The 259,512-nt window shown below is 50.4% G+C and overlaps 2 protein-coding genes across 11 annotated transcripts; one reads left to right on the top strand and one right to left on the bottom strand.

The window, feature by feature from the left end:
• Positions 1-22,501: 22,501 nt before the first annotated feature.
• On the top strand, positions 22,502-162,688 carry FMNL2 (formin like 2). 5 transcript variants are annotated; one of them, XM_062004691.1, is made up of 27 exons: positions 22,504-22,793; positions 100,306-100,389; positions 107,174-107,254; positions 110,648-110,724; positions 112,500-112,583; positions 114,815-114,967; positions 123,998-124,106; positions 125,167-125,243; positions 127,243-127,336; positions 137,482-137,556; positions 141,166-141,276; positions 142,234-142,383; positions 143,976-144,077; positions 144,934-145,249; positions 146,321-146,512; positions 149,565-149,689; positions 150,589-150,791; positions 152,008-152,242; positions 153,278-153,346; positions 153,494-153,574; positions 153,875-154,004; positions 154,604-154,767; positions 154,933-155,034; positions 155,498-155,596; positions 156,379-156,502; positions 159,795-159,841; positions 161,090-162,688. In XM_062004691.1, exons 1-27 carry the CDS (start codon positions 22,677-22,679, stop codon positions 161,126-161,128), a joined length of 3,240 nt encoding a protein of 1,079 aa, XP_061860675.1. In that variant the 5' UTR covers positions 22,504-22,676; the 3' UTR covers positions 161,129-162,688. The 5 variants fall into 5 exon arrangements, with proteins under 5 accessions (XP_061860676.1, XP_061860672.1, XP_061860675.1 ...); XM_062004690.1 differs by having other exon boundaries at positions 159,795-159,888; positions 161,090-161,176; XM_062004692.1 differs by lacking the exons at positions 159,795-159,841; positions 161,090-162,688 and adding an exon at positions 158,520-159,133 and having other exon boundaries at positions 22,502-22,793.
• A 2,287-nt stretch (positions 162,689-164,975) lies between these two features.
• On the bottom strand, positions 164,976-191,913 carry PRPF40A (pre-mRNA processing factor 40 homolog A). Of its 6 annotated transcripts, none has more exons than XM_062004584.1 (26): positions 191,297-191,913; positions 189,213-189,350; positions 185,996-186,076; positions 183,701-183,731; positions 183,442-183,464; positions 182,234-182,311; positions 182,019-182,129; positions 181,483-181,603; positions 180,233-180,257; positions 179,605-179,913; positions 178,631-178,739; positions 177,745-177,809; positions 177,004-177,168; positions 176,031-176,139; positions 174,461-174,611; positions 173,301-173,434; positions 172,872-172,986; positions 172,623-172,714; positions 172,363-172,479; positions 169,649-169,786; positions 169,037-169,132; positions 167,358-167,444; positions 167,140-167,236; positions 166,973-167,034; positions 165,756-165,890; positions 164,976-165,132 (listed from the first exon to the last, which is right to left on the bottom strand). In XM_062004584.1, the coding sequence occupies exons 1-26, from the start codon at positions 191,657-191,659 to the stop codon at positions 165,040-165,042; spliced, it is 3,045 nt and encodes a 1,014-aa protein (XP_061860568.1). In that variant the 5' UTR covers positions 191,660-191,913; the 3' UTR covers positions 164,976-165,039. The 6 variants fall into 6 exon arrangements, with proteins under 6 accessions (XP_061860568.1, XP_061860566.1, XP_061860567.1 ...); XM_062004582.1 differs by having other exon boundaries at positions 172,623-172,726; positions 182,234-182,335; positions 191,297-191,745; XM_062004583.1 differs by having other exon boundaries at positions 182,234-182,335; positions 191,297-191,745.
• Between the last annotated feature and the right edge of the window lie 67,599 nt (positions 191,914-259,512).

Raw genomic sequence — 259,512 nt, 5'->3', positions numbered from 1 at the left:
GACTTTTAGGTTTTATACAAGAAATCTAATTTAATTTGATGAACACACTGATATTTCTTCAAAAAATGATAGCAGAGAGCATATTTTTTGAATGTGTTGTGCATGTGTTTTAAATTACCCGGGTTCTGTGATGTGATAGTATTATCAAGTGGACAGTAGTTTTGTTTGATTCGGAAGCTGCACGAGCAGATCACTTGCCTGGCCGTATGGCCCGGCCTTGTCCTCTCGGACGGAGTTTACGTTTTGATCCCATTTCCCAAAGTTTGAGGCAGTCTGCAGGTGGCACCCTTGTCTTGCCTTCACGGCCGTCTCTGCCCGTCCCGAGCCGACTGCTGGAAATGAACTCTTTCTGTCAAAATGGTGCACCCTTCCCTCAGTCTCAAGTTTAGTAATTACACCGAAGCTTACAAGTTCACATAGTGAATCAGACACACTAATAACGGCACTAATTTGATTGCTTTAAGAAGGATGAATCAATTTGTGCAGGAATGCAACAAACACTGGTGGTGTCGGGCTGAGATAGAGGGTTGTAATGAGTTCTGTATAATTCAAGACAGTGAGTTTTACCTTTTGTTAACTCCACAGTGTCATATGTGGTGCAACAATCACAGCAACTGCACCTGCAAATCAATGGATAGCTTCACCAGATCCTGCAGTGCTGTTTCTGGCACTTTAGCATTGAGTCAGATGTCACACAGCTTCAGGTATGTTTGCTCTGGTTTTGATGTGGTTGTGGTGGGACAGTGCATCTGAGATCTGCCGTACCTCCTAGAGACAGAGGACTGGAAAGGTCTAAGCCCACCTGTTACAACAATCATGTAGAACATAGAATCAAGAAGCATCTGCAGGACTTCTGCTCTAGGTAAGACCACAACCAAAGCCACAGGATATTTGTTAATGGAGAAAAAAACCCAAAATCTTTAGGTAAATTATAAAATTCACAGTAATAATAAGACCTGGAAAGAGGAAATAAAATATTAGGGCACTGCGAGTTATCCTGAGTCCTGCAGCAATGAACTACTCATTCATGAGAACTCACAGGAAGTGCTGGAGAGGAGGACAGCAAAACAGCTATTGAGAAAAAAAATGCTTTCTAAAGCTGCTTTTCCTAACTCCAGATGTGGTAATCCATTTCCCCCCGGGTGCAGAGCTGCCTCTGCCCCCCTGTCTCAGATATTTTGCCGTTGTTGGGACCACCACCAGACTCTGATGTCCCAATCGGTAAGGCTTTGGAGGAAATGGGTGCTTCCCCCTCCTCACCACCCTGTCACAAGTCAGAGGGACCCACTCTGACCTTTCCTCGTTGCTTTTGTTAACAATGTGGTGTTATAACATCGAATCTCAAGCCTTAACTTCTGTAACAGATGTGTTAAAGGAGGATTGATATTGTCCAGAGTGTTTGCTTTTAGAAAACTTGGGTAATTCTAAGGAAGCTTTTTCCTAGTGCACAGAAGCAGCTTGCTAAGACTTCTCTAGCTTTGTTTTGTTTCTGCCTGGATTCCCTGTATTTCTCCAGCTGCCCTCTAGTTTACTTTGTGGTTTACTGAAGTATTTTTTTCCTCTTTATAATGGTCTCTCCCCCCTGGTGCTCTGTGTAGGAGTCATGCAGACCGAGAAATGGATTAAACAGAGAAATGCTGAAAATAATTCTGTATAAAGCATCTCAAGATGTACTCAGGGACTGTCTCCCTCTCAGTTCTTCTGATTTTACTGTTAGGTAATGTTGGTGATGAAGGAAGTTGGTGAGAAGCACACCCTTTACAGTGTTAAGGTTCTGCACTTTTACAGCTCTCTGCTCAGCAGCTGACAGACTTTGTATCTGTCATGCCCTTGCATGAGAAATGATACCGTATTAAACAAGAATGGAAAAGCTGGAGCATTTTTAATAACAAATTTTACTGTACACACAGTCTGATGCCACTTAAATGGAACATACCCTTACTGTTTAAAGGCTTTGATTCATTATTGTTAAGTTTTCATTGGCTTTTGTTATTCAGCTCAGGCACTCAAGTTTCCTCATAAAAGCGTCTCAGGCACTTTTTCATGCATGGCTCTTGCAGCACACTTGGAAACAAGCTGCTGTTAACTGGAATACATTTACTTTTCTAATCATGGATCTTGTTTTCCTGTACCTGTTGTAACACAGTGGGATTCCTCTTTCTCACATTAGCTGCCGTGGAAGAGAAAGAGGGAGAGAGATTTGGCAACCAAAACTGGTGTGGCCCGCTTTTCCCCACTTCTTTCATGCACAGCACCCACCTGGCATCTAAATCCAGGAGTCACCAAACACAGAGAGACAATTTTGGTGGCTGAGGACCTGGTTAATTGACCTTGCCCTGGGGTCTTAGCATTTTCTGCCAAAGGACAGCCTCAGTCAGGGCAGGGTTGTGCCAGCAGGATGGGTAGCTCCTTCTGGAGCAGAAGCCAGAAAACTTAACCCTCAGACATTTCCACATATGCTGCTTAGCTTTGGTGTAGCTTTTTCCATGGTAGTGCTGTGGTTCCTTGGGCCACTGCTTTTGACTCCCTATTTCCAGCAGAAAACTCAACAAAGACATGTCTCGTGCTGTCTAAAGCCTTGGTCCACTAGTCTGTGGGAGATGCTTTTCCAGTGCTTCTGGGGATGCTTACAGCACCTGTAGTGTCTGTGAGAGGTGAGAGCTCAGAAAAGAACATGTGAAGCTGAGGCATCACCTCCTCCTCTCCTAAGTAACAAGTGACAGACCAAGAGGAAATGGCCTCAAGTTGCACCAGGGAGGTTTAGATTGGAGATTGGGAAAAACTTTTTCCCTGGGAGGGTTGTTAGCCTCTGTCCCAGGCTGCCCAGGGAGGTGAGGGAGTGGTAGTGGAGTCCCTGTCCTGTGCAATTGAGGTGCTGAGGGCCATGGGTTAGTGGTAGGTTTAGCAGTGTGAAGTGAGGGGTTGAACTTGATGCTCTTTAAGGTCTTTTCCAGCCAAAATAATTCTATGGTTCTTCTCTGCTGGGGCTTGCCATGGTGGAGCAGCTCCTCTGTGCTGGAGCTCACTGTGGGGGAGCAGCTCCTCTGTGCTGGAGCAACTCCTCCATGGTGGGGCTCACAGTGATGGAGCAGTTCCCATCTGTTTGTTGCACTTTCATGTCAGCACATCAGAGGCAGGTGGACCAGGCTCACTCTGGGACCATCTTTCCTGCCCACCGATCCCTCCAGCTAGCACTTGAGAGCAAATGAGTGTTTTGGGTGCATAGGATAAGTGCAGTAAATTCGCCTCCAAGAAGTGTGGGATTTGTTCAGTGGTGGGTCATGTGTGGTTTGCTTGCCCACCCCGTTTGGCAGTAGGTGCCAGAGCCCCAGGCTTTGTTGACAACTGTGCCTCGTTCTGGCACCGCGTGGCCTCCCGACCACATCCCCTTGTCCACATCAACGTCTGCCAGGAGGAATGCGCCTGTCAGGCAATCCCAATTGTGTTTCACAGCACAAGCCAGCTTTCGGATCAGATGCTTCCTGCCATGAGCTCCCCAGTTCAATGTCCTTTCACCGCGAGCATTTCTGCGCTGAATGGAAAATGCCGCTACGCCGCTTTGCATCTCGTTGTCCGTAGCAGCGTGTGCCCAGACAGTGTGTAAGCGATTCTTTCTGCGGGACCAGGGGCCAGATTTGCATCTGTCTGCAGCCCTGGCAGTGGGATCACGTTCAGGGTCCTGGGGCAGCCCGGGCTTTATGCTCCATCACGACTGACATGTCCTGAAATACATTGCTTTTAAGACTGCCTTATGGGAGCTGCTCCTGCTTTTCAGAGCCAAGGCTGTAAATAGTCAGAACTCACTGCTGGGTAAAGAGACTGCACATTATTTTGGGATACTAACACAAGCCTGAGCATCCAGACATACTGTGCCATGAAGCATATAATTAACAAAACAGTCTAGAATATGCAAATGTACGTTTTTAATTAGTCCTGAATACCTCCAGCCACCTGTATGGGTGTTCAAGTAGGGGAGAGGACAGAGCAGCCCAGCTCCGCCCCAGCCAGCCCCGGGCTGTGTCAGCCACCCTGTCAGTCAGTGTGTGCTCAGGAGTCCTATAGTGAGAACAACAAAACATCTGGTTTGTGCTGCCAGCCCTGTCCTGGTTCTTCAGCAGAAAACCGGAACAAATCAAACCAGAACCACCTCAAAAAGAGACACAGGAGACACATTAGCAAGTGTGATAAAGTTGACTCCTGCAAGTAATGAGCAACGCAGGTTAAAATTAAATGTGGCAATGGATGGAATGGGAAGTAAAATAACTCAGTAAATGAAGCACCTGGGTTATGCCCTTCAGAAGTGATTTAGAAATCCAAACTCTCATCAGCAGGACCCCGAGCGTGGCCTCGACACTGTGAGGCAGAGCAGGGCTGTGCAGGGAGTGGGACACGGTTGAGTCATGTTGAGGGTGAAGGCTTTCCCTGGCAGAGTGATGCCTAATCATGTTGACAATTCAGAGTTTTACCTGAAACGTGGGACTTCCTCTACCATTTTAAAGTGTTGTTCCATCAGCTCTTTACCTCTCCTAAATGGTGACAAGTCCCTTTTTTTCTCCTAAGGACAAGGCACTTAAAGTGGGAGATACTTAAAGAATTGCAGAGCCCTGCACCCCATTGCCACACCAATGGTATATAAAAGCAGAGGCACCTGAAGGGGTGCAGGGCTTGAGAATGGATCAGGAGGCACCTCTGGAGAGGAGGACTCAAAGAGAAAAGATGCTCCCAGGACTGACCAGAGAAGTGTGACAGAGAAGAGGCAAGCCTCTGCCTCTTCCCTTCCAGGGGCTTTGGCTAGGGCCAGGCTAGCAGACGGCCTCTCTGATGTCCCTGTTCCTGCTCCCTGGCCTCTCTGGCAACAAACAGCTTGCCTTTTGGGGTGTTTTCAAGAGAATTCTGCTTCCTCTGGGGTCAACCTCCAAAAGGGTTAGCCGTGCCTTTGGGAGTGATGAGGAGCAGAAGGGTACTTTGCCCGCAGGCATGTGTCTGCTTGCAGCACGACTGTGCTGTAGCGGTAGGAGTAAAAGTGGAGGTTTGCCCTGATGCCCACATGTGATGCCAGAACACTCCTGCCTCAGGATCAGTGAGGGTGTTGGTATGGTGTGTGATTAACATTGCTTTGGGGAAGATGGCTAGAACGTCCCGGTTCAACAGTGTCGGTTTTCCTGTCTTTTGTGTGTGTTTGAAATCTGCCACAATATGGCTTCAAGGAAATTCCCCACATGGTGAGGAGACATCCTCCCCTTTGCAGACCTGGGCAGGCTCTGTTTCTGCTTCCACACTTGTTGGACAAGTATGAGAGGGTAGGCTCTGCATGGGTGTTTTGTGGCTTCCTTCATGTTTATAAACTACTCTGAGATCCTCAGATGAAAAGGAATTTATGAGGGCAAAATACTAAGTTGCCAAACTGTTTCTAACCTCATAAACAGATCATTTTAAATTCAAGGAGACACCAAGGAGGGCGAGATCACACAAAGCGGTCTGGGAACAGCTTCCATCACCCCTCTGGGGAGCTCAGACTGCAGAATGCCCTCCGTTGCTGTAAACCCTGCTAGCATTTTATCATAAATTGAGAAAAGCCTCTCTAAATTTGTTTTCTGTGTTTTAAAACTAGAAAACTCATTTGTTTTAAGCTGGCCTCCTCCTCCTTTTGTTTCTCTGTTTGTGCTGTATTCACGTGGTGTTAGAACAAAGCTGCCTGTAAATATTAGCAGAAACATGGGAATTGGTTCAGCTCGGTTTGACTTTATGCCTTTATGTCACATAAACTATGGCAAACGTGCTTGTTGTGTGGCTGTTCGCCGAAAGAGCTGGTTGGAGCAATTGTGCAAGCTGAGTCGGGATCCCACCTCTCTGCTCCTCCTCCTGCCTTGAAGTCGGAAAGCCGAAACCAGGGGCAGAGTCAGCCCCTGCCCAGCCCCTGCCCAGCCCCTGCCGGCCCCGCAGGTTCTCAGCAAGCCGTGACCGTGTTGGGGAAGTTTATGACTTATTCATGGGCCGTTTTGCAAACAGAGTGGGCTGATCAATAATTAAACCCGAGGCAGCAGTGTGTGCGTGGGCTGGACCACTGCATGGCGTGGTGACCACGAGCTGCTTGTCTGGCCACCCTGGGCTTCCCTGACCTGGGGAGCCCTTCATCTCAGATCTCTGATTCCTTCCAGGATGGATCCCCATCCCTGGGCTGATGCTTTCCATGGTTTTCTACCTGCAAAGGCAGAAACTCCCCCCAGCCCCAAGTTGAGCAAATCTCCAGGCAGAGCATTTGGAGGCTCCTTGCAGCATGTACAGGAGACCTTTCACAATCCCTGTGAGTCCAGAGTGCCCATGGGTGCCCCTCACCAGGGCCAGAGGCAGGGGATGGGGAGCTCCACACCAGCCATGGTGCTCCTCGGGCACCCAGGGGGATGCCTGGCAGCTGAGCTCCTTCCAGAAACAGGCTGTTCTCTGTGCAAGGGAGGTTGCACTCTTTAATATTTTAACAGAAGGCAACATAATTACAGCTTAATCTCATTAATGAAGCCTGCTAGGAGCCATTGTGGTATTTCCTGTTCAGTACTCACACTGCAGTTGGTGTTGGGCGCTGGGCACGGAGCAGTGAGCTGGGAAGCCAAAACTGGCCACCCGTGGCAAGGGCCACTGTGCACATGTGGATGCTGCAGCCAAATGGGGGGAAATGCAAAGTAAACAGCGTGGCTGGCCATCTGTCACTGCTGCAGCAGCAGCCAAGCCTCACACCCCATTAGGACAAGGACCAAAAGCACAAATGTAGTGGTTTGGCCACCGGTGATTTTCCTTTTTCTACAGGAAAGGCTTCTGGCATTTGTTTAAAAAGGGCGGGGGGAGAGAAAAAAAGGAAGAGGGCCAAGGGGTTTGAGGACTTGTTTCAGTTATAGAAAAGCTGCTGCTGCCCATTTTGTTTATGTCTCCAGAGAAGTTTACATCTTTGAACTTACTCATGGGCAACCACAGCACTGACCAAAAAACGCAGCAGGGCTGCTCCGCTCACCGTCCTGGCGCAGCCTGTCCCAGCCGAGCAGCCTGCTCACTCACCACCCCCTGCTCCTGAGCAGGGCTGCTGACCTCACAACCAGCCAGTGGGGTTTTATGTTTAATTTAGAAAAAGGAGAGAGCAAGAACCGTAACGTTTCCCTTCCCCAAAGCTGTGATGTGCTACATCCCTGAAATGCCACTGGAAACCCAAGAAAGCCCAGAGCAGGGCAGAGCCTACCCCATTCTGGCTGCAACCAAAGCACCTGGTCTGAGACCTCCTCCACACATGGGGACTAATTCATTGACTTTTACAAGCATTTTACTATGTTTTGTAACATTCAATGCTGTTGAAATTCTATAAATCACAAATCTTTTCTTGGGATGTACTTAATTTTCTGTGTACTGAGCTGTCCTGCATTCTCCCAGTTCCATTCTCCAGCCAGTGAGCAACTCCCAGGAAATGCACTCACACAGTCCACCTTCTGTCTTACCTTTACTTCTAAATAAATCCAAACTAGATTATATGTGTAGGATAAATGTGTGTAAAATAGCCCAGTGAAATAGCCCAGCCCCGTTTCCATGAGACAGTGATTCATTCAATGCACAGAAAGAGCATCATTTCTGCTTTGCCAGGTATGCCCAGGTTAAGGCTTTGCCTGCCTCAGTCCTGTGATGATGCTGGGCCAAGGGAGAGGGATGGAAGATGTCTCTGTACTGTCAGTACAAGAGAAGTGTGTCGATGTGTAAGTGCCTGACCTAGACATGTTAATGCTGTTGCATAATTCCTGTTTAACCACTTCTAACTCACTGCATTTCCCCTCCAATACTGGATGGGTCATTTGAATGCCTTCTCTCACCTCTCCCTGTCTCTTATTTGTGTTGAAACCCAAACTATTCTCCCTTGCCATAATGTCACAAAAATGAGTGTTCTGAGTAAACAAGGGTATGAGCTGGAATACTGTGTCACATGGGTTTTCTTAGTGCTTACAAAAATGTTATGTCATTGCTGCTCCAGAACCAGCCTTGCATGACGTTTACAGTGAGACACGGAGTGGGTTTGGCTGGGGAGGACAGCAGGCACTGGCAGATCTGCTGGGCTGCACTGGTTTAGGAACTGCCCCAAAATGAACTTCATCTTGTCCCAAAGGTTATGCATAGACTACCTCTGTGGTTGAAGCACTACAGGTCCTCTTTTGGTAGCGCCCCCACTAACACCAAGTGCCACCGTAGGCTTCAGCTGAATCTGAGCTCCAGGCTTACACACTGGGCAGGATCAGGCCTTGCCCACTCACCAAACCACACTGTTGGGTCACATCAGTACAGGGAGCTGAGCTCCTGGGACAAACCCTAACGGCTTGAATGGCTCCATCCCTCCTGCTTCTGACTGGGAAAGAAAGCTTACCATGCGGGAGTACAGGAGCATGAGCAACTGTGGGTTCCTTGGGCTTGTTAATCACTTTTATCCTTATTAGTGCAATTATTGATGTAAATGTATCACAGAAGGTTGCTGGAAGGACTCTGCTGTCACAGCAGGGTTTTCTAGGAGCTTCATTAGTTCTGGTGCAAATGCACAACAGTGATTTGTATGCTTGACAGTTCGGGCCATGAAGTTTCCCTTGTTTCGGTGTAGAGCTTGATGGTTTCATGATGGGACCAGGCAGGTCCCACCAGTGCCACGTCCCCAAGCCCACAAGGAGTGCACAAGCCCAGTGGCAGTGCTGTGGGCCCATGCTGGGCACCAGTGCTGTGGGCCAGTGCCGTGCTGCGGGAAGGATGTCTGCGCTGGAGATCATCCTGCTCAGGGCAACAGACAGTAACTGCTGCTTACATATTTTAGAGGATAGAAAAATGAGTTTTAAACGCTGGAGGAATGTCACTGACTGCATGCTACATCTGTTCCATCTCACAATAATTCATTTTAACCTCTGAAGATACAAGGGAAAATATTTGAAGGAGATGGAGACTTGCCAGTATTTCCAGTTCATTATAAGCAAAGAGCTGTTGCTTGTAGCACTTTTTTGGAGCAGAGAATAGTCAGAGTTTAAATGCCTCAAGCCATGAGCAAACATGTACTCACCAATGAAAACTGAAGGAATTCACTCGCCTTAAAAGTTTCATTTTTTTAATTGAATCTAAATCTCCTCCCTTTACAAAACGTTCTGTGCTTTCTGTGGGCACTGCTGGGCCCCTGCTGGCCTCGGCTGGGCTTCCCCCAAACCTCTCAGCACACGGGACCGGCTCCTCGCAGAGAGCTGTGCGCAGGGGCAGCACTGCGGCCGCAGTGACGGTGATTCACTCCAAAGATGCTGAAACCCTCTGAGCGTTGCAGTCGGGGGGCAGCAGTGAGGCCAGGGACCAGCGACGGCCCAGCGATGGAGCTCTGCTTCGTCCAGCACCCCGGTGGCACCGGTGGGGACAGTGGCACTGGTGGGTGCCGCCCACCAAGGCGAGCTCCACGCAAGTGGCCCCTCTGCAGCCCCCTCCGTGGCCAGCCCATGCAGCTCTGTCTCCACCAGCGGCAAAAGGCAAATCAGCTACAAATGGCTGTTTTCCAGCTGCAGGCTTTGCAAGCACGGCCCCGGTGCTCCAAACAGCAGGTGCTGTTTGCATGTGAGGTGGGAGTAAAGGACCTGGGGCACAGAGGGGCTTCCTCAAGCAGGATCATCTCCAGCAGCTCTGTGTGGGGAGATGTGAGCAGGCTTGCTGATGAGTGGCCACCAAACTGAATGGAGAAGACCTAACTGGTGAAGCAGCTTTGTTTGCAGCTGACATTGTATAAGCAGATCTGTATGAGTGCTACCAAGATTAAAATTTAATTAAATTCCTGCAAGATTTTTGAGTCTTCATAAATATCCTTTGAGCTTTCTGCCAACTAGGATATGCTTGCTAGCTTTGGAATATAAAAGCAAGTGTTGTTGTGTTTTGCAAATATGTTTTATAATGCATGCAAGTGCTGACTATGCAAAAGTCTCGCTAGTTTCCACGATTAACGAAATTACAGAAGCACCAAGAGCAGCAGTTCTTCTTGTTTTTGACTATCCTTTAAAAACAAGAGATGGATCAAAGTATCCTGTGATTAAGTTCATTAATCACACCCACATAGTGAAAAACCATTGACTCTTCTGAACCCACTCTGCTCAGAGGGAGGACGTGAGGAGTTGGCCAAGGTGGTTTCTGGTGTGGGTTGGTTGTTTGTTTACTTGTTTTTCCCAAATGAGGACCTGGATGGGTTGGCAAATCCAGGGGGCAGAGACGTCTCTGGCCAGAAGCGGCTGGGTGGGTGAGCAGTGGCAGGCTCCCTGCCTGGCCCTCAGGGAGCAGGGTGCACAAAAAGCTCTGCTGCTTTTAGCCTGTTTCTGGGTAATCTCCAGAAGTGAGAGACTGAGCTGCGTGGGCAAGAAAGAGGTCAGCTGGCAGAATGGGCCCAGAGACATCCATCCTAGTGGAAACCCACTGGAAACCTACTGGAAGCCTATCCAGCGAGCAGGATTCCCCTGCCCTCTTGTGCTACTCCCTTTGAGGCTTGTATCTTCATTGCTTTCAGTGCACTGCTTGTCCTTGTCAACACAGCAGCGCCTTATCTAATGTAAAGACCTTTATCTGCTGTATCTGGTAACTGAGTGCTGCCTGAGCCTTCAGGAGAGGGACATGCAGAACATGGACCCTGGGCTCAGCCCCCCCCACATCACCCACATCAGGCTCATTTGAAAGGCTGCTGTAAATGTGCTCCCTGGGACCCCGTAGCAGTCTTGCTAGACATGTGTTAAAGCACTTGGAAAATACAACAGCAAACTGACAGTAATGTTCCCGAGCTCGCAGATGAGAAAGGGATTTCATGTGAATTCCAGTGAGGACTACAGCTCCATTCCTGCCAGTGAATATCTGACTGCAGGAGATACGCTTGTGCTTCTCCGAGGGATACGGAGGAGCTTCCAACCAGCCAGGAAATCACAGTAACCCACCTAAGGATGGAGATATCACCTGGTCTTGTTCAGTGCCTGGCAAGCTGGGCACTGGGGATGTTTGTCTTTGAGGATCCTCCCTGGCATGCAATGGTAGAGCAACTGGCCCTGGGCTCTGGCCAGAGATATCTCTGTATGAACTGTGCATCCCAGCCCAGATCAGGCTGTTGCCTCTGCTACATCCTGCCACTTCTGAAGCCAGCCCAGAGAGGTTAATTTTGATCAAATCCTGCCTTTCTGCCCTGAAGAGCAAACCTGCACCGGCTTCACTGGAGCAGGGCTCCAGCCCTGCCCCTTGCATTGGCTACAGACACCCGCAGGAGCGAGGGCTGGCTTGGGGAGAAAGGGAGTGTTTTCTCCCACATCCTCTAAAAGTGTTTTAAAGTGTTTTACAGTTCTGCAGCTGGCTGATATACACACGCTCTTGAAAGTTCTGGGTTTCATTGAATTACAAGTAATAGCAATAGAGCTTGATGATCTGGGGATTTCAGCTGGAAAAGAGATTAAGGTTTAAAAGACAAGAGAAGCAAAGGTCCAGCTAGCCTTCTGTCTCTGGGAATGGCCAGCAGAGGATATATTGGGAAATGTGTAGAAAAGAGAGACTCCTCCCCTGGTGATCTGTCACCTTGAGCATCCTGCAGTCTGGGCATGGGGCCTTCTCATTCTGCGGCTGCATCTGCACTGCTCCACTGAATAACCCTTCCCCTCCATGAATTAAGACAGTTTTGGTTCCCACGATGTATATCATTTTTGAGAATTAGTGAGCAGCCTCCTGTGATTGTACAGACTTCCATCACACACCCTCTTCATCACATCCCCAGCTGGAGACATCCCACCTTTTACCATCTCTCTGCACTCTCCTGTCCTTCTGCCTCTCTAGTGCCCATGGAGATCCGATAGTGGAGCCAGGAAAGCTGCTTGCCCAGCAAAGAGCAGCTCAGGTTGGGCAAGAGAAAACAAGGCGGGCAAGGTTTGCCTTGAACCCTTCTCCAGGGTTTCAGTGCCTGACCCCAAAGTGCTGGGCCCTGCGTGGGATTCACAGCCCTGAATGTTTTGCTGGAACTGAGCTCACCGAGGGCAGAGCTGAGAGTGTCTCACACTGCAGGGAGGGATCTGCTACCGACACACTGCAGAAAACACGCAGTATGCTTCTCCTCTGGCTGCTTTCTGGAAGGGAACAGGCCCAGCGACTGCCAAGATTGTGAGGCTGTAATACTGTAGACGTTACAAAAATTTCTTGGGCCCACACCCACAGATTAAGCCAGAACCAGAGAGGAAAACACCTGATTCTGGGCGGATTTGCACCGAACTGAATACTCTGCACACAGAGGACGAGTCGCTTTCAGTGAGCAACATTGCACCACCTTGCCATCCCACTTGCTCTGCCATTTGCCAGATGCAACATAAGGCTTCGTATGACATCACTGTTTAAAAAACCCCTAAATCAATGGTGGGGCAGAGACTGGAGAGTTAAAGCCTCACAGCAGCATTGAAGGGGTTATACTGATAAGCCAGCAGCTCCACGTGGAACAAAGCTGGCATTTCAGGGAGAAGACAATGGATTGTATTTTCTGTGTTCATTTTAGTCATCCATTTGGCATTGAGACTGAGGTCACCCACCCAATCGTGCACTGCAGCATCTCTGTTCTAGCTAGCAAGGAGAAGCAAAACAAAGAGGAGCTGAGTCGGCAGGATCGAGATAGCAATCATGTATGGAAAAGTGCTGTGTGAAATGGCTTTCAGATAACGTTGCTGCAGTCCATTTCAGGACACCGCTTAAAACCCTTCTGAATAAGCATTTTCTCTGCCACACTCTTCGCACTTTGCATGGCCACTGGTCACACTCAATTCCCGTTTCACATCCCAGACAATAATTACTGGCTTGGCCTGGTTTTGTGGCTGAAGGATATGATTTGCAATGCATGCATTCAAACACCAGCCATGGGGATGTAGCCACTGCTATCCATCTGTAAATATTTTCTCTAGCAACAGCTCCGTTTCCTTTGGAACATGAAAAAGCTGTAGCACTAACATGCACGCATATGCGGGCACGTGCCTTTAAAAAGATACAACTGGAACACACATGTACACGTCTCGGTTCAGCCTGGCTTTTGTGCCATGCAAAGAAGAGACTGGATTTGTCACTCTGACCTGTTTTCTGGGAAAAGTGCTTAAACTGTGTTACCAACAAGTCGGGAACCCGCGTTCCCTGCCACATGGTTCTGTCCCCAGGGAGGTGGCGCCGGGGCTCCTCTGCCGTCAGCCACAGCACAGGCAGTCACGGCCGAGGGGCACAGTCCTTCTGACTGTGCAGCTGCTGCTTGGAAGCAGAGGGGAGGGTGTGATGGGCTCTGGAGCAGCACTTCAGTGCTTGCTCCTTGCTTTGTTCTGAAACAAATCAGGTGTGAGCAGTACGGGGCTGCTCCATCAGCACACGTCGTGCAGCTCACTGAAGCAGATGTCTGGGTGCAGCAGCACGCACAGGCAAGTGCCCGAAGGTGGGGGATGCCTTGAGGCTGGCTGTGAGCCCCACCAACACACCACAGCCCTCCCTCCAGATGGAGACACGTTAGTCTCCAGTGACAGGACTAGCGGTAATGGACATAAGCTGGAACAAAAAGTTCCACTTAAACACAGGGAGAAACTCCTTTGGTGCTGAGGTGAGGGAGCCCTGGCCCAGGCTGCCCAGGGAGGGTGTGGAGGCTCCTTCTTGGGTGGTTTCCAACTCCACCTGGACACGTTCCTGTGCCCCTGAGTGAGAGGAACCTACTTTAGCAGGGGCTGGGGCTGAAGCAGCTCTACAGGTGCCTTCCAACCATTCTGTGACTGTGCAGGAGGGTCTGGGATGTACCTTTCCACAGCAGTGTTGCCACACACACACAACCATAACCATCACACATAGCTGTACAGTGGGCCAGAAGGCAATGGGACCTTCAGAGGTTGCATCAGCTGATGTCTCCAAGCCCTCACAGCTGGTTTCTGAAAAAAGCTATTAAAGATGCAGCAAGTCTTCTTCACGCTTCCTGCATCTAACATCATTTCAGTCTTGTCTGGGTTCAGTCAAAGCGAGCCAGTCTGCCTTCAGTCCCCTGTTTCACCGAGGCAGTAAATAATTCAGCGTGAACTTTTGTTATCCTTGTCTTGTAATTGAAGCGAAGATGTTTGGAGTTGGTTGGAAAGGGGAGATTTTAGTTTAATGGGAGAACCTGCATTGTTGACCTTTTGTTTAATTTAGCATCAGAATAAAATGTTGCACTGTGGGATCTGGAGGGAAATGGACCCGTCTACATCTCCGTCCTGGCCTGCTTTGCCCATGCCTGCCGCCTGTGGGTCATGAGCAAAGAAGTAGCTTATCCAAGTGTTCAGGTCCCAGCAAGCCCCCCAGGAACCTGAGAAACTCAAGATCCCACACCCTGTCTTTAGCATAGAATCATAGAATTGTTTTGGTTGGAAAAGAGCTTTAAGATCAGGTCCCAGCCCTGCCCTCACCCTGCCCAGCCCATCACTACCCCATGGTCCTCAGCACCTCAGCTCCACGGCTTTGGGATCCCTCCAGGGCTGGGCACTCCCCCAGCTCCCTGGGCAGCCTGGCACAGGGGCTGACAACCCTCTCAGGGAAGCAGTTCTGCCTCAGCTCCAGTTTCAGCCTCCCCTGGGGCAACTTGAGGCTGTTTCCTCTTGTCCTGTTGCTTGTTACATGGGAGAAGAGACCGATCACCTTCTCACTCCAGCCTTCTGTTAGGGAGTTGCACAGAGTGATTGTGGTGATGTTCAGTAAGCAATGGGAAGCACACTCCAAGCTTCTCCAGCTGCCAATGGATGCAAGTCACTCTCACTTGGGAAATGCAGAAGACTGCCTAAATTTCAAACAAAAAACTAGAAGAGAGCCCTGCATTGCTCATGCATCCACACCATGCTCCATGGCACTGGAGGAGGGGGCCTGAGGTGGGGCGAGGGCAGCTCAGCACTGCTGGGAGCTGGTGAGGGCAGAAAATGAGCTCTAAAACACACAAGCTGGAAAGGGTTTCTGCAGTGACTGCACAGCTCCCGCTCTGGCAAATCCTGCCCCCAGCCCAGCCTTGCTGGGAGACAAATGTTATTAATCAGTCCTGTAAATTGAAATACATCTTTTTCTCATGAGTTCTGAAACCCATTTAAGGCCTCTAAACAGCTTCTATCAGCTGAGCAAAACAAAAGAAAGGAAGAAATTGTGTTCCTCTTGCCTAAGCATCTTTGGGAGTTCTTTGTCAGGAGCCTTTGGTGGAAGAACAACAGCACGTTGTGCAGCGTGCCTGTGGCCAGCCCCCTGACGTGGCAGCACAGCCAGCTCTCCTCCTGCCACGGCCACAACACTCAGCATTGTGCCACGGCTGGCCTGTGCAGCCACCAGGTTCAACCACGGCCACTTCTCTCCACACACTCATAACTCTGCTGGGGAGGGAAAGAAAGAAATGAAGATCTGGTTTGCAATGAATAACAACAGCCCACAGAGGTTAGAAAAGTTTCCTGGCTTAAAAAACAGTTCTGGTGCTGCTGCCATGGCCATGGCCAGGGTTTTTACAGCCGGTTCGAAGCTAACAGACGGGCACAGGGACACACATCTGCTGTAGCTCCTCTCTTCAAGTTCAGGAAGTGCTGCTTTACACTCAGATATAAGCTTTATTAAATATTGACTCGTTCTCTACCATTATTTTCTACTCCATTATCTCTGTTTCATTAGCAGTTACAATTCCTCACCTTTCTGGGAATTCAGAAGTTGTGTTTTGTCTGCCTGCCTTCGTGCCAATAAATCATGAACGAGCTCCTGGCCAGGCTGCATCACACCAAGAAATAACACCCAGGGGCCATTTGCTTATGAGTGAGATGTCATGAGAATGAACACAGAGACCCCACATTGTGCTTCAGACCATCACCACTGTGGGCGCTTCTCACCACTCCACTCTGGACAGGGATGTGCCCAGGGCTTTCCTTGTGAGCACTATCTGCAGGCTGGAGGCTCCTAGAATCACAGAACCCCAGAATGGTGGAGGCTAGAGAGCTGCTCCAGCCCAACCCCCTGCTCAAGCAGGTGCCCTCACTCAGGGGGCACAGGAACGTGTCCAGGCGGGTTTGGAAACCTCCTGAGAAGGAGCCTCCACACCCTCCCTGGGCAGCCTGCGCCAGGGCTCCTTCACCTCAGCACCAAAGCAGTTTCTCCTGGTTTTTAAGTGGATCTTTTTGTGTCCCAGTTTATGTCCATTACCCCTTGTCACTGGATGCTGCAGAAAAAAAGTATCAGCCCATCCTCCTGACACCCACCCTTTAGGTACTTGTAAGTGTTGATGAGATCCCCTCTCAGCCTTCTCCAGGCTGAACAGCCCCAGGGCCCACAGCCTTTCCTCCTCACACAGATGTTCCATCCCCTCAACATCTTGGTAGCCCTGCACTGGCCTCTCTCCAGCACTTCCCCGTCTCTCTTGAGCTGAGGAGCCCAGGACACTGGACACAGGACCAGGGTAGAGTAGGGGGAGATAAGAGCCTCCCTTGAGCTGCTAAACTTGACCCTCCTGGTGCTGGCAAGGGCTCTGTGCACAGGCTGGTGCTCTTCTGGGGAGTTCTCCAGTCCAGCCTTTGCACCTTGTTTTAAAGCATGATGCTCAGATTATGTACAAAGTGCTGGGACAGGGGTTATGGAGAAGGCAAAGGTGTGGGTCGTGTTGGGGAGACTCCCATGTCTCATTGGCTCAGCTTTTTTGGCTTCCTACTCGCTTTCATTCAAGCAGGTTATCAGGCTGTGAGCCACCCGGCAGTGCCCAGCTCCTGAGCCACAGCTCACCTCTTCCCTCAGGCAGCCCAACTCAGCTGCAACCCTCCTGTGCACTGTCCCAGCATCTCCTCAGCAAGTCCTCTGGGTGAGGATCACAAACCTGTATCCTCTTGTTTTCAGTGCATGGAAAATGTTACCCTTACATGGCATTAATCCCTTGAAGCGTGACAGCTGAGCGAGCACCCTGTGTTTGTAAGGGCCTCTCGCAGGGACAGCTTTTAAAAGCAGACACTCTGTACTCCATCCCACAGAACAAATGCTCGGGTTGTTCTCTGTAGCTGTTTTTTTCCTCCAAGCCATAGCAGACCATTCAGACTATCTGTCCAGAGAAGAAGAAGAAGAATCTGGGCTTTGCTAAAAATAAATTGGACTAGGTCCTCAGCAGCCCGTGGTGCTGGGCAGGTTTGCACTTGACCAAGGAGAACAATCCCAGTTTTGCTGCAGCAGCATGGCCTCACCTTTAAAGCTGAGCAGGATCCCTGCCTGCCCCTGCCTGCCAGGATCCTGGGGTCAGACTGCAGCGGGGTGGTCTGCAGCACCTCTCCTCTGCTCTGAGGCCCAGGCAGCCAGGCTCGCTGGAGGCGTTTCTGCAGGAGCCATGCCAGTGTGGATCTTAGGCTGGAGTGCTGCTGGTCTGTGCCTGACTACAGACAGGGGCAGGTGGGGGTCCCATGCACGTCCTTCCCCACGGCTCTGCAGGCAGGAGATGTGTTCCCTCAAACGCAGCTCTCAACCCCTGCAGCCATGGAGGTGTTTGAATGGGGGAAGGTGCTGTGAGACTGAGAGTCCAGGCAGGAGTGATGGAAAAGCTGCTGCAAAACAGGCCTTCATCGTGGTGATCCTGCAGCCACTCTTCCTGCCAGGCTTCCCTCCACAGGAGAGGGAAAAGCTCACAGACTCCTTGTCCCTTCCTCACGTGGGAGAAAAAACAGGAAAAGGAGGAGAAAAAACCCAGAAGACCTCTCTGCCACGGGCTGCCCACCAGCCTCCACACAGCTGACAACAGCGTGGACCACAAGCAGGACGAGGCAGAAGCATTTAGGACAGCATCAGGCCCTGGGGCCCTGCCCAGAGGCATCAGATAAGGCTCTGGGGTCCCAGCCCTGCCCTGGAGTCAGCGGCTGGGTCCGACTGGCTCTGCAGCTCTGCCCTGAGCAGGCAGAAAACCAGGTGTGGGTCCCACGGAGAGACAGCCAAGGGGGTTTGGGGGCCTTGCCGCACCTCTCAGAAACCCAGATCAGTAACCTGGCAGTGGCAGAAACGGGGATGTTTGCCATTAGTGCAGCTTTCCTGCCGAAAGCATCTGCTCAGGCTGCTTCTGCAAATCACACCCTGGACTAGAGAGAGCTGGCACTGCTGGGCCCTGCCCACTGCCCTGGTGCCACGCTGCCCTTGTGCACGTGGCACCTGTGAGCCCACAGGTTTCTAAGGATGAAATAAGTCAGAGGAAAGGTGCTAAACGTTTCCACCTTGAGCCTCTCTCAAAGCTGAGAAGCAGTGGTATGGTGTAGGTGCCACCCGGGTTGCACAGACCCCTGCTGTGTGTTGCTGCGCCTCGTCAGGCTCTGGGTGCTGGGCTCGCACCCAGCCTGGCTCTGGGCCTGTGGGTCCAGCACCACGGGCTGGGAGGTGGCCCTGTGCTTCACAAGGCCTTGGATTAAGTGGGTGTAACTCTATCTAACTCCTGTAGGAGATGGGGATGTGATATTTTGTGCTTGCTGCTGGTAGAGGAGTGGTCCTGAGCAGAAGCTGGGCCTGGTCTCGTCACTACCGGCATCACAGTTTGATGAAGCTCCATCTGAGCTACACTAAGAGGTGCTGGAAGGAAGGCTGAGGACACCAGCATAGTCAAACCAGAGCAGAGCTGCTGCAAGTAAATCAGATTCCAAGTTAATAATTTAATTTCTAGCAGACAGAGAAAAATCAGAGGGCTAATCAGGTATGAACCCAATAACTCAGTGTACCGGGCCTGGGCACTTCCAGCTGCTATCACGAGCTCAGATCTCAGCACAAGATGCAGCAACAGCAATTGCACAACAAGGATGTGGACACAGACATGGAAAGAGAGAGCAGAAGGCAGGCAGAAGGCCCACCTACGTGACAGGAGGTAGGATCAACGCTGAGGAGGCTTTATGTGCAGACCTACGGGTGGCTGGAGGAAAGACATCAATATGGCAATCGATAAAGTCCTTTGGAATGACTGCAACGTTTTCAGGTGGTTTTGGATTTGCATTTAATCAATTCTCAAGCCAGACACGTGCTGTTCTAAGGTAACCTACAGGCATGCTGAGGCCAACAGGCCTGGCCATCATTTTGCAACTTCTTTCTACAATCTCTTGAGGTTAGATAAGGCTTGTCTCCGGTACTTGTAGGAAACTGCTATAAATAAAAGACTACTAGGCACTGCAGGAGACAGCAGGTATGTTGTACTAGCTAAAACACAATGAGCTGAAGTGAAACCGCCTCTTCTTTATCAGTGGATGGCCATGAGGGTAAAGACTGCCAAGTATTTATTTCCCATCATCAGGAAATCCCTGCAGAAAGACTGTTCTCAGAAAGCAGCCCAGGTTTTGGCTTTTTTGGTTGTGGGCTGTTGTGGCATTTATTCCAGAAGACATCCTGTAGTGTCCTCCTGAAGGGCAGCTGTTGATGGGCTGCAGTCAGTAATCCCCGGCGTGTACAGTGCTGAGCTCCCGCAGTGGGGTTTATGGTTGCACTACATCTTTGTTCTGAACCGACACTGCCTTTGCCGGTGCTGAGTTAGGATCCAGCCATGAATCAAAGCCTGAAGCTGACCCTCCAGCTTGAAGAACATTGTGTGTCAGCCCAGCTGGAGCGTGGCTGAAATGCCAGCTCAGGATCTGTCTGACAACGCGGTGCACAGAGGGGAAAGGAGGGTTCATAAAACAATCTTCTTTCCCCACGGATGGGTAAGGAGCCACTGTCTCAGGGGCATTTCAGAAAGCTTTGTCCCCAGACTGACAGCTTTGTTTTAACATGGAGATTTTGGGGACAAACAGAGCTATCAGTTACCTTCAGTAAAGGCTGAGAAGTATTTGTCTGGTTCTCCAGGTGCTCTTGTGGCACAGAGCCCGTGCAGAGCCAGTACAGCCCTTAACCCGCAGCAGACAGCGACTTCCCTGGCGGCATCACCCAGTGGGAGTCGCCCAGGTGCCTGGGGTGAGCTCTGGAAATTACACATTGTGTAGCTGCTTATGGAGTTTAAACAAACATGTGAAAATGAAAGTCTTGTTCACTAATTTTTGTCCTGAAATCATTTCCTTGTCTAAAGTGTGAGCCAGCCTGAGCAGCTTTTTGATTTAGCAGTGTGGCCAAGCTAATTTGGACATTTGCAAATGTGGCCACCCCAGTCACAGGCTGCAACAAATTGCCCAAAAAATCACCTTGTTCTCTTGAAAGGGCTTGTTTCCTTGGCACTCCTGCATCCATGTGAAACAGCCGCTGTACGGACGGAGGCTGGGTGTCAGTCGAAATTCGGCAAGGCTGGTTTTGAGCTGCATGTGCCTCGTTACAGCACACTGCCGAGCTGCCCCTGGCTTCTCGCCTAAACGTAAGCCAAAGGATGCAGCTTGCCCTGCAATTAGCCTGACCTTGCCCAGGTATGCGTGGCCAGCGGCGGCACACGGGCCCTCAGCGTCTCTGTGCAGAGGGACTGGAAAATGCTGAGGTGATTTCCCCTTGACTTGGAAAACTAAAGCTCCTGAGTGCTTCCAGGGGGAAGTCACTGCCGGGGAAAATGCTGGGACTCCTCACGCTGCAGTAAGTTGGTGGCTGCAGGTTAATAACGGTGATGCTCTGGTCTATTTGCAAAGCTGGGTCACGTTCACTCTCTCCTGTGCAACACAGGGCAAGAGACCCTTCCCTAGAGCATGCAACTGCTGTGTGTGGGACACATCTTCTGCCGGGTTTGGAAGGGAGCTGAGGGTTAAGGGTGGGTGGGTGGGTGCTGACTTGCAGGGCTCAGCTTTGGGCTCCTGGCACGCCTTTGGGGTGTGGGTGAGGCCCCGCTCTGCACCCTGAGCCCACTCACCACGACGGGCAGAGGGAGAGATGCTTGGCTGGAGACTGCTGTACCCTGACCCTCTTATCAGTGATAGTCGAGTGCTCCCTTATCTCACAGCTTAATTAATTGTGACGCTTAGATAAAAGGCATCAGGTGAAGTATCTATTACCATTTCCTTCGCTGTCACCGGTAACGTTGTTATTAACTCCCAAGAACTGTCTGAGGATTTAAAACTTTGCTAATTAAGGACATGGCATGAATTTTAGGCTTCTAACAAAGCAGTCGTATGAAATTCTGACCTGTCCCTGAGGTAACACCCTCCCTGGAGCAGGAATCCACACCCTCAGCGTGGCTGGGGGTCCCATGGCTGGGGGTCTCCGCTGCCCTGGCGAGGTGTGAGCCACGACAGGGCACAGTGCTTGCCATCCCGCTCAGCAACCTATGACATCGCTTAGTAATTAGAATGGGTGCAGTTAATTAGTGGTGGGTAGCACACACGCAGAGGAAAGCTTGCTGTCCCTTGCCTGGGCTCTGCCGCAGGACCACGCGTTGCAGCAGAGGCTTCCCAATGCTTTGCCCCTGTGGCGATGAGCACAGCTCTCACCCCCGGCCAGGGAAAACAAGAAACGGTCCTTTTCTAAACAGTCATGCTGATCTTCTTGCCTTTTTCCTCCCAAATCCATCTCCAGGTGATGGTTGCCATCCACAAGCAAGGATGGACTGAAGGATGACCAGGAGGAGAAACAGCAGCACGAGCGCTGTCGTGAAGGTGAAAGCCGAGGGAAAATGGTTCTTCCCTGGAAGGATAATCAAACGTTAAACTGAGGCAGAGGGATATGGGTTGGCAGGGGTGACAGCAAGGGAACCGGATCTTGAACTGGAGAGTAAAGCAGGTATGAGTATAGTACAGCACGGTCACCAGATGGGTCAGTATCGTCTCAAGCTGAGCTGCAGAACTGTCTTAAGACCAGAGGGAGGTACCGAGGGGCTGTGCTGCTGGGGCTGGTGTTTCTAACACAGCCTCTGCACCAGGGCCTGTGTTAAACATTAACGGGCCCTGCGTTTGACCACCACAAAGCTCGAACTCGGTGTTGGACAGAACTTGCAGGGAATGGTAAAGGACAAGAACAGCCACGGACAGGCAGCTTCGCTGTGCTTGGGAGAAAGCTGATCCTCCCGGTGGTGCCTCGATTGCGGGTTAGTCTGGGTGCTGTCACCCTGAACCCACGGACACTCATCATCCCGTTGTTGGCATTCCGCTAACTCTAGGTGTGGGCTGCAGGGGCGGCGTGCGGGGCCGCGACTCCCTCAACGCCCCTCAGTGGGGCAGAAAGCAGCTTCCCTGCTGCCACCCGAGGCCACCGGCCCCCCGAGCCCCGGCTCCGTCCGCCCAAGTACCGACACCGCAGCAGCTCTGTGGGGACACACGGCCCCAGCCACGGGCAGACCCGCGGGCTCCGCGCAGCCGCCCGGACGGGGAAGGCAGCAGCAGCCGGCGCAGCCCGCTGAGGCAAAATGGACGCCGAGGGGTCGCCGGAGCCCCCGCCCAGCCCCGAGGCCGCCGCGGGTCCGCGGCCGGCCCCTTCCCCCGCCTGCCCTCCCCCGGACGGCGGCGGGACTACGAGTCCCAGCGCGCCCCGGGCCGGGGGCGGAGCGGGGCTTTGTGCGGGCCGCGGGGCGGCATGCGGAGGAGCCGCCGCCGAGCCGCAGCCCGAGCCCGAGCCGGAGCCGGAGCGAGCCCGCCCCGGGGGGAGGGCGAGGGCGGCGAGCCATGACGGGCGGCGGCGCGGCGTTCCGCCGTCGGTGCTAGAGGGCGACCGCGGGGCGCGGAGCCCGCCTGGCTCGGCGGCGCGGAGCGCGGAGGCAGCGCGGAGGGGCCGCCGCCGCCGCCGCCGCCATGGGCAACGCGGGGAGCGTGGACTCGCAGCAGACGGAGTTCAGGGCGCACAGCGTGCCCCTCAAGCTACCCATGCCCGAGCCCGGCGAGCTGGAGGAGCGCTTCGCCGTCGTCCTGGTGAGTGCCGGTCCCATTGTCTGTGGGGAGCGGGCCGGGCCGCCGGGGACGGGGCTCCGCGTTCCGCCGCCCGCCCGCGGGCCTCGGCGGAGGGGATGGCGAGGAGTTGCGGGGCCCCGCGCCCAGCCCGGGGCCGTGCGCGGGAGGGGGCGGGTGAGGGGGGTGAGGGGACGGCTGGCGCGTGTGTAGGAACCGGGGGAAAAGTTGCGCAGCGCTCCGGGAGCTGCCCCGCGCGCTCTGCCTCCAGCGGGCGGCCGCCCCGGCCCCGGCGGCACAGGTGGGCTCGGCGGGGCGGTGCCGCCCGCACCTCGCGGCCCGGCCGGAGGCGGCGGGACGGGGCCGCGGCGGCGGGGCGGTGGGGGGAGAGCGGAGCCTCGGCGTGTGCGTGCCGACTGCGGCTCTTTGTCTCGGGAGCCCCCGAAGAGCCGCCTTCACCCGAGCTCAGGCGGTTCCCCCACGCCGGGCTCTGCTCCTCCAGCGAGGAACCGCCGGGAGACAGGAGCCCGCTCGGCCGTCGGCGGAGGGGGCCGGTGCGGGGGCCGGCGGCCGCGGGGAGCCGTGGTGCGGCCTCGCCTCGTCCTGGCGGCTTCCAGGAGCCGGGGCTGGACAGGGGCCCCCGGCCGGCCGTGGAGCGGTGGGCCCCCGGGACGCGCCGGCCGCACGGCTCCGCACGCCCGTGCCGTTCGCCTCGGGCTGCCTCTGTGCTGTCCGCGGCTCTGTCGGGCTCTGGTGGTTGTTTCGCTCTCTTCCCCTCACCTGAGTAAGATGAGAGGGTCGGTGTTTGAGATCACCTCCGCAGCAGGACTCCCCAAGGAAGGACACTGCTTCCCTTGCCGCTGCACGGGCAAGTGTCCCGTTTTCTTTCAGGTGCCTAAGTAGTGTGAGCAGATTATACCGACCTGGCTACTCCTCCGTGTGTTTCTGACTTTGGAACAGTGTTTACGTGAAAGATAGAAGCTAGGGGAGGAGAAGGAGTGAAACTTACATGCGTGCCGTGCTCTGCGTTTCCCGTAGTGCCATGTGAAACCCAGCAAGGCGAGCTGTAGCGAGGGGAATTCCCGTATCAGATCCTAGAGCAACCCCCTTGGGATTGGACATTCTCCTGGTGCAGGGTGAGGATTCACAAACTGGTGTGTGTTGGGGATTATTTCTGGTTAGACCCAATTAGATTATCAAGTCTAAGAAAAGAATAAGCCTATTCAGTCAGGAACCCCCACTGACGAGCCAAATGGCGAGTGAGATGTTACGATTATTAGGCACGGTGGAAAAAGCCTGGTCTTGTGCTGCTCTTGTTGGGGAAACCCATGGTCGTTTTACAGATGAGAGATGCTCCCACGAGCTGTGCGTGGCTCAGAATCAGCCTTGATTCATCTCAGCTTACCAAAAGGGTGCCTGGCTGGTGTGGTCTGTGGGAGAAAGCGAGTGGTTTTGAGTTAGGACCTGTCGATGAGATCAGTCATAGGAAAGAGACATCACTTAGGAAAGCAGAGTGCGTTGGATGTGTGTAACGTTAAGCATGGGAGATAACAGGACCACGCCTGTCGGTTCTTGAGGTACTTGAAAGGAGTAGATGGCATCTGTGTTTAGAAGATGGACTTAAATGAAGAGTCAGAGGAGGAGTGCTGTAGCTCTGCTGGAGGGAGCGGCAGGCTGTGCAGGCGCCTGGCCCTGCGAGCGCGATGTTGGATGTTCTGCTGGCGTCTGGAGGAGCTGCAGGATGGGACCCCAATGCCCCTGCCACAACAGCCAGAGTTGCCCTCAGCCCGTTTTCAAAGCCAGCCGGGAATGGCTGGTGTCTGTTGCAGCTTCCAGGAAATATCTGACCGATTTATGACAGAATAAACTCTTAGGCTGTTATTATTTTGTTTTCTCTGTGGCTGTGAGGGGAAGATGACTGTGCAACTGGTCAAACCCCAGAACTGGGCAGGCAGTAGAGCAGCAGGGATTAACGAGAAAGGAATGGCAGTCGGGGAAGATGAGGAATGTTTTCTGTAGGGAGAGAGGATTAGTCAGGAGATGAGAGTATGAAGAAGGAGATGCTGAAGGTTATAGGACTAAATCTCGCCTTCTTTACACGCTGTCTTAAGAAATTAGCCTGGCACAAGCGGTGCTCGTGCACTGGGAGAGCCTTGGTGAAGTTCCCAAAGGGCTTTGCTGACAATAGAGGTTTCTGTACCGCTAATGACATTTCCAAGACTGTGCTTGACGTTGATGAACGTGCAGCTCGCTGGAGTTGCAGCCAGTGCAGGTCTCCTGCATGTACACAGGGACACGCAGGCATCCTGCTGAGCGCTTCCTTCCCACCTCTGTGTGGAGAGTGGGGCTGTGCAGGAAGGGTTCCTCCTGCGCAGCCTCACGGAAGTGTTTTGAAGTTTTATCCTGCTGTGCAGAGCTGGCCCAGTGAGCCATAGCCCTCTGGATCATGTGTGTGTCCACGAGGACAGTGCAGGGTGGCCAGGTTTTTACTGCAAGTGCTGTATCTTTCCCACTCTGTGCTGTTCTGATCTTTGCCAGCATCTCTGTGGTCCCTTCAGCCAGGGGACTGGGTAAACAGCGATGTGCCTGGAGATGATGCACATATGTGCTAGCTCGTATTTGCCTGGTTGTTAGCAGCCTTAGTCTTGAGGAAGGTCTCTGATGAAGTCGTTTTGTCCAAACGTACATAGTCTGGTGTGGTTCTGCCCTCTTGGTTAGTCTTACTTCTTGAGATCTGAGGTGTATAAATTACAGGAGGTGCTGGAAAGTGCTCCCAGGTTGCACTTTCTGGTTGAAGCTCTGAGGTCTAACTGTGCTCATACACTCCCCTAGTCCATAACAGTGCCATGGGCATGGCCGAGGCTGTGCTGAGGGCCTGTGTGGCAGTGCCTGACCACGGTGAAGGACAGGGTCTGGCTGCATCACGCCTCTTGGTCTGCTGGGCAAATAACAGGAGAGGATTTTTCCTGTGGGTCTGTGTCTCCTGGTACTGTTTTTGGGACTGATGTAGGAAATGTATTTCTCTGGCTTGTTTGTTGCATTGAGAGATGTACTTGTCTCTGCTCCAGAGGATGGGGGTCTGTCTGTGTTTCAGGAAGACATTGTATGTGATGGGATGTCCTTTGTGGAGAAAAATGTAGAGGATAAACCAAGAGAGATCCAGGTTTCCCTTAAGCTCGCTGTTGTTTTTTCCCATCCCGTGAAACTGACGTGCATCTGACATGAATTCTCCCCTTCTGGTAGGTGTGAAATCATTTCCTTCAGTCTCAGGTGTAGGCAAGAGCGCAGAGCACAGGGAAGCCGTGGTGTGGTATTGCCACCAAGTTCCCGATTTGCCTATGAGAAGTGGTGGATCACCTGAGAGCCAGATCCCAGCTCTGGCGCTGCCTTTGAGCTCACCAGCCCTGGCACAGCCTCTCGGGTGTGTGCCCGCAGAAGCCTCCCGCTGTTGTCCCTTCCCCGCTGTACTCGCTTCTCCTCCTCAGCTCTGGTACATTTTCTTTCCTGGCTTTATCGTATGGACACACAGGACAAATGTGTATAAATCATGTGTTCTGGTAACCAACCGTAGTTTCTCGCACAGGAACCCTCTGTTCAATGTGTGCGAGCGCCGTGGCAAACCAAGTGCGTGAATGTGTCCGGAGACGTTATGGCTCCGCTGTCCCGTGCCTGGAGATGGGGGGTAACAGCCCGGCTTCCAGCTCCTGCAACAGGGTGGTCTTTCTCTGAACCCCTAACGGGGTTGCAGGTTTGCAAATGACACATGGTTTGGAGGAAGCAGCCAGAACAGAGTTGGCAGGGTAAATTGTTGCCTAATGAGCTGTGATTGACATAATTTGACTGCTGGATTACAAATCTGCGGTGAGGTTAACAGGAAATATCCTCTTACCCCCACCAAGTGGTGGTTCATTTTACAAAGGAGCCTTCTGTGCCCAGTGCAGTAGGATGGAGGGAAGCATCTGAAGGGTGAGGGGAGCGAGGAGGGAGGAGATCTTTCTGCTCTCCTGCTCCCGGCACTGCTGTGCTCTGCACCTACCCGGAGGCAGGGCATCAGCTCTGCTTCTGTGCAGCTCCCGTGAGGCTTTGCCCAGGGGAACTTCTTTATTCTGCTAGAATTTCCTTCTTGAGTGGGTTTTCTCTGAGCATAGTGTTCCACACTAGTCAAGGGAGTTTTAGTGTCTATTGCTAAAGAATTTGAAAGCTTGGTGTCAAGATGCTGTAACGTTTTCCCAGCTGTTTTCCATTCCTCTTCCTAATCCTCTATCAACTATATTATGCATTCTTTTATAATAGATATGGTTTGGAGTCTGCAGATCATTAAAGAGCATGCCGTGGTTGCAGGAGGTATCTGTGAGGCAGTATCAGTTCCCTCACATTGGTGGGGCGCCGAATTCTTTGTTGTAATTCCAAAGTGTAACAGAACTCTCTTGGGATGAGTTTCAGTTGAGATCCTGGACTCAGGCTTAATTGGGATTGTTTTTGTGGAGTTGGAAAGCAATACTGCAGAAGCTGAGAGGACACTAAGTTACATTTATGAACCACCATCAGGAAAAGGAGACTCCTAGAATTCAGATATTGAAAAGTCCCATTGTGCTGCTTTTTAATCCCAACCTCATCTCTGACCAGCTGGGCTCCTTCCTCAAGGTCTCGTTGAAGTGGTTAGAGAAGTGATGCCTTTTGCTTGAAGAAACAACCTCATCGTTAAATACATGTGTTTCCGAGGGGTTGCATTCACAGAGTGAAGTAGTGCTTGGTGCTGACACGTCTGTCAAGCTGCCTTGTAAGTCAGCAGAAGGCATTTGTAAGTTTTTCCACACAGGAGAGTGTTTTTGTTAAACACTGTTTTTCCTGAGTGTGTGGAATACGAGGCTGCAGTGGTGGGCATTTAACTACTAGTGAGTTGGTCACGTTCTGGAAGTCACTTTCAAATCCTGGAAAGCTGAAATGCTTAAAAAATGGCAAAGCTGATGTAGGTGCCTAGATTCTTCTGTTATACTGCTTTTCCCATATAAAACAGGCTCCTTAATTTATTGGGCATTTATAATGATGGAGGTATGAACCCATTCTGTCAAACTGAGTGTGTCACTTGTTCATAAGCTCCAGAGAGCCTGAAAGAAGGTGGTAAGGCTTTTTGTGCCCTGGTGAAGGGGAGGCTGGAGTGAAGGCTGTTTGGTGCCCACGCAGCAGGGTCCACCCGTGCCTCTCCTGGGAGGGAGCTGCCTCTGGAGCTGCTCTTGCCTGGGTGCGAAAGCCCGAGTCTGCAAACCTGGGTATGGTAATGATGATGAAGAGGTTTCCTAATCCTTTTTTTGTGCTGTGTGCTGTATAAACCCATCATCATGTCATGTTTCCTTGCAGATTGCACTGTGCTTTTGTCTGAGGTGGGTAACAACAGGTCAATCAGCTTCCTACAGAGCCAGAAACTTGCACATCTGGCAACCTGACAGGATAGGAACTTTGTTTTTTTCTCTTTAAGTGTGCATAGGGTTTGTTTTTGCAGTCCAGATCCTGCTTCCCACCTGCAGCTCCTGTGCTGTGCAGGGCTCCAGGAGCACCCCACAGCCACAAGTCCTGTGTTTCTTTTGGGGAGGCCTGTCCGGCCTCTGCACAACTCACGGTGGAGTGAGCTCCTGACCCTGGCTGTGCCTGCTCTGGGATAGCTTCTGTGCAACGATCCTTGGGCTGTGGGTGCCGAGTTCATCCTGCTGAGAGCTCACAGAGCCCCTGCTTTACCCTCAGCCTGCACCATCATCCTTTCCCTAGTGCACTGAAGCTTTACCAAGCGTCTCCATTAACTTCCTATAACCTTGTGTGCAAGATAAAGGCAGTTTTGTTTATTTTGCCTTCACAAGCAAGGTTGTGCAAACCTTGGCCCCGAGGTGTTAAATGGTCTCTTGTGCAGTGCTGCACGCAGTGGGTGATGCCAGGGAAAGGATGGAATGGAATGGAGTTTACAAGATGATCTCAAAACAGTAGCTGTAGAATTGGTTTCGAATGATGGTGGAATGACTTAGAGCCTGCCTTTAGTCTCTTATTTCTCCCCCCCGAAAATAAGTCCCTTCAGCTTTTTGTGCTGTGTGAAAAGTATTAAAGTCCTGGAAACTCCCCCCCCCCCCCCCCCCCCCCCCCCTTGGAACAGCAAAACTCAGCAGAAACACAAACCCAAACACATGTTTGATTTCCCCATGTGTTTGTTCAAAAGTACACGGTGCTGCTTGTTCCTGGGAAAACCCTGTGCATCCTTAGACAAAGACTGTAAATTTGGGCAACTTTTTCCAGAGGCCACATTTGTATTTAAACTAAAAGGGGCTGTCTGATGGTTTGCAACTCACCAAGCCATGGCCTTGGCTTGGCCGGCTACTTAAGAGCAGAAGGGGAGTGTTTTTCCCCAATGGGTTTTAGATGCTGCGTGCTCAGTACAGTTGCAAAAGGGACCAGTCTGATGGCTTCATGTGTTTTTAATAGTGTCTGGGCAGGTTTTTTCTCCCACTTTGAGGCCTGTACCTGCTGAAGAAAACTGTCATTTCTCTTCCCAGTCTTTTAGAGGGAGATGGTTTAAATCTGTCATCTGGGTCTCACAGTTCTTAACTGAGGGACTCAAAGACCCTACAGGAGTAGCTGTTTTCCTTCCTCATTATTTGTAGTTTGGAGTATATATCCTGAAGTGAAACCAAGCTTTGACACACACTTTCTGATGTGTGGTTGGTCACTGGGATGTTAAAAAGGGTAAACCCAGTGCCAGTTCCTGCATTTTCCCCCCAAACGCGTCTTTAGTCTTAAGCTTTCAGTGTTTCTGATTGTTTCTCAGTGTTGCTGCTGTTGCTCCAACTCGGTAACAGAGGAGTGAGAATGAATACAGCCTACTGTTCATTTTTAGGAGTGGAAAATCCCTGTGTTTGATTTCAGTTTTGCTTTTCTTTGCTGACTCAACTACTTGTCTTTGTGCAACGCCTGTCGCTTGCCTTTGAGCAGCAGCTTCCTGAGTGGGTGTGAGGGGGAGGTGGCTGGGGAAGGGTCTCATGGGGCAGGTTTGGGCTCCAGTGGCATCGTGGCCACTTGTGTCTTGATGAAATGGTCCCATGTCAACATTGGTGCCCTAGGCTGACTTGTAGCATGAGTAAGGAAGTGAAATTGACCTGTTGGACTGTGCTGCAGATTCCGCTGCACAAGGTGCTGTCAGGGTTTGGTGCTGTCTCTGGCAGGGCCATTCACGCCATGGCTCACTGGTGTGCGAGGGGCTGGCTGTGTCTGGCACATGCTGCTGAGCTGACTCGTGCCTGACCAGATGTGGAGCTTTGTGTGAAAGGATGTCATCAGCATGACTCTGTCTGAGCTCCCTTGGACTCCAGATGCTGACGCGATACTCCTGAACAGTGTTCTCACATCACCGAAACTGCACTGCTTTATAGCTTCCAAGGATGGTCTCCCAGGAGACAGAGTGAAACAGGCCTGAAAGTGACACCAGCATGCCCACAGCTACCCCGTGCCTCATCTGCAGACCTCCTCCTCAGCTGGGTTTGGTCAGGGAGTTGAGGCAGACACCCGACTGCCCAGACGGAGCGCGTGTGTGCCGTGCCATCGTGACTTTGCATGGAGTGGGGACTGAAGAGCTCTCCACAGCACAGTGAAGTGAATTATGCAAAACATGCTAATGCAGCTCCACTCTTCAGCACCAGTTTATTTTTAAGCATCTGAGCCGCCTCTTGAGTTTGAATTAAGCACATTATGATCAGGATCTAAATACTTTCCAGTGCAGGAAGCCATAAAGAAAACACTGAGAGAAAAAGGTTGTTTCTTGTGGTCTGTTTTGGGGTGCTGTGTCCTTGGGAGGTGTGTGTGACCACGTGCAGAAGGCACAGCTGCCACCAAATACAACAAAGTGATGCCCCAACCTCCTGACATCCACCACTTAGATATTTGTAATATTAGTGAGATCCCTCCTCAGTCTTCTCCAGACTGAAACTGGCACTGAGAAATGGCTGTGTCTCTTGTTACTTCTGCCAAGGGCTCCCAGAGCTGTAGGTGGTGGAAGGTACCTGATGTCCACCCCCTGTCTTAATTGAATACTGTTTCACCTGCACTGGTTGTTTTAACCTTGATATCTGCTCTGTAGTTGGAACAACTCGAGATACACAGCATTCTATATGGATATATTGGAAAACACAAGCATTACTTTGTGCTTGGCCGTGTCTCCTCCCAGAATAGTGTCTTCCTGCCTTTCCTAAGTGCTTCCTTGCATAAAGACTTGGGTAATGTATAGCTTGCCCATACTGTGTTGTAACTAGCTGCTGTAGAAACTCGGCATGTGTTGGTTTTGAATTTGCTGTGGGGTCTCTAACAAAACAAGTGTTTGTCCTCTGTGGCTGTGCAGCGTTAAACATACATTTGGGGAGGATATTCATAAGGCAACATAATAGTCATATTGTATTGGAAATGAATGGTCTTCAGATGAGTGCCCTGCAATGCGTGGACCTCCAGGACTCTGCATTGCAACTCTAGAGAGCAACTGTGTCTACTTGATCATGAGCTGGAAATGTGCCCAGCTGCTTTTCATCCAAAGCCTTGGAGAGGCAAGTGGGGACACTTCTGCACAGGCACCCCATGGCCGTTTGCTCGGGGCTGCTGGGGTGGTGACGAGCAGTGCAGCCTGGTCTGTGCCCCAGAGAAAACTCCTGCCTCACATCCCCAGGGCAGCCCTGAGAAGATGTAACTTCTCTGATCACCTTGCCTGAGCAGCACAGAGCAGTGTTAACTGTGGCCTCCTGCCCTTTCAGAAGCTGTATCCTGGCAAGCTGGTGTGCTCGGTGGTGGCAGGAGGAGCCCACATTGCTGCTCAAGCCTTCCCTGATCATAGAATCACGGAATGCTCGGGGTTGGAAGGACCTTTAGAGATCATCCAGCCCAAGCCCCTGTTAAAGCAGGTTCCTCTTGAACCAGGGGGCACAGGAACGTGTCCATGTGGGTTTGGAAACCTGCTGAGAAGGAGCCTCCACACCCTTCCTGGGCAGCCTGGGCCAGGGCTCCCTCACCCACACAGTAAAGCTTTCCCTTGTGTTTAAGTGGAGCTTTTTGTGTTCCAGCTTATGGCTGTTACCCTAGTGCTGTCACTAACGTTTGTGGTCTGCTTTGATTGCCCTCCATGCAATGTTGGCTAAGGGCAGAAGCAGCTCCTGGACAGAAGGTCCTTGAGGCCTCCAGGAGCATATGACTAAGTCCTTAAGACTACTGTCTTAGGTTTTTTTGTGTGTGTTTGGGTACTGTGGGAGATACCTTAAAATTAGTGGGCTTTTTTGCATTTGTGCTTGGTGTTTGAAAAAGGATATATGTAATTTGGCCAGAAGTCACTTTACTATAAAAGGATTTGGGATGAATATAGACTGTACATCTGTTAGCTGTTTGTCTGTGACATGAGAGTACAGTTGAGGCCAAAAGCGAAGAATAGAGGGTTGCACAAACTGGCAAAGTTGCTGAAGTCTTGCAGAAGCCAGTAATTAAAATGAAGCAGCAAATTGTTCAATCCAGAAATTCTGGTTGTTCACCCATCCAACGCTCTGGCATGTCTCTCCTGACTTCTCTCATCCTTCTTTCCATCTCGTAAGAGACAGAATGAGCTGCCACGCGCCGGGCCCTGCCAGTTGCAGGGGTCTGGGAAGCCATGGAGAGAGTGGTGGAGTTGATACAGCACTTTTCTGACACAGATTTCCAATAATTTGGCGTGTTTGGGAGTGCTTCAGAAGGCTTTCTGCCCTGCAAATACAGAAGATCAAATAAATTAGCTATCACAAATATTTAACTTAAGTCGTGGTCAAACAGGGGCTTTGATGTTGTTTGGTCAACCTTGTGTTTGTCTCTTCTCTCAGACACTGTAAGCCTGATAATTCAAGTCTAAATGAGTGCATTCCACCTTGTAGGCAGGCAGAATGAAACACGGCGTAGAGTTTTACGAGGGAGCTGACGGTGACCCACTGCGTAGCGTAGTCATACTTTGGAGGACCGTGGGGCTGGTTGGAAAGCCTCCCCTACCAGGGGCATTGGCTTGAAGGTTATGTTTCATTGTGTTTGTGTGAGGTGTTGATGGCCAACAATACTCTTGAAGTGAACTGAGTAAGTCAATTTGACATAGTGGTAACTATCAAAGTGCACCGTGGGTTGAGCCAGGAAGCATTTGGTAATCACTTTAATCCTTTCCTGATGGCATCTAGCTCCCAGGTAAATCTGATGAATTGTTGTGAATCTCATTCTCTAAAAACTGCAGCTTCTTAAAATAGCCAGGGAGTTGTCATCTTTCCTCAGCCACGCTCTCCCAGCACACAGGGAGGAGGCATTGCGTCTGAACACACAGCTCTGCTCCCTGTCACAGCTTCAGCTACAAATGCCTGTTCTCTTGATCATCTAAATGAATATCTAAGAGTGCCAAATGCACAATATTCTTTCTGGTAAATGAAACAAGAATGTTTGTACTTCCAGGCAGTTTTTTTAGTGCATGAATCTTTCACAAGCCTCAGAGCTGCAGAGGAAGGTGAGGAGTGAGACAACGCTCTTCTTGCGAAAGGGGAGTCCGGATTGCTGTGAGCCCCCCAAAAGTAAGCAACAGAGGACAGAGATTAGAAAGAGTGTCTCCCAACTACCCAGTGCTTGCTGTAACCCCTGGGGAAAAGAAAATGGGCCTGTTGGCTCTCTGCCCCCATACACACGTGTTTGCCACACTGGGAAATGTGCTGTGTGTTCCTGCAGCCAGCCTGAGCATCTGCGACTGGCAGCTGGCACTTGGCTCTTTGAAGTCACCTTTGCAGATCCATGTCAGCTCTCCTTTAAAGCCTTTCATTTGTCTAGTTCACTTACAAAGAAGCAGTTTAGTTTGTTTATTTTCTGGGCATCTTTTGTCACTGGTGTATTTAAAAAGAATACCTGGTGTTGTGCTGGCTTTGTCTGGGAGAGAGTTAACGCTTCTCATCTTCTCCCCCAGTCTTTGACTCTCTGTTGTGTTTTGGAGGTGAGGTGTTTTTGTCCCTCTTTGTGTATGAATTGGAACATGAGGGATTGGTTTTTTGGATGATTGCAAGGCTTATTTTCAAAGGCAATTGACCCGTGAGTCCATTGAAAGTGGGAGAGATTATGTTCATCCACAGGTGCTGCAGTCTGAAAGAGCTGCTTGGCACTGCAGTTTGTTCAGCACGCCCTGCAAAGTGCTTCAGCACCAGTGCCACGCACAACAGCTCTCCTTTGCAAAAGCAGCCGTGGCATCAAAGCTGTGGTGGAGCTTGCTTGAGGAGTGAAAACCAGCATGAAAGGGAGTTGTGGGGGTCTGAAGAGTCATCTTGACTTGGAAATGAATTCAGTGTTTTCTATCAGTAGAAGAGAGATGAATTTCCTCTTTGATGTAGAGCTGTGTGAGCAGATGAGTCCTGCACACAGAGCACTGGGGGGAAATCCCAGTGAGAACCTGCAGGCCCTGGGATAGTCATCAGTAAATGCCACGTGCATGGCTACTGTGCTGAATGCAGTCAGGAGGAGCAAGAAATTCATCTGACTCAGATCAAATGGCAAAAGAATGGGAGAAGAGGAATTTGGGAAGCTGACTCTCAGACTTTGTACGGATTAAAGTGAAATGACCTTTCAGGTCAGCACACGTGAAAGTGTGTGTGCTCAGGTATGTGACTGATGACCCACTCTAGGTGATCCTGCTCTGGCAGGGGGGTTGCACTGGATGATCTTTCGAGGTCCCTTCCAACCCTTAAGAATCTGTGACTCTGTGATCTCTGTCACACACAGGGAATCTGCAAAAGCTTTGTGTGGCAAGCCGTTGGTACCGTATCGTTCCCACAGTTGCCCAGCTCTCTGTTCATAGGCCTTGCTTGGTATGTGAGCAGCAAAAACCAAGCTGTGTATACCCCTGTAAATCCAGACTGTTCTTCACACCAGAAGGCAGGTGAGCTTTCTCTGTACTGGAGAAGGGTTTTGGCAGAAGATTAAGTGCTTCAATTAGAATATAATAGGAATTGTGCAAGAGATTACGTGAGCCGAGTCCTTCCGTGCTCAGCAGCAGTCGGATCCTTCATCAGCAAGCGTGTTGCAAATGAATTTCTCCTTTCACAGAGCAGGGCAGGAAACCCAGCTTGCAGTTTTCCTATGCTGATGATGCTCTTGCATCCTCAGATACTGCAGTAATTAGGGAGGGCAGTCAGTGCATCGTGAGCATGCTGAATTTTCAGCTGAGAGAGGAACTCGGATACCTACAAATGTGAGTGAGGCAAAAATTGATGAAGCGTGAAATTCTTCCGTGGCAGTGAAATTCTTGTCCTGGTTGGCTAGGACACAAATTGCACAACTGAAAAGGAAAAAAATACTTTTACTTAGAAAGCTCAAAGCTACAGTTTGTTTGGTTTTGCTAATGTTTATTTTATGTCTGATGGCAAGCCTTTGTTAAAGGTGAATTATCCCTTCTGTTTGGCAAGTGGAGTGAAAACTACCCAGATGCACTTGTAAGGCATTCAGTAAATTGTTAAAACCAGGTCCCTTTTAGGTGCCCTGAGGAAGTGATGACCCTTGAGGTGTGACAGCCCATAGAGGCCAGAGTATTCTTTGTGTTCCTAGGGCAAAGCACAGTTCCTTGTAGTTGCATCAACCCAGGCAGTATACCTCAATAAGCCTATAGATGTGTATAGATGCATTGAAAGAGGACAAAAAGAGTACCCTCTGTAATATTTTGAAGGTTAGCCTGTAAGCTAATTTGGGTGCATTCTCCCAGTTGCTACTGGTGTGTCAAAACGTGTTCTGCAGAAAAGATGTACAAGGAGAAAACCTCCCCCTCCTAACACAGAAATAGTCCCTGTTTGGATGTATTCTGTCTTCAGCACTGGTGGGTTTAGGAGCTGCTTGGTTAGGAGGTACTCCTCGTGTGCTAGCTCTGCCTCAGCAGTGCCTGAGGTACATCTGCCCGAGTGACCCTTCCCAGCAGGGCTGGTGAGGCAGGAGAGCCGCCTGCCGAGACCTGGCTGTGCCGTGGGCACCGACCTTCGCTGCAGCCACGGCTCTGCTCAGGAAGATGCTGGTGAGAAACAGGGAGCCTTTTGCTGGGCTGTAGAGCAACGTAGCCAAAACACTGATCGAGGCCTTGAATGTGGCTGCCCTTATCCTGCTGAGCTGTCGGCGTGGCTGACCTTGTGCTGCGTGATACCATGTCCATGGACATGTCTGCCTTCTGTGGAAGCTGTGTGTGCTGACTCTCCAGTGTCAGTAATGGCCTGATTTTGATTTCCACGTGGCTGCTACTTAGTCTAGGTGCTGGGAGCCTGCCTGTGGGCTGATTTACTTCTTTTTCAATCAGTAGAGATCTTTATTTTCCTCCTTATTCCCTTGACTAGCAATTTTTGGGTTAAAACTTTCCCTTTCCTCCCAGGAATGAGAATCAGCAGCTCTTGTGGCATCTCCACATACTGTAATAAAGGTTTTAGTGATTAAAATAGAGCAGATGAGTAATTTATGGGATTTTTTTTTCCTTTGGCTAGGCTCCATCCTTGGAATGTTCATGCAGGTCCCTCTCACAGGGACCTGCACAGCTGAGAGCGGAGTCTGGTCCTCAGCAAAGGCGGTGTGTTTGCCACACTGCTAGTGCCATGTCCACTGCCAGCACAGGACAGAGACTTTTACAAATGATGACCTTAAGGTCTTTCCATCTTTTGGTCCAGGGGTTTTACCAGGTGGCATCTTTCTGGTGGGATGGCCTTCACCCCCATTGAAATGCCAGCCCTATGGAGCAGGAGAGACCCAACAGAGCTCTCGGAGGGGTTGCAACTGTTATTTATTACTCATGTGGGAACCTTAAAGGCATTTGGGTACTTTCATGAGTGCTGACCTAAATACAGACTTGAGCTTTGTTTGTGGATCCATGCAGTGATGTGGGAAGTGTTGTGGCCTCGCATAGAAAAGTTAGGAGGAGCTGGGCGGCGAGTTGGCACCGTCACAATGTTTATTAGAAAAGCAAAGGGCACCCCAGCTTCGTTGCAGGCATAGATTATATGTGAACAGGACACTTGAAACGCCTCTGAGGAGCTCACTGAGAGAGCAGACTGCTCTGTCTCCCCTTGGTTATCGTGAAGCATTTGTAACGTGGTGGGAAGGAACATGGTTGAAGAAATACCAACGGGCAAGGAGCAAGTACACATCGTTAGAGAGCACAGCTTAAAATTCTTTGCGTTAGTGGGAGGCTGAACTGGGTTGTTTCTGCCTTGTTTGTGGAGGTGGATGGAGGGAAGGATCTTGCATACTGTGTGTGAACAGCAGGGAGCTATTTGATAATATACGTTAAAAACGCATCACAAGGGTAAGGCTTAGGGGGTAAAAAAGGCTTGGGTTTGCTGTCCCACAGCCGTTCCAGCCCCTGGCTTGCTGGAGCAACTCTCCCTTGGTGTGCACCCTGAGATGTACAGGAGACTGGCAGGGCTTCAGGAAGCAATGCTGTTCTTCAGGGGATGCTGTGGTTTAAGAAAGTGTTTAACCCTGTTTTCACTGATGCTGTTGTGTCACCTGTCAGCTGAGGGTGTCTCTCCTGTGATAAGCTATGCAGTGTACTGTGCCACACTTTTATCATGGTAGCATTACTTTGACACTCTTCATTCTTCTTTCTCTGGATTGAAGCAGCCTGTAGCTGACAAAACAGCTGGGCTTTTGGGGCATTCTCCCTGTGTTTTTGTCATGAGAGCTCAGTGGTGTCTGCACGTTGTGTCCATAGTCTGCCTTAGTGTGCAACGCTCCTGTAACTGTGGTGCTGTTTTTTGTACTTTAATGTCACATTCACCAAGTGTTTCAGCTGAATAAGAAATGAAAAAAACCAAGCCCTTTCTGTTTAGGATAACTGCCTGTCATTGCTGCTTCATCCCGGGGAGCAAAAGCATTTGTACGCTCTGCCTGCTGGAGGTCAGGATCCCACAGGCTTCTACGGGCGTTAAAATAGTCCCTTGGACCCCTGCGAGTGACCAGACACACAGATACAGGCTAACACAGACGTGTATTTGACTTAAAAGCAGGATTTGTGTCTCCTGAACGCTTCCTCGGGCAGGGCTGGTGGCTTATCAGGCTGTGCTGTGTTGGACAGCGAGCGGGCAGAGGAGAGGGGGCAGCCTTGGTCCCTGGTGCGAGGACACCCTCGCCTTCCTGGGCTTGCAAGGCCATGGATGGGGTCAGTTTGCTCAGAGATGTTCACCAAAAAATTAGCTTGTAGAAGTGCTCCACACACTGAGTTGGGTTGTTTTGAATTGCTGCGAGACTCTGTTTGTGTGAGCTCTCAACAAGGAGGTTGGACAAAGCAAGTGGCATTCCTCTGATCTGATGCTATTTGCCCTCTGAAATGTTTTGTAACATCTGGTGGGTGATACTTCTGAAAGTTGCCATTCAGTATGTTCATAGGGCCTGATTTTGCACGTGTTCAAGGCTTTTCTGCTTCTAGAGGGGTACATGGGAGTGCTGGGAGGAGGCTAAGGGGACACATCATCACTCTCTGCAACTCCCTGACAGGAGGCTGGAGTGAGCTGGGGGTCAGGCTCTGCTCACCAGTAATTAGTGACAGGACAAGGGGAAATGGGCTCAAGTTGCCCCAGGGGAGGTTGAGGTTGGAGCTGAGGCAGAACTGTTTCCCTAGAGGGGTGTCAGCCCCTGTGCCAGGCTGCCCAGGGAGCTGGGGGAGTGCCCAGCCCTGGAGGGATCCCAAAGCCGTGGGGCTGAGGTGCTGAGGGCCGTGGGGTAGTGCTGGGCTGGGCAGGGTGAGGGGGTGAGTTGAACTGAAACAATTTCTATGATTATATGGTAATTCTCTGCAGTACAAGATGGGACAAATGGTTTTTGTTCTCTTATCTGGATGCATAAGATGAATACCAATAGTTCTCTCAGAGCTTTACAGATGCAGCTGAGGGCAGAATTTGTCCTGTATCTTCCTATTTTTAATCTTCAACAGCCTGCATTTTCATGAGAAATACACACTGTGAGCATTTTGAAATAGCCTGAGCCTGGAGCGTGGAGCAGGGCTTGCCATGGAGTGGCTGCTGTTGGTGGAGTCCCTCCAGCCCATGCAGCAAGTGAGGTCTGATGGACAAGCCTTGCTGCTCTCTGACTCCCCATTCCTCTCTCGAATCCTACCATTGGGTTTCATCTGAAGGGGTTTCTGCCTTTTGTTATCCCCAAAGCGCTTTTCATGTGTGTAAAACAGCTCAGTTTTCCTTACCTGACTCTTGCAAGAAACAGAAGAGTCTTGGGTTGAATATTCATCCTGAGACAGATCCAACATAGAGACTTCAGTGAACTAACTAGTCAGTGCTCGTCACAGCTGAAAGCATCTGGAGGTGGGCTGGCAAGAAGGATAGAACAATGCATTGTGGTGTTAGCCTAGCAAGGTGGACTTTGGTGTAACTCTAAGTACAAAGTGAATTGGAAATGCAGGAGTGAAAGGCCCTCCTGACTGTCTGTGAATGTAGCATGTTATGTGTGAGCTCCTGTAAAATTAAAAGGGTTTATTTTACTTCAGATGATAACTATACTTATAACCCTCTGTGAGTAGGCTCCTTGGGACAGTGTTTTACACTGGTTCTGTACTTCTTGAAGTGCTCAAACCTTCAGATTGCATGAAGATATAAAAGTTCCATTTCAACATGCAGCATCTTTTCAGAAGCCTCGCCAGGGTGCCTGGCTGGTGCTAGCACGGCAGTGTGCAGAGGCCGTGTTCCAGGAAGAGCCGTTTCACTTGTAACCTCAGCCATGTGCAGCTCAGGAGCTGCAGAGTTTTAACTGTTCTTCACTAGATAAATCATCTGGATAGCAGATTTAAATTTTTACATCATGTGTAGTTTTTCTGGTGTCAAACCAGTCTAAAAGTTGGCAGAAGTTGTCCGCAGCGTGCAGGCCTGAGCTCGGGGGGATGGTGTCCCACGGCAGCGGAGTGGCTGCGCTCAGCGTGGCACACATCAGAAACGGGCTCCTGCTTTCTAAAACCTCGTGCACGAGTTGCAGCTGATGACATGTTCTCTTTGCCCAGGAAGCTTGCAGCCTGCCCTGCCTGAGTGAAGTTGCTGTAAGCTTCCTCCCTAAACACTGTAATGTTACAATAATCTAAAGAATAAGGCCACAGCACAGGTTTTTCTCTTTCTAATATGTATTGTGTCTGGGAGCCAGGTAGGAGCAGATTTATTTCAAGGGCATGGAAGTGAAAAAAAAAAAGCCAGCTTTTGATTTCAGAGCTCCTGTGCCAAGGAACAGTGATTTTACATGAGGTTCTGGAAGCACTGTTTTGGTCTGACATGTTCCCTGGCGCTCAGCTTTGCCTCAGCAGCTGCTCCCAGGGAACGCCTGTGGGGTTTCACTCCTGCCTTGCCTTTGCTCTCCTGGCAGGCAGACAGGAGTTAGTTGGATGATGTGAAGAAGAGATGCTGAGAGGCTGCTGGGATGCAGTGGCCTTGGTACCAGAGGGTAGCTGGTTTTGGTACCAGTCTGGTAGCTGCGGGTGCAGTTTTTCAGGCTGGTTGTGTTACCTGTGCAAGCAGTGACAAAGCAGAAGCTGGATGCTGAAGTCATGCGTTGCTCCTAGTGCTGCCAGCCAGAGCTGCTGCCCTCCTGCATGCTCTAGTCCTGCTGCCTCACTGCCCAGCAAGGCTTCACCGTGACTTGCTACCTGGTACTCTTAAGCCAGGAACTTGTGTAGCTTCACCTAGGGCGCGTGGTTTTGGTAAACTGCAGCGGGACCTTTTCCCCCCTCTCTCAGTTAACGTTGTTAGTGCTGGGGTGTGAGACTGGGCAGGCTGATGCAGAGGAGAGGCTTGGGAATGCCTGACTTGACCTCACCTCTGTTGCCCGTGGGGTTTCTGAGCCAGGGTAGTGTTTTCTGTTAGAAATCAGGAGTTGAAGTGCTGGGCTCTGTGCATCCCTAGCAGCCTCCTCCTTACTCAGGCTGCTGTTTTGACAGCATATGGTATAAATGTCCTTGCTTGCCTTCTCTGAGCAAGGGCCAGCAGTGACCTGGGCTGGAGATGACAGACACACTGGTTTAGCTCCTCATTACAGCCCGTTGCTGTAAATCAGCAAGTGAGAGCAAAAAGGTCTCTGCTACAGGCATTTTGGCTTCAGAAGCAAATTGACAGGCAATGTAGCAAGTCCATTGCTGCTTCATCATAGATACTGTTGGAATGCTGGAATGGTTGTCACACTCCTGGTATCATTTGATAGCTGAGAGAGGATTCTGCAGGAGAGCAGTCTGGATGCATAGTCCAAGGGCACTTAGTACTCAGAAGCAGTTACCAGAGGAAGAGATCTCTATATAATGGTGAAGCCATTTACTTAGATGAGAGTTTCAGTTTCAAGTACCTAGCTTCTGGCCATCTTGTTGGAGAAGCTCATGTACTGACATATACATCACTGTAACTGGGGCAGTAACTTGGGTTTGGTTGCCAGTGGATTGATTATGTGTTGCAGATCTGTACTTGATGACTCTGTGTGTGAAGTTCACCTTTCCTTAGCTCTGCATTGCAATCCAAAACACGTTGTAATCGCATCTTACACTCGGAATCCTCAAAAGCTGTTCTCTTAAACATCAAGTAACTTTTCTAGTTGATGGATAGGGAAGGCAGGAAACCCTCAAATGAGAATTAATAAACTCCATTACCAGTATTTATGCATAAAGGGAATATAATGCTGTAAAAACCACAGCTTTCCTCATCCATTACTCTCTTTCTTCTTAGAATTCTGAAAGTGATTTAGGAGGGTCGAGTGCAATGGAGACAGCGCTTCCAACAGAGGAATTGACGCTAATTGACAGCTAATGGATCAGCTGCTTTCCAAGGAAAGGCTGAGAGCAGGCAGCCGTGCGTTCTGCTGGAAGTTCAGTGGTCGTTTGGAGTAGAAATGCACGGAGAAGCAGAGCACTGTCCCGTGCAAGTGCAGCACTAGAGTGCTAAAGAACACAACAAGTTTGTAGGTTTCGGTAATTTGACAGTAACATAAAGTCATGTGGGGTGGCCACAGAAGGATGTCGCCCCAAGTCAGTCATGTTCCTCACCAGGCCAGTGGAGATTTTGTTTGTTGAGTGCCTGCCAGCTCTCCAAGCAGAGTGTCATTTTCATCTTCACTTACGAATACCAGAGCTGGAAATCCAGTACAGGGGCAGCCAGTTGTGCAGATTCATGACGGGCAAATGCCTGGAAAAAAAAGAGGTTATTAAATGGAAAAAGGCTTTGTATTAAATGTCAGTATTTAGGGGAGACTTCTACAGTCTGTTTTCTAGGAGGTGATCCAGGAAAAGGGATCTGGTCCTGGGGCAGGGGCTGGGAGTGAAACCAGGCTGTCTTGATGTGGGGACCTAATGGGAGCTAGGGAAGAGCAAGTCCATCAGGTGCCGTTTGCCAGGATTTGTGCACTGGAGGGCTGCAAAATGCAGGAGAGAGTTGCTGCAGACTGGGTGTGTTACCTGGTTCTCTAGGAAGGACTAAAAAGGTTGCTGCTAAATACATGGGTAGTTCTGCATTTTCCATATGCTTTGTAACATTTAACAGGGTTGTTAATTTTCATTAGGACTTTAACATGTATCCCAGAGAACAAATTGGCTGACTTGGCCCGTGCAGGAGACTTAGTGGGCCAAAATCTACATGTGGGGTTTGATCTGGGCTTTCCAGATGGAGAGCAAGTGTGCCACCAGCTGAGCCACAGCCACAGGAACTCCCCAGTGTGCTTCTGGAGCAGGATTACACCCTATTCAGCAGATGTGAGGAGAGGAGCCAACAACCTGTGAAAGCAGGGCGCAGAAAATATCAGGACTCTACAGGGGAGCTCCCAGCCAGGTCTGGTGCCTGACCTGAGGCACTGGCTCTCCTGGTAGGCATCAAAGCGAAGGTGGAGAGGATGGGAACGAGCTCAGGACGTTTGTCCTTTGCTGCTGGGGCTCAGGGCCAGCCCTGCCGTGGCTCTTCCCTGGTGTGACCCCCACAGAGGCTCGTGCCTATCCCCAGCTGTGGGCTGATCCCCAGCTCTTGCACTGCAGAAGTGAATCTGTTCCCTGGCCTGGGGGCAAGGGAGCATTGAGGAACACTCCTGTATGTATGAGGGAGAAGCTGTTGAATTACATAGCACATTTGGCAGTGACATTACCCAGCAGCGATTGTCGTTACTGGTGTGGGTATGCAGCAGCGGGCTGGCTTTTTCTTCCTTAACCGCTTCTCAGGATGTTCTACATCTCTGAAAAGCAAAAGGCAAAAGGAATCCTATGTTCCCAAGCAGGAAATAACCTGTGAGTAAGTGGACCTGGCATGTGTTAAATTTAACAGTCATGTTGTTCGTTAGTTGAAGCAACAATTAAAGTTAATGTTAGGTTTTGAGAAGTCTAGGGGAAGATCTGCTTCTGTCCGTTCCTTTTGTTGAATTTCTCAGGTACATTGGTCTCAGATACCTTTTCAGTCACCAGACAAACAGAAAGAAATGAGAGTATCTCCTATCCTTTTCCCTGTTTGGAGCCCTATGTGGCACAGCCCATTCCTGCCTCCCCTCTCCTCTGCCAGGAGAATGTGGCTTTTCTTACCCTTCTACAATGAGTGGGACTCCTGAACTGGGAGTATTTTGATGCCATCTGCCATTCCTGGCCTTGTAAAATCCTTCCTGGTGATGAGATAACTTGGTTTTACCTCTTATGTGTGGCACCTCTCATCTCATTTTCTACATCCCAACAGTTTGCACACTTTTGTTCTTCCTCTATGCTTTGCTCAAACCTTAATCTGAAGATTGGTGAGATTCATTTGGCAAGTCTCAGTCTCATTTGCTCGAAGGTGTTTGGTAACACCTGGACACGTCCCTGTGCCCCCTGAGCCAGGGGAACCTGCTTTAGCAGGGGGTTGGGCTGGAGGAGCTCTGCAGGGCCCATCCCACCCCCACCATGCTGGGCTTGTGTAAGTCTAACATGGTTTCAGAAAATGCTCCTTTGCTTCTATATTCTCTTCTCCTGACCAGCTTGCTCCCAGCCTTGCAGTGGTCTCTCCATGCCAGACTAGTTCTGCTCTGACTCCGTGCTCATGCTTGGCTGTTGAGGCTCACAGCTTGTCTTTCTTTCTTCAGCTTTTTAAAGTTGTATCTCAGTCCTTTTGCAGAGCTACTTTCCCATCTCATCTGCCTAAACCAGTCCAGCTGTTTTTGCTTGTGGGTGATACTATCCCTTGGATTTCCCTCCTGAACCCTGCAGGTTTGCTTGCGTGTCCCTGAAGTAGCTTACATATAAAAACGAGGATCATTTTCTAGTGATTTCCTGGGTTGCCCAATTAAAATGCAGCTGTCCCAGTAATCCAGCGTGGGGGTTATTTATAGCACAGCCCGCCGCCGAGCGCAGCTCCCCGGCACCCTGCCTGGGGAAGGAGAGCCTTTGTGACTCGCTTGGCTTCTTACGAGCACATCTGGGCGAATGGGCTGAAAATGCAGCCTCTTTTCTCTGTGTCTACAAATGCCTTAGGCTGTAGCAGAGCAGGGTGGTGGGGGTTAGCAGGGAACAATGCAGCGAGGCAAACCGCTGTCAGCTGCACCCTTCCCGGGGCTGGCTGGCGTCCCCTTTTGCCAAGAGACCTGGTTGGAAACCAACTTAAACACAGCCTAATGTAAAGAAGCGTGGCTCTGGCCCACAGATGTTTAGAATGAATCACGCTGCTTGTCTTTATTTCTCAGCTGGGGTTAACTCCTGGACTATGGAAAATAAAAATGGGCTTTTTATTGCTTTGGAGGCTGCATTGTTGAGCTGATGCCATGGATGCTTGGTGATGAATACTGTAGCACTAAACAGCTGTCTGAGAGCAGTACGATTGTGAGGCAATATGCAGTTTACTTGAGATGATGTGATGGAATCACAAATAGCTACAGAGCTTTGTGCTTTCTCCCTGTGTTTTCTGAGCAGGGGCTTCTCTTCCCCACGATTTCCAACAGATTACAACTTACAGAAATGTCGTGGAAGGCAGCAGTGTTGATGACACGTGACAGCTCAAAAGCAGCAGTAACAATCTTTCTGGTCACTAGTTTAGGCCATGGATTGGAAAAGCTTCAGGAGTTCTAAGAGCCAGGATGTTTCTAGGCTCTGACCTCCCACGTGCCTGATGCTTTTGGCTCTCGCTCAGGTACTGCACAGCACCTGGCCTTTAAGGCAGCACACCTTGACAGACCTTGGTTGGTGAGGCATAGATGCATAAATACACACATACAGGATTCAAACTTGATTGATTAATGCTTGTGTTGTGGTGTTAGTTGAGAGCACCAGTAGAGATGGACAGTATTGCAGTTGAATAGATGTTCCTAAGAAATTCATTCTGGCAGACGTTCTTAATGTAGGCTAAAGCACATAAAATACATCCAGTTTCTTCAATGTCTTAAACTTTCTTGACAGCACCCTCAAGTCTAGGCTTATCAGTGCAAAGTGATCCTTACAGAGAGCTGTTAATCAGTTCTGCACTCTAATAAGTCTGTCTTTATGGTTTTTGGCCGTCATTGCCTAGACTCAGCTGTACAGCTGGGAGTAGCACCACAGGCTTGTTTCTGAAAGCAGTTGTTGGGGAAGATGAGACCCAAGTGGTTAAAGGCAACTTAAGATGGGTGAGATCCAGTGGAAGGAGGTGTTATTTCAAATCCTACCCACGCTTTCAGCAAGGTGAAGTTTACCCGTCTGTAGAAACGGCCCAGTGGAGCTGATGGAGTGGAGCACTAGGAGGGAGTCTGCTGAAAGATGTGTGTTGTTGGACGTGGAAGGTGTGAGTCAGGAAAATGGGAGATGCTCCTAAAGGAAAGGCATTTAATTGCAATTGTTTCTCTGTGCAAAGAGGGGGTAATCAAAGCGATTTCACTCCCCTGGAGTCTGATGTCTCTTTCTGGTTAGTGATAGCTGCCCTGAGAGAGTCCCAGTTCAAAGAGTTCCTGCAGTCTGGTGCATATTTTACTGTGCTTCAGGCATTAACACTTTGGGACAAAAATTTCACCCTAATTAGGTGAAACTGGCCATCTGTTATTGAACCCTCTCTAAATCCTCCTCTGCTGCAAACCCTCCCCTGGCTGCATTGAGGACCTGGCTGCCTCTCAGCCGCTTTTGTAAAGCCAAACAGACTGAGCTGAAACAAGTTGATGCTGAGTGTTCCTACCCAAACCTGTGAGCGCTTCCACTGCAGAAGTGTTCTTGGATGGACTTAATAAATGAGTCTATCTGGACAAGAAAAGACCCAAAAGACACACATGACAGCAAGTTAACAAACAGCCATTGAAGACAATGGCCTTTTTCCCAGCCTCAGACTGCATGTCTCTGGCTCCCTTTTCTTTTTGTGAAATGCCAGCGTTCTTTTCTCTCCCTCTGCACCCTTTTTAAACTCCGGTTTTCTCTCCAGACCCTTCATTTCAACTTGTGCTTTTGGGCTGTGTAACTGCAGGATTTTTTGCAGGCACTGGAGCTTAGCCCAGCTGATCAGCTTTCCCTAAGCACGCTGCGAAATCTCTTTTGCTGTTATTCCCTAACAAAGGGAAATGAGAAATCTGGGAAGGTTTCACCTTCCTAATCTATGTTTTATGTGACAGCCCCCTAAGCTGTGCTCTGTTTGGATGGATAACCTGTGGTTATATACTGGGGTATACCTTCTGTACGTTCCCTGCCTCACCAGGTCTCAGAAGCATTCCTGTCTGGCTGGTGTATTAGATCTGAATACCCCTGCAATCTTCAGGCCTCAGGAAGCTTAAGGTGTATTTAATAATCATAGATATGGGGTTTTTATCTGTACAGATCCCTTTGCCTTTGCATGTTTTACAGTGCTAGCATTAGTACACCCTCTGGAGTGAATCCTCCCTGCAAAGGCAGCCTGGGCAGCTGGGTATGATGCTGAGCCCATTCTTTCTTAGCAGCTTTTTGGTTTCTTTCATAATCACAGCAGATTTGTGCAAAAGGAAAGGAAGTAACGAAAAATAGCTGAGTACCAAAAGGTCTACAGGTTGTAAGAGAGTGATAGTACTAGCTTGTCATAAAATAAAGCAGAGAGAGGAAGTGTGGATCCGGCAAAGAAAGAAAACCCCTAAGTAAAGGGATTTTTGGACTTTTCTATGGAGTGATGTTTACTTTAGACTCATAGAATGGTAGGGGTTGGAAGGGACCTTTAGAGATCATCGAGTGCAACCCCCCCTGGAGAAGCAGGTCAACCTAGATCAGGTCACACAACCTGTCCATGTGGGTCTTGAAGCCCTCCAGGGAAGGAGCCTCCACAGCCCCTCTGTATTATTTACATAATACTTGTTCTGTTGAGACCACTATAGTGTACAGTTAGCAGCAGCATCCCTGTGCCCAGAGCACAGCACCTTCCTCTCTCTCCCCCATCTCACCCCACACCCTCTGCTCTGTAGCATTCCACGCAGAGCACGGCAGCCTATACACGGTAAGGGTTCAGGGGGTCTGTGCCACTCCTGTACTGTTAGTCCACCTCCACACACCAGTGGGGCACATCTTTTCATAGCATCCTTGGCTGACATTTGTTAGATTGTGACCCGAATGTCTCTTTTACAGCCATGTGGGCTTTACATCTCTTGAAGAAAGGCTTGAACAAGTCACTGTGCCAGCGCTGTGACTTTCCAAATTCACTTGACATGGAAAGGCTGTGGGGGTCAGTGCTTGAGCTGTCTTCCTGCTGCCTTGGTAGTGGGCACCAGCTGGAGCATCCACCTGCTCTTGCCTTGCAGCCAGTTTTGTGCCTGTCAGCCAGCTCTGCAGCCATGTTCCTGATGGTCCTCAGGCTGTGTGAAGGAGAGGGCTGTGGAAGCAAAGGTGGTGGTGCAATCCCAGAGCACAAGGAAGCTGCAAACAAGGAGTTATTTCCAGTTTTCAGGAGTAGGAGTGGGTTTTGGTGTCAGCACTTAGCATAAATGAGTTACCTCTGAAAATATGTCAGTAATATCAGTCGAGGCTGTTGGGGATTTTTCTTCTTGCTGACAGTGAGAGAGAGTGAAAGGCATTTGCCACTTCTATTAAGTAAATATGAGCCTGGGCTTAGCAACCCTTTATCTGGAAATGGTTTTACAACGGGATGAGCTGTGCTGTGGTCAGTTTAGCCACCTTGTGTGTGACCATCAAGCCTTAACACTGCCCAGGGGACACAGGTACACGTTTTCCTTAGTCTTTGGGTCTGTCTCAGCAGTGGTTTGAGATTAGCCTCTCTCTTTCCCCAGGCTGTTGCAACATGCTGCTGCTTCCCCTGGGACGTGAGAGATGATGGCATAGCGTAATACTCGTATTCATAATGTTGCTGTGTGTCTTGTAACTGTAGAAGTACACAATAAGAAATGTATGGATACATATGAAAGGTTTCTATTTTCTGGCCACTGCACAAGAGTTGAATTTGTGTATATGCAATTCATGATTGATTTTCAGGAAGGATGGAAATGTTGTCCCCGTGGTGGCTTCTCCTGAGTAATCACTTTCATCCATATTTCCTGTGTTTTCTTTTTCAGCACAACACAGTCTCTTCAGCAGAGTTCAATTTACACTGGATTCGTGTTCAGTTCTGTATTCGTTCATGGTCGAATTGTGGTTTTGGTTAACTTATAGACAAACTCATTGACGTCAGGAGGAGCTGGTTGCACGTAACAGTATGGCTCTCCATCGTTTCATGCATTTATTGCCTTCGTTTTGGCTCCCAGCTACAAATCTCTGGTGTCTGCCATTACAAAGAACAGATGCCCCTCATTTCAGACCCAAACTTAACTCGTGTCACCCACAGATCTGGGTAGTTATTGTCACATGCTGCACAAATGCATTTGAAGTAGGAGGTCAAGGAATCAAAGTACAAACAGTGCTATATGCTTAAGCTTTGCAATCTCATAATATTCAGTTCCTTACTTTGCTCTTTCCACTGTCTTGTGTTTGGGATTCTTAACGCTTGGGAGAAAGCAAGAGACCTGGTTCACATGTGTTTGTGTGTGTTGTCGTCTGTTTAGTGACGTGTTCTTTGGGTGCTGGGATACACGTTTGTCACTTCAAAACAAAGTGGCTTTGAAAGCGTGGACTAAGTTGTGTCCCCTGGCTAGGTACAGATCTGCAGACCTGTGAGTGAGTCTGGCATTGCACCTTGTAGCTTTGATGCTGTCCCTCTTCTTTGGTACCTTACTTCTGAAGCGCTGTGCCCCATGGATGTTCCGTGTGAGCTGGACAGGGCCGGGAGCAGTGGGACCCGTGTCTTTGGGCTCTTGCACGCGTGCAGTGTGTGAACCTGGTGCGGGTGCAAGCTGGAAACAGGCCATTGGTTCTCTTTGTGGGACGCTCTGAACGGTGAAGGGGAGGCCCCCAAGGAGAAGCTCTTTAACCAGCATGAGGGCAACACCCTCTGAAGCGAGCTGGCTGGGCTTGAGCGTTGTCCCTCCAAAAAATCACACCCAACCTTTTCAATAGAAAACGCAGGAACACTTTGCAGCTGAATTCCCAGAGAGCAGCCAGAAGGGATTTGCAGCAGGCCTGACCTTGTTCTTGGACCACCGAAAAGCCGTCCGAGCCGCGGCGCTGCGTCCCGACTCACCCCTCGGATGCGCCGGGCCCGCGGGTCCTTGGCAGCCGCCGCGGCTGCTGGCAGGGACGGCGCTGGTGCCGTCTGGCGTGCGGGTGGCAGAGCAGGAGCTGCCAGGCTGCGGCACCGGGGCGCGCGGCGGGCGCCTCGCGGCTGGCACCGCCCTCCGCGCCAGCTGCGCCGCTTCGTGCCCCTGAAGCACCTCTCTGCTTGTACCTGTAGATGAGTAAAATGGGGAGTTTCACAGGGAGCAGCAGGAAAAATCCTCTTGGCAGCCTTTAGGCACTGGGTGTAGCCGCTTTGGACAGTCTTGCTTCCCTTTGGCATGGAGAACACGAAGGTTTTGGCAAGGCTCCTGCAAGAGATGAGCTGGGGGACGTGTCAAAGCCACAGCACCACCAAGCCACAGTGCTGGGATGGTGGCAGGACAGCCTGGGCTGCCTGCAGCCACCTTATGCCCACCATAGAATCGCAGAATGGTTTGGGTTGGAAGAGACCTTAAAGCTCATCTCATTCCAACCCCCTGCCATGGGCAGGGACACCTTCCACCAGCCCAGGTTGCTCCAGGCCCCATCCAACCTACCCTTGGACGTTGCCAGGGATGGGGCAGCCACAGCCTTTCTGGGCAGCCTGTCCCAGGGCCTCAGCACCCTCACAGAGAAGAGCTTCTTCCCAGTATCTCATCTTAACATCCCCTTTTTCAGGTTGAAGTGGTTGCCCCATGTCCTCGTGCCTGTGCCTGCTCTGGACATGCGCGCTTGCAGAGGGATCCCGGGCATGGCGAGGGGACTGGAGCAAGGCAGAAATCCCCTGACCCCTTCCCCCCTTCTCTTTATTGCTAGGAGTAATTTATAGATGCTGATACAAAAGCTCCCTGTTGAAGCCTCGTTGAGTTTAATGAAGTGAGTTTGCCGTGCTTGGAAATGAAATAAACCCCCTAACAAGTCAGTAACCTTCAGATGAACACGAGGGCGATTAAAATGCTTTATTCTGATCTGCCTGTGCCTCTGCGCCATTTGCCAGGTCTATTTGCTGATTAAATAGAGCCTTAAATAAAAATTAACGATCAGCAGAAGGAGATTATATTTAAACAAAAGGTAATAAAAAGGCTGGTGGTAGCAGGGAGTGCCATCTTTCCTGAAGCACTTCTCCAGAGCAGCAGCGGGAGCCTGTTGGTGCGTCACGTCAGGCCGCGTGTCTGAACACAGCCGTTGTGCGTGTTCTGTGCTGGGGTAACCGTAAGTACCTGCCCCCATGCAGCTTCTTCCTTCTGGGGAACCGCAGCTTCGGCGCTGGACTTGCCTGAACGTATTCCTGCCCCCAGAGCTGCTGCTGCTGCCTTGCTGAGGTGCTGGTGCCGAGCCACGGGCAGGGGGCTGCTGCCTGCCTGGGAGCGCTGGCAGGGCACCGTGGCTCAGCCAGCTTGGAAATCAGGGCTTGGTACCTCTGGGATGTGAGCACTGTCCTGCTCCTGCCTCACTTACAGCTGTGGACCTTTAAATAGCCCAGAGCATTAACACACTAATAACTGCAGCTGTAAAGACACAGCTTAACCTTCCCTGAGTCCCCTCAAATTCAGACAGTACTGTGATGTGCATGTCCGTCTGCGTAACACTGAGAGACCAGAGGGTGAAAAGTGCAAAATCATTGCTGTCAAGTAAAACCTGAGTGCAAAAGCTCACTACTCTAAGGTAGGGGTAGTCCTTTCCTAAATCATGTGTTTTGTGCAGCTGTTAAGAGTGACCTCTAGAGTGTTAATCTCTGTGTGATTGCCATAGACAGGGGATATAATCTGTAACAGTGGTGTGGATTGCACATCCAAATGTGCTAGCAAAGGGCAGGAGGAATATCAGCCCAGATTCAGCCAGGCACACTCAGATTTAACTCGATGAGAAGGACAAAGTCAGGTTTAACTTCTGAAACCTTTGCAAACCGGGCAGCTGGGCTCAGGTTCAAGTCCCCACCTGCATTAGAGCTGCTAATTCTGGGTTTATTTAAGCAGTGTAAAAATGCATCAGAGCTGGGGCTGGTTTGGAAAAGAGGCAGTGAATTCTGACTGGGTGTTTGGCCGAGCCCCTCTTAAAGACACACTGTAAGAGAGTGTGCAGGACCCCTAAGCGACTCGAAGGAATCTAACCTGCTTTGAACTGGAGTGACTTGGAAGGATTCACAAAACTGCTTTTGTTCCTCCAAAGGATTTTGTGCTGCTGGATTTTTGGGTGGTTTTAGAAGGCAAGTGCTCTGCTGGAGGATGAGGCTCTGATGGGCTTTGATGTGGTTGCACAAACACATGCTCTCATGTTGGGTTGCATAGGTGTTTGCTTTTCCAGCAGATGAAGTGAGAAGAGGAACGTGAGCCTGGGCTTCTTCAACCCCTTAGGTTTAGTGGAGATGTGTAGTCAGTTCAATTGTATTTCCTTCTGGGCATCTGGGAAAACCCTTTTCAATGTGTTTTTGGTTGGTCAATAATGTCCCCTTTGTGGAGAGAAGCCTGTAGGTTAACCAGGCACGGGGCTGTGGAGGCTCCAGCAGACATTGCGTTGGCTCCTAGCCCAAGGCAGTTGGTGTATAAGCTCTTGACCCAAACCCAGTAGGGACATTTGCAGTGGCAGGCTGGGAAACAAAAAGTGAAAGAAAACCACAAGGCTTTCTGGTCTATAGACAAAACTCCCTTCTGCAGCAGGGGTCAGGGCAGAGAGGAGCTGGATGGTGAGGGAGCACAGGGGAGGCTCTCCTGGGCTTTGTGAGCGCTTTCAAAGACGTTGGTCACAGGGCAGCCTGTTGCTGGATGCTCACCTCGGAAAGGAGGAGTAGAGCAGCCTCCTCTCCTTGATTGTCTGAGGGAGTTGGAGTTTGAGGAAGGGTTTTTCTCTTTGCTCAGCCTCTGTCCCCAGTAAGATCTGGTGGGAGCAGGCTCTGCCTGCTGGGAGCGCTGGGAGCTGCCTCCTGTGCTGCCCTCCCTCCAGCACAGCCCCCGACTGGGTTTGTGACACATATGGATTGGCCAAAAGAGATAAGGAAGAGGGAGGAAGCTCAGGAATCTTCAGCAGCATCAACATTTCCTCTCAGCACTTGGGAGATCTCAGCCTTCCAGTCAGGGGTAATTTTCAGCCCAGCACAATGTGATGTCAGGATCAGCTGACAGGCGATGGCCAGAGTCCCTGGGTGGGAAGATGTGGTGCTGTGCTCTAGGGGAGCTCTCACTGTTAAAAAAGTTACTTTTTGGTGGAAAATGTTGATGCCTAGAGGCTGCTGCAGTGAAAAAGTCCCCTTTGCTGCCTGGAATGACATTTGGTGAGTGACTGCATCACCTTGCTTGCAGGTTCCAGTAATCTCTTTGGTGTGGTGGTCTGGCAGTAAATGGTGCTTCATTGAGTGTGGAGTGGGTTTGTCAGGGTTGTTAATTGCTCCTTAATTAGCTGTGTAGCCAAGGAACCATCATTGCTATCGACAGCAGCGACATGATGCCTTCACTGTTGTTTCCTCTCGTACCTCAGAGGCCCTGAGTGCTCTGGCTCTTGGGTTTTGACTTCCCTTGTCTGAAGGCAGGGCAGACACTCGGGGAGGTGGAAGATCTTGAGGGATGTGCCAAACAGCCTGTGTATTGCTGCACTAGCTGCATGTTCAGTTTCCAGCAACATGATGGGCCAAACCTTGAGTTCAGCTGTGATCCTCCATCCTCTCTAGAACTGCCAGGACATGCTGGGGCTATTGGAGTACCGCCAGACCCTGAACTGGCCTGTTTGCGTTGATGTGAGGAAGGGGCTAGTGTGTGGGCCTCGTTGGCTTGCTGTGTTGGTGCTGTTCAGCAGCGCTGCAGGCTTGCAGTGAGCTTTGGAGCTGCTGAGACTTACCTTCCTGCAAGTCTCTGCATAAGATGGAGGCAAAGGAAGAGATGCAACGTGAACTTTTCCCCCAGGAACGCTCCGTAGTGCTTCAGTAATGCTTTCAAGTCAACCCAGAGCTGCAGCTGGTAGCTGTGACTGCTGAAGGCAGCGGAGAGCTTCCCAGGGGGAGCAGAAAGGAGCTTTTCAGGGGGTAGCTGAGGAGCCCCAGCCTTGTGCACATGTCAGAGACAGCTTCTGCTGTGAAATGTCGGGCTGGCCAAGTATGAAGCAGCAGCAGCACGCCTGGATTTTCTTGTTGTCTTAGAGAGTATGTGAAGTGTTGCTTAAATGAAAAGGCTTTATTTTCTTACACCCACGTGTGTGTTTACTTCCTTGTCATACCTTCTGGAGTTGAAAGGACTCTTTCATTAAAAAAATTCCCCTGCAAACTGGCACTTTTGTTGTGGTTTTCTGTGATGATGGATCAGCAAGTGAATGTCTGTGTTTCTAGTAAGAGCTTGGCGGATCCTGGGGTCCGTGGGCTCCTTTCCGTCCTTGCACCATCGAGTCAGCATGTACCAGTGACTTGATCACAGTTCCCATGGGAATGGGTAATGGATCCTCCCTGCCTAGAGAAGGAGGAGTGGGCAGAGGGATGAGGGCTTCTGCTGAAACGTGGCCAGGATTTCAAGGACAGCGTTATGGCACGAGTACTTGAGCGTGTGTACGTGCTCCTCCTGGTTCTGTATGGCTTAGCACTGGTGTTGCTGGGTTTGGGGCACAGGAGGAGTACAGACAGACGGGGCAGTGATGCAGGCTGTAAAATGAGGTCAGGATCACCTCAGAGTTTGCTTTCAGAAGCAGTGTGTAACATGGGAACTGCTTTGTGTTGTCTGTCAGACCTGCCTTCCTGGGAACCTGGCCTGTGCTGGGGCTGGCTGAAACTGCCTTGTTACAGCCAGTGCTGCTGTCAGCCCCAGGAGTTTGCAAGCAGGCACCTCACCGATCGGGCTGCTCCTCTCAAGGTGTCCTCATTACGTTCTCATCCCTTCTTTCCTTCCTTCCTGAGTGCCCACAGAAACACAGGCAATGGGAGCTGGGGTGTGCTTGGCAGCTCATGCCACCTCAGCATCCCTGTGTGGGCTGTTAGTATTTTGCTGGACCACCTGGTGCTGCCCCATCGGGAGACACCTCTCGCTGATCTCATCCTGGTAAGTGCTTTGGTCCCTCTCCACACAGCCAGTGTTTGGCAAAGAGGAAAATCGAGACCTTATTATTAAAGATACAGTCCATCAGAAATACAAGACCCTTCCTGGTAGTACTTGGATGCTTGCTTCTGTATTGTTTCACAGAAGTTAGAGTAAACTCTGGTCAGTTCAGAGGGTTTGCAGTGAAAGGCCTGTGTCTACAAGATTTGTTCCTGGAATTTGTCACCACCAAGTGCCAGGAGAGAATCTAAGGCATAAAGTGTGCATCTGTGCTTGTGATGCAAATGAGATCCTGTACGAAAATGAGAGAGAAAGCAGGGTAATGTTGATGCTATCCTGGAGACTGTCTTGTCATTGTAATATGTGGGTGCATCTGTTGTTCTAATTACAAACAAGTCTATTAAAGATCATGTCGGCAAATAAAGGGAAATCTCGTCGTCTCAGATTGATAAAAGACCAAATAGCCAAACCTCAGTAACATCCTGCACAGACCAGATACTCTGTGGTGTCAGTGATCAATCAAATCAAGGTGAGAGCTGCAGAATTGGGACCCCTGCTCGACATCTCTCCCAAAACAGATAGGTCCTTCAAGCTCCAGTGATGCAATGAACCCTTTGTGTCCTTGTGAAGCCCATTCAGGTGCCACAGAGAAGGATGTGAGTCACAGCCCATGGTGTTTGCTGTGTGGTAGGAGGCTTGGGCACTCCCGGTGGCACTGGGCTGGGAGAGACCTGAGGACATCTCTGTCCCTCCTGCTCAGAGGGGCTGAAGACAAAAACCAGACCGTGAGAGGAACGCTGGCTGTCTGTGGCTGCTGTACTGAATGACAGTGAGGGAAGAATGCAAACAGGGAGGGCTTTTCTAAAACTTTATTATCCTTTTTTCCCCTTTGGCCTAGCTGCACATACACCTTTTGGGGCTTGGTATCGCTCGTCCTCCCGGAGCTGTGGCTTACGCTGTGACAGAATGCTGCTTGTATGAAATGAGGCAGCAAACATATTTGCTTTTAAACAGTGAAAATGTGTGGGATAAAAATCTTACATGGCTCCAGTGGCCTGGAAGTGTCTTTTCTCTGCATCTTCTGATTTCATTGCAGGACTGCCTCCCTTTCCCAGAGAGCAGGAGCATCAGCAAACACAACCTCTCTTGGTTCCTCTTTGGCTTTTACCTGCAGGAGCACCTCAGGCATTGCTTGGAAAGGTCTGGCCGTGGGCAGGTGCTGGGGTGGCACGTGAGGCTGCCTGTGCTGGCCGTGTCACTGGGTTAGTGGCACATCTATATCCTCGCCTGGCACGGAGCGCTGCCTTGCAGGCTTTTAAGATTGTTTTGGACGAGCTGTGTGGCATCATGCCATGTTTTTCCAGGCTCACTGTCACTCAGCGTGAGGGAACTTTTTTGGAGCACTTCAACTTCCTGCAGTGTGTGCAGAGGGACTGGGGTGGCATTGGTGGCACAGGGATGCTCCCCTGGGCTCATCCCTTGATGTGCCTGTGTACATGGCAGCTGTAAAGGCAGGAGTTCTGGAGCAGGTGAGTGTACTGGAGAGGGCAGAGCAAAAGGCTGTGTGATTGACTGTAAACATCTGAATCAGAGTCACAGGTTGGTGGGGGTGGGCAGGGCCCTGCAGAGCTGCTCCAGCCCCAGCCCCTGCTACAGCAGGTTCCCCTGGCTCAGGGGGCACAGGAACGTGTCCAGGTGGGGTTGGAAACCTCCCGAGCAGGAGCCTCCACACCCTCCCTGGGCAGCCTGGGCCAGGGCTCCCTCACCTCAGCACCAAAGGACTTTCTCCTCCTGTGCCAGGGGAGCTTTTTGTGTTCCAGCTTTTGTCCATTACCCCCAGTCCTGGCACTGAACGCTGCAGAAAAGAGTGTCACCCCATCCTCCTGACACCCACCCTGTAGGGATTTCTCAGCACTGCTGAGATCCCCCTGAGCTCAGCCTTCTCTTCTCCAGGCTGAACAGCCCCAGGTCCCACAGCCTTTCCTCCTCACACAGATGTTCCAGTCCCCTCAGCATCTTGGTAGCCCTGCACTGGCCTCTCTCCAGCACTTCCCTGTCTCTCTTGAGCTGGGGAGCCCAGAACTTCAGACAGTGCTCAGAAGTGGCAAGCTATCAGCCTTCCTGCAGAAAGCTAGAAGAATGAAGCAGACATGAATGCTTCTGCTGTTAAATGTTGCTCAGAGTACCTGGGGAGCAATGTCAGCCTCACACGTGCACCAAGCCAGGGAAGCCTTTATTCGAGTACCTCTGTGCACAAGCAGCCTTCTCGAGGTGGTTTATAGAGGGTTTCTAGGTACCTCCCTGGGAAATGCTCACCCTTCGAGGGTATAAGAGAAATAAAGGGTTTTCACTTGAGTTACACGCCTCTCCTCCTTGCTCCTAAATTGCTGGCGATGCACTTTCTTAGGGCTTTTAAGCCTTTGGGATAAAAAGGGAAACAACCAGAGGTCAAGTGAAAAAAGAAATAGCTTTGCTGAAGGAGTAAAGAATGAGGCCGGGATGTAGGTCAGATGCACAGTGCACAGGACTTTAAAGGCTATTTTCTACAGCTGAATTGTACTCAGAGACTTTTTGAAGTGCACATCTGGTGAGCAGATTTAAGGTACAAGCCTCCAGTGTTTGTGTAGTAGTTTCTTTGCCTGCTTTCTAAAAATATGACCTGGAGACCTCTCTTTTGGTGAAAACGTCGAGAATCTTGCTGGGCTTCTCCTCCTCGCACGTTGCAGAAGTGACTGTGGAGGCTCCAGAAATGCAGCTGGCAGATCCAGCCATCCAGTGTTTGCGTTACCAACCACCTGCTGCTCGGATTTTGCCGTGCACGAGGGACCAGAGAGGCTCTGGGAGCATCCCCGGAGCCCCCCAGCCTGCCTGGCACAGCGCTATCTCCCTGTGCCCCAGCCGCCTGGGAGGGCTGTGGGGCTGCCCCTGGCACGCCAGGCAGAGGGAGCTGGGGCAGGGCTGTGTGAGCAGAGCAGCCGTAGGAGATCCTACGCGTGGGCTGGGCCCGCTTCTTCCCTCGCTCCGGTGCTGCTCTCGTGTTTGATGTCGCTGGAGCTGCTCCAGGCTTGCGTCAGCCCCAGCCCTCCTTTCCTCCGACAGCAATCTGGAAGAGCTCTCTTGAAGGCAGCAGAGCAGCAGAAAAATATTTATAGACAGGAAGGGAATCTGGTCTCCCCCCACCCTTTGGCAGAATAACTATCAGTTTCCTTAAGATACATGCTTGGCAGCGGTGGAGCGTAATCCGTCCCAGTCAGTGTGCTTCTCCTCAGCCTTCATCAGATGTAAAATGTCATGGATGTGTCATGTAATTTAACTTCTTCCATTTGGATGTATGCTAGGAATGAAGTCAGCTGAGGAGATTACAAAAGGAGTATTGATGCTGTGGTCCCCACACATACTTCGATGGGAGGAATGAAATGCCAGTCATCTGGCAGCTCACACCGCGCCGCAGCCCGGGGCCTGGGACGAGTGAGCTGGACCAACAGATGCCATGTGGACAGCCCAGGTGCAGGCACTGATTCAGGCTTTGTGCAGGGCTGCATCCAGGCTCTGTGCAGGCAGCCCAGGGAGAGCTGTGTGGGAGCCCTCACCATCCCAGGCAAGCAGCCCTACCTGCAGCCCTCAAACAAAACACGTTAGAGAGTCGGTAAAAGCATCTTATTGATTTATTGGGTGTTGTTGGGAAACTGTCACGTTTCTCCTATAAACTGTAGCTGTGGGTTCATGTTTTATTCTGCCTTTGCACTTAAGACAAGGCAGGCTACGACTTGATGGTGGTTCTGTCACCGCTTGTAACGTCTGGGGAAAAGCCCTGCCTTGTTTCTTCACTTTTAACTGGAATATTATTCACCTGGAAGCAGTTGCAGTAATCACTCCTTTCGAAACAGATGGGAACTGAAGTGACTTTATGGGAAGGAGTAGAGCAGTGCAAAGACAGTTTTCTGTCGGGAGGATGTGGTTGGCAACGAGGGGCCGCTGTTGCCTTCATGCACAGAGCTCCTGGGCCAGAGCTGTGGTGCCATCGAGCCCGCGGGGAGCTGGGTGCGGTGCCATCCATCACCTGAGATCTGTACAGTGCCAGAGGCAGGTCTATTTGTTGGCTGCTGGGGAGGAGGCTCACTTCCCTCTCCTCCTCTCAGGAGTTCCCTCTCCTCCTCCACCCCATCCCAGCTTCAGGAGCACATGAAGTACCGGCTCAGTGCACGAGCCAGTGGTTGGCTTTCCCAGCTGCTGTGTCCATGCCCGGTCCCAGCCCTTGAGGAGCGTGTGGTGCTTCAGGGAATGAGATCTGAGGCATAAGCATCCTGAGGAGGAAGGCACAGCAGAGCAAAGCAGGCCACAGAAGCGTGATTTGGGTGTATGGCTTGTGGGCAGCGCTGTCCTGCACCGCTGCTGTGGGTGCCAGTACCCACGTTGGGCGCTGGGCTGGCCCTGAGCTGAGGGTTGCAAACCAGACCTTGGTGAGCACTGAGGGCTTCTCCACTGCATGGGGCTGATCCCAGGCAGATGGGAGGGCAGCAGGTGAGGGTTGTTGGTTGCACTTGACAAGGGTGGCTTTGCAGGACTCTGCCTGCATTCCTGGTGTTCCTGTGGAGAGCTGGCTGATGCCCTGGAATTGCCCATGCCAAACAAGTCATTCCCCTTGAAATGCTCCATTGACAGCTTTCCAAGCCTGTGTTGTTGCTCTGTGTGGGGAGCCTGGCAGCAGGGGCAGGATGAGCAGGCTGGGGTCTATCCTGGAGGTGTGCACCAGCCCCAGAGAGCCCTTGCTTTGGGCCACAAAGCACAGGATTAAGGGGATGGGTCTGGGTTAATGTGGATGTGTGAGGATGCTCTGAGCACTCAGTCACAGCAAGAGCCAGCAGTATCTCAGGGAGGGATCAACAAGTGTGCTGCGTTTTCTGTGGAAAAGCCCAAGGAAGTGATTTGCTTTCCTGACTCACAGAAGAGGGAACAAAAGTGGTGAAAGGTGAGGACCCAGGCATGGGGCAGCCCTGGCAGGCTGGTGGCTGCCTGCCACAAGGCAGAGGATCAGCCAAGGGTACATCTGTGTATTTACATTTGTAATGCAATTCAGTGTTTGGCTTAAAGTTGTGGTTTTGTGTAAATAGCTTTAGTGGGCTTCAGGTGAAGGCAGAGTCCACTTAATCATTGCAATCTCCTCCATGCCTGCTCTCCACTCAGCTTGCTTGCTCTCTGGAGTCGCTGCTCTGTGGAGCTGGGGCTTGGGCGCTGCCTGCTTGGGGGGCTTCAAAAGTGGGAGTGGGCTGCAAAGGTGCAACGTAGATCCTCCAGTGCACATTGTATTTGCTAAGGCAAAACATGGGTTACCCTGCTCAGACTGGCATTTGTGAGAGTCAGTGTGGCTGCGCTCATTGCAGTGCATCATTACCTCCAGAGCAGGAAGGGGTCTAGTCACACACCACAGTTGTAGCTGTAGCACTGCAACAGTTTGATGACTCGCTTATGCCCCCCTTGAGCTTTGATCCATTGTATTACTGCTCCTGGTGTGGGGGAAGCTGCTGGGGCAGCAGCAGGGCTGTGTGATTGGGCTGTGCTGCAGCAGGAGCATGGGAGCTGCTCAGTGCCCAGAGCAGGGTATGGTGCTTAGGTAGGAAAAGGCTGACGGGAAGGACGGATGCTGATGAGAACACCCAGCAGTGGGAGTCTTGCAGCAGCTCTGCTGAGGGCCACCAGCAGAGCCCATATCTCTGTGTGTGTGTGTAAAAACATTGGTGACCTTGCATGCTGCGGGGTGCAGGGCTAACCAGTCTCCCCAGTGCCTCCTCCAGCCCCCAGCCCTGCTCTTTCCTGCACAGCTCTTCTTGGGAAGAGGTTTTCATCTGTGCCAGAACATGCAGGGATTTTGTGCTTGGGATGCATAACCCTCTGGGATTAATTTAAGGCTTGTTTTATTGGTGACCTAATCCATACCTGCATCCATTTCCCTGGCCGGTGCGTGCACTAGCCAGGCCTCTTAACTCAGCCCTGGTTTCTTCTCCTTGCAGCTTTGCTGTAGGAGACTGTGGGGTAACTGTGTGACTGCCTGACTGCCACCAGCCTGTGTACATATAGACCTTCTCTTGCTGAAGAGTTGAAGGAGTGCTGTGGGAATGGGGATGAGAGGACTCCTGCCCCACTGCTTGTGGTCTTCCCATGCACTGGCCATGAAATGAGAGTCCTGCAGACGCAGGGCTATGCTGTCTCTTGTCAGGTACACCCCTTGGCTTTCTTGGGGAGCATCCCTTTAATCAATGCCATTGTATCACTGGAGACAGGTAACACTTGCACAATCCTTCCCAGGAAGGGAAGCTGAGTGCAGTTTGCCTGACAGAACCCCAGTGGAGGAGTTTTATATATTAAATACCTTTTAATTAAAGGTGAGGAAACCGAGATGTGGAGAGATTAAGGACCAGTTTTCTCAAGAAGCTCAGTGGCTAGTTAGGACTAGATTTTCAGAGGAGCTCAGCTCTTATGGAGGTGGTTAAACGAACAACCGGATTTTCAAAGCACCCCATCACGTTAGATGCTGAGCCCTCCCAGCTGGGCTGTAATTGCAGGTGGGAGCTGCCCACCCCGGGCAAAGGGAGGCTGCTCCTCTCTGCTGTAGTCAGTGATGGAGTTGTTTACCTCTGAGCTAGCCCCCTGCAGCGTGGGGAGCAACAGGCGCTAGGGGCTCTGCCAGGTTGTGCTGTCTTTGGCATGGGGGCAGTGGGTGCTGCATGTGCTCGTTCCTCTGCGTTGGCCATGAAGGACCATGACCTCAGAGGTACATGCCTATATAGAGAGGTGTGTCTAGAGGGGAGGTGAACCCCCATCCTCTCTGTTAGCTGTCACATTCAGCATCTACTTTGAAGCTCTGAAGTGCTTCATGAGCAAAGTGTCTGTGTGTGTAGTCCTAAGCAGATGCTTATACTAAGCATCTATGAAAGAAGACATTAAAATAGTCTCCTTCTCTGGAGGTCTTCAAAACCCACCTGGATTCCTGTGTGACCTGATCTAGGTGGACCTGCTTTGGCAGGGAAATTGGACTAGCTGATGCCTGAAAGTCCCTTCCAACCCCTATGATTCTGTGATTCTATGAAGATGCTGTAATCTAGTTTGGTGACTTTGTTGAATTAATACTGGAAATGTTTGCCATTTTCCCTGAAAGCCTTTGAAAACAGTCTGTAAGCAGTATACTGGGTCATTGCTCTTAAAAATACTGAATCTGAGCAACAGATAGTGACTGAGACATCAGGAAAGCTTTTCTTCTCCAGGACTTAGAGCGGAGACTCCGGTGCAGCAGAATGGCCCAAGGAAGGAAGGAGGAACGTGGTGTGTATTGTCCTTTTATGCTCTAGAAAAAGAAAAGTGTAGGAAATTAAAGAAAATGTATTTTCCTGTGGAGATGCTTAGATTCATGCTGTGTGTGCATGAAAGGCTGCTGCAGGAAGCTCCGTGTCAAAGGGGAATGACAAGTAAGGGAAATGTTGCCACTCTGCTCAGACCTTGCATCCACATCCTGTGCTCATTGCAGGGTGCTGGGCTACGTGGTGGTCCCTGGCCTGGCTGCCTTCAGATGGCTTCCATCAGCTCCACTGAGGAGCAGGGCAGCGTTTGGATTAAAAACCACATGGGAGATGCCCACGGGGGCTGCTGGTTTCCCTCCCTGCCCCTTCCAACAGGCAGTGCTGGGCTGTCATGGCACAGATGCCAGCAGTTCCAGTGCAGGCACTCACATAGCCCCCCAGAGTGCTTTTACATTTCTCCCCCTTTTCCTTCCTTCCTTCCTTCCTTCCTTCCTTCCTTCCTTCCTTCCTTCCTTCCTTCCTTCCTTCCTTCCTTCCTTCCTTCCTTCCTCCCTCCCTCCCTCCCTCCCTCCCTCCCTCCCTCCCTTCCTCCCTCCCCTCCTTCTCCTGGCTTGTTTTTGGGTTATTTCCCCTTTCTTTCCTCATGTGTAACTCCTCAATAATATGACATTGAGGAAAATGTGGCGTGGAGGAAGCGTGTTTTATTCTAGTTTCCATCCTGAGGGACGTCTGTCACTGTGCTTTACATCCACAGAGCCCTGCAGCACTGGTCTGTAGCCCAAGGCAGTTCCCTTGAGTGGAAGCAGGCAGGACCCTCACCATGGGCAGCTCACCCTTTGGCAGGGACACTGTGCACACTCTGAGCTCACGTGAGAACACTCGAGCTACTGTGTCCCGTCCATAGAATCAGAGTCGATACGGTTGGAAAAGACCTTTAAGAGCATCGAGTCCGACGCCTCACCTCACACTGCCAAGCCCATCACTGAAACAACCATATCCCTCAGCACTTCAGCTATACCTCTTCTGAATATCTCCAGGGATGGTGACCCCAGCACCTCCCTGGGCAGCCCCTTCCAACGCTTAATAACCATCTTGGTGCAGAAGTTCCTTCTTCCTCATCTCCAAGCTAAACTTCCCCTGGCACAACTTAAATCCATTTCCTTGTGTTCCATCATTCATTACTGGAGAGAAAAGGCTGACTCCAAGGTGCTGGGATTCTGTGTGATTCTGTGACTCCCATCTCAGTACAACTTTCCTTCAAGTAGTCGTGTCTCCTCTTCTCCAGGCTAAACATCCCCAGGTCCCTCAGCCCCTCCTCATCAGACCTGTTCTCTATAATGCAGGTAGCTCCTGACGCCACTTTGCACAGCTGGGATTTGTGGCTGTGAGAAACAGTGTCATCACCCCTCAGTTTGCAACCAAGAAGGGCCAGTTTTGGAGGTTTGTATGAAGCGGTGTGGGGCTGAGCCCTGTTCTGGAAGGTGTGCTGCTGAGGGAGAGCTGCTGTGCTCAGCCAGCCTGGGGCCAGGCGAGCTGAGGGAACCCACCGCAGCGTTTGCCATCTGTTTCCAATCGGTATTTTTTGGACTGCCTCTGAGAATGAGCTGTTGTGAGCTGAGTGCAGCGTGAGGGCTGTGAGGAGCCTTCCCCTCACAGCAGCGGCCTCTGCCCTGCGTGTCCCTTTGCACACAAAACCTCGCTGGAGAAGGAATCATTTTCTAATTACCAATTTCTCTTTGGCTTCTTGGAGGAGATGAGTCTCCCCAGGGCTGGACGTGTCAGCTGAGAGTGTTTCTGTGTTAAGGGGATTGCTGCTGCTGCAGGGCCCCAGGAGTGGGCTCCAAACAGGCATAACCCACTTCTCTGGGTAAGGGACAGAGATGTTCATCTCAGCAAATCCTCCACAGAGTGCAGGGGGCAAGGGAAAGAGGAAATTCTTCAGCAGATTAAAAGTTAAGAGGAAGTTACTGCAGATCTGCCAGAAGCAAGGTTAGGAAAAGCCCAGCACAAAGGGGTAGGAGGGATCCGAACCCCCTAAATGCAGCTGGGTTAAAGAAAACACCAATGTAGAGACCAGTTTTTCAGATCTTTGAACTGGTTACACGGTCACATGAGCAGGTTCAGCAGTGCAATCCCATTTTCATCTGTCTGGATTAGGAGGTGACATGGGGGACCTGGGTGAGAGAGGGATGGATGCTCTTTGGTCATTCACAGAACGATGGCTGGATGCACAGCTGTGATGTGCTTTAGGAGTAGGTCCAGCATGTAGGTTCTGGTCTTTGCTGAAGGTGAGTGGAAGCCCTGCTGCAGCCAAAAGCTGCCCAGCCCCATGGCCATGCCTGCAGCATGCAGCCAGGGCTCGTGCCACTCCAACTGTGTAACAGATAAATTTCTGCTTACCGTACCTGTACCCAGAGTGGTACATGTGGAAAACATGGAGTATCGGCTGGGAAGGACTGAAAATCCCTTCAGTCCTGAAAGTCCTGCCTGCTCTGGCCTTTGCATGAGGTGGGAGAGGGTGACTTGCTGGGTTCAGGTGTTAAGGATGTGCTTGGTCTTTGGCATAGCGAGCTGCTGATCAGAAGTGTCGGGCTCTGTGGTGTTGGTGAGGGCTCGTCGCTGCTCTGCAGGGCTGTGGCTGCTGCTGGAGGAGGGGGACGGCTGCTCTGGGCTGGTTTCATGCCAGACACCTCAGCGTGGGCCAAACCAGTCTGCCTACCTGCCGTGCCTAAGGGCAGATCCTGCTCTTGCTCTGTCCCCTTTGTGCTGATTCAGACTGGTCTCTCCTGGTCCTGGTAGCCACCACCTTTCCAGGCGCTCACTAAATGAAGCCGGTGGCCACTGTGGCCTTGTTAACCCCTGCTGTGGCCGCTGCGGGCTGTGCTGTCTGCAGCATCCCCGGGTCTCCAGCAGTGCACCAGCTTCCACGTGCCTGATCTTGCCTTGCCGTGCTGTGCCGTGGCTCAAAGGGGAGCCGTGTACAGCTCAGTGCTTTTTAGCATGAAACATTCACCTCTTTCTGTTCTCCTGGGCTGGAGGCAGCACACAGTCCTCGGCTGCGTGATCGCCGCGCTTACGGGAAGCGTTGTTGGGCTGAACTCGTGACCCAGAGCCCCGTGCCGGACAGGCCTGTGTGAACTGGAGCGTGCAGCAGCAGCCAGCTTCCTGCTCTCCAGCCCGTATTGGTCTTTGCTTTATGTACAGTCACTGCCTGATCAGTCCTTGCACGTTTTAAATGGGAGGAGGACTCCTGAAGGTAGCATGTGTTCCAAAGGCAGAGCTGATGCGTCCAAGAGTTAAATGATGCCTGGAGTGTTGAAGCCCAGAGAGTTTTCTGTAGGCAATCAAGGAGTTAATTCAGAAATAGCTGTTATTTGAAAACATCCACAAAACAGTCAGGAGGGTTTTGATCTGATAAGGAGAGCAAGATGATAAAACGTTAGACTCGGGCAGTGAAATCTTGGCTTAATTTAAGAGGGATTTGTCCCCGTTTTCCTCTCAGTGGCCAGGATTTCAGTTCTCTGCTTGGACTTTTTACAAGTGTCCAGGCTTGGTTATAGCTGAAGGGCCACTTCCCATCTTGAGTGAGGCCAGTTGTAGCTCCGTGGAGCAGTTCCTGTGTCTGTGTGAGCTGGGTGGTATCGTGCAGGCAGAGGTGCCGGTCGGTGACCAGCCTGACTCGCAGTCCCACGCAGGGAAAACTCCCAGTGGCATCAAAAGGAAGTACACTGAGAGCAGGGAAGACAGCATCAAACCCAAGAGGTGATAGCTTTTTATGTAAAGCTGTTCTGAGGAGCCACTGGAACACCTGAAAGCATTAAGCAGGCTGAGCAGCGCTTGCATATTGCATTTGTAAGTGGCTTGCCCCTTTAGAAGGAGGGCAGTCATTCAAATTGACTTGTGTAAGAGCCTGAGGGTGCCCCAGCTGCTCCCTACCCTGTGCCCACCTTTTGTCCTCTTAGATGGCACTTCAGTTATGTCAGGAGCATTTTTTCCCGTCTTACCTGGGGAAGCAATGAGCTCAAGCAGCAACAGTGGCCACAACAAAAAGCCAGGTTAACTCCCGATGAATCTGCGTCACGTTGCGTCGGTTGTGGTCGGGCACTTTGGTTCTTGCAGAGCACAGATGACGGATGGTTGAGTAAAAACTGCTCAGCTGCAAGTTGCTTGGGAGCTTTTCCAGTGTTGAGCTCCCAGGAGCATGGCCTGTCCTGTCCTGCAGGCTACTCCATTTCTGTAAACAGCACTCATATGGCAATAGGATTTGAGGGTTCTGTTTGCAAAGGATGTACCCAACGCAGCTTAGCTGGGTGTCTTCAGGTGCTACTGGGAATATCCAACACCTTGTCACTGGAGGGAGTTCACAAGCAGGAGTCTGGAGTGGGCAGAGCTCAGTATTCTTATGGAGTACTCTTAATATTGCAAGAGCAGGTTACTTAAAAAAAAGCCTTTTTAACCACCTTTTTCTTGTTGCTTTTGGTTTTAGTTTCCACAGTAATTTCTTAACCACAGATTTTCCTCTTTGCTGCATAAATAGCTAAATAAAAAGATGCCAAATGACCAACTTAAAAGTTGTTATTCTGATTTCCCTCCAAATAATAAATGTTTGCTTTACCATTGCAAATATGTACACATGGCACCAGCCGCTGGCTGAAGTGATTTCGGGCCGGATTCTGCTTTCATTGGAAGTGGTGTAATTTCAAGTCACTCCCTTCGTCTGGATTTCCACTGGGCGAAGGCTCTGAGCCCTGGAGTGTGGGTATATGTGTGGTGTGTGTGTAGGTCCCAAACTTTTGTGTCAGTGTGTGGTTGTGTCCAGTTCTGGGCCCTTCAGATGCAGAAGGACAGGGAGCTGCTGGAGAGAGTTCAGTGCAGGGCCACAGAGATGCTGGAGTGGAGCATCTGCCTTGTGATGAAAGGCTGAGGGAGCTGGGGCTCTGCAGCTTGGAGGAGACTGAGGGGTGAGCTCATTCATGGTTACAGATGTATAAAGGGTGAGTGTGAGGAGGCTGGAGCCAGGCTGTGCTCAGGGATGGCCAATGACAGGACAAGGGGCAACGGGGACAAGCTGCAACAGAAGAGGTTCCAAAGAAACACAAGGAAAAGCTTCCCTGCTGAGGTGGGGGAGCACTGGAACTGCCCAGATGGGCTGTGGAGTCTCCTTCTCGGGAGACATTCCAGCCCAGCTGGATGTGCTCCTGTGTGCCCTGCTCTAGGTGGTGCTGCTCTGGCAGGGGGTTGCACTGGGTGAGCTTTGCAGGTCCCTTTCCAGCCTTTAACATTCCATGAGTGTGTGAAAATGGTTTGTTCACACTTTAAAATGGGGCTGTCAGCATTTTTTTCTGTTATTTCACTGGAAAACGGAACAAACCAAGAACTCTGTGGTCAGACACAACCCTCCCCTTGTCTTCTTCTTGACCCAATGCCTGAATCAAACGGGTTTTTGCTGTTTGGGCTGCCAAGGGGGCAGTTTCCAGGATTTCTCTGCAGCTGGGACACAGGACTTGTGCTCCGTGTGCTTGCACCCACAGCACATAGGAAGGAACTGCCTGAAGCTGGAAATACTGCTCTTGAGCCTGTCTTTCGCAGGGTAGAAACAAAATAATCTGAGCTGGCTGCAATGGGAATGAGGCAATGGCTGTGAGTGACCACTGGGGCTGGATCCAGAGTGCTCCAGAGGAGCAGCATTGCTTCTTTCTGGCTTATTGGGAATGCTGTCCCTTGAGCAGAGCATGTGCATGCCAGGCTTTCCTTGTAGAACCCAGGTGTACTCCAGGCTTGGATGAATGCTGCTGTAGTAGTTAGTATCCGAGGCAAGCTCTGTGCGAGCCAGCAGGTGCTGTTGCCATGCCTTCAGAGGAGGCTGGTTCCTAGAAGACCACACAAGAGTACAGATCGTATCTGTTTACAGCTCTTGGTTTTTTGATTTTTCCCAAAGGTCTCTATGGTTTTCATTGATCTCTGCATTGGTGGAAGAGCAGGATGCTGTGGTCAGCTTTCCCAGTGCTGTTGTTACAGTTGGGCTGCAGGTGTGGACACTTCAGCCTCCAGCCATGGCCGGGCTGTGGTGCCTGCCCTGCAGCTCCCAGCATCCTGTGACAGCTCACAGCACAGCCATCCTGAGGCATCGCCTCCTAAAGCCCTTTTCAGAGCCATAAAGACTGTTAAACTTTGGGAACTAGCCATGCAAATAGAATTAAGGAGAGGGTCAAATGGTGGGAAAGAAGTTGAGAGCAACCTGGCTTTCCTGGATGGTGTTAGGGCACGAGGCTGGAGTGCAAGTATCTCCTGTGCTCTTGGGGCACGAGGCTGCAGTGACTGCAGGTGTCTCCTGTGCTCTTGGGGCACGAGGCTGCAGTGACTGCAGGTGTCTCCTGTGCTTTCAGAACTTCTGATGTAAGCCTCCAACGTTTTGCACCGTGCCGTAGATCTTTCAGGGATCCTGAATAACTAAATAATCTTCAAAGGAATATTAGGATGTCTCCTCTCGAACTCAGTTTGGCAGAAGGCTCTGCTTGAAGAAACATTCATAAAATGGTGTGTGATTCACACAGGCTTTGTGAGGCTTAATTGATTCAGGTTTATAAAGAGCTTTGATCCAAGAAGGAAGGGCATTCAGCAGCCGTGAAGGATTTCAGGTGACAATTATCCTTTATTTGGAGGCGCTCCTTTCTTTGGCTGTAATTAATTTGCATTCCTCATGCATGGGGCAGCCATGGGGATGATTTTTCCTGTTCCCAAACGCCTCTGAGTTTCTCGGGGTGAGTGTGGAGCCAGCGCCTGCCCTGGCTGCGCCTCTCCTTACACCCACACCGTCTGCTCGCCTGGGCTCACCCAGCATGTTAAAGCTTGACATCACCCTTCAGTCCCAGCCTGATTTCGCAATAGCAAAGAGCAGAATTCCGAGAGCGAGCTGCCAGTTTTATTAAGCCCTGCAACACACCCAGCCAAGTTTACTTTATTGTTCTTGGGATACACACACACACAAAGTCATTGTTTGTCCAGTCCCGTATTTTGGAGGGCTTGGCTGGCTCCAGCCTTTCCTGCCTCCTCCTTTGTTTTCCGGACGCATCGGCAGATGTCCATGAAAGTGCTAAAGCTGCACCCTGCCTGACCTTTACCAGCGAGGAAGGTAAATCACTTGTGGCAGGAGGCTTCCCAGAATATCTCCAGAACGATGCCATTGCTATTGTAAACAAATCTAATTAAAGAGGAATCATAAGAAGGTTTGGGCTTTATGGGTTTTGTTCCTGTCAATGTTTTACTGGGTAACCTATGTCATCACAGTGCCTACGTGGGGTTTTACACTTTGGTGCTTTCTCAACAGGTGAAAAACTTCCTAATTGTTTGAATGCCAGGGTTTTTGGTGGTAGTTTCCTTTAAAGATGTCTTTTGGGGGCAGAGAATCGCTTGGTGTTTAGGCCACCAAAAGGAGAAACGGTATCAGAAATACAAAGTCTGTGTTTGGTGTACCTGGTAGTGGTGGGTTTCCCTGGGCAACCTGACACTAGGAGGAACTTTCTGTAGGAGGAGTAGAAGATGAGAGCAGTCACCCCAGCAGGCAGCCTCAGAGCAGTGGATGGTGAGTCTCTGTCTCGGTATGTCTCGTCCCTTGGACCTTTTGCTGTTGCTGGATGTCTGTGGGTCTTCCTTCTGCCAGTCCCACCACTCTTATTAACAATTTGGCCACTACTTCATCAGCAATTAAAAAACCTTTACTGGATCTAGAGATGGGCTCCTAAATCTGTGTGTGATCATCTAAACAAGCATATTCCTTTCTCTAGGGCGTGTCTTTAGGTTCTTAAGTGCAGCTCTGGTCAGCAGCCAACTTGTGAAGGCTGGGCTCAGCCCTCCTTTGAGGATGTGCTGGTGCTGTCCCTGTCCCTGGAGCACGTTCAAATGAGTGTTGCAAAGTTCCCCTGAGCAGGAAGAGAGGGAGAGCCCCAGGTCCCGTCTTCTGCAGGTGCGACCCTGGGAGTGGCTGTGTGCATCTCCAAAAGGATTCCTCTGCAGTATCTTACGAGTCACATTGTCCAAAATACGAGTGCCTATGGGTTTATAAAGTGAGGAACTGAGCCAGTGGTAAGTGAGGGCAGGGAATGGTGCTCATCTGACGTGCTGGTTGGGAAAACAACCAGGATGGCAAAGACTCTCGTGGCAGCTTTTGGCACATGCTGTTTGCCAGATGGCTCTGGCCCACAAGAAATACAGTCAGATTGTTCTCTTGGGGTTCTTTTCTCACTAAAAACAAACCCACTATTTTAAAATTGTGACATGTACATATTAGCAACTGAACCTCAGCAATAACTGTGAGACTTTGGCTTAAAACAACTCATACAGGAAACTAATACCAACGCCCATTTCAACAGATGTCGTGTGCCAGGAAATCAATATGATGCATTTCCAAATAAAAGCCACGTTCTGCATGAGAAGTGAGTAATGAAGCCATGACTTATCACACAGATAGTGTCAAAACCCTTCAAAGTGTGACTGATCTGCCATGGGGAAGAGCAGCACATGCAGGTGTGTGGTGACGGGCTTGTGTTTGGTCCCCACCTCTGCTAAACGCTGTGTCACATTGTTCCTGGCGTGGGGAGGACGTCTCTTGGGAGCTCTGCCTGGGGGTGTGTTGGATCACAGGTGGGCAAAGAAGGCCAAGGGCATCCTGGCTGGGATCAGCACTGGGGTGGCAGCAGGAGCAGGGCAGGGATTGTCCCCTGTGCTGGGCCCTGGGGAGGCTGCAGCTCCAGGGCTGTGTCAGTGCTGGGCCCCTCACTCACTGCCACAGGGACACTGAGGGGCTGCAGCGTGGCCAGAGCCGGGCACAGAGCTGGGGAAGGGGCTGGAGCACAAGGGGCTGGGGAGGGCTGAGGGAATGGGGGTGTTGAGCCTGGAGAAGAGAAGCTTGAGGGGAGACAGCAGCACTCTCTGACATTCCCTGACAGGAGCCTGCAGTGAGCTGGGGGTCAGTCTCTGCTCCCAAGTAACAAGTGACAGGACAGGAGCAAACAGCTTCAAGTTGCCCCAGGGGAGGTTGAGGCTGGAGCTGAGGCAGAACTGTTTCCCTGAGAGGGGTGTCAGCCCCTGTGCCAGGCTGCCCAGGGAGCTGGGGGAGTGCCCAGCCCTGGAGGGATCCCAAAGCCGTGGGGCTGAGGTGCTGAGGGCCATGGGGTAGTGCTGGGCTTGGTGGTGCTGGGGAAACAGTTGGATTTAATGAACCTAAAGGGCTTTTCCAATCTCAATGATTCTATGATTTTGGGGCTGAATTGCAGCTTTTAATGTGAGGAATGTCAATTCCCCTTCTGTGTTTATTGATGCTCCAAGTCTGTAGGTACAGGACCAAGGAGGGAGGGTCTGTAGGCAGATGCTGTGCATGTCCCTTCTGCTGAGTGAGCCTGCCAGCAGCTCTGCAGAGCAGGAGGCCATTGGCAGTGGTGTAACCCCTTCTGTGAGAGGAGCTGCAGGTAGAGGCCTTTGGGGAAAAGGAGGGGAAATGCAAACTGAAGGTGATAAAGATGTGGGATTTGGTGTGGTGGTTGGCTAGCTGGGGTGTGATAGGCGCCTGGTTTTGCTCTGGGGGGCAGTGAGGGAAGAGCTTCCCAGGCGTGTCCAGGCGTCTGCATGGGTTTGGCTCCGGGTCCTCTCTGCTGGAGCAGCTCAGATGGGGGAGATTGCAATTGAGATGCTGTACTTTTTGTTAGTTGCTAAGGCTGGCCAAGTTTATTATGGTAAATATACACAGAATTTGCATAGCTGGCAGGAGAAGACTGTTTACTGAATCCTGAGAAAACTGCCCGTCTCTTGTTGAGTAAGGCATTGAAATCACTGAACACACAGCCTGAGCTCCTCTGGGCCAGTGGTGGTGGACAGGATGGGCCCTGCTCTGCACCTCTCTGAGCATCTTCCTCCTGTTGCCCTTCTTCTGGGAGACTGAGGATCACTGAGCTTACCTGCAAAACTGGGGCACTCAGAGAAAATGCAAAGAGCAACTGGATGCAGATTAGAGTCGGAGGTGCTGATGAAGCTTGGATCGAGGAGTTGGAAGAGAACCGTGCTGAAATGGATTCCTGTCTTTAAAGTCCTTCAGATTTGAGGTGAGATGGGTGACTGTCCCATCTGTATGTACCAGTAATGGGGCAAAAACATGGACATAAGCTGGAACACAATTCCACATAAACATAAGGAGAAACATCTTTACAGGGGGATGAGGGAGCCCTGGCCCAGGCTGCCCAGGGAGGGTGTGGAGGCTCCTGCTCGGGAGGTTCCCAACCCCACCTGGACACGTTCCTGTGCCCCCTGAGCCAGGGGAACCTGCTTTAGCAGGGGCTGGGGCTGGAGGAGCTCTGCAGGGCCCTTCCCATCCCCATCATATGTGGATTCTATGATGCCATTAAAATGTTCAGTAAGACTGTCAGATTTCAGTAGGAACAAAAGTGAGGTAAATACTGATAAATACATCTCCAGTAAGACTGTGTTGAAATCAGGTGACAATCAGCACAATATGAACTGGTTTTAAAACCATTCCACGAGGAATGTCTCCTGGCTTTGGAAGGAATCAGAGTCCTGTTGTGTCCTCACCTCATACATACGCTCCATCCCCAAGGACATTTGCCATTGCGGTAATTCTTCCTGAAGTCCCTAACATTGCTGAGCTGTGGAAGCAGGGAGCATCCAGTGCTCTGACACGTTTCCATACAGAGCAACCACAGTCTCTCCTGGTACAGGACAGAAAGGGCCGTGGCTGCCAGCGTGGAGGTGGCTCCTGTGAGCGTGCTGTGTTTGATGGAGCAGCACGGCATGACAAGGGGTTTTGGTCTTGATAACGAGCAGAACGGTTCCCGTTTGCTGCTAAATTAAATCCTAACAGGCCTCCATCAGTGCTGATATCTGTGTTACTCACAGTGCCCTAATATTCCTCCCCAGCCTTTGCCAAGCCCTGCGTAGGGGTGTTTGATGCAGAGGAGCCTCTTGGAGCGGAGAATGGCTGCGGCAGTTTGTGTGTGGAAAGCTGCAGTGGAAGAGGGTCCTGGGATGAAACAGTCATGAACTTTTAGACATTCCTGAAAGGAGAAATGGCATGTCTTGGGTAACGAGGGACTATAATTAGTCAAACCCACCTAGGCAGACTTCCCGAGGTTCGAGCTGGCATCCGTAACACCCCGATACGTGTGTCCAGCTTTATTAACGGCCTGGCTGTGTTGTGTTGGATGTCTTGATGGCTATCACGAGGCCCTAATTGGTAAAACATGTTTCATTAAAATAGCCCTCTGCCCTCCCGCTTGGCTGTCTGCAGAGACAGTGTTTGTGGGAGAGGACGGGAAGCGCCGAGCTCCGCGCAGGCCTACGCCCGGATTGCAGGGCTCTGAGGTTTGCCTGGGTGTATCCGAGGAGCTGGGGTCCAGCTGGCCGCCGGCTGCGCTCCCAGCCCCGGCCACGCCGCTCGCCCTGCGCCTGCAAGCCACGGGCTGCCTCAGCTAATGGGCTGTGAAAGCTCCACCGGGCTTTTCTCACAGCGGCACGGTCCGGGGAGGGCAGCGGGTACCCAGGCACCGCTGCCCAAGCCCTCGCACTAATGACCTGCTCTCTGCCCGGGCCTGCCTGCCTGGCACGGTGAGCACCTTCCCAGGCACCTGCTGCTAGCGGCACAGGCTGCAGCTTTCATTGCTCCCTGTGTTTTTGGAGAGCGTTCTGGGGGTCCTCAGCCTCCTGCCTTCAGACGTCCCCTGACCGCGATGTAAGCGTGTCAGCAGCGGCCCTGAAAGGAAGCTAACACCGAGTGTAGAGGTCCCAGTGCAATTCTGTGCCCGATGTGATGTCTCAGGTGCTTTTCCCAGCTCAGGAGTTGTGTTTGTCCCCACAGACACGGTTCCCTGTGACCCCGCTCCCGTGGTGCTTTGTGGCAGCCGGCGTTGCGGTCGCTGCCTCTCGGGCGCTTTTGAGCGTAGAGGTGTTTTCTCTGCTTTTGGCTTTCGGTGGAGACTATCCAGGGGTGGCATCACTCCCACTGTCTGCTCAGCCTCTGCTTGTTGGGATACTGTCTCGCTGGTATATACAGAAAACACCACAGAAACCCCTCTCCTGGCTTCCCCTTCGCTCCTTTCCGGGCATCTCAGCCTGCTGTGGATGGAGACCTCCATCCCTCTCTTCTGCTGCTGCTTGCTGACCCGTTCTCCTGTTCAAGTAGTTGAGTGATGTTCAGTTTTGGGTGGTTCTGTTTTTCTTCTGAGAAATGCGTTTGGACAAAGGCTTGTGTTTCTCAGGGTGGTGGAGAACTCGATTGCACAAGCTGATTCATCGCCGCCGGCAGCGGGGGCCCGAGGAGCCTGATGGGGGTGTGGGGCTGTGGCTTCTTGGGGCTGGTGGCTGCTGGGTCGGGCAGTAGCTGCTTTCCAGTTCAGCTGAGGAGTGGTCTGAAGCAGTGTTCCTTCTGATGGCTTTCCAGAAGGTCTGTTCTGGTACGGATAATAAAGATTACCTTTCCCCTGGACACCCGGAGCGCTTGCTGAGTGCATTTGTTGAAGCACTGTGTCTGTAACAGCCCTGCTGCAGACACAGGCACAAAAGCAGATGCAAGAAATATGTTAGAGAACACTATTGTATTGTTCCCCTCGTTCAGAGATGGTTATTTTTTTGTCCAGAGTGACCTTTTGTGCCTGATCCTGCGCGGCTCTGGTGCTGCTTTGTCGTTTTAGGGAATACAGGCACTTCCTTTGCATGTAGATGTGCTTCAGCTGTCAGCAGGGTTTACAGACTGCAGGGTGAAAGGCTGGAAGCTCTTCTTCCTCAGTGTACCTTTTCTGCTTTACTGTGCTGCTCCAGCAGAAGAAATTTGCAAGTGCAAATAAATGTAGCCACATCTGTCATAACATTAAGAGTTCCCCTGCCCAGGAGAGTGCAGCCTGGGAGTCCCTGCTCCTGCTCCAGAGGTGGTTTGCTGCAGACTGTTGACCATTAGCTCACTGATGCCTTGGGAGGGAATGTGTCTGTGTGGAAGAAGCGTTAATGCTGGTGTTTTGAGTGATGTGATTTGGGAATCGATCATCTTTCCTAATCCTGTAGCACTGCAATGTACCTGGTTGCTTTGTGTTTTCCTTGGCAAGTGCTGTGGTGGGCATTGCCCATCCAGATCCTGCTTCTGCAGAGAGGAATCAGGGTAGATGTGGGGTTTGCAGGGTTTCACACTGGCTTTATTATACTCTCTGCCTCATTTTGAACCAAGAGCACGTAACTTTGGCTGGCATTAATTGTGCAACTGAGCAGAAAAGCTACCTGTTTAATGATGTGAACACTTGCTGTGAAATCATAGTGTTTACCTCCAAACACTTATGTTCTCTTTTCCTAATGACCTGGCCAGTGGGCATTTTGGGCAAAGCCCTGGTCAGCAGTTCTTCATGCCTGACCCAAGGGCATTTGGGGTTAGCTGGAAGTGCCTTTTCAGGGGAGGAGGTAGGAAGGGATCGTGTGTTGGTGGAGGATGGGTTGTATTCTTGTTCAGCCGTCTGGTACTCGCCGTCTACACAGCCTGGCAGCACGGACACGGGTCTGCAAGGGAATCATGTGGAGTGGAGCGTTGCCCCATGGCTCCAGCTCCAGCTGGACATGGAGCCAAGGGACTGAGAGAAGTGTTAGTTCTCGTGGTGCTGCCAGTTTGGACGTCATGAGGGCACCAAAGCAGCGACAGTGTTTGACCTTCTGGAAGAACTACTGGGACAGGAGGGGCTCCTGTGCCCCACGAGTGGTTTTAAGGGCTGGTGGATGTCTGTGCTGGAGGATTGACTCTTCACCTCAGGGGTCTGAGCTTTGCCCCTGCTTATCCCTTTGCTGCTGATACCAGTTCATGTAAGAAGCTGTGAAGCAGGAGGAGGTGCTGGGGTGCCTATGATGCAGTCTCTGTCTGTCCATGGGCGGTAGTGGTGGGTGTTTAACGAGCGCTGGGTGTTCAGTATCACTGCACAAGCTGTCCTGGAGCTGGGCTGGTGCTGATGTCTTGCTCTTTCCATCCTCTTTTCCTGCAGAGTGGCTGGAAGGAGGGCACCTCACCCATGTGCCTATTTCAGATGGTTTCTTTACTGTTCTCTCCCAGGCACTGAGAAAGCAGGATTTCACGTTGTTCTTCTCCGTTGTCATTTTTCCTGGGGCAGTCTCAACTCTCCCAGCCCTTTTGTGCCAGCCATGCTTCTGTGCTTGTGACTGTCCCTGGTGTCTCTGTTTGAGGTGGATCTTTGAGGTTTTGAAGCTTGACTTGCTCCTGACTGAAAGCTGATGGGTGAGGTATGAGCCTGGGAGGGGATTTTTGTCCTGTAACCTTAAAGCCTTTTGAGCACCCAGCACACTTTTGTATTCCTGCAGATCACAGAAACTGTGTGTTTAGTGTTTGTGGAGTGAAACGAGGTAAGCTGCATCCTGACTGGCTGCAGGGGCTCTGACATGGGGCAGCCCCATGCACAGCGCTGTCTGTGGGGTGAGCCGAGGCCAGTTGGCATCCTGGGTGCTGGGGATGGTCCTGGCTGGTGGCACTTTGTGGCAGCATTTACCACCGTGAGGGTGAGGGAGCCCTGGCCCAGGCTGCCCAGGGAGGGTGTGGAGGCTCCTTCTGGGGAGATTTCCAAACCCTCCTGGACACGTTCCTGTGCCCCCTGAGCCAGGGGAACCTGCTGTAGCAGGGGCTTGGGCTGGATGGTTTCTAAAGGTCTCTTCCAGCCCCTGCCATTCTGTGGTCTGGGACTTCTCTCAGGCTTTGTTTTAGGAATAGGGATGGTGATGGAGGCTGCTCCCAGACAAAGTGTTCCAGGGCAAGGAGGACCATGTTGTTGTAGAGACAGTCAAGGTCCTGCACACGTGGGTGAAGGGGCAGCATGGCAGGCAGTGGGATGGATCTCTTTGGGTTCACTGGCATCCCCTGACCCCCTGGATGGGCTGCCCGGGTGCTGCTGTCATAGAATCACAGAATCCTTGCAGCTGGAAAAGCCTTTGAAGCTCCTGGAGTCCCAGCCCTGCCCTCACCCTGCCCAGCCCACCCATGGCCCTCAGCACCTCAGCTCCAGGGCTTTGGGATCCCTCCAGGGCTGGAGGCTGCCCCATCCATGCCAAGAGGGGCCAGTGGAGCCGTGTGTCCCATCTGCCTCCAGAGGCTGCTGGCTGTAGCCGCCCACACGCCTCCACACCGAGTGCTTTCACTGCTCCTTTCTCTCCATCCTAAGTCTCTCTTTAATCTGTGCTTGTTTTCCTGCCTGTGTTTGGGCAGAGAAGCTGGTTCAGCCTCTGCTTTCTGCTTCTAACTTGTTGACAGAGGGTTTGCATTGCAGTGCGCGGTGCCTGCGGTGCTCTGGTTGTTTGGGCTGCAGGGCAATCTTCAGCAGCAGGTTTCGATTGCCACTTTCTAGGAGGGGAGAAATGTTTTGAATGTTTCTGTTGTTAATTAGGCTTTGCAAATATTTGTAAAAATAACATTTTGGCCTCAGTCTTCCCTGAAGTGAAACCTCCTGGTCGGTTAGCCCCGAGCAGGGAGCGTTCCCCTGGCCTGTTCCCAGGAGGGATGCTTGTTTTCCTTCCTGGAGAGAGAGCTGGAGGGGAGGATGGGGAAGCCAAGGGCGGATGAGGAGGCAGAGCAGAGCCTTGGCATGCCTGGGCTGCGCCAGCCAAGGGCTGGCACCTGGGAGAGGAAAAAAGAAACGTTTTCCTCCAGCTACTGGATTTATTTTGTCGCATTAAAGGAAAAAAAACGGCCAGTCACTTAGGCTGCAGACACTTTGTCTTGATTGTATTGTAATCTGACAGGCAAACCTGAAATGTTAGAGAGATGTGCAAGGTGCAGGCTGCAATAGCTGATGGGAGCACAGGTACGGCGTGCTGAGCACAGTCCCTGGCGGGTGCTGCAGCACACATCAGCCCTGGTGCATGCTAAGCCCCGAGCACGTGCGCTGTCTTATCTTTTACCCATGCAAAGTTTTCTCACTTCCCATTACAAACAGGCTCCTTCATAAGTTGGCATGGCTTACAAGTGTGTGCCAGCTGCAGTTCCCATGCTGGGGGGTGCTGGGCTCGGTGCTCAGCCTCCCGCTGCTCAAGCTGGCATTTCTTTCAGGGGATGTTAAATCTTGTTTCAAGGCATGAGCCAAGACTCTTGACTAATGACTGCCAGGTATAAACACTGCCTGTGGGAGAAGGCTCCTGTCTGCAAAGTGCCCAACCTCCTCTTCTGCTGGTGCTGGGGGTGTTGGAGGCAGGAGCTGCAGCGACCAGAGCTTCTGGCAGGGTTAAGGTGTGTGTGGTGTGTGTGACTGAGTCCCAGCAGCAACACTCCTGCCAAATTAGCTTCTGCTTCTAGCAGACCCAGGTTCTGCTCATCTTTCGCCTTGCAAGCAGGAAAGGTAGCTGCTCAGCAGTTTGGCAGCTATTGCTGGTGGCTTCTGCCCTTCTGAGGAGCCTGATTAATGCAGGAGTTTTAATTGGGAACCAAGTTCTGTTTCACTGACCCACTTCCCAGCTGGAGCAATCCCAGCCACTCTTCTTGCTCCCCTCTGGATGCTTTGTAGATGGACAGCTCTTGTGTCAAGCCAGCCTGGGTTTGTGGCCGTCACCGTTTCACTCTTGGGACTGGATAAAAACCTTGCTTTTTAAGCACTTGTAGCAGTTGTGGCAGAGCCCTTTGTGTTGCTGGTTCACTGGCTGTCCCTGCACTCAGCCCAGAGCTCTAGCAGTGTTTGTCTTGCCTGGCTACGATCGCATCTTCTGGTGTGTGTGGCATTTGGGAAGAGGGGCTTGTGGTGGAAGTTTTAGGACTCAGCCACTTCTTTAGTTGATTATGTGTGAATCACAGCACTTGAGTTTGTCAGAGAGATGAAAGATGAGCACTGCATTGGAGATGCAGCTGAACTTTCCCAGCACTTAGCAGACTCTGAGGGTTTTGGTTGAATTCCCTGAGTTCTGTGTAGATTTGGAAGGCAGAGAGTTCTGACCACTGAACGTGCAGTGCTGTTGATTTGATCAACTGCCTCGTGCCCCCATGGTGCATCCTCAGCAGCAACATCCATCTATTCCACCAGGCTTACCTGTCAGTACATACATTTGCCAGATTCTGTTGTGTGAATCAGTTCCCACTGCTGTGCCTAAATGGAAGGATTTGTGCTCTCCTGGAACTGTGAGGGGTTCCTGGCAAAAATCCTCGTCTGTCAAATCAAGCCCTGTACATTGGCAGTATAAAATAAACTGCTGTTTAAGCCCAGCTTATCAACTCAGCTTCCCTAAATAGCTGCTGGCACTGCGGGAAAGGGCCATGTGCAGGTCCTGGTCCAACTCAGTGATGTGTGCAAAGGCAGTGTCAATGCCACGGGATCTTCAAAGACATTGCAAAGAAGCTGTGTGGAAAGCAGATGTTGTGCTTGCTGCCTTTCATCTGTCCATCCTGGGATCCTGCTCCCCCGATGCCTTTCATGGGTGACATAAGGTGGATCTGCCTGGCACTGTCCCGTGGTGTCCACCCGTGAGGCAACTGTGTGATCGTACCCACCAGCATGAGCATGTTTAAGAGGGATTGAAGCTGTGGCTTTCTGTTACATTATTTGGGAGGCTGAAATACAATTGGAGAAGCATGGAAATAGATGGATTATGCAGAAGCATGTTAGGGTTGAGTGACTGGCCTCTGGAAGCTAGCAGAGACCTCACCCACCAAAGGGAACGCGACGATGCGTGTTACAACACTGGATGCTGCTCTTATGGGAGGTTTGGTTTGGCTGTGTTGAATAGATTTCCTTACTGATAGCCCCAAAGGCCCTCACTGTGTGCTGGCTCAGTTGGGGCACCTTTGTCTGTAGGAACATCATCTCAATTGTGCATCCATCCACACATAATAAAGAAGAAATGTTGCCTCTAATTCAGGGCGTTTCATCCCTGCTGGGGTTAAGCAGTCTGTGCATGGGCAGCACATTGAACTGCTCTTCACTACTGTCATCCTGAAACAGGCTGAGAGGTTTGCTTCTCTCCCCTGCCTGTCCGTGGAGGTGCCAGGCCCTGTCCCCTCTTGTTATGCAGCAGACACTTATCCCAGTCCTTTGCTCAGCCGAGCAGCTCAAGCCAGGAAAACCTTCACATTGGCCGTCCTGAAATACAGACATCAGAGTGACAGTGCAGTGCTCATTTCCCACCCTCATTAGCTTAGCAGAAAAGGAAGACTAATTAGCCCGTGCTGTGCTGGGTGTGGGTGTGCTATGTGCTGTTCCTGGGAGCAGAGCCAGCCTCCCGTGCCGCCGTTGCCCTGGGCTGTGCGGCTGCTGGGGATTGTCGGGCTGCCCCTGCACCATCCTGCACCATGCGGGGCTGCAGCTCCCGTCCTCAGCTGCTGCACTCATGGGATGTGCAGTGGGTAGGCAGGAGATCACACCATGATTCCATGATTTTATAGGGCCCTGTCATTCTGTAGTAATTTCCCTCAGTGTATCAGCCTCAGTTTCATTCTCTGCTGGTGTTACTTGGAATACTTGATTGATTAAACATTAGAATGGGATTGGTCTCAGTTTGAAAGCCAGGTGTTTGGCCTGAGCTCTCCATACCTCTGTCACAAGTCAGCATAGCTGGGCAGAATTACCCATCCTGTCATGCCTCTGAAAGTTTAGGCCACTAAAACCTGAACTGAGGTGCTTAATTTTAAGTAGGTAAAGTTTTGAGGACGTTCATCCCAGTCTTTCTGTGCCTCTCCTGTACTTTGTGTGGCTGAGCTGTGAGGCTGGGGCTGTGCTGAGGATGCTGTTGTACCCCTGTGCAGCACCCGCTGTGCCCCTGAGCAAACAGGTGTGTGGAATCCTGTTTGTGGGGCTGCTGCTGCTGCTGGTCTACTTTCAAAGCCTACTTTGTGTTTAATGACAGAAGGCCGAGCATATGTTGAGAAGGGATGTTATTAGAAGCAATTGGTTGCAACTTTGGTAATACCTCAGTATTTACTGCCTTCCAGTAAAGGAAGGGATGAGAAGATGCTCCTGAAGGCAGGGGAGGAATGGAAGCATTCTGAAAGGTTGTGCCTGGCTGATGGCCAGCATCTCAGATTGGCTTTGATGCTCTTTACTTTCTCCTGTGCTTTGTGCTGCAAAAGTTAACCCCCAAGTCACAGTGGCCATCCCTTAGCTGTTCCCCAAGAGCTGGAAGGGCAGGTGAGGAGCCCGAGGGAGGCTGGGAAGGAGGGAAGCACCGGTGGGAGGTTGCCCAAAGCTCTCTGAGCGTGTGCCACTCACACTGCATGGGGCCCAACATTCAGGTCCCATAGGAATCCCTCAGACACTGTCACTTGGCTGCAGAAGTCACAAGCTGGTCCTGTGTTGAGGCACTGGAGCTGACACAACCACCCTGATGGAAGCACAGCAGCGCCCGAGCCGGAGCCGTCCCCATCGCGGGCCGGGAGCTTCAGTCGGCACTGGGACCTGTGCCGAGGCTTAGAAAGGCAGCTGCCCCAGCTGCTTTCCAATATGCTGCATAAAGCAAGTGGATCTGAGCTCAGCCAGCTGAGTTTGACTGGGTTTTTTTGGAAATGTCTTCCCCGAGGCAGTGCCAGCCACAGAAGTGTGTATCAGAGACCTGGCTGATAGCATCTGTGACTTTCTGCAGGTAAGGGTAATGAAGCACAAGTATGATAAGGATGTATGATTGCTGGGAAGAATATATTTTTCCTTGCCAACTCCAACTAAAGGTAAAGACTGTTTGTGATGTGGAACACGAAACTTCCTCGGGATGTGTCGGAGAACACGCGCTTTGCTGTGGGATTGGTGCTGCTTCTCCCATCGCCAGCAGCTCCTGGGAGCTTTGTTGGAGCTGGTGATGAGCTCCGGTGGTCCCAGCCCTGTTGCAAGGCAGGTTGCTGTTTGGCCTCAGAGAATGGGGGCTGCACAACGTCTCTGGGCCAGTTGGATCATACTTACGGTATAAAAGAGGGGTTTTGTTTGTTTGTTTTAGTGTTTAAGTGGCATTGGAGGTATTTCAGGCTGTGCCCATGGCTGCTTGTCCCGCTGCCAGGCTGGGAGCTGGCTGCTGTCGGTGAGGGATTGGTTCTGCTGGTCGTGTCAGTCATACACCGTCAGAGGTTTTGCTGGCGCCCGGGCTCGTTGTCATTCAGCACCATGCTCTGCTCCAGCCTGAGCCTGGGAGCTGCTTAACCTAATTACCATCCCAGGGATGGCCTGAGCTCGTGGCGTGGGAAGCTGAGGAGAGACAGAGCTCCAGTTCACAAAGATATCTTCATTTCAGCTCTTCTGAAGAGCTGTGACTGCGCTGCCTGCCCGAGAGACGTTAAACCCCAGACCTGCAGTCCTGCGTGGCACGGAGGTGCCCCCGGGCTGAGCTGCAGCCTGTACACCCTCCAGGTGCAGAACTTGTGCAGCATGCAACAGGGGCTGAAATACCCTTGTTCCCTGAAAAGAGTCTCTTTGGAAGTAGCTTTTTTTCAACTGTTTCTCCCTTTGGGCATTTTTAAGCTCAAATCAGTTTATTGGTTTTGCTGACGGCCAGCCCAGCTCCTTCAGCCTGGGTCTGCAAGTCAAGGCCTTTGGTTATCTAGTCAAAGACTCTGAAGCATAATTGCTTCCAGCTTCCTTCTCCTCCATAACCATCCTGACTCTAAGAGGCAGTTTATAGTCAGCAGTGAAGGACAGCAGCTCTGGTTTAAGGAAGCTGAGGAGGAGCATGTGTGTGGAGTAAGATCCCCATTTCTGTGCCATGGGCTGTGGCTGTGGTGAAGCACAGGGTCCCTGCTCAGGCATCATGCTGCCCCTGCTCCCCTTTGGTACTTCACTGAAAGTTAGGAAATGTGCTTGAGGTATTTTTAAAAGCTGGGGTTCTGCATTCAGTAGCTGATGGACACAAACCCACCCAGCCTCCTCTTGCATAGCCCTGCGGTGTCATCCCTCATGAGGTGCCTGGAGGCTTGTTTGCTGCTCGGTGCAATTGAGCTGTTACGTGGTGGGGGCTTAAGGCCTCTGGTGGCAGACCTCATCCTGGCAACAGTGTGATGGATAACTGATTTCAGGGGTGATTTAGGGAGGAAATGCTTGTTACGTGTTGGAGATAAAGACAGGAGAAGCATTAGCCTGGCTTTGCCTGACTCATTTGAAGTGTGCTGCTGCTGCGTAATGATCGCAGCCCTGTGAATGCAGCATGGAAGCAACAGGCAAGGAGATGTGCTACAGAGATGGGAGGTTGTTTTTCTAGGAGGAATGATGTTGCTGAGTCTGTGTGCTTGGACATGTGTGGCATGGGCAGCACATACCTCTGGAGACCCCCCAAAAGGGATAACGCAGACTGCTTGGCACTCAAATGGAAGCCTGTTTGCACAGCGTGCGGGTCTGTGACCCCTCTCTGGCTGAGGGCTCTGTCCTAAGGAGGAAGATGGATTCAGGCAAGTGGTGACTGGATGTAGCTCTGCTGTCAGGCAGCATCTGAAGATGCTGCTGTGTCCTGGTGCATCAGCAAACTCCTGCAGGTGTGCTGCTTCACGCTGCCCTGGCGGCTCCTCCTGCACCCTGCTGAACTTGTTACGGTGCACATATCCCTGTGCTCACTGCTTAAATAAACCCAAACCCTGGGGTGAAGGAAAGGGGCAGAGCTGCTGATTTCCAGCAATCTTCTGAGCTAGCCTAGCAGGGTGACACTTCAATGAGAGAGCAGTGAGAGGCAGCTGCCCTCCCCCTGGGCTGGGGAGCAGTGAGGGTGGGCAGGCACGAGTCAGCCCCTTGCCCTCCTCCTTCCTTTGCTGCCCTTAGATTTAGAGACACTTAAAGACATCTGAAAACTGCCTTTTCTTGTTAATCAGAAGAGCATTACCCCTTAATTTGGATCTCTCAAAGAGCTACAGAGCCTTATGGAAAGGCATTATGTAGCCTAGCCTCCTTCCCCCCCTCCCCTTCTTCTGCTGATATTTACAGTGTCAAGGTCATAAAAAGAGAAGATGAGGAGGGGTGTGGGAGGGCTGTGTGCTCTGAGCCTTCCTTCAGAGTGGGGAGGTATTTCCCATTTGTGCAAGGATGTTTCCCAGGAAGCCCAGTCTGGTTCTCCCAGGGTGTCCCAGTCTGGTTCTCCCAGGGTGTCCCATCTGGACGGTTGTGCAGCAGCCTCCTGCTCGCTGACTGCTCGTTCCACTGCAGGGACAAAGCCTGAAGGGCTTCCAGCACAGTGGGGCAGATTTTCTGCTGGTGTGAACAGATACTTTTCTCTTGCTGGAGCTCAGAGCCTGGAGGAGCAGAGCTGTAGAGCTTGAAGAGTTTCTCCAGGTGATGCTGTGAGCTGGTGGCATTGCCACGTGCTGTAGGGAGCCCAGACCAAGCTCCATCCCTGTGAAGGGAAGGTGGTTGGTTTGTACCAGGGCTATGGTGGCAGGGACTGAGCTCTGCACAGAGGGTTTGTGCTGGCCAGGCTGCCTCCCTGTGCTCCTGTGCTGGAGCAGTGGGGAGGACCACAGAATCTTTGTGCCTTTGATCAGAGTGTAGGCTTTACAGCTTCTCCCTTGGTTAAATGGAACGTAGTATGACTCACTCAGAGAGAGAGGTTTATGCTCAAGTAAGAGGCAGCTTCCAAAGCTAGATGATGCTAAAATGTGTATATATTCTTCTCATATCAATATGACCTGAGTTTTGTGAACACCTGTGGATTTTCCATATCTCTTATGGAAGAGAGGGAGGGATGTGAAGAAGATTCAGAGGTTTGGACAGCTAAGTGTCTCTTTAAGCACCATGGCTAACCTGCTGGGCTGCCAGCTCCTGCTCCACAAGTGCACCATGAGTCCTCTTTCTCCCAGCCCACCCCATGCTGGTGCCCTGGGAACTCCAGGATGTCCCTAATGGACAACATCAGAGAGACACCTGTATTTAGGCAGTTGCCTCCTGCCCTGGACAGCCAGCATCCCTGGGATGCTCCAGGCAGGAGGTGTAAGTGTGGTGTTGCAGTGTAATGCTCTGTCACTGTTTCTGGTTGCCCTGTGTTTTGTAAACATTCATCAAAGGGATTTGTCAGGAAAAGCAAATTTCCTCTGCTTACAGTCTTCATACACTGGGAAAATCACAAGGTGGATGCTTTGGAGGGTGAGCAGCTGAAGAATCTCCAAGATGAAAAGATGGAATTAGAAGCGTGTTTGTGGATAAACAAAGGCCATTGTAGTACATGTGTTATCACCAGGTGAGAAACCCTGTGGGAATGGTAACAAAGAGGACCCTGGGAGCATGACCCAGGCAAGAGAGAAACCAGCTGGCACTGTTGCAGTAAGCCCTTAGCAAGGACTTTTCTCCTTGTGTCCTGGCAGTCCTGCTGCTGAGGAATCGGGTGATAACTTTTGTCCTGCAGTAAGGAGCGAAGCCAAGAAGAAACAAAACCAGAATGACATCCATTGCAGTGGCTGTGCTGTGGCTTTTGTGTACAGAAGTAAGCCCTGACTGAACACACAAAGCACTTCCAGCTGAGTACAAGAATGAAACCTGTATTGCTGTGTGTAGTGTCTGTGTGTGTGTGACACAGGCGGGAAGCTCCCAGAAACGTGGCGTTTTGTCTTCATACAGAGGTCAAAAATAGCATCCAGAATTGCCTCATTGTTTTCCAACACGTGCATGTTAAACCAGTGTTAACCACAGAGCACAAGGCTGTGCATTAGCAGCACTGTGCTTGGTGTGTGTGTGAGTGTGCTGTCAGGTAATGTGGATCCAAGACAACCCGCTGCCTTGCTGGGAAAGTTGATGAGAAGTGAATTAGAAGCCGTGCAAGGGAAGCTGAGGTCTGTGACGTGCCCCTGGCTCCAGCCTGTGCTGGAAACTTCAGCGTGCTGATGGTAAGCAGGAGCCCAGAAAATGCAGTTAGGGCTTTATTTGGAAAAAGTAACCCAGTAGAAACTTTTTATGGGAGAATTCAAGCATTTATTGGTCTAGCATCTACCTTTAGGGCTGCTTGTGGGATGGCCGCAGTAAAAGCGCTTAAAGAGTAACCAGAGTGTGTTTCCTGAAGTGGAGCTTTTCCAAGGAGGGTTTGTCCCAGCCTGGGAGCTCCATAAGGCTGTGACCCTCTCACTGCCCCATGGCCAGCTCAGCGTGTCAGGTGATGGACCTTTGATCCTGGTTTTGGGGAGGGGAACAAATGAAGCAGCTCTGGGACGAGGGAGGTCGGCTGTGTCCACACTGTCCTTAATGCTGTGTATGTTGAGAAGAGCATCTTGAGGCTTCGGGGTTAAAGCCCAGGTGGGATGAGTGAGGAAAGCTTAGGCTTGTAAAAAATTACTTAGGCAAAGAGCTGGTGATTTTGTAGCATTTTGGGTGACTGTGTGCGCTGTGCCTGGCTGCTTCAGGAGCTACCAGCATGGCAGTCAGTGCTTGGAGGAGGTGTTGGAGCCTGATATACTCACACATCTGAGTTCCCACGGTGCCTTTGGTTGGCTTGGTACAAAATAACATGTGCTGTGACCAAAACAGCAAATCCTGGTTCTGCAAGAGGCAGGGGGGGATATTTTTGCAGCACGGGGATGATGAGGATGATGAGTGGGACTTTGCTGCTTCCTGAGTGAGGCACATGGACACCTTTGGGATTAGGACACAGCAAGGGCAACTGGTGCCCATCGAGGATGGGTTCTTGGAGGTTCAGGCTGGATGTGAGGAGGAATGTCTTTGCTGCCAGGGCTGTCAGGCATTGAAAGGGGCTGCCCAGGGAGCTGCTGGAGTCACCGTCCCTGGAGGGGTTTCAGAGCTGGGTGGGTGTTGCACTGAGGGCAATGGGCTGGTGGTTGATGGGCTGGGACAGAGCCTGCACTCCATGAGCTGAAAGGGCTCTGCCAGCTGAAACCATTCTCTGATTCTAAGGGAACAAAGGGAGCAATGACAGAGGTCTTTTCTCAGAGGCCACGTGTGATTGTTCATTCAAATCCCGATGCTTCATTCGTGGCAAATGCTTGGAGCCTCACACTTGCACACTGAAAGGCAGTGAAAAAACCCCTACTTTCAGAAGGGTACATGAAAACTGACTGATGAAACATCAAATACTACGAAGATGCATAATTTATAGCTGCTTAAAATGTCTCATGACGTGTGTGCATATATATTGTGTCATACGTTTTTACTGACCCTTTCCGTGTCAGCCCAGGCAGACTTAAAATGTATAAGGGTGTCTTGGGGTCAGGTATGATGGAGTAAAAGACAAAGCAGGCTTGCTGGATGAGGTATTTCCCATTATGGCTAGAAAGTCACACACTTGTGGTTTATTTTGGCTTCCCATAAACCTCATCTGTTGGCTTGTGGTGGTGCCTGCAGTAGTTAGACCTGTAAATATTTCCAGCATAAACCCAAGTTTACAACTTGCCTTCAGAAATCCACTCGGGAGTGAAGCTTGGCATGTGAGAGCCTTCTCCTGTGTAAGAAACTTTGGGATGAGTTCCTTTCACTGTTCACCAGGTCCTGGAGTGCAGAAGAGGGCCATGGAAATGACGTGCCTGTTTTAATAAGCCCGTATGTGTCCCTTATCTAACCACCTTCTGGGCAGCGTGAAGCAGGCGTCAGAGACCTGGGCTCGCTGGCAACGTGGGAGGACCATCAGGATGAGAAGGCATCTCAGCTGTGCACAGGGACAGTTAAAAATAGGCACTAGAGGCTGCTTTTGCTTCAGTGAACCCTGAGCACCTGGTGAGTGAGTTGAGGTCTGCTTCAGAAGCAGAGGGGTTTTGTCTCAGACGTGGTTTTGCAAGGACGGCTCGTGCTGACATCCGTCAGACATAAAGCCCGGGAACAGGACATGAGCCAGGCTTTTTATCCCTGAGTTCATTTATTTTTCTTGGTTTATTCAGCCCCTAATATTACTCAACTGAAGATTTTGTTTCTAGACCAACAGAGCTGAGGGAAGCTGCCAACTTCCACCGTTTCCTCTGTGCCCGAGGACTAAACCACGGTGGCCACGTGGCTCTCAGTTGCTTTTAGTCCTTATCCCTTGTCCGTTTCAAACGTGTCTCCCCTTAAAGCAGGAGCAGGAGGGTGGGCTGGGACAGGCCAGCAGCCTCCCTCTTGCATTTAGGGGCAGCAGTGTGAGGGGTGCAGGTCCCAGCCTGCAGGCTGTGGGCAGCTGGAGGGGACGAAGGCATCTGGGTCCATCTCCCGTCAGGCAGCGGCCACTCACCCTCTGTGGGAATCAGCCTGTTGTCAGGTTTTCAGGGGAACTTGCTGTATTTCAGTTTGTGCCCACCATATGCATCCCAGTGCTGTGTTCTGCTTTGAGGGGGCTTTTAGTGCATAGGTTTGTGTGTTGGTGGTGGTTGGACTGTGCCACGTGGGGCTTTACAATAGAACAGTTCAGATACCAGCGTGCTGTTGTGTAAGCAGCTCACTCTGAACCCGTTACATGCATCCATACAGAGAGGAAAAGGTGCATTCATACCTGTGAAACTGCTCAAGCTTTCACTGAGCTCGGGCTTTTTCAGTTGTGCTGCCATACAAACCTACGTGTGCAACGAGAATCCTGGGTGTGATGTGTGTTCTTCAAGTGGGAGCTCAAGAAAGGGGGTTCTTTCTTTTCTGTTGTTTAATGTACACTGGAACTTGTACTAAGTACAATCTTCTGTGCTGTGGAAGCATTCTCACCGATTCCTGACACAAATAGCTGGTTTTCCTTCCTGTGTAGGTGTTCAGAGGAGCGGTGCTACGAGGGGCATGAGAGGAGAATAAAGTGCACGTGATAACACAGACCCCACTTGTCATCTCATTCTGTATTTGTGCAGGGAGGGACCTTCAGTGCACTTTTGCCAAACACTTTGAGCTCAGGGTCAGCACTGAATTGAAGAGTTTCTGGGCAGGAGCTCGCCCTGAACACGTGGGGACAGCAGTGCCTGCCTGGGCAGCGTGGGCTTTGCCATTTCACCCCTCTCTGCTGAGAAAGCAGCGTGGCTGCTTCCCCTGGCCTTCTCCAGAGAAGCTTCCTGCTTGTGTGCAACCAGTGGCAACAGTGCTAAGCTCTGAGCTAGAAGTGCAGCCCAGCACTGGCACGATTGCTCCTTCTCCTGTTTCCCGTTGTGTCTGGGTAAGGGAGACGTCCCTGTCGCCACTGAAGCTGCCCTTGGAACCCTGTGGCCTCACCCTGTATCACCTGTGTGTTGATGGTGGGACAGGCAGTGCATGCAAGGCAATTTGTGATCATCACCAGCTTTTAAAGCAGCAGTTTGATGACATTTAACTGCTGGTTTTATGACTGACTGTGCAGGCTGGCTGTGACCAGGCTCTCACCTTAGGTGGTGGTGGGGGAGTGAAGAGTTCTCTGTGCAGAGACATTGCATTCCACCTGCCCTCAGCACATCTCTTCTCCTCAGGGCTGTGATATAAAGTGGAACTCCAGAACGCTCAGGCTGTGTCTGAGTGACATCTGACTCGCCTCATGGCTGGGTCATCATGGTTGACTCCTGCCCCGAGGCATCCCCTTGCCACCCAGACTTCTCCTGCAGGGTGCTCAGGGCTGCCTCTCCCTCTCTTCAAACCAAGGGGCTGTAGGCAGCAGTGCTTTATGTCAGTCACAGATTCGGTTTACACCTCAAGTGTAGCCTCTGAGCTGCCAGTTATTTGCAGGTGTTTCTCTGCTGAGGTTCTGCAGTGGTTCCACAAAAATTGTCATTTTTGTTTTCAGCAGTGATTGATGAGCAGCAGTTTGGTTGCACAGGTAGCTCTGCAGCATTTGCTCTTATTTCCACAGTGTGTAGTGAACAGTGTCCCAAGGGAGTTGGGTCCTCTGATTTACAGTGAAGCTTCTTTCCAGTGAGATCCAGGTAAGAAAACAACCAAAACCCATTGGTGTCTTTGGGATGGCTGTTGAGAGGCTCAGGCTGCACCCCTCTGTAAGAGCTGTGTGCCAGTGCAGAGTCAGAAAAGGTGTAAAAACCACTGGAAACCCTCATCTGTATGTCCACTGTTTTCCTGCCCTGCAGAGTCCAGCAGCCTGGGTGAGTGCCTGGCAAGTGGCCAGGACAGCTCTTACCCCAAGCACTTGGGATCGAGTGGACTGACCACATCCGAGCACAGCCTTTAGCATACATAGTTTGGTTCTCTGGAAGACACTTCCTCAGACATTTCACTGAAACGGCTTTAATTTGGGATTTTGTGGTTTGCCTTATCAGCAGCCAGCGCCTTTGAATGATTTAATAAAGCCTCAGGGCTCGCTTGGAGCAATCTTCCAGGCTGGGTGAGTCAGTGGTGAGTTGGGCTTTGAAGCTTTTGTAGCATGAAACTATCTTTCAGTGGTGAATTAATGAGGTCTCAGCTTTCCCCAAAAGTGAAACACATGAGGCCAAGTCTGAATTTTTGAAAGGAACAAACAGCTCTGTGATAGCAGCAGTAGGCTGTGGCCACCAACACCTTGGGGAGGGTTCAGCAGAGGCGTTGGGGCATCGTGGCTGCCTGGTGGGACTTCCCCTCTCTGCCACATAGAGGCAAAAGGATTTTGACCCGGGACGTGAGCTGTCTGTGTCTGCCCAAGGATGATCCTGCAGTTGGTCACAGGGGAGATGCTGAAGTGCTTGACACCGTGGGTGTCAGGAGCATGGGGTGACATGTTTTTCTGCAGTGTCCAGCAACAGGACAAGGGGTGATGGACATAAGCTGGGATACAGAAAGTTCCACTGGCACAGGAGGAGCAAGTCCTTTGGTGCTGAGGTGAGGGAGCCCTGGCCCAGGCTGCCCAGGGAGGGTGTGGAGGCTCCTGCTCGGGAGGTTTCCAACCCCACCTGGACACGTTCCTGTGCCCCCTGAGCCAGGGGAACCTGCTGTAGCAATGGCTGGGGGAGCTCTGCAGGGCCCTTCCAGCCCCACCATTCAGTGATTCACTGGTTCCCACCTGTAGCAGTAACGTCATGTGCAGCAGCATTGAACTTCTCCATGGCGCCGCTTTCATCTTTACAACACCTGTGCTAGTATTTGCAGTGTGGGATTAACCTCTGTGAAGAGCTTTGAAGTGAAATGCTAATTTGCTATAAATATGCAAATTGTCAATGGTGATAAAGCCCAGAGGCAAAGTGAAAAGCAGCAGGTGGATGCTCAGAGGAGAGAGAGGTTACCAGCGAGGCCAGGAGTTGTGGAGAAGTGCAGTGCTGGTGGAGCACAGGCATCAAAACAAGCCTTTGGGGATGTAAGCTTCAGCCTTGCACGTGGATGTTGCCCTCTGCTGCTACATGGGGCAGAGATCCCTTGGCTCTGTCCTGGGGAGCATCTCCAAGCTGTGTTCCATCAGGATTCAGGGCTGGTGTGCTGCCAGCAGAGCTGCTGCTAGCGGGGCTGGCTGGCTGTAAACACCCGGGAGGCAACTGACCTCGCGGGAAGCACTGACCCTTCCCTGCCACTGCAGTTCTGGATGCTTTAGTCCTTCCTTGTCTGCTGAGAACTGCACACTCCACAGCACTTTTCTGAGTCCCAGCTTTCCCCTTCGCTGGCCAACCTTGTCAGACCCACCGAGGTGTGTGAGGGGAATCACAGGTCCAGAGGTAAAGCACGTGCCTTGTTTGTTTCCAGTCACATTTCTGAGGATGAGTTCTGTGTGCATGTCCCTTCACAGCCCCTCTGTGCCCCTTCACTGGCACAGCCCCGGGCTGTGATGACCCCCCGTGTGCTCTGAGCAGGGACACTGCAGCCCTCAGCAGGTCACCCCGTGCCGGCCAGTCTGAGGCTGCTCTTGGCAGTGCTCGCCCTGCGCTGTGTGTTTGGGAGGAGAAAGGGCCCATGCAGCGAGAGCATTGGTATTTTTAGATCAAAGCCCAGTTTAATAACAATAAAAAAAACCCCACCACAAAGAAGGAGGAGGATTAGAACAATAAGCACATTTAATTTTAGCCTAGCTTGGGTTCTTCATGAAGTCAGCGAACTTTGAGATTGCTTCTCTTGCCTCTAGCTTTCCCAAATAAACACACCAGAGCAGGCCTGAGCGCTTCAGGAGCACAGAACGTTGCAAAAAGTTGAATTTTAATGTTGTGGAAGAATATTAAGGGCTGTTTTACAGGCCAGAGCCTGGGGTTAAATTTTAATGCTGTACAAAAATACCAAGGCTTGTTTTAGTAGGCAGCTACTGAAGTTAGCAACGGACTTCTTTCTTTCTTGCAGCAAGGGTCAGGGATGAGGATGGGGGTGAGGGATGGGATGAGGATGGAGGTGAGGGATGGGATGAGGATGGGGGTGAGGGATGGGATGAGGATGGGGGTGAGGGATGGGGTGAGGATGGGGGTGAGGGATGGGATGAGGATGGAGGTGAGGGATGGGATGAGGATGGGGGTGAGGGATGGGGTGAGGATGGGGGTGAGGGATGGGATGAGGATGGAGGTGAGGGATGGGATGAGGATGGGGGTGAGGGATGGGGTGAGGATGGGGGTGAGGGATGGGATGAGGATGGAGGTGAGGGATGGGATGAGGATGGGGGTGAGGGATGGGATGAGGATGGGAGTGAGGGATGGGATGAGGATGGAGGTGAGGGATGGGATGAGGATGGGGGTGAGGGATGGGGTGAGGATGGGGGTGAGGGATGGGATGAGGATGAAGGTGAGGGATGGGATGAGGATGGAGGTGAGGGATGGGATGAGAATGGGGGTGAGGGATGGGATGAGGATGGGGGTGAGGGTTGGGATGAGGGGGTCTGCTCCTGGGCAGCGTGCTGAGGTAGGACTGTGAGCTGACCTACTGCAGCGACAGCAAGCGAGGCAGGTTTGGGGCTGGGATCTGGTTCTTAGAGGGAGTTTTCCCCCAGGCTAAACAGACCTGATGGCCACCAGCCTCCTGAGCTGGAGCTGCAGCGCTGCCTGGTCTGGTCAGTGCTTGTTTCACCTGGGGAGTGTTTTGAGGTGAAGAATGCTTTACCAAGAGTTCAGATGCTGTAGACCTTTGGTAAGCCCCAGGTCAGGAGTGATTTGAGTGGGATGAGTAAGGAGGTCTCACTCATGATGGCTTTACATCCCTGAGTCAATGTCAAATAGCCACAGTTTCCTCTGGAGTTGGTTATCCCAGCAGAGGACAGGAGCTGAGTAGGTGCGAGTCATCCCTCATTGCTCAAGCCTCAGAGGATGAGTGCAAAACCCTGGCTTGCCACTGTTGCCTGGTCATGCTCTGATCAGTAACAAAGATACCTCTTTGTGACATTATAAACTGGTTTGTTTTCACACTCACTCAGTTTAGAACACGGGAAGGATCAGTTCCAAACCCAGAAATGGTGCATGTCTGACAACAAGGAGTGACAGTGCCAGAGTCCTTATGAATACACATTAACAGATCTGAACTGCCTGTTGTGTTGCTTTCCATTCTCTTTTCATTATTGCTGGCCTTTGGTTACTTCTCTGGGAAGATGTAGGCACCTCACAGTGCCGAGAAGGAAACCTGGATCCACTCAGGAGCTGGTGTTTTGTTCTCAGGCTCGCTGTAGCCAGAGAAGGGGGCTGCTCTGTGTCAGTTTCTCAAAGGTAGGAGGTGTGGATTTGACTTACAAACCAATTTTGGATATACTTTGTAGGCACTCACTGGTTGTTCATAACATTTTCGAATGGTTCAGGCTGAGCCTTAGAACAGCCCTGGCTGTGATGCAGAAAAAATTAGGATTGCAGCTATTCATGGTGGAGACAAGGGAGATAAAACTAGGAGAGCTGGAGGCAAAATGCAGTAGACATGGGTGTTACAAAGCTCTGCAAGGAATGGAGAAGTTGAACTGATGAGCTGGAGAGTAAGCTCAGATTAGGAAATTGTGGGTGAGGATAGGGGGTCCTTGAAGTCTGGAGTAACGACAAGGGCTTTGATGCCTGTGTGGAAATCTGCATCAAGCTTACAAGGGCCAAGAATATTGTTATAGATATATTAAAGCCCTGATCTTTTTTATCAATGCTGTTGTGAAGCCAAAAACTACCCAGGTTTGTTTATCTGTCTCTCTGGTCATAGTGCAAGTCAGGAATAAACCCAAGCAGAGGGAAGGCAGGGGGAGAAAGTGAGCTGGGAATGAGGTCTCAGGAGCAGAAGCTGCCCCACTATGTGTGTCAGAGGAGCAGGTATTAACCTGTACCTTTCCATGCCGTGCTGCAGGACGTGGTGGATGCACATGAGGGTTGTTTGGAGGGATCCCTTTATTTCATGTGAAGGTAACAGTGCCATCATGGAAATGGAAAGTTTCACTCTTTGCTGAAACAGCTTTTGCGTTTTGCCTCCCTCCATCTCTGAAGTTGTCAGCACTGGCTAACTCACCCTGCCTTGGCCAGCCCGAGCTTGGCTGCCGTCCCAGCGCCTGGCACGATGCAGGGATGGCTTTTCCATCGCCACCAGTGCATGGGAGTAAGGTGGTGGATGCATCTCATATTTTAGGGCTACATGTGCTCCAGTTGTCCTTTACTGAAGCATACAGGGCTGTTCATGGGAACAAATGCGTGAGGAGGAGTCTGTTGTGTTTGTTGCTAGCACATTAGTGCCATGATTCATAAATAAAAGGGAACTGGATGGGATGATGATAAGATCAATAAGAAAGAGCAGCAGCCTAATGCTATTAATTAGCAATGCTTACGCTTTTGAGTCAGTCGAGTTGCAGCTATGCTTGTTTTCCAAAACACTGAGCCTTTTAATTCCCAGTGAAACAAGGAATAAGTTAGATGAGCTCAGTCATCCCCCCCTCAGCATCTGCGTGCGGGGCTGGTGCTGGTGTGACCTCACTGCGGTTCACACCTGTGGTTACATGCTGGGCCTTTGCTTAGCGAAACCACAGATGCTGCTGCACCTTTTGGTGTTGCTGCAGTGTGAAGGAACTGGTCAGGTTGGACACCTTATCCCTATGGATAAAGCGTTTTGCCTGCCATGAAAAAGGTGGTTCTGCAGGAGTGCTGAGCCCCCGAGGCCTGTGGCCACCACGTGTAGGTACCAGCATCAGCTCGTGCCCTCTGTTCCAGGGGAGGGGGTGAGGTGCAGATCCCCAGAGAGCAGGCAAGCCAAGTGCTTGCAACTCTTGCAAATCGGCCTACAGAAAGAGATTGTGGTGCCCAAAAGTGGGAATGGAGGCTGTGCATCTTCCTCAGGGCATTCAGATGCTCTGGCAACTCAACAGCTGGTTTGAAACCTGTGGTGACCTCTGAGGGACAGGGGCAAGAGGGTTACAACTGGAAAACCATCTGGTCGTAGCAAACAGCACAAAAATTGGTCAGGTTTGAAGCACAACTCACAGCTTTTGCCTTGAGTTACAGAGGAGTTTGTCTCAGGCATGAAGCTGTGTCTCTCAGGGGTGGCACGTGTGGACCTGAGCTGAGTGCCTGCATCAGCATCCCGCTTCCCGCCAGCCACCCGCAGCCAGAGGCTAGCACAGCTGCCTGCCAGACGAGGAGCATGTCCCTGCCCTGTGCTGCACCGCTGCTCTTGCTGCCACACGGAGATCTCGCACTGGGATGGGTGAAATCATCCCTCTCGCTGTCACACGGAGATGGGTGAAATCATCTCCTCGGGAGGAGGCTGGGGCTCGACGCGCCCTGGTACGCAGCGCTGTCCCTGAGTCATCGGGCCCCGTGCTCCAGAGGCTGCCAGCTGGGATGGAGCTGGGCTTTGTTTCATAGGTTAAAAATACCTCTATTTCCTTGATGCACTGTTGGGTTTATTTTTAACTCCCGAGCAGTTTAATATTTGGTAGGTCTGCTAGTGTTTCCCCCAGTTTTCCATCTGCTACTGTGATTAAAGGTCTAGTTTTATAATGCCAACGCGGAGCAAACGGAATGGAAACCTTACCTATATGGTTTGGCAAGCGGCAGTAGACATGAATAACTTAGGAATTTGTGGGGAAGAAGAGAAGTTATGTGTTTTTGGAGCCAGAATATGATTGGAAACGGGCCCTTGCAGACAGCCCGGTGCTGTGCAGGGCATAGCTGCAGTCACTTGCGAGAGCAGCGCTCCAGGTTTGTGTTTGGAGGTGTTGCTGAGGAGTGGGAAGCATCACTCGGAGGCTGTAAAGCAGCGGTGTGCCCCGGTACTCCCTGCTGCCTCGCAGACCTCCAGGCAGAGGGACGTGCCAGAAGGTTGCTTTTTTATCCTCTTCGGTCCTGGAAGTGGTGTGATGTAATGGAAATGTGCAGTGTGCTGAGGAAGGTGGGACCGGTTTCCCAAGGCTTTAAGGCTGTGGGAGAAAGGAGTGGAGCAAAGCTGCAGAGCTCACCTGGGTGCAGATGCGTTTTAGGCAGGGCTGCGTGAGCCAGGGTAGAGACAAGGTGCAAGAGGCCCAAATGCAGGGAGGTTGCATCATGGCTGCTGTGTGGTCCCTCTCAGTTTGTGCCAGTGTGCTGTTTGTCAGATTCTTGGCACTGACTTGACCAGAAATGGGGTTTTTTAATCTAGATGGTGTTCAGTAGGAGCCATGCAGACGTGTGTGCAGGGATGGGGATGCACAGCAGTGGGATATGAGACAGTGGGGCTGCTTCAGCTGCTGTTGCCACTAGAAGAAATGATGTTTTACAGCTACAGATGGGATCTTGAGAGAAGATGGGTATCCAGTGTAAAGGTGCAGTTCTTCCTGAGCTGATCAGAGTCTGCTCTGCTGACAAAGGGCCTCCAGCAGCATAAGCGCTGGTGGTGACATGATGGGCAGTAAGGGACAACCTGTTGAGGACAGAGGCAGGAGAAGGAAGAGTGGAGCTATCCTTTCTGGCAGCAGTAGGGATGTAAATTGAATCAGGAGTGGAGTAGTTAGGCTATCAAAAGCCTTCAGAGCATGAACTGTATGTAGGGCAAAGATGGAAAGAGAAGTCACGGGTCATAGACCTGTAGTTAACTGGAAAATGCTGCTCTGTGTGAAGCCCATGGTCTTAAGAGCTGGAAGTGGCCAGGAGACGTTTGTGAGTCATTTCACTGATCCACAGAGAACAAGAAATCCAGACTACTAATGGATCTGGTTAGTTATGACTAGAGTCAGAACTATTGCGTGCAGTAAGGTCAGGCCAGCCAACTCAGTAGCCTTCTCTGCCATAGTTACTGCTGCAACAGCTAAAGGTTACGCAATTAGATAGAGCACAGTTGGATCTCAGAAAGCCATTTGGTATAGAGCCATGCATTAACATAAAGAAAATGTATTGCTTCCCATTGAAGTAAAAATACCGTGGGTTAGCAACTGGTTTTCCATCAGGGAATGGTTGTTAACGGTCAGAGCGGCTGAAGAACGGCGTTAGTCTGGGTTTTAGAGGTGTGCTCTGCACTTGTGCCATTTCGTACAAGCAGACAGCTGCTGACAGCCTTGATGAAAGGTGTGTGGTGAGCAGGGTTGGATGTGCTGGGGCACCACCCTGGGGGCTGCAGGAGAGCTGAGCCCAAGGACAGGGAGCTCGTGTCTGGGGATCGAGGGATCCGATTCAGCGATGTCTTGTGGATGGGAGAAGGGTGTGTGTGGTGCGGAGGGAAACCTGCACAGCAAGAGCACAGCCTCAGGCTGGGAGTCACAGCCTCCTGCCATAGCTTCCAGTAAATGAGTGCAATTTGATCCAGCTGCTAAGAAAGCCATTGAAGCTGATTTATGTCTGAAACATAAAAGAGAACTTCAGAGTGACTCTGCCAGGATGAAAAGCCCCGGTCCAAGTGCGTTCCCTCCCAGTCCAAGTGCATTCCCTCCTTACCGCATGAGGAAGGAGGCTGGAGGGGCAGCAGGCAGCACACGTCAGAGTTTCCTTCCCAGTTTCCTCCAGGAGAGATGAAAGAAGGGTCTAGAGGGGCTGCTGGGGTGACCTGCTGTGGTTGGCTTGACTGGAGGCTCCTGCCCATAGCAAGTAATGGACTTGCACACAAGCAGGTTTCAAAACTGCTTTCAGTCTCTTGCTGAGAAGTGAGTAGGTGTAAACCATCCACTGCTTGCACTCAGGGATCTGAAGCTGGTTGCTCACAATGTATTCATGCAGAGTTTCAGGTGTTGGGCCAGGGCAGGGGATGTCTGAAGTGCAGTAGTTGTTGGGATAGGTGAAATGGTTGTGTGCAGCGAGACGACGCGGAGCAAAGGAGTTCACGTTTGGGAATGAGATCACTGGGACCTGCTGGCTGTGTCTTGTTTTCCCTGTTGGAGCCTTTCATCTGGCAGAACTCTTGCCATGACTTAATTCTGCAAAGGTTTCCAGGCAGCTTTCTTGTCCAGGCGCCAGCCTGGTTGGATAAGCTGATTAGCTATAAGAAGATCAGTTTGGCAAGGGGTGTGTGGCAGGGAAACAGTGAAGCTTTTCCTACAGCTGGGTTCCAGTGTAGCTGTGAAATACTTTTGCATCCTCAGAGTAAGGAATGGTGCTTGAAGAAGCCCCAGGAAAAAATACCAAGGAGTGCATTGAAATGATAAGTAGAACTGATAAGGTATATGGTGAGACACAGAGAGGAGAATCAAGCCCAGATATGATCACAGCCTATAAATACTGTCAACATGACAGCAGAGATGAGCAAAAGGAAGAGTATTTGTTATCTGATGGAAAACAAGCTTTAGGAAGAGCAGTCATCACAGCAGCAGGGCAGTGGAGGGGATCCCCAGAAGTGGATGACATTTGTCAGTGGGGTTGGAGGGAGATGGGGTCTTGTGGGACAATGGCAAATGCATCTGCAGTGCACAGACAGGGAGACTGGCTGGAGACCCACCTTGTCCTCAGTTCTCCTCTGTGGGCCAGGAGGTGGAAGCACACCAGTGGGATCCCTCAGCGGTCTGCAGTGGTCCTGGGAAGGAAAGGCATTTGGTGTCACACCAGAGATGTAGAAGGAGGATGTTTAGGGCCTGAGCTGCTGTCCCTGCCTGTGCTCCCGTGCTGTCAGGGAAGGTGCAGAGCTGGGAGGGGACATGGTGGCTGTGTTGTGACAGTGTGCTCAGGGATGCCCTTGGGCAAGGGGACCCCTGTGCTGAGCCTCATGTGAGGCTGCTCCCTCTGGGTGTGTGGAAGGCAGATGGCTGCAGCAGCCTCCACTTCTGCACCCTTCCTCCTCACAGCTATCACTGCCCCTGGGCAAATCATCTGCTCCTGGATCACGCCCAAGCCCTCCTGGTTTCCAGCCCGTGCTGCACGAGTAAATGTAAGGAGAAGGCAATCTGAAACTGCAGCTGCAAGGGAGCTTGGTGAGGGGCAGCCCCAGGCCTGCAGCTGCCTCCCCCCAGGGTGGGCTGAGCTGGGCTGACAGCATAGCCTGGGAGTTAGCAAGGCACTGAGATATGAGAGCCCTGGGGAGGTGTAGGGCAAGGTAGTCCTGCATGATACCCAACTGCTTGAGTGGGGAAAGCCTCGTCTTTGTGACACACATAGCACTTAGACACCCAGAGACTGCTGGAAAGCTTTTGCCACGGATGGGCAGGCACTGCCAGTTAACCTCTCTGCTCTCCTTCAGAGCCCCTCATCCCCAGAGCTCCCCGGTTGTTGCAGTGCCCCTTGATGTGCTCAGTGCTGTGAGCAGGGTCCCGGCAGCATGGGATCACCCTCGGTGCCATTCTGAGTGAGCAGTCCGGGGTGTCAGCAGGCTGGGCTGCTCTCCGTGGTGTCTGTGGCAGCTGGGGCTCTGGTGTTACCTGAGACAGGGGTCGTGCAAGGAAATGGATGAGGTCTGAGCCTCAGGCTGTGCAAGCCTGGCTGCAGCAGAATGTGGGGCTGGGAGTGTTTCTGAGGACCCCCAGGACAGCCTGCTTTTAATCATTCTGTACAGCTGCCTGTTGCACAGGGTATGAGTAGGGACACTTCTAGAGCAGAGTGTCTTGGTACTTAAACCGGCGTGCAGGGCCGTGGAGCCCAGCCAACACTCCATCCCTGCAGCAGCCCAGGAGGGACTGATGGAGGCTTGTGGTCCTCAAGGGTTAATTGGGGATAACTGGGCTGGTCTGGGAATGTGAGCTGGAGACCAAGAGGTGCTGAGACCAGGAGATGCTTAGTGGTTTTTGGCTCAGCACAACTGGGCTGATAGGGAGGCTCTCCAGGCTCGGTGTTTGCAAAACTCTCAGGCTCTCCTGGCTTCTCCAGGAGCATAAGCATGATAGTTATGCTGCTCCCTTAGAGAGGGGCTCTCAGGAAAACTGCCCTGGGAGGGAGCAGCCAGGCTGTGCCGCCTTAGCCTAGACAACTGCCCGTGGATGGGTATCTCAGCTGACATCAAAGGAGCCAGCAAGCGATAGGCATCATCTAATTGCTGCCTCTCCCCTGCCTTCTGAGTCAGTACTGCAGGCTGTCATTCACAGTCTGGGGATGGTTATCTTTGTGTGTGTGTGAGCAGCACATGGGATGGGCAGCAATCCCACCTCTGGGATTGGCATTACCCTGATGAGTCTGCGTGAGGTGCCGTTTAGAAACCTGAGCAGCCACCCGCTGGTAGGGGTAACATGAAATGGCGTTTCAAGGTCTTGTTTGGAAAGCACTGGCCTCCTGCAGCTGGAGTGTGTGTTTCCCTTCTGGGTGTGCTCAGGCGAGGGCAAGAGGAGGTGTGGCACCCACGGGGACCCGGCTGGCGTGGAAGGTGGCTCCTGAGCTGCGGCAGCCTGGGGAAGCTCCATTCTTTCCTCCAGACTCAGGCGGCTGGGCCCGAGCTCCCGTGGCCCAGCATGGCCCAGCACTGAGCCCTGCGAGTCGCTGCTGCTTTTGGGGCCAAGGGCGGCGTTTAGAGGGAACGTTTGGGAACGAGCCTGTATCAGGAATCCACACAAACCACCCAAAGCCGCGGTGCTTTGCTCTGCGCTGCCTGGCTGTGCCGCAGCACGAGCCCTCCGTGTCCCTCACGGTTGCTTTCTCTGTCTCTCCGCAGAATGCGATGAACTTGCCTCCCGACAAAGCCCGGCTTCTGCGGCAGTACGACAACGAGAAGAAGTGGGAGCTCATCTGTGACCAGGTAAGGCAGGTCTGGAGGGCTTCTGGCAGCCATCTCACGAGCTGAGGTGAGCATCCCCGGCCTTGGAAACGGACCTTGCAGAGGACGAGTCTCTGAAGAGTTTCGAACACTCCTTTCTTTGGCCTTGTGATGGCTCCCAGAAGCCCTGCAACACTCACTCTTGCCCCTCTGATGTCACCATCCCCTCTGTGCCCGTTTGCCCTGGTCAGTGAATGCTGCTTACTTTGCCTGGCCTAAACTGAGGAGACTGACTTTCAGTCCTTTATCAGCAGCTGCTTTGAGCTTGGTCTGTCGTGGCCTGTGTGACACGAGTGAATGGTCTCGATCCAGTGAGCATTTGGCTTTCCCCATCACGAGCCCTTGTCCCAGTTGGTGGTACCTGTTGCCTTCGGGCAGAGGCAAATGGTGATGCAGCCTGAACTCTTCTTCCCGTTCAGAGGCTGAACAGCAACCTCAGATTAAGCAGCACCGTGTGCTGAGACACCTTTTGTGTGTGAGCTCTGCTGTGGCGTGCAGGCTTGGCAGCGATACAGATCAATTAACAGGCTGGCTCTGCTGTGACAAACCAACAGAAGTGGCATTATTTGGAGAAAGTGGAGCATTCCAACTCTACCCTTGTATGATTCTATGCTAAAGGTAGGATGTGCATTTGTGAGCCAACAGCCAAATCAGGTTCTGCCATAAACTTCAGAAGTAATCACTAATGAAAACAATGGATCAGGGCTGAGAAAGGAGGATGCTTCCTTCAACTGTGAGCGCAGCAGGACCAGGATGAGAGCGGGGCAGAAGGTACAGTCATGCTGTGAGGTCAGCAGCAGTTTAAGAAACTGATTTGTGGGACATTTGCTGTTTAGCTGTTACAGTGGTGGAGCCTCTGATAAAACCCAGCTACCTTAAACTAAGACTGAATAAAGAATTCCGTGCTGTTTTCCCCTAAGTTTTCTATGCAGAGAATGTAAAGCATCGAGCTATTTAAAGTTGCAGGAAAGGGATGGAGGTGATGGTGACCTGTCCTCTGTGGGCCCCAGGGGGATGCTGGGGCTGTGAGGGGTTGTGACAGCCTGCTGGGTGCTTGGCAGCTGCTGCAGTCAGAGCAGGTGTGTGCAAAAGCACCCTCATGAGCAAACTGTGCGGGAAATATTTGTATCTGCTCACTTAATATTGGTGTGTGGCTAAACTGCTTCCAGGAATAGATGTAGCATAGAATCACACATTGGTGGAGATTGTAAGGGATCTCTACAACTCCTCCAGCCCCAGCCCCTGCTCAAGCAGGTTCCCCTGGCTCAGGGGGCACAGGAACGTGTCCACGTGGGGTTGGAAACCTCTCCAGAAGGAGCCTCCACACCCTCCCTGGGCAGCCTGGGCCAGGGCTCCCTCACCTCAGCATCAAAGGTCTTTCTCCTCCTGCTCCAGTGGGCACTTTTTGTGTCCCAGCTTATGTCCATCACCCCTTGTCCTGTTGATACGGTCCTCCCTCAGTCTTCTCTTATCTAGGCTAACCACCCCCATGTCTCACAGCCTTTACTCCTAAGAAAGGTGTATGTTCTTAGTGTGGATGTGAATTTTGACTGCTGTTTTCCATTGGTATCACCCACTTGACCATTTCCCTCTGTTTTTGCTTTAGTGAAGGGCTGAGGTGGCAAGTTAATGTCACAGCTTGAGGAATCCTGTGCTGGTTTCCAACTTGTGTCTGAGAGGAAAAAGTGTTCAGAGGTTTTTCTGTGCATATAAAGCAAACCCTGGCCATTTGTGAAAGCTTTTGAGAGCGTTAAGGGAGATAGTTTGGCTTCCAAAAGGAACGCTGGCTTTTGCAGAAGTGAGATGAAGTGTGGGGAGCTACCTGACTCATGGTGATAGTGATAATAGCAACAGCAATAAGAAGTACATTAGTCTGCCACGATTAGGATGTTGCCCATGATAGTGAATCGTTTTAAGGATTGCTGGGCTGGTTGTGGAGGACTCATCCCATGTGTTATTTTCTGTTTCCTTGTCTGTGTGCCTTGCTAGTCATTTAAGTGTTGCTGCTGGTGTCCTGGAAGCTTTCTCCCTGCTGCTCTGGCTTAGCATACAAGGAGAAGAGCAGAGCCTGTAAAGCTGCTGCCCAGCCTGGAGAGAGGGCTGAGCGATGGTCGGCTGGGGGATGAGTGTTGGGAAGGGTCTAGGGAGGAAAAAGGATGCCAGTGCCTGAGCCAGCCACCCCTTCTGTGTCCTGCAGGCCTCTTTATCCATCTTCACACCATGAGGTGTTACAGGGGGAACATGAGGGAAAAGGTTGGGGCCATCTTTCAAAGTTCTTCGTCTCCCTCTAATGGCAAATAGTGGCAGGGGCATCACCATGTCCTCACCTTTGGAGCTGCTGGAGGGGTGTGTGGGGAGTAACAAACTCAGGGTGCTACTTCTGGAGACTGCTGGTAAAAGAAGCACAGGGACCACGCTGTGCTCCCTCCTCCAAGCTCTGCCCCTCAGTTACCATCATTTGTTACCCTAAAGGGAAGTGCTGGGGACCAGGTCTGGTGCTGCTGGCTCCTTGCATGTGCTTCTCTGCTCTTCTCAGTCATTCCAGCTTGCAGCACTTCTCCTCAGCAATTTCTCAAGTAAGAAAGGGCCTTTTATCCTTGGGAAATGAAGTTGCTTTGCTTTCTAGGTGGCCAACAGCAGCAGAGTCGAGCTATTGGTGCTCTCTGCCTTTCCCCTTCCAAGGCTGCAGATAGTGCTGGTGTTTATATGACCCACCTAGTGGAGATAAAAGAGGCTTCTTGGGGATTTATTAACTTTGTTGTGTCTGAATGATCCTGGGGTGACCAGGAGGGGAAGGCACCACGTCCCAGGCGTGATGTCACCCACTGGCTGAGGCTTTTTTGCTCAGCAAAGTTTGGAGACTCGAACTGGGACTTGAAACTTTACGTGTGTGTGGTAAAAAAGCTCCAGCCTCCTCGTTCAAACAGTGTTACAGCCCTTGCTGTGTAACTTCTCATTTTGAAGGGAAGTTTGGCCAGTGAGCGATTGCAAATTGCCAGAAGTGGAGAGGAGGGGCAGACAGGAAAAAGCAAGACTTTTAAACTCATTATTTATGGTATCTCAGGCAAGTGGATTATGTGTGAACAGCAGTGCCTCAGTATCAGCCAGGGAGCCTGTTTGTCTCTGCAGGGAAGTAAATGCTCTCAAGAAGGACTAGAAGGACCCTGAGAGGACCCAGCCTGGCCAGCCTGCACCGTCACTGCTTGCAGCACTGATGGCAAGTGAAATCCCAGGCTGCAGTCACGCTGGTCCTGTGAGCACTGAGCCTTCCCACACCAGGCAAGCGCTGGCAGAGCATCAGTTTTTGGAAGGATGATGGCTGCAAGCAGCTGTTCAGGGTGTCCTGGGGGTATCAGGGAGCCTCAGGCTGCTGTCGAGCCCTGGTTCTTACAGCTTGTGATGGATCAGCCTCTGACATAAAAGTCAAAGCTGGCTAAAGCCAGACTGTGATCGTGGCCAGGAAAGGGCAGTTTTAAACACTAATCTCTTATGACTTCCCAAAGCAGAAAAACACACTTTAAGGGGCTATAAAAATATTTCCAGGACTACTAGATGTTTACCACAAGTGGTGCTTGGTCACTAGTTAGAGCATTGCTGGTGTCTGCTGTTCATGGGTCATGTCTTTAAGAATCCTTCAACCCAAATAATTCCACTCTGACGAGCAGCATCTTTTTAAGTCACTGCAGAGATAAATCACATAAATACACAATTACAGCTAGACTTTAAGAAAACAGGCAAAAACACACAGTATGTGCATCGCAGACTACTAAATGTGCTCCCTGAGTCTCTTTAAGCTTCTCATTTTGAAGACTCCAGATACTAAAACTGGCAGTTAGGAAAAGCTCCCCTCGCTTCAGATGATGGCTGATGAGTTAGTAAGAGAAATAAACCCGTAGGAGTCAAATAGCTTCTCTGGAGGATTCGACTGAGCACAGCAGAGCTACATCAGCATGAGAGAACCTCCAGAAAGAGGAGGAATAAATAGGGGAGCTAATGTGGAGCTTTGTTAGTGTGGGGCTTTGCTGTGCCTGCTGCTTGCTTGCTCCTGCATCACCCACTGCTCTTGGAGAGTGGACCTTTGTCTTATTGCTCCACCACTCCTCCTCATCACTTGCAGGTGCAAGGAGTAATATCTGCACAGGGCTACCAAGGGGCACAACGGCAACACTTCTAGAGGAGGACGTGGTTTTTCAAGTGCTGTAATGTTTCTGGAGCCAATACACAGCTGCTGGGGGGGGAAATGAGAAACAGCGGTGGTCTCTGAGGCCCAGATAGCTCTGTAACTCTTTACTAGCCTGCAGTGGGCCAGATTCTCACTTAGAGCAAAGCACTTCTTTTCTTTTTGTCTATCTGCCAGTGTGAGGAAGTTTTAAAATGGCTTAATGGGTGGAAATTGCTTCTGGATAGCTTACATTTACACCCAGTGTAAAGCCACAATATCCTGAGGGGGCTGCGAGTCTGACTGAGAAACCAGCCCAAGAGTGTACCCTGAAGAGTCAGAAAGTAAGCAGATAGTTGGGGTCCATCTCCTCCCTTCAGCTCACTTATCTGCTTTGCTTTTTTGGTTTCTTTTCTTTCAATGGCAACCAAGAACTTTGCATCGTCTGGCTGAAGGGGAAATGCCAGTGCCAGGTCTGTGTTTGGCCCCTTTGTGTGAAGGTGCATGGAAAAAAAATGCCCTGTTGTAAAATAGGAATGAACTGTGTGCTGTCTGTCCCACAGAGCTCTCACCCAGGCTGATGGGACCATGGGGCACACTTTGTAGTTCATTTTTTCCTACTGACCGTGATGAATTAGGGTTTTTTTACAGCAAGATAATAAGAGGAACAACTTTTGGTGTTCAGACAGTATGTTCTGGGCAGCAGGGTCCTATTCATCATGAAATAACTTTCAGATAATGCAGTCAAAATTGCATCCTGGCCTAATAAAGGGAGGTCTCAGATAGCAGTTGCAAAATGCAGAGTTTCAGGAGGAAATTGTTCTGAGCTCTTTTCTCAAAGGAAAGGGCAGAACAGTTTAAAATTCTTCCAACATACAAATAGTGTCAGAGCTTTTGGTAATGCTCTGAACAGGTTTGGACACAGCAGCAGCCCGTGTTTTGCAGCAGCTTTGGAGGGTAACTTTCAGGCTGGCCGTGCAGCTGGTTGGGAAAGCTGGCAGAAGTCAGGCAGCTCTCAGGACACAAACCTTGCACACCTCGTGTTTGTCATCAAAATCACTGATTCAGCCCTGAATCTGGCTGGTGCCTGGATTGCCTGTAAGGGTTGGGCTTCGGGACACTTGCAGGGGAAAAAGGGTCTGAAAGGCAAGTGGGGATTTCTTGGCAGGGTCATGGCAGCAGGGGAGTGGGATGGGCAGGGGAAGTTGGGCAATGTGTGGCAGAGTTTTACACAGGTACAGCCACCATTCCAGTAGCCTGCCTTCCCCTGTGTCCTGAGGCTGCCGAGACTCCAGCCTTGGTGGGCAGGAGAGGCACGTGGTGGTTCCCAGGCATTGCCAGTGGGACAGGGATGGATGTCTGGTCCATCATTTGCCAGGTAAGTGTGAGGGTGGCTTTGGTAGCGCTTGCTGGCTTGCAGCTCTGCCCTCCTGTGACACAGGTGTGGAAGGAAACCCCCTGAATTGCTGGGAGCTGTAGGTGGCTGGGAGGAGCAAAACCCCCCGTGTGCTCCCGGTGCAAGCGGTGCTGGCAGGAAAGGTGCAGGGAGCTGATCCCGAGGCACAATGGCCAAGAGAAACAGGGAACTGCTGGAGAGAGGCCAGCACAGGGCTACCAAGATGCTGAGGGGATGGAACATGTGTGTGAGGAGTAAAGGCTGTGGGACCTGGGGCTGTTCAGCCTGGAGAAAACAGGGGGAACCTTATAAACACTTATAAGTGTCTAAAGGGTGGGTGTCAAGAGGATGGGGTGACACTGTAATGCCCAGTGACAGGACAAGAGGTCATGGACATCAGCTGGGACACAAAAAGCTCCACTGGCATGGGAGGAGAAAGTCCTTTGGTGCTGAGGTGAGGGAGCCCTGGCCCAGGCTGCCCAGGGAGGGTGTGGAGGCTCCTTCTCAGGAGGTTTCCAACCCCACCTGGACACGTTCTTGTGCCCTCTGAGCCAGGGGAACCTGCTGTAGCAGGGGCTGGGGCTGGAGCAGCAATGCAGGGCCCTTCCACCCCCACCATTGTATGACGGGTGTGTGGTTCTCAAGCATAGTGTTGATGTAAGAAGTGGATGCTGCTGTGATTGAGTCTATTTGCGTGGAAGAAACGAGCCCTGTTGTGTGGTGGCTGGGTAGGGCCGGTGAGGAAGGCTGCATCTTCCTGCCAGGAGAGCTGCCCAGCCTGGTGAGTGCTTCATAATGGCAATGAAGCCTGAGCACTGGTCACTGTGCACTCGTGGGGCTCCCCAGTTACTGCGTGGTCACTTTGTGCCTGTTGTTTCCGATGCAGGTGTTTGTATGTGTAACTCCAATCCAGAGCTGTTGTGGAGCGTGTAAGGTGTGTTTCTTGTTGCTGAATACGTAAGGTGTGTTTTCATGCACCCTGTATAAATATCAAATGTCAGAACATCAAGTTACATGCAAATATGTTTGATTTGCATGCCTGCTGTATGTGCATAGGTTATATAATGATGGATATAAGCAGTGTGCAGATCAAATAACTATATGCTGGCTAAATATATGTGTTTGTGTGCATGCATGTTGTATATATATAGAGTAGGTAAATATGGAAGGTGTTATAAAATGGCTGATGTTTATTCTTGTATCCTTTACAGGAAAGATTTCAAGTGAAGAATCCTCCACACACATACATCCAGAAGTTGAAGGGCTATCTGGACCCAGCTGTAACCAGGAAGGTGAGGAGTGTCCTGTTTCCTCTCACCCATCCCTCGTTCCTCACAGAGGACAGTCCCAGGGTCCCAGGGTCTGGGTTCCTTCCTGCCTTTGTCTAAAAGGCCCTGTAAAAGTCTCTGAGAAAGAGTCTTGGAGGTGGAACAAACTGCAGAGAGAAGCAAAGAGAAAGTGGGAAGGTGCTGTGTTTTTTGCAGCTCAGGAGAATAGATGTTGCAGAGAAAAGGACCATCTGACACGAGGAACAACTTGGTTTAATAACTTTAGCTCCAGTAAATAGTCTGACAAATGATCACTGAGCTGTGCTCTAGGTCTGACTTTTCATGTGGGCTGCGCTGGTGGCGAAGAAGCTCTGTTGCATGGCACTTTTTGTCAGGCCTGTGAAGGGGATGTTGAAGTCTGGAGTCCCTTTCTCTGGGTGTTTGCGTGACAAATTCAGTACAGCTGGCACAGCTCTCTCCCTTGCAGTCTCGGCTGAGGCTTCAGGGTTGTGAAGATGGAAGCTGGGGTGGAGTTACATGACAGAGCCTCATCCTTCCTTCTGCATATTGTCCAAAATGGTTAGTTAGTCACTGCTGAAAGACTCAGGCACTTACTTGGCTTTTCACGTGCGTGTGGCTTCTGTCCCAGCGTGTGCTCCTGGATGAGCCTGGTATTTCTGCACTGCTCTGATGGCTTTAGTAACAGCCTCCAGCATTCTGGACTAACAGTAAACCTACATCCCATTTACAGGACCGTGGCCGACCCTTTGCTACTTAACCACTCTGGGTACCAGCCATACTCTGTGCTGATAGCCTTGGACTAAACAAAGCGGGCAGCCAGAGCACAGCAGATCCTGCTGTCAGCTGCCTCTGCCTTGCCCCCAACAGTCAGCGCTTTGTGTTGCTGCAGAGGCAGGCGAGGCCGGTGCCCCGCGGTGAGATCCGGATCCTGCCGTGGCCAGCCCAGCCCTGTGCTTGCAGGCTGCAGCAGCGCCTTCCCACAGTGCTTCTCTTGTCACAGCCGCTCCCAAGGAGCCAGTAGGAAACCTTTCCCCTTGCCTGTGGCCGATGATGGCGTTTCTGGCTTGTTTTTCAAGCACGACCCCCGATGAACAGAGATCTTTGTGCTTCTCCTCCTGAAGGGCTTTTAAAATTCATTTAGTGTTTGGCTTCGCTCCGTGGGCACACACTGAAGCCTTTCTTGTCCTCATACCGCCACCAGGCTCCCGTGACCAACCACAAACCCCAGAGAGCCTAAAAACAGCCCGGCCCAGTTCCTCCCTTTTGTTGCATGGTTCCGTCTGGCCGGCAGCCCTTCCTCAGCCCGGGCAAGAGGAGGGGAGAGGAGAGGAGAGGAGAGGGAGAGGAGAGGAGAGGAGAGGAGAGGAGAGGAGAGGAGAGGAGAGGAGAGGAGAGGAGAGGAGAGGAGAGGAGAGGAGAGGGAGAGGAGAGGGAGAGGAGAGGGAGAGGAGAGGAGAGGAGAGGAGAGGAGAGGAGAGGAGAGGAGAGGAGAGGAGAGGAGAGGAGAGGAGAGGAGAGGAGAGGAGAGGAGAGGAGAGGAGAGGAGAGGAGAGGAGAGGAGAGGAGAGGAGAGGAGAGGAGAGGAGAGGGAGAGGAGAGGTCGCCTGTGGATCCCTCCCAACGCCGTGCCTTTCGGCTCACTGGGTGGCTTTGCACAGGGAAATCAACTGCTTTTTGTCTCAGCTGGACTTTGGAACGGGGAGAAGTGTGGAAACGACACATTGTTTGGTGGCTCCTGGAGCCCAGTAAAGCCCAGAGCTGGTTCCTTACTCCCTGCTGCGGTTGCAGAGCAGCTCGGCCTCACCGTGCCACGTGAGGCACATGGGGATGTGCTGGCTGTTTCTGCCGTGCCCTCCCACCCCAGTCTCCTCTCTACCTCTTGCTCCATCAGTTTCTTACCTTTGCTTCTGGAGGGGTAAGGTTTTATGTTGCTTGCAGTTAACGTTGTGTAAGCTCTTGGGAGAGGAGGCACTGTGTTTCTGTGCTCTGAGCTAATTAAGTGGGGCCCAGAGAATCTGTGTGTCTGATCTCAACTGGCTAATTCCAAGTGAAAATTAATAGTGCTTTATGTCGACTAGGACCTTGCAGTGAGACATCTATTTCTGTCTGCCAGGGGCTTTCTGAGCTGGGATTTAGTCCTACTTCAAGTAGGCCAGTGCTGCTAACTAGCCTGTGATAAAACCCCACTGAAGAAGGCAGCTGATAGTTTTCACATAGGTCAGCAAGGCAGGGTAAATCCCGTCCTTTCATCAGCCTCACCTCGATAAATGAACTCCTGAGAATCAACTGCCGAGCAGTCCCCTTCAGTTTATGGTGGTGCACTGAGAACAAACTCCTCTTCCCCTCCAATTTGGAGCATAGCCCTCCCTGCAGCAGCAGCAGCTCTCCTGTCCTCAGTGTATAAAGCCTTTCCAAGCACATCAAGTCTGTCTGATGACCGAGTGGGTTGTCAGGTGCTGCAGTTCCAAGGTGATTGTCATCGTCCATCCACTTCTGCTCTCATTTACCTGGTTCACCAATGCAAATTTACCAAAACAACTGCTCCAGAGTAGTTTATCCAGCTGGTTTAGTACATTTCCATGGGCAGGGAGCAGCAGGCAGCAGAGAAGACCAGTCTTTCTCCAGCTGGGAGAGGAAGAGGCACCACTGGCTCTCCCTGTCCACACACTGAGGGTGGCCCTGCTGCCAGCTGGTTTTGCAGAGGATGGAGAGGAGCTGCTTGCCTTCACTCAAGAAAGTCAGTGGCATTTAGAGGGCCTCTGCTGTGACCACTGCCATGGAGTGAAGTGAGGCTCCCACTGCATCCCAGGGAGGCTTTGCCAGGTCACCCTCTCTCCTCCCAAGCAGATACGACACGAAAGCCCATCTCCTTTCTGCCATGGTGGTTTACTTCTGCTGGTTTATGGCCTTTCCCCAGCAGACAGAATTTAGCATGCACACGTTATTAAAGCATGCAGGTGGCAGCACACTTGTAGTTCATCCCTGGCTCACACCCACAGATTTGGTAATGACCCAGAACCCACAGCAGGTTTCTTGGTGGGGATGTAATGTCACCAACGCGAGACTAAAGCATCAGGCTGAGAATGAAGCCCAAGTGCTGCAGTTCTCAATGGAGAGTTTGGTGCTCAAACACTGATTGTGTTGTCAGGAAATGTTTATTTGTCTTGTAAGTTTCTTAATCCTGGAAAGCCAGAGCTGTGCATGGGAACAGGAGTCACTGCTCCAGAGTGTATGTTTGCATTGACTGCTGGACTGTTGGTGGTGCGTTCCTCGGGGTTTAGAGGGGTTCTTGGTTTGCCTTAATGTTTCCTTTCTTCGTCCTGCACTGAGATGTTGGCTCTCTAATAGCATCACACGAGTCTTAATTGTTGTTTTTGCCTACTCACTCAATTGCAGAAGTTCAGGAGACGAGTCCAAGAGTCTACTCAAGTGCTCCGGGAGCTGGAGATTTCTTTAAGAACAAATCACATCGGGTAAGAGTTTGTCATGTTCTCTTCTAGGATACCTGTTTTTTACAGCTGCTGATGGATGCCTTGGAGAAAATATCTCTTTGCTTGTCAAGCAGTGATACTGCTTGATGGATTGTTAAAGCCTGAAGGGCTCAGTTAAGGCATGGCTGGGCATCTCAGGGGAATAACTCAGCTCTAATCCTTTCATGATAGGGTTCATCCTCATCTCTGTGAAGGCTGGAAAAAGATTGCAGTCAACTCCTGCTCACCCTGAGTCAGTCAGAGCAGCAGTGGGCACAAGTGTGTCTAGAATAGTATTGCAGCTATAAATATACCTCTAACCCCCTCCCATGCTGTTTTATGGCTTTAAAATGATGCAGCTCCTGAAGCCTGGCTGTGAACAATGTTACCAGGGTTTTACTTCTGTAAAACACAGAATTTCTCTCAAAGAGCAGAAGGGAAAGAATGGCAGAGACTTAGTTTTCTCTCAAAGCTGCCATGCCTGTCCGTGTTTCCACCCGTCTCACCTCTCTGCTCTGGGGACCAGAAGCCAATTCAGCACTGGCACATCAGCCAGGATGGGTTCTTCAGCATCGTGTTTCCCTGTGTCCAGCTCAGTTCCATCAGTTTCACAGGATACTGCCCTCCTGTTGAGGAGAGGAGGGTGTATGAACTGTGGGAGGAATGGCTGCTCTCTGGGGGAGCCTCTCTCCAGGGTGATGTGCAGGGACGGTGTGCCTGGCAGCAGAGGACCCTCCTGCAAGCCCCACCACCTCAGATACTCACAACAGACTTCTCCCACCCCCCTGCTCTGCCTCCTGCTGTGTTTTCCTTCATTTCCCAACACAAAGAAGCTGACCAGAGCAATGTTTCTGTAGCTGATTCACCTGGCTGAAGGATGTATCTCAAAATATGTTGTATAAAAATGCCAGATTGTTTATTTTAGCAGCTAAAGGGTGAAAGATTTAAAGCCTGAGGGCTAGAGTAACTCAGAGGTGATGAGTTCCCACTCTGCTAGGAGCAGGGCATCCAAAGCTCTGAGGCCAGTGGAGGCAGAGCGAGCCTGGAGCCCCAGTTCCCTCCCCAGCTCCACACTGGTTCCAGTGGCGCCTAACCCACTGCTGGTGGGGTTTTGGCTGCCCTGGTTGAGGTTCAGAGGAGAGCAGAGCTGGGGCTGTGCACAAGGGGCTCTCAGGGGCCAAGTTCACAGTAGCAGGTGAACACCTTTATACAGAGAAGGCAAAATTCCTGTGAAATGTGTGCCCAGGATGCCACATCAGTCCCATGCTGGTGTGCTATTAAAGACTGCCATGTCCCTGGGGCTCCTGCAGCAGGAGGTGGCTGTAAGCACAGCTGGGCAGTTTGTGAGGCAGTGTGTGTGCCAGAGAGGAGCTGTGCCTGGCTCCGCAGTGAGCCTGGGCAGCTGCACCGCTGTGGGGGGAAAGGCACTTGCCAGCTCCAGAGCTCAGCACTCAGAAGAGCGAACATCTCGTGTCTGTGCAATGCAGAGTGTACATCATGGGGGGTGGGTTATGCTTTTTGTGTGTGTGTGGGGGGGAATGTTTTTCCCATCATGTATGTACTCACTTCAGTACATTGCAAAGTCCTCTAAAGCACTGTTTCAAAGTCCTCTAAATAATAAAGGGCACTTTTAAAAGGCATCGTTTCCTGAGTGAGAAAGCCAAGTGTTGCTCACTGGTGCTGCCTTTCCTGCAGAGGATCTGTCTCTATCTGACAAGAGCTCCAGTAAGTGAATGAGGCTCATGAAACGTTCTGATGTCTAATGATTTTTCTAACAGATGGGTCAGGGAGTTCCTGAATGAGGAAAACAAAGGCCTGGATGTTCTGGTGGAGTACTTGTCGTTTGCACAGTATGCTGTCACGTAAGTAAGACGTGCCTGGTGCTCTCTGGGTGTGCAAGGCAAAGTAAGAACCTGCCACACCTCTTCAGAGCAAGAGAAGGGAAGGCCAGGGCAGATGCTCAGCTTTCCCTGGGGCAGAGCTTTCCTGCTAGCAGGGTGGTACAATGCTGTATATGTACCTTGCAGCAGAGAAAGTGGGAGTGTTAGTCCAGAACTATTGCAGCATGGCATTTAGCAGAGGAAAAGAAAAAGCTTAGCTGTAAACCTTGAGATTATTTCACAGAGAATATGAAGCAGGAGCTTAGATCTGCTTGAGGGCAGGAAGGCTCTTCAGAGGGCCCTGGCCAGGCTGGAGCCGTGGGCAGAGGGCAGTGGGATGAGGTTTAATTTGAGCCACAGCAACCCCAGGCAGCACTCCAGGCTGGGGCAGAGGGGCTGGAAAGCTGACCAGAGGGAAAGGACCTGGGGGGTTGGCAGTAGCAGCCATGGGTTAGTGGTGGGCTTGGCAGGGTGAGGGAAGGGCCTGGACCCCAGGAGCTTCAAGGGCTTTTCCAACCAAAATGATTCTCTGATTCTGTGATCTGTCTCTAAGACTGTACCGTGTATTTTCTGCCGTTGGCCTCTGACCATCTCAGGGATGCAGTGCAAAACCACCTGCCAGACGTGTGCAGGCTTCCTTGGAAATAGGTTTACAATTAGGTGTCTGACCCTGAGGGTTTGGAATGCTGCCTGCCATGTTCACAGCAACACCCACACACCAACCATCTCTCCCAGGGCTCCTGGCAGGCACGTTTGTTGGCCCCCTGTGCAGTGGATGCCACGCAGTACCACAGAAGGAGGTTCAAGGTGAATTAGTCAGTTGGGAAGACTGTGACCCAAGCTTTTTCAATTCTGATACCTGGTTAGCCAGGGGTCAGGTTTAGTTATTGAGGCAATAACTCCTTAAAAGTACTCTCTTAAAACAAACCAGGGGAAAAGCCCCTCAGCTTTCATTGGTCGTTATATCACACGATTTGAAATGGATGTTTCAGCTGAAGATCAGGGTTTGTCTAGCCAAGAAGCAGTAGGTTAAAGATGCTGTTGTAGTTAGGGACTCAAGCTGAGGAGAGCTGATAACTTGCTTTTTAGCAAGGATGCCATCAGATGTGTACATACCATTGCAGAGAGGAGGGATTTCTGGTGGGGTGGCAGTAAAACTAATGAGGGAAAATGATATGCTTTAGAATGTTACTGGCACTGGAAAAACCCGTGCACAGCAAAGAGAAGGGTTTGTGCAGAGGCTTTCTTCCTGAAATGATACAAATGGACCCAAGTTAGCTTGCTGGGTTTTTCCCCTCTCTGACATGGTAAACATGAGTAATAACCTTGAGAGCTGTAAGGGGAACAAGCAGTTTTGGCCTGAAATAGCAGTACAGTGGGCACCGAATCAGAAATGAAAGGCAATCTGTGATGCTGCTGGTGATACATTACATACACTGGGAGGCTGGGGAGGGCCAACAAGGCACCGTAAACCACAGGATCACGGAGTGGTAGGCTTGGAAGGGACCTTTAGAGATCAAATGCTCGATCACATCTGGATGGAGGAAACTGAATCAGGACTTGCACAACATATTGATCTGTTGAAATAAAATGGAGACAGCTTCAAGTGTTCCCTCTCTTTCCTTCAAGGCAGGGCCATTCAGCAGCAAAGCAGCCAGGGTTGTGTGTGTTTGCATTGCAATAGAATAAAACGTAGCTGGTTGATTCTCCTGAAGCTGTGTGGGCAGCTGCTGCCTTTGCCAGGCTCCACATGTTGGAAGCTCACACTGTGCTGCAGCTGAAGGGAAGTTAGCCTGCATTGCTGCTTCATAGACTCATGGAATGGTTTCAGCTGGCAGAGCCCTTTCAGCTCATGGAGTGCAGCCTCTGTCCCAGCCCCATCACCCACCAGCCCATTGCCCTCAGTGCAACACCCACCCAGTTCTGACACCCCTGCAGGGACAGTGACTCCAGCAGCTCCCTGAGCAGCTCCTTCCAATGCCTGACAGCCCTGGCAGCAAAGAAATTCCTCCTCACATCCAGCCTGAGCCTCCCCTGGTGCAACTTGAGGCCGTTTCCTCTTGTTCTGTTGCTTGTTACTGGGGAGAACAGAGCGACCCCTCCTCTTGCAGCCGTTTGGAGCCTAGTTAGCTCTGCCAGCGCTGAGCAGGAAGGAAAGCGCTCCGTGCATCGTGTCTGTGTAACCCAGCGGTGGAATTCCTGCTCCCTTCCAGGTTTGACTTCGAAAGTCTGGAGAACAGCGTGGAAAGCTCGATGGACAAGTCGAAGCCGTGGAGCCGATCTATCGAGGACCTGCAGCGGGGCAGCAGCGCGGCGTCGCCGGCGGGCAGCAGCGCCACGCGCTCCGGCAGGCACTCCAACCTGCGGTAAGGCACGGAGCCAGGCCCCGGGCTGCCCTCACACACCCCCTGCCCATGTCACTGAGCCTAGGGGGCTCTTCCCATGGCAATACGTGCTTCGTCTTCCCTCGCTGCACAGTGTGGGCTTGGCACATGTAGGGAGTGTGTCACTGTCCCGTTGGTTTTGAGGTGGAAAGAAGCGCTTTAAGCCGGTAACACAGCGTCACGCAGCAGCTGGGCAAGAGACGAGAATAGCTCTGCCTCCCTTTCCAATGGCAGAGGGATCTAAGGATGCATGATGCACGTTTCCATCGGGTACAGCGTGGCTTGCACAGAGGAAGCAGTTCCTCTTCTCCAAAAGGCATCTCAAGATTTCCATGGACCCAGCCAGTCTGGGGCTCCCATCTGGGGTCTTGCCCAAAGAGATCTCTTGTAGCAGCACATTCCTTCCATGCTGCTGTGAACAAGCTGGTCTTTTTTTGTCACTTGAAAGGCCTCTTCCACCTTTCAAACCTGCTGCTAATTAATTGTAGCACCACCCCAGGCTTTACTATTAAATGTCTCTTTACAAATACTGCTTTTGGGGTTCTTTGGGTTGTGGAGAAGGTGGGATCGCTTCCCAGGGATAACGGCAGTCAGCTCTGTTACACTCCTCTGATGCTCCACCTTTAGACTAGCAGTGCTGTTACCTGGGGACACAGCTCAGAGAGCTGACTGCTTGCTGACTTTGTGTTTTGGCTTTTATGGAGTTCTGTTACATCGTCCTGTGAGCCATAGCAGAGTCCAAAAAAGATGGAGCTGGCAAGGACTTGCAGCTTTTCCCAACATCTTCCAGCAGAGGTTGGGTGTTGCTTTGTCAGTCAGTGCCAATGTGGGCTCTTCTGTGGATGTGAAGTGGCTGCCTTCCACCTACAGCTTGCGTGGTGGTGGAGGTGGTACCTGGAAAGTGTAGCTCACAGCCATCAGGCAGTGGAGAGAAGACAGACACACAGTGCTGGTGAGGAGGTGCAGGTTATGGAGTCCAGCAAATCGCTCAGCCAGTGGATTCCTTGGGGTTTTTAAGATGTTGCCAAGGTGTTCTCTGTGGTTTGGTTTCCTCAGATCTGTACTCCGCCAGGGAAGTGGCCGAGTGTCGTGCTTGCAGGAGGATGTCGGATTGGGCTGTCCTTGGGAGGCATGTTTGTGATTAGTTACACTAGAAATGCATGTCAGGTAGACATTACGAGTCTCTTACATTTTTTTCTCTTCATTTCCTTCCATCCTTTTTCCTTTTCCACATCCTCCTTTGCTCCTTACCTTCTCGTTTTGCCACGTCCATGTCTCCTTCCTTGCACCCTTCATTGCCCTCCCTCTTCCAACCACTCCTCTCTCTCACATCCTTCCCTCCTCCATTCCCGTCCTCCTCTCTCACGTTCCATCAGATGGGTTTCTCTGCCTGAACAACTTCAGTTCAAACCCTGCCAGAGCTGCTTTTCAGCCAGCTGCCTCTGGAGCGGCGTCGCTTTGCGCTCTGAGGCTCCGAGCCAGAAGATGCCGTAAGTGCCAGGAGGGCGACGGGCAGCGGGGGCTGCGCGGGGCACGGGAGCCACGTGCCCACTGCTGCCCATCCCCTGTCACCTGGGAATCACACATATTGGCAAAGCCAAGTCTCCAAACGTGTGCTTACCACGTTCTACCTCCACAGTCTAGTTTGCTTCTGCAGTGGGGTTTTCTACAAGGAAGTAAAACGTGTTTTACTTTGAAACGAGACCCCGGCTTCCTTTGGTGTGTTGCAAGTGGTGGTGTTAGTCTCACACCTTAGACATTGAGCCCTTAGCCTGAGTTTGCACCTTTGATTTGTGTCTCATACAGAGAAGCTTCTGTGTTTTATTAGAGTGTGTGATTTTTCAGTAGCTGGGGGCCACATGTATTGAAGTAAAACCTAAAAGCAGGTATAGATATTAGCTCACTGAAACAGAATCTTCCTGAGAGCAAGGTAGGTGCTCGTCAAGTGAGGAGGGTGTGCAGGATGGTGTTTCTGGTCAAAACCAGGAGGTTCCTGGCTGACTGCTGAGCACATGATGTGTGCGGGATATGTGGGAACCCAGGCCATAGGTGGTTCTGTGTGGAAGGTCCTCTTCTGTGTTTGTCATGAAAACCATTAATATAGAGAGAAAAGAAGCAGCACTGCTCTCTCTTGCATGAAAAAAGGGAAGGCTGACAACCTTAGGAGGGCAGCTGAAAACTGAGGAGCTGATCTCATCCCTGCAGTGCCATGGCAGTATGAAAAACAAGAACAGATTTGACCTGGGTTCCTTATTTATTAAAACACCAAGAAGATTTGGGGAGACAGCGTTTTGTGCTGATTTGACACTGTTATTTCTCATTTTTGGTGCTTGTATGGCAGTGTCATGGCACCAGCTCTCCTGCCTGGCCTCGGGCATCAATAGCACTAAAGATGCTGTGGCCCTCAGAGCCCTGCATGGCCCCAGACAATATGTTATAGCAAATGGAGTAGGAGAGAAGCACAAAGCTGACTGAACAGGAGCCAGCAGCGTGCCCAGGTGGGAAAGAAGGCCAGTGGCATCCTGGCTGGGATCAGCACTGGGCTGGCAGCAGGAGCAGGGCAGTGATTGTCCCCTGTGCTGGGCCCTGGGGAGGCTGCAGCTCCAGGGCTGTGCTCAGGGCTGGGCCCCTCACTCACTGCCACAGGGACACTGAGGGGCTGCAGCGTGGCCAGAGCCGGGCACAGAGCTGTGGAAGGGGCTGGAGCACAAGGGGCTGGGGAGGGGCTGAGGGAATGGGGGTGTTGAGCCTGGAGAAGAGGAGGCTGAGGGGAGACAGCAGCACTCTCTGCAGTCCCCTCACAGGAGGCTGTGGCTTAGGGGTGGTCAAGCTCTTTCTCCCTTGTAATGAGACAAGAGGCAATGGGCTGCAGTTGCCCCAGGGGAGGTTGAGGTTGGAGCTGAGGCAGAACTGTTTCCCTGAGAGGGGTGTCAGCCCCTGTGCCAGGCTGCCTAGGGAGCTGGGGCAGTGCCCAGCCCTGGAGGGATCCCAAAGCCGTGGGGTGAGGTGCTGAGGGCCAGGGGTCGATGCTGGGCTGGGCAGGGTGAGGGCAGGGCTGGGACTCCAGGAGCTTCAAGGGCTTCTCCAACTGAAATGATTCTCTGAAAGCTGCAGTAGGCAGCAGTGTCAGGGTTCCAGCCCCTGGGAGTGATGCAGCCCCGTCGCAGCGAGCAGCTCCCTGGCAGCTGGGCAGGACAGGCTGGCTGTGGTGGGAGCTGGCCGGGCGCTGACGTGGGTGCAGAGGCTTCCCGTCTGTTCCTTTGGTGGCTGAGGCTACCCATTTCTAACTCTGACTTTAACTGGCTCCCTGGAGCTCTTTTGAGTACTGCTAAACCCTGCCAATTCCCTGCTCACTGGGTTTCCTTGGCAACTGAGGGGTTGGGGTTTTTTCCAGAGGAGGCACAGGGGTTTGGGAAGCAAACACCAAAATGAGGGCAGGAGGATAAAAACAGGGATGAAGCTTTGGGGAGGTTTTTGCTGCTTTTTTAGGGAGATAAAGCCTTACTTTCACGTGGAAGTCATACTCTCCTGTCAGATCAGTGTTAATGCAGAGTGTCTCAGCCTGTTAGAAATTCCCTTTCTTCCAAGTCAAGTACTTCAGTGTTTCTGTGGGGTGAGCTGGGGAACTTTACATCTTCAAAATCCATGGAGCCAGTAATGGGAGCCCAATCCAGGCAATCACATCTGAACCCATGCAGGGGCTTTGAATGCTTTCAGCATCTGACACTGCTTTGTGTGGCACAGTGACTCAGTTTCGTTCTGGCATTAACGCTTCTACTGCTCAGGGAGCAGCTGACTTTGTTGTCCCAAGTTTGGTCGGATCTTTGCTAATTTCATGGGGTATTTTTGAGCAACCAGTTGTCCTGTGATTCCTCTGGTTTCTCTGCCTGAAGACCACAATTTTTTACATACCTTGGGCAGGAAGGGAAGGCTCTGGGGAGACCTTAGAGCAGCCTCCCAGTCCCTAAAGGGGCTGACAAGAAAGCCAGAAAGGGACTTTGTACAAGGGCCTGGAGTGATGGCTCCAAGCTGAAAGAGGGTGGATTTAGATGAGATATTAGGAAGAAATTCTTCTCTGTGAGGGTGTTGAGGCCCTGGGACAGGTGCCCAAAGTCCAATGAAAACCATCAGTGGCAGCCCACGCAGAGCCGGGCGAGCTGCCAGGGGAGCGGTGAGGTCCAGCCCCAGCTCTCCTCTGCAGTCTCTGCTCCTGCTCTGTGGGAGCCAGTGCAGACAAATGAGGGCATGAGATGCTTGAGCAGATAATAAGATAAAAAATGATGAGAGAAGCCAGCTGTAATTTGTGCTCATTACTGATGCAAGTGTGCACTGCTGCTTTGGGCCCACGGCCTCCTTTTAAGCATGGAAGCCCTCCCATTGCAGCTGGTGGAGATGGCAGGACTTTGTATTGAGATCTGCACTCACTCACCGTGGTGGAAAGGGCTTTGATTTGCTCCGACTGTCTCGTTTCGTTGTGTAGGTGTTCTCATTATCCATCTGTGGGTCTTCAGCATCAGCACGAGTTGTTTTGCTCCAGAAGGTGCCCTCGTGTGTTGCGGTTTTTAGGTCTGGGGTGTACAAGGTGCTGGAGGAGCCCAGGACACACTGGGTGTTTGCAGCAGTTGTGGCTGATCACATCAACAAAGCAACGTGGTCATTTAGCAAAATAGATTTCTTCAGGCTGTCAGGGGTGAATCACAGCATCCCAGCTTGGTGGGGATGGAAGGGCCCTGCAGAGCTGCCCCAGCCCCAGCCCCTGCTACAGCAGGTTCCCCTGGCTCAGGGGCACAGGAACGTGTCCAGGTGGGGTTGGAAACCTCCTGAGCAGGAGCCTCCACACCCTCCCTGGGCAGCCTGGGCCAGGGCTCCCTCAGCTCAGCACCAAAGGACTTTCTCCTCCTGTGCCAGGGGCACTGCCTGTGCTCCAGCTTTTGTCCCAACACCTCTTGTCCTGTCACTGGGCACCACAGAACAAAGCCTGGCCCCAGCCTCCTGACACCCACCCTTTAGGTACTGTAAATGTTGATGAGGTCCCCCCTGAGCCTTCCCTTCTCCAGGCTGAACAGCCCCAGGGCTCACAACCTTTCCTCTTAAGATGTTCCAGTCCCCATTCTGCAGGGGCTGGTAGAGGTGCAGCCTGGTCTCCAGGGACACCGTGGCAGTGCAAACCTGTAAGCGAATAAAAGTGATCAATAAGTGCTTCTTGAGCAGATCCAGGTTTGTGTTAGCTCTGGATGAGAGAAAGCCCCTTCAGCCGTGCTGTGTACTTCAGCAGGGTGAGGCTGAACCCTTAATGGTGGGGAGCTTTCCCAGGCGGGTGCAGTGGCCAGGATCCCGTGTTCTTCCCCCCAGCCTCCAGCAGCCAAGGCACAGAGCTGTGAGCAGCTCCCCCAGCTCTGCCATCCCTGCCCCCTGGCTGCCAGGAGGAAGGCATTACACGCTGCAGGAGCTTGCACACGGGCAGCTTTTCTCTCGCTGCTTTTTCTTTTCAGAAGTAAGGTTTTCCAGTTGTCCTTTAAAGGAGGGGCAGAGGAAATAAAAGAGGAACCATCTGATTTTAATTAGCAGGATAAATATACTCTTGGTGACATAATCTTTGACCTGCAGCAGACAGGAAATCAAAACCACGAGTCATCCAGCTGCTCACATCAGCCTGATGTTGAGTAACAACAAGTGGGAGAGAAGCAAAAGGAGTCGTCCACCCTGGCTTGGCTCAAGTTGCACAAAGGGAGGTGTCAGAGCTACTGCCGGTCGGCCCTGCCTTTAGGAGGGAAACAGATGACATCAGGGGTGGTTGCAGTGGCCACTGGTACAGAGAGAGCACCTTGAGCTTTGGTTCCAAGGTGCAGAGCCCAGAGTTCCTGTACAGACCCCCCTCGTGAATTCCTGGCGCTCGTGCCTGTGTGAGGAAATTTGCATCCGTTGAAGGGAAGCTAAAGCTAGGGCAGGATCCCATCTGTGCTGGAGATTGCCTCTGCACTGCAGCTCTCCATTGCATATTCTGTGCCTGTTTCTCAGCCTGACTGTTCACTGCCAGGGGTGGGAGCTCTGGGAGCGCGAGGCGGTGGGCTCCGGGTGTCACTGGTGCTGGGGAGCACAGCCTGGACTTGGCATGTTTGGAAGGGTGGGAAAGGCAGGAGAGAGCAGGGAGCACGGTGTGCAGCCTGAGGCTGGAGAAGCACCCAAGGGGAGGGTTGTCTTGGGTTTGGAGGAGATGAGAATCCTCTAAATGAACATCTCCAGGCTGCTAGACAGCAGGTTTCTTGGTCACAGGCAGGTAGTGCTATAGGAGATCTCTGCAGCCCTTGGTGGCTTTCTGGGGGTCTTTTCCACCTCTTCAAAAGAGGTGAATATTCTCAAACCTTCCTTTTGGTACCTGCATTGCTTCTCCTGGGGTGTTCAGAAAGCCCTGCAGGTAGTGAGGGGTGCTGAGGGGAGCATCTCTCAGCCTGGGAAGACTCCACCCAGGTGGCTGGATCCCAAGCAGAGATCCCAGGGAGATCAGACCCGGTGTGCTCCAGGCTCCTGCTGTGGCACAGAGTGTCCCTGCTCCACCGTCCTGTTTCTCCTCGCTCCCAAACAGCTGCAAATGCCAGACTCTGGCTTTCTGGTGAGCTTTTATTAGTGTAAGGAGACTTGCTCCCGTTTGTTGCAGCTGACAAAGCTCTGTGAGAGGTTTAAAGGCATTCTGAAATCTACATAGCAGGCACTGAGGAAGACTTTCCTTCTGTCAGTGGCACGATAGAGATCTCATTGCTCTGCCTGCTTAAAATGTAAAGGGAAATAACATATGCAGCCTTCAGTAGTTTAGAACAGAGATCAGTCACTGTGGGAGTGATCTCTGTGTGACTAGAAGTGACTTAAAAAGCTTTTTATTGCAATGCTTTTCCTATTTAGTGAAGTGAGTGTGTGAAAGTGTGCTAATGTGGTGTGCTTACACATTCTCCAGCCCACACTAGGGGCTTCCACACTTCCCAGTTCAGACCCAGTTAAAGTTCCCAGTTAAAGGCTGCACTGCTTGTCTTCACCAAGTCTGTAAGGAACCTCCAGAGCTGCTCCAGCCCCTGATGTTTCTCCAGGTACATGCTCCTGCCTGCAGCAGCCTGCAGATGTAAGGATTTAGATTTAATCCTGATCTAAGGGTTGCACTTTTGTGTTTAATAGTTGTTGATGGGCTTTTTCCCCTGTGAATGGGTGTAAGTGCCTTTGGAGCCTGAGCCAGACTCTGGGCTCTGCACAGTCACGCCGAGCTCTCCAAGCACCGTGTGGGGGAGTGCCTCACAAATTGCCAGCTTTGCTTTGATCCTGTCACCTGGTAATTATGTAGAATGCCACATAGTTCCTGTGTTATGAGAAATGATGACAGGTTGTTCCCTGTTGACTCCCTCCATGCCACTCACACTTTACTGGAGCGTTGGAACAGCCAGTGTCTGCGTGTCGCCTGGAAGCTCTGCTGCTCTCTAGCTCCCCTTCTCGCCCTGCCTCAGCCTCTGTTTGCAGGTGTGCTTTGAGTCCCTGCTGGTTGAACTCCTGGCTAGGGCCTGCAGTGAGAGCTAAAGGTGCTGTAACCCAGGAGCTTTCCCCGCTGCAGTTGTTTCCCTGGCTCAGAGAGCAGGAGCGTTCCCGTGTGTGCTCTCCGCACTGCAGAGGTGCCTGTGGCAGGCGTGTGACCGGCTGCACTTGGCTGAAGAAGCCTCATTTTTACCCAAGCTTGTGTTTACTCCAGCAGCCAAGCTTCATCTCTGAGTTTCTCTTCCCAGCCCCAGTGGAGCTGCTCTTTGCGTTACGAGCGTCAGAGTCGGCACATCCCTGTGCGTGCAGCGCGGTGATTTCCTTGCTGTCCTCCTCTCTGCAGGTTGTCCTGCTTCCTTCCTTCACTTTCAGCCCTGAGTGTGATAGTTGGGAAAGCAAAGGGCTTACTGTCCCTGCCTAGAGGTTGTGTTAGCTCGTGAGCCAGTGAGCCAATGCCCCCTGGTCTCTGCTCTCAGCTGCAGAGGTGTAAATCAAGAGCAAGTCTCTGGGTGCTGTGGCCCTACCTGGATTTTCTCTCTGGGCTGTTTGGATGCTGTATATTGGAGGAGTAGGGTAACTAAAGTGTTTTTCCAACCCCAAGCACCACTCTCCACCTTTGCTGTTGGCATCAGACATCATCACTCTCCTTGCTCAGTTTCACACGTGGAAGAGCAGGCATGGAGTTTCCTATGGCACTCCATCTCCTTGGCTCCCATCTCCTTGGCTCCCATCTCATCTCCCGTGCTCAGCTCCTGAGGCATGTTTCCTCTTTCAGAAAATGAGCAGTACCTGAGGAGGAGCTGAGGTGTGGGTTTCCTTTGCTGTGCCACAGAAATGTCAGGCTGAAAGTTTTCCCTGTGTGTTCACTCCACGTACTCATTCAGTTGGATTCAAGGCTGAGTTGCCAGTTAGGGGTTACCATTAATAATAATTAATGCCTCTGTTCTGAGGAAAGTTCCTGAGGGCTTTGAGTTTTCCCCAAACAATCTGTAGGGCTTTCAGGGAGCTCAGGGGCAGAACCAAAGAGAGGCACCATTCTTCAGTGGGAGTTAATACATGTGCTGAGGCCTATGGGCAGTTCTGTTCAAGGTCTGTGCTGGGGCTCCTGCAGAGTAAAGTGCACAGGGAAATGAAACCCAGAGTGTCTCTGCTTGTGAGTGGGTGGTTCCTTCCCCTTTGGGTGCCCTGAGAGGGATGCACCTGGCTTTGGAGGGGTTGTGTCGTGGCTGGTGGTGTTGGCTGTGCCAGGTGGAAGGCTGAGGCTGGTGGCTGGTGGCCCTGGGCTGGGCAGTGGTGGCCAGCAGGCACCTGGGGCTCCCTACACTACCAGAGCCAGCAGCCCCTATGAGTCTTGCTTTATTTGAATGTGTGTTGCCTGTTGGCTGTATCCCCTGCAGAACTGATGTCTGCATTTTCCCTCAGTCAGGGGGTTTTGCCATTCCTTTCTTCTCACAGCCTGGAGTGAGCCTTGTGACTGATGGGAGCTGTTTTTGTTTGCAGGTATAACACCTTGCCCAGCCGAAGAACACTGAAGAACTCCAGATTAGTGAGTAAAAAAGACGATGTTCACGTCTGCATCATGTGTTTACGGGCCATAATGAACTACCAGGTATCTCCCTCTTTGTTCTTTTGGGACATGTAACTGTGTTGTTGTTGGGAGGAGAGGGAAAAGCTTAGTGGGGAGTTGTTGAGGTAAAACTGATGCAGAGGTTGAAATTCTCACTCATTCTTAGGCAGCCTAGCTGGGAAGCCATGTAACACAGTCCCTGTGCCCATCACTTAGCACAGGGAGCACACACGTAGAGAAGAGCACGTGCACATTGGGCACATTGAGACATGAAGCTGCTGAGCTTTCAGTTTGTCTCAATATTTAGTACTAACACTTAGGAAATACAACACAGTGGTGGAGAAGCCAAGCTGTCACTTGTGTTGGATGCTTATAGCGAGGCAGCTGCAGTAGCTGCAATCAACTAGACCAAAGTTAGTCTCTCCAGTGAGATGCTGTGATCATACAGCATGCCCAGCTTAACTTCACACCCTTGGGATTCTTTTGCTACAACAGTAATGGCCCAAAGTTCTGTGCTTCAGGGAGAGCCTGTGGTGAACACCTTTACAAATGGCCCTACGAGGTATTTCTGGCAGCACTCCATGTGTGAACCCTGGCCCTGGGGATGCCAGCTCCCTGGGTGCCTCACCTCTGATGGGAAGGATGCACACAGTGTGCTAATAACCAACACAGTATTTCCCAAAGCAGTTGTTTTTTCAGTTTTGGAGAGCAAAGGCAGCAGCACTTGTGCAGTAACTGCACGATGCAGTCTGGGAAAGAAGTGCTTTGGCAACTGAAGTGCAGATTCCTCTTTAGAGGGTCATGATGCACTTGACTGTCAGAATTAGAAAGGGACTGGAGGGAAGGAAAGGATGAGCAGGGTTGTTGGCAGTGGTGCAGGAGCAGCTCCTGGACCCCTTTTTGTTGGCAAAGCAAGTACTTTTGACACTGTTGCACGGTGGCAGATGGAGATGTTCTGTCTGTCTTGGTAAACCTGACAGTGTGGGTTTTTTTGGCTTACAGCATTACATGAGAGACTGCCACCAGATCTGGTCAGAGATATGTCATTTGTTATGTGTGAGTCTCCAAACTGAAGCAGTGTTTTCCCCCTTTCTCTTTTCAGTATGGATTCAATATGGTCATGTCACACCCACACGCCGTTAATGAAATTGCACTAAGTCTGAACAACAAGAATCCCAGGTAGGCTGCACTTGCTTTTAGAGAGTTTAACAAGTGGGTAAGTAAAAGAGTATGTGGAAAAGGATTTTCAGGGGTATGCTTATGCAGAAGCCTGTAGCTCTACTGTGAATCAGGTGAAATGTGTATTATGGTGCAGATAGATGAGCAAGTGCCTTCTAGTTCCATGGTTTCGGGAGCTCTTGGCTCTGCAGCTGAAAATTTGCTGCTCAAGCACTGCAGCTCTGTTGCAGTGCAAAGAAGACCCTGCTGATAATGAGCAGCTTAGCATGGGATTTTCCTGGAGAACAGGCAAATCTTCTTACCTAGATTTTGTCTGAGGAGCCCTTAGGTTTGAATTTCTTTGAGAGGGGGTTTCCTTCTTGTCCCATGTCGTGTTGTTGTTAAGCCACAGCAATGATGTTGGAATGGCACAGTGAAACTGATGGCTGTGAGGATGGGTCTGCCTCCCTCTCCCTACACACACACTTGTGACCCTGGCAGCCACTTCCAGCAAAACCTGGGGCTGTGGACCCTCCTGCATGTCTAACAAAAGCAAATCTGACATACTGATGGTTGCAAGGAGAGGTAAAACCAGGGGATGACACACAACTGAACAGCACAATATATATATATGACCTTTGCTTAGGTAATCTGCTTGCCTCACAGTGCACTTCTCCTTCTCCTTCTCTTCCTCCCAGGTTATTTAGACTTATGTCTATTAAAAAAGCACTTTCCACTGTGGCTGCAATAGCCTGAAGACATACTTAATGTGAGCTTTAGCCCCCCTAGTTCTAGCCCCAGCGTGGTTGTGGAAGAAGCTGGAGGTTTGAGTGTGTGGGGCGAGCTGAGATGTGCCAGAAGGAAAGCAGCAGCTCTGAGTGACGCTGCAGAGCTGATCCCATCCCTGGGCTGTGCCACAGGAGTGGGCAAACCAGGTGGAGGATGGATGTAGGGACTCCCCCTCCTGTGGCTGTGCCCAAATGGATGCCACTGACACGGTGTAACTGGGAGGGGAGAGTGCTGCAGACCCATAAGAAGAGCTCTGTGGTCCTGTCTGCAAGGGCTGGGATTTTCTTCTTGTGGCAGGAAAAAAACTGGCTAAGAACTGAAAATGACAGATGTAAAATTTCCTAGGAAAGTGAACATTTTGTCTGGTTTCCAAAGATAACCTTGACACTTTGAAAGCCAAAAGGTATTTCTTTGTCTGTAACATCTGGTTTGAGTCAGTGCTTTAGCATGAGACTAATTTCATACGTGTCTGCATGATTTGACTATCTGCTCTGAGCTCATCTGGCCATAAAGTCCAGTTTTGCCTTATGTGAACCCTGTAAGGTTATTTATCTGTGAGTTTCACTAAGTCTGCTGCATGCTTTTCTTGCAGTTACATGTTTCCCCCTCTCATGAATACGCCTGTGTTAGCACTGCTGTCAATCAGATGCCTAGATTGCTGAGAGGGGAAAGACACGCTAAGACATCCTATATTTACAGCAGTGAGCCACAGCTGGTTTTGGTTTGTTTGGTTTGGGGTTTCTTTTTGGCTATGAATAATACAGATTATCATAGAAAATAATTCAGATGTGTATCAGGAAAAGATACAGATTTGAATTGTAAGCACATGCCTTAAAAGCTGAGAGGACTTGAGCTGTGTTGTGGTGAAGAGGGAGAGTGATGGCCTGTGTGTGCTGATCTCCGGGGCTCTGCAGTGGGCTCTCCAGGAGCACAAGCTGCCCAAGGCTGACCTTGACCTGCCTTTACCAGAGCTGCCTTGGGTTTGCTTGAATTCCCACAGATGTGATCTGTGATATAAACTTGTGCATGGTTTGAGAAGCATTAAAATGTGGGGTGGGAAACTGCACGATGCTGGGAGAGCCGAAATGCCCTGGATCAGCCGGTGCTCGGCACCTCGCAGGGCTACTGCCGTCAGGGGATGCAAACCACGGCTCCTGGTGTCTCCACATCCCTTCTGCACGCAGGTGGAAAGAAGGTGGGTGTTGACTGTCACAATTTCTTCTCTTGGCAGGACCAAGGCCCTTGTCCTAGAGCTGTTGGCAGCTGTTTGCCTCGTCAGAGGAGGCCATGAGATCATTTTGTCTGCGTTCGATAACTTTAAGGAGGTATGTTACTGGGCTCAGCTGGAGTTGGATGCACATGCTGGTAGTTCTCTTATGTGACACGAGCTCTGTCATTCAGCACAATTCCCTGGATTTTCACTCCATCAGTCACTTTGAGCTGCAAAGAAATAGACAGTGGGGTCGATGCCATCGTTTGGTTCATGTTTGGATAAAGAGACATAACCCCAACAAGCTGAGTCCAGACTGTGAGTTGCTCCCTTTACTCTTTGGTCACTCGGGCTGTGTCCCTGAAGTGGAAAGCTAATGGCAGCCTTGAGAGCTTTCCCCCACTTCTTCTGTCTCTGAACACTTGTGTATGTTCTCAGATGACACAACCAGGAGCAGTGTATTGGATCTTCACAGCCGTTCACACCAGCCCTTGAGATGCAAAATCTCTTGGTGTGACCACCAGTAGGAATTTTGTTTGTGAAGTAGTTACAGAAGGAAGTCCCTGTGATGGGACACTGACTGCTGAAACTAATCCAGGTGTTCCAGGAGGCTCAGGTGGGGCAAAGCAGTGTCACTCGTGGCTGTGTCAGGCGTATCACGGCTTTGCATGCGGTGGTTGATGGGATTCGAGAACGTTGTATGAAGGTTCAGAAGCACCAGTGGGGGCAATCGAGGCTTAGACAGCTGCTGCTCTAGCTTATTTTGGATATTGCATGTGTGTGTGGATTTAGTATCAAAGGAAAAAAGAATCTAGACTTGCCAGCCCAAAAACTGTTGCAGACTTGTGGAGTCCCAGTCACACATGAAGTGTGTTTCTCCCTAATGCCACCATTGCTGGGAGTGGGTTGATGCAGAGCATCAGGCAGCCAAGTTGTTCCTTTTTTTATAGCTTTCTGTGTTTTGGGAATGGGTTTTGGTGGAGAGATACTGACCTCAGATTTCCATCCTCTGTAAGCATTTGCGTGTCGCAGGCAGATAACCCGAGGTGCTCATCGTTACACAGAGCCAGAGCAAGAGGTTTGAAGTAATCTCCAGTGTGGGCCTGTTGTAGAAACCTGAGCTTTGCAAGCTGACCTGGCCTAGATGTGAGTTGTGTGGTGTACATAGAGCTGCCTGAGGACAGGAGCCGCTGCCAGGGCCTCCCTGGCTGGGAAGTGGCAGCGGAGTTGGCAGTACTGTGTTACTGTGGAGAAGCTTTGCTCCTGGCTCACACCAGTGGAGGGGATGGTCAGGCTGTGGAAATAAGGCTTTCTGGGGAGGGATCTGCGGTCCTTTGGTGCAGGCAGAGAACTGGAAATGGTAGTTTGTCTCTCTCCTGTAACCTTGGGCAAGCTCCCGGTGCCTCTGTCTCTGTGAAACAAAGGCGTCATGGAGGAGATTGTTGTGAAGTGCAGTTGGGTAATAGCTTGAAGTAAGAAAACCACCATATACATGCAAAGTATAATGTTATTATTCTAGGCTTAAATTCCTCTGGCTTATTGCTGCTGTCTTATAGAAGAAATCTGACCCACTAGTGGGGGTGGTGCAAGGGATTACTGATAAACTGGGCAGATTGCTACAGCCACAGTGCCACTGGTTGGGACAGTGTGTGAGGCTCATCAGACAGGCTCTTTCCATCTCACAGGGAAGGGTGGGCAAAGTCCCATCCACTTTTATTACCTTCCCAACATCTTTAGTTGAGTTTCTGCTCCTTTGTTTTCTTCCAGGTGCTCTACTCTCTCTGTCTCCTTCCCTGAAACTCCCACAGAGCACTTGCCATTTCTCTGCCACAACTCATTGCATCCCTCTCTGGGTCTGAGCAGCTCATTTGCTCCAGTGGAACTGTTGGGTGTTGCAGGTGAAGTGGGTGTGCAAGGAAGGGATTTGGCCTTTCCCACTTCTGCACTGAGCTGTTCCCTTTATCCAGCTACGCTGCTGGTTTCTCGCTCCGTGCTGTCCTTTCCCAGCTTCCTCCTGGGCGAGTTGGCAGTGATCATTTCTAGTTCTGGTGTTGTAGGTAATATGAAAAACCTCTGAGCTGCTGACATGTGAAGTACCCAGGGTGAGATTTCCAGCAGTACACTTCAGTCTGCTCTAAGTTCAGCAGTATTTGTGTGGCCTCTGTGAGCATGTGTTGCAGGGCTGCCATGGCTTCTCTGTGCTGCTTTCCTCAGACACTCTGTGCATATTTAGGACAGATTAGACTCGTTCAACTAGATCTCTGCCACTCTGTCTCCTTGCCATAAAGTAACTTCAAAAGAAACCCCAACTTATGCCTAACCCTCGCCCTGTCATAAACTCAGTAGGGAAAACAGGATATTTCGGACCAAATTGTGCTCACATTTACATCAGGCTGAACATCAAGTATTTCATTAGGCTTTGAGCTTTGCTCTGATGTAAATGAGAGCAGAATTTGATCTCGGGGTCTGGCTGAGCTGGAAAGCCACAGCTGATCTGAGTCCTGTCAGGAATCCTTTTGGAAAACGACTTTTCATTTGAAAATGATTTTACAAGCCAGGCTTTTTCTGGCTGGGCTCAGGATGTTCAAGTGGAGGATGGCTTGTTTCGTTAAGCTGTCCCTTGGATTGCTCTTGTCCAGTTACTTCACCTGAAGTCATTGATTCTTGTAGACTCATAGAATGGTTTCAGCTGGCAGAGCCCTTTAAGCTCATGGAGTGCAGCCTCTGTCCCAGCCCCATCACCCACCAGCCCATTGCCCTCAGTGCAACACCCACCCGGCTCTGAAACCCTTCCAGGGACGGTGACTCCAGCAGCTCCCTGGGCAGCCCCTTCCAATGCCTGACAGCCCTGGCACCAAAGACATTCCTCCTCACATCCAGCCTGAACCTCCCCTGGTGCAACTTGAGGCAGTTTCCTCTTGTGTGCAGGTTGTGTCTCTGTACAGGACACTGAGTGTTACAGCCACAGCCCAAGGGTCTGCTCCTGAATGACCTGTGTTGTGTGCCACTGAAGGCCAGGGTACTGTTTAATGGGGCCCAGCCCCTTCCTGGAGCCCCTTCCCAGGGAGCCTGAAGTGAGTGTGAGAACCTGATCACAATGATGCCAGGTGCTGCCCTGATGGAGAGCCAGCTCCAGGCTGTGCTGTGGGCCAGGTTGGCTTCACAGTGAAGTTTCTCACACTTGTGTGTTCCTAGTAAAAATGACATCATGTCTTGCCCATTATAGATCCACATTTCTATCCATATGTATATGTACATACACACATATGTCTGGGACTCTTGGACTGGATTTAAGGAGCTTTTGCTTACGGCCAGAGCCTGTCTGTCAGCTTGTTTGTCGTGAGGTGTTGCAAACAGCACTGAGAGAGCCTGGAGGCAAAGGTTTAGTGCACCATGCATCCCCAGACATACCTGCATGATCCAAACTGCACACAGGGCTGAGGCAGCATCCTGAGAACCAGGAGGTGAGGCCTCCTGTGGCACCAGCACCCGACATAAAGCCCTTCCCCAGCTCGCAGGCTGCTTGGTCACAGGCTGTCACAGCACTACCGAGGCTAGATGAGGGTTCCTCAGAGCCAGGGCACAGAAATAGTGTGGAGAGGCAAAGTGTGAGTTACGAAATCTGGTGAGAACATCCAGAAATAGAAATAACACAAAAGTTCCAGTTCAGCAGAACTGAAAGCTTGCTGAGGCTCAGAGTGCAGAAAGCTGTTTGCCAGCTCAACTCACTGATGGCCTCGCTTCCAAGGGGAACATTTTTGTGGCATTTCTAGTTAGCTGTTTCGTTGACATGGTTTACATGGCTCTCATTTGCTGGAAGCACAGCAGCCAGTGAATGACAAGCTCCACTGAGTTTACAGATATATTGGGGAAAAAAAGAGTCACGGCTCGACAGTGGTGATGTGATGGTGTAAGGAAAGCAGTCACAGAGACCTGTTGGGGTTCTGCTGTATCAGACATTGAATTCCTCAGCTTTAGTGATGGGCTGGAAATGGCAGCATTGAACGTTCTTCACAGCACTAATGTTTGAGGGAGCACAACCTTAGATCCTCATGCAGCTTTTTGTTGATCTCAGTTTTAAACAGAAGAGGGTTTAATAACAAGGAGGTGTTTCTGGGAAAAGACCAGAGGGCTCCAGCATTCTTTTTAATCATGGTAGCAGTTTTAAAACAGATCCAAACCGAGGAGGCGAAAGATCTGTAACGAGACAGAAAGCCAGCCAGAAATAATCCTGCCTCTCAGCAGGGAGCAGTGCCTGACTTTGGCTCTAATCCAGCAAAGCAGTTAATTTGCTTATTATGCAAGCATGTAGCAGGATAATTGAATGGAGTCAGGTGAGCATATGCTCGTGTGCTTCTCCATATGGGAAATCATTTCAGTGTTTAGAAATAAGGGCGGAATGGAGGTGCTTTTCCTAAGATGAACCGTGCCTTGCAGAAAACACCTTGTTTTGCTCCAAGACAAGAAGAAGTGTCAAAAAAACCACCCAACTGAAATTCAGATAACCCAGAAAACTTTCAGGAGTCTTGTCATCAGGTGGTTACTCCAACATCTGAACTTCCCCACGTGCTGGGCAGAGAAGAGCTGGCCCAACGTGTTGGAGAGCAGGGGATGAGAGAGGAGGAGGATGCTGCACATTGGTGCTTCCTCCTGTTCTGACATCGGTTTGATTGGCTTAAATGTTTGCTGAGGTGTCTGCCAGGTGAGAATTGCAGCCCCCTGGTGCATCACCTGGTTGTGGCTACTGATGCTGAGCGTGGAGGGGCCGGGTGCATTGGCTCACGTGCCTCCTGGTTTACCTGCAGCAGTTCTCACTCGAGCAAAGGCAGACAGTACTGTTCAGCCCTTGATGTTCACAGGGCTGAGTTCAGAGTCAGATCTCCCCGAGTGGTGAATGGCAGCACTGAAAACAGCACTTCTGAGTTGTTCTGAGTTGTAACAACTTAGTACTAGAAGAAAGTGCTAGAAGAAGTTTGCAAGTGCTGGAAGAAGTAAAAGCCATTTGTTGTCCTTTGCACTGCAGCAGCATTTTCAGAGTGCCTTAACCCCACTGGTGGAGAAGTGAAAGGTATTTTAGCCTAGTAAGTGTGAAATAACTGTGTACTTAACCAGCAGCTTATGGGAAAACTGATTTGTTGTTCCTCTGCAGAAATGTCAGCATGCCGAGTGCAAACAGAGCCTCCTCTGGAGTGCTGCTGGGGTCTGCTGACCACAGTGGGCTGTTGTGGGGGAGAGAAAGGCAGCATTGTGCCACTGACAAAGGAGCACAGACAGGAGAGAAGGTTCACAAAGGGTCCCATGAATCTTTGGGTTGCATATGCATCAGGCAGTTTCTGCCCCCAGCCCTGCTATGGGCTGTTCATCTGCACAGGGCAGCTTTGCTGGGAGACCCTGCTGCCGCTTCCCCAGCTGACGGGGCTCAGAAGGTTGCTAAAGGAGGAGGGGGCAGCTTAAAACAACCCTTGGGCAGCAGAGGGTAGATGGTCAGTTTAGTGTTTGTGCTGACAGAAAACGTCCTGCATGGCAGTGCCTTTCCTAAGGTTTAGGTGTGTTAAACACTTCAGAGAAGTGTTCTCCCTGCCCTGAGGTGGCTGTTAGCTGCCTTTGCCCTGCCAGCCCGTGTTCACCTCCAGTGGAAATGCAGCCTAAGTGATTTAGATTCCTGTATGGTGTTTGAGACCACCTGGCATTGCCTCTTTCCTGGCACAGGGGCACTTTGTGAGGAGGTTAGCTTGGTTCTGGGCCCCTCACTCACTGCCACAGGGACATTGAGGGGCTGCAGCATGGCCAGAGCCGGGCACAGAGCTGGGGAAGGGGCTGGAGCACAAGGGTGCTGGGGAGGGGCTGAGGGGTGTTGAGCCTGGAGAAGAGGAGGCTGAGGGCAGACAGCAGCACTCTGACACTCCCTCACAGGAGGCTGCAGGGAGCTGGGGGTCGGTCTCTGCTCTCTAGTAATGAATGACAGGACACAAGGAAATGGGCTCAAGTTGCCCCATGGGGGGTTGAGATTGGAGCTGAGGAAGAACTTTCTCACCAAGAGGGTCATGAAGCATTGGAAGGGGCTGCCCAGGGAGGTGCTGGAGTCCCCATCCCTGGAGATATTCAGAAGACACACAGATGAAGCAGTGAGGGATGTGGTTTAGTTTAGTGACGAGCTTGGCAGTGTGAGGTGAGTGACGGACTTGCTGATCTTACAGGTCTTTTCCAACAGGAGCGGTTCTGTGAGGTGTCACTAGCTGAGAGCTGTCATTCTCACTGCCTGACTGTGCTGACAGCCCGATGCTCTCCCACAGAGGCAGTTGCAGCAGGCAGCTGCTGTGTCTGGATGGGGCGCTGCAGCTCAGGCGCAGCAACACCAGCCTCCAGATGTGGTGTGGCAGCTGTGACTCGCAGTGTGCCTTCTGTACTGTTGGCCAACAAGCAGCAGCTCCAAAGGCTGAGGTGCTGCTTGTGTTGCTGCCATCTCCATGTGGAACATGCCACGCTTGCTTGTGCTGGGCTTTGGTTGCGAGCTCCGTTCTCTGACGGAATGAAGCAGTGCATTGTGTTGGGTAACTGTCTGAGGTAGGAGCGTGATGGATGTGCTTTGATCAGCCTGGAGTTTCACTTGCCGCCTGACACTGGACATGAAAACATCTTCAGTTTGTCCAAAATACTCTTGTCTTTTGCTGTCTGCCCAGGTTGGCTCTTTGGAGCATCTTACAGTGCTGTGGCCACGTGAGCCGGAGCAGCGCGAGGGCTGTTGTAGTCAGACTTCACTCTCGGGTGGTCTGGGTGTGAGCTGTGTGGCCCGAGAGCACTGCCAGGTGGATGTACACATCATCACCACTGCATTTTCATACTGGATCCTCTTGCTGATAGGATTGCGTTGCACCTTTGCAGCTGATCTGTGACGGGTTGGCTTTGCTGGCACCCAAAGCCAGTGAGGAAGGAGCCTCTGTGGGTGGCTTTATAAAGCCACATTGTTCTTCTAGAACGGCGTGGGCTTAATGCAACCTAAAAACCGTCTTTCACAGCCTAAGTAGAGACAGAAGGGTTTTTTTTATAGCTGTGGTAACCCATTTAATCTTGCTTCTTGCACAGAATAATGCTAATAAAAGAAAGATCAGCCCTTCCTAGTCCCAGCCATGCTTCCAAATGACAGACCTTGGAAATGCATTCGAATATAAACGGCAACATATGGCTTCATGCGGTGGGATTTGATTTCAGCATTCCTCCTGGACCTTGGCCAATCTTCAGGCTGTAGGCTTCATCTACAGTTTCACTCTCTTTAATCTTCCAGGGTAAATTATATCATTTCGTGGAAGTCAGCTCTCTGTCTCTGGAAGCACACACGTTCCAGCACTGACTCATCCGATGGTAGTGTGAAATAGCTGTGAGCAGCCACCGAAAGCCGCAGGTTGCTGTTGCTTTTCCTCTTGCAGTGAGCTGCTGTATCCCAGCCAGCCAGGGCTGCTCCTGTCCTGAGCTTGGCACTTCTTTGCCGGGGCTGTGTCACGTTGGGTTGTCCCTTAACTGAATCAGTCCATCGTCAGTGGCTTGTAGCTGTTTATGTCGGCTTTTCTCGTCCATGTGGAACGGTTTTCGTTAGATTTCCCTCAAATCCATCCCTCTGGATTTTATTGTTGAGTGATCATATGCACCACTGTTACATTTGTTTGCACAATACATCGTTTTGTTCAAGTCAGCTTTGTTTTCCTGAGGTGGGTCCAAGAAGGACATGATTATTCAGAGCTCAAAGCTGAGATGAACCGCCTCTTTTTTTTCCCATTGTGTTGACTCTGAAGTGTTTTGTGGGGAGAGTCCAGAGAGCACTGGAAGAGTCTGTGATTGGTTGAACTGAGGTGAAGCCTCATCTGGAGTCCTGTGGCCAGTTCTGGGCTACCCAGTTCAGGAGAGACAGGGAAGTGCTGCAGAGAGACCAGTGCAGGGACACCAAGATGATCAGGGCACTGGAGCGTCTGTGTGAGGAGGAAAGGCTGCAGGACGTGGGGCTGCTCAGCCTGGAGAAGAGGAGACTGAGGGGGAACCTCAGCAATGCTGAGAAATCCCTACAGGGCGAGTGCTGAGAGGATGGGGCCAGGCTTTGTTGTGTGGTGGCCAATGGCAAAACAAGGGGCAAAGGGCACAAGCTGGAACACAAAAAGTTCCACTTAAACACAAGGAGCAAGTCCTTTGGTGCTGAGGTGAGGGAGCCCTGGCCCAGGCTGCCCAGGGAGTCCTTTGGGTTGAAGATCATGATAATCTGCTTGACCAACAAGCGTTATCTGTTTTTCATGAGGGTGCTTGCTTTGTTGTTCCAGTGTGTTTATTCTACCTTGTGAGTCTTTAAGGTTCAGCTGGAAACAGTTAAATGCAACTTCAGCGAGTGTTTGTGTGGACTTCAGCACCCTGCCTACCAGAGGCTGTGCGAGCTGAGGTTGCTGAGCCTGCACAGAGGCCACTGGTCACAGCTTGTGGCATTGTGGCTATGAATATTGATGGTAATATTATCCAAGAGTTCATCAGAGCCAGTGTGCCCATCCTCTCACATGGATGCGGTGGCAGGATTTCCATTGACGTCAGGTACTGACCACAGATATCTGAATAACAACCCAGTTGTGGCAGTTTTTGCTTTGGAATGGCAGAAGATGTATCACATACCACACAAGTATGTTTTATTCAGCCATAACAGAGAGCAGAAAGCGTGAGGAGAGGTCACCCAGCAGGCCACTCCTGGCAGAGCTCTGCAGGCCTCATGGGCAGCTCGGTTTGGGTCCCACTGAACTCCATGAGGTCTGCTCAGTGCCCTCATCTTTGTGTAGGTACCTGCTGTGAGACAGACACAGTTAGAACGAGGAAGCTGATGTGAGAATAGTAATAGCCCTGCTTTGTGAAGGACTCTGCCCTGCCGAGGCATCATCTGGAGTCTTGTGTCTAGTTCTGGGCTCCTCAGTTCAAGAGGAACGGGGAAGTGCTGGAGAGAGGTCGATGCAGGGACACCAAGATGCTGAGGGGCTGGCACATGTGTGTGAGGAGGACAGGCTGCAGGACCTGGGGCTGCTCAGCCTGGAGGAGGCTGAGGGGGGCCCTTATCAATGCTGAGAAATACCTAAAGGGTGGCTGTGGAGAGGATGGGGCCAGGCTTTGTTCTGTGGCGCCCAGTGCCAAGACAAGTGGTAATGGGCAGAAGCTGGCACAGGAGGAGAAAGTCCTTTGGTGCTGAGGTGAGGGAGCCCTGGCCCAGGCTGCCCAGGGAGGGTGTGGAGGCTCCTTCCTTGGAGGTCTTCAAAACCCACCTGGACATGTTCCTGTGCCCCCTGAGCCAGGGGAACCTGCTGTAGCAGGGGCTGGAGGAGCTCTGGGGGTCCTTTGCAACCCCACCATTCTGTGTGGTTCTATGTCTGTGTGGATTTGCTTTTGGGAGCATCTAGAAACCCCAGCTGAATATTTGCTTTCCTTGTGAGAGACACAAGCATTGAGATACACACAGAGAGCTGGCTACTCCCCTAGAGAGGTTAAAGAAGACGTAGCCTGTGCCCCCACCAATCCTTAATTACTCTTGAGTGGCTGGTTTCATATAACTACTGTGCCATGAGCTGGCTGCTAAGGGAAACAGCAGCTGATGTCTGGTGATTTTGGTGGAGATTGCTCTAGATCATTTGTGTGCTGGGAAAAGTAAGACTGAGCCAGAGAAGCTGCTGGGAAGTAATAAGACTTAAACAATATCCTGAGACCTGCTTTATCTTAGATCTTACTTCTCCCACCAGTTGCTCCTGTTTCCTGCCAACATCCCTATATTATGGCTCTGGTAATTCTGACCAGCTGATAGTTATGCTGCTGTCTTTCACTCCTCGTTTAGCTGGTGATATTTTTCTTCTTTCCCCCCCAGTAATCTGGTTGTCTTCCTAATTATGTTCTGTTACAGTGGAAAAACAGTTGTGAGTGGTCAGAGCCCTGCCGTGGCAGAGCCTGCTGCTCTTGTTGCTTACATGAGTACTGTCAGTGGGTGTGATTAAATTTTTAGGGTGAAAAGAGATGGAAAGAGTTATGTTATAGTTGTACCTGGCCCCTTAGACTTGCTGTGCACACTCTCACATCTGATTGTCCAGCTGCATTTGTCACAAGAAGTGCTTTTAGTGGGAGAGGAAATGTTGGACCTTAGAGGTTTTGAGCAAGCAGATAAGCTGCTTTTTTACATGGTTTACATGTCTACATGATTGTTGTGCTCTGGTCTTTCAAGCTGTAGCTGAAGAAAGACATGGTGATTGTTTTGTGTAGGTGTGTGGTGAGAAGCAGCGCTTTGAGAAGCTGATGGAGCACTTCCGAAACGAGGACAACAACATCGACTTCATGGTGAGTGCTACTTACCATCAGCAAGCCTTGCTTTCGGTGTTGCACCCTGAGATGTGTCTGCCTTGTGAATCCTTGCTCTGTAATTACCACAATGCAACTGTTTGTGTATTCCAAGCCACATAACATGCACAATTTCGTTTTTAGCCCCTGTTCAGCTCAGTAATCCTCAGGGAACTCCTCGTGCCACAGCAGAGGTAAGAGGAAGGGCACTTTGGTTGTGTCTGCTATCTCGCTGAGGCAAGGCAGCAGCTTCTGCAAGTATCAAGATGCACATTCTGTCCCTGTGCCAACATCCTCAGTCACAGACAGGGAAGTGTGGGAGAGACTGGCTGCAGCTGCTGTCTGTCCCTATCTGCTGATAAATATAGTGGGAGCGCGCACCACTTTTGGTTCCTCAGTGTGCATATGCATGATTATTCACCAAATCCACTTCCCCTGGAGCACAAGGACGGGGGAACAGCGAGAGAGGAAGCTCTGGCTGCCACCCACCGTCACCAGTGCCAGCTTGCACGTTGGCAGCATGTGGAAAGCAGAGGTCCTGAGGATGAGCGAGCTGGATACGTGTCCCATAGCAAGAATACTTGTGTGTGTGTTTCTCTAAAGTCTCTGGCAAATGAGTGATTGTGTCAGAAGTGGGAGAAAATTAATTTAATGAGAACACAGATGGTCAGTGCAGTCTCCCTTGCTCCACTTGTGCCCAGTGCCTAAGATCTGATCCTGTTTTGAGGTGAATGCAGAGCAGGAGGGCTTTCCAGTTGTTCTGCCGAGGCCTCTGATGAGCATCTGTGACACCTCACACAGTTCTAGCACTGAGCTTTGTGTTACAGACCACTTTCTACCAGGAGTTAGGTGTTAGAGCACCCAGTGTGGTGTATTCTACAGGCTCTGCTGTCAGTGGCCTGCAGCCCTGATGGCCATGGCATGCTCTCACCCTTGAGAGGACGGCAGGATCTGAAGGAGGTGGAGTGAGTGATGAGGAAGGATGGCTCTTGTCTTTGAAAAGAAAAGCTTCCAGTGATCCCTGCAGTTTTACTCAAGCTAGCAAGCTGCTGTCAGTAACTCCCTGCCGTGTTACAGCTGGTTTTGTTCCTTATTCCTGCAGTCCCAGTAAGGACATGTTGGTAATCACAGTATACATTAAATATTCTCAGATGCACATGCAATTTAGTCTGTGATTTAACAGAAAGGTTTGTCAGTCCTCAACACCCAACTGAGTCGTTTCTGCTGTGCTCACAGGGAGAGGTGATCATATCTGGGGAGCAGGAGAGCAGCACAGCTCCATGCAGCCTGGGAGCAAGGCAGGGGCAGTAGCCTGCAGCCAGCCACCTTGGTGTGAGCTGCACCATTTGTCCACTCTTTGTACAATTAAAATCATCAACCCCTCATCTTTATGTAACACGCCAAGCGGTGTATTGTAAGGTTATAATAAGGAACATGCATGTGTGTCTCTGTAGAAGCCTGGTGAGCTGTGGGCATTCAGCATCCATGTGGATGGCCTCTGAGAGAATTCCCTGGTCCTCTGAGGCCATAGGTTGGAAATAGGGGTGAAATTTGCAAGACTTGCCCAAGTACTAATAAAGTCTACATCTTTGGGCCATTTCCACCAACTAAGGGCTGTATGAAGAGCCTAAAGAGAGGAGGGAGAGCTCGTGATGGAAGCTTTGGCAGATGCACTGGTTCTTGTCACCATCTGTGCCTCAGGAGCTCCATGTGCTGCTGCCACGTGCCCAGGGCAGACACAGCTCCCTCCACAGCTCAGGATGAAAGGGGTGCTGGACATAACCTTAAAACTCCAGGACATAACCTTAAAACTTGAGTAATTCAAGGAGCTGCAATGACTGAACATAAACAAGGAGCCGTTCGTGCAGGAGCCAGCTTGCACGCTGCCCTAAGTGGAGAAGGCAAGGGAGCCTGAAAGGGCTGTGCTTCATTGCATGGACTGACAGGGAGGAAAGAGCCACAGAAAGGCAGAAGTAATTTAGAGAAGGTTCCTGTTTTTGACACTGACTTCCTTCATTTTAAATGCAGCTTTTCTTAGATGAATTCTCTTTGACTTGATAAATTCCTCAGTTGTGCACGTCAGATCTGAGAGAGGAAATGAGACTTTGGCTCTGAAGCTGCAAGAGCCAAAGCAAGTGCAACAAAGCACTTCTGAAGTAGGACAGTTAGGCTCTGGGTGATAAGACAGGACAGCAGGGTTCAGCCAGCACCAGCACTAGGAGGAAGCAGAGCTGGACACAGCAACTGGAAAGGGTCCTGCAGAGCCTCGAAACCTGAGATTAAGTTTCCAGCTGCATGTTTCAGTTGTTTGTGTAAGAGATGGGTACATAGCAAGAGGTGAGGATGAGGCATCCCAGGAGCTCCTGGATGAGCTTCTGACCATATTCCTTCCTCTCTTCCTTGGGTTTTGCATCATCTGGGGCTAAAGTGATTTTGAATAGAGTGATTAAAGCTGGTCGGGGTCTGTGTGGGAAGGTGTAGCCGAAAGGTTTTGACTGACCTTTGTTGTGTGTCTGTGGTCCCATTTCCTCCAAAACTGAGCTGTGCTGGCCAGTTGGACCAGGAAAGGTTTTATGGCAGCTCAGTGGCTACTGGGAGCTCTGTCTGGGAGGAGCAGCCAGGGACATCCTGGCCAGACCCATAGTTAAAAGCCACCAGGCAGCAGATGCCTGCCCCTGAGTGTATGCTCTGGGCCCTGTGGCAGATCACAGAGCTGCCCCATTTCCTGCAGCACACTGGTGACCCAGAGTGGTCTTTGGTTCTTGCTTCCCACAAAATGACCCAGAGATGTGGGGTCTCCCAGAGGCCTGTCCTGAAGGCAAAGTCACCTGGCTTCAATTTGATTTCCTCAGGTTTGCTCTGGAAATCAGGGATGTAGCTGAGCAGATGCTGAGGAGCTGGTACCAGCCCTCTTGCAGTGTTGCTGGCAGGACAGGATTTTGCCCTTGACAAACCCAGCAAGGACTTGAGGCAGCTCAGAGGGTGCAGACACGATCGCGTGTGAGCTGGAAGGGGGCTGGGGATGTCTTGGCAGAGCAGGATTTGGCCGTGCTTCGTGTTCAAGGCAAGGGCAAACCTTTGGAGTCTGTGGCCCAGTTCCCACCGCTCTGCAGGAGGTTTCCCCCACTGCTCATACCCTCTTCACTCGAGAGACTTTTCCTTTGCTGTGCTGGGATGTGTTTGGATGCCAACTCCTACGCTCTGGTCCCTTGTTGGGTTACCAAACCACAGCTTTGTGCTTTCTGCAAAGAAAGCCCCATCTCCTAAACTAGGGGCTCCACTTGCAAAACCCACCATCTCACTTTCACAAGCTGTTTCAGGAACGGCAGTGTTTGTGTGCCTGTAGGGTGTGTGGCACGGCCAGCCCTCACTGCCACCACTGAAGGAGCGCTCCGAGACACGATTTAATCCCCTGGAACCCCGTCTTTCCCTTTCTCACAGCAGACAGACACCCTGTAAGCCTGAATCCAGCTCTGGCCTGGAAAACAAAGGCTGCAGAACAGTGGTTTCTCGTTGTAGTAACCACAGGGAGAGGTGGGGACTCGCTGGGGGGCCCTGTGGGGCAGTCCGTGCCGTGGCTGCCGTGACGGGCAGCGCTTGTCCTTGCAGGTGGCCTGCATGCAGTTCATCAACATCGTGGTGCACTCCGTGGAGGACATGAACTTCAGGGTCCACCTGCAGTACGAGTTCACCAAGCTGGGCCTGGATGAGTACTTGGATGTGAGTATGGTGGATGTCCTCCCGTGGCAGCCCCACGGCTCAGGCCTAACCCTCCTTCACCCGGCCGCTTTGGGGAGGGCACAGCAGGGCTGTCCCAGTGCCTTGGCTGCTGGCTGGGGGCCGTGGCCTGGAGCCACCCCTGCAGAAGAAGAATCAGCTGTAACATACTGCAATTACAGGCTGGCAGCTATATTTATCCTTTCTCCTTATAACAAGGGGAGGATGAACCGCAGCGTCCCTGCCCCTGCCACGTCCCTGCCCTCCAGCCGTGGGCTGCACCCAGCTCAGGTGCCACCAAGGTCCCCTCTGTCTCTGTGGGGATAAATCCTCCTTTGAGTTTTGAGACTGCACAAGGGAAAAGAGGGCTCATGTTGACGAGGGACTGATTTGTCCCTGCTGACTTCTGCTCAGGAGAGAGGTGTTTTGCAGTCTACAAGAAGTATTTGTCCATGGTGATACTGAGCACAGGTCTGTTTGGGGTCCCAGAGTGGCACAAACCCTGCAGTCCCTTGGGAAGAGGCAGAGCAGTTGAAAGTGTGCTCTGATGTTACCTTTGGAGATAAGGCTCATTTGGAACAGCAAACCCAAGCAAAGTCGGTGAGAGCAATGGGAGGGTTTGCACCAACTGCTTTGAACCCAGACATGTGCCTCACCTCAGCCTAGTGGCCACTGAGCTGGTGGCCACTGTGGGCAGCAGCAGGGTTATCCCCACCAGCCTTACACTGTCCCAGGGCCAGGTGGTAGGTTCAGACCTTGCCATGGCCAAGGAGCAGGCAGTAATATGCTCTGGAGTACCAGAAGATAGGCTACTGCTGAGCTCAATGGGAAAGCTCTGGTTGTTTCATCATTTACGAGCCCAAGCAACATTCAAATGCAAAGTGTGGTCCTGGGTGGTGGGAGCTCAGCCCTCTGCCCCCACCCTCCCCTCCCAACACCTTTCTGTGCTTGGATTTGCAGAAGCTGAAGCACACAGAGAGCGACAAGCTGCAGGTGCAAATTCAGGCTTACCTGGATAACGTTTTTGACGTGGGAGCGTTGCTGGAGGATGCTGAAACCAAGAATGCAGCCCTGGAAAGAGTTGAAGAACTGGAAGAAAACATTTCCCATGTTAGTACCAGCCTTTGTTACCTTGATCTCTGCAGTAGTTGAGAGCCCACACTGTGCATGGGCTTTGCTGCTGCCCGTGTTGGGAGCTGGAAGCACAGGCGCAGCGAGGATACAGCCTTGGGGCTGAGGTTCACTCAGAAAAAGCCTTATTGCTACTGAGCTTTTGGACTAGGGGAATAACCAGAGATTTGCTAAACAAGGACTCTGGGAGGTGTCAGGCAGGTAAACTGCCTAGAATCACAGAATCCTTTAGAAAAGAGCTTTAAGATGAGAGTCCAGCTGTCCTGGGTGCATCCGTGCTCTGTTCTGCCTGCTCTAGTTAACCAGCGCTCCACTTGCTACAAAGATTTGTTCACAAGCTGTGGGGTCACTTGGCTCACAGAGCCTCTGCCTCTGAGTCTTAGGAGCTGGGGAAGCTAATTGAGATAGAAGTGAAAGTTCTTCAGCAATGCAAGTGGAGCAGATAACCATCCCAGCTGTGCCTTAAAACACAGTGCTGGGCTCAGGAGGGAGGCACTGAAAAGCAGTGCTGTGCAGACATCCAGTGTTTGCTCGTGGCTTTTCTGTCCTGTGCGTTCTTGGCGTCAGCTATTCAGTCCAGGAAACAGGGCTTGGCTTTCTGACAGTCAAAGTGGTGATCTGTACTTCAAATGAATCCTGAAGAGATCATCATTCCCTTACCGTTCCTGTATCACCAGCACTGAGAACAAGCATGTCCTTAAAGCAACTTGCTGTGCAGTATTTGCCCCTCTGAGGTGCCCTTTGGTGAGAGACGAGTGCTGCTGTGGACACAGCACAGTTTGCTGTGTACATCTGCTCCTTTTAGCTGTTTAGCAGCTGAATGGTTTCCTCTGGTGACAGATCCTAAGGGCTTGCTTCTGATCTCTTGTTACATGAACTAGACTCATCTCAGGAGTGCACACACGATTCCAGCATGTTTTGGCAGAAACACTAATGACAGTGTTGCAGAGGTTTTTCCTCTCCAAACCAGGGCGGCCCAGTGCCACCTCACAGCCTCTGCAGCCTCACCTGGGCCCACGTGCTCGGTGGCAATGGGCAGAGCCAACAAGAGCTGTGGGGCTTTCAGCTCTCAGGTTTGTGGGGCTGGCAACAAATAACAATGGATCCAAAGCCAATGCAGGAAAGAAAAAAGAAAAGAAAGCCTTTCATTCATGACTGATCAAATTAGGCTCATGGTGGGAGGGGAGGTTTCTAGGTTCCACCGTTTCAGCATCTCTTGGTTTTGCCTGAGTGACATTGTGGTGTTCTGTAGGGTTTGAGGAGGTCAGGTCAGGCTTAGTGTGTATGGAAACAATTGCTTTTTAAGTGCTTTATTGTAGAGTAGGAGAGGTTTCCAGCTACTGTCCAGCCAGATTACCAGCTGGTCATAGCTGAAGGGTACCATTCATCACCAGAGGATGTCCCCTGATGGCACGCAGGAGCCGTTTCCCTTCTCAGAGAGGCTTCAGGGTTAGGTGGGATGTCAGTAACCTACCACACACCACTGCTCCACCCAGCCTTCCTGACTAATATGTGAGCTGAGGAAACTGCTGTTGTCCCCTTACACCATCTGTTTGTCTTTGGAATGACAGTTATCTGAGAAGCTCCAAGACACAGAGAACGAAGCCATGGCGAAGATTGTGGAACTGGAAAAGCAGCTCATGCAGAGAAACAAAGAACTGGATGTGATTCGGGTAGGTACGATGGGGCAGCTGGGGCTGGGGCCCCTCTCCAGCGAGTCATCTCCTCTGTGCTTGGTGTACAGGTGCTAACAACTCTTCTCATGTGCCAAGGGACTTCTCTCAGCCTTCCTGATTTTAAACCTCAGCTCAAGTAGAGTTACTAGTGTGTGCACTCGAGGATGGACATGAAACTCCTTAAATGTGCCAGCAAATCAGTGAATGGGTCAGGTGCATCATAGAACTCAGGTCTGGAGCATCTGTGTTTGGGGTTTGGCACGTGTGGATAGCTGAGGCTGTGCAGGGGCGTTGGGGATAGACCTGCAGTCCTCCTGACTTGGGCTGCACAGCAGCAGGACAGGAGCAAGTGCCCCGTGTCTGTGCACAATCAGACTCGTTACACCTTGATGTACAGTCTTAGTAGCAACAAAAATGAATGTGAACTGACTTCAGCTTAAACATCACCCCAGAATGCATCAGCTTCTAGGCCTCCTCTGAGTGTCTGCCCCGGGTACCTGCAGGCACAGTCTCCCCTGCAGACCAGGAGCTCTGTTCCTGCTTCCCTTTGCGGGTCAGCACCTGCTCAGGCACAGCACCCAGCCAGGTGTCAGGTACTCTCTGGTGGAGTGAAAGCTGAGGAAGCATCCCCACACTAGATGAGGAGAGATTCTGCAGCCCCAGGTGCTGGTGCCTCCCAGGGCTCAGTACTCTGCACTGCCTCGCTGCCACCTTGGGAAACACCCAAAGTGGGTTCCTGCTCACCAAGGAAGATGTACAGTTTGCACCAGAGCTCACTGTTAGGGAGGGCTGTGCTGTTTCTGGGCTTGGTGTTCTGTTTTGTGCAAACCCCCTGTTTCTGTGGTGCTCTCAGGAGATCTACAAAGATGCAAACACTCAGGTTCACACCTTGAGAAAAATGGTGAAGGAGAAAGAAGAAGCCATCCAGCGACAGTCAACGCTGGAGAAGAAGATCCATGAACTGGAGAAGCAGGGAACCATTAAGATCCAGAAGAAAGGTGATGGTGACATCTCCATCCTTCCTGTTGCTCTGGCCTCTGGGATGGTGCCAGCAGGGTCGGAGCCTGTGGCTGGCACATGTCTCACGCCGGTGTCTGGAGCTGCATCTTCAGTGCCATTGCCACCACCTCCACCACCGTTACCTCCCTTAGCAGCGGCGCCCGAGGCAGGTGAGAAGCGCTTTGTCCCTGAGATGTGGGCTGGCCCGGAGCTGGAGGTGGAGTTTGTGTTGCCAGGGGCAGTCACAGCAGCCTCATGCTGACAAAAGCACCCTCAGCTGTAGCCAGCATGCAGGTCCTGGCACCTTGGGGCGGCTGAGGGTGCCGAGGTGCCCAGCTGTGCTCACACTCTCGCTCATGGGTGGCTCCCCTGATCCATTTCTGAGCCCTTCAGCTCACAGGAAGAAATCCTGGCTTCTGTCCTTAGAGTGGTTTCTCCCTGGATGAGTGCACTGAAGTACTTTGGTGAATGGTGCAGAGAAGGCTTGTGTGGGTGCAGTGGTGGAGGGAGGTGTGTAGCAGGGGACAGGGGGGTGTCGGGACAGCTTCTGGGTGCACTTGGTGACATTTTGGTTTGAGCCAGCAATGTGCCCTTGTGGCCAAGAAGCCAATGGCAGCCTGGGATGCATCAAGAAGAATATGGGCAGCAGGTCAAGGGAGGTTCTTCTCCCTCTCTACTCTGCCCTGCTGAGGCCTCATCTGGAGTCCTGTGTCCAGTTCTGGGTTCCCCAGCTCCAGAGGGACAGGGAACTGCTGGAGAGAGGCCAGTGCAGGGCCACCAAGATGATCAGGGGACTGGAGCATCTTCCTGATGAGGAAAGGCTGCGGGACCTGGGGCTGTTTAATCTGGAGGAGACTGAGGGAGGATCTTAGTTACAAATATCTAGAGGGTGGGTGTCAGGAGATTGGGACATCCCTTTTTTCTATAGTAGCTACAACAGGACAAGGGCTGATGGGATGAAGCTGGAACACAAAAAGTTCCACTTAAATATAAGAAAAAGCTATTTCAGTGTTTCGGTGAGGGAGCCCTGGCACAGGCTGCCCAGGGGGTGTGGAGGCTCCTTCCTTGGAGGTCTTCAAGACCAACCCGGACACGTTCCTGTGTGACCTGATCTAGGTGACCCTGCTTCTGCAGGGGGATTGGACTAGATGATCCCTAAAGGTCCCTTCCAACCCCACCATTCTGTGATGCTATGCTTTTGGTGGACATGGCTGTACCATCTCACCTTCCCTTTGCTGCAGTGCACAACGGCCCCGTGTCAGCGCCGATGCCGCCTCCACCGCCGCCGCCCCCGCCGCCCCCGCCGCCTCCCCTGCCCGGCCCGGCCCTGGAGACAGCCCCCACGGCCCCGCTGCCCCCGCCACCCCCGCCCTCAGCACCCCCCCTGCCCGGGACAGCCTCTCCCACCGTGGTGTTCAACTCAGGCCTGGCAGGTAAGACACCCTGCAGCAGCTCCGGTGCCGAGTCACCCGAATAGCACCATCTCGTGCCTGGTACACCGAGGGGTGGTTATGAGAGGAAGGAGCGTTTATCAGCCAGATGCCTCTGGTTTGGCCTGGGACAGGTGGCTGCTGCAGTGAAGCTCAAGCTACTTGTGGCTAAAGCCAGAAATAGTTTTCAGACGTGCTCGTTTTTGGCTGGAAGCAAACGAAAGATGGTTTGGGGAGAAGCACAGAACCTGCTGGGTCTGATTTCTCCTGCAAACTTTGTGGAGGAATATCTGTGCAACAAAAAAAGGCAAGCCTTTTGTAACTCCTTGGAAGGGAGGGAAATGTGCTGGCTGTGTCAAATCGTGTATCTCTGCACCCTGTGACACGTGCCAGGCAAGGAAATGCTAATTGGTATCGTGCTGTTCCCCCTCCAGAGCTCTCCAAAGCACCACAGGAGTCCAGAGGGACCCAGGAGCCCTGGTTAATAGCTTTCTCTTTTTAAACCTGGTGAAATATTCCAGCCTTTAAAGTTTCCTCTGAAAGTGAAAAGGAGGGTCCCAGGGTGTATTACAGGGGGAAGAAAGGGAAGCGTGAAAGGTGCAACACACGGCTGAGGTTTGGGGCTGGTCCCAGCCCCGTGGGCTCGATGGGTTGGCAGAGCAGGACCGTGGGGGTGGCTGTGGGGGTGCTGGGGGCACGGGAGCTGCCTGAGCAGGAGGAGTTGTGCCACTGGATGCCCAGACGCTGCCTGAGCCCAGTGTCCTTGCAGCATCAGCTGGGTGGGGGCAGAGGGGCAGCCCTGCCTCGGCTCAGCATCTCCCTCGGGTGCTTGGGTGAGCTGCCACAGGCAGGTGGGATGGATCTGGGGTTGTGCAGTGGCTTAGGAGAGGGGAGGAGAGTGAAAGTGCCTTTTCTTGACAGGATGGCTGAGCAGCAGGGAGCGTTTCTTGGGGTAGGAGCCTTCTGAGTCAGAGGGGAGTCAGTGAAATAACCATCTTTGCTTTTCTGACCTTCTCTAACATTATTTTCTCTGTTCCTCCTGCTTCCTGCTAAGATGGGCCAATCAAGCTCTTCTGTAGGTTGCTCTCTGCTAAGTATTTACCTCCCTCTCCGCGTGTCTCTGTGCTGTGCCCGTGTGTGTGCCCGTGGACTCGCGTGGGCGGTGGGAGGGTGACGGGGAGGGGGAAGGCTGGTGCAGGGGCTTGCTGGCCAGAGCTGTGGGGACGCTGCCAACCATCCAGATTTGGCACCCAGGAGGCCCTGGTGCAGCAAAGCACTTCAGCAAGTAATGAAGAGGTGCAGTGTCTGTTGAACCATCCTCAAGGATGGGCTTTTCCTGCTGAGGCTGAGGGCTGAGCTGCGGGCGGTTCGCAGGCTGCACGTGGGCTCTGCGGGGTCTGGCCCCAGCCATGCCCAACCCCACTGCTGGCAGCTCCCCACCTCCCAGGAGCATCACCTCCCCAGGGCTCTCTAATGGAGGAGGAAGGGAAATTGTAAGAGGTTTTGATTAGGCACATTAGGAGCTCGCCCACGAGGCAGGCAGCTTCCTTTCTGTCCTGAAATAACCCAGGCGCAGCTAATAACCTATTCTGATGGATGCATCGGTGGAAAATGGTTTGGGTGGTTTTGATTCATGGCTTTTTCAGATGGAAAAAGCTTTATTTTGTACTTCAGGAATTGTTTTGAAGCAATCACATTAATTAAGCAGAGAGTAGAGCTCCGTTTGCTTCCGATGGGCAGATGGATCACGTGTCTTCCAGCTGGATAAATGCAACTCTCACAATACACAGCTGGGTATGGTGAACGGTCCCTGCTACTCACTTATGGTTCTTTGTGTCTTGCCAGTAGTTTATTCTTTGTGATGTCCCTGCAGAGTGAGCCTGAGCAGGAGAGGGACGTGGACACACAGCTCGATTCTTGTTTGAAAAGCAGAATGACAAACAGAGGGATGTGTTCAGCCTCCACCCGTCTCTGGTGGGCACAGGGCTGTGCCCTCAAATCGTGCTGTCTGTGTCCTGGCAAAAACCCCACACGTACAGGATTGTTACAGGACAGTTGTTTGCTCAAGTGCTTTGCAAGCTGGGAACCTGGCCATCTCCTGAAAGCTGCCTGCCTCGCTGCCAGCGGCCCCCGCCGCGGGCTCAAGGGCTCTCCTTCCCAGCTCTGGGGAGGAAGGATCAGGGATTCTGTTCCACGTGTGCAGCTTTGTGTATTTTCTGGCTAGTTCAGGAGCAAAGTGTTGATTGATCACTGCAGTGAACATCCTGATTTTGTAGCAACTAGCGACCTCATGTTCACAAGCAGACACAGAGGAATGAGCCTGTGACTTACAGAGATTGCTCGTGGCCTTTCCAGACCTGGGAGCAATAGGAATGGGAAAGTGTTCTTTTCCTTCCTCCAACATTGCCCTTTTGTACACTGCTCACAGATGAATGAGGAGCAGTCAGTCCTCGTTTTGACAGCTCCTCTGTGTAAGTTCCTAACTGATTTACTGGTTCTGCACAGTGCAGGACGATTAAACCTTGTCTAAGCTCACGCCTGCTGCAGCCTGTTGGCTTTAAAAGACAAACCTGGTGAGAAGCAGCCCTGCCCCATTGCAGTGGGAGAGGCTGCTCCTTGTACCAAAACCTCGGGGAAGGAGCTTGGTTTTCTTCTTGTCACCTGTTCTGCGTTGAGTTTTGTGACAGGATCACAGATGAGCTCGCACCAGGGTGGGCTCTGAGCCAGCACAGCAGGGTTAAATCCGACCACTCAGTCACTTTCCTGTAGCATTTAAAAATAGCCTGAGCTTGTAAATCAATGCAGACAACGTGTGCTAATAAAGCAAGGACACATTTCCTTCAGTGATGTTTGCACAGCCTCTGGTGCAGAGGCTGGGCCTGGCTGAAGCCCCTCGAGGCAGCGGGAGCTCCCCAGGCTTCCCAGCCTGGTAACTGAGCTCTGGCCGGTTCTGCCTCCTGTACTGACGAGCCGACCCGAGAGCTGCGCTCTGGGCACACAGGGGGGCTTGCAGCACTTGGGGGATATGTCATCTGCTCTCCTCTGGTGTCTTCAGCTGTGAAAATCAAGAAGCCCATCAAGACCAAGTTCCGCATGCCCGTGTTCAACTGGGTCGCGCTCAAACCCAACCAGATCAACGGCACGGTCTTCAACGAGATCGATGACGAGAGGATCCTGGAGGTACGAGTGCTGGAGCACCAGTGCTGGGTGGCCTTGGCAGGGACAGGCTGCAGCAGTTGTTGGGGCAAACGAGCAGCCTGAGGGGTGAGCTCATTCATGTTACAAACACATCAAGGGTGGGTGTGAGGAGGCTGGAGCCAGGCTGTGCTCAGGGATGGCCAATGACAGGACAAAGGGCAATGGGGACAAGCTGCAACAGAAGAGGTTCCCAAGAAACATGAGGAAAGCTTCTTCCCTGCTGAGGTGAGGGAGCACTGGCAGGGGCTGCCCAGATGGGCTGTGGAGTCTCCTTCCATGGAGACATTCCAACCCATCTGGATGAGTCCCTGTGTGCCCTGCTCTAGGTGGTGCTGCTCTGGCAGGGGGGTTGCACTGGGTGAGCTTTGCAGGTCCCTTCCAGCCCTTGGGAGTCTGTGGTTCTGTGGCTCATGGGGTGGCTGCTGGTAGCCAGGGGGTCAGTGTGAGCGCTGCAGTGGAGGGGTAGGAGTGGGAGCTGGCAGCGTGGGCTAGGCAGGGCACATCCCAGTTGTGTGTGTTTGTTGGTAACGGGTCAGCCAAGGTGAGGAAGGTGTGTTTTTGCAGCCTCAGGTTGCTGCTGGGGTGTGTAGAGGCTGGATGCCAGGGAAGGGGAAGCTGAGTGAGTGCAGCACAGAGCTGGCTGGGCAGGGCTGGCCCGTGCCTCATGCTCGTGCCTTCTGGGCAAAGCACGAGGGCTCACCTGCAGATCCTCCTGAACTTCTGAGTGTGTCTGGGGCTGTTGGGGGCAGAGGACAGGCTCCCTGCTCGCTGACTCCACCCTGCAGCCCCCGATGGAAGGGCTGTGCTGGAGCGGGGGCTGCTGCACGGGTGCTGCTGCGGTTCTGGCACGGGAGGGCTGAACCACGTTCTTTCCTTTTAAGGATTTAAACGTGGACGAGTTTGAAGAAATATTCAAAACAAAAGCCCAAGGTCCAGCCATTGATCTTACCTCAAGCAAGCAGAAGATCACTCAGAAGGGGTCGAACAAAGTGACGTTACTGGATGCCAACAGGGCCAAAAACCTCGCCATTACTTTAAGGAAAGCGGGCAAGACGGCGGACGAGATCTGCAAAGCCATTCACGTGTAAGTGAAGCTCTTGTCAGCAGGGGAATCCTGAGTGGCATTTCCTGCCATTTTGGTGAGTGGAATGGTTGTGAATTGGCAGCTGATGTAAATGTATTTGCATCTGGAAAGAAATCCAGGAGTAAGGATGAAACCATCCTGAATTCCCTTGAACTGGAGTAAAGGCCTTGCAGTTCTGCACCCCTTCAGCCACAGCACGTTAACACTTCTTTCATTAGAGAAGTTAATTCTTCCACAGTATGCCATGGCATACCACATCACTTACTCTGTTTGCACAGTACTTGCAGCTGTGATGAACACAAGCCAGCAGTGTGCCCAGGTGGCCAAGGAGGCTGGTGGCATCCTGGCTTGTATCAGAAATACTGTGGCCAGCAGGGCTGGTCCCCTGTGCTCAGCATTACTGAGGCTGCAGCTCCAGGGCTGTGTTCAGTGCTGGGCCCCTCACTCACTGCCACAGGGACACTGAGGGGCTGCAGCGTGGCCAGAGCCGGGGAAGGGGCTGGAGCACAAGGGTGCTGGGGAGGGGCTGAGGGAATGGGGGTGTTGAGCCTGGAGAAGAGGAGCCTGAGGGGACACAGCAGCACTCTCTGACGCTCTCTGACAGGAGGCTGCAGCGAGGTGGGGCTTGGTGTCTGCTCCTGAGTGAGAGGACAAGAGCAAACAGCCTCAGGTTGCCCCAGGGGAGGCTGAGATTGGAGCTGAGGCAGAACTGTTTCCCTGAGAGGGGTGTCAGCCCCTGTGCCAGGCTGCCCAGGGAGCTGGGGGAGTGCCCAGCCCTGGAGGGATCCCAAAGCCGTGGAGCTGAGGTGCTGAGGGCCAGGGGTCAGTGCTGGGCTGGGCAGGGTGAGGGCAGGGCTGGGACTGCAGCAGCTTCAGGGGCTTTTCCAGCTGAAATGATTTTCTGACACTATGATTTGTGAGCCTCTGGCCCGGTTAAAGCAAACTGCTGTTTGCTCCTGCCCACTTATCTCGTGGGATGCATCAAGTTGTGGGGGTGAATGACCACATGTGGAAGCAGAAGCAGCCCAGCAGCACCATCCATTCACATCAGCACAGTCACCTGCTCACAGCCTCACACTCGGGGCCGTGCCCCCACCCTGCCAAGCCAGCGGGGCCGGAGCGGCTGCCCAGCGCCCCCGTGGTTCCTCCCCGCTTCTCCATCGCTGCGTGTGGCGCTTGGCCCCAGCGGCAGCCCACGGGCTTTGTCCTCCCGCAGGTTCGACCTGAAGACGCTGCCGGTGGATTTCGTGGAGTGCCTGATGCGGTTCCTGCCCACGGAGAACGAGGTGAAGGTGCTGCGGCTGTACGAGCGCGAGAGGAAGCCCATCGAGAACCTGTCGGACGAGGATCGCTTCATGATGCAGTTCAGCAAGATCGAGAGGCTCATGCAGAAGATGACCATCATGGCTTTCATAGGCAACTTCGCAGAGAGCGTCCAGATGCTGACCCCGGTGAGTAACTCCCTTCACAAAGAGGAATCAGCCACGCAAGTGGAAGGTGGTTTGCACGCTCTTTGTTTCCCTGTGTCGGTGACCGATGTCCCAGGGGCTGTTTGGTTGTGCCCTGGGCTGCTCCTCACCCTCCTCTTTACCCTGTTCAAGTTTAAAGCCAACTTAAATGAAAGTCAAGCTTGTGTTGTGGGGAAGGGGATTCTCAGTGCTGGTCCTGGGCTCCTGGAGGTGGGTCCCCCTCAGCCTGATGCATTGAGGCATCCTGGGGTGCATCAAGGACAGTGTGGGCAGCAGGGGGAGGGAGGTTCTGCTCCCGCTCTGCTCTGCCCTGCTGAGGCCCCATCTGGAGTCCTGTGTCCAGTTCTGGGCTCCCCAGCTCAAGAGGGACAGGGAACTGCTGGAGAGAGGCCAGTGCAGAGCCACCAAGATGATCAGGAGTCTGGAGCATCTTCCTCATGAGGAAAGGCTGTGGGACCTGGGGCTGTTTAGTCTGGAGAAGAGGAGACTGAGGGGGATCTCGTTCATATACAAATATTACAACAGGACAAGGGGTGATGGGATGAAGCTGGAACACACAAGGTCCATTTAAACATAAGGACAAACTGTTTCAGTGAGGGAGCCCTGGCCCAGGCTGCCCAGGGAGGGTGTGGAGGCTCCTTCCTTGGAGGGCTTCAGGACACACCTGGACACGTTCCTGTGTGACCTGATCTAGATTGACCTGCTTCTGCAGAGGGTTGGACTGGATGATCTCTAAAGGTCCCTTCCAACCCCACCAACCTGTGATTCTGTGGTCTCTGGCAGTCGGAAGGGCTGACGTGTGACTGCCCTTTAACCTCAGCCACACCTGAGCGTGCTAAAGCCGCCATGCACAGGAGCTGTCTGAGACCCCAAGGTGTCAGGGCAGGGTAACATTCATGCCAGGGCCTGTGGAGTGAATGAAAACCAAGAGAGTTGTCTTCAGAATGTGTTTAGATTGTAATTTCACCCTTGGGTTGGACGTGCATTAACCAGAGCTCCCCCCGTGTTTCCCTGCAGCAACTGCACGCCATCATAGCTGCATCTGTCTCCATAAAGTCATCCCAAAAGCTGAAGAAAATACTGGAGGTAGGTCTGATTTCAGCTGCACTCCTCCTCTGACCATGTACTGAAAGGGTGTGTGGGTGCTGACAGCCCTGCTCTCCTGCCAGGGCTTCCTAAAGCATCCCGCACTGGTCCTGAAAGTTCACGCTCTGCTCTGTTCCATCCCGGCAGATAATCCTGGCTCTTGGAAACTACATGAACAGCAGTAAACGAGGAGCTGTGTATGGATTTAAGCTCCAGAGTTTAGACCTGGTAGGTGAAGCAGAGCAGCTGTGTGAGGGCCACACGGGGCTGTGTTTCACGTGGCTGCCAGGGCTTGCTCAGAGCTGTGCCGTGGCGCAGGGAGGCAGCTCTGCAGGCACTGGGACCTGAATGCGTGCTGCTCGTGGTTTGGGGGTGCTGCTTAGTAGAAGATTCGTGTCTTCTGAGGCTCTGCAGACCACAGCCTGAAACCCACCTGCTAAACAGTTCTGTGAGCTGCAGGGAAAGGTGGGCACTGTCCCAGAGCCTGCTGCACCCCCACCCAGCAGCCTCCCTGCCCTCCCTCCCCAGCTCCTGGAGACAAAGTCAACGGACCGAAAGCAGACGCTGCTGCACTACATTTCAAACGTGGTCAAGGAGAAGTACCAGCACGTGTCCCTCTTCTACAACGAGCTTCACTACGTGGAGAAGGCTGCTGCAGGTATCTGCACCCCCCTGGGGCCTGGCCAGCCCCTATGCCAGGGGCTTCACAGCACACCTCACATGGGCTGGGGGGGATCTTCTCGGTGGGGAGTTGTTCCAGCTGTGTGTTTGGGCACTGGCACAGCAGGAGCAGTGCAGAGCCTGTCCAGAGCCAGGCAACAAGGCTGGGGAAGGGGCTGGAGCACAAGTCTGATGGGAAGCAGCTGAGGGAATGGGGGTGTTCAGCCTGGAGGAGGCTGAGAGGAGACCTTGGTCTCTACAACTTCCTGACAGGAGATTGTAGCTGAGGGGTGGCCAGTCTCTTCTCCCCTGCGATAAATGATAAGACAAGAGGAAAGGGGCTCAAGTTGCCCCAGGGGAGGTTGAGGCTGGAGCTGAGGCAGAACTGTTTCCCTGAGAGGGGTGTGAGCCCCTGTGCCAGGCTGCCCAGGGAGCTGGGGGAGTGCCCAGCCCTGGAGGGATCCCAAAGCCGTGGGGCTGAGGTGCTGAGGGCTGTGGGTTAGTGCTGGGCTGGGCAGGGTGAGGGCAGGGCTGGGACTCCATCTTGAGGGGCTTTTCCAACTGAGATGATCCTGTGATTGTTGTTTTATTTCCCAGTGTCTCTAGAAAACGTCCTGCTGGATGTGAAGGAGCTGCAGAGGGGCCTGGACCTGACGAAGCGCGAGTACACCATGCACGACCACAACACCATGCTGAAGGAGTTCATCCAGAACAACGAAGGGAAGCTGAAGAAGCTGCAGGACGATGCCAAAATAGCCCAGGTACTGCTGCAGGGGTGTGGCTTGGTGTGAGTGGAGGCACAGAGGCAGCAGTGGTGTGTGTTTGCTCCTGGACGTGGCGGTCGCAGCCGAGGCTCAAGCACTGAATGCTTGTTTCACTCAGGGCTGCAGTTACAGGTGTGTAACTGCAATGTGTGCATTTTGTAGGATGCCTTTGATGATGCTGTGAAGTACTTTGGGGAGAATCCCAAGACAACACCCCCCTCAGTCTTCTTCCCGGTGTTTGTCCGGTTTGTGAAGGCCTACAAGGTAAACAGCCTCCTCCTCCTCCTCTCTGCTGTCCTTCAGACCTCTCTTTAGCACCTACGTGGCTCAGGGCTCCCAACAAGCAGCTCCAGGCTCCCTCTAGCTTCCACACTCCCAGCAGCAGCAGCCCTGGGCACCACAAATAGTTGTTTTGGGATTATCTTGGGGGCTGACAAACAACAGGGCTGCCCGGGGCACCGGAGGAACCCTCAGACGGGGGGTCTGGGTGGCTGCAGCCAACCTTTAACCCTGAGCCCGTGTCTTCTGGGGCTGGGGGAGGCTGGTTTTGTGTGGTTGAGCAAGGTCTCTCCCAGCCTCCTTTATTCAGAGGCATGTAAGTTGCTGCACCTCACCTTGCTCCCTTGCAGAGCCCCATGGTGCCAAGTGACACCATTACTTGTGTTAATATTTAGGTTGCCTATGGCAACTGCAAGCCATAACCTGTGGTTTTTTTGGTGATAAATAGCAAGCAGAGGAAGAGAATGAGATGAGGAAAAAGCAGGAACAGGCCTTAATGGAAAAACTGATGGAGCAAGAGGCACTGATGGAGCAACAGGACCAAAAGGTATGAAGCAGATACGTTTGGCAGGCAGGAGCCGGCGAGTCAGTGTGTTTCCCTGTTAGTTCAGAAACCTCAGGTCTGTGTAAGGACTTCAGCTGCCCAACCAGAAACAGCCTCTGGAAGTTTTCTCCTTACGTGGAGAGAGCTGAAATCAGCTGCAGGAGTTGTGGTGTCTGCCTCTGCAGCTCCTCAAGTCTGAGAAGAGCAGAACAGACAGAGCGTTGTCTCGTCCCTGTGGCCATTAACTCTGTTCTCCTCTGGCCTTGCAGCTGTTAAAACCCTGCCAATGTTCATGGCCAGGGCCTCCCCTCGTGTCCAGGGACAGGGAACGATCGTCCCCAGCTCCTTCCCTGTCAGAGCAGCACTGAGCCCTGCTTTAGAGATGTTTTCCTGCCATGGTGGTTTTGTGTGAGGTGACACTGGAGATGTGCTGGAGGAGCTTTCCCATGGCTCTGGAACAGCCACTTTGTCAGCTGGTGCCGCTTCCTGCAGCTGCTCTTGGGATCTTCAGTCCCAGACAAGCTTTTTCCCCTTGGGACCAAAGCCTCTTCTCCCTGTTGCCTTTCAGAGGTGGGAGCTTGGAGCTCCAGTTGCAAGCTGGAAGCAGATGACAGACATGAGGAGGGAGAGTGGTTTGGCAGCCAGGTCACCTTCTGGCTCTGCCACGGGGCATGAGCAGAGAGACCCACAGAGTCGGGCAGGGATGTGGCAGTGCTGGTTGCTGCCAGGGTGCTCACTTGGTGGTTCAGGTCAATCTGTACAAATCCTCTTTGCTTTGCTTTCAGTCTCCTTCCCACAAAACAAAGAGGCAGCAGCAGGAGCTGATCGCAGAGCTGAGGCGGCGGCAGGTGAAGGACAACAGGCACGTGTACGAAGGGAAGGACGGAGCCATCGAAGACATCATCACAGGTACAGCCCCTCTGCTCTGTAACCTCAGAGGCCCTTCTGCAAAGGGGAACGGTGGGGATCTGCCTCTGAGTGGCTGTACACAAAGGTGTTCCTGGAGCACAGCCTAGGACATGCTTTAGGTGTGTGAACCAAGCAGAGAAATGTTTGGTGATGGCCCATCACAACCCAGCCCCCCCAGGCTGCCTTTGCAGGGCTGGGGCACTCTCAGCTTCTAGACCTCTCCTCCAGCACGGGGGGCTGTGCCCATAGTGCTGCCTTTGCAGGGCTGGGGCACTCTCAGCTTCTCAGGCCTCTCCTCCAGCACGGGGGGCTGTGCCCATAGTGCTGCCTTTGCAGGGCTGGGGCACTCTCAGCTTCTCAGGCCTCTCCTCCAGCACGGGGGGCTGTGCCCATAGTGCTGGCTGGAGTAGCCCAGTGCCTGGGCCCATCTCTGGGGGGGATCTGCACTCCGTGCAGATCTGTCCCACAAACCCTTTTTCCCCCTCAGTGGAATGAGTGATGACTCCAACGTGATTCAGAGCCTGCTTCTTGGTGAAAATGCACTAACAGTGGTTGCAGCCTGTTGCTGCAGTCACAGCAAATCATCCAGTCAAACCTGAATGATTCCTGGCCCTAAGCTGTGGCTGGTTTTACTGCTGCTCAGATGGTGGGCAAAGCTTGGGCTGGTCAGCCAGGGGCTGGAGCCAAACACAGTCAGGGCTGTGGTGCAGATACCGATAGGAGCTGCCACCTTCTAAGCCGTGTTTTGCTCAGGAGTCAGATAAGGTTTCCTCTGCTGTGGTGGCAGTGCTTTGGTTCTACTGCTCACTCCTCACCTGTGGTGTGGGGGGAACACAGTTCCAACCCTTCAGCAGCATTGTGGTGATGTGCTTCCGTGGCACAGAGGTCTTTGGGCAGGATTTCCTTGGCTGCTGCTGCTGAGTGCTTGGCACAGGAGTTCTTTCCTGCGGGAGGGTTGTTTTACCGCTTGCCAGGGAATTCTTGCCCAGCTAGGTGCCAGGGCTCAATTGCTTGAAGCTTTCACAACTCTTCTTAACCTTGATTAATAGCTTCCTAAGATGATGTCCTTTGATTTAAAGGGCAGAGTTGCTATAATATCTAATCTGTTACTGCTCCTGCAACTCCCTCAGACCCCTGGAAGCTCCTTTAGTCGGTTAAGTGGTTCTCCTGCTCCACAGGAGAAACAGATTGTGTGGCACAAGAGCATCCCCATGCAAAAGGCAGTCCAGGGCAGGGAGTGCCAGGCTCTAGTTAGGCATTTCCCATGGCCCTGTGCATAGTGTTTCCCATTATGGGGTGCCTCTGAGGGCTGAAAGCTGTGTAGGAATCAAGGTGAGGCCCAGAAGGGCGGGCAGGAGCGAGGCTGCATGGGTATGGCCCCGTGTCAGCTGCAGGGAAGGGGTGGCCTGGGGCTGGCTGGTGCCTGGTGGGGTGCAGGGGCACACTGCAGGGTGTGGGGCAGAGCGCTGCCTCCAGCACAGCCCTTCCTGCAGCACCTTCAGCACGGGCCCCTCAGCCCCACGGGGAGTGGTGGGGGTAAGGAATGGTGCTTACAGCTAGTGGAAAGGTGTCAGGGGGATGGGGCGACACTTCTTAATGCAGTGCCCAGTGCCAGGACAAGGGGTAACGGGCACAGGCTGGCACACAGGCAGTGCCCCTGGCACAGCAGGAGCAAGTCCTTTGGTGCAGAGGGGAGGGACCCCTGTGCCAGGCTGCCCAGGGAGGGTGTGGAGGCTCCTGGGGAGGTTCCCAACCCCGCCTGGACACATTCCTGTGCCCCCTGAGCAAGGGAAACCTGCTTCAGCAGACCTAGATGAGCTCTAAAGGTCCCTTCCAGCCGCTGCCTCGGTGGTGCTGTGCACACTGCAGCCGTGTGCCAGGCGTGCTGCGGCGCCAGGCAGCTGGCTGGGAGGTGCGGAGCCGTCCCGGGGTGTCGGAGGCGAGCACTAACGCTGTACTAACGCGCCAGAGGCGCTTCTGACGGCTGTTTGTCTGTTTGGCTGTTGTTCCCATGCAGTGCTGAAGACTGTGCCCTTTACCGCTCGAACTGCCAAGCGGGGCTCTCGGTTTTTCTGCGAACCTGTTCTCACTGAGGAATTCCATTACTAAACTATTCCTCTTTCACATCTGACGCTCTTAGAAAATACATGAAAGGTTGCTGTAGATGTTTTTTTGTTGCCACTTCCCCGTTTGTGTGCGGACCTCCGCCAGGACCATGTGAATGTTGAGTGTATAAGTCACGTCCAGCGTCCACCCACACTTGTACCTACGTCGCCTCTGTTGCATGTTCTGGTGTTGCAGTACCTTTCTGTTCCCGCCCCATGGACTTTTGCACTCGATGCTTTTGGCTGTCCTCACCTCTCCGAGGCATCTCTCGCCACCCCCTTCCCCCTCCCCCTGACCAATGCCATAGAACAGCGAGTGCTGGAAGTCACGGGACGTGTGGCGCAGGTTTCTGGCAGCTCACGAGGTCCCCGAGGAGACCAAACGGGGCTCAGCAGTCAGAAAGTGACAGCTCACTTGGCTTTTCTATGTCATGTCCCTCTGCATGCCAGTCCCCACGTGTGAGGTGCATGTGTTTCACCGGGCGTGTGCATGGAGCGAGCGCGACCGCTTTGCTCTGTGCCTCTGGAGGGGTGGGCTGCAGTAACACCCCTCCTCTGCCGGGAGCCCCTGGGCTCTTTAACCAGCACCTGCATGTTTGTGTGCATGCCAGACCCGGGGCAGGACCAACAGCACAAAGCCTGCCCTCCGCTCCCACCCACAGTTAACACTTGTCAGTTCCATGCCAACTTCACCAGGTAAACCCGGGGGTGTTTGAGCTTGGGACGGGGGGCCACGGGGGGCAGAGGGAAGGAGCAGGGCTGGGGGCTGGATGGGAAGTTTGCCATGGAACTGAGCCCCCCCTGCAGCGTGGTGTGTGGCACGGGGAGGGGGTGCTTAACCCCGCATGGCCCCCAACACCGTTGTCTTGGATTAAGGAGACATCCCACCGTCCCGCCGTGTACGTCTCACCACTAATAAAACCGCCAGCTCTCCTCAGCTCAGCGGCTGCTCGCTCTCACCACTTCCTTAGCCTGACCTTCCTGGAGCCAATCTTCAAAGCAGCTTGGAGTCTGGGTGGTGAGAGGCGTGGGTGCCCCGTGCCCGCTGCGTGCCTGGGGCCATGGGACGCTCGGTTCACTTTTGCTCTTCACTTTCCATCCCCCCCCCCCTTTTTTTTTTTACTTAACCATCATTTTGTGTTTTGTTTTTGTTTCTGTTTTGTTGTTTTGTTTTGTTTTCTGTTTAGCCCTAAAGAAGAATAATATCACTAAATTTCCCAATGTTCACTCGAGGGTAAGGATTTCTTCTAGCACACCGGTGGTGGAGGATACACAGAGCTGGCAAGCATCACTTTTTACTTAGCTTCCTCCTCTCTCTGTACGCCAGACAGCCTGGGGGTAGATGTGGCTGAGTGTAATACTGGTGAGAGCCCAAAGGAGACCCAGACTGTTGATAAGGGTGCAGGGGCCCCACAGCCCGTGGGCTGCTGACCGTCCTCACCCTCTGTCCCAAGTGCAGCCCGGACAGGCAGCCTTGTCCCTGGGTTGTTTCAGCCCCGTAGTTCCCTGGATGTTGTGCTGGCCCTGGCCCTGCTCTGGCCGTGGGTGGGTGACCACAAGTGCAGAGAGGGGAGAGGGAGCCTGCAACAAAGGCACTGCCTGCCGGGGGACCCCAGGAGCACAGGGCTTTGGGAGTCCTCTTAAAAGCGAGACCTAAAGCAGCCAGGAAATTCGAGGGAGGGTTTCCCCATCCAACCAAATTTGTTTTCCAGGAGAGAATGGTTGTTAACTCGTGTACTAAGTGTGCCTGTTATGTCCTAACTGCACATGTAACAGCACATGTAACCCACGTCACGGCCCACCTAACACAGGCTTCCATCAGCACGTCCATCTCCAGCTTCCTCCACTGTTGGATCATTGCATGCTCAGCATCCTTCCTCTGCCCCAGCTCTCGCCTCCCCAGCAGCAGCAGCAGCAGGCGGGTCAGGCCGGGCCCCGCTGCTGGCGAGGAGGAGGAGGAGGAGGAGGGAGGGGGAGGGTGGTGAGGGTAAGGCCATGGCTCCTCAGAGCCTCGCAGCGGCTGCCTCCCAGGGCCCCGCTGCTGGGTGATGGGGCTGTCTGGGGGGCACAGACCCCCTTAGCCCCGTGTCACGCAGCCCCAGCCGGCTGCATCCCGCTTCACAAACCTCCTCCGGCTCCTGCTGCTGTGGAGAGGCGGCAGAAGGGCCGGGGCACAGGCTGGGGCGCAGGCTGGTGCTGCGACCCCTCCACCACCAGCACCCCGACGCCTCTCCCCACCAGTATCACCAGTATTACCTGGCCAGGCCAGCGTTTGCTCGCTCCTGCTCTCGGTGGGGTTGACGTCCCTTCTCCTCTTCTCCACAAGCTGCTTTGATTGGCTTCCAGCAGGACCTTTCCCGGCGCGGTGTGCGGTGTGTGGGGTGTGCGGTGTGGGGTGTGTGCGGTGTGGGGTGTGCGGGGTGCGGTGTGGGGCCGCCCGCCCGCGCCGGTGCCGCTGACGCCGCCGCTTTGCCGCCCGCAGATCTTCGCAGCCAGCCGTACCGCCGTGCCGACGCGCTGAGGCGCAGCGTGAGGCGCCGCTGCGACGACCACGGCCTGCGCTCCGCCAACGGCCCCGACCTGGCCCTGTGAGCCCCCCACGGCCCAGGAACCGCGCACAGGAACCGTGGGCTCTCCGCTCCACCCGTAGCTAACAAGTGCCTGCAACCCCGAGTACCCGCTCACACGGACCCAAGCAATAGGACTTGATTCGATTGGGTGTCTCCTTGTTTCTACACCCACACATCGCTCAGTATTTGTAACCAAAATGTGCAAACGCCTTGTTTTTGGGGGGGTTTGGGCTGATCCTGTCACAGCTGGGTGACCCCGACCCGAGGCCGGGCTGGGTTTGAACGAGCGGCGCTCGGGCTCTGCTTCCCCGGCTTCAGCTGCACTTACTGGCTCCTTGTCTCCTGTTAAAAAAGGAAGGCGTGGAAGGGCTGCCTGGATGGAGCCTGGAAAGGATTCCCCAGAGAGCTGAGCCGCCTCCTTCCCCACATCCCTCCCTCTGGGGAGGCAAAGGCCGGCGCACAAGAGGAGGGCGGCCGAGGCACAGCTCTGCTCTGCGGCTAGAGGCTGAGTCACAGCCTGTTTATTCATTAGCACTAAGGTATTAACACCTCCATGATCAGTATTAGGGCTCTGAGGCCCCGGGGCAGGCCTGGCACTGGCTCCAGCTGCCTCGGGCTGCCCCCTCTCCTTGCTGTGGGGAGCTCAGAGGGGACACACACACACACAGACACACACAGGGTGCAATGTCCCAGCCCAGGGAGGGACAGGAGACTTCCCGCAGCCGCCGGGACCCCCGAGAGACCCCCGAGACGTGTCCTTGGCGCAGCTCAGCGCCCCGGCCCCAGCGCAGCACTACGCCCCTTGTAAAATGGATTGTATAGTATTTAACCACTGAATCTCCTGCCCCTTTACGTTGTGCTTCCGTGGATCCGCTGGTGAAGGCCCCGTTGTGTTGTTCCCCCTGGATGATATGTAGTTATACGAGACTCTGTTTTTAAATGTACAGATATTTTGCTACAAAACTGGTGCAGTTTTTTATGGTTTTTACACGTCTCTTTTACTCCCTCCTGCGCCTCTGGCTAATACTGTAAATATTGTTTAAAGCCACCCCCAGCCCCCTCCCCCTCTCCAGCCTCAGCCCCTGCTCTACAATCTGAATGTTATTTTAACTTATAGTTGGTTTTTTTGGTTTTATATTTAACTGAAGGGACTGGTCTGGGGCTCCCCGTGAGCAGCGAGAGCTGCCCCTCTGCAGCAGCGCCCGAGAGAACGCGCCACGGCCGCACCGAGGGCTGTGCCTCTGCCTGCCCGGCCCTGGCACTGCCTCCCAGCAAGTGGCAGGGGAATGGTTAAAAGCAGGGGCTCTCCCCTTCCTCAGCCCCCCAGGGTGTTATCACAGGGGGACCAAAGGGGTGGGACAGCTGGAAGCTGCTGCTGGCGTGTTCTCTTCAATATTTTTCTAGTACTAGACCTGCTTCTTAGCGATATTAGAAGTGTTTTATAAAAGCAGTTCATGTTACTTTCCTGGTCTGTCCCTGGCATAAGATGAAATAAACTATTTACACTACTACACAGCAAAGGCAGAGGCGGCGTTTTTTACTCACTTGGACCTTTTCTTTCTCCCCACAGCTGGCGGTGGTTTGTAGATGAACACCCAGAGCGTTCAGCAGGGGCACGGAGGAAGCCTTGGGGGGGGTTTGCCCATCAGAGTGGGATTCTTTGGGGCTTTGCTGCAGCAGGACAGGTCCCTCTCAGTCTGCTCTCCACCAGAAGCACACAGCTGCTGCTCAAATGTCCCAGCTTTCCCAGCCTGGCCAGCAGGAGGCCAAGGGACAAAGTTCCTCCTGGTTTGCACAGTGCCTCAGGTGCCTGTCCTGGGAGCAGAGACCTGCAGGGCCCAGCCCTGGCAGCTGCAGGGAATAATACAGCAAATGATAACCCAGAAACACCCCAAAGCCCAGCAGCACAAAGCAGAGCCTCATGGGCTCCTCTGCGTGGGAAAAGGCCGAGTCCCAGTGTTAACCCAGCACAAGCTTTGAGTCCCCAACCTGATGGGAACAGCTTCAGACCAGAGCCAAAATTCAGATGGGGTTTTTAGAAGGGGCTGTTGAGCCTGGAGAAGGCTGAGGGGGGAACCTCAGCAATGCTGAGAAAGCCCTGAAGGGTGGGTGCTACCCTTCCTCAGGCACTGCACTGTGCCTGCCAAGGTTAGGAAGCAGCCTGCTCTTCTTATGCAAGAGCCCAGGAGCCCATACAAACCAACCACCCCAGCAGAGGCTTTTCCACGTGCAGGGTTTTTTAGTTCAGTGGAAAAATAAAGGCAAACCTTTAAAAAGTCATATTAGAAACACTTGATCCTTCTGCAAGTCAGGCAAACACGGGGCAGTAACAAAACTGTGCACAGGAGCTCTAGGGAGGTTGCAGCCCATTATCCCCACAGGCCCCCCCACCGCAGCCCTGAGCTCTGCTGCGACATCAGCCAGCAGAGGATGCACACAGTGCCTCACCTTCTCTAACCCATCCCTTGGCCTCTTTCCCCTGCCCCCCCGAGGCCTTGCTGCTTGCCACACCAGCCCTTCCCTTCAAAGGACAAACACAGAGTTCCCCAGGTCAGGGAGAGACCCAGGATAAAGCCTCCACCAGCACTTCCCTCAGCCCTGCCCGGATTTGCACACTGAACGTCCCACACTACACAGAGACAGCAAAGGGCCTGTTTCACCAAACCTGGGTGGAGAAACACACCACTGGACACAAGCTCCGTGCCAAAACCCTGTGCCTCCTCCAGCCCCTCTGGGAGCCTGCACCACGGTTCCCAGTCACTCATTCCAATCTCCAGCAGCACCCCTAAGCCTCACAGCACCAGCCTGGCAAGGAAAGGCAACAGCTGCCCCTTTTGTCTTTGTGCACTAAGGAAGAGCAGTCGGATAAAAAGCACCGGGGGGGAAGCTGAACTCTGTTGCTGCCTGATCCTGACCATCAGAAGCCTGTCACCATCACTTCCCAGAGCTGTACAGAGGGCTTACAACCAGAAATAAATACCAGTAACACACTAGAAGTCAAGGTTTAATAGTTGATAAAAAATGTACAAAAATACCGGTGTGGGAGGCGTGGGCAGGGGATGGGCAGGGCACGGGCAGGGGGTGGATGTGCAGGGGGCAGCCAGCGCTGTGGGCAGGGCACGGGCAGGGGGTGGATGTGCAGGGGGCAGCCAGCGCTCCTGCTGCTGCTCCCCAGCCAGGGCCCCGCTGCAGGGGCTGCAGGGGCTGCCCAGCACAGTCCTCAGCAGGTGCTTAAGGCAACACATGGAAATTCCTCACACTTCTGCCTCCACTTTGCATTTCTCCTTCAGGTGAAGCTGAGCAGCGGCCAAAGCCAGCCCCCTCCCTCCCCTCCTTCCCCCCGGCTGCCCTCACGGGGCTCCCAGTTACCTTCAGAGCCCCCGGGCTCGGGCAGGGGGCTGGGGCTGGGCACGGCTGGGGGCAGAGCGGCTGGCTCCACGGGCTTTGTTTTGCAGCGCGGCCCGGGAGGTGGGTCCATCTCCCCTTCCACTGCCTTCCCCTTTCCAAGATAAAAACAAATCCGTGAAAACAAAGGAAGCCACAAGCACCGAGTCAGGACAAAAGCCCCGTGCTGTGCCCGGCGGCAGCAGCAGCGTTCACACCCTTCCAGGGCCCCGTGCTAGAAAGGTGCCAACGCCGCCCCAGCGCCCCCAGCCCCGGGCCAGACACCCCCCACCCGCACCCCCTGGCTCGGGTCTGCTGCCAGGCAACAGCAGTGCTTGAGGAGGGATGGATGCAGTGAAACTAAAGCCCACTGTCCTTGGCACAGTGGAACTCAGGATACCGGGACCCAGGGCCTGCATTAGACATTGGTTTCTTTTATTATGCCACAATGTAAACATATTTGCTATAAATAACGTTCTCATTGATCTTCATCCAGTTGCTCCAACAGAGTCCTCCTCTGCTTCTCCAGCTCCCCCTCGCTCAGCTCGCTGCCAGAAGTGTCCCAGTTGCCCTGCAGGGAGAAGCCAGGTCAGTGGTGAGCAGGGCTGAGCCACAGCCCCACTGCCCCCCTCACAGCCCCTCAGCAGGGCAGAGGCACAGGCAGGGGCACAGAGCTGGGGAGGTGCCAGGACACGCCAGGGAGCACAGGGTGGGTGGCAGTGGGGCTGAGGCCCTGTTGCAGACTCTGCTGCTCAGGCTCACAGTCCCCATAGACGTTGAGCCACCTAAAGGGGTTGCTTGAAGGCACGTGGAGGCAACCAAAAAAGGTAACCCAAAGCAGACCCTCACCCTCCCCTCCCTGTTCCTCCAGGGGTGTTACCCAGAAGGCCAATGCCACCACCACTCAAGAAAGCAGAGCTCATTCCCACAAAAAGACCCCACCAGACACTGCAGCAGTTCCTGGCTCTCATCCCCCGAGTCTCACACATCCCTCCCAGCCAAGCCCCAGCCCACGGCTCCCAGGCGCTCCCCAGCCCAGGGAGCACAGCTACTGCACAACTTTGTTCCGCCCAGATGTGCTCCATTTGACATATCCCAATGGAAGGGGACCAGCAGTAAAGCCTCAGCAGGTTCAGGCAGCCCAGGAGAGCTGGCAGCCTGCCCCGGGGCAGCCCGGGCACACACGATGCTTACGGAATCTTTCCCAGGTCGCTTCTTAGTAGGAGATTTATGTTTGGATTCAGATCTTTGTCTGGCTCTATCCTTTTCACTCTCCCTCTCTCTCTCTTTTTTGTCTTTCTCTCGTTCCATGTCAGATTCTGGCGAATCCTGTGCAAACAGAGGGGAAACCATTAAATATCAGTCTGGAATGGATTGGCTCAGAAGGCTCTGACTTCCAGCACAGACCATGTGAGAAACCTGCTGGAAGAGGCTCCTGGTTAAGCACATCCAACGAGCCACTGCAGAAGTGAGTGATGCAGAAAGTTACTGAAGTGGTTTGGAAAGAAAGGGAGAGTGGCTGGTTGGACACAGAAGAGCTCTCCCAGCTCTCAGCACGTGCCGATGCCACATGGCGAGTCTCCTCTGTGCAAATGCCACCCACTCAGCCAGACCTCTGTCAGGAGAGGGGTCTGGGGCAGGTTTTGCTGTGCCAGGGCTGTCCAGCCACTCCCCACTGCTTTAAAGCTGCTGGGCTGGCACTCGACATGAGCCACGTGGTGAGGGGCTCGGGGCCACAACTGCGTGTTTGCCCCAGTGCTGACGTGACCCCGTTTGTGTTGCAGCCCTTTAGCGCTGGTGCCGCACACCACGGCCACCACCTGCCAGCTCCCTGTGCACACTGGCCACTGAGGGGCACAGGCAGCTGCTCAGAGATTACAGGAAGAAAACATCAGCTCTGAAGAGTTCTGCAGCCAGCCTGAGTCCAGAGACCCAAAGCTTCTTCACCCAAGACAAAAAGTCCCTGTTGGGTGTCAACTGATGCAGAGGAAAAACCTCCCTCTGCAATTCAGGTCCTTTTGATGCTCCAGGACAGTCGACACTGGGGCTCCCACCGTAACCCTGGCACTCCAGCAGAGCAAAGGAACGATGCTCAGCATAAGGCAGAACTGTCTGGGGTTCCTCCCAGCTCTCCACAGCAACAAGATCTACCCTGACAAACTGTGGATGTCAGGCTGCTGGCCTCTGCTGGCATGGCTGCTGCTGCCCCCCACATTCAGCACTCTCCAATGGCTTGGTATGGAGGGATATATAGGAGGAAGCTACGATGGGACCAATCCCCTCCTCCAGTCAGGTTTCACACTGCCCTGACTGCAGAGGCAGTGGGATGGTTGCAGGCAGCCAGAGGGGAGGCTGGACCCCCACGTGCCCAGGGGGCCATCACCCAACTCCAAGCAGCAAACCTCACTTACAGACTTGTGTCTTCTCTTCTTGCTCTTTTTCTTGTGTTTTTTTGACTTCTTGTAACTCCTCTCTGCAGGCAGGGGAAGAAAGGAAACCATGTCAGTTACAAAACCGAGGAGAGGCAGCAAGGAAACAAGTGTCAGTGATGGGGAAGCAGAGGAGGGAGAGGCCGTACCGGACTCGGCGCTGGAAGAGCGCTCCGACGCCGAGCGCGACTCCGAGCGCTGACGCTTCTTCTTGGAGTGGCTGTCGTCATCCTCGGACTCCGAGCCCTGCAGGCACAGAACCAGCTCTGTCAGCAGCAAACCACCCCCCTGCTCACTGCAAGCAGCCCCAGGAAGAGAAGAGAAGAGAAGCCCCCAGGAGAGGTGAAGCCGTGGGGAGGGCCCTTACCGAGCGGGAGCGGGAACGCTTCCGGTGGTGCTTCTTTGACTTCTTAGAGTGCTTCTTGTTCTTCGAGTGATGGTGCTGGCACTCGTGCTGGGGAAGGGAAGGCAAAGCTTACAGGGGATCTACAGGACACAGCGAGGAGCTCTGGTGCTGTGTCTCACTGTCCCCAGGGCAGCTGTGGCCAGCAGTGCCTCTGAATCCCAGAACCCCAGCACGGTGCGGGTGGGAAGGGCCCTGCAGAGCCCCTCCGGCCCGAGCCCTGCTGAAGCAGGTTCCCTTCCATCAGGGGGCACAGGGCCTGCAGCCTTTCCTTCTCACACACATGCTCCAGCCCCTCAGCATCTTGGTGGCCCTGCACTGGCCTCTCTCCAGCAGTTCCCTGTCTCTCTGGAGCTGGGGAGCCCAGCACTGGACACAGGACTCCAGATGAGGCCTCAGCAGGGCAGAGCAGAGGGGCAGCACAACCTCCTTTGCCCTGCTCCCACACTCCTCTTGATGCATCCCAGGACAGCTCACAAGCAGCCACCAGTGCTGCAGTGTATGAGTTCTGGTAAGAAGCTTCTAGAAGCAGCTTTCGGTGTGGCTGTTCACAGCTTCTGTTTCCTGCATCTCTCTTTCACTGCTGCCAATTAAAGCCCCTGCTTACGATGGCCTAGAACATCCTGCACACCTTGCTCTGCCAAACTTCAGATTCTGAGATTCAGCCAGTTTAAAAGCATTGAATCATTTTGTCTTGAAAAGCCCTTTAAGTTCATGGAGTCCAAGCTCTCCCCTCACCCTGCCCCAGCCAGCACTGACCCCTGGTCCTCAGCACCTCAGCTGCATGGCTCTGGGATCCCTCCAGGGCTGGGCACTCCCCCAGCTCCCTGGGCAGCCTGGCACAGGGGCTGACACCCCTCTCAGGGAAACAGTTCTGCCTCAGCTCCAACCTCAACCTCCCCTGGGGCAACTTGAGGCTGTTGCCTTTTGTCCTGTCACTTGTTACTGAGGAGCAGAGACCAAACCCCAGCCCACTGCAGCCTCCTGTCAGGGAGTGTCAGAGTGCTCCTGTCTCCCCTCGGCCTCCTCTTCTCCAGGACTCTTACAAACAAAACAAAACCCCCCAAAGAGCACGTGCTGAGAGCCAAATCTCACATTATCTGCGGAAAACCAGTTCCTCATCCAACACATCCAACACTCCCTCATCCCCCTCATCAGAACTTCTGCAGCTTCATTTCTGGATGGGCCGCAGTCAGAGTTAAGAGTGAAACTAAACTCCATCATCCCCTTTGCACATCAGCCAAAAACTTGCTGCAGTAACAGTGATAATAAAAACCAGGTGCATGTGCAGAGCTTAACATGTTGTTCCAGTTCCTGATTTACAGAGAATGAAGCACTGCAGGAGTTCTGTTTCCAATTTCATCACGTTCCGTACCAAATCACAGCAAGAGGCCTTTATTCCCAAATAAACCAGGAAATTCTGATGCCAGCTTCCAAACCTCCTTGTAGGGAAGCAGAAGTGAAAGAACCACGTGTCAAAAACCATCAAGTAACTGTGACATGTGTCTTCACTTCCTCACTTTCAAGATGAGGTCTGAACATCCATTAACGTAAGGCCCAATGCTCACTTGTAACAGAACTCAGTCCAAGTTAAGCCCCTCTCCCTTCCCACCCAATCAGCTAAGAAATAAAGTAAAAACTACCTCTAGTACATGCATGAAGTCTTTGAATATTCTTTTCCTTTCTGACTCCAGAGTGATGTCTTCAAATGCTGGCTCCTTCACAAACCTATCTCTGATCTGTAAGAGAAGCAGCAGTGCAACACTCAGTGAAACACAGCCCAGCATGGGAGACGTGATGCAGCAGCTGAACAAGCCACCGTGCTGCTACTGCTTTTATGCCACCTTCATAACCAAACCAGCCTTCAGGAAAAGTGTCCTGGGTGCCACCTTCATAACCAAACCAGCTTTTTCAACCCAGCAGAACGCCTCACCTCCGTTTCAGTTCAGTCTGGGGGCTCGGTGTGGTTGTGTTTTTGGGGGCTGGGGGGCGGTTTTGGGTTGGTTGGGTGCGTTTAGGGATTTTTTTGGTCTGGTTTTGAATTGCACTGAAGCAAAAGTATCCCCAGAATGAGGCTGCTCACACCTAATTTCACTGATGAAAAAACAGGAGTGTTTTTATGGGTCTCAGCCTTTCAGTTCATACCAACTAGGAAAGAGCTTAGAGAGTCGAGGTTTTACTTATAAAAGCCTTATCCTGCAGCAGCCTGTGACATGCATCTGGAAAGCCTTTCCTAACTCAGTGCTGATACATACATCTTCCCAGACAGCATCCAGCTCGATGGGAGGGGTGGCCTGCTTCAGCATGCTCTTGAAGGCAGACTCTTTCCGCTTCATTTTGCGGGCTTCTTCTTTCTCCCTCTCTCTTTCACGGGCTTCTGCCTTTTCCAGCAGCTGCACAACCAAAAGCCAGATATCAAAATGGAGTATTTTGACATTGGAAAGATACCAAAATAGAGAGTTTAATAACTCAGCTCAAAGCAATGACAAAAGCCCAGTGACAGTTCACCTTTAGTTTTCAACCAGTCACTTGGGTGTGCAGGAACATTGGCCAACTACACACAGACACACACACAGACACACACACACAGAAACAGACACACAGACACAGACACACAGACACAGACACACAGACACACACACAGAGACACACACACAGAGACACACAGACACACACACACACACAGACACACACAGACACACACACAGACACACACACACACACACACACAGACACACACACAGACACACACACACACAGACACACACAGACACACACACAGACACACACACAGACACACACAGACACACACACAGACACACACAGACACACACACACACAGACACACACAGACACACACACAGACACACACACAGACACACACAGACACACACACAGACACACACACACAGAAACAGACACACAGACACAGACACACAGACACAGACACACAGACACACACACAGAGACACACACACAGAGACACACAGACACACACACACACACAGACACACACAGACACACACACAGACACACACACACACACACACACAGACACACACACAGACACACACACACACAGACACACACAGACACACACACAGACACACACACAGACACACACAGACACACACACAGACACACACAGACACACACACACACAGACACACACAGACACACACACAGACACACACACAGACACACACAGACACACACACAGAGACACACAGACACACACACACACACAGACACACACAGACACACACACAGACACACACAGACACAGACACACACAGACACACACACAGACACACACACAGACACACACACACACAGACACACACAGACACACACACAGACACACACACAGACACACACACAGACACACACACAGACACACACAGACACACACAGACACAGACACACACACAGACACACACACAGACACACACACACACAGACACACACACAGACACACACAGACACACACACAGACACACACACACACAGACACACACAGACACACACACAGACACACACACAGACACACACACACACACACACAGACACACACAGACACAGACACACACAGACACAGACACACACACAGACACACACACAGACACACACACAGACACACACAGACACAGACACACACACACACAGACACACACACACACAGACACACACAGACACACACACACACACACACACACACACACACACACACACAGACACACACAGACACAGACACACACAGACACACACACACACAGACACACACACAGACACACACACAGACACACACAGACACAGACACACACACACACAGACACACACACACACAGACACACACACACACACACACACACAGACACACACAGACACAGACACACACAGACACAGACACACACACAGACACACACACACACAGACACAGACACACACACACACAGACACACACACACACAGACACACACACACACAGACACACACACAGACACACACACAGACACACACACAGACACACACACACACACACACAGACACACACACAGACACACACACAGACACACACACAGACACACACACACACAGACACACACAGACACACACAGACACACACAGACACACACACACACACACAGACACACAGACACACACACAGACACACACACACACAGACACACACACACACACACAGACACACACAGACACACACACACAGACACACACAGACACACACAGACACACACAGACACACACACAGACACACACACAGACACACACACAGACACACAGACACACACACAGACACACACACAGACACACACACAGACACACACACAGACACACACACACACACACGGAGAGTGGTGTATAAGTGAGAGAGCATTATTTAATTCCTGCCACAGGATGTCTCAAGTCAAAGTGTTTGTGTTTTGCATCTTTATTTTAGGAACTGCTACCAAGATAAGCAACTCTGACACACAGCACCTCTCTCAAACACAATCATATCAGAGAATGGCAGGGCTGGAAGGGACCTTTAGAGATTATCCAGTCCAACCCCCTGCCAAAGCAGCTCCCACCTAGATCAGGTGGCATAAAACAGTACATAAATATTTAGGAAATAAATACTACTCAAATAGATATTTAGGAAGAGCTTTTTCCCTGAGAGGGGTGTCAGCCCCTGTGCCAGGCTGCCCAGGGAGCTGGGGGAGTGCCCAGCCCTGGAGGGATCCCAGAGCTGTGGAGCTGAGGTGCTGAGGGCTGTGGGTCAGTGCTGGGCTGGGCAGGGTGAGGGCAGGGCTGGGACTCCAGGAGCTTCAAGGGCTTTTCCAACCCAAGTGATTCTGTGATTCTATGGAAAGCAGCCATAGCCATGCAGTGAAGATAAGGGTCTGTTGTCGTTTTCACAAGAGGTGTCACACTGAGCAGCTTCTGAACACCTCCACAAATCACTACTTACACTGTTGAAAGCCAGCTTGATATTTCCTGCATCTAAAGTAGTAGCTCTTTTGGTTGAGCTGATGACTGTCACAAAATCTTCAAAAGAAGTGTTCACTTCCACCACAAAGCCTTTATCCTGCAAGAGAGTTGCTGCCTTGGCATCAGGCCACCCGGGAGCTCTGGGCGCAAAGGCACGTGAAGGGGACACAAGGTGCAATCCCACCTCCCAGCACCAAAGGGAACCCATGTAAAAGAGCATTTACCCCCCCATACCCTTACCTTTAGGATATCTTTGATTATCTTCTTTTCATCATGGTAACGTGCTTTTAAGTCTTCAACATAGAACTTGAAAAGATCAAGCGCTGTTGATCCTGATGAAAAAACTAGATAAGTCAAAAGCTAGCTCTAGTAAAAGAGCTGCATTTCTTAGACAGTGTGAAAAATAGACAAAAACAACCCTGCTCTATTCTGCCCACAGCCCCTGCCTTTCAGCCCACAGCCCCTACAGGGCTCAGGCAGCATTCTTACCAGGCTGACCAAGCATATTAGTGAATCTGATGTCCGAGCTGATGGTCGGGTACAGCTCCATCCAGGAGGACATCGAATGTAACTGGCCGTGCTCGTGCAGTTCGTCTAGAAACAGCTGCAAAATACAAGTGGAATGGAAAGCTGGAGTTACTCATCGTGCTCTCCCTTGGCTAACAGCTGGAATGAACACTTCTGCTAACTGCAACTCCATTTCTGCCGCTGAAGGGTCATTTTTTCGACCACCGTCTCTTCCTGCCTTCCTCCGCTTCCAACCTCCCAGCTGCATCTCCCTTCCACACAAACCTGTTTCCTCTAACTTCCCCCTCCCCTTGCAGCTTGCTGGCACACCACGTGTCAGTACAGCAGACACTGACCACTGATGCACCACAGGCAGGACACGTCTGGGGCAGAAAAAGGAAGCCCACCAACCTGAAAGGATTCTCTGTTTTTACGCTGCCGCCTCCTTTCTCGGAGCAAACTTTTCTGTTTCTCTTCTTCCTCCTCTTTTTCCAGCGCCCTGATATGTTCTTCAAAACAGATCAGTGCATCCTCCTTGTCCATGTCTAGCAACAGATAACAAACAGCCATTAAGAGTGGAAAGCAGGTATTTCTTTTGACTAACAACCAAGCTTCTCCCTCTGAGATCACAGTTGTTACTGTGAGTGGAAGGCACACACAGCACATCCCAACCTCCTCCAGCTCAGAGCAGTTATCCTTGCCAAGAGAGAGCACAGAAGGCTTTGTGAGCAGTCTCAATGATGTCCAATGACAGGACAAGGGGCAATGGGAACAAGCTGCAATAGAAGCGGTTCCAAAGGAACACAAGGGAAAGCTTCTTCCCTGTTGAGGTGAGGGAGCACTGGCAGGGGCTGCCCAGATGGGCTGTGGAGGCTCCTTCTCTGGAGACATCCCAACCCAGCTGGATGAGCTCCTGTGTGCCCTGCTCTAGGTGGTGCTGCTCTGGCAGGGGGGTTGCACTGGGTGAGCTTTCCAGGTCCCTCCCAACCCTTGAGATCCTGTGGTTGAGCCCTTGTGCACCTCCTGCATTACCACAGGTACCAGAAAAACACAGGACAGAGGCAAGAACGTGAAGCCTCTCTGCCAAATGCTTTAGCAGCTGTGCAAATGCATATGCTGCTCTTAAAATACAGCATCGACTCATTCACAAGAAAAAGGTGATCACAATGGAAAAGTCACCTTCTTACTCTAGGAGAGCAAAGGCAAGTGCTGTTCTGGGAAAGCAAACACTGCAGGACCTCACTCGGCCTAGCAGAAGGCAGTGGAAGTATTTGCAACACACATCATGTTGTCAAATAAGACATTGAATTTCAAGGGCTAACAGCTACTAAGGCAATTCAGTTCCCTCCTCCAATGAAAAGTACCCACTGCTTTGCCATGAAGATTAATCAGTAATGATTTCTGAAGCTGACATCTGCTGCCTGGGAACAAACCAGGACATGCTCCCTTCATATGCACTGCCACAGTGGCTGTGGCCTGGGCAAGAGCAAGTCATGCCCACTCAGGGGTCCTTCCCTGCTAAAGACAAACCCATTCCCTCCTCCAAAAGACAACACAGACAGTTTACATACTCTGGAGTTCCTCGTCCTCTGCAAACGTGGGATTGTCCATCAGATACTGCTGAGCCTCTGACCAAGTAGTGCAGTAAGTGACATTGGCCATGTTGTCCAGTATGTTCTTCAGAGCTTCCCAGTTCCTCTTTCTTAACTGTTTGGCTTGTTCCTGAGGAGGAGGAAAGGCATTTGCTGCTGTTGGTGTGAAATTTGAGGTTGTATAGACAAAAACACACAACCCCTCAGGTTTGTTCTCCCAGAAAGCACAGAATCAACCTTTCATTTACATGTCAAGCAATGTAATGCAATTTGGATCTACAACCCATTTCTACATGCTAGTGTTGCTAGCATCCACAGAGAAATCATTGCAGTAGCTGTCTCTGACACTCCCCAATGGGACAGGCTCATGACACAGTGCTCACCTTTTAGAGATACTGCTCAGAAACCACCAGCACAGTCAGCAAAGTGCTGTAACGAGGCCCAAGGGCTCACCATGCTGCTGAAATGCAGACCTGAACCCCATGTGCTCACCATGGGCCACTTCTAGAGCACTGCTGTTTGGATTCTGGCCTCTTTGTTCTGCTCCCCAAGCAAGGGTGAACCTTAATGCTAGTCTCATTTAAATATCAGTTTCAGAATCAGTCTTGCTACATGCTTTGTTTCTAATTGTGTGTTTTCCCAAGGATTGTTGGTAGTGCTGCATCACTACCAGATGGCAGGGAAGAGAACTGAGCAGAGAGAGCTAGGGCCAGATCCTCTCAGCTGGTGTGGTACCTCTGAGGGTAAAGGAGGCACAGCCTTCTGTGACAAGCCTGGGATAGTTTCACAGTGATTCAGAGCAGACCACAATAAAAGCCATCATATAATTTACTATAATCATGCTAAAAATGTAACACAAAATCAGCAGCAGCAGTCTCAATAAAAACAAAGACTCTCCAAAGACATTCCTGTTGCTACAGAGTCAAACCCAGGGCTCACCTTGGCACCAGCAGGCTGCCACGAACTAGCTCGAGCTACTCCCAGTGTGCCTGCCCAGGCTCAGACAGGCAGCCTGTCAGGAACTGCCATCTCCACAAGGTCACCCTGCAGCAGCTAGCCCCACAACTTCAGTTGTGTACCGGGCAGCAACAGAACTTCCCCATAGTTTTGGTAAGGATCCATCACCTCCTGCCTGCCAATCTCCTGAATACCCCTCCGTAGGGAGTGTACAATGAGAACTAAGGAACAAGTATCTCCAGATTCACCTCTACAAAACACCAGTTGTAGTTTGGGAGAGTTCCAGCAATGCTTTTATCCTCATCCCCCTGCCCCATCACATCTGGCTCCCTCTCTATAATATCTGATAGCTGATAAACCTTGGCTCCCTTCTGTTCTTCCCTCTCTCCCTCCCTTTGGAGAGAGGGTAGAGAGACCTGTGAGCAGTGCGTGGCTCAGAGCAATGCAGCGAGGTTCTTATGTGGCTCTCCATTCCTGCTGCCTGCATTTTCACTGTCCCCTCACAACTGCACCACTGACAAGACTTCTTTACTAAGAGGTAGAGACTAATTTACAGGTACCAAGTGAAAAGATGAGATTGCAAGAAAGTTACCTTCTCTTTCTTAGACAGGAAGAACAAAACATCTTCATAGATTTCCAGGCGGTCGCGCTCGGATATCGCGTTCCAGACCTCCATCTCCCCAAACATCTGTTCAGCTTTCCTGGACACAGCAAAGCATGAGCACACAGCCACCACAACCACTTCCTGACTGCAATTGTCCCTCAGACTCAGGACAACATGAATGAAGTCCCTTATGGCTAGTAATGCCTTTGTAGACATCTCCCTAATCTTCTCAGGGGAATCGTTTTCTGGGGCAGTTTGGCATCTCTGATAAACAAAGGAACCAGATAAAGCTGATGCCTCTGTACACTCCTCTCCACCAAAGTACAAGTTCACCTGCAGTGTGTTACCTAAGAACTTCTATCTCAGGGCTAGCACATGTTCAGGTCACTGTTGTGGCAAACATGAGATGAAATTGGATCTACGAGATTGTCCCCAACAGGGTCATCAGTTACATCTCCCTCTGGGCATGAACTTCCACAAACAAGCTGTCACAGAATCACAGAATGGTGGAGGTTGGAAGGGACCTTTAGAGCTCATCCAGTCCAACTCCCCTGCCAAAGCAGGTCCCACCTAGATCAGGTCGCACCGGAACGTGTGCAGGTGTGGTTTGAAATGCTCCCGAGGAGCCTCCACATGCTGCCTGTGCCAGGGCTCCCTCACCTCAGCAGTTCTTAATGGCAGATGTAACATAAAACTCCTCCCAGTGCTATCTACTGATTGGAAGCTCAACCCATTATCATCAGCACATCCATCACTGGAGTTGTTTTGGGTTTTTTACCCGGGTCTTAAACACATACCATGAAAATGAGACTATTTGTGTTCCTACCAAAACGCCAGTAACAGGCTTCTCCAGGCTGAGAGCATACGAAGGTGAGTGTTCACCAAGAGCAAGCCAGCAAGACCTGACTGTGAACTCGGCAAGCTAGGAAAGGCTGGGACTTGGTTTATTATTGGCCCTTACTTGTATCTTGTTGTGGATGTCATCTTTTCGTGGTTTTCAAGGAAGCGCTGGAAGGACTCTTTAGCTTCTTTGTATTTGGATCTTGCTTCTTCCTTCTCTTCTTTCTCTGTCTGAACTTTGTAAGCATTAAAGGCTTGCTTCTTCTCACTTAATTTTGCCAAAGCACTTCAGAGAAAAAAAAGAAAACAACAAAGTTCATTATACAAAAGGGAATCAGAGCAGAAGAACAAAGCCCAAAGAGCCAAAAGACAACAGATTTGAGTTATTCTCTGGGAGAAAATCAAACACAATCTGCAGAGCCACTCATCACCCTGTGTCTCCTTCAGCACTGATGGGAGGTCATTTAAAAACCAGCAGTCAAACCAAGCAGCTCATAATAAAACACACACTACTGTGATGCTTTCAGGTTGCATTTACACACTTCACTACTTTTACCACAGGTATCAACCACTTTTCTGCCCGTGTTTATGGCAGCCACTTGTTTCATGAAGTAGCCCAGAAAGCCTTCAGCTCTGTCATTGTACATGAAAACAACAGAAATGGCACAAAATACAACCAACACCTGCCACAGCTTTTCCAAGTGGAAAATTAAGCCTGGGATTTGCATTTTCTTCATGGAACTGAGTTCCCTGACAGTGGAACACGTTCACAAATGCAATAAGCTAAATTTAAGGCAGTAAAGACAAACAACCTAAAACAGTATCTGTGTAGGAATTTGAGGAGGAAAGAATCAAGCAGTACCTGTATCTGGGATCATTAATGATCATTTTCATAGCCTGCTCCCAAGAAGCATTGGATGGTACTCGCTGTGAAGACATAAAGTCATTAACTAATTAGCTATGGGGCCAACATCCAACACAACAGGTTCCTTAGAAAACAGGAAAATGAAATAAGGTTCTTTGGGGCTTATTGCTATTCCCACAGTACATTCTTCTGGAAGGTTGTGTAGAACACAACCCTGTTGACTCACTAGACAAAAAGCAAACAGATCCCACATACTCTGAGGGAAAACCAAAGCCATTTTACTCCCACTTCATCTTTAAAACAAAGATAAAACATCAAGGGCTCAGACAATCAGGCAACACTTTTATTAGAAACAGACAGACAAAAAGATTGGCAACCAGAGTTTCCACAATACTTAAACACAGTTTTAGATTTACTGATTCACAGGGGAGAAAACTGTGTCTTTAAATCAGAGTGGCTTATGGAAACACTGCACGCTAATCCAACAGGGTGTTCCTTCTCTTCACTGTCTGTGAAGCATCTAGTGAAGCTGTCTGTCACTCTGTCAAATCACTCACTGTTCCACTTGGAATTGTGGACAAAGACCAGATGAAAAGTTTGCCTGACTGTGGGTTTCACGTTAAAAGGAAGAAAGCAAGAATAAACCTGAACTCAGGGTGCCCTGATGAAAACCCAACACTCCCCAGCTCACCCAAAGAGCTGAACAAGCCCTGAAGCTGTGTATTGTTTTCACTGTAGTGTTCTTCTCCCTCATTTCTTGTCTAGTACAAAAAGAATCTTCGACAACAGTGGGAAATTCTTCACAAGGAAAAAACCAGCTAGCAGTTTCAGGCAAAAGGAGTTTTTGCAGCTCAATAAAGGACAGAGAACAGTTGACAAGTACCTTTTCTTTCAGCAGCTCTTTAAATGCTTGCTTTGCTTCTTCCTTTGTATTCCATGTATAGGTTTTTTTGACTGGTTGGGCATCATCATCCTCTTTCTTTGAAGCAGCACTATATTAAAAAATAATCAATAACTTCATTATTTCGGCATTTTTTCTAAGGGCCACTGAAGAGTCACAAGCACTACAATCAGATAGAATCACGTTTATAAACAGCAGCTCCAACAACACTAATGATGTTACATGTGACAAACACAACAATTTGTACAAGACTTTTCCTTACAGGCAGCATACAGAACTGACCAAAAGAGCACACTGTTTCAGAGAAGTATTATCACTTATGGACTTGGCTGCCTGCTCAAGTTATCTTGAAATGATTCATAAAAATGTACTGCTGAAATTTAGCAGGAATATCTATGGATACAGGGTATGAAGAAGTCAAGGGGAGTGCTTAAAAATACACTTCTTGCCCTTACTTATCTCCTGCTGGCTATAAACCCATGCAGGGTGTTTCTTTTTGGTTTGAATGCTAAAAATCACAAGCTATACCAGAGAATTTATTATGTGGAGAGTTATTAAAAAACAAAGGGCCTTCTTTTTGGTGGAAGTGGAAAAGATCTGTTTAGCATTGCATTTTCCTCCAGCAACAGCCAGTTGCACTGACCTATGGAAGAGGAAACACACAGGGGAAGCACATAATGTTGCCCTAGGAAACTCTTTACAGCTATCAAAAATGTATGAACTGTTCACAGCCACAATGTTCTCTGTAGGGTTGAAAAGCTTTAGGATGGGGATGGCAAGGGGAAGGTCTTTTAAGGCTTCCTCCTCTCTTCCTTACTCATCATTCTTCTCTGCTGCCATTGATTTCCTGCTCACGTGTCACTGCCAGCCTGGTCCTCTACAACTCAAGATATAAACCAGATCCTAGGAGAAATCAAGACTGCAACAAAGCCACGTTGCTTTGTAATTTCACTTACTCTGCTGAGGCCTCCTGCTTGGCAGAGTCATCCGCTGCGTTAGCTGCAGCTTCTCCCCCCTGTTCCTGCGCAGCGGGTGCGGCAGTTGCCTGTCCCTGCTCCTCAGCCGTGGCCGTGCCAGTGCTGTCATTTTCTACTGCAGAAGCAGTGGCAGCAGCTTCTGCCTCGGGGGCTGCTGCTGCTGCAGAGGCAGCAGTGGTGGTGGTGGCAGCCGCGGCGGTGTCGGCAGCGGCTGCGCTGGCTGCGGTTGTTGCTTCTGCTGCAGCAGCGGGAGCAGAGGTCCCTGGAGCGGACTCGTCAGCCTTGGTGCTACAGGGATCACAAAACACAACAGCTACAGTTTGAATAAGTTAACAAAGTATGAAATGGGAGGCTTAGGTCCATAGTTATGGAGATTGTATCTAGCACAACCTCAGCTCAGTGAAAGGAACTGCTTTAATCAAACTGGGGTTCTATGGACATCAATCAGTTAAAAAGGAACCTAGAATGTATTGAGGCTTTATATATCAAGTCACTATCTGGAATGAAAAGCTGCAAGGGATATGTTTTGAGATTCAGGGACTAGATTCCATTTTTAACAAGCAGGCAGCTTAACATAAAGACAATAAGTATACCATGAAACACATACCTGTTTTCTTCAGCTTTGATCATTGCTAGGGGGGAAAGGGAGAAAAAACAATCAAACCCAGTTTCCATATGCACAGCAAAAAGCTACTGTCAACATGATTTAATAAAAGTGTAGCTTTAAGTATTTGTTACTGTCAGTAACTTTAACTTTTGTGCCTTTTAAAGACTGAAATCAACTCATTCTAAAACACAGTTTGGAAACGGATCACAGTATACAAAGAATGGCTTCCTGGTTTCAAATACTTATTCTGTCTTCAAAAGACTAGTTTAAACACAAAGCCAGGCTCACTGAAACAGATTGTTCCTCCTTTTTTATTCTAACAGTCACTGATGCTCATTCTTTGCTGTATTTTTTTCTAATGCTCATTGCTTACTCCAGCTGATTTTGTGGGTTTTTCTTATTTCCCTTCCAACACCACCCAAAACCAAGCTGAAAGCAAAAACTAGGGGCATGGTACCATCTAACATTTGTACAGAGCAGACACTGCCTTTCTCATACAGAAGGGCAATTAAAAATTCACTGGGATTTCTGCCACAGTAAAGTTTCCCAGCATAACTTTGCCAAAAATGAAAAGTAGACTGATACCTAAACAAAGGCTTACAGGCAATTTTGGCCTTCAGACAGTCAGTACTGCTGCTTTGAACATAAAATACATCACTATTCAAAACTCTTCCCAAACACCGAAACAAAACACAGTTCTTACTCATTCAGAAGCCACACTGTGTAACAGAGGTCCAGCATCCTCTCAACCAGGTTTCCCAAGTGCATGAAGATTAGCACAGCCATCCCTCCACCTCTTGACTTCTCCCATCAGTCTGAACCCCTTCACAAATCCTACCAAGTTCCTACAGGTTAAGTAAGAGTCAAACCCTGCACCAGCCCTGAAGGCGAAGAAAGACTTAGAGCATGACCTGCTGCTAACCCGGAGAACGTGCAGGTAGCCCTGCACCAGCCATGGCACAATCCATCCTAAGGCAGGTTCTGTTTAGGAACGCGAGGGGGAGCTGCTGCTGCTGCCGTGCAAGGAAGAACTGCCGGTGTAACGGGAAAAGGGATGGTGCTGAGGGCACAGGAGCCAAGAAACCTCAGGCTGTATTCACTCTACTACACACAGCTTATTTCAGGAGATGTGATTTCTAACAGAAGCCTGACAGCTATGCTTTGACAGCAACACTTTGCCAATAGCCATGCACATGCAGCAGAGCCTGCAGCTCGCTGCCACCCTCCCCACTCAGTTTAGGACACGTTACCTTCAAGATCCTCGAGCTCTTTGGGTTTTGCCCAGCGTGATTCCTTTGTTTGGGAGTTGTAATAGTAGGGCTTTCCAGAATCAGATTTATACTCTTTCCAGGGACATTTAGACAACAATTGCTATTGAACAGAAAACAGAAACATAAAAACCCAACTTAAGGACAGTGTTTTAAAACTCAAAGGGTAGCTAGAAGTGAGGCACAAACGCTGAGCCACGCAGTCCCTCAAGGATCCACCAACACAAGGCACATACTTCCAAGGAATATTACAGAATGACATCATTTTAACAAAGAAAATATATGTAAACATTGAGGAAGCTTGTCCAGAGGCTTTGTCCATTTCCAGCCTCAAGTTTTACCAACACAAGGAGTGTGCCATGAACCTTTTTTGCAATGTTTCTTATTTGAAGAGTTTGTTCCTGCCGCAGAAAAAACCTCCCAAAAACTATTGGCACAACTATGCTCCTGCATGAGAGTCATGCCAGTAAGTTCTTGTGTTCACACAGGACAGAAATCTTCACCTGAGTTTAGTTTACCTCAGCAGGTGTTTTGAGATCATCTGGCTTCTCCCAGGTAGACTGCTTGGTTTCGGTGTTGTAGTAATACGTTCTTCCATCGGGTGATTTGTGTTCTGTCCACGTAGATTTCTAGGGAAGATACAAAGATCCCATTGATGTTGGACAGTAACTGCTGACCAAGATGCCATCAAAAGCCACTGAAACGCTTAAAGACAAGTGGAAAGCAGCTGAACCTGTTTAGAGTGGTCTTCATTAACAGAACTGTTGGTTGTGGCGGTTTGCTGGGCCGCGCAAACTACGGGATGTGTTGTCTGAGGGCGAAACAAAACAGAGCTCTGAAAAGACATTCTGGTTAATATCTGTTTTGCATTTGGATGTGTAAATTAAACACACTAATTCAGCAGCAACAGAAAAGCAGCAAGCCAAGATTTAAACACGTTTAAGTCAGCATTAAGTCACTCCCCCACCTCCATTCAGCAGCCAATCCCACCAGAAAAGAAAGCAAAAGCCAATGTGAGCAGTTCCTAACAACTTCCAAGTCCCAGAAGCACATCCTAGTTTCAAAACTAAGGGAAATTTGCTTCAAGAAGATTCTGGGTTCAGGAGTTGGGTGTGAGGTCAGGAGCACCTTCCTACTTCTTTCCATTGGCAGTTGATTGAAACTGTGTGAACTGAGGACGGGGGGAATATGGCTTCAGCCGGCTACTCTGGGTCAGTTCTGGGTATGGCTGAGAGGAAACAACTCCCTTGCAGGTCCAACTCAACTGCCTTCCTCAATTACACAAAACATAGAAATAAAAAGGGCAACTGATATTCACTGGTATTTAAAGATTAGGCTGGGTACAAGGTCCCCAGATTTTGAAGCAAGAACCAGTCACTGACTGCTGGTACCTTTGAGGCCACGTGACTGCTTTTACAGATGCTGCCACTCAGTTATACAGCCAAACTGTTTTCTTTGTCACCTTAAAAAACAAAGGTAAATGTCTGGGCTATCTTCTAGAGAAGTAACTCAATATTGACAACATTTGAAACAGAGACTGGAAGTAACTCGTGGCCATTCAAGGTGCCACGACACAAAATAAACCATCTAAGGTCTTCAAGACCTGCCTGGACACGTTCTTGTGTGACCTGATCTAGGTAGGACCTGCTTTAGCAGGGGGTTGGGCTAGATATCTCTAAAGGTCCCTTCCAACCCCTGCCATTCTGTGATTCTACGATCTTAGGTTGCTGCCCTGCATACTAGATGAACTAGAAAGAGACTTCAGTGCTCAGAAACTAGCAGAAATACAATAGGAAACACATCTGCTTTAACTATGAAGTACAGAGGGTGAAATAAGCAAAGCAGCTCTGTGTGAGAAGAAAGCTAAGACACAAGGTTTTGTTTGGAAACTGTAGAGCCAAGCATGCAATAAAACCTTCCAGAATTTTGGCTTTCAAGTACCTGAGTTCCAGGAGGTGTTACACCTGAAAAACAAAATTGACCAAAACATCATTTTAAAGGGGTTCAGTTGCCTCATTTCCCCTCTGTAAAGACCCCACTTAGTCAATGCTTGACAGAAGGCAATTTACTCTGGGAATCAATGCAGAGTCACTTACTCACATGCTACATTGGATTTTACAGAAAAGCATCTTTTTTTTTCCCCTGCTTCGCTTCACTTTGGTGAAATATTTTGAAATGGTAACAAATGGTTCCCACTTACCTACTTGGGCATCCATACTGTTCACCCCTGGCTGCAGAAACAAACAACAAGATGTTTAAGTACCGAGGGCAACCGTAGTTAAATCATCAGTAAAGACAGTACGTGTCCAAGCAAGTGCTTTCAGTCTTTAAAGATGGATTCCCAGCTTCCCATCTCCCACTGCATTATTACTGTTCCTTCAATCAGCAATCCACAACATCAATCTATCCAATCAGCTACATTATCATTATCTGGCACAGGCTTTAAATGTATTAGTGTTGCATTCACACAAGTGCTGCAGATATCCAGAGCTCTCACAGATACCCTTCCTGAAATTCTTTCAAACTAAGGAAAAGCATTCACAGAACTCAGCGCTCTCCCAACTGCCTTCCTTTTCCTGCAGGCAAAACCAGAGCTTGCAGCTTTGCCTTCTGCTAGGGTTTATCCTTCAGCTCTCTTCTGTACATGTGAGTAACAACAAACCCAATTAAAAAGCGAAATTTGGCAAAGAAAAAAATGTTATTGCAGCGATTCTGTTTGAGAGCATCCCAGAGGGCTACAACAGGTGAACCACCAACAAACTTTAGGCATTTCAGGTGCGTTCTGGATCTGAAATATTCCAGCTTCTGTGTGTGCCCCCGTGTCTGTGACAGCAGGTACTGCCAGGTAAGCAAGGCCACAGCTCAGTTTGTGTCTCCAGCAAGTAATTCTTCTAACAGTTGTTTTCTTCTGCCCATGATCACTTTTCCAAACTCCATCCTAACTTGCCATGCACTGCAAGGGCACTGACTGAAAGAAGCGTTCTGAGGGATGACAGGTTCTAAGCAGCTTCCTGGAAGTATCCATTTCTGCAGATCACAAACCAGAGAGTGAACCTGCACAGGAGTGGTCTGAAAGACCTACAGACTTGGATGAAACAAGTAAGACCAACGATCCCCAACACCTGTATGAACCATCCCATTGGCCTTATATTCCATTTTACACTTGGAGAAGCTGTTTTCCACCAGACAGCCAAATCTGTAACAAGCCAATAATCTCACAAAGCTTACCAGGGAAATCTTCAGGGCTGCAAGGAAGGTCATGATTTTTTACTCATCTACAAATGAATTTAAATTAGGAAGCGGCAAAATCATTCTTTTCTTGCTCCTCCAGCCCTTCCCAGGTTGTGGTAGATGAGTGCTGCCAGGACAAATGCCCTCTCAGACACAGGAGCAAAGGGGTGAGCTCCTGCTGCCACTGCCCAAGAGGGTTCAAGGCAAATTACAAGCTGGAGCCCTCTGCCATACTACCTTTGCCCCCTAAATACCATAGATCTTTCAATCAAATTTCATTCCTAATTCAGTATTAGAAGACCAAATGATCTGCTTTCTTCCCAAAATATGTTAAAACACACAGCAGAGCTCAAAATCAGACTGCTTTGAGCACTGATCCCTCTGTCCCCTCTTAAGTCTCTTTCAGCCATAGCATTTTCAAGCCTTTTTTTTCCTGAAGTCTTTCAGAATTTGCCACGAGCATCACTTGCCAGAAATTCTTAACAACCCCTGTATGGGAAGAGGAGGAAAATCACTAACACCCTTCCTTGGTAACTTGTAAAATGTTTAGAAGTAGGTTCAGAAGCACAAGAACTAATAAAGTGGTGTTCCCAAGGACTTGCCTGAGGAGCTACTGACTTAATGATACCAAGGCACTAACATACACTCACATCTCATTAACCAGGGATCAACAGTGAGAAACAAAGATTACATTAACAGGAAGAAAATGTAGGCCTTTTCCACTTCAGAGAGAGAGAGGTGTCATCTGTAATATCTCTGCAATAACTTCCTTCTCCATTTCTCCCCAAAACAACTTATTCCACAACTCTACTGGTGACAGCAAACTTTACCTGAGGTCTCAAACGTGCTGTATTTCAGGAACTTTTATGAAAAAAACAGATATGTAGTGGTCAGACAATTTGCCAGAGTTCACATTGGTTCCTGTCAAGCTACAAGCAGATGAGGGACAAGAGAGGAGGCCAGGGGTGCAGGAAACACTAGGGGAAGCAGAATTCAGAGAGAAAAAACAGAAAGGAGAAATAGATGCAGACATAGAGGAGAGTTTAAAGGATGGAAACCCACAGGACACTGAGCATCATTAGCTGCACCTCTCACAGAAATCCCATTGGTTACAATAATTCAAAAGCTAGATAAAACTTCATTGCAATTAGCAATATCTCTTTCACAATGCAATTCCAGAAAACAAAGGCATTGCCATGCTGAAGTCACGACAGAGAGTGACAGAAGGACCTTCTGAAAAGCAGCAGAGATCAGTTAAACTCACCGGAACTGTGGGCTGCATAGCGGCCTGGGACATGTGAGACATCATCATTCCAGGCATGACTGACTGCATCATTCCAGGCATCTACAATTAAAGGACAGGTCAGATGTTCTAAACAGAAAAGATGAAGGTTCTTTTCTTTTTATTTAAAAGCAAGCACCTGGTACTAGTTTTAAAAGCCCCCAAAACCCCCTTTAAAGCACTTGGGAACAAAAAGTGAGGTAGGTTTGGAGGGTTTTCACTCCCTTCATCACACTGCTACAAAATCAACATTAGGAGTAACATGTCTGCAGTTCTGCAAAGTCTGGTAGGGTGTATTCATAGAGACAGCCACTGAAGCTACAAAAGAACACCACCAAATGATGTGTGGTCTGCTAAAAAGCTATTACTGAAACACTAAGTTAACAAATCAAACAAAGGAAAGGTAAACTCAGAGTCTAAGAGGAGTTCTAGTCACTTGTTTTGACAACTTTCATCCTGTCTCACTTTCTTCTCACCTCTGCAAACAGGAGGAACCATTTTACAGGAAGGGACACTACAAGAATGATCAAAAGAGCCATTTACTTTAAGCAACAGAGCACTAAAACAATTCTCAACCCTGTTTTTAAAGGTCTAGAGAAAAATCTGTGATATGGACATACAATATCAGATCATGTACAGGGTGAACTTGGTAATGAGGATGTATCACACCACAGTGAAAAGTTCAGGCTTGTGTATATATAGATACACCAGTCTCTCTCTCTCTACATATATATACACACTTATGCATATCTATCTATATATACACACATACTTATATACAAGTCTAGACTTGCATCTGAGTTTGCTGGGTGGTCCAACAAGACCCCAAAACCCCCAGAACTGCTGCTCACATAAGCTGGCTTTTGCTCAAATATTGATACTTACAGGCTCAAGGGACAGTTATGGAGAAGTTCTGCACCACGGAAGTGATGCACTGAAAAGAGGTTAAAAATGCTACTGAAAGTGTTTAATACCCTGCCTGTTTGCCATTATTTTTGCTGATCCCGGCTTTTAAGAACTAACAAGCCATTAAAAGAACAGCAGCAAAATCAATGAAATAGATCATTTAAGTCATTATGAGCGTGAACCTTTTCGCCACTTATCCCAAACAGGTCTCTCTTCAACCTTGCAGTTATGCTCCTTTACCTTTTCTGCGCTTGGCAGGCTGGCCAAGTGACACTATCCCCCTGTATCTTCAGGGAGCATCAGGTTACCACTCTCCTTACCTTGCAACTCATGTGGAAAGAGGGGCGTGTGGTAGGGCTACTGCTCCACCCTCATACCCACAAGGTTTTCTTGGGAGGGTGGAAGAGGAAAGGTGGCTGCAAGGTGGCTCCTCCTACTTCTTGCCATCCAGTAGAAGAAAGCACTTTTGCCCTAGTGCTACTTGCGACTTGAAGGGGCTCTTAAAAGCCCTGTCTCAGGTCTTGAACAACCCCTGTGCAGGGCTTGGTTTGTGCATAGTGCTAACCCAAAGCTGGCAAACGGGAAAAAAACCACTGGGAAGGAGAAGCAAGTGTTTGCCAACAGCTCTTCCTCTGAATGGTGCCGACAGGAGGCCACTGCTGTTATCTATTCAAAGTGCCTGTTCTGCAGGGGGTTACCTCAGAAAGGAGAAAAAAGCTACAGAACACCCCATCCTGCAAAGCCTCACAAATAAACCTCTGCTATCTGCTGGAAGAAAGCGCTTATCATCAAGCAAACAAGCCAACATCAGCTCCTGCTTCCAGCACAATAGTTCTGGTGGGAGAATATCGCCATCCTGCTCCATCCTTAAGGCTGTGGGGTAACTGAGCCTCTGAGCTCCTCTCTGCCATGCCATTTAGCTTTAGCTTTTTGCTCTACACCTACCAAAGAGTCCTGAGCTCTCTACTGCTTAAGGATTGAGATATTCAAGAAAAAAGAACTCTTAAGTAAAGGAATTAAACAGAAATGCTACTGAAGTTTCTACTGAACACATACAAAGCTCATGCTATTACCTATCATGCTAATGGCCAAATCCTCCTCATCTTTTAGAACTGCAGGATTTTTACAGCAGAAGCTTTAAGAGGCTGCAAAACCATGCTGAAGAGACTCCTAACGAGCCTTTATCCTACCCACTTTATCCAAGGTACTGCAAAGGAAGACACTGAGTTGCCAGCATGACTTTGTGGGCTGTTTTCAGAGGGTTGTTCTTTCTTGTTGTCCTCTGTCTGCTCTGGTCTACTCTATCCCTCTGGTCTACTTGATGACACTCAGTTTCTAAGTATGCAAACCACCATCACAAGTAGTATCACTGGAGCATCTTATATCCAGAAAGAGAGTTGCTTCTTTCAGAAGTTCAGAATCTAATCAGAGACCACCCAGATAAAGGGTCTTTGATTACTGAAAATAGAGCTTTAAATTTGAGAAAAGAAGAGGCATGACTCAGGCTACTATGCCTGTCAAACTCAGGTTCTCACATGTCAACTTCAATGGCCAAATCCATTCTTCAATCTAGTACCAACTGTTACTAGTTGTTATATACACAGAATTATAAACCACTCCCTAAGAGTGAGGAAGGAATTCTGTACAAATTCAGAATGGCATTATTTCTTCTCTCACACTTCCCTATAACCATCATCTGGGTAGACGTAAGAGTTAGCCAAGAATTAAAGAAACATCAAGTTCTCTAAAGCTAACACCTCTGAAAAGAACCAACATTGTATGATTTGAAGATATTAAGATAACTTCACTTCTTCAAAACCTACAGAATCACTGAATCTCAAGGGCTGGAAGGGACCTGGAAAGCTCATCCAGTGTAACCCCCCTGCCAGAGCAGCACCACCTAGAGCAGGGCACACAGGAACTCACCCAGCTGGGTTGGAATGGCTGCAGAGAAGGAGACTCCACAGCCCATCTGGGCAGCCCCTGCCAGTGCTCACCTCAACACTGAAGAAGTTTTTCCTTGTGTTCATTTGGAACCTACTATGTTCCAGCTTGTACCTGTTGCTCCTTGTCCTACTCACACCCGCAGCTCTTTAAAATTAGTTACATACAAGGGGCATTAATGACATGTCACAAATGAGAAGAGTTTCTGCATGGATGGAGCCATGGCAATCATTAACCTTACCATTTCCAAGCTGCTGTGTGAGACTCACCTACCTCAGGGATTGCCTGACATCATTATGGGAAAGATGGAAGAAAAGAAGGAAAAGGGAATCTTGCAGAACTGCCTTACCTGCCCCATTGGTGGTCCTCCCATGGGGGGCATCATCTGAGGCATCATACCGTGGGGGACTGGGGGCATGTTTGGTGGTCTCTGCCCCATGGGGTGCATTCCCATGGGAGGGTAATGTGGCATGCCAGGGTGTCCCATCTGAAAGCAGGCAATAAGAAAAAAAATCAGCCAGTGATCCAAAACCCCCCACAAAAGCATCAAAACCAAAGATGTGCTCGATACTGAAAGGGATTTGGGCACTTTTAGACTGATGCCGTGAACCAGTAAGCAAGATCATTTGTATTTCCAGGTCCTCCAGAGCCAACCATCATGGAATGAAGCCATTTAAAACTTCAAAACCAACATCCAAGTCAAAAAAACACCCCAAACAACTTTCAAAACATTTCACCGTATGGTTTAGCACAGAAAGAAGATACTAAATTTAAAAAGGCAACTGCTTCTGCGTGCTCTTCCACACAACTGTGCTCAACAGAAGCAACCCTGTACCACAGAGGTCAGAGAAATAAAAGTCTCTTCTAGTCCTGAGGGCCCAGTCTGAAATAGCTTCTACACCGACTGCTCTGTATTTTCCTAAACAACTGGATCCTGCTGCTGTTCTAATACTTGGTACAGTCGTGCTGTTAGCACAGAAAACAGATACTGACGCTCTGTCTTCACTATCAACACATATTAAAAGCTTTCTGTTCCACAGTTCTTTAAAACAAAGGCTGGAAAGCACTTCAAAGAAGACGCCATTTAAGCACACACACAGAGAAATAGATGAGGAGAGTGCCTTCGTTTATTAACATGAAACTATTCTTTACCAAAATATCATTTCAGAAGCGTCCTTAGGAGATAACGCTGCTTTGTGATGGATTTAAAAGAGACATACTAGAAGACTCTTTGAAGCAGGGCACAGGTGGTTCACACAAAAAAGTCACAAACCACTGGAAAGGTTTGAAACTTCTGAATCTCCCACTTGACCCTTGGCCACATCCTCGGGTGTCCCTGGACATGCAGTGACAGTCCACTGACTGAGGCTGCCCAGATGCCTCCAGGCAGAACACCCATGCTCCCTCCACATCCCCTTCTCCGAGCACAATCAAGGAATCTCAAGTGCTGGAAGGGACCTGGAAAGCTCACCCAGAATAACCCCCCTGCCCGAGCAGCACCACCTAGAGCAGGGCACACAGGAACTCATCCAGCTGGGTTGGAATGTCTCCATGGAAGGAGACTCCACAGCCCCTCTGGGCAGCCCCTGCCAGTGCTCCCTCACCTCAACACTGGAAGCTTTTCCTTATGTTTCTTTGGAACCTCTTCTGTTGCAGCTTGTCCCTGTTGCCCCTTATCCTGTCATTGGCCACCCCTGAGCACAGCCTGGCTCCATCCTCCTCACACCCACCCTTTATGTGTTTGTAACCATGAATGAGGTCACCCCTCAGGCTCCTCCAAGCTGCAGAGCCCCAGCTCCCTCAGCCTTTCATCACAAGAGATGCTCCACTCCAGCATCTCTGTGTCCCTGCACTGAACTCTCTCCAGAAGCAGCTCCCTGTCCTTCTGGAACTGAGGGGCCCAGAACAGGACCCAGATGTGGTCTCACAAGGGCAGAGCAGAAAGGGAGCAGAACCTCTCTTGACCTGCTAACCACAGCCCTTCTAGTACACCCCAGGATGCCATTGGCCTTCTTGGCTACGAGGGAATGTTGCTGGCTCACATTTGTCCTGCTGCTCACCAGGAACCCCAAGTACCTTTCCCCTACACTGCTCTGGAAGAGTCCATTCCCCAACCTGCACTGGTACGTGGGGCTGTTCTTTCCCACATGCAAGACTCTACACTTGCCCTGGTTGGACTTCATCGGGCTTCTCCCTGCTCAGCCCTCCAGCCTGTCCGGATCTCGCTGAATGGCAGCACAGCTTTCCTCTACCGCCTGACAAGACTCCCCAGGCAGGTGCCGTTTGTCACCAGGCGCTGTGACAGGGCTCCCTTATGGTAGAAGCAGCACCGGCCAAAGCCCCCTGTGCCCTCGCGTAAACTCTCCCGACACCGCGAGTCCCGCCACAAAGGGCCGAGGCCCGGAGCCCTCCATCCCCCCGCCCCGCACTCACCATGAGGGAGCCGCGGTCGACGCCTCCGGGCCGCATCGAGGGGCTCAGCAGGCTGCCCCCGCTGCACCTGCCAAGAAGCCGCCCTCTGAGTGGCTGCCGCGACGAGGGGCCAAAGGGCATGAGTGGCTCGGGCTCCCCGCGGGGCGGGAGCAGCGGGGCCAGCAGGCTGACTGGCTTCCCGGCCGGCCAATCCGGGCGGCCCGCCAGGCGGCTGCTCTTCGGCGATTGGTCCGCGGCAGAGGCGACGGGCCGGACGGCATCCCCCGGCGTCAGCTGCATGAGGGGAGGGGGCTTCGGCAAGGAGAACGGCAGCGGCTGCGGGGAGGCGGTGGCGGCCGCCGCCGCCGAGTCCCCACCTGACATCCCGGCCGCGAGCTAGCTCTTCTCCGCCTCCCTGAGCGTCGGCGCCCGGAGCGGCGAGGACCGGGCGGATGGAGAGAGGCCTCCCCCCGCGCCGGAGGGGGGAGGGGTAGCGGTGGTGAAGGAGCCGCGGAGAAAAGGCGGCTGCGGCCGGAGCCGCGGCGGCGACGAGCAGAGGCAGCTCCCGGAGGGCAGCGAGCGGCCCGGGGCCGGCGGCGGCGGGACGGGCCGCGGGGCCGCGGAGAGCGCGCGGGGGGAAGCGGCTGCGGCGGGGGCCGAGCGGAGGGGACGCTGGGAAACGGCTCACGTGGGGCGGGGGCGGGGCTCTGGGAGCAAGGAGGCACCAGGAGCGTCTGAAGGAGAGGGGGGGAGCTCCCGAGGAGGTTCTTCGCCTCCCGTTCGAGCAGACCGGGAGGTGGCGGCCGCGCTCCCCTCTACCGTGCGGCGGGTGGTACGCGCCGGCCCCCCTTCTTCCCTTAAGTGTGGCGGGTTGGTACACGCTGGGCGGGACGGTTGGAGGCGCGCGAAGGGGCCGCAGCGTGCTTCCCGCCCCCCCGCGTCAGTGGTAGGCGCCGCCTGAGGAGGAAGCGGGCCTGCGCGCCATGGCCGCTCAGCGCGGGGAGAGGCCGCGGGGCTGCCTGCGCTCCCCGGGCGCGGATTGAGGGGGGGTCGGCCCCGCTCCGACCCTTGGGACAGCAGAGGGGCTGGGCTTATCCTGCTCGGGACCGGGGCGGCCTGAGGGGAGAGAGAGAAGCGGGGGAATGGTGCCCTCAGTGAGGGGGAGGGAAAGGGCGCCCTGAGAGGAGAGGAAGGGGAGCGGTGCCCTGAGGAAAGGGGAGGGAGGAGCGGGTAGAGTAACGCTCTGAGGTAGCGGCAGCCGCGTCCGGAGGGAGCGAACGGGGAGAGTGTCCCGAGAGTGGCTTTCTGCGGCCCTGGGCCTTGAGAGCCGCTTGTTGCCGGGCGGCCTTGTCGCCTTGGATGAGCGCCGTCCTGGCAGCTCTGGAAGCCTTCCTCCAGCTCCGGCAATAAAAGCGACCAGCCTTCGGTTACAGTCGCTTGGGTATTTTTCGTTGAATCCCCGAATAGTGGGGGTTGGAAGGGCCCTGCTCAAGCAGGTTCCCCTGGCTCAGGGGGCACAGGAACGTGTCCAGGCGGGTTTGGAAACCTCCCGAGCAGGAGCCTCCACACCCTCCCTGGGCAGCCTGGGCCAGGGCTCCCTCACCTCAGCACCAAAGGAGTTTTCAGTTTCTTTAGGGCGAGTCAAGGTACCAATGTTGAGGAAATGAAAAACTGGGGAGTAATAACAGAAATCTTGACTTTTTGACCTGTAACAGTGCTTTTACTTGTGTTCTTAGCATATTGAAACTTTGTACTGGTATCACCATCTGATAAAGCAGAGCAGCTTGGTGACAGGATATTAAAACTTGCTTTCTGTCATCCTAAAAATGGGTTTGTCTTCATCAGTTCCTCAAGTCAGCACCTTAACAGCTTGCCGTGACCTGCTGCATGATTTGAGACTTGAATCTTAGGCTTTAGTGTGTTTTCAAATGCAAAGTGATGTATTTCAGTCACCCTCACCTCAGCAAGCTTAGTTGTAAATGTCAAGTGATTACTTTGGTGATACCTGTATTTATTTGCTCTGAGTTTGCTATCTGCCTGATTTAGGCTATTTTCATGATTGTTTTTGTCCTTTGGGGAGGGAGGAGCAAGCAGTCCTGTAGACACTGCAATCAAAGTTTAAACTTTACAGACTTGGGAATGAATTCCTGTGTAGTTTCTCTGTTTTCTAGGGAGGTTGGACTCATGCTGAGCCCTTAGTGAAGGCAATAGGTGTCTGTGCTAGATAATTTTGTGAAAGTTAGAGGAACTCACTGGGGGGGAAAAAAACCCTACCAGTCTGTACTCAGGAACTAAGAGGGATGGATGGAAGAGATGTGAACACTATGCTGGAGACAATGGAGGTAAGAAGTTCTGCCTGAAGTGTTGACCCATTCTCTTGTTTAAAGACATCTTGCAAACTTGAGGGGTTTGTTTGGGCAGACCCAGCTCTGTTACAGCTCTTCTGTGTTCTCATTAATCCTTGTGGAGGGTGAGCAGGTAGGTTTCACGTGTCACCGATTACACCCACACAAGATATCCACCAGGCAGCTCAGGTAGCCAGCCACTGAGAAGGGGTCTCAAAAGAAACCATTAAAGTCATTAAACTTAGACAAAATGCTCTGGTTTTAGGGGAAATTGAGGAATACAGATGCAAGTGCATGTGTCATAATTCCATTTCTGCCTGTGAATTCACTTGGTGGGACAGACACTCAAAGTGGGAGAAGGGCTGAGGAGGGGTAAAGGCAGAACAGTTCTAAATGGCACAGAACCAAATCAGAGACTATTTAATTGCAAGAGCAGGTGTAGCTGTGCTGCAGGTTGTTTGCCAAGGTCCAGCTGTGGAAAAGGCCAGTGCAGGGAAGGGCTAGAAGATTCCAACTGCAGCATAAGCTGAGCTCAAGTTAACAGCATTGTGGTGCTGCAGGACAGGCAAATGCGGCCTTGCAATTCACAGGAGCACAGTTGAAGAGATCCAGGGAGCAGTCCCTGCTATGTGCAGGGCTGATACAGCTTTGGTTGATCTACTGGTGATCTTAACTGGTCTGGACGAGTAACAAGCTGGGACAGAACTTGTGCAGAGGTGAGACATGGTGCTGAAGAAGCAGGTACTGCATGTGTTCCTTAAGCCATCACAGCTGCTTGTGTTTAGTTGTAATGGTGACATGTTCAGGTTAAAAGTGGGTAGCAAAAATTACTTAATTCAAATTAGAGAGTGAGGAATTATTTACAAGTGAAAAGCTGATGCTGTTTTCTTGATGTTGTCCTGCATAAAGGTGTGTTCTCTTGCTTAAGATTCACTTAGGTGATGTACTGCTGAAACAAGTTGAAAGCCAACAACCATGGTCAAAGCCTGCTGGAAATCACTTCTGTGGGAAGTAAAGAAAAAAGCACACAGAGCAGCTCCCACAGCGCTTATTTGACAGAGTGATGTCAAATGTATCTGTCCCCACCATGTAACTTGTTGCTGGAGTGTCCTTTCTCTCACTGCAAACCTTGTGATATGCTTTTCTTCCACTGGCATTGCTCTGCATAGCAGAGATTACATTGCATTCCTGTTTGAAGAGAGCAGGTACTCTGGGATGTGGGGTTTCTTCCTCTGCCTGCAATCTGATTTCTACCCACCAACCACTGTTAGTATGACACTTGGAAAACATTCTCTGCAGCCAGGCATCAGCTCGCTGCACTCACTGAGTGGTGATCTCGGGAGCTTTGAGCCCAGCTGGACAGAGAGCTGTGCTGGCTCCTTGGCTTGGGGCAGCCCCAGTCCAGGTGGTTTGGAGTGAGGGCCGGGGGAGCCCAGGCAGACCAGTTTGTACTGTAATGTCACTGAATTGTTTAGATTGGGAAAGACCTTTAAGATCATCAAGTCCAAGTGTTAACCCAGCACTGCCACAGCCACCACGTAGAATCATAGACCTGAGTGTCTGAGGGTGGAAGAACTGAACACCCTTTGCCTCCTACTCTTTCTTGGATCGTGGGATCGAGGTAAAATTCTTTATGAACATCCACCATAGTTCTTGGGTTGTGGGGAGGAGAGTAACAGCCCAAGCAGCTTGTATGATTTTCATTTGTCTCTGTGTTTGTGCACATGTTTTGTGTATGTTTGGATGTTATCTTTTGCCCTTCCTTCCTTTCTGGTCCTGTGGAGAAGTCCCCTGCCACCACATCTGCATTTTAAATCACAGAATGTGTAGGAGGCTGGGGGAGAGGAGGGGTGCTTGGGTTCCTTTTACAATGGAACGACATCACTCCTAGTTAGTGTATATATAAATACACAGTGGGCTTTTCTTTTTGCTCTAATGCTTTCTATGTATAAACCGAATACAAAGTTACTCTCAGATGTTTCCCAGACACCTGGCATTGAGGATAAAGGGTTGTTTTTTGGAGGCAGGCAGTCTGCTGTGTGGCCAGCAGGGTGAGGTCTTGTACACAGAATGTGCCCAGCACTCTGCCTCTGAAAGGAGGCGTTAGTGAATCACAGAATCACAAGGGCTGAAAGGGAGCTCGAAAGCTCACCCAGTGCAACCCACCTGGCAGAGCAGGACCACCTAGAGTAGGGCACACAGGAACTTGTCCAGGTGGGTTTGAACGTTTCCAGAGAAGGAGACTCCACAGCCCATCTGGGCAGCCCATAAAGCTTCCAGCTTGCTTGGCTTGGGATTTGGCTAATGAACTGGGAGCAGCTTGTTAAGGAAAAACCCCAATTTGTAAGATTTTGTTTGTTTGTTTGATTTCAGAGTGCCATTTAGAGTTCTTTCCTCCTTCATATGCTCTGGTAAAATCTTTTCAACACTTGGCATATTAAGCAAGGAGCAAGTGGGTCTAAAAGGCTGTGTTGCCGTAGCAACTGTGGTCTTAGTATCTGGATGGATTAGATTTATTGGTTTCTAAGATGTTGAATTAAAGAAATCTCTCTGGATATTAACATAAAGAAAAAGGATGAAATAATATTCTACATGATGCTCCTGATGGTTTTGGTTTGCTGCTGTGCCTGATTATTTCACAACAGGTGTGCTTTAAGTTAGACAGAGGAATTTTTGCTTCCATTAGAGCCTCATAAGTTATTCAAGAATGGAATTGATTTTGTTTTGGATTTTTTTTTCCTTGCAAGGAGTCCCAGGGAGGGCTGGTATCTTCTAGTTAGATGTATTCAGCACATTACCCTGGGCTCTTTTGAAAAGAGCTGTAGGAAGCTTTCTTTATCTTCCAGACATAGTCTTTGCAGCTTATTTCTTCTGAATAACTTTACTGAGTTTTCACTCTTTTTAGTCTATGAAAAATCTCTGAGTTTTCCAGTGGTGTGTTTTGCTTTGTAAACTGTGAGGCTGCATTTTATGCTGGGTGCAGTTTGGCACGTTGTAACGCTTGTGTTCTGCTTCCACTTGCACTCTCCTCACAGAAAATGTCAGACTACAAGCAGGCTGACTTCCCTTCAGTCTCAAGTAGGGAAAAGACTCTTTTTCCTGAAAAGAGCCCAAAGCTATGAGTGCATACAGTGTTATTTCTAGGGAGTGTGTTAGAGGATCTGTGCCTCTGGAAATGAGGTGTCACCTTTGAGCGGTCTGAAACTCCCTGTGAGCATCTTGCTTGTGGAGGTGTGCGTTTCCTGAGGTCATTTGGGGGGACTTTGGGATGCTGAAAAACTCAGGTTCTGGGGAAACCAGTTGAATCCCCACTTCTCTGTCAGCTCAGGGAGGGAAGATCTGAAGTGTCAGGTGCCATGAGGAGCAGCACATCCTAAGCTGGATACCAAAAGAAGGATATGAGGCACCTGTAGCAAATTGAGGCAAAATGCAAAGCAAAAGTATGTGACAACTAAACAAATTAAATAACTAATGTTTTCCTTGTGTGAGTGTGAATGATCCCCAGGGGAATTCTTACTCTGAGATGGATAATTTATGTTTCCAGATCTTCAGTGGTAAATGTTGGACTTCTTCCACCTGGTTTGCTGTTTAGTAGAGTCCTAGTTAAAATCCAATGCCAGTGACTGGTTATTGGTTTTGATAAAGCCAATAAGGGGTTTTATGGTAAATAAAGGTGTATCCCACTTTATTGTTTTCATATGCTTGTTTTGTTTCATAAAAATCATGCAATGAGACATAGCTCAGTAATGCTCGTGGCTTGATCCTGCTGCTGCATAGCTGATGAATTCATGGATTTAAGGCAAATAATCCGTATTTCATTACTAGCAAGTGCTAGAAATAAAAATGTACTCGGGACTATTGGTTGAAAAACAAATCCTGAAGTCACAAGAGAGGATTAAAGTTGGAAAACAAAAAAAATCTCTCAAGAGAAATGTTAAAAATTGAAGAGAGTAATGACATCTGCTTAATAGCATCCAGCCCTCTCAACCAGCGGTTCTGAACCTTTAAAGTCTTTAGATACAGGAAATAAAAGCGGGGGGAACAAAACAAAATAAAGCAAAGTGTGAGAAAAATGGGAATAAAATGGCAGTCCAGGTTCTGTGGCAATTTCATTTCCTCCAAGGGACGGCTGGGAAGCCTCTCTGAAATGTGTTCTAAAGAGACTAATGAAGCTAAAGATAAAAGCGTAGGGATAAAGCTTAAAAGGGCAATAGAGCTACATTTATTCCACAAACAATCTTAGCAGGAGGAAGAGAAATCGTACAATGCCAGGACATTCTGCCTGTTTCTGAAGGTGTTTGCTTTCACTCAGGGCACCTGTCAGCAGGAAGGAGTTTTTACTCGAGAGAAAAACAAAAGCAGCCTTTCAAGTTAATGTCAAGTGTGATGCAAAAGTCAGAACACAAGCCCTGAAAGGGTATATTTGGAAATAGGTGTGGAAATGCAGCTTGCTCCCTAACTGTTTGGCCTCTCCTTCAGAAGGCAAATGAATTCTTTGATAGTTTGTTCCTCAATGCTGTTTTTCTGTTTCTCTTTTCCAAAGGCACCTAGTCCTAATGTACCTTATTTCACTTCTGGAGTTAATTTCTTAGGGAAACTCCTCAACGCATTGAGTTTGCTGATGCAAGAAGTTGTTTCTGCAGGTAATGTTTTTCTGTGAATATAAGCTTGAAAGACAGGGTAAGTGAAGCTTTGCCATGCAGAGCAATGACTGTCTTCATGCTCAGCTGGCTGCTGATGCAAATAGATTTCCTTGCTTCTGGTGGTCCTCACTTGAACACTGAACAAGTATCACCTGTGTAAGAGAATGAATGGTATTAGGAATAGTTACATTTTGGTCTAGTAGTACACAGAAAGTAGGCATTACCATCTGTAATACTGTTGCATACAGAATGAGCTTAATCTTGTTGCTTTGTTCACTCTAGAGGATGGTGCTTTACCAGGAGTGCCAATGTGAAAGTCATAGGTGGCCACAGAGGTTTTCATGGAAGTGGAGGTGAATCCCTTAAAGATGTAAACTCAGAGCACAGGTTGTGATGGGATATTGCCTAGCTGGAGAGGCTGCTTGGATTGCTTCAGCCTCATCTTCTGGTGTTACTTTGCAGTAGATCCCATCCTGAGTTCATTGTAAGGAAAAGTCCAGGCTCCAGGATCAAAAGTCACAGGGACTACAGATGATTAAATGTTTAAAAGAAACCATCCTATGTGGTGGTGGGTGTTTTCTAACCTGCTACTTAATCCTGCAAATAACAAAAGAACTAGAATTAGTATGTTAATCTGGTGTCAAGCATGAGGATGAAACTGAATGTGGGCAGAGTTAGAAGCACACAGGCCAAGCAGGTTCCTTCTCTGATTGTGTCCCACGCCTGGGAAGAGCCCTGTCCCAGAGATGTTAGGAAAGTGACGTTCCCTATAGTCTCTCAAAAAAGCTTTTTCATTCCACTGGCATATGCCCACAGAATGCTCCAGTGAGGAGAGATGTCTTTTTCAGTAACCCATGTGAAACAAGCCGTCAAGTCCCCGGTTGGTCATCCTGCTGTGCCTCTGTTCAGCTTAAAATGGCTTTCACAATGGCTCCAGTGTTTCAGCTAAGTGTTTGCTTACCTCTACCCCTTGCTAGTGAGGCCTTTTTATTAACAGAAAAATCCAGCCTGCGTTGCTGTAAAGAGTTTTTGCTGCCTTTTCATCCGTGGTGTTCAAGCCTGCTGGCAGCCTGCGTGGTGTGTGATGGCAAATGAAATCAGTTTGACAGTACCAAATGTTACCTGTACACCTGCTTGCTTTTGGCAGCATTCAGCTGTTCTTCCCAATGCATGGTTTAGAGAAGGGTTTGAGGGTGGCTCTACAGGAGAGAGGTTTCCTGGGGACCATCTGATTCTGCAGATGAGCAAACCTGACAAATCAAAACCTTCTGGCATCGTTAAGAACTGTAATGAAGCATTTTCTTATGTTTAAGGAATTAGCCATGAGGATGGGAGAGTTCTTGAAGGATTTTTCAGTTTTGATAGAAGCACAAAATCCCTGAAAGATGAGGGTGGGCAGGGTCCTGCAGAGCTCCCCCAGCCCCTGCTGCAGCAGGTTCCCCTGGCTCAGGGGGCACAGGAACGTGTCCAGGCAGGTTTGGAAACCTCCTGAGAAGGAGCCTCCACACCCTGCCTGGGCAGCCTGGGCCAGGGCTCCCTCACCTCAGCACCAAAGGAGTTTCTCCTTCTGTGCCAGCGGCACTGCCTGTGCTCCAACTCATGCCCGTTACCCCTTGTCAGCTTCACTCTGATCTAAACCAGCTGTTTTACTGCTATAAAGTACTAGGAGGGGAGGAAAAAAGATCCATGCCACATCTACTGTCCCCTAGTGATGAAACAGCCACATCCCATGCTGGGACAGTGGTGGGCTTGGCAGTGTGAGGTGAGTGGTGGGACTCACTGAGCTGAAAGGGTTTTTCCAGCTGAAATGATTCTATGACACTTAACTGCCTTCCTCTGGGCAAAGGTCCTACAGGGAACTCACACTGCTCTAACAAAGACTTCCTACAAGCACAGGGTGGTGTGGATATGGCTGTTTCATCACTAGGGGACAACAGGTGGGGCATGGATCTCTTTTTTTTTTCCCCCTAGTACTTTAGAGCAGTAAAATAGCTGGCTTAGAGCAGAGCTGACAGCAGCCTTGGCAGCGATGTGCGGGCTCAGGCACTTGTAGAGTCAGAGACAGGCTGTTTGTTGTTGTCCTTAATGGTGTTCTGGTGTTAGGGCTCCTGCTTTTGCACTTGTGCACTGTTTTTAAAAGCAGAAGTGTTTTCCCAATGGGAGCATCTCCCCGAATCCCTCGGCAAAGGGTTTGTGGCTTCAGTGCTCCTTCTGCAAAGGTTCCTCTGAAGTGCTGTCGTCATCCCACAGCACTGTTGGGGCCCCAGCTGATTGCACAGCAGAGTTGCTGCTCCTGCTGCAGACAGGGAAGGAGCAGCGGGTGCAAATACACTGCAGGACCTGGGAGATGAGATGTTATTATAAAGAACTGTGTTCCTCTGAAGCCAGGGTGTCGGATGGCAGGGAAAGCTGGAGCCCGACCACCTTATGCAGAAGTGCTGCCAACGGCTTTTGGCAATGTGGTGTCTCAACTGGAAAGCTGAGCTGGTTGCAAATTGTCCATTTCAATATGGATCCTACAGCTGTCTGGAATACAGTGGAAGGAGAGTTTAATGAATGTTAAATGCTGATGGGGTTTTCACACAAGGTTCTCTTCTTTTGGCCTTTTTTGGGGGGGTTGAATTTTAATGTTTGCTGTGCCATGAGGTAGCTCCAGTGGGAACACAAGTGTCTTGGGAAGGAACAACCCCCTGCACCAGTGCAGGCTGGGGCTTGAACTGCTGGAGAGCAGCTCTGCAGAGAGAGACCTGGGAGTGCTGGTCGGTAATAAACTAACCATGAGCCAGCAATGTGCCCTTGTGGCCAAGAAGCCAATGGCAGCCTGGGATGCATCGAGTGTGGGCAGCAAGTCAAGTGAGGTTCTGCTCCCCCTCTACTCTGCCCTGCTGAGGCCTCATCTGGAGTCCTGTGTCCAGTTCTGGGCTCCCCAGCTCCAGAGGAACAGGGAACTGCTGCAGAGAGGCCAGTGCAGGGCCACCAAGATGCTGAGGGCACTGGAGCATTTTCCTTATGAGGAAAGACTGCGGGACCTGGGGCTGCTCAGCCTGGAGAAGAGACTGAGGGGAGATCTTATTAACATTTATAAATATCTACATGGTGGATGTCAGGAGGTTGGGACATCCATTTTTTCTATACTAGCTACAACAGGACAAGGGGTGATGGGATGAAGCTGGAACACAAAAAGTTCCACTTATATTTAAGAAAAAGCTATTTCAGTGTTTCAGTGAGGGAGCCCTGGCACAGGCTGCCCAGAGGGATTGTGGAGGCTCCTTCCTTGGAGGTCTTGAAGACCTGCCTGGACACGTTCCTATGCGACCTGATCTAGGTGACCCTGCTTCTGCAGGAGGGTTGGACTGGATGAGCTCTAAAGGTCCCTTCCAACCCCACCATTCTATGATCTGCTTATGGAAGAACCTGGGTTTAGGGCACGGGGTAGAAATCTGAGAACGGTTTTCCATTTGCATCCAAGTATTGTCTGTGTTTTCCTCTGCTGCTGCTGCTGTGGGATGCTTTAAAACAATAAGACAAAAGGTTTGCTTTCCAAAGCATGTCTGTGCCTGTTGGGTCCCTCCGTCCCGCTTTGGTGGCTGCAGCTGTGTAAATTGGAGCACCCAGACTGATGTTGGAACTCCTAATCCTGCAGAGCCTTCAGGTGATGGCTATTTTAGCTTTGTTTTTAATAAAGTGGATCTTGTGAAATGAGGGCATTTGCTGTCTGTTTCTGCTTCCCCGTTCTGCTCCTCATCACTACCCAGAAAGCCTTTGGAGTCTGCTGGGCAGCTTCAGTAAACTGGAAGGGCAGAGCTTGCAAAGACAAGGGATTGACAGAAGAGACAATATTTTTTCCCCAGCATGAAGGGAAAGCTGTTTGGTGAGCTCAGCTCTTACTGCAGAACAAAAAATACACATGGGAGATGTTGTGAACACCTGGCCATTGGAAATCTTCTGAGTTTACCCTCTGTCATGCATATATACATGTCAGAAGGGCACCTCATGCCACGTGTGCTTATAGGAAGCCATAGCACTGTACAGAGAGGTATGTTTGTTTGCTTGTGGCTTTTCCTGTTGAAATAACACTGTCTTGTGGAATCATTGAATGGTTTGGGTTGGAAGGCACCTTAAAGCTCATCTCCTTCCAACCCTCTGCCACAGGCAGGGACCCCTTCCACCAGCCCAGGTTGCTCCAAGCCCCATCCAACCTGCACTTGACTATGCAAAAATAACCGTGCTTAGGAGACACAAAACCGTTGACAAAGGATAACAACACTGCTGTGTTCTTGTGCACTGAAATCTTACCTGTGTTAGTGTGCTTTAGAACTTTTGCTGCAGAAGGAGCTATTTTAAGGGGGGTTTGTCTTTGCAGAGCCTGTAAACCTGCTTGCTTCTTCTGCAGTGTCTTTCCCGTGCTGTGCAAAGATCAGGTGTGCTGGTCCTGTTGTGGCAGATGATGGAGTTTGGTTTGGCTCACTTGATGTAATCTGTCAGAAAAACAAGAGTCTGGTTTAGATACATGTAAATAGTTGGATGTCCTGACTAAAAGTGGGAAGAAACATTCCCCTCCAATAAAGGTGCATGATTTCAGAGGCAGTGTTCTCTGTAATTTACAGTCTCCAGATATGATTTGACAAATGCTGCCATGGCTGACTGTGCTCTGAAACCTGTTTCTGCATGCAAGCACATGGACCTGCAATTGAATTTTCATTGTGTAAAGCTATGGAAGCAGTACTCCTCAACTGCAGTGCTTTCCTTCTTTCACTTTTCTCTCCACAGAACACCCTGTTGATGAAAATAGAGTCTGTAAACGCTATCTTCTTACCTGTGTTGTTGCAGAATATGATACAGTACCCTTTCAAACACTTGGCAGGTGGAACAGTTCAGCATTTCCACCCCCTGTTCTTTAACCATATGAGCCTTTCCTTGGTTCAAAACCATTTTGTCTTGAACTGTTTAAGCCCATAATTCTTACATTCTCTCCTTAGGGCAGAAGTGTGGTCTGAGCACACAGCACTAGTCTAGTCGGTGCAGTGGTTGCTCTTGGTTGTAGAAAGGCTGGTGTCATTCTCTCCAGTGGTCTCCTTAAATTGTGTTACACTGGAAACTACATTTCTTGGTTAGAATAGCTGTATAAAATAGGAGAAATATGTCTGTGCTACAGTATGTGTGGTAAGTGGCTGGGTCTGGAAGACTTTTAGTGCTTTCTCCTGCCTGCAGTGCCTGTTGCAGCTACTGCTGGACTCGCTGGCCTGAGTGAGTGAACTCATTGTTACTTCTTTCCTGTGGAACCTGATCTAGGTGGGACCTGCTTTGGCCAGGGGGATTGGACTGGATGATCTCTTAAGGTCCCTTCCACCCCCTACCATTGTCAGCAGCTAAGCTGTCCAATCTCTGTCCAATTTGGTGTTAAATCTTTAGTAATGAGATCCTCATCTTGAGGTTTGCTGTGACTGATGCAAGCAGCAAAAGGAACAAACCTGCCACCTTGGATATGTCTTTGCCCTATTGTGCACCTAAGGGAGAGGCTCAGTGTGAGCTCTGGGAAAGCTTTTACCTCTCAGAACCTGTATTTGAGGCACACAGACCATGCAGCAAGTGTGGCATTCACTTGAAATGCCAGTATCACAGAATCTCAAGGCTTGGAAGGGACCTGCAAAGCTCACCCAGAGCAACCCCCCTGCCAGAGCAGCACCACCTAGAGCAGGGCACACAGGAGCTCATCCAGGGGGGTTGGAATGTCTCTAGAGAAGGAGACTCCACAGCCCATCTGGGCAGCCCCTGCCAGTGCTCCCTCACCTCAACAGGGAAGAAGTTTGTCCTCGTGTTCCTTTGAAACCTCTTCCGTTGCAGCTTGTCCCTGTTGCCCCTTTTCCTGTCATTGGCCATCCCTGAGCACAGCCTGGCTCCAGCCTCCTCACACCCACCCTTGGTGTGTTTGTAACCATGAATGAGCTCACCCCTCAGTCTCCTCCAAGCTGCAGAGCCCCAGCTCCCTCAGCCTTTCATCACAAGGCAGATGCTCCACTCCAGCATCTCTGTGGCCCTGCACTGAACTCTCTCCAGAAGCAGCTCCCTGTCCTTCTGCATCTGAGGGGCCCAGAACTGAACACAATACCCCAGATGTGATCTCAGGAGGGCAGAGTTGAGGGAGAGGAGAACCTCTCTTGACCTACTGCCCACTCTCGACCTGCTGTGCTCTATATGAGCACAGAGGAGGCTTTTGCCCACAGCTGGCTGGTAGGAGGTGGAGCAGTCAACTCTGCCTGTGGTCCTGCTGATGTTCAGAGCCCAGACACCTCTCCAGGTCCTGCTGTCCAAAGGATTTCACACAGAATAGGCACAGACTGCCTTTGTTGCAGTGCCTGGGCATGGATCACAGCTGTCCCAAGTGCAAGCTCCCCGAAGAGTTGAGCCGCCTTTGAATTAAGCCGGTGGTCAGGCAGCAGCACCTTTCCCTTGCTCACATCCTGACGAGGAAGCTGTTGCAATTATTTATCCTGCCAGCCTAACCCCCAGCCTCAGCCTTTCAGCTTCCCATCCCAGCCACACTTTGTGCTTTGCAGGGTAACCGTGAAAACGCGTCCCTCAAAGATCGCCTCTTCAAAGACGTGAACAAAAGGCAGCCGTAGGCACAGCAGGTGTGTTGTGACTGACAGCCCAAATTAAAAGTGTGCAAAGATACATTTTCATTAATGCATGCAGTGTCTGTGAAACCTTCTGCCAGGTTTTTGTGCTGGTTACACAAAGCAGTCAAACAAGGTCTGTCCCGTTCCTCCTCCAGCTGTCGGTGTCGCGGCTGGGGAAACAAGCTGCTGCTCCCACTTCCAGGCTCTCGGCTGTCACTGGTTTGAGGGACTCAAGATAAATACATTTTGAAGCCAATACGATTCTGCAGGGCCTGGTTCAATTATCTCAGTAAATATTTCTATTAAACAAAATGCACTTGGAAGCTTAGCAGGACTGGTGCCAGCACAGAGTCCCACTGTCAGTGAGGGAGAGCTGAGCTGCTGCAGGGAGGAGGGCAGGGGTGGCCCCACGAGGGATGGGGACAAACCCCCTCCATGTGTGTAGAGGTGAGACAGCAGCACTGCCAGGGGTGTTACAGCTCGCTGGGGACAGCACTCTGCACCTCCTTTCCATCTGCTTGTCTTGCAGTGCACAAGTAGAGCGCTTAAGATGCTTTTACAGAGTGACTGCGTGGACACTGTATGGTCTGTGGCTGCATTTGGTGGAGACAGCCCATCCCTGGCAGGGACCTGAGCACTGCACCCTCCTCTCTCAGCAGTCAGATCTGTGCTGTGGCTTTGTGACTCTGCTCACCCCTGGAAGCACACAGCAAGGATGGTTGATATGGTCCAATTCCATGTCACAGAATCCCCGAACGATGGGGGTGGAAGGGCCCTGCAGAGCTGCTCCAGCCCCAGCCCCTGCTACAGCAGGTTCCCCTGGCTCAGGGGGCACAGGAACGTGTCCAGGTGGGGTTGGAAACCTCCTGAGCAGGAGCCTCCACACCCTCCCTGGGCAGCCTGGGCCAGGGCTCCCTCACCTCAGCACCAAAGGACTTTCTCCTTGTGTCACTGAAAGAGTGCTGAGAGTTCATGTAACCATGGTGTTATCCCTTCTGGCTTCTTTTTAGCCTGTTTGTGGATTGAAACATGATCTTTCAGCCCTGGTCATTCCACACAACATCTTCCCCCAAGATGTGTCCAAATCATCCCCAGGGTTTGTAGGCGATTGCCTGTTGGTTTATTATACAGCACGTTGCAGTCGTTCCCTGCACTTCCCAGAGCACACAGAGCATCCACTGGAGATTGGGGTGGGGGTGTTTTTTTTAAGTTTATTTTTAGCTTTTGCAAATAATTCACAGATCTGGATTACATCTCACTCCATGTAGCAATTTAAAGCGGTTGGTGTACGCGAAACGTCTGTCGCTGCAAAGCGTGACCTACAAAACCGTGTGATAATATCCTCAGCGGTGAATCATTCACATGCTCGCACACACTGCGGGTGCAAGAGGGGCTCTGGAAACCCAGACTGAGCTTTTGATCCCGTCATTCCTCCCCTCTGGCACTTGGCCTGTGCTACAGTCAGGGAAAAGGCTACGGGAGGCCAAGTAAAACCAGAGAGACAGGGACGGGAAAGGTGGAACGGTTGTTGCGAAGGAGTGACGCTGCAGGGCGATGCATACGGAGTGTCTGCCTTGGATTATGCTGAATGTGAGAAAGGGTTGTTTTTTCTTTGAGAAGGAATAAAAGGACAACCACTGGAAAAGCAGCTGATGCTGCAGGAATCATATATCCCAGTTTAGATGTATATTTATGTATAGTTTCCAGGCACTGCTGCCACAAATACATGAACCGAGATCAAACCTTAGCCCTGAGGAGCACTCCTTTAGCAGGGTATGTTACATGATTGTAAGAGTTCTGTGTCTCAAAGTTAGGAAGCTGCTGTGATTGAGGGAGAATGGTTCAATCTGAGGACACTGGGTGAGTGCCTGGGTTGGCTTCATGTGAGCAAAAAGGTGACACTTCATAGCAGTGTCGTGCCTGAGGAGCTGGTTTGTGTATCTCAGAAGGGAGATGAGAGACAGAGATTCTGACTTTAGCTTTTCTCTAAAGCAAAACCTGAAGAGGAGCTAAGGTTGGCGAGGTGTTTCAGCAGCATCCAGCTAAAACAAGGCACCTTGATCAACCCTGGTGTGCAGGAATGTGGGAATGCCACCCCAGCACCAGCGATGAGTGTGCAGCTGATGGGAGCCCCAGCCCTGGGCAGCCCCAGGGCTGCAGATGCTCCCAACCCTCCCTGCAGCAATGGGAGAGCTGGGCTCCTTTGTGCTCTTCATCACCACCAGCAGCAACTCAGGGATTTCCAAACCATTGCTCTCTGTAGCCATTCCTGCTGCAGGCATCTGCCTTTTCCTGGAGGTGCTGAATTGGTGTAGCAGTTTACAGGGGCTGTGGGAAGCAGGAGCTTACCTGTGGAGACATCAACTCAGCTACACACTCCTGACTTGGCACCTTGGCAGTCAGTCTGCTAATGGTGCCTGTGCAAAGGGCTGAGTGAGTGTGGAAGCAGAGCAAAGGGCTTTCTAGTGAAATAGTTCTTTAAATAGGCTGTTACCTGGAATGTGCTGCAACAGTCCTTTAAATAGGCTGTTACCTGGAATGTGCTGCCCCTTTGGGCTTTGTAGGGCTTGCAAATGTTACTGTTTTTCTTTTGGAAACTGAGCCTGTTGCTTGCCTTGATTTGCATCTTTGTAATTGACTGCACCTATGTGAGAACAAGCCTCAAAAGCTGCAGGTAAAGCAAACAATGCCACTTTAGCTCATTTATTTGTCAATACAGCTCTCTGCAAGTTTACTGCAAGCTAGATGAGAATTTCTCGTTCTTTCAGCCCTTCAGAGCAGGCCTGTGCTGCCCTGCTTTGCCAGCAGTGAAATATTGTGTGTGCCTATTTTCAGATGCTTGCTGAGTTATTTTTTAAGCAATAAAAATGCATTACAAAAAAACCCCAGTGCACCAAGTGCAGGGACTCGAGAGCAAAGCAAGAGCACAGCTCCTGATGGGAGAAGGCAGCAGGGCTGGGGGGCTGAGATAAACCTTCTCTCAACAGGGCAGTGTGGGTAAAGTAAAGCCCTGTTGCTTTCCCTCTGCTCTTGCTAGAAAATAAATGGTGCTGCTGTCATGGATCTTTGCAAGTCGTACAGACCCACTGGCTGCACCCAAGACCTGCATTCCTTTCTGTGCCATGCTTAGGGATTGGATAGGAAGCCAAAAGGCATGGGAGTACCAACTGGTGTTACTGGCTGGGGCAGGAGGGTGAGTACAGGCCAGGGGAGACTCAGCTTTAATGCAATCTTTTCCCAGCAAGCTTTAGTCTTTCCATTTTCTTGCTGGACTTTTCATGGCCAGCAAATTAATCACGAGCAGCAATGTGCCCTCGTGGGCAAGAAGCCAATGGCATCCTGGGGGGCATCAAGAAGAGTGTGGGCAGCAGGTCAAGGGAGGTTCTGCTCCCCCTCTGCTCTGGGGAAGCCTCATGGAGTCCTGTGTCCAGTTCTGGGCTCCTCAGCTCAAGAGAGGCCAGTGCAGGACCACCAAGATGCTCAGGGGACTGGAACATCTTCCTTCGGAGGAAAGGCTGCGGGACCTGCGGCTGTTCAGTCTGCAGAAGAGAAGGCTGAGGGGAGATCTCACGAACACTTACAAGTACCTAAAGGATGGATGTCAAGGGCTTTGTTCTGTGGTGGCCAATGACAGGACAAGGGGTGATGGACACAAGATGAAGCACAGGCACTGCCCCTGGCACAGGAGGAGAAAGCCCTTTGGTGCTGAGGTGAGGGAGCCCTGGCCCAGGCTGCCCAGGGAGGGTGTGGAGGCTCCTTCTCAGGAGTTTCCAACCCCACCTGGACACGTTCCTGTGCCCCCTGAGCCAGGGGAACCTGCTGTAGCAGGGGCTGGGGCTGCAGCAGCTCTGAGGGTCCCTTCCCATCCCCACCATTTGTGGATTCTATGTTTCTGTCACTACAACACATAACTCTGTTCCCAAATTTTATTGCACTAACTCTAGACTGCTAGACCAAATCCATATATGCATAGTCAAATATCCTTTTGTCAGTGCTGACTTCAGTCACATCAGGACCTAGAGACAGGCTCTATGTTGCAACATCCATTTTCCTACTGTTGGGGCAGCAGTGGGGAAAACTGTATAAGGAAAGCATGTGCCTTCAACCACAGCCTGCAGTGGCACTCATTCCAGAGGCATTTCTGTTTATTTCCAGCGTCAGAGACTGAAATAATGGGTAAAATGAAGCTTTGGTGGGGTTTTTTTCCACAAAGCCCTGCTAAAGTACTTCTGATGTTATTAATGCCAGCTAAGAAAGGATCCCATTATTAATCTGAAATGACTTAAAAACTGTGTGTCTCAGTAGTTAAAATGCCATTTGCTGAGTCTTTCATGCTTTTGATGTAAATAAATAGAAAGTTGTGTTCTGCTGGGCTTTGATCCAGACACATCACCATTTTTAACGTGAAAAAGCGATTCATCTGGGCCATTGGCACTGGAGAAATTTTGGTACTGATGCCTGCACAATAACATTAAGTAGTACTTTGTGTTGACAATATGTGTAGCTATTAAATGGTTTCCTGAAGGCAGCTCTTCATCTAAGAGTGTCTTCAAAGCTCTGTGCAAACAGGGTGTCAGTGCTGGTCACAACAGGCTCGTCAAGGAGCTGTGGCTCCCAGTGGGCTCCCCAGCTGCTGTCCCAGCCTCCTGAGCACACGGTGCCACCAAGGTGACCTGCAGTTCCCTTGGGAAATGATGAAGGAAAATGTTTTCTTTGGCTTCTCTTTGGCCCTGAACGTGGTAACAGAAATAGACGTTGTAACTGGGGCTGAGAGCGTTGTTTTCAAGCCAAACCAAGCCTCCTGCATCCCTTGGTGTGCCAGTACAAACAGGTTTTCTTCGTCAGGAGTCTGTAAAAGGGGAATGTGAGGGAGGGCTGTGTCTGATTACTGTGGCCATATTCTGATTTCTTAGGGAACGTTTCAAAACTGCAGCTCGGGGATGTCTGAGAAGCGTATCCTTCCATTAAAAGGTAAAGGGTTTGTGGGAGAAGCGTGAGGTGAAGCAGAACATGAAGAGACCCTTTTCTCTCCCTTTCCTTCTCTCTGTCTGTCTTTCTTCTCACAGCATGCAGTAGCATGGCTTCTGCCAAGCCTGCTGGCTCGTTTGTGGGCAGTTTGTTACAGGGGCTGTGGCACAGGCAGACCTTAGGAGAGGGATGGAGCAACAGCTTCAAGTGCAGCCAGCGACCGCTCTTCAGCGCTGAGCATCACTTCCAGAGCTGATCCCGTGGTGACACTGGTCACTGCACCTTTGGCTTCTATCCCAGCTCTCACCTGCTGCTCCTCAGCGCCAGCCTGGGCGCTGATGCTGGAGTGTGGGGGAAGGAGACGGCTGCCTCGAGGGTGAGGGCAGGTCACGCCACAGGCAGTGCCTGCTCACTCATCACAGCTCCCTCTCCTTCACTGGAGCATCCTTTGCTGACTGAGCAGCTGAAGTGGCACAAAAGGGTTTGCAAGCGATACCACAAAAGCGGTTGTGCTCTGCTTTTGTCCGGCTGTAACGTGGCAGAGCCTCGTCTGTCAGCTATCTGCTCACTTCTGTCAACTCCAGCAGCCTTCCACTCCTGTCCCACAAAGAACCATTGAAGCAGATGTGAAATAGAGGGACTGCCACCCTGCATACCTTAGTGGCATCCATGGCAACAGTTTTCCACTTGCAATTAGGTAGACTCAGGAGACAATGAGAGTGTTTATCAGGCTAAAGGAGATAAATAGAGACTAATAGCCACCTTTTGAACAATATCTCCCCCTGAAGTCTTCCATTTTTGCTGGGTTAATATTCACACTTTGTGCCTGGGAATATGTTATCTTGCAGATGGGTGTTTTTCATTCAGATGCTCGTCTTTTATGCCTTTTAGCATCAGGTCAGTGTTATTTCCTAAGCAGAATTTCATGAGATGCCTACTCAAATCCATCTGAGTGACAAAGCACTGGTGTGTTTTCAGAAAGTATACGCTGCATGTGAAATACATGAAGTCAACAGCACATCCTGATATTTGGACTGGATGATCTCTACAGGTCCCTTCCAGTCCCTGCCATTCTCTGGTTCTGTGATTAATGGCCGTTTCACCATTTCAAAAGAGACTGAGTCTTACCTACTGAGCTGGACAGATGCGATTGGCCACGTTTGCTACACCTGAGAACTGAGCTAAAAGCCTCCCCAGAAAGATTCAGGTAACTTGTCAGAGAAGATTGCCATGAAAACCATGTCCTTGTTCCCCTCCTCGTGCCTTAGTGCCCCTGTGACCACCACACTGTCACCGTCTCTGTGGCTCTGACCCTGAGCCTGATGCTGCTGAGCTGAGCGGGAGAGCACAGAGCTGAGCTGTCACAGCCAACAAGGCTCTCCCAAAGGCATCTGCCTTCCCTGTCCTTTGGTTTTCTTGGAAACCAGAGAAGCCAGAGGGTGTACATTTGCCAGGATCTCAGCAGCACTTTTTCCCCACGTTCATTGTTGGTTGTCACAAAGCTTTTTGCCAAGTGCATCTGAAGCCCAGCACAGTCTGTTTTTGCAGATCACAGAGCTTTCTGCTCCCGAATCCCCATCAGTCTGGTGATCTGCTCTCTCTGCCTCTGAGTCAGGGCCTCCCACAGGGAGACTCCAAAATCAACAACTGACAACAGGGCAGAAAAGTCAGGAGAGCCTCAGCTTTCACCAGCACAGCACGTGTTGCAGCACACGGGAGATGAGGATTACCCACGTTTTAGTTGTGTATCCCACAGTTTACTGTGCAATTGAGCTCTCTGAGCATCACCCTTTTTTGAAGTAGCCCCTCTGCTAATGCCAGGATGCTCATTTCATTAAGTCTCATTAGCACAAATGTTGCAGAAACTGCCTGATATGTTGTTTGGCAATGGACTGTTCCTAACAGACAGCTAACACTGCAGCCCTTGCAGACTGTGTTGCTTGATTAAAAGCCTCAGTGTCTTTGAAATGACGGGAGTGCATGTTCTTAGGGTTGTTAAGTCCTACAGAGAACAATCAAAAAGGCGAGTTATCATCCCTCAGTTAGCTGCAGGGTTAACTTCTGATGAAAATGAGGCATCCAAAGGGCCTCAAATGGTATCTGACAAGCAAATTGCTCAGTGCTTTTGTGCACCAGCAGCACTCTGGGTTTGCTAAGCTGCAGAGGTGGTGCACGAATGCTGGATCAGAGAAAGGTCCTGGTCCTTGCTTATGCCATCATGTCACAGGGTACAGTGTAGAATGTTATTGTTGGGTACCAAGGACTCATTGCAGAGAACAAGCAATTACCATTTCCCTGACACCTCCAGAGCTGGGGACAGATGGCAGGCAGGGCTGGGGGTGCTCATTTGCTGGAGATATATTCCAAGCCAGTCTTGCTCCATTCAGATACCAGCCCCAAACAGGCCCAGCTGGGGGCTTGTCACTCAGACTGAAGGAACAGGGGCTGTGCCCATCCCGCAGAGCAGAGGAGGACGAGGGGGAGATGGGGGATGCAAAAATAAACCAAGCAGACTGAGGGAAGGCAGAGGTGAGAAGCAGCAGCTGTGGGCAGGGGAGCTGCTGAAGGACACAGCAGCACTTCTGTCAGCCCTCATTTCCCCAGCTCATGTGCCAAGGAAAGTCTTCAACATTTCTGTCATGTTTTCACACCCATTTAAGGCAGAGCAGCACAGTTTAGGCTCATCTGGTAACATGGGCGTTATGTTCAACGTATCTCCTCAAAATACACTCAGATTAGTGTAAGACTATTAAGTTGCCACTGCCAAAAGACCCAAGTGTGACAGCAGGAGATCCACACAAGGTAATTATGCTCTGTCTTAATAAACTGACTGTATGAGGAAACACGAATACCTGGCTTCCATGGTGACAGCTGATGTGGGAGTCCAAATGTGTCCTGAGGAAGTTTTCAAACTGGTCTCTCCTGGTGTACAACTTGGCTGACAGCAGCTCCAGCCCAACCCACTGGTTTGTGTCTGAATTCCAGCAGCACCTTCGCTCCCATCCTGCAAAGAACCATTGAAACAGACTTTAAAAAGAGAGGCACGGGATCATAACGGTTGGAAAAGGCCTTTAAGAGTCTAAAACTGGATGAGAGAGAAACTGCCAATCTGCATAACTTGGTGGCATCCATGGCAACAGTTTTCCAGTTGCAATTAGGTAGCCTCGGGAGACAACTGATGGATCTCTAGCCATTGCAATGAAGGAGCAATGCTCCATTAAAGACAAGATGATAATCAATGTAAACTGTATCTTTTGTCAAAAGGATGTTTCTCTGTGTCTTGGAATTCTTTGCACAAACCTTAGAAATCAACATCAGAACTGATGGGAGACTCCCTCATGAAGCCCCAGCCATTGTCATATCCAGGCATGATGCAGCGACTGGGTGTTTAAACACCACAGCTTTTGTTGCAATGCTGTTTGGAAAGCCTCTGGTACAAACAGCTCTTTTCCATCTTGCCTGAGCAAAGAGCTTGGCTGGTTGAAGATGTAACTCTCGAAACACCGATCGTAAGGTGCTGAAGATCAGCTTCAGCTTCCTGATCAATTCCTGTGAGTATCCTGTAAGTATCAATCAGTTGAGATTCACCAATCTACCAAAAACAACCTTAAAAATAACTGGAAATAGGAAAAGAAAAGCACCACAGCTGCTCAAGTGTGCTGGGGGTTTGCTGTTGCTTTAAATGGCACAAGGGTGCTGCCCTATGATTCTCTACTAAGCACCTTGAGAACACCTCCCATGGTTTGCTAAGTAGGGCTGCAGTGATCTGTAATTGCATGACTGCTGCTCCTGCTCAGCATTGGCATTTTAAAACAAGTGCCCAAAAGTTTCCTGTTAATAGCCCTGGGACTGGTTCAGTGCATACAGCAAGTTGTGGAGAGAACATAATGGATGGCACATAAATCTGGCTTTAGAGGTAAATGATGCACAGCATAATGCCTCCATAATTCACTGTAACAGTACCAGATGATTAGAGCAAACCCCATCACTTATTCCTGGGGGAAAAACCCCTAGCCACGGGAGAGATCCCCACCAAAAGTTGTTCCTTTGCTTCACAAACACAATAACATGAGGTAACTAAATAATAACTGGGCTTCCTCACTTCTTCCCTCTTCCTGTTGAATAGCAGGAGGAAACAGCCAAGATTTATTGCTGAGGAACTTGGTAATCGGGCTTGGCTACAGTCCTTGGCAAAAGAAACCTACATCTGTGCCTTCTGATTTTATTTATCTCAGTTATGAAGGCCCTAAAATTCAATTCTTCTCATAAAATATTCTTCTCAGAGTATTGTCATGAGCAGAATTTGTAGCGGGAAGCAGTGATTTTAAAGTGAGAATGGACGTCAGAGTTCCTCATAGACTTGTCTTCCAACAAATGAGATGTAACTCTCGTTACAATCACATGAGGCTGATGGCTTTCCAAGACTTGTTAGGTGCTTTCTGTCACCTCTTAGGCTCCTGGGGCCTGAGGACTATGTCTGCAAGAGCTTTGGTGGCGGGATGAGAACTTGGAGTATGCCCATGGGAGCAAAACACAGAGCACCTGTAAAAACAGCAGACAGCAACTGGGAGATCCATTGTGGCAGGAGTTAGGAAGACCAGAGTGGAGATCCCCAAACCTTGACTTGTGGCAAGTTTCTCTGAAGCCTGGTGCCTTGCTGGGATGGAAAAAGACCTCTCTTTATGTCCCTGCAGAATGGGGCTTAGAAATGGGGGCTGCAGAGCCTGTGTGCGTGCCCTGGCAACATGATAGAGGCTCGGGGCCATGCTTCCCTGCTTCCTCCCTCCTTGCTTGTTAGAATAGCTCAGTGCACACCACTGAGTAAGGATTTGGATGCTGTGTCCCAGCAGAAGAACTCAGCCCATCACATTTCTTACAGAACATTTTTCATGGAGAGGTTTATTTTCCCTTCCCTCCCTTCCATATTTTTCCTTTTCATCTTCCTCCAAGCTGTCAGAAAGACCCTCTCTGTGATATTCAGGAGGGAAGGCAGATGAATAGCATCCTGTCATCTCCCTTATTACAATGGATGGGCCAGGGGCTTTTTGCTCACGCTGTTCTTAAACCTGTTGGCGATTCAGCCAGAGCTGCAAATGGTTACAGGGACAAATGCAGAGATAATCCGTTTGCTGATGAATATCCCCCTGAAAGTGGTTTATCTGCAAATTAGGAGCCTGTGCTACAAAGTGAGAGCACTCTCTCTCTGTCAAATCTGGTCTTTATTTGAAGATTATCTAAAGAAGAAAGCAGACTCTCCATTGCCTGTGTTTAACGGTTCACATCTGGAGCAGCTGAGCTGTCTGAAGAGGGGTGCTGGGCTTCACAGCAGTCATTCCTGGGCATCAGTTATCACTCAGTTTGGTCCTAAATCAAAGCAGCAACAGCAATTCACATCTTCAAGGGCAACTGTGATACTGGGGATGGGTTTCTTGTCACTTTGCCGATTTTCCTGTCAAAGTGGTCAGAAGGCACAGCAAGACAAGCGTCAGAGCATCTGCTGCACCGCGAGCTGTGGCTTCCTCTGCTCCTGCTGCTTGCTCAGCCTCAGCCCTCACCCACAGGCTGGTAGGGATACACATTTAGAGCCGTGCTCCAGGCTCTGCCATGCAGTCAGCTTTCTGAGCAAGGAGATTCATTAAAATAGCCCGCTGTGCCAGCTTGGTTAGCTTTGCACTCCTTACAGACACGTAGGCGTGAGGACAAAGCCAAGGAAGCGGGGCTCACGGCAGCCCCGCGTGGTACCTGGGACCGCTGTGCACCTTGGCTGCTCTCCTCCAGCCCTTCCCTCAGAGGGAATCTTTAGGGAGATATAAAACATTGCATCTGGAGAGCCCATTGATGGGAGAGCTTTAATGCTCCTTTTTATTAAAGCAAAAAGCCACCAGTGAAGTGAGCTTTTTGTTTACCTCTGTCTCTTCCACACTGAGTTTAAACTCTTCACTGACTGGAAACTCTTGGAATGAGATCCAGAAAGTGCAATTTGGCTGGAGCTGACACAGCTGAACTCAGGAGTGAGATCCCAGAGACGTGGCTGATGCTGCATGGATGTCATAAACGAGTCTTTGGACACCTCCAGGTTCTCCTATTGCACGTACCCAGCCTGGTCTGAGCATTGAGGCTCACACATGCCCCTTGCTGCTTGACACTCACAGAGCTGATGGTGCTGCCTGCCATGTACCCTGCAGGGCACAGTGCACAGTGTGATTTGATGCTGCCAACCCCTGCTCCCCATGTTGAACTGTGCTTCAAGGGAGGGTGGTCACAGGGGCCATTTGCTCATCACCAGCCTGAAAGATGTAAAGGTCAGTGCCTGCTGTGGGGCCAGACCTTGGGCATGGACAGCATTGCCTGGAGAGTGAGTGGCAAAGCTGTTGCTCTTTGCTGGTCCTCAGGAGGGTGTTTCCTAAGTGAAGGTCTTTGCTGGTGACTCACTGTTCACTTTTTGTCTCCTTGTCCCTTTGTCCCTCAGGTTTGTATGTGCTCTTCTTGTCCCATGTTTCCTGCACCTGTGTCCAAGGGCTGAATCATCATCAGATGTCCTCTGTCCTGGTGAGGCCTCGTCTGGAGTCAGCTCAAGAGAGACAGGGAAGTGCTGGAGAGAGGCCAACACAGGGCTCCCAAGATGCTGAGGGGATGGAGCATCTGTGTGAGGAGGAAAGGCTGCGGGACCTGGGGCTGTTCAGCCTGGAGAAGAGAAGCCTGAGGGGGAACCTTGTCAATGCCCCCTGAGCCAGGGGAACCTGCTTTAGCAGGGGCTTGGGCTGGATGAGCTCTGCAGGGCCCTTCCCACCCCCAGCATTTGGGGATGATGTGAAGCTGCTTTAGCACCAAAATCACTGAACCTTGTAGGGCAGAAGAACCCCCCTTGGGGCAATGGGGCAGGAGGCTGAGGCTGGGCTCTCTGCCCTGGCTGGGAGCCTGGGTCCTAGGCAGGGGAGACTGTGGGATATTTGCCTTGGAGCAGAGCTAGCTCACAATGGGAATTGTGAGAAATGGGGCTGGCATGGCTATGCTGGAATTTCCTTCCCTGGAATTGCTTCCTCCCGTCCCTCAGTCCCAGGAATGCTCTGTGCAGGCTTTCTGCAAGCTGCTGCTGGGATTTCTCTGTGTTATGAAGCAGCAACAGCAAAACTCAGTAGTGAGACAGCAATACTGAGGGCAAAGTAGAGAAATCTTTGCTCCTTTGTGAGGGGTAAGCTTACCTCTGGTCAGCAGAGGAAGGAGCACTGTGCACAACCACATCCTGCTCAGAAAGAGGAGAAACCCAAGCCTTTTAAACACAGAAGGAAACTGCTCCTTCAACCATTCTTAACCTGCCCCAAAATGCAAGTTCATGGTGTTTTCTTTCATCTGTTTCCATAGCACTTAGTGAACATCCTCCTCTGCCTCCCAGAAGCTGTGATGTGCCACTCCTGCACAAAAAGCAGCAAACCAAACCAACAACCAGCAAAGGTGAAGCCCAGCTCCTGCTGGAAATGAAGCTAGCCATGAGACCTTTGTGGTGGTGCTGGCTCACTGCTTTGCAGCCCACTGCCCGGCTCCCTGCCTTTCTCAGTGCCTGAGGAGGTGCAGGACCCTGCTGGACGTGCTGTTTGGATTTGAGGAGCTGAACCCAAACCTAGAAACTTTAAAAAGCTGGCAGGACAAATATTTAGAGTCCACTCTCTGCTGGCTGACTGGTTCAATTGGTGTTTGGCTGTGAAAGTATCTTACTGTGGGCAGACTATTTGTCTGGCATGAAGTTATCTAAGTGCTGGTCCTGCTCTTGCAGCCTTTTCCATTGAGCACCATTACCCTTATTTGTGATCATCTGCTGGGCTGGTTTGTTCCCCTGTGCCTTTATGCAGCCTGCTCCTGGCTCACCTTGCCAGCCGACTTAACAGTGCAAACAAACGCTTCTGTTCATGTTGGGCACATGCTTGTGCTTCTGAAAACTTGCAGCTTTGTAATGAATGATTTATCAGGCAGAGGCAGGGGTATTTGTTTAGATGAGAGTACAAGAGACACACGGTGTGGGTAAGTATCATCATGTATGATACACACTTCTATGATGTACCTGTGTTTGTCCCCATCCCAGTGGCAGGTTCTCAGTGATGGTGGAGTTCCCAGGAGCCAAACTGGCTAGCTGCTAAGTCATGCCTGAAGCCTGCAGTGATGAGACATGCAAAGAAGGTGACTCTTTCCTTTGGTTCCAGCAGTCCATGCAAACAAAGTGAGTAAAGCAAGTTGCCGAGCAAGAATCTCCAAAATGATATAAGGACATCCATGGCCACAGAAAGCAGCTTTGCATTTACACCAGCTCGTGGCTACTTATTTTCCACCCATAGTCTTTTTCACTGCTGGCTTTTAATGGGCTATTTGCTTTATGTTTCTTTTTGCCTTCTTTCACAGCCAATTGCAGAGCTCTGAATGTATTGATGTCACCCCAAAAAGCAATTCTTTTCAATTGGCAATTAAAGATGTTGGGGCTTGACACTGCTTGTAGTTCTGCCTGCTCGTGTTTCTTGAGGACTGTCTGTGGGCTTCGGGCTCTCAAATACAAATGACTAGTCTTGATCAAAGTCCAAACTAGTTCTTAATGAATTATTGAGTTCTTGGGACAGCTATGTGCCATTTGCAGGCACAAGGAACTTGGAAATCTAAGACAGAACTTAACAAAGGGACATGGAATGACAAGTTCGGTATTCTGAATATCCTGCATTCTCATATTAATGGCAGAGAGCAGAGCTTTGGATTATTGATTCCATTCTTCTTTCTTTCTTTCTCTCTTGCAGCTCTTCTACTAAATTGAAAGAATAAAGTCTGGAGAGCTGTCTTGGCACCTAGCAGAGATCTGAACGCTCAAGAAACCGTTTGAATAATGTATTGCTGCTTTCCTGACTGATGTCCTTAATATCAGCCTCCCTACTCTCAAGCACATTGGAGCACCTCTTTTGAAATATTACCTTGCCAGACAGAGTATATTAGGGCACAACATCCTGGCTGGGAGTCAGCAGAGCCGTTCAGCTGCCCCACCGAGTCACTGCAGTGACCTCTCTCTTGCTGTGCCGTCGGTGCCACGGGGCAGTAACAGGACCCAGTTATCCTAAGGAGGAGTTGGGGACCCTGGCATGAGAAGTGTTAATAATCAATATTTAACCTTTCAGTACCCTGTGATAGGGATCTCAGTGTCTTTCTCAGATGCAGGGCTGTGTTTTGTAAGATCTGAACCTTTTCAGCTCTGTGTATAGACTTGTGTCCCTTGGTGACCGGCAGCTGTTACTGTTAAGTTATTCACACCTCCTGCCTGTAAATGTCTTCACATAGGAATCAATCTAACAACATACACAATAAGGAGGTAAATTAACCCAGGAGAAGATATCAAGCTATAAACCAATCCAGGCACTAACCCCCCTGCATCTCTGACCAACACACCTTGTGTAACCATTGAGCTGCCGTCAGTCGCTGGAAGGGGAAACACACCTACACCAGCCAGGGGTAACCTCTTGGGAGAGTAACTCTGGGTCAGAAGGTTCTTTACTTCTAAGGCTTCCAAGTCTGAAATGGATCATACCAATTGTTGAGTTTATGCTGTCTGCTCAGTCATGACTTGACCTCTCTTGTGTGTGAGGCTTTGGCCAGGCTTGCCGGTGAAGGTACTGCAGCAGAGAGAATGGTTACTCGCTGTAAGGGCCACATTGTCTGAACACCTGGAAGTAAAGCCATGATCTGCAGACATTTAAATGTTGGGCAAGAAGACAAAACATGGCAGTTGCTCCCTTTTGAGCCACTGTGGTTTGCTATGTTCTCTGAGCCGTTGGCTGATTACTGGTTAGAGTGCTCTGCTCCAGTTTGGTGTTCTAGACGCTTAAGTCACTGTAAAAGCTAAAAAAAGTTCATCAGGTTCTCAGGTAAGATTTTCTCTTTCCACTGGTTGTTCACCTGCATGCTGGAGATGAGTTTTGGGCTGACTAGTCTGCTCTGGGTTTGGCACAGCAAAGCTGACACACATAAGCCCAAAGCTTCCAAGGAAGGACGAGGGCAGGGTGCTGTCAAGCAGTAACTTCAACAACCCTTCTGTTGTTTTCTGCCAAACTTACTATTGGGCTTATCCCAACTTCTAGAACCTAACTCTGCCAAAAGTGTCCAATATTGTTAATTCTCAGTGTGTTTCACTTCAACACCTTATAGCCAGCCTCCACAGAGGGACAGCAGCCTGTTCCTTTTGCCATTCATTCTTCAGACCCTATTAATGCATAGCAGCTTGGAGATCATCGAGAGCTTAAATCCACCATCTCCTATGAGAAATGGTTTATAAAGCCCTGTGGGTGTGGAGAACTTTCTAAAGCCAGGTCATGCTTTGCCTCCAAAAGCAGGCCAGCCTGTGGGTCTCACTTTATGAGCTCTTCATGCACGTACGTGGCTCCTCAGCAAACAGTGCAGTCCAAGTCAGCGTGACCTGCTCTTGGATTACTGGGTTGTGCCTCGTATAATGGGCCTTTGAAAGACAAACTGTGTTTCTTCATCCCCTCTGGCAAGCTTAACCCTCCAGACATGGAACAAGTACAGCCATGCACTTAGTGTCAATAATTTATTTGCTCATTAATGCATCCAGATTTGGTCCCAGGTCTCATTTAAAATGCTGTTTAACTCGGTGGCAGCCATTCTGAGGAGCAGATGTTGCAAATGCTCCTGCCAGAGCATCACAAGTTTGGTTACCAGTGCCTGGGGTGACTCCTGCTCCTTTGGTACACGGCCCCTCGTAAAGGGTCGGATCATTTTGCCAAAAACTAGGCAAAATCCCACTGATTTCGACTGAAATCCCACTTCATTGGGACTGGGGACTTCAGTCTGTGATGTTATCCAAAGACCTGAGGGTAAGAGCTTTTTGTTCCCTTGGTTGCCCTGCCTTCCTTCAGCGGGTGACGGGTCTGGTGCAGCGAGTCAGCTTTGTCTTCAATACACTTGTCTTTGAAGGTTGTGTTTACATTTTGCCTTTGTACAGGAGTTGTGGTTTAACCTCAGGACAAGCAGCAAGACTACTCTAGCTCTCATAGAGCTTTGCTCCATGCTGAGTGTGTGAATACTGTGTCATTGAGAACATCTGATACCGCTTGGGCTAGAGTCAGATCTGCATGGATACACACCGAGGGAATGTGCCCAAACAGAAAAGAAACAGAGTCACAGAATCCCAAGGGTTGGAAGGGACCTGCAAAGCTCACCCAGTGCAATCCCCTGCCAGAGCAGCACCACCCAGAGCAGGGCACACAGGAGCTCATCCAGCTGGGTTGGAATGTCTCCATGGAAGGAGCCTCCACAGCCCATCTGGGCAGTTCCAGTGCTCCCTCACCTCAACAGGGAACAAATTCTTCATTGTGTTTCTTTGGAACATCTTCTGTTCCAGTTTATACCCATTACTCCTTGTCCTGTCATTGGCCATCCCTGAGCACAGCCTGGCTCCATCCTCCTCATGCCCACCCTTTACATATTTATAACCATGACTGAGCTCACCCCTCAGTCTCCTCTTGTCCAAGCTGCAGAGCCCCAGCTCCCTCAGCCTTTCAGCACAAGGGAGATGCTCAGCTCCATCATCTTTGTGTCCCTGCACTGAACTCTCTCCAGTAGTTCCCTGTCCTCTGGAACTGTGGTCTCAGGAGGGTAGAGCAGAGGGAGGAGGAGAATCTCTCTCAACCTACTGCCCACAGCACTTCTAGTACACCCCATGCTGCCATTGGCATTCATGCTCTGAGGGCATGTTGCTGGCTCATGCTCATCCTGCTGCCCACCAGCACCCCCAGGTCCCTTTTCCCTACCCTACTCTCTAAGAGTTCATTCCCCACCCTGTACTGATACATGAGGTTCTTCTTTCCAAAGAGCAAAGTCCCAAAGCTGAGCTAAGCCACTGGATTTAGGGCCATCCAGAGATTTAACAGCTTTTATTTGTGTGCACATCGTGATGTTTGTCAAGAAAAGTGAAAGCCCCACATGTACACAGTCCCATGGTCACAGCCTCCCACCTTCTTGATTGCATGGGATTGTTGATGACCTCCTCATGGCTGCTGCAGCAAGGGGCTCCATGGGAAACCAGTGCTGAGGCTTCTCTCAGAGCACTCTGAGCCCTCTGCCAGCGGGGTTTAGCCCGTGGGCAGCGGGAAGGGCCGCGCCGTGGGACCAAGCAGCCCGTTCCAGATCACCGCCAGCCGCTCTGCAGAGGAGCTGGGGTGAGGGATTTAGGCCAGCAGCCAGGAGACAAGTAGTCAGAAAGGAATAAAGAAAGAAAGGCTACTCGTCTTAATGAGCACAATCAAACAATAAAAGTGCAATTATGCAGTCAAAGTACTGTCATTTTGGGGTTGGAAGATAATGTACCAGGCAATAGTACACATTTCAGCCTGTGTTTGCAGGCATCTTTCGGCCTCTGACATTGTAATCACGTACTAATCTCTCATTCCTGCATCTCTTCATTTTTATGGGCACTGAAGCATTGCATCAGAACAATGCCAGATCCCAAAACTCTGCACACTTTCCTGCCTCCTGAGCTTTGTTTTGCTTTGCTTTGCCAGCTTGTGAACATGCCTCGGTTTCTCTGACCATCATACTTGTCAAGTGATGTGATAACACAGACAGAAAGAACTGGAGTCATAGCATCAGAGAATGGTGGGAGTTGGGAGGACCTTTAGAGCTCATCCAGTCCAACCCCCCTGCAGAAGCAGGGTCACCTAGATCAGGTCACACAGGAATGTGACCAAGTGGGTCTTGAAGCCCTCCAAGGAAGGAGCCTCCACACCCTCCCTGGGCAACCTGTTTCACTGAAACACTGACATAGTTTGTTCTTATCTTTAAGTGGAAATGTTTGAGCTCCAGCTTCATCCCATCACCCCTTGTCCTGTCACTGGATACAATACCTGGACACGTTCCTGTGTGACCTGATCTAGGTGGGAGCTGCTTCTGCAGGGGGGTTGGACTGGATGATCTCTAAAGGTCCCTTCCAACCCCTACCGTTCTATGATTCTATGATATAACACCAGAGGAAAGCCCCACTTGAACTGTTGCTGGAGGATCATTGCAATGCTATGATATCCATCATCATTATCATCTGTCCCTTGGCAAAGCACCATCCTTCAGTTTTTGATTGACTCGAGTCTCATCCTCAGGGGCGGTTCGTGCTGAGTGCTGGGATGCAGCCACTGCTCTCCCAAAGGTTAACATCCCTCTGTAACGAGTGGTACAGATTAAACATTGGTGACATTCTGTTTTCTCATCTTGTGTGGATAAAATATTTACACTTTAAGGGAGATCAATTTAGCAAGCAGGTGCAGCTTTGATGTTTACATTTTTTAATCAGCAGCCTTAATTAACAAGTTGTTTGCTAATGATTAATCACCTGCACAAATACCAGGAGTGCTTTTGAAGTTACAGATCTCCTGGGTGTTGGGTTTTTCTTTTCACCTTAAGATGAAAAATGACCAAAGGTATTGATGATTCTGTCCTTTTGAGTGCTTGAGGGGAGAAAGTGCAGGAGCAGGACCAGGGGTTTTCCAAGCACTAAGTGGCAAAGCCAGCCCTGGGCTAAGGGGTGAAAGATATCTTTAGCAGCAACACAGTCTTTTCCTCTCAGGCTTTGGTAATTGCTGTAATAAGGCTTTTCACATCACCCTTCCCAGCTGCAGCTTTGCAGGGGGATGATCATTGCCTACACCTGGCAGTGCCTCCTCTCCATATAAGTTAGGCTGGGGAGGGTTTGAGCTGTTTGCTGGATGGGGGGGAAGCTGCCCTGACTCTTGTTCCTGAGGGCGGCTTTCAAAAGCAGCACTGCTGAAGGCACAGGTTTGTTTTGCTCTGTCTATATGGGGGCTTGGAGACTGGTGATGCCTAGGGAAGGGGAATTACTGGGTGAGGGTGTGTGTGTTAGTCCTTAAACTTTTGGGATGTGCTCAATTAATTCTGTTAGATGCTATTTGCCTAAACAATGCTGCCCAGTGGCTTAGTCCTTGCTCCTGAGTTTTTAGGTCTGTTGTATGATAACTGCTGAAGTCTGGGATGCTTAATGAGGAGGAGAATTGCAGCTTGGAGTGCTGTTTTTATTTTGATTAGTTCAGTGTGAATTTGGGGATCTTTCCATAGAGTGGTGGGAGTTGGAAGGGACCTTTAGAGATCATACAGTCCAACCCCTCTGCTGAAGCAGGTTCCCCTCTCTCAGGGGGCACAGGGACGTGTCCAGGTGGGGTTGGAAACCTCCTGAGAAGGAGCCTCCACACCCTCCCTGGGCAGCCTGGGCCAGGGCTCCCTCCCCTCAACAGTTAAATAGCTTTTTCTTATGTTTAAATGGAACTTGTTGTGTTTCAGCTTCATCTCATTACCCCTTATTCTGTCCCCTTTTGGCCTCAATAATGTGAGGGGGTTTTTGTTACACAGAACTAAGCCTTGTGTTTGTGACTTGAAAGCTGCTAAAAATAGTAAAATCACAACACATGTGCCCCAAAAATGGGGGTTTATTGCACTTTTTTCCAGCACCCCTGGTAGGCAATGGCAGCCTCTCTCTTTCCCATTTGCAGAGCAAAACCTGAACATTTTCCTCTTGGTGTCAAATTCCTGGGGAAGCTTTTTAAAGCCAAACCCTCTGCTGTACAGCTGGTAATGATTTGTTCCTGTATGCAGCATCCTGCTTTCTTGTACCAAAGGCAGAGGCTGTAAATTGTCTCTGCTACAGGGGTGTCATTAAGTTTTAATTCCCTGCTTCATGTTTCGAAGCACTCTGTGGCTTCACTTATTCATATGAAGGCTTTTGATGGTGGTAAGAGTGGCAAAGCCTCTGTCCTCCTGGATAGGTCTTGTGGATGCTCCAGACTGTAATGACCAGATTATTTGCATCAGTCTGTTAACTCCCCTTATTGCTAGATCATGGATCTTACAGCTGACCCCTTGAGTGATGAGGTGGTGTTGAAATGATTTGTGTCTGTTTTGCTGGTTTGTGTTACTGTGCCTCCTGTGAAATGAATTATAATGCCCAGTGATTGAGGAAACAAGATTTAAGGGGGTGTGGGGGGTGTGGAATGAGTGCAGTGCTTCAGAAAATGTAATTAGGAAATATTTGGAAGAACAAGACGCCTTAATAACTGTCTTCAGTAGAAATCAGAGTATCTGGATCCCTCTGAAGGCCAGGAATTGATTGCTCTGCAGTACAGTTCTCCTATTGATTGGTAGCCCATCTCTGGAGAGCAGAGCTTGGCATTTAACCCCACGCAGCAGCATGAAACCTGAACCTGGTGTGCAAGGAGCTCGCTGTGCACTGCCTCGTCCGTAGCTTGCTCTCAAAAGCCAGAATAAGAGCTTCTGCTCCTGAAAACAGGCTCTTATTTGCTGGTTTGACAGACTGGGAGCAGCTGGATTTGTGAGCAATTTAAGGATTAGGGGAAATGCAGTGTTTAAGAGCATATCCTCTGCTGGAGGCAGAATGCTGAACTGACACCATTGAGGGCCCATGTGAGGAGAGGGCAGGAGTTACTGTTGGTGCCCTGCTCGTTATTCTGTTAGCAATGTGAGTTTTGGCTAACTACAGCTCACCTAGTATTCATGGACATAATCACCTACTGTGTTCCTGCACTATGAGCTAGGGAATGAGCAGTGGTGTGTACCCATGGCCTGAAGCTGTCACGTTCTATCTCCAGCATGCAGCTGCACATTTATGCTGAAGTAATGCAGCCTGGCATGGTTCTCTGTACGAGGTGCAGCAGCACCAGTGGTCTTAAACCAGATGTTGTTGGAAATGCTCTTCCTTCATGCTATTGCAAGGAATGCTTCTGTGTATCAGTGGGGATAAATGATCTCCACTGAGAAGTGCCTGACCAGATAATTCTGCTAGCCATGTCTTTGAGTATTTAGGAAGGAAACTTTCTGCAGGGAGGTATTTAGACACTTGTTAGAGCTACAAGTGAAGAAGACTATTAGCCAGCTTGGTCTGCAAAGGCCACTTGGTATATCAGCCTTCTGGAAAGGTTTGGGTAGAAAAGTCATTCTTTTTCTTGTATGAGCTCAGTTTAGTGAAACAAGAAACTATTGTTATGGGTATGGAGTTGTTTTTTTTGCCTAGTGTTAAAATGTTGGAGCTACTCCCAGGGTTCTTAGTTATGGCATGATGTGGTGAAAGATGGCTCTGAATGTGGGGACACAATCAGAGGAGACACAAATACATGTCTGTGTGCCATCATCCTTTTTGCACCCCTTTCTTCTTCCAAACTTCCCTCTCCAAAGGAAAGCTCTATCCATCAGAGATGGTCACAACCTACAGCCCTTTATTCTAGGGGAAGAAAACAGATGTAATGTGATGACACAAATACCATCACAACTTAAAGTGGGTGCCATGTCTATTTACTGTAACCCCCATTGTAAAGGACAATGGGAGGAGGGAGCAAAGTGCTAATCCTGCAATGGAAAGCTGTGTTTTAGCCAAGCTCCCTCCATTGTCCAAATGAAGATGCAGGTTCCTGATCTCCAGCTTGAGAGACTTAAAGCATTGGTTACCTGAGGGGAAAGGGATTGTTTCTGGAGCATTTTCTTAGTTGAGTCTGAAGAGTCCCTGACAGCTTTGTGGCTGAAGTGGTCAGGTACACAAAAGGGATAAGATTCCTTGTGCAGCTGCCAGCAGGGAACAGCAGCCTTGAGCTGTTGTGAGTGGTATCGTTCCATCCTGGTGCTGTGACTTTGCTGTATGAGGGTTTGGTCTGTTTTAAGAGGTCACATGTGAATGTTGTCTTTGCTGTGAAGACACACGTGGCATTTACAATGTGCTCCTTAGTTTCCATGTATGATTTTTCTGCTCATTTGCAGTAACAGAAAGACTGCCTAGTAGTTATGTGTATCTTATAATGAGGCAAGACTTTAAACAAGCATATTGAACTCTTCAGTGAAAGTACAGAGCTGGATATCTCCACAGCCTTTATTTCTGCTGTTTAACTGTCAATGAAATGCCACTTTGTCTCTCTGTTGCTGGCTCTCCCCACAAACTGTTATGCCTCTGTAACAGACTGGGTCTGTAAAATGACATCTGATGTTCCAAAAGAGAAATCTGGAGGCTAATTCTGCACACATTTCTCTAGAATGATTCTGTGGAAGTGGGATACCCTCATGCAAGGGTTCGTTAGGGAGAGTGAAATAACTTTTAGAGAAATCACAAACTCATCATTGAAAATAGAAACCAATTTACACTGACAGAAGTATTATTTGAATAGCATGTCCAGGTACTGAGTCTTTTGGCATGTCTTATTAGGTACCAATGTGACTGTACAGGGCAAGTACACTTCTGGCTGGCAGAAGGTTTATTTGTGTTCTGTAAGGCTTGTCAAACCTTCCATGTCTCTTCCTCTTTGCTGCTGCTCTGCAGAGCAAAAGGTCTGAATTTTCTTACCAGAGAATGATGGGGGTGGGAAGGGCCCTGCAGAGCTGCTCCAGCCCCTGCTCAAGCAAATTCCCCTGGCTCAGGGGGCACAGGAACGTGTCCGGGGGGTTTGGAAACCTCTCAAGAAGGAGCCTCCACACCCTCCCTGGGCAGCCTGGGCCAGGGCTCCCTCACCTCAGCACCAAAGGACTTTCTCCTCCTGTGGAGGGGTGCTGCTTGTGTTCCAGCTTGTGCCAGTTACCCCTTATCCTGGCCACACAACAAAGCCTGGCCCCAGCCTCTCAGCACCTGCCCTTTAGGTATTTCTCAGCATTGATGAGATCCAACCTCTCAGGCTTCTCTTCTCCAGGCTGAACAGCCCCAGGGCTGCAGCCTTTCCTGCTCACACACATCTTCCACGCCCTCAGCATCTTGGGAGCCCTGCACTGGCCTCTCTCCAGAACCTCCCTGTGTCTCTGGAGGCCAGTTCTGTGGAGCCTGGAACTGGACACCGGACTCCAAGTGAGACCTCCCCAGGGCAGAGGAGAGGTGGAGGAGAACTTCCCTCAACTTGCTTCCCACACTCTTCTCAATACCCCCCAGGATGCCATTGGCCTCTTTGGCCAGAGGGCACCTTGCTGCTCATGTTTAACTTGCTGCCCATGATGTTTGCCTTCTGTGACACTGTGTGCATCAGCTGCTGGTTGCTGACAGCCTGTGGAATCTGCTCTGCAAGTGGGATGTCTGACTTCCCTCCATTGCACTTGATGAGTTGTTCTGCTTGCCTCTAACAATAACACTTGCATGATGATGATGACTCTTTTCCAGGGAGAAAGGCTTCATCTAAGCAGTGCTTTCAGAAAACTCAGCCTCCAACATTTGCATACATTGATTTTATGACCAGAAGACTCTAATCTTGACTCCATTAGATTTGCTGGACCTCCACACGTTGCTACCCTTTAGATTAAGTAACATTTTTATGACTGATCTGAAGCTCCCACTGCTCTTAGTTGTTTCACAGCAGTGTGCTGGAAGTTCACTGCACAGGGCATGGACTTAATATCTGCAGTACCCAGCTGTAATATCACAGGCAGTGGTGACTTCAAGTAGGGAAGGAACAGATCAAGGCTTTGAGTTTCACTCAAATGCTGTTTAGAACAGAGGATCTTAATGATGTGAAGGAAACATTAGAGATCTCCAGGCTAGATGATGGGAATGTGTTTCTGCAGGTCCTCAATGTTTGCTTTAATGGTAAATGTTGAAGAGCTTTGAAACATTGAACATTTCCAGGGTTTTAACTAGGAGGAAAACACGAAAGGAAGTGGCCAAATCCAGAGTTAATTGGCATTTCTTATTGTTAATGTGTCTTGACCATTATCAGCAATATGTGGAAGAATATTGTCACCAGTGCCTTGCAGATTTCCCCCTAAAAATGTAGGGATTCCTGCTCTTTAGCATGAGGGAGGACACAGGCAATCTAATACTGAATGGCAAAATACCACAGGAGGCTGTGCAAAAAGGACAAATGAGTGTTTGCTGTTCCTGAGCAGTCCCTGGGGAATCAGCAATGTGAAGGTGAAACATCACAACCTCCTTGCTACAAGGCTGAGCTGAAAATCTGACTAATATTCCAGCAACACGTGTGTATGACAAAGGGGCAACTGGTGATTTCTCACATGCTATTGTGAGTAAAGGGAAGGTAATGCCATGGCAGCAGGAATACCCAGAGGAAAACAGCCTTCTGTAAACGACTGTCTTGGTTTTCTCTTGTTGCCTGGGGGGACAGTGCAGGCAGGTCATCATTGTCGTGATGGCATTTGGATAACTTTCTTCAGACTGGAGCTGGTGTGAATCCCATTACACTTGCTGGGAATCATTTGATTCCCTTCATGGCTTTTTTCACTCATCCCTGTAGGTCAGCAGTCTTCATTGCTGTTACTGTTTCTTACTAATTGCTGCTGTTCAGTATGTCCCTAGGGGCTGCTATTCAAGTTATTCTAGCATCCATATTGCTGAGGAACACAGGTTGGGCAAATGGCAGTAGCCCACTGCCAACCAGAAGCAGGGAGGAGCTGGTGTGTGATACAGCTCATCATGCTCGTTTATCCAGCATGGGTCTGTTGACAAATTATTGGGTTTTAAGCAAAATTACATGACCAAATCTTTGTCTTATGTGTTTCTACTGAAAGTGATAAAGCAGTACCTCTTTGCTCCAGCTGAGGTATGGGTATTTCCCACTCTCAGGGCAGTGCATAGGTGAAGGATGGGAGTAAACACAAGCACAACAGTACAAACTCTTCCTCTGTCCCTTGCCTGGTGTTTAGCTATTTGACCCATGTTTCTTTATCCCCAGAGCAGGAATGTGTCTGTGTCCCAGAAGAGCAGGTTGAGGGGCTGTGGTTCATGTGCTTTTTTCTCTCCTGCCACTTGCCACTGCTCTGGACACAGCTGGCACCAGCAGCAGGTACAGTGTGCCTTATCCAATGTATCTTGCCACATGGACCGATATCTTGCCATGAATTCACCACAGATTGACACCTGGGGCAACAAAACCTATTTCTAGCCCTGGAAAGATCTCTTAGTTTGTATGAAGTCTTATTTTCTATGTGGGATGAGCAGAAATACTTGAACTTGAAATCAGAGTTTACTTTGTGCTGATTGTTGTCAGTGGCTGGCTGTTTCTTGGCTCAGCCCCTCAGCTTGGAGTAGGGCAGAAGATGTAGCTCTGTGTCCATTGTGAGTACCCAGTTTCAGCAATGACCATGTAACCAGAGAGCTAAGAGTCCAAATGAGATTCTTTATCCATACAGCAATAAGCTACGAAGAGTGAAATAACTTCTTGCTGTATGGATGAGGAATGTAATTTGGACTCTTAATTAGATTGCTCATCCATACAGCAATAAGTTATCACACTGAAGCATGAGATGGGATAGGTTTTTTTCAAATGTGCCTTAGCATGCATAAATGCAAGCTTCATTATCTGTAAAATTAGCTTGCCCCTTTTAATATCCAGCTGCTGTGCTCGACTCCTGCTGTGGCAAACAACCACATGTCACTCTGTTGTGCTAAACAGCTCTGCTCCGAATTTACAAAGTGAGTCTGGACTTATTTTTCCCCTTTTGCTTTGCATTAGTGAAGCTGCAGCGAAGGAGCAAGCCAGCTGTGCTGAGCTAACAGCTCATCCCTGGGTGTGCTCCACGTTGCTGGAGATGTGGAATTTGTGTTAGCTTCCAATTAAAAGAATTCTGTGTTCACTTCAGTTTGTCACACTCCTTCCTGGCCAGAAGCAAGTGTCTAGCTAGCATGTACTGACAGATATGCTTAAAAATAAGTTCAAGAGGGGATGTTTGTGTTAGTCTCAGTGGAGATTGTTTAAAGCCTACAAGGATCTTAAAAGGCAGAGAGCTCTTGAGCTGTCTCTTCCCTCTGAATACATTTGATTTCAGATGTGTGGATGATGAGCTGATGGACTTAAAACTGTGCCTAATGTTCTACTGCTGTCATAAACCCTACAGCTTGAACACCAATGGTGCTGGCAGCCTGTCTGCCTTCTGCTCTTCTTGAATCATCTGTGACTCCTGCAGACAGTGTGTCATGCATCTCAGGATGCTTTCCAAGATGAGTGTCCTGGAAGTGATGTGGTAGTGTGAAACGGCAGGGGCTGGAAGTGTGAGAAGGTTACTCAGCAGGGCCAAACAACATGGGTTCTCCTTCCTAGGCTAGGAAAAAGAAAGTATTTCTTTTGGGTAGGCCATGGTGGGGGATGAATGGTCAATTGCTGTTGTGTTCTGCTGCATCCAAACCACTAACTTCTATTTACTTTATACCCAGGGGAAAGTTGGTATTGCTACCATGTGAGCCTTTTGCACAGACACCACACTTAGCACAGAGTTAGAATGCTCTAAGGGGCTGCTGACCTCTGTGGGACAGATGGATCTGCCAGTTTGGATCTGGAGGAAGCTGAGGCAGAGACGGAGCTGTTAGGTCAGAGTTGGGAATCAAGGTGGTGATGGAAAATTTCCCAGTTTTGATTCATTGAATTAGATGCTTGTTGAATTGCTAAATGTGCCAGTGCAGCTCCTGCTGCACAGAAGTCACTTGAGGTTGTTTTCTCATATCTGCCACGGGAAAAGGAACCCTCAGCATTTAGCTTTGCTATGCCTGTGACATAAAGCAGCCACACTTCAAAAACAAGGAGCAGAAGAGCAGAATGAACGGTGGGAGCAGGTGACAGGATCTGTTAGGGGTGTTAGAGAGTCTGCAAGTGTGATTTGTGTCCACAGGTAGGAGTAAAATGTGGGTTTGGCTGGAGGACAATGATGTGGTTTCACTGTGACTCTGTGGACTTCGGTGTTTTTCCTTCTGTGCAAGAATGAAAAGAGAACTTTCTAAGTGTCTTTAAAACAGGTCAAAGACTGAGTTTCTCTTCAGAGCAGAGCTGCTCACAAATTACACCTGAGACATCAGGAAGGCTCCTGTCAGAGCCCAGAGAGATCTGCAAATGTCCCACCTGGGGCAAAAGCAGCCTCCAAAGTGGGTAATTCACTAGCTAAGCTGGGAGGGTGCCAGAAGGTTGCCTGCTCTGTGTGTGCTGAGGCTGAAGGCTGTCCAGGGACCTGCTGGAGGGTAACAGCGTGGATGGAGGCCCTGGTGCTGTTGGAGCTGTGGTACTCTGTGCAAGACCCCACCGTGAGCCCAGTGGCTGCTTGCACAGTTCCTGGTGACCCCCTTGGCTGCTTATTTCTGGTTTCACTGCTATGCTACCCAAGGTATTTCCACAACCTTCTGAGGGTATTGTAGTTTCTTTGGTCCTTTGGCTGGTGGCTCAGCAAAATGGGCACTTTAACTCCTCTGAAGTGGCTCTTTCTGTGTCAGCAAAGATCATTGCAACCACCCCTGGGGAGGTGCTTTGGCTGGACACACAGGTTGCTTCACCAAGGGAGACGATGTGGTGAGGCAGATGAACAGAGGGCACAAAGACAAAATCCAGCTGAGAAATGCCAAGCACAGGACAAAAGGGAAGCAAAGCTGGAGAGTGGTGTTATTTCTAAACCACAGCTGTAAGTGACCTTTAAATGCTCATTGCAGTCCTGAGGAAAGCGAGAGGAAGGCATAAAAGATATTGTTTAGCTAACTTGAGGTCACAGAGGACAGCAAAGAGTGTGGAGTTGTGCAAAATAAAGGAACCTGCTGCTTATAGGCAGAAGTTGAAGTTGGTCACAGGGGTTTTGCACTGTAACATTTCATTTAGTCCAATATGTGAGAGGTTATTGCTTGGCTGCAAGCAGGAGGAGGAACTAAGCACCTCACACAATACCAGTGCCTGAGGGTGAGTTTTTGTCAAACCTGGCTATGACAAATTCTCTTTTGTCTGCATATTTCACCCTCCTTGAGTTAACTCAAGTTATCATTTCTTTATCACTTGGGGTATGTAAACAGTGAAGCCTCTGCCTTCACATGCTTTGGGTTTTAAGCATCAGCTCTCACCTGCTGTGAGAAATTGCTTTAAGGTACGAGTGTCAAATTATCAGCTAGCCTCAATTCATGTGTTTCATGTAATTCATGCCCTTCATTATACCTCAAATGCATTTACAGTGATTTTTGAGGTTGGAGTGTCTTGCTCAGACTCTTTTTGTACTAGTTCTTGTTGAGCTGGGCCAAAATGAGGGGTGTGAGATCCTTTTTTTCCCAGGTCCAAGGGGCTTTACTTTCAGCCTTTTGAGCTGCCAGGGTTGGTGTGAATGCTTCTCCCTCTGCTTAGCCAGCAAAGCTAGGTTTCAAACAGCCTTGCTATTAGAGTGTCAGAAAGGTAAAGCCCTGACATGCTGCAGGGTTACCCAAGCCCTGCTTAGAAACCCCAGTGAAACAGCTGATGCTGGATGATAAGATGGTTATTTAGGCAGCAACAACAAGAGTATTCAAAGACCCTGGTGCCTCCTGCATGCCTTTCCCTGGTGCAAGGAGAAAGGAGTGGTGACTAGTTTGAGCATCAGATGTGCTAACAAAGTGCTTGTCTTGGTCCCTAAACTCTTTTGCTGCTGTACTGTCAGCTACTGCACCATGGAAGAGACAGAAATGGGAGTGAACATCACAGCATCAGCAATCAGCAAAACTGTCTTTTGCTACCTGGAACACTGCTGTCTCCAAGGAAATGTGCACAAAGGTTTATGACAACGTGGTCCTTGACAATGGAGTATGTGGAGACAAAATTAATCCCCTTCAGATATTCAGTTAAAGGGCTGCAAAGTAGTGACAGCTCACCTGCCCTGTCCAAGCATTGTGCCAAGGGTGAGACTCCCTTCCTCTGCATCACACTTGTGGTGTGGGCTGTTGTGGGGGGCACCTGCATTTAACCTGACCAGTAGGAATGAACTTGTCCAATAATGCCATCCCAGAGGCAGAATGCCTCTGCAGCCTCTGTCTTTAGCAACATGCAGTGTGAGGGGGGGTTGTCTTGTTTACAGTGCTGTGTTAAATGTGCTTCTGAGTATTTGAGACTAATATTTGCTTATGAGAACAAAATCATTAGGTTTCTCTTTTAGAGATGGATGTGTAGCTGTGAGGAACTGTATCAGTGTCCCAGAAGAGTTAGCAGCTGCTCTAATAATTCTTCTGAGGTTATAAAGAAAGTGCCAGGCTTCCAGGGGTTTGTTTTGGTAGGAGTCCAAGAGAGAAAATTGGGCTTCAGGCATCAGATTCATCACTGGGGCTGGAAATGAAGGGAAGTCAGTGCAGCCCTGAAGCTTTGTGCCACGTAATAGCAGAAGAAAGTTGTGCACTAGTTTTGTTTCCACCAAAGTGGGAAGATGAATCCATGTCTGCAGTTGATCCTGGGCCAGAGAAACATCTTTTAAAGACACTGTTTGGGAATAGCTACAGGTTGAAGCCTGCTCCTCTGTGTCAGTTTGCATAAGTCTCATTCCTACATGCTGTCTTACTGGAATCACAAAGCAAGGGATGTTTGTCCTTAGAGTGGTTACAGCCTCCTTAGAGCTTGCTCTGCCTATGGGGCTGATGTCCCTGCACTAGATGAGTGTTCCTGTTGGTCAGGTTTCATGGGTGTCCATCACTGTATGACAACACAAATATCCTCCATACCTGAATAAAAGAATTTCTTTCACCTAGAAACAGCCTAATGGGAAGAAATGGAGCATAAAATATTGCACAGCAGGTGGCAATGGTGAAATGAGAAACACAAAATAGCTGCAGAGTTTCTTCTCTCTTTTTTTTTTCTCCCTTCCTTCCTTCCCCAGAGGGAAAATGAGTCATGAAGCAATTTGAGATGGATGCTCTGAGCCTCAGCAGTGTCAGTTTTCCATGACTGAGAGGACATGGTGCTTAATCTACCTACTTGGTCTATGTGCCTAACAAGCATCTCTGATTTTTGTGTTTTAATGAGCACATGTAAGTCACATCAGGCTTCCAGACAAGCCAAAAGCACAAGAATGCTCCCAGAAGCTTTTCCTCCTCAGCTCTGCTTAAAACTAGAGGGAGAGCAGCAAAGCTTGCAAACTGTTGATAGATGTGTCTGTGTGGGATGAGGGGTCTGAACTCACACTCTGCTCCTGGGAATGCCTGTACCCCAGCTGGCAGCAGAAATGGGGGCAGGAGAGATCCTGGGGGGGCACAGTATCTCAGTAACCAAGTAAATCTTGTCATCAGTCCCCTCTCTAGCAGCCAGGTTTCTTTGCCCAATGTTCCTGCTGTCTGCTGGGTAGCAGTGCAGCTCCTGGATGTGTCCCACCCTGGGTGCCATGGTGTCCCTTTGAGGAGCATGGGGAAACATAATGAGCATCTGGATGTAGGAAGGGAAGAGGAGGTTGTCCTGACAACCAAAACTTCAAGGAGGGACGAGAAGTGGTAGGAAGGGAATTGATCCTTGAGTACATTCCTCCTAACACATAGGCTCTGCCCTATGAAACTTGCCTTTGACTTGTTTTGTGGACCAACAGCTTTAGCAAAATACTGAGTATTCAAGTTTGGGTGGCTTTGCATGTGATTCCTTCAGAGTTCCCCTGAAGTCCTGAGTATTAATGTCTGTAAGGAAGGTGTTGCTAAATGAGAGACTACTGCTATTTGCTCCCATGCTCTCTTGTACTAACACGAGTTTTGTGTCATGGCAAGAGCTTTGAATTAATTGAAGTTGATTGCTCTGTCCTTTGCTGTGTCTGCTGGCACTTTTGTACCTGGAAGGACTTTGGGATAAATTGGACCATGGAAACAAATTATGTACTGAAGGCAGCTTTTTCTGTTAAAAACCTGGGGAAGAAAGCTGCTTTCTTCAATTCCCTCTTCCAGAACCAGGCAACACTCTTGTATCTTCTCAGGAGAATCCATTTGGCACTTGGTGAGCAAGAAAATAAAATCTGAATCAAAGGAAAGGGTAACCATGGAGCAGAACACCCTGTTACAGTGGCAGAGCAGAGGCACTCGGGGGAGAGCTGGGTGAAACATGTTCTTATGAGTGTTTGCTCAGTTTGCACACAAACCTGCTGCAGGAGTGTCTTGGTTTTGAAGTCCTCACTGAAAGCAGCAAGGTTTGGGTGAGTGAGCCTGGATGTGGAGCCCCTGGGGCATTATGGGCATGGCTCATGTAGATGGACAGGGAAAACCTCTCTGGAAGATACTAGAAACAAGCTGACTTCTGTAAACATGCTTGGGCATCATATATGTGTGTTATGACACTTGCAGGCTGATGTGCCTCAATGCACTTTATGAAGGCTGTTCTTAGTCATATGGCTATATGCATTTGCTTGGACCTGCCCAGTTTTGTATTTGATCACTGGTGTTTAACAGCAGTAAGTTTCACAGGTTAATTGCATTTTTGAGCAGTTTCTTTTTGTGTTTCTCCCAGGGAAAACACCCAATGGCAGCCATTCCCCTGGAGATGTCAAGCTTTGAAATGCATCTGAGCCTAATGTGGAATTTATTTTATGACCCAACAGGAGATACTTCCAGAGGAAAAACAAATACCAGGAACAAGTCATGCATCTTTCATTTGGAGTCTGAGCGTGGAGAGATGAGTAGTCTAAATATTTAAGATCATCCCTCTGGTACCCAAAGGAGCTCAGTATGGATGTGTGTGTGCTGGGTGATGGATGAAGCCTCCCAGTGCCACAGGGATCTGTGCTGGTTTAAAAGTCAGTTTGAGGCAGATGGTCCTGCAAGGATGGAACTCCTCTGCCCTGAGAATGTGTCTAGGTTGAGGATTGTCTGGGTGCTCCTGTGTCTAGTTGGGGTGGCTCCTGGCAGGGATGGGGAGAGCCCCATCTGTATGATATCTGCTGGACCCTGAAAGTACTTTTATCTTATGCTATTTACTATGTGGGTGGAATTGTGATTGCCAAGGCTATCTTGTCTATCCCCTGCTGTCACAAAACCCTAAGAAATTTTAGGGGGTACCTTTAGGATACAAGAGATCCAAGCCTGTAAACCAAGACAGGGGAAGAAGTGGAGGCAAAAAAAGAAGCCACTGGTCCTTGGGGAATTCCTTTCCAAGACAGAAGTGTCAGGTCTTTTCAGGCTGCATCTCTTCAGCATCCTCAATGAGACAGTTTCTCCTGCTTGTCTATGGGAATGTTCTAATGTGCTGATTGAAAGTTCAGTTGGAGAAGACTTGATTAATGCTCAAGAGTATTTGCTCCACACTGGGAGTAGTGATCAGCCTCATCGTGTGATCCTCCAAAACACATCAGGAAGATCATGCAATACACTGACACATGCAAGAAGTGTATCAGGCAGCACATCACTGAGCTGTGCTATTAGCTCTGGATATCATCTCAGATCAACCCTGAATATGGTGTTTTGCTGCTCTGTCACTGCATGGACGTTGTTTCTGTGGGTGCCTATCTGTTGGCAAGTGGAACTGACATCAGCTCTGAATTGTTAAGTAAAGGATATGTCAGGAATAACCAACTCTGGCAGGGGGATTGGACTTGCATGGTCTTTTGAGGTCCCTTCCAATCCTGTGAAAGAAGATCCATGTGGCTTTCAGTGTAGTACATTTGCATTTAGCCTTCACCTGTTGCCAGATGCAGCTATGTTTTTTCACTCCTCTCATCCTATTTGCTTTGTTGAGCTCTCTTCCTTTTGGCCAGTAGCACATGGTCTGTCTGAACAGCCTCCAGGTTGCCAGACTTTTATTACCACACTTTGCATTGCTTCCTGCTCTTGCAAAAGTCTTGCCTTTGTGCAATTTGTTCCTTATCAGAGATAATGTGTGTCTCTGAAATGGAAGCACTTTTCCCTTTCTCTTGTTCCCAGAAAGTGGCCAAAACACCTGCAGATACTGATGGGTTTTAAAAAAGGAAAATCCAACGTTGCATCAGCCAGAAAGCTCTTCAATTAACTTTTCCTGCTGGGACCTGAGGCTGTGCTGCTGGGAGGGATCATTTCTTAGCATCTATGCTAAATGAATCTGGGAATTTGTTGGTAACAGAAGAACTTACCAGAGCATGAGACAACAGCAAAGCACTGAAAGTTTAAATAACCATCAGATGGAGTTCACTTCTGGATCACCAGGATGTTTTGCTGTGAAAAATACACTTAAATGAGAGCATCTAAAAGGCAGAAGTTAAGCACACCACCAGCTGCCGTGGGGATGCTGACTGACACAGGGCATTGCAAGCTGAATTTGGGTTGGGTGTTATTTTCCCAAGCTTCTTCCTTAACACTATCTCTGAATCCTTCCCTTATGCTGCTCAGCTCAGCCTGTCCCTGGATGTAGGGCAAGCAGCTCCTGCTACACCAGCATGACTTGCTGTGATGTTTAGATCTCCAGTGCTCAGGAGACCATCACTCTAACCCCGAGTCTGCTGGCCCCCAGCACACAGGGGAGGGTATCTGGGTGTTCAGGTGAGCACTTTAACTTGGCCCATGTCACACACTGCATTGGAAACAAAAATGCTTGGTGAACATTAAAACAGGGACCTGTATCAGTTTTACATCCATGTAACACTTCTAGAAGTGTCATTGTGGGCTGAGCCCTAAACTCTTCCCTTGGGGAACCACTGAACACAAGCTCATGCCTCTTCTTTGAATCTTTAATGACAACATGAGCAAATTGTTTGAGCCTAATGTGTATACAATCAGAGCAGTATTTGCTTACCCTGTCTTTGTAACTGATGCTCCACCACCAAACTCTTTTACAAGCCAATGCTTCCTGTGTGTTCAGCACTTCTAACTGGGGGATGTACCTGATACTGTCTGAAGTCAATGTGTGGCCAGCACATCAGCCTTCTCTCCTGACCTGTCTCAGTCCTGATCAGCTTCTTGTTGTGTATAAAAGTGAGGTTGCCCTGCACTTGCTCTTTGTCTCCTCTACTTCAGAAGCCAGGGACTTACTGACCACAGCAGGAGGAGGCTGTGTATGTTTTACAAGTCTCCCTCTCTCCAGTGCAGTGTTGCTATGGAAGAGGCTTTGGAATGATGCTTGCATGGTGAATAGCACCTGTGTGTGTGGGGCTGGGCACAGCTTCCCCATCACACTTGAACAGCAGTTGTGAGCATCAGAATGTGAGCACATCTCAAAATGCACAAGAGGAATTGCTATTGTGCATGGCCTAGAAGCCCTTTGCATTTGCCTTTCCTTTTCTGCTTTGACAGATCACTTTTCTGCAGGGCTTTTCTTCTTGATGCATAGCTTTAATTTCTTTCTCTCCTTCAACTGTATTCCAATATGTTGTTACTTTCCAGATCTTCCTCTCTTTGGTTTTATTTGATTGTGATTTGATTTTATTCATGTCACTTTTTGTCACTCTGAAAACTAAGTTCAGCAGCAGCATCTGTAGCTGAGCACGAGATCCCAGGGCTGCAGCACCTCTGACATGTAACAGAGGAGCCACAGCCCATTGGCAGGGAAGCCTAATGGGGGCTTTGGGAATCCAGCCTCTCCCACCTCTGATAACTAGCCTGCTTTAAAGGGCATGCTTGTGTGTTTACACTCACTATAAAGCAGCTGCTTTGGGTCTGTTTGCTTGTGAAGAGCAGTGGTTTCCACCTGTCTCACTTCAGAGCAAGGGATGAAGTTTCCATGAGTGGCTTTGGAGCTGTTTTTGAGAATGGGCTCATTGTCATTTTGTGCATTGATACATATAAAAGGATTCTAATGGAGAAAATTTGCACACTTTGAAATGATTACTTTAATCTAAAGCTTTTCTGTGCCTATTCCCCAGGAACTGGTGCTCTCGTTTCCCCTTCAAAGTATGGCTTGGAAATGGAAGAGGGTGATGCTTGTCATGGTACTCATTTCAACCCAGGCCTGTTAAACAGCTCCTGATGAAGGCTCAGCTGCTCTGACTTGCTGTTGTGGGAAAGGTTTGGGCAAACTGCTTTAGGGTCTGCTCCTAGGTAGTTAAAACATGCTTTGCTTCTCACCCCTCCAGCTGATTTGAATCTGTACTGAGGGTTAGAGGGGGGAGCGAAGAGGAATTTCTTCCAGGAGCTTGCTCTTAGGGAATCAGCAACGTTTAAACTTGCTAAGAAGTAGGTACAATCAGCAAACCCATGCTGCTGGGGTGGGAGTGGCTATGTGTGGGGGTCAGGTTGTGGGGACGCTCAGCCCTGAACTCCATGGCTGGTGGGAACTTGCAGACACTTGGGTGCTGAGCTGGGAAACAGCCACAGGAACAGCTACTTAAACCAAACCCAAGCAAACAAATCTCCCCAAAGCCAAACCCATGTACCTGTGATTGGTACGTGGCCTTTTAGCTAACGAGCATCCCAGAGAGAGGATGCAGCTCTTGGCTGTGCTGCCAGCAAGGAGAGAGAGAACCACAGCACCTGAACAGCAGCAGTAAGGGGCAGGGCAATTAAAGGATGCATGTCAGCTTCCTCTCTAATTGAATCTGCAGGCTACAAGCAGAGATGTGTTCATGCACCTCTGAGCTGGATACAACTGCTACATCCTAGGTGCCAAATTGAGAGAGCTGCAGCTTGAGCTGTCCTAACTTGCAGCACTTCAGCTGCATCTGTAACGATCTCTGGTGTCAGCTTTGTGGGCTTTTTCCTGTTTTGATTTGTGAAGGTGACACTCCTTTCCCTACAACTGTGTGCTAATTGCACTTATGTCAGCACAGTGAAAAGTGAAAGTGGGGTTACAGCCCCTACAGGCTACTCTGATAAATAGCCACCCACTGCTGCTGCCAGGGAAGCTGCTTTAACTGTTGGGTCTATTCACAAGAAACTTCTTTTCCACTGGTGAAATACACAGTAGCTCCTATAAATCATCAGTAGGCTAGCTTTGGTTATCATCTTCTAATTACTGGAAGATCCCTGGGATCAGAAGATGGCATCACAAGGTTTATAGCTCAGCTTTAGTTTAGGTTCAAATGCCTTACTTGGTCAGAGTTTGCTCTGAAATTGGAAAGAATTTGTCTGAATAAGGCAGGCAGGATGCAGTTTATCATCAGTGTGAGCTGTGGGTAATTGTACTTACTCAGCTCTCTCAGCCACATCCAGCCTGTTAAAGCAAACAGAGCCAGACACGTTACAGACTAAACCAAGCAGAAAGAGAAATCCTTCCTTCAAAATTAACTGGGCAGGAAAGTGAAAGTCTGAGTTGTAGCTGAGTAAGGTATTTGCTCTCTCTGAAAGGAAAACATGCTGTAAGTGTAGGGCACAGCCTGGATTTACTCTCTCCAGTCTCATGATGATAATAGCGTTGCAGGGGTTTTGGGGAGAAGCTGTTTCCTATAGCTGGGTAAGAACAAACCCTGTCTTGGTGTAAGGTCAAGGATGAAGTGATGGCTACTTCTATGGGATGAGAGCAAAGCTGTGGGGGTCTGCAGGCAGGACCAGGCTGTAAATAATAGGTATAGTGACACAGTTCCCCCCCAGATATGTAGATCTGGTGTGGCTTTAGTAATAATTAAGAATGTATTAAACTTGGTGCTATCATTTAATGCATCTGGCTAGGGAGGGGACATGTGCTCAAGCTGAAATGAGGCTTTTAGTGAGAGAAAACAGTCTGAGAAACTTGCTTTTAGGTACAACAAACAGAGCACAGCTCTAAAAGGAGAAACAGCCTCTGACAAGCTGCCTGAAAAGCACATGAGCCTCTGCTTACCTCTGATTTGAGCAAAGTGTCATCGTAATAAGAGTTGGATAAATGCTCAGCTCCTTAAAGCAGGAGAGAAACTCTTCACCTTGGTTTTCTGTGAAAGAAAGAAGACTTCTCATCCATGCTGAAGCCATAAAAGTCCCTGCCCTCTTCATTGTCTCGCTGAAGGTAGGATTTGGATGAATACAAGCTGTTAGTGTGAGTGGGGCTAAGGCTGTGCTGCACAGGGATGCCAAGGAGACCCAGGGCTGTAGCAAAACATGTGACTGTACAGGACAGCTTTGTTTGCTTTTATCATTATAGAAGAGGCAATTTATTCTTCTATACTTATAATTTGTTGGGAAATGTGGGATCAGCTCCACTGCAGAGAGAACAAAGGTAGTTAATGGCGTTGTTGCCTTGGTGGGTAAGACAAAGATCAGCCAAGATGAGTCCTCAGTGACATTTTGTACTCAGTGGTAGTACCACTTGTGTAAGTAATGTGAGCCCATCAGTCCTCTGTAAACTTGTGAAAAACCACAGACAACAAGGCTTCAGGCTTTAGCATAGAGGTTTCCTTGGATAGGGACAACAGGTCCCAATAAAATCAATATTTCTTCAGGCTTTTTCCTTTTGCAAATGACCCTCTCAGTCTCCATAAGCTGTGCTGGATTCTGTTGCCATGGCTCTGCTGAAGCTGGGGGTGAGGTTTCTGCTGGCTGTGGCAAGGGCAGCTTTTCGTGGTGTACAAGCAGGTAGCTTAGCACTCTGTTCTGATCCGAAATGCAAAGCTTCCTCACGGTACATTCCAAGAGACAAATTGCTTCCTTGAGTGACTCTAATGACACCATGGCAATTGCTCATACCAAGGCACTGTTCTGCTGTTGCAGGCTTATTTCTGTACTAAAGCAGAATGGTCTTATCAAAGATTAGAGGATGCAATTCACCCAGCCACAGAATTCCCACTTTCCCTAGTGTTTGATGAATCCTGTCAGGAAGCAGTTCAGATTCCCCAGTAGTTGTTTCTGGGGAGCTGTTATTTTGGGCTACTAAGGATGCTCTCAACACCCAGCCATTTTATTAGTTATTATTTAGTAGTTAATTCTGGTTCCAGAATAAACAGTTCTGCTGGTGTGACTGAGTTAGAGCAATGAAGGACCAGAGGCAGGAAGGTTGGGTGTGATGCAGCAGGCTGGGCAAGCAGAGGCTCCTTGAGCTTACCTTTGACAGGACCAGGACTCCTTAACTTCTACAACCACTTTTCCCTCTTGTCCTCGAGTTGTTTTAGTTCATCGTGGTCCACTTTACCCCTTATTTTCCTATACCTTTATTGTGGAAACTGAATTCTTGTCAATATGTCTTCTCAAATGCTTGTTTCCTATGCTACATCTCTCCCCAAACCTTCTTACACCAGTTGTCTTGCATTTGCAGGTGAGATTGAGCCTAAACAAACCTGTCAGACTGACAGACCTCTAAAAAAAAGAAACCTCTTCAGCTTTGGAACATTGAGCTCTGGGATCACATCTGCATATTCCTGCAACAGCTATCCATGGACAGTGTTCCTTTGCTTTTGGCTGTGCTGATGGTAATTAGAGGTCTGGGTGTAGCCCTGCTTTCAGAGGCAAAGTACTGAAACACAGATTTCATGGCCATGAACTTTCACAGTGTCAGAATCTGGCATTTTAATTGTTGTGGTTTTTTGTTCTGACAAGGCTCTCTTGAAAGATGTGACATTTTGTACAGCTGCCAGAATGAAAAGTCTCCCCTGCAAATGAGTCTCTCGGAGCTGATTGGAAATGAGCAGTTTGAGTGATCTCCCACTGCTGCTGCTCATCTCTCTGATGAGACCTGAGGTGCTGCGAGCTCAGTTCTGCACCAGCCTCACCCAGGCAATGACTTGCCAATCTTATGAATTCTTTAATCATGTCTTCAGCTTAATTGCCAGTCTGAGCCACGTGTGAAACCATTTGTTGCTTCACAAACGAAATGTCCTGTCCGCAAAAGCTAACCCCTCCTCACTCTTCCTAGCAGCTCTTTCTCAGGCTCCACAGCAAGGAGGAGTAAGGCAATCTAGGTGCAAACATGGGAACCTTTCAAGATGGTGACTTTTACACAGATGTGCTCTTGCATTTACTGGAGCCAAGGCAGGAATTGTCACCAGCTTCAAAGGGATTCTGTGTCTAATCATCGTAAGCAAACCTCTGGGAACTAAATTCATGCTGGGAACTTCCAGATCAAAATAGAAGAACACACTACAGCTATATTTTACTTAAGCCTGGAAAGTTATTATTTGATATCCATGTCCACCTGAATGTTTTGAGTGAGGTATATATATATGTATATTTTTCTTCTGTCACCTAGACTATAATAAATGTGGGGACAAACCCTAGCCCTCAGAACTCCACACTTAAAATCCAGACTGGTCTATCAGTAACTCATCTGCCATAGAATCTTTGAATGGTTTGGGTTAGAAGGGACCTTAAAGATCATCTATTCCACTCCCACTGTGGGACACTTTTCACTAGACCACGCTACTTATACCTACCTCTGAGGAAAAGGTAGAACCTTTCTCTGAAAGGTATCACCCTTCTCTGTCTAGGTAAGACTTTTTGACTTGAGCCTTACTTTTAGCCTTAGACCTGGATAAGTCACTTGAACATTTGATGTCCTTTGTCTTTCAGCACCTTGTTGGTCAGTATTCCTTAAGCTTGTCTAATGATGTGCTCCCCAAGGAAACTCCAGTGGGTCTTTCTATCCACTCCCACCCAGTCTTTCCTCAGCTGAGGTTAAGAAAACTTAAGATCAGTGTATTCTACTCGATGTAAAGGGGTTTTTCCCCCCTCCCTTCACAGAACAAATTACCCAGGCACGTGTTACTGCGTGTCCAGTTGCTTGTTTTGACGTTGCCTAGAGCTCAACTAATTTTTAGCAAATCCAACCAAAACTGAGCAATAATGGGAAGGAGTGAGGAAGCCATCTTTATGCTACACCTTGATTAAAAGGAGCTTTTCTCCCAAACAGCCTCCAAAAACCTTTGCCTCCCTGAGAAGGCATTTTTACAGACCATCAAGTGAGTTGGCTGCCAGATGACGTGACTGAGAAGCAAACAGATGCAGGTCAGGATCTCTGGGCTGCTGTGACTCATGGCAGTGTTGCAGCCGAAAACATTGTGGTTTTTGATGGACAACCTGTCAAATGAGAATTTCATTATAAGAGAGCTCTGAATAGATGTGTTTCCAAGACATAAATTGCAATGTGGTCTCTGAGGTGGAAATATATGGGAATTGTAATTTCTAGGTGCTCCAGAGAAAACAGTGGGGTGTGCTGGTGGGTTTGGGGATCTGCAGCCAAATGGACAATTTAGTTCTAGAGCTATTGTCCAGGTAACATTTTGCAATGTGTGGTCATCATACACAGACATTCATGTTGTGTTACACAGCCATCACTGTCCTTGAAACCCAAAAGCAATGCAGGGAGAATGAAACACATAATAAGAAAGGAGAAAAGATACTGGTATTGAATTCACTGAGGAGAAGTGATGCAGTCTCGAGACATCCCTGTGCACGCTGCTGTGGCAAATTGGCTTTTCAGAGCCCCAGCTCCTGCTCCTTTAGTGACTCTTGGTCCCTCTGCACACTGTGGCCATATGACACGACCAACCTGCCTGCCAGCCCAAGCCATGAGCCCTCTCCACCTTTGCCTCCTGTCAGTGCGAGGGGAATACGTGCAGAATTTGGTTATTGTGTCAAACACTGCTCAGGCTCCTTTGCTTTCATGGCATCTGTGTGATCTGTGGGTGTGATTCTCCATCGATGGTCACCACTCACAACCTCTGACATGAGCTTACTGTTTCTCTCTATAAACATGTAATTTTCCTGTCTGGAGCTATGTGTTCAGTTCATCTATAGCACACACGAACCTCCTTCCCCAGAAGCTCAGCACAGATAGTGTTTCCTAATCCAAAGCCTATCTCACCCCACTGATTCTCTTTGATGCCTTTTTGCAAGCTTTTTGTGACAGCTCATTTCTCTTGTCTTTACCCTTTCATACTGGTGGATTATACTGACATAGTGTCATCTGCACATCCTGTTTCTCACTGTTTCTCTTAAGCTATGCCTGCAGGAGGGGAAGTGGGTGAGGGGTGCAAGCCCAAAGCCATGAGTCTGCTCTGGAGCTGGTCCTGCAGTGCTCTGTCAGGCTGCAGGGTGGGAGAGGAGGAAGGCTTTCTGGTTTTTTAGTCTAGGTTCTTTGTTTTGACAGGTGCATTTCACAAGTGTGGGCAACTTGTTAGGTTTATGCTCGTTAAATATGTCTGTGAGGGCAGTTGTTGCAGAAGTCTGCTATGAAATGCCTTTTTCACATCCCTGTGTTAACCAAAGGGCAGTCCCACAACCCAGATCCCTTTCATATGTCCCATGGCTGGAGGGAGTGTGCCAGCAATTCCTGTCCATCAGGTACCCATCCTGGGGCACACTGTGACCCCCACATCCCTTGCAATGGAAAACTGTGGGAGGGAAAAGTCCCTGCAGGACCTAAAACGTGTGTGATGAACCCCAAACACGGATTCTTGGCAGTGGGAAGGTTTTCTCCTGCTGTGAAACGAGTGGCTGCTGCCTGGAGTCCTTACTTCTGTGCTGTTTGGAGTTGTAGCATACTGGCCATTAATGAAATTCCCCCTTTGCAAAGGACCCCAAAGTCATTAAGCAGCATCATTGATTGTGCATGAGTGTTGATCAATGGCTTCTGCTGCTGAACACGGCTGCACTCAGAGCGTGTCCCTGCCCATCCTGCTTTGCCTGTGCTAAACCCTCTGCAGCTCCATCACAGGCACAGAGGAGCAGAAGGCTTCCCTAAGGGCCAGGCACTTTTCAAAGCAGCAGTGCATTTAAGACTCCTGCTTGCTATTCTCCTCATGTGCCTTCGTTGCTTTGCTTTTTTCCCCCTCCTTCAACACTGAATTATAACAAATTGTGGCATCCTCACCACTCACAAATTACTTAATACTGGCATTCCTCTGGATGGCAAAACATGCAGCTGTGGGTTCAGCAGATGCACTTGCAGAATGTGTGGAGGAAAGGAAAAAAAGCAAGTGACTCTTAGAAGAGTGAGGGGGGATCTCATTAATATTTACAAGTATGTAAATGGTGGGTGGCAGGAGGTTGGGACATCCCTTTTTTCTATTGTCTCTGGCAACAGGACAAGGGGTGATGGGATGAAGTTGGGACACAAAAAGTTCCATTTAAACACAAGGAAAAACTGTTTGAGTGAGGGAGCCCTGGCACAGGCTGCCCAGGGAGGGTGTGGAGGCTCCTTCTTTGGAGGTCTTCAAGACCTGCTTGGACACGTTCCTGTGTGACCTGATCTAGGTGACCCTGCTTCTGCAGGGGGCTGGACTGGATGATCTCTAAAGGTCCCTTCCAACCCCACCATGCTGTGATTCTTGGTGTCATGAAGCCCATGTCTCTTCCCCTTCAGAACAATGAGTGAATCAGCCACCTATTGGAGGTGTAGAACATGGAGCAGGTTTGTACAGACCTTCTTTGCTGTAAAAGTGAAGTGCTGGAAGTGCTCAGTTTTCCCTGCATAGTCTTGTTGATGAAGACACATCCCCATTGGATCAAAATCATTCCAGTTTTGAAACAGTTTTCATCATCTTTTCTCTTTTCTGACCTTTTCTGTAGGTGAGATATTCACAAGGGCTCCCATTTTGCAAGCATCCCCCTTCTGCCCATGCAGCTGCAGCACTGCCATAACCTTGCTGGCAACTCTTCAGGCTGAACTCTGGAGTTGCAATGATGACTGTGCAAGGTAAGACCAAAGAGCTTTATTGCATGCACTAAATGAGCTCCAAACAATTGTATTCTCATTTTAATTGAACTGTGAGTCAATTGTTATCTCCTCTTTTGTTCTCCTCTCCATCTTGTGTCCTCTAAAAACTGGGCTCTGGCATCACCTCTGGGTGCCCTGCTAAAAGCTGCAGTGTGTTTATGATACAGTCTCTCCTGGTTAATCTCTGCTCCCCAGGCTGCTTTTCCCAGCAGTGATGCCTCCCAGCTGCTGAGCTCTGTCCTGACACCCTGTGAACAGGCTGTGTGTGATGTGGCACAGTGTTGATGGGTGCTGGCTTAGTTCACACAGCCACACTGGAGCTCAGACAAGGTTTCACCACTCTTCCTTGCACTGGGCAATACTTTCACTGCATGAGCAGCATCTTTGATTTCAGGGATAAAAAGCTACTTAGTGAGAAATGTCTTGCTCAACATGAATACAAGTGAAGCCTTGTGCAAAGTGCCCCAAGGAGTCTCAGTGAGCTCCAGGGAGGGATTTCTTCCCTCTGCACCTTTTCTGTGGGTGCTGCTTCCCCTGCAGAGGTTGCCACTGTGCTGACAGATGAGCCATCAAGGGATGTGCATGGCTGTGTTTGAAGAGCACAGAGTAGATTTGTGTGCAGAGAGAGCAGCTCCTGTTTGCCAACTTGATGTTGGATACTTAATAGGTGTTAATTAAATGAGTTGTTTTAAGAGGTAGCTTTGGAAGCTGCTGTGCCCTTCCAGAGCCTCCTTGCAGTTAGAAGATGTGCTGGGACCAAGCTCAAGTGCTGTAATGATTTTTGACCAGGAAATGGGTTTAATGTGCTGTAAGGAGCTTCACAGCAGAAGGGAAAAGGTCCATCCACTCTTAGATCTTGTCTAATTTCAATTTGTTGTGAAATAGCTGGTTTAAATCTCAGTCCCAAGCAAGCTGTGTGCATGCCTAATTCCCTGTGGGTGACAGGGGCTGGGAGGCTGCAGGGCATGGAAGAAGGGCTGGTGTGCCTAATTTGGGGATTAAGGGCTTGTTTATTCATCCAACCTGATCACACCAGGTGAGCAACGAGCCTTCAACCTGGGGTGAAATAAATTGTAAGAATGAGGTCCTGTAAATACATCACTTTAGGAAAAAGAGCCTATTTGAGAGGAAAATACTAATGTTCAGTTTTCTTTTCCACCCTTCACTTTGGGTAACACAAGTGGAGTCCCCTCATCATTACCTGGCTGACATGTGGCTGTTGCCACTCTTGATCAGCAGCTCACTTGTGTTGCCAAATGGATGCTTCAATTCTGTTTTAATCCAAGCACTGGTGCTGAGAAAACGCTGCATGTACACAGTGAAAGGAGCTTTCCACGTGACAAATGATAATCTCTGAACTGCAGAGTAAATTCCTGCCTTCCACAAAGAGGGACCCTTGGACATGCAGCCTCAATGCCTTGGAAACACTAAATATTTAGGTTTGGATGGAGGCAGTGACTGTTGGAGGCTGCTTGAGCCTTCCCCACTGCCCAAGAAGGATGTGAAGGGGGGTTTTGGCAGTGCTGTGGGGCTGCCCACCCTCACCCCACACCTCTCCATCAGCTCTGGTTCCAGAGTTAGGCAGTGTGCTGCTGCCAGGGTGGGATGCTGCATGCTCTGCTGGATTTTACCCACCAGTGTTTGGGACTCCACGTTGGCTGGGCAGCTCTGCAGTGTGCCAGAAGATACAGAACACATCTTCCAAAGGTTAAAGATGAGGCACAATGTGAAGTAGACAGTTTAAGAGCTTAAAATGCAAGGAAGACAGTTAATAGCTGTACACATGGCAGGGCTGACAGACTGTGATCTTGTGCAGAAAATGCTCCTGACAGCAGCAATCCAGGTTTCAAAAATCTGATTTAACTCAGCTAAAAGTTCTGTACAGAAGAGAGGGCTCTCCCCTATTGTGTTGTTTATACCATAATGAAACTGCCTCCTGAACTCTTCTAGTGTTAGTCTGCAGGCATCACAACCAAGAGGTTACAGGTACATTGATTGCCTCTCTTGTTGGTCTGCAAATGTGCTGCAGCTCTGCTGGTCTGCTATTGATTACCAGAAGCCTTTCTCCTCCTGACACTGTGGTTAGGGCACTTTCCTTTCTCTGTGCCTTGCTGCAAGGTGATGCTGCCTGAAGTGGTAGCTGTAGGACAAGAGGAAAGGGGCTCAAGTTGTCCCAGGGGAGGCTGAGGTTGGAGCTGAGGCAGAACTGTTTCCCTGAGAGGGGTGTCAGCCCCTGTGCCAGGCTGCCCAGGGAGCTGGGGGAGTGCCCAGCCCTGGAGGGATCCCAAAGCCGTGGGACTGAGGTGCTGAGGGCTGTGGGTCAGTGCTGGGCTGGGCAGGGTGAGGGCAGGGCTGGGACTGCAGCAGCTTCAAGGGCATTTCTTACCAAAATGATTCTCTGATTTTGGATGTGGATGGACAACTGGCTTAGAAAAAAAAGGATTTAAGCCTCACTACATCTGCCCTTGTGCAAAAGGATGAGCTTGAGCATGTCCAAGATGCTGCTGTTAACCCCAACCACCAGCCCCTTTCACTGGACAGAGTGCACACATGGATGCTGTGTGTACCTGTGCAGGTGTGTAACCAATATAACAGACTGTTTCACATGTAGTTGCTCCCTCTGTCAGCCTGGGGACAGCTGATACGAGTGGCTTTGTGGGGCAGAGTGTAGGAGCTAGAACTGCAGTGAGGAGTTGCATTGGTTTGAACACTTTTATTTTGGTTTGATTCTTTTAAAGTCTCATGTTCTAGAGCAGAATCCCTTTCTAGACTGCCTGGTGAGTCCTCAGCTCAGAGGCACCCTTTACAACCACAGCAAGTGAAATAAATGCTGGGCAAATCCCACATGACAGAGAATGGATGAAACTCATCAGAGGATGCAGTAGTGTCTAGTGGTGTTCCAAACCAAGCACACCTTGGTAAGCTTGCACCCCACCTATGGTAGATTGGCAGTTTGGAATGTAAAGTGGGTTATAAATACTCCATTGATGCTTCCCATTGCTGACTGTCCCTCCCCACCTCCCTCCTTCATGGAACCCTGGGTTTCTCCCTCAGACTGATGGCCAGACCCTGCACTTCCACACATGAGAGCTGAGCTGAGGACAAAACCCTCAACTACTGGGTCCCTACCTGAGGGAAATGCGAATATGCAGAAGTCAGATGATGTAAATAAGAGTAAATGTAATGAACCTTTCTACTGAATGTCTTCAGGGTGTTAAATCAGGCTCCCAGGTGCAGGCTGGGTCAGATGGCTGGTGTGAGGTGGCAGTGCTGGGCGCCGACATGCTGCAGGATGCTGCTGAGTGGGATGCACACACAGCCCTTCCTTGGTGCTTTCAGCAGCTGGATGTCTTGCATTGGCTGCCTCTTACACGTGTGTAGCAACAGCCTCTCAGTTTTCTCATGTTGTTAGTGTAATAAAGCTACTCATTTCCAGTTGTGGTTACTGCTGTTTGTGTGCATGGCTCTTCAACAAAACCAACCCCCTGAACCATGCTGGAAGCAAAGCCACGTGGTGAAGCCCTAACCAAGCAAGGCTGATTTGGTGAATACACCAACAGTTGTACTGGTGATGACTTCTCATGCCAAAGCAGAACACCTCGAGGTGTGTCAGTCTGCCTGTACCCCTCGCTTTGGGTTTCTCATCTTTATTTCACGATGTTGTGACCATAAATAAAACATGGATGCAAATTTCAGAGTTTTATGCTACTTACAGACGTGGCTTTGGGGGTAACCTGTTGCCTCTCCACTTCTATGAAAGAGTGTAGGTTTCTAGCTATGGTGGTCGGTTTTTTCCCTATCTTTGGAGCTCTCCCTAAAAGCACCAAATTTATTGGAACTGTTTCTTATGCCTGAAAACATCGTGTGTCCAGAAGAAATGCTTAATTTAAACACAAGGGCTTAATTGATCAAGCTTTTGAAGGAGGTCCTTACCACTCCTAGGTCTAAAGCACTCTGCACTGAGCAGCAGAAAAACTTGACTTGCTTAATAAGCCAAAATGTGTTAATCTTGTGGGCACTCAGGCAGGCTGTGAGCAGGGAAAGTGGAGCTCCTGGGAGGCTTTGGATGGGTGAGTGACACTGAGTTGATGTGAAACTGGAGGATGATATTTCAGGTGTCCTCAGCCCGGGGGTGTGTGGCTTTGTTTGGACCTATGGGAAGGTAGATGGGTTGTAGCCAGCTGCAGCAGTGATGGTTTGGAAGCTGTAATGCTGTGGCTGTGAGTCTGAGAGCTCTGTTAGCAAGGCTTGGGTTTGCCAAGATGAGAAGCAACACTGAAGAAGAAATTCTTAAAACAGATGATTGAGATTGTCTTAGACTAACTCCAAAAGTGTAATAAAGTGGGACAAAGGAGGTATTTGCAGTGAGATAACTGAGGGGAAGCCTGTTGGACGTGTAATCTAGTCGTTAGATACTGTTTTATACAGTGGGAGCTGTGCATCCGTCACAGCTGGAGCTGGTCCAAGGTGAACCAGGTGCTTTGCAGCAGATAGACTTTCTGCCTCCTCTTCCAGACTCAAAAACCTATGCACAGTGCTCATGGAAATAAATTCCCAACCCCTTATAAAGATGGGATGAAGCAGGGAGCACCAGTGTGGTCGCTGATGTGTGTGGCCACAGAAAAGTTGAGGAAAACTCACTCCATGCCTCTCACTGCAGGTGAGTCCCCTCTCAACCTGGTTTTCCATACAGTCTGACAGAAGATGTGCCTAAAGGTTGTGGTTCCTTGTTCATCAGCAACAGCTGATGGAACTGAAGCAGCAGTTGTTTGGTGCTCGCTGTCTGCTTGTAACCACTTGCCTTAAAGCCCTGCATAACAGTTGTGTTGCATCGAGTGGACTTTTGTTCTGAGTCCCTGGGTGCTCTTAAGCTTTTCCAGAGCTAGGCAATGAGGAAAGTGTACAAAACCTGAGTGAAATGAGGAAGCAGCACCCAAATATCCTCTTCTCAGCCCTGAGCCAGGCTAGCAAAGCTGCCTGGGGAGAGAGGCAAGACAGAGTTGTTGAGGAGTGGGGGGCTGGCATCCCCTTGGCCCTATGGCACCGTGAACATTCCTCCTGGACCGCCTCAGCTGCCTGGAGTCTGTTAACACCTTTGGATAAACATGCTTCTTTGTGTCCTTAGTGTCAACTAACTACTGTTAGTTAGCTGGGGTCTTGCCAAGCTGTTTTGAAGGGCTGAGTACTTACCTCCAGCCAAAATCCCTGCAAGGGACTTGGGATGGAGACTTCTTGCTCTGAAGGTGTCTCACAAGAGTCAAACCACACTTGTATGTGGATTTAAATGTGTTGGCTGGTGTTGGACTTCCTGTAATTTCCAATAGCCCTGAAAAGCAATGTTCATTAGGGGTGCAAGAGTCTGTAGTGACAGCACACTGCTGGATCTGGTGTTTATTGTTGATTTGCTAGAGTTAAGAGCACAGACCCAGGAGATCCTCTCCATTTACACAGAGCAGTGGGAATGTTACCACGCTGTGTTCCTGCAGCCAGCCATGAGAGCAATGTTTGTGAAGGCCATAAAACAGGGAAATCACTGTAGGAGGGGAATAGCTCTTAGGCCCATCTACTGATTTGAAGCATTTACTTTCTTTCTTTTAACTCAGCATAGCAAAAGCCCAATTGTAATACAGAGAACGAACCGATGCTCTCTGGCTTTGTTCACCTCTGAAGGCAATACAGTAGGCAGAACAAAAGGCAGCTTTATTACAACGTCTCCTATTTCGCTTTTTGCCTCCCAAGATGTAATTTATATAGTGACAGAAGTAAATATCCATCTTCAAATTGCTCTCAGTGGTGCAATATCAACATGTTTTGCAGCTCTGGTAATGTGCTTGATTTTTCTCCCCCGCTCGGTTAGTTTCTCAGTACAATGCTAAGTTGTATTTACACGTATTCCTGAGCAGTGGATGTGATAAAGCTGCAGTATAAATCAAATCCTGGGAGTGCAATGAAAGCTGCTGACTCTGTTCTTCCCACTTCAGCCTCTCGTGCCAGAGTTTGTGCAAAAAGAGCCTTTTGAAATCCAGTCTGGGTTCTGCCAAGGCTGCCTCAGCCTGACTTTGTAGAGTTGGAAAGGAAAAGTGTGTTTATGAAACTTGCTTTTTATCTGCTCCTAAATGGGAAATTATGTGAGTAAACATGAAGCACGTTATTTTCTGTGGCACTCAATGTGACTGAGGATATTTCTGGCAAATCAGTTCTGTCTCCTCACCCTGGTTTGGCCCCTCTGCATCCCACAGCTGACACCAGCTCTAACTGCTGAGCACAGAGGAGCATCTTGTCCAGTGGCTGCAACTGACCTCCTTCTTTGTTTCTGTGATTATCCTTGATTTAGCAACCTGGTTTACAACGTGGCCATGGCAGGAAAGGCAGAGGTGTTAAGAAAGAAGAAGGAAGCTGTAGCATGCAGCACGAAGGGAGTGAGATAAATGGTAAAAGCTTTTAGTTGTCGCTGTCTGGGAGATGTGATGTGCATCAATCTGCTGAGGCAATTCCTTCCTTCTCTGAAAGAAGGATTCTTTCACTCTCAATCACATAAACTTGCTGCACAGAGCATCCAACCGCCCCGTGGAGGCGATGGTGACAGGTATAAAATGCTTCTGCACTGTGGTGAGAACCGAAATGCCTTGTGTTGGAGGCATCAGGGGAGCAGCTTTTTCACACATGCTTTATTTTTGCACTACATTTAATTAAAATCTAACGTGACATTGAGTTCAACTTGAAAATAAGTGGCCTGTGTGGGGAACTGCAGTGAAGCATTTGGAAAGGCAGCGATTTAGTTCTGGTTCTCATGCATTTTTTTCCCTTGCAAATGAATGATGAGTTTTCAGTAGGATAACACTGTCTCAGCTCTTCCTTCTTTAATTTTGACACATACTGCAGTTTTAGACCCATTTGAAAGAGATGTGTGCTTCTGAGGGATAATTGCTTCCATTAAACCTCATCAAAACGGGCTATTGCTGGGGGAAGAACCCGAGATTGTGCTGGAGTTACGTGTGCCAACCTTCAATCATTTGCTGCCCTAAACTTCCCATGTTGCTGTCTGTGTGTTTTGACCCCGAGGGTGTGATTTTTCTCCAGGGAAGCTCTGTGTGTGCCCTGGCATCCATCTCTGTGCCATGCTCTGCATACATACACCGTGGCAGTTCAGAGTGTAGGAGTGGTCCAGCTTGGTCTGTTACTCCTTGTATGGCTTTTGCTCTAAGTGTTGCCTGACTGATATCACAGAACCGTTTCAGTTGGAAAAGCCCTTTAAGCTCATTGAGCACAACTCTCCCCTCACCCTGCCCAGCCCAGCACTGACCCACAGCCCTCAGCACCTCAGCCCCAGGGCTTTGGGATCCCTCCAGGGCTGGGCACTGCCCCAGCTGCCTGGGCAGCCTGGCACAGGGGCTGACACCCCTCTCAGGGAAACAGTTCTGCCTCAGCTCCAGCCTCAGCCTCCCCTAGAAATAGAACAAGCTCCAATCCTGAGCCCTGGGGAAATGCTCAGCAAGACTGACACTTCTCTTACTCTTAATTAAGGCTGGGCTAATTGCCCTGTTGTTTTCAGGATACCCAGCATGGTCATGCTGGAGCTGCTCCCCATCCCAGGACTCTGCCCCCAGCACCTGGCTTGGCTTATCCATCATGTCCTGGGGCCACTCTGACCTTCTCCTTCCCATCTCACCTGGATGGCTGCTATAAAATGATCCTTACAAAGTACCTATCCCCTGGAGGGATTTTGTTGTTTCTTTGGTCTGGTCTCCTACAAAAGAAACTCTCTGCAACCCACATATGAACTTTTCAGCCTTAGCAATTTAATTTGTCTGCCTTCTCCTGCTGATCTGCACGGTGACATCCAGCCACTGGAAGTCTGCTCAAGGACACTCCAAGTTGCATGTTTCACAACTGGTTAAGGTGAAGGCTGCAAAAAGCCTGATGGCAGGCAGTGCTGCACGTCAGCTGCCCTTGGGGTGTCATTTTCTCTTTAATACAGATCAATTCAACAAAGCTGGGTTGTTTTTTTTGTTCTAGTTAGCATCTTAGCCATCTTCCCATCTCCTCTGCCCTCTGAGACTTGACTGGCAATGTTTTGAAGCATTTCTCTTTACACCTGGGAACGCTGCCAGACCTGAGCAGCTGCTTTTGTGGGCAGATGCTTCACGCTGCCCCTGTGTTTGTGCAATCTCGTGCCTGCTTATCATGAGTTCCTAATTTTCTTGTCCTGGTTTGTGTATTTCAGGACAAAGGAGTGGCAGGGGAGTGAGGGAAGACTTGAAACCACAAGCCAGTCCTTGCTCCATGTAGACATAGACTAACGTATGGCTGGTGTCATGGTTCCTGTTTTAGTCTCAGTTTACTGCATTTTCTCCTCATAAAGCTGGGATGGGCCCTATCTCTTAAATCTTATTTGTACAGTGCCTTGGGATGTGAGACAGCAAAAGTACTTTACAGAGTTTACTGTACTTTATTGTTGTTTTGTAAGCTACCCAAGGCTACAGAGCTGTATAACCCTCTCTCCAATAAGGCAATGAATAATAGACAGGCCTGGGAGCTGCTTTCCTTCTAGCTGGTCTGAAGGCCCGTTATTGGGTTATAATGAGCAAGGATGGAGGGGTTTGGTGGGATTGACATCTGCAGCTTGGTCCCTTCAGGGCTCCGTTGCTCCAGTCCTCTGAATCTGGCTGCAGCGTGGAGGCTCTTCTGTCCTATTGCATCATTTCAGCTCAGCATGGACCATGGAAATGAAATTAAAGCCTCATTGCAGAGAAGCCTGCAGGCTGCCAGGAGCAGAAAGACGGGATTTGGGCAAATTTCCTCCCCCTAAGGAAATGATTGTTGAGAGGGTGGACAGCGTTTGTCTGCAAAGAGTGGAGAGAGGCTCTTCTTTCTGGCCCTTGGTCCTTGATCTTTTCCTGCATCACAAACCCATAGGAAGAAAGAAAACCACTTTTTTCACCCCTTGGGTGTGCAGCTGGGTGGAAAGTGTCGATGCTGCCATAGCAAGTGTGAAGCAAAGGGCTGTGTCAAGGTGTGCTCTCAAAGCAAGGGGCACTGTGCCAGGCAGTCCCAGCTCAATAAGGGCAGAACTGGGGCAGAATAAAGCAAGAAGGGGGCAGAACAAATGCAGAATTGGGGCAGAATATCTCATGGTGGGCTGTGGGTACAGATCTTGCTGCAGTTGCAGAGGCTGTTCTGCCACACTGTGCATGGGTTTGAGAGCTTTACAGCGTTCAAACCCTCTGTCAGTTGTTCCTACAGGGGTGAAAGTCACCCTTGGTGCAGTCACCGTCCTTTTACAAAAAATATGTTGGCCAAAAAGCGTGAAGAGCTTCAGCTTTGTGCTTTGGTGTTGGGCAAGCATTAACATCCTGGTGTGGAAATGCCTTGCATTCCCCCGTGGAGAGTTGGCTCCCATTGACTGGAGAATTCTGGCTTAGTCATGGGATTAAATATAAATCAATCAAAAATAGAATTGAAGCCATTTCATTTATTTCAACAAAAATTGGATTGATTTAGAGAGCAACAACAACAACAAAATAGGGTTTGGAAGGCTTGTGATGTTGAAAACTTTTGGCCAGATGAACAGTAGCAATTAGTTCTTAAGGACAGAGTGTATGAACAGTTTAAGTCTAAATTCAAATGTTTATTTCAGATCAAATAAACCAGATAAAAATCTGTGCTGGGATAAAAACAGCTTTTGCCATGATCTGCTTCCTCTTGCTCCTAAATTCAAATGTAAGGTACTTGCTCAGTCCAACAGCACTGTGTGTACCTTTGAGCTTAATTAATTTAAGCAATATTTTTACCTTTAATCTCTCAGTGTTTGGACTATTCCTGTTTGGCAGAGGTGGTTGGTGTTATTCCTCGTGCTGTTGCACAAATGGGAACTGTGGCAGGGACTCCACTGGTAATGAAATGAGGTTGTTTTGGCTGCCATCAGTAGTTACAGGGGAGGTGTTGCATGGGGATCTGCTCTTGGGTCAGCGTGTCAGCTCCTAGTTGGATGCCCAATTCACTCCTGTTCAGCTGGTTGTGATGAGTTACTTTGGGCCACTAAGCAGCAGTTTAGCAGCTTGTAAAAGGAACAAGAAAATAAAGGTCTCTCTTTTAAGATCAGTTGCCTGTGCTGCAGTTAAGGCACAGCTTAGTCATAATAAGGCCAAACTTTTATCATGCTTCACAAAGGTTTTGAGGGATGACTCTACCAACTTCCATTCTAGTCTAACTGCAAGCCAGCTGCATAACAAACCACCCCAACCTCCCCTATCCAACTGTTCAGAAACTGTGTGCACACAAACGAGCCTCTATCCAATTCTGTGGGAACAACTGAGGTTAGAGCCTCATATTTGTTTATTCAGAGGTCTGCTCAAGCTTAAAGCAACCACTTTGTTTTTCTTCAGTGATGACTGTGTTATCGTGCCACGTAAATGTGTTTCTGTTTTTAAGGTGGTTTGGGTTTTTTGGGGATGTTCTTGTTTGCTCTACATTCAATATTCTTCCAAACACCTGTATTTGGAGACTAGCACTTGATGGACCCACAGAATGTTTAGCTACAGGGATCTCAGCATTGGGTATAAAACACTCACCCAGCTCAAGCCAGAGCTGTGAGAAGTCAGCAGGGCAGCAGTCGGTCATGGTGCTGATGTACTCTACTTCCAGAGGTTTTAAATTCCCTTTATGCCTGTGTGGTCTGTTTTGTGGAGGTTCATTAATATTCATACAGCTCTGTCAAACTGAGTTTAACTCTGGAGCCCTCTAGCCCCTTCCTTTGTAACAGAGGCTCCAGCTCCATCACTGAGGAGGGCTGTTGGTTGTCTTGAGTAATGAGCACAAAGATCTTTCCTACCACATTTGCCTCTGCCTTTTCCCTGGGGATAGTTCCAGGCATGAATTTGGCACCTTTTCCATGTTTGTGTTCCCCTTGAACCTTACACCTGCTCCAGCGTGGATGGGTACTGTGATTTTGCTCAGAAAATGTGACCCTGGTTCCCACAGCTATGAGGATGAGATCAGACACTGCAGTGCTTCTCTTCACTCCTGATTTCTTAGGATGTCTTTAAATAAACGACATTGTTAGGAACTCAGCAGAACCCTCGTGTTTTGTGTTGTTGCATTATGCCAGTGCACTTGCTGCCTCTCTTCCAGACACAGCCAAAGGCACCAGTGCTCGGCTGTGTAGTCACTGGTGGTGTGAGCGCTGCTCTGGGAAAACAAGCAGATTGTGAAGCTCTCCTGGGGCAAACCAGCTAGCTAGAAGCTCTTTACCTTCCTCTTCTTGCTTAGAGTAGTTTTGTTGTTGACAATGACTTAGATCTATCCCAGCCACCTCTAGATCCACTTTTAGCAGGTGCTCAAGGGTTGTGTATGTCTATCCAAGAGCTGCAGTCAAACACATGTGCTTGCTTTTCCATTTCCTCTCCCACCAGCCTCTGTCTGCTGCCTTCCTCCCAGCTGCCCCTCTGCTCAGGCTCGTTGTGTTCCCCTTCCCTCCAGCATGCTCCCGTTTTGTTTTAGCAGCGGGACCTGTTTGTTGTTTGACAATGTCTAAACCAGATTTGTGCAAAACCCTAACCTCATGCTTTGGGTGTCAAGGCTTTAGTTGGTCCTATCTTGGTACATCTTGTTCAGCTTTTGGATTGTATATAAAGAGTGTTCAGCTTTCCATTAGAGCTGGGGCAAAACTGCTGAAGCCTTAAGTCTCCCCAGCACCTGCAAGCTGGGCAGCAGCAGGCAAGTGCAGATGTGAAGCCCCGATGCCCGTCACCCATGACACGCTATGGTTAATCTGAAGCTCCCTTTCATTTTTATCCTTGTAAACTCTTCTCCAAAGAAGCAAAAGAAACCAGAGCTTCACAGAAAGTGTCTCCCATCACCAGAAATTAACCTGTGTGGTGCATTGAGCCTCCTCCAAGAAGGACAGAGCAGGCTGATGTGCAACGTGCCCGTGGGATGGTGACGCTGGCGTGTGCCTGGGCTGTTTCATGTTGTGTTACAATCATGTGCTGTTTGGTTCCAAATCCCATGGGGGAGCAGCAAACCTGTCATATCTGCAGGATTTCAAGTTAATCTTGCAGTTCTAACGAGGCTAATGTGCTGCTCTTGTGCTCAACAGAAGGCAGTTATCTGGATATCTTGTGTGTCACTTTGATAGAGAGTTGATTTCAACATTGAGCAGCTGCCAGAGGTCTCACTGGGATGATGCCTGGATCCTTGCTGGCTGAATAACCCCTTTTTAGGTGGATTTAGTTAGTTTACATACATATATTTTCCCATCCCATGATGCTTTCTTCATGCTATCCTTGAATTGAGGCAGAAGTCAATGTGACTTTTCATCATCCTGAGGTTTCTGCTCTCTGGGTCTCCTTTAAGACCCATTTATGTGATAAGTGCTCGTGCTTCTCACTTTGTGGCTGGGAAGGAAGGTCAGAGATTTTTCAGAAGCAGTCGTTTTCTGCA

The sequence above is a fragment of the Colius striatus genome, chromosome 11 (genome assembly GCF_028858725.1).
Source record: "Colius striatus isolate bColStr4 chromosome 11, bColStr4.1.hap1, whole genome shotgun sequence".
Lineage (NCBI taxonomy): Eukaryota > Metazoa > Chordata > Aves > Coliiformes > Coliidae > Colius > Colius striatus.
This window is presented reverse-complemented; position numbering and strand designations above follow the sequence as displayed.

Bases quoted from the DNA above. Each gene is read 5' to 3' on its own strand.
- FMNL2 (XM_062004688.1), top strand. From the start codon at position 22,677: ATGGGCAACGCGGGGAGCGTGGACTCGCAGCAGACGGAGTTCAGGGCG. The intron at 22,794-100,305 runs GTGAGTGCCGGT...GTCTCTCCGCAG, and splicing joins AGCGCTTCGCCGTCGTCCTG to AATGCGATGAACTTGCCTCC. The intron at 146,513-149,564 runs GTAAGACACCCT...TGGTGTCTTCAG, and splicing joins GTTCAACTCAGGCCTGGCAG to CTGTGAAAATCAAGAAGCCC.
- PRPF40A (XM_062004578.1), bottom strand. From the start codon at position 191,659: ATGTCAGGTGGGGACTCGGCGGCGGCGGCCGCCACCGCCTCCCCGCAG. The intron at 176,140-177,003 runs GTAAGGGCCAAT...TGCTGTGTCCAG, and splicing joins ACATCCACAACAAGATACAA to GAAAGCTGAACAGATGTTTG. The intron at 172,727-172,871 runs GTAAGAATGCTG...TGACTTATCTAG, and splicing joins TAATATGCTTGGTCAGCCTG to TTTTTTCATCAGGATCAACA.